The sequence below is a fragment of the Euprymna scolopes genome, chromosome 3, assembly GCF_053919585.1.
Source record: "Euprymna scolopes isolate OS-2025 chromosome 3, ASM5391958v1, whole genome shotgun sequence".
Classification (NCBI taxonomy): Eukaryota; Metazoa; Mollusca; class Cephalopoda; order Sepiida; family Sepiolidae; genus Euprymna; species Euprymna scolopes.
The window spans coordinates 88,911,333-89,199,690 of record NC_136484.1 but is presented as its reverse complement, the minus strand read 5'-3'; the positions used below and the strand labels follow the sequence as shown (position 1 = coordinate 89,199,690).

General features: G+C 32.7%; 3 protein-coding genes and 1 pseudogene across 5 annotated transcripts in view; 2 read left to right on the top strand and 2 right to left on the bottom strand.

The window, feature by feature from the left end:
* Positions 1 to 25,841, top strand: part of LOC145257183 (uncharacterized) — a 59,141-nt gene extending 33,300 nt beyond the window's left edge. Inside the window, exons 3-6 of the mRNA XM_080115640.1 lie at positions 1,800 to 1,885; positions 5,673 to 5,792; positions 20,171 to 20,221; positions 24,953 to 25,841. Coding sequence (XP_079971766.1) covers positions 1,800 to 1,885; positions 5,673 to 5,792; positions 20,171 to 20,221; positions 24,953 to 25,468 — 773 coding nt within the window. The 3' untranslated portion in view covers positions 25,469 to 25,841. The remainder of the gene's footprint in view (positions 1 to 1,799; positions 1,886 to 5,672; positions 5,793 to 20,170; positions 20,222 to 24,952) is intronic.
* Positions 25,842 to 56,531: 30,690 nt separating this feature from the next.
* Positions 56,532 to 197,681, top strand: LOC145257216 (PITH domain-containing protein 1-like). Of its 3 annotated transcripts, none has more exons than XM_080115642.1 (6): positions 56,534 to 56,816; positions 89,609 to 89,652; positions 126,963 to 127,040; positions 131,995 to 132,099; positions 195,475 to 195,583; positions 197,440 to 197,681. In XM_080115642.1, exons 1-6 carry the CDS (start codon positions 56,628 to 56,630, stop codon positions 197,539 to 197,541), a joined length of 627 nt encoding a protein of 208 aa, XP_079971768.1. In that variant the 5' UTR covers positions 56,534 to 56,627; the 3' UTR covers positions 197,542 to 197,681. The 3 variants fall into 3 exon arrangements, with proteins under 3 accessions (XP_079971770.1, XP_079971768.1, XP_079971769.1); XM_080115643.1 differs by lacking the exon at positions 56,534 to 56,816 and adding an exon at positions 69,091 to 69,226; XM_080115644.1 differs by lacking the exon at positions 126,963 to 127,040 and having other exon boundaries at positions 56,532 to 56,816.
* Positions 197,682 to 199,104: 1,423 nt separating this feature from the next.
* LOC145257199 (large ribosomal subunit protein uL15m-like) lies at positions 199,105 to 215,571 on the bottom strand. Its single transcript, XM_080115641.1, has 4 exons — positions 215,412 to 215,571; positions 208,660 to 208,814; positions 203,446 to 203,611; positions 199,105 to 199,581 (listed from the first exon to the last, which is right to left on the bottom strand). Exons 1-4 carry the CDS (start codon positions 215,511 to 215,513, stop codon positions 199,123 to 199,125), a joined length of 882 nt encoding a protein of 293 aa, XP_079971767.1. The 5' UTR covers positions 215,514 to 215,571; the 3' UTR covers positions 199,105 to 199,122.
* Positions 215,572 to 250,989: 35,418 nt separating this feature from the next.
* Positions 250,990 to 251,150, bottom strand: LOC145265426 (U2 spliceosomal RNA; annotated as a pseudogene).
* Between the last annotated feature and the right edge of the window lie 37,208 nt (positions 251,151 to 288,358).

Here is a 288,358-nt window from a genome sequence, read left to right as displayed (position 1 = left end):
AGAAATATGAGTGCTCACCTCATGGCAGTCCGGACAGAAAGAGGTCGATATAAAGAAAGGGAATTATGGGTTGCATTTTTCTGTGTATCCCTTCGCCTATGGGCAAATTACCACCTGGCCATGCTGAAAGGTGTGTTAACAACTATCACTACAGGGACACTAGGATACAGTTCCACACTGGACAGGTTCATTATATAGTCAAATTTACTATTTAATGCATAGCTGGAGAGGAAAAACATTTCCCAAAGGTATAAGTGAAATTATTTGCTTCTTTCCCATGGTGAGATGATGTGACACAAGGGTCGGAAAGTGAGATTTCAAAAGTCAGCACAAAAGAGAGAAGAGCTCTTTGGTCTGTAAAATACGTCTGGGCATCCCCGTCAGCATTTCCCAGACGATCAGTAATAAGCTAACTTCTTTTTAACGGGAGAAGGCAAAACCTAGGAAGGTGAATCCCCTAAAAATGCACAAGACTAGCAAAATGCTTCAGTCAACATGAAACAAGTCATCTCAACAAAGGTCTAGACTATGGTTTGCTTTAGTGCTGAGGTAAAAACCTTCAGCTGAAAGGTATTAATGAAAGTGATACAGTAGCGCCAACAAAGACCTTGAATCGGTTTCTGTGTCAGACGTGATGAACCAGAGACTGAACCATGTGATGGAAATAATCTTGACTTTCCTTTTTACTACCATAAGAGAGCTTTACCTTGCTTAGTATATGAAGTCTCAGTGTTAGAGTACATGCGAGAACAAAAGTATCCATGCATATTGACTACGTTACCAGTGTGCAGGCTTAATAAAAGTTGATAGAAGACGTTTTAGCAGTCAAAGGTTTAAGATCATTGAGCGATAGAGTTCAGTATTGCAAACGCCATTGTTGGAGAAAAGTATACCATGTGATGAAGTTTCAGTAGCGAGCATGTTCTTTTCCAAGATTAGTATTGAAAACAGTGTTGTTGGGGAAACAGTCTACTACAGGATAAAGATATTGGGGCAAACACATTGTTGAACTGAATACGGTGTCACTGGAGAAAAGTATGCCATGAAACAAAGTTCCAGTGGCAAACACATTCTTTTCGTCAACAGAGACTATTTTTCCCTCCTTTTCTCCCCCTTTTTTCTCCCTTTAGTTTTATAGTTAAATTACACAAACTGAAACAGATTCTCAAAATTTTCAGACTTTTTAATGAAGGTCTTAATCCCACAAAATTAAAACTTTTCCAAACATATATCATCATCATCATCATCATCATCATCATCATCATCATCATCATCATCATCATCATCAGTTTAATGTATGTTTTACATACTGGCACGTGTTGGATGGCTTACAAAAGTTGACTTCCAAACTAACTTATCTCTGTACAGGTTTTTATTTATCCCTCTATAATTTTTATCACTTCATCCCATGTTAGCTTTGGCCTTCTCCTGTAAACTGGACCTGCTGTGGTGGTTGTGATGGTTGTGGTGGTGGTGGTGGTGGTGTTGATAGATGACATACCTAATATTAAAATGACAATAATCATACAAGCAGACTGAATACAAACTGCAATGCAACATTTTAAAATATTTTTCTTTGATTTTATGTTCTTTCAATTTATTCGACATTTATAGCATTTTTCTTTAAATTTGACTTATTTTTAACTTTTAAAGGAATGGTTTATCAGAATTTGTGAGTTCGTAAAACATTGGAACAAACATGCTATGAATTTCGTGTCTATGTAACTCTATGAACACCAAAACCAATATTATTATAAATAAATTGCTGAAAATGTTTTACTCTTCTTTATTTTTTACAGCCATTTTGAATCTGTCCATTATTGGCATTGTGGTTGATGTGTCTTGTCTTGCCATTTCTCTGTTGGGACTGTATGGAGCGGGAAAAGTAAGTAACAACATTTGTTCTGTTGATATGTTGTGTCAAAAAATGCTACATACACGTTACACAGAAACAAAATAAAAGCTGGACAAAAAGGAGAAGTGTTGTCTTAGTAAGTTTGCATATGCGTAACAAACTGGTGCTCATATGTAGTGGAGGGGTTAGGGCGGTTATAAAAACGAGCATTCCCTCCTCTTCCATTGCAGTCAAATTTTTATTACTAAATGTCTGTCATAGCCATCAATTGTTAGAAAAACGAACGTCCCTTACAAGCTGTTATAGAAGGAAATAGATTTGAACACCTCCAACCTACGTTATCAGTAGGGCTAGGACAACAGCATATTCTTTTCGTTGTTTTGACTCTCGAGTGTGTTCATATCTTATATGCTTTTATATAGAGTGATGTGGTTCTCGGTTGATTAACTGTGTCTAACTGTGTCGGTTATATACTCGAAGGTCAAAATAATAAAAAGAATATTCTTTTGTCATAGCCCTAGCAATCAGTGGCAGCATCCAAGCACCTCAGTCAGATAACAAGCAGTAATACATTCTAAGTTATTTGACCGTTGACGTGTAGCGAAGTCGAAATCGCAAAATCGAAGCAGTATTTTTGCAAAACACTAAAACTCATAAAAGAGATAAAACGCTTGATTCAGTTCTTCGATAAATTTCAATTAAATTCAAAACAACAATTAGTGTAGTTCACAGTTTAATTTTAGCGGTTTTCAAAAATGGTCATCTTATTATATGCAATCTCAGAATCCTTAGAACTGAACTGGGAGAAGAGTATACAGCCGATTGTCTGTTTCAAGTGCATTCCTGACACTTTTGCAATACCATAGCTTTCTAATTTGTTGCTTTACTTTCATGTTTCTTTCACTTTTTAACAGAAAAATGATGCTGTGTTTTATTGTTTTCAACCATATTTTTTTTCGAATGGAATTTTTAAAGTTAAACTTGCAAATCGTTCGGTCATTATACTAACGGGATAAAATTGCTACGAAACGTAAACTAATTTTATTAAAGTAATGCTGTTTTAATGCCTGTTTATAAAATTATTGAATGTAAATAGCTTCAAAAACTTTCAAATCTTTGAATATATGAGGATTTGTTAAGAATTTTAAAGCTGGGAATCATTTCTATTCAACAGTTTATCCCTTCAAATTTTAAAAGGTTGTAAAATAATTCATTCTTCTTTTCAACTATTTTCAAGTATTAACAAAATATCAAAATGGCTGTTTAGTTTAGAAAACTCTTTGATATGGATTGAATTTTCTAACTAAATTATGTCTGGAATAGGATTTTTTGAATTCAGGCTTATTTTTAAATAATCAATTTTGTTTTATAAATACTAACTAAAAAGTAATCATTCAACGTGTACTTATCAACATCGAAATATCCGCGAAGTTGTCTCATAATTGTACTCATAATTGTTGTTTTTGTTAGATAAGATTTTTAAAAATCAGAAAAAAAAACAGAAAACGTTTTAATGTTGCAGGTAATTTGAACTAAAAACGTGATTACATTACATCCCAGTCGACATTAAAAACGAATAATCACAAGATTAAGATAACGTTAATAAGGAACGATCCTCCGTCTAAATCGATTAAAGGATTAATCCAAATTTAAGTATAAATGAACGCTATTGAGTATTTATAGGAACTAATCTGCACATAAATTATGAGACTATATCCTATAATAATCTGTAAAAAAGTATCGCTAAAGAAAGGAAAACAATAGCTTTCTGCCTGACATATATATATATAAATTTATTTCTATAGCTCTCTGTGGAGAGGAGACCAATTCAAAATAACTTGCACTTGGTCTACATGATCATAGAGGGAACAGAAAACAACACTGTACCTATACTTATTAGTTTGGATCAATTCAAAGCTTTTGATAGGGTTGTGCATGGTTTCCTGAAATCTGTTATAGAGGTCTGGATTTCGGCAAGTGGGTTTTATATCGTCTGCCAATGGTAGCAGTGCAAGTAAATAGTAGGCTTCCGGAGTTGTTCAGGGTCTCTCAGTTGGTGCTTCAAAGTTGTCCACTATTATTTCTGTCATATGTCTTGGTGTTGGAGGCCTTTCTTCACAAATCCTGCACGGAATTACTCTTCCTGGTGGAATATAAACCAAGGTGCTCATGTATGCCAATGATATCACCGTCTATATATCTAGCCATGATGACATTGAAGTGGTTACTAGAGTGCTCACTCCGTTGGCTTACAGTTAGGAGCCTGGAGTGGAGATTCTGCACTTTGAGGTGACTTCAGCTGGACGAATGGCCCAGTTTGGCTCCTTGGCATTTGGTTTGGACTAGGTCTTCATCTCAGAACTATTTGGTTGAAAGCAGAGGCAAAGTTTGAATCGTCTATTGGGACTTGAATTTGAAAGAAAATTTTCCTTGAAAGGCCAAATGGAGGTGTGCACTACTTACATCTTTCCAATCATCCTTTACCAACTGCCTCTGCCTATGGCTCATCTTCAGACTTTCATGTGCCTACTCTTTTCGCTTGGGTGAAAGAGAGGAAAGTCATATATTCATAGACAGATCTGTACTCAACTTTTGAGTGAGAGAGGCCTGGGGATGCCTGATCTGGAATGTCACAGACGTGCCAAGAGATTTGCTTTCCTGAATCTTACTCTGATAAAAGATACTCCATAAGTTCCTGCGATTGAGAGTACTTTCAATTCAACCACCTTATACCCAACCACGTGGTTGAAGATCAAAATATACCAAGAGGAGAGTCGCTGTTCTTTGCTGAATACTAAGCCATGCTTAAAGCATTGCCAGGTCCCAGTCACCTTGCATGGTAAAGAAAGAGGATATAAGGAACTAGAAGGTACTACTTTGGAACCGATCATGGAGTGGCTCCAGGTGTCAACAGAGGAGATCTGCTCTCAGTGGAGTTGGGCGTCAGGTCGGAGCTACTTGAACAACTCCGAATTTTCTCTGACCTGGTGAGTTGCCTGTAATTTGCCGCCCCTTTACAACAGACTTAGCAGAGACGGCTTAAGAGACCTTCCCTTGTGTCTGCGTTGTGAGGACAATGAAGATTAAATGGCCGACCATGCCGTCTTGCTTTGCAGTAGATGTCGGCACCTCTGCGAGTATGTTGGAGAGGTAACAGCTCACATCAATTTTGAGTGGCCAGTGTTCCTTTATTTAGCATATGTCATTGACAATGTAAATCCATTATGTTCGAGGGAGAAAAGAATGTTTTTTCTTGCGATCCTACCCATAGCAAGATTAGTGACATGGTTTACACATCTTGACGAGGCGCGTGTGATTAGATCTGTTTTCAATTAATGATTTAAACCATTTGGAGGATGTTTTGAGTCAGAAAACGTCATATAGTGAATGAGGTATTTTGGTAAGTATGTCTAGCGTAAGGCTAATAAAAGATCAATCAAAGTTAGGGATGACCCCTCACCCCCAATTCCTCCATTAATCCAATGGGTACGATGCCTAAGTATTAGGATAAAAAGGTGGGGATGAGTGCCAGAATGTTTAATGCTAAATACATTATCCATATCTGAATTCTCATCCATCTCCATTTTCTTACCTTGCACTACATATTAATATATATATTATATTTTGAATGTTTTAATTAATAGAATATTTTTAGTGTATTGCCTTTTTGCTTTCTTGCAAATAAAAGTTCATCTACATGATATGTAGTTTAGCATATTTTGTTTGCCCAAGAATTCCAAGTTCTTTTTAAAAGGCCTAAATCATCCCTCATTTTTTCCATACATATTAAAACAGTTCCCTTATTGTTTCATTGCAGGGTTTCGAAGGACGGCGTTATCTGTATGCATGGATATTAGGGATGCTTGTCTACATCCTCGTTGAATCCATAATAAGTTGGTGCTTTATCTATTGGATCTACAAAAAAGAAATGCTTCTGGTAAGATCAGCATATTTTCATTTCAGAGAATTTTCTGGCCTTCAGGATAGAACAAAGCATGGGATCTGTCTTATTTGGCAACTTTTATTTCTATCCCAAATCCAGATTACTCTTTTTGGGAAAGCTGGTTATTTTCACATTAAAAAACAAACCTTGTGTTTATGTTTTCCCTTGCAGTGAGGAATGCAAGTAAATAGTGACATGAGTTGAATTCTAATGCACAATATGATATGTTAATTCCAATTTTTAGAGCTTGTTACTATTTAATGTATATACTAGCGTTGAGACGATTCATCGGAATCGGAATCGGGAATCGGAAAAATCTGAATATTTGAGGATATCGGAATCGGAACCAGATAAAATTCTATCAATTTTTCGATGCCAAAATGATTCTTTTAATTGTCTTTTTTATTTGATTTTGTTTAAAGCAAAATCTTCCATTGCTGGTAATAATGAAAAAATAAAAAATATTAATTGATTTTAAACCACTAGTGAAGCTAAAATCGATAGATTTTCCCTCGCAAGTATATTTTTGCGTTTAGGAAAATAACTACACATTTAACATGTGTATTCCTACGGTAATCCTAGAAAAATACAGCTACAGAGTTAAAAATTTAGAAATTTATAAAGAATCGGAATCGGAATTGGTAATTGTATCGAAATCGGGAATTTAGTGTGGAATCGGGAATTATATCGGAATCGGGAAAAATATTGGAATCGTCCCATCACTAGTACATACATATGTTTGTGTTTGCGTAGAAAATGAATAAAAATAAAAAAGAAACAAAGGAATAGAATAGAAAGAGAAACAAAAAAATAATAGCGGATAGAGAAACAGAGAGAGAGAGAAAGAGAGAGAGAGAGAGAGAGAGAGAGAGCAATTATGACATCACAATCTATTCTGAAATAATAAAATTCTTTGATTTTGTAATCCTTGTTGATTATCAATGTCAAAGTTAAGTAAACATATATTTAATAATATCCATTTAACAAAGACAGACCTAACGACTTATTTTCGGCCTAGAATCTACATAATCTTTGATTTAGTCCATTATCTCTGAGTAATATAAGCAAAACATTAGAAATAATAATCCTGCAAGTCTTATATTTAACTATTAATCCATCTTTTATTGGATTGTATCCAAATAGAAGGATTTTCACTAATCCAGCGTGCTAGCTTTCATAAAAGATAACAAAAACAAATACTCAGGGCCAATGCCTATTAAATCGCTTGGCTTACAAAAACAAACAAACAAAAAAAAAACGATTAGCATAAAGGTGTTTATTAAATCTATTTAATATTAACACTCATATATTGTTGCTTGACACATTGAGACAAGAACTAGTGGGAGGATGGAATAAAAGAGGTAGTGAAAACAGTATGAAATAAGATAACGCGCGTGTCTGTGTGTCTTCACGTTTCTATGTGGTTGTTTGAAAAATGTTTTAGTTTTAAACAATTATATTCAATTAATCCTAGGATCAAACGATATCTTAATACAATTAATTTAACTTTCTCAGAGATCATATTTAAAAAAAATAATAATGACTATATATATATATATATAAAAGTTGGGATTCGGTTTCGATTCAAGCTGATGAACCCAAGTCATATAAATATATTTTTTTATTTTTGAAATCGTAACTTTATAATATATAAAAATCGATAGAATATTAACTCCATAATAATATATACGAAATCTGCAAGAATTAAAATATCATATTTTATTATATTTTATGACCTGGCTACGCTGGGCGTCCATGCTAGCTTGGATAAATACTTTTGCAGTTTTAACAAAATAGCTACAATAATATCAGAGCGTCTCCATTTATGCTGAATATCTAAAAAATGCCAAGATCAATATGTTACATATGAATCAGTCTCCTATGGAATTTTCTTAGGTCCCGCTAGTTATTATTATTTTTTTAATATTTAATCTACAGAGGTAGCATGCGCTCATTCTGTTAGCCATAACCAGGTAAAAGTCTTAAGCAATTTGCAATTATACTCTCATTATCACCCATACTGAGAATTGAACCTTCACATTTCAGAAGAGTGTCCCTTTTAGAGGTTACATTGGCTGAAGCATTATAAGAATAACACTCCAGATGAGAATACTAGTCTGAATAATTCAAATAATCCAAATTATCAATCATCATCTCAAAAATTCAAAAACATTTGTTTGCTATCCTATTCCAAATCTTTTTCACCTGCCAAATTCTAAAAATAGATTTTATGATTATATTCCGAACATCTGGGAGTTTAATCAAATGACGTGCTGGCTTGGCAGTCTGAGAGCAGGCTTAAACCATTCCCCCCCTCAAATAATGGCGATGGTGAGACGCTTGTAAAGCCAAGTAAACTCACGGTGGTCTTTTGTGTGACAGGTAGTGTGATTAGTAGACCCAGGCTGTTGAAAAAACCTCATCTGATAGAACCAGTCCCAGCACTTATCTTCACAGCGATTGGATGGAATATGAATCTGTTAGAAGACTGATGTATTTTGACCACTTGTGCTGCCATATGTCCAGTGTTATCGATTCTGTTATTGATATGAGTGCAAAAGTGTTGACACAGATTGCATCTCGTATTAGCAACTTGCTATTAGAGAAAGGAAACACCATTAAGCTGTTTGCTATCTCCTCTGTCGAAACAACCGATTTAAGGATCAATGGAAAGTCAGCTATATATTACTTACTTAGACTTAGGAGCTCCCGCATCCTGTAATTCATAAGCCAGTCAAAGCATACTATCATTTTCGATCTAAAGCCAGATCCACAACGTCCCTCCAGTCTCTGGTGATTGTCTGCTTTCAGTTAATTTTTGGTCTTCCTCTTCTTTTTCCATCAGGAGGTATTTGGGAATGGTATCAGGAATACAGAACAGATACTGCACTGCTCCTCCAAAAGGATGCTGGAAGATGGTGCTATGACAAACGAATATATGCTATATTGCCCGAACCAAAGGTAGAGGTAATGACTGGGAGAATTGTCTTATCACAACAGAACAGATACTACACTACCTATTCATCAAAAGATTGTGCCATAATAGATTTACGATTCAATCATATCTTTTTATTTTCCATTCATTAAAAATAGTGAGAACATATACTAGACTTTGATCTCATATTAATAAGCCGAGGAGCAATAGATATTTCAGCGACAACAGTTGAAGAAAAATAATCACTCGTGATACTACAGCGTTACTCCACCCCACCCCCCGCCCGTTTGTACATTACAGTGAATATAGTGTCATTTTATTTCAGACTATATTATACTACATTCCCCTGTACCATTTCATGGCATGTATAATATAGTACAATAGTTTTAAATTGTGTGCGTGTGTGTGTGTTTTCACTTTTAGTTTTATTTTACTTCAGTCAAAAATCAAGGGTCTCCTTCCTGGGATTAACACTTGATCTCTATATTGTTACATAGTGTTCTCATTGAAGTTCTCCCTAGGGTTATCATAGAGGGGCACCAAATTGACGTTTAGTGTATAACATAAAAGGGGATTATGCGTGTCATAAAAGAATTCCGTGTGCGTATGATCGTCTAGTTTCATTTGCGGTTGTGTGTGTTCATCTCTAATTGTTCATATGCTTTTGTGTGTGTGCTACATGCATTTTCTTCGACATACCTTACTTCATGTGTCGTCGATGTGATCCATCTGGAATTCATCTTCTCTTGAGAGGGAGACTGGTACCTGTTAGACGAAGATTTATCACTCCAAGACGATGAATCGGTTTTATAGTTTTTTATTTACCTCCCAGATGTCGACACAGAATATGGAAGTAAATCTTGCTTGCTTTGAACACGTCAGCGTTCCCCACTCCTAGTGAAGGGGAGGGAACAGCTATTAAGCCGTCCGTCTTCTTCAAAGCCCAAATCCAGTCTCACAGATCTAGCCAACCTGACCACGTCACTCATACGTAATCTGGTCAGCTGACCCTCGGTTCTGGTAAACGTGTCTACACTCCACGTTTACTCTCTCTCTCTCTCTCTCTCTCTCTCTCTCTCTCTCTCTCTCTCTCTCTCAATCCATTCTGTAACAATATGAGATGCACAGATATCCGAATATTCCATTACAATTCTCTTTTATCTCTCAAACTTTCAGCTAATAAAGAAGTTAGGAATATTAATTTTATTCTCAGTTATTGACCAGTTAACTAGGTTATAATATATATTTCTTTTGATTTCTTTGTCTTACTGGATTTCAGGACAAGAATTTATCTAGTCTAGTGGAGTATCCAGCTTAGTGTTGTTACTGTAGGCAACATTGCTAAAAGAATGTGCACTGGTTCTTCTTTAGCCACTATAGACCAAAAACCCGAAGGAAGAAATGGACAACAAAAGAGAATAAATTAGTAACGGAATGCTAATATAGAAGCCACCACTAAGACCGTAGATATCACAAATGGATGAAAGAGTTGCGGGATATGTCCAGTGACTACCATACATCAGAACAAAGAATTGCGAACCAAGCCAAACTTATTAATTAATTGGAATTCATTGAGATGAGTATTATTTATTAATTTTTATTGCGGACTATTATCCTCATCTTTTATTAGTTGTTTCATGACGTTTCGGCCAATTATTCCTCTGGCCTTTGTCAGGTGGTAACCGCGACGGATAGGAACTCTGAACCTCCTGACTGCATTTACTGCAATTACTGCCTTCCATAGTTGTAAGAAGAAGAAGATAGCGGTTTAAATCCTACTTCAAAGCCGGCCAGAGGCTTACTTGGCTAAAAACGTGGTGAGACAACAACAACTACGGAAGGCAGTAATTGTAGTGAATGCAGTCAGGAGATTCAGAGTTTCTATCTGTCACGGTTACCACCTGACAAAGATGAGGATAATAGTCTGCAATAAATAAAAATCAAGCCAAACTTATTCTCAAAAGAGGTTGGCTTTCAAATTTAGAACTGAGTGAAATACAACAAAAGACTAATTATGGAACAGACCAAGAGATGCCCCTCCCCCACTGAAACCTCAAACATAGAAACTCCAGTTGTAGAAGACCTGCAAAACCCGAACACAAGAAACATAGAGACCGAGATCTATGAAACAGCAGAACTTTAGGGGAATGAATTAGCTGAAGTAGAAAACATCAGGCAAATTATGAACAAGGAAGAAACAAAGCTGCCATCTTTAAGAAATCAAGAATGGAAGAAAATAAAAGCTGAGCTGAAAAAGAGGTGAACAAGCTTCTTCTTTACATTTTACATTAATATTACATTTAATATTACAGACCTTAACAATGTAATTTATGCAGATGCCAAGACAGTAAGTATGAAGTTTAAAGTAGAGAAAAAGATGGGGAAAGAAAATGGACCTGCAAAACATAAATGAGAAGTGAGGCTGGAACCCAGATCAACAAATTAAAGAAAGAAGTTAAAGTGATAAACAAGATGAAAACAACTAAGAAAGGAAGGAAAAGTAGAAATGTGATCAGTGAGGGGAGACTCAATAAGAAACAGGAGGAATTGAAAGAAAAAATAGCAGCAAAAGATGATACCGGTATAAATTTGAACAGCGCAAGTAAAATAGGATCTTTGAAAATAATGAAAGCCAATTCTACCAGTGTGTAAATGGAGGAAAAACAAAACCAGTACAACCGGACCCGACAGAAACAAAACACTACTGGAGTCAGACATGGGAAGAGCGAAAGGATCATAATAGAAATGCAGAATGATTGAAAGAAATAAAAGAATAGTCACAGCAAATCGAAGAAGGAACAGAGAATGAAATCAGCAAGGAAATCAGCAAGACAACCCTATGAAAAATGGCCAACTGGAGAGCATCAGGTCATGACGTAATACATGCCTATTGGTTTAAGAAATTCACAACAATACATGAAAGGCTAGTTCAGCACCTAGAAAGATGTATCCGTGAAGCACATGTACCAGAATGGATGACCAAAGGTAGAACTATGCTAGTGCAAAAAGACACAGAAAAAGGGACTATCCCCAACAACTACAGGCCTATAACCTGTTTACTTGTTTATTCTAAGACAGTAAACGACCAAGTTCTCTCCAATTCTCTCTCCTCTGATCTTGAGCACGTAGTACAATGGGGAAAGGAGTGGCTGGTTACTTTTAATGCATCTAAAACGAAGCTTCTCTCTTTACATCATCAACATTCTAATCCACATTTGGCATCAATTGAAATGAATGGCTCTCGTCTTCAGGAGGCCTCAAGTTTTGACAAGCTTCTGGGCTTGACCATTACTCCTGATCTTAAATGGAACACGTACATCAAATCTGTTGCCAAGGCTGCTGGAAAAATGGTGGGATCTTTCTATTGATCCGGTAAATATCTCACTGCTGATGCTATTCTCTATCTATATAAGAGCCAGGTACGTCCAAGGATGGAATACTGTTGCCACATCTGGGCAGGAGCTGCTAGAAAGGACTTGTCCTGCCTTGATAGAGTTCAAAATAGACTTCGTAGCCTCGTAGGAGATGTCCTTTTCTCCTCCTTGCAACCTCTATCTCACAGAAGAGATGTTGCGAGTTTGTCTCTGATGTATCGTTATTTTCATGGAAAGTGTTCGACTGAGCTTCAATCTATGGTCACCCCTCGCCAAACTTTCACACGAAACACTCGTCTAGCTGTATACACTATCACTCTTTATCTGTGCCTAAACCTAAACATAGATTCCATGAACAAAGCTTCTTTCTTAGAACTGCACGCCTGTGGAATTGTCTTCCGTTTTCCTGCTTTCCGGCTGACTACAATATGGTTGTGTTCAAGTCTAAAGTAAATAAGTTCTTGATGAGCCGTTCCATATAAGTTATCAAATTTACCAAATTTTCATTACTAATGATTACTATATTGTCCAATTTCTACTGTACACTCTTTAACCCTTATCCTTGAGTTGTCTCTGGGCCTTGATAATGTGGTGATGCCTATGTAAAAAAAAAAAAAAAATGTGTAAAATACTTACTGCACAACTAAAGGGAACAAATTTATTATTCCCTTCATAACCATGGACTACGCCCAAAGAAACGGAAAGAGTGCCAAAAAGGAAAAAAGGAACACACAACCTATTATACATAGATCAAAGGATCCTAAAAGAGGTAAATAGTAGAAAAAAGAATTTAGCCATGACATGGATCGCCTACAAAAAAGCATATGATAAGATCCTGCAAGCATGGATAATAGAATGCCTGAGAATGTGCAAAATATCAGGCAAGATTATCAATTTGATAGAAAATGCAATGAGAACATAGATACTTTAACTGACAGCTGATGGACAACACTTAACTGAGATTAAAACACAAACACGGATCTTGCAAGGTGATTCCATATCTCCACCACTGTTCATCATAGTAGAAATCTAATTAAAGGAATAAACACATGAGCGGTATCTTAAGTAAGATACTCTGGACCGTTTATAAGTTGGATCAAAGAAGAACTGAGGAATCTCGACCAGAAGACCAGGAAACTCATGACGATGCCCAATGCACTACACCCAATGGATGATATTGACCCACTTTATGTGAAAAGAAAAGATGGCGGAATAAGGCTGATCTATATAGAAGACTGCATAAATAACATATAAAAAGAATTAGAAAAATACATAATGCAGAACACTGGAAGAATAACTACCACAGCAAGAGACACTGAAGAAACAAACAAGATAGAAAAAGAAGAAATGAGGAATAAGACGTGGAAATAAAAATGAAAAGAGAAACAACTATACAGATGATTCATAAGGATTACAAAAGGTGAGACTAACGAAAACACTTGGAAATGGCTAGAAAAAGGAAACCTAAACATGGAAACTGAATTCCTAATAACAGCTACACCAGATAAGGTAATTAGAACCAACCAAGCAAGGATCAACAAGACACAAGAAAACAGCAAATACAGACTCTGCAGACAAAGAAACGAAACAAGAAACCACATAATAAGTGAATGCTGCTAACTAGCTTAAAAAAATATAAAATTAGACACGATCAAGTGGGGAAAGCAGTACATTGGCTCCATCTACCAACACCTTATAGCACATGACACCCCCAAAATAAATAACACCGCCATTGTAACCTGTGCCTCCCAATTGTGGAAGCCCTATTCATTCACATTAATAAACTGACCATCAATCAGGCTCAATATGAGGAAGAGGGTATGCTTAAGTGCTTTTAACACTTTTAAACGATTGTAATCGACTTTTTCAATGAATTCATTAAATGAAATTTTTTAATTCATCACTCGCCTGAAAACGACTCATTGAACTCGAAAACATTCACAACTATGGCAAATTTCTTTTTACATTTTTAACCCACCAAATGGAAAAAAACGGATCACAAAAATCACATGGGGCATATCTGATGAATTCCCTGATGGCTTCCCAGTCGGCCTTTTTGTAATACCTCATTATTTTGAGTAGTGGGTCTTCAGTTTTAGGGCGAGAATTTAGGGTGATTTTTACCATTATCATAGCGTGATCAGCATTTCCGAGTGGGCTGTGGGCATTTGTTGTACAATCATGGGGAACTGTTGTCAGAAATAGATCTAGAAGTAAGGCATGTTGGTTTTGCTGGTCTGGGAAACGTGTCAGGAATGTAATCGTCTGAGATAGGGAATGGGATATAGCGAAGCTATGTGTTGTGCTACCAGCTACATCTGGGTAATTAGAAAATCCAAGCCAGTCACTGTGGTGGTCATTGAAGTCACCAAATACATGTACTTCAGCGCCATTATCGAGGGAGAGTGCTATATCTATGCTGTCAGAGACTTTGTTAATTAGGATACAGTCCTGGGTTGAGGGAGAGCGGTAGAGAAAATACAAGTAGCTAATATTATGTTGCATATTTAGTCTGAAGCACATGAAGGCCTGGTCGTCTTTTTCTAGTTTTGTTTCTCTAGTCAGGGGGAGGGTGTTGCGAAACATATGCAGCCAAACAGATAAAACGGTAATAAAAAAATGAAACATATATATATATATATATATATATATATATATATATATATATATATATATATATATATATATATATATATATGTTGATTGGGACTCATATGCCCACATACATTCCACGGCAACGCTGGGTGTGCCTGCTAATAAGCTAATAAACACGGCCGTTTTTCTTTCTTTTTACTATTAAATAAATAAATGACGTCGTATCATGACCGTGATTATCACCACGAATAATCAGCATGTACAATTGATCCAGGGTGTTGTCTGTTTAATGAGGCTTTTTGTTCAGCTCTCAGATTTGTTAAAAACAGACTTGCCATGTGAATTAGATAATCTATTATATAAAGGGAAGACGTATTTCCGTCTGTATGCATATCCAGCTAAAACCCAGAAACTAACAGAGATACATTTATAGTACCTGAACAGGTTATGATGAAAAGAAAATACTGTAGTATTCATTCCCTAAGGGATCACGAGGCATCAAATCAATGCGTGTGGGTGGAGGTACAAATAAAAATAAATACGTTCTTACACTGTTACTTGTAGTTGTTTTTAAAAACAAACTTGAACCTATTTTCTTTTTTTCTTTCTTTCTTTCTCGCTCCTATTTTTTTTTCTATTATAGGATCTTTATTGCATATACTGTAGGTACTTATTAATCTTAGGAACAAATTGTATATGATGTGTATTGTAAACTAGTCAACGAACAGGTAGACACTGTTTTGGGAGAATCTTATTTCTCTGTAAAGGTTGAGGGTATCTTCTTGACGTATTCAAAAGAGCACGAATTGTTTTCACCAACATTCAGTATGAATCGTAGGCTAGAGTTGTTAAATGTTCTTCAAATCATAAGAGGAAAATGTCAGTCCTCACAGAATTTAGCAGGAAACGTCTAGAATACTGTCACAAACTATGGAATTGGTAATACAGCTTTCAAACCCCATTTACACCTATTGTGTTCAATTATGTATTAATGGTAAAGATATGAAATTTCATCATCTGCCCTTTACCTGCAAGTAGATAAAATAAGGACTCGTATTCAACTAATTGTATACAATTAAATTTTAACCATGGGATTTGTCTCATCATATCACCTCTTTAATTGAATTTTACACCTATTTTATTTTTTTTTTTTTTCAAATGAAGATTTGTGTTTTCATGTCGCCATTTTTCTGTTGACAATTGAATGGATTTTTTTTTTAAGTTTTCAAAATTTCATAACTTTCAGATATGAGTTCATGTGGCAGCCATTTTAACTGCAATTTTTCCTATATATTTTAATAAAACAAAATACTAAAATATATGTTAGTTCTAGAATTGAGTTATGTTTGAAAACGATTGCGTTTAATTTTTCTATTGACGAGAATTTATAATTGATACAAGTCAACCATATCTCTCTTAGCTTTCTCTGTATTTCTCTCACCTTTCTCTCACTATGTTGATTCAATAATTTTTTAATATTTTTTAATGTCACTGTGAGAATGTAAAGAAAAAAATGACTCTTTTTTCTCAGCACTATTTAATTTGCATATGTATGTCGGTATATGCAACAAACACATATGCAAATCAGATAGAATAAATTAAATCTTTTTATTTCTATATAAGAATAATATGAAATAATAATCCTTCTATATAATAATAATAATAATAATAATAATAATAATAATAATAATAATAGTAAATTGAGAAAATTAGGATCCATTGCAATATTGGAGTATTTCAAAAGACTGCCTTGTTGGGAACCTCCAGAATCTTGCAGAAAGTGCTGGAAGACTGAGAAAAGAAGACGCTAATAGCTTATGGTCATTTGTTATGATCCACCTATCATTATAAAATCGGTAATACAAACAACCAGACACAATATGTGAATAATGATAATAATAATAATAATAATAATAATAATAATAATAATAATAATAATAATAATAATCTCAAATGCACAGACAAGTGATACAAACATAAACCGGCAACAGTACTTGAAAACGAGAATCACAAAATACTATGGGACATGGACATACAAACTGATAAACCCATCCAAGCAAGACGACCAGACGTAATAATTAACAAGAAAAAAAGTCCTGTCAAATCGTAGACTTTGCTGTTTTAGCTGACCACAGGGTGAATATCAAAGAAAATGAGAAACGGAGCAAATACACAGAACTAGCCAGAGAGCTGAAAGGGATATGGAAGATGAAGAAAATCAAAATAATACCTGTAATAGTACGAGCACGAGGAACAATCCCAAAAAACTTTGAAAAAAGAATGAGAGAAATTGGAATAAGAGGAATGACTGGAAAAATATGACGAACAGCAATAATGAAAACAGATGAAATATTGACAAAACCCCTTGAATGCAGAGACTAACACACACGAACCACAAGCATAGACCAGATAAACTGCTACAGAGACAAAACATGAAGCGCTACATGGAACCACGAACATAGCTGCATACCTATAAGAACATAGCTATATACCTATCAGTTCTCTAACCCCAGCCCCATTCCCCATTACCACATCACTGCCCCCACCACCAAAAAAAGAGTGAGCCTGAATAGCCAAGTAGTCAAGGAGGAAGAAAAGACCGAGGAGTGAGCACGGACCAGACCTCCACTGTATAAGTGCGAAGAGAACTGGGACCTTGGAGAGGCTTACTGCCATTTAAATTCCAGTAAAGACCAATGGCAAGCAGCTGTTGCGATAATGCAAATTTATTTGCAAATGTTATCGAAAGAAGTGGAGCGTACTGGAAAATCTAGGAGACTTATTGTCACTCAGCTTCCAGGGAACACCAGAGGCTGTATTCAATGAGATCTTTGATGACCTGTTTGAAAGCTCCTATAATAATGTAGGAGTAAAATGACTTATTTTTAGTTATGCAAGAAATCAAAAAACATTCTTTAGATGCTTCAAAGAAGATCTGCTTTAATTGCTGATTTCCGGTTTGGCATCATATCAGCTCAGATATGCTGCAAAAATAAAAGTGACTTAACAGCTGTGTCAGAGTTTATGAATTTTTTTAATGGAATCGAAGTAAAACAAATATTTGTAGCTGTTATAACCCAACGGTTCACATCTAGTATTTTTTTATGAAAATAACGATATGATGACATTGTGGAAAAAGTTTGAAAATTAAATAAAAAATACTGCCAGATTAGATTGGTGCAAAAATACTGCCATATTAGATTGGTGCAAAAATAACGTCGTTTTTACGTATATATATCTGATAAAAACGACATAATTTTTGCACCAACCTAATACTTTTTGTAGATATTTTATTAAACCAAATCTAAGCTTCAAAAGACCATAAAGGGTTGATATTGTCGCAAAGCAAAGAAAATTTTGCTGATCGATGCATCATTGAAAAAGCAAAGTCATACAGTTGCTAAGCTGTTATTATTGAAATAAAATTAATATGATATGAGATTTTGAACTTTGTATAATATTTTGACTAAAAAAAAAGAAAAGGTATCTTATTGATTATTAATGTGATCCAATATAAATTGTTCAATATTATGATTGCTTTTTTCACCATTCAAAGACAAATTGCTTCCAGACTTAATTCTGAAAAATTTGAAATAAATTGTGTGATTTTGCAATTAACTCACAAGTATACGTTACACCAAAAATGCTTCCAGGGGATATTATTTTATTCCTTCGATAAATTTAGTCAACTTGAGATTGCGGAAGAAATAAACCAACAAAATTAATTTTATAATCTGCTTTCCCTTGGAATAAACAAGTATTTATCTTGTCTAAATATTTGAGTTGATTAAGCAAGACGATGACCTTGCATCTTTCTCAATAGACATCGCACGGAGAGATTAACACTTATTTATCATGGGTCGAGATTAAAGAATTATCAAATCCCAATAGCTTCTCACCTTGCTTGCCGGATTGACGTCCTATTAATCCTACTTGTTTTTTTAATCAAAGTGAAACATATGATGTTGCATCAGTCGTATCGACACATTAATTGCGATTAGAATTTGGTTGGCAAGTGAACTTGACATTTATAAATATACGTATTATCATTTGAAATGTTAAAAACTACGCTCTTCGTTACACAGTAACTATCGATTTCATTCTAATAAGGCCAGAGTTACTGGCAAAATGAATATCATTTGGAAAACCCCGAAAATAGTGATGAAACTGGCACACTATGTTCCTTCAAAATGTAGTTTGCAATAAAAGAATATTAAAAATTAATAACTTCATGTCATGTTATAATTAATTTTACTCGAAATATTTTGGTCAATATTCATGTACTATATGCAAGAAATTCAATTGTATACTATGAAATCATGGGAGATAGAATTGAACAATTACTTGTATATAGAAAATGTGGAAAAAACAGCATGGAAACCAAAGAACTGTGAGTGAATCTGTCAAAAACAGAAGTAACAGTTGAAAGATTCCAGTTAATTTACATGTGTTGTGTGCAGAAAATGTAGGATTTAATGCTATACTATACAATCCATATGACTTATGAATGTACAAAAATGTACTGGTTTGTCCAGAAAACTAGCATTGGACTCCAATTATAAGTTTAGAAAGTGCCTTGGGTAGGCAGACTTACTTGACTGTCGGGACGAAGTAGGATGACAATCTACTTACAGTGGCAAACTATTTTTCTTATCTTGGGGATACGTTGATACTATAGTTTAGCACTATCATTGCAGTAAGGATAGCATGGATAAGTCCTGCAACTTGTTGTGAGTCGGATCATCATGTAATTTACTTCTCATTGCCAGAATGATGGTATATTATAGTTGCGTGTTCATTGCTGTTTTTGTGTAGCAATGTGTTATTTTTGTAGTCGCGCAGTTGTTATCATAAGTGTATTTATTACCATTGCAACAGGAATCATTTCAGTCTGTGATGATATCACATCGTCTGTTTTAAATTTGAACTCCAGCGAATGAGCTTTTTTTCATGTAAACTAATTAGCTCTCATTTTATGAAATCGCGCGGGAAGCAATATTAATTGTAATTTGCGTATTTGACCTGTTTATGCAGGTATAATTGTAGGCCATTGTTTTGTGTAGTTCCCATTTCCACTTTTATTTTAACTTTTACAAGGGGGAAAAAAGTGAAGGAAAAGAACAAAAGGGAAAGACTGAAGCAAAACCGCAAGTGAAGAAAAGGCAGTGGCTAACTTTGTTTTGTCGATCCTGACACATCATAAAATATATAAGAAAAATGGTCGTTGCTTTGACATTAAATGTTTGAGAAAAATGATTATAACTGAAATAAAATAATGAAAAAAAAGGGAATAATGATAATAACTAAACATTTATTAACTACAACTGTCCTTTATTTTCAATAGATATTTATGTTAAATATTACTGCTTTCTGTTTTCTATCTCTATTAACTATTAATGTTTTCAGTTTATTTATTAACTATTAATGATATTCATCATGTTAAGTACTTGATGTTTCTTTATTTTCAGTTTATCTTCATCACTTCCGTCTTGTTTTGGGTTGGACGAACAATTATTTTGGTGAGTAAAACTTCATTTTGTTTCTATTCATGCCGAAAAATAGAGAGAGCCAGAAAGATGTCAACAGCATTTCCACAATTTGAGCGTTTAGAGTCTATTTTAAAACATCAATTATGCAAGCAATTGAAATGAATGGTTTTTGGCATGCAACCATATATGACCTTACTTAAAGACAACGTGTTTTTGAATGTAAATAAAGATGCATTTTCAAATCAACTTGTTAAAATAACATTTTTCCATTAAAACATTTTATTATTAACCTGATGAAAATGCCAATAAAAAGTTAAAATTATTCAAGGAATTGCACTAGGGATCTCAAAAGTATTAACATATTTCCCACCTTCTAAAATATTCTACGTTTTAAAAAATAAACTTACATTCAGTCTGTTGCCGGAGTCGCTGGGAAAATGGTTGGATCATTCTGCTGCTCCAGACGGTGTCTGACTCCAGATACAATTCTCTACTTGTATGAGAATCAGATGCACCTTGCAATAGAGTACTTCTGCCATATTTGTGAAAGTGTCACTCAAGACATATTTTCCTGCCTTTACAAAATGCAAAAATGTAGTAATGGAAGGGTTTCCTCTCTCTCTCTCTCTCTCTCTCTCTCTCTCTCTCTCTCTCTCTCTCTCTCTGCTTTATCATTGTTTCCATGGAGTGTGCTCGACTGAGATCAAATCTGTGTTTCTTCCTTGTAAAACATTCACAGCAAGAACTGATCTTCTACCACAATGGAAAATAACTATACAGAAAAACCCCGGGATTAATCCATTCTGGGGTTGGGATCGTAAAGTGAAATCACCATATGATTGGGCCTAAACAAAATTTTATACAGTACATATTAAAAATTAGTAATAAAATACAGTACAGTATGCAATACATATGTATATAATCAAATAACATTATAAATAACATCGTAAGGCGGGCCAAGTGCTGTAGCCATATTAATGCAATTATGTTAACAGTTCTTGCTTGTTTGTTTGTGTTTCTTATCTTTATGTGACTTATACATTGTTATTTTTATTTTTATTATCAATTATTTGTTGAAATAAAAAATCTGATAGTGTCGTTCAAGTTTGTCAGTTTATAGATGTTCATAGAGATAATCTAGAATTATTTTTCTTTTTTTGTCTAATCAACTGATTGGCTAATTATTGTGTAGATGTTTTGTTGGCATCTGTGTATTGTCATTTTGTAGCAATAACCAAACTGGTAACATCTCAACTTTGGTTAGTCTCGACACCCTTGATCCAGTTGATTAAATGGAAACAGAAACTTTAGTTGAAAATGATTGGTTTATTGAACAGTACTAGATATACTGAATTTGTATTATCACCATTTAATATCAAAATACATATATTTTAATAACTAGATCATTAAAATATGTCCAGTCATTACAATTTTACATTGAAACACTTATGTATATTTAATGAAATGGTCATATTATATTAATTTGTGGCATCGTTCCTCGTTTTGGTAGAGTCCATTTTGGAGTGTCTTAGAGGTATAGCCAGAAATCACACCAACATTTTATATTGGGGTAAAAAGTTATTGTTTTAGTGAAGGAAAAGCACGACGAGAATATATATGAAGCATGTATGTATAATAAAATGAAACATTGAAAGGGTCACCAGATAGCAACGGCTACCTAAAACATAAACAGAGTTTTATGAATGAAAAATGAAAAATATGAAAGTTTATAAGAAAACATTCTTATCTAGGAAATGAGAATATAAAAGTCACTTTAATGTTAATAAATGTTCAACACTTGTATGAATATGTGCGTATTTCAGTATTTAGCAGCATCGCATTGTGTACGTGTGTTTGTTACCTTTGTTAACGCATATATGCATGAGATGAAGCTGAAATGTAAGTCATTGGGTGCTTTCACCATGCCATTCTGGGTAAAGATTACAGTGGTGTGTTGAATAGATCTTTAGTTTGTTTCCTCGGCTTATAGGAGTTTCCAATTTCACAAAATGATAGATTTTCCAATATTGACTTACTCTGGTAGATTAATATGAACCCTCAAGATGCAAGGATTGAAACCAATCAGCATTTTTCTACTCCATTTACTATTCATATATTTTATAGTTGTGATTTTTGTTCCTCGTGTGATGTTATTCCTATAACATAAGTTATACAAAATAATTTTATTTTTTTAATATCGTTAAATGTACACCATACAAAATTCAATTTTGTGGTTTTATTTTTAGTAGTTTATGCTCTCAAGAATGTACTCTTTTTAAACAAACGTTGTTTTTTTATTAATTGCTAAGAATCATAAAATTATCCAACATTAATAGAAGACTTCAGAATTTATTCAATACATCTTATATTTTATACAGAATGCTAGTGTACCTACTGGCAATGCCGAGTTTCTTACATCCCTCCTTGATAATATAATGAAACCTATATTTATTTTAGTGTATTCACGGGCAATAATGAGTTTCTTGTCTTCCCCTTTTCCATCAAGCATATGTCATATTGAAAATGCACTACTGTATTATTGCACATTGCTCTATATAGGATATTGAACACTGACTCCTAATCAACACAGAGCACCTTTTCCAGTAAATGTTTCTACTGAGCAATGCTCTATGTTGGATTGCTCTACCTATAATATTAATGCTTCCTGGACAATACTGAGTAAACACACCTGCTATACCTATTACTTTGGGTTAATTTATATTACTTACCAAATATAATATTGTATTATCACTATTATGGCTCCCGAGCAACATTGAGTTAACAAATGAGAATGAAGTTGTTTCTTTTGGACAATGTTGCATTTAAGCACATCTGCTCTGTCTAGGATGTTGAGCACTTTTGGATTATTATACATCACTTGCCCCTCTCTTTGTAAAGTCTGAAGAGAAACTTAAGAAATAATATATAATTTTCAAAGAAAATGCTGAATAGAAAAAATGCATTGAAATTACGTGTTTTCCCTCCAAATTATTGCTGGAAAATTAGACTCCTCACCCACCCTGACGAAACCGGCTCCATATCCCCTGTAGAATTGCACTTATAGAGTCGAGACTACATTCATTAACTTTCCGAGTTAATTTTACATATGAATACACTTTTAAATTTTATGCAGATTCTCTAACCTTTTTTCTATAGGACACATGCAAACACACATACATTGAGTGTTATATAAATAGATGATATCTAATACATAAAGAAATGTCAATCGGATTCTCAAATTTATACCACGATAGTATTACATTTGGCAAATTGATGTTTGATTCTTCCGAGTCACTTTGTCTTTTTTCTCTTGCAGCATGTTCTTTACAACACAAAAATGTATTTTGCTTCAATTACTTTAAAAAAAGAATAATTATTCTTTGAAGATTGTTACAATAGAAACAATTTTCAATAATGACCTTAAAATCTGCATCTGTATACAACATCGATAAAAAAAGACTATTCTCCATTAATATATCTTTTGGCTACAAGATAAATATTATTTACAATAAACGGTAAACTATTTATTTCTTGTAATTAATTGTATATAAAAAATTTTGCATTCTAGCATCTACTTAACATTTCCTTTCCATTAAATAATATGTTATATATTTTTTAAATTTAATATTTTTTAATATTTATTAAAATACAATTTTATACAGACCAAAATTGTATTTCTTTTTCTATGTAACATTAAAATGGGAATGAAAAATATATAAACTAAAATGATATTAATAAATCGCAGGCAATGTAGGTACAAGTAGTTTTATTATAACATTTCATCAGAGATGTTGTTCAGTTCAATGTGAAAGAGTTGCTTAACCAGATGAGAACATTTTTATAGATGTTTGTGGTTGAATTTAATGAGTATTATTTGGATAATTTTCTGTCTCCATCTTTGATGTTATCCTCACAACGTTTCAGCTGATGTAACCTCTAACATTTTTCAGATACATATTGTTGAATTTAAGATTCTTTATGTCAAATTCGAGAATCTGCACAGAATTTGGAATTGAATCCTTTATTTAATCCATGGGGATAGCATGTTTCGTTTTGACAACTATAACCAGGTAGAAATCTTAAGTAATTCTTATTTATATTCTTAGTATCGCCCATAGTGAAGATTGAACCTTCAACCTCCGGAAGCCTGTCGCTTAGAACTGATTAATAATTAGCATTTTATGCATTATACCATGGGTCTTTACAGCTGGAGGTTATATCGGCCAAAATGTGAGAATAACATTCAAGATGAGAACAATAAGCAGAATAATACAAATAATACAAATACCCATGTAAAAATTCCAAAACTTAATTTAATGAAATGACTCTTAACACTGTTCTATCGTTATTTTCATGGTAGGCGCTCGACTTAGCTTCAATCTATGTTCAACCCCTTGTAAAACATTTACAAAAAACACTCGTTTAGTCGTTTCCCTCACTCTGTCTGTGACTAGAACTAAATGTAAATTTCATGAGCAAAGTTTCTTTCCTAGAACTGTCCGCCTGTGGGGCTGCTTCCCAGCTGACTATAGCATGGTCGTTTTCAAGTCGGATTTCAAAAAGTTCTTGTTGAGTTATCCTCTCATACAATTAATCCCTACCCAAGTTTCATCACGGCGTTGTCTCATCGTCTATCTAACACTCATTAACCCTTATCCTAAAGTGATTTCCAGCCTTGATAAGCGGTGACCCTGAATTTAAAAAAAAAAAAAAAGAACATTTTTGGTTAATTTTGTTTATCGATTTCTATTTCTTTTCTAGATTGGTTGTGTCATTCAAGTGAGCTCTCACTTTGCCACATTGATGAGACCAGAAGATGCACCTACCATTATTATTGCAGAAGCACCAACAGTGGGACCACTAGGACTCCCCAAAAGGCGTAGTCCATCTGTCGCTACAGTATCCACTACAGTCAGTAACATGAGCAATCCAGATGCTACCTGTGAGAAACAATACCTCGGTTATCTCCCTTACTCAATCGACTTGGAAACTCTTTATCCATCATACCTTTTCGACGATTATGATCCTTCAATGTATCCTCCAGATTTCAGTTATGACTACTACCAGAACACTGAATACTCACAGCATATGGTATCGCCTTCATATGAAGAAGCTACGACCAACAATGTTAACAATCCACCACCATACTCCACAGGGGAAACCTTGTCTCCTCCATCATACACAGAGGCAGATCAAAACCTTGTGACATCAGCTCACCCGTTAGACAGTACACCTGATTCAGGTCTTCTTCACCCAAATCGAAGCTCACAGATGTGATTAAACTTATAGACTAAACCACATTGTATGATGTTTGCATCATTTAAAAACGCATTCTTTTTTTTGTGCGTTTATATATATATATATATATAAAACATTTGATTGATTTCTCGTGAGATTTTCTGGAAAGAACATTTCGTTTGTAAGAGGCAATTGTAAACAAGATAAACTTCAACACAAAAAATGCAACTGATTATTAAATACTGGTTCGCACACATGTAGGAATCTCAGATATTTTGGGCAGCTATTTTCCCAAAGGATGACATCTTGGCCAATGCATAAAATAAAAATTAATATATGAGATCAAAACTAGCTTATTACACATGAACTCTATGGTTACTTTCTTTAAAACCTATTAAAAATATACACAATTAATTCATTTTTTGAACTTTTTATTTGCAAAGTGAAAAGAAAAATGAAAAAAAATACATGAATAAAATTTCTTAAAATTAAATTGCTTCGAGCCTGTTCTCAACCTGTAAAGTCAGTAGGACATCCAATGAAACTCCCTGATATGTTCACAAAAGCTTTTGCAAATTTGGCATCTGAAAAAGAAAAAAAAAACAATATTTTGCATAGGACGTCAATGAAGTAAATGCTTATATTAATTTTTTAAACAGGCATAAAATTGACCTTTCAAATTTAAGTCTAATAACCATATTTTATCAAATATTGAATTATGTATTAGTTGAATAATTTTTTTTTTTTTGAAGATTTCTCCTGTATATCAGGGTTACTAATATCAAGAGACATTGTCTCTTCTTCCATAAAATAACATTGTTATTCTCAGGTAAATATTCTTTAAATAAATAAGACCAATATATCTATTGACTTATTGTAAATTTTTACAATTAAAATCATTTTAAAACAATAAATATTGGGTTTATTCTTACTGTAAATTTAATTGTCAGCTAAATATTTTTAAACAGATAAAGCGAACGTTTTATCTGTTTTTATTTCTTTATTGTAGCAATTTAAATCTTTTTAAAATAAATAGTCTCTTCTTACTGAAAACATAATTATTAGCTTCTTCAAATGAATGAAACGAAAACCATTTTTCAATTTTCAAGTTTAAAGTTGTAACAATACATGTTACATTAAAATGAAAACTGGTTAAATCGATGTGAGTAGCCCCCTACTTCAAAGTGGCACTGTGCCTTATTTGTGGTGAAAATTGAATTTAAAAAAAAATTCAGTTTGGGAACAATTTATTTTAAAATGAATGAATTCAAAATTTGTTTATCCAAACAACACTAGTAATGTTTTTAAAAGGGCAATAACAAATGTACAAACATAAATAAGCATACAGATGTGAAACTATCAACAAATAAGGACAAAGTCAAATTAGACAGACACAGAGAAGGTATTATATTGTTTATAGAATATGTTATGTGACAGGAGGGGCCAGTGATCGGACATGGTCTCCTGTGCAGAATCTACAACTCTACTGATTGGCAGTTCCTCCTTATGTTGCTCTCAACACATGAATAAAAATATAAAAGGGTATGCCAGTCGTGAGATTTACGGCCTTGGTAAGACGTTGTCTGTTCAAGGTCGGTTCTCCTCACAACGTATCCAAGTGAGGCACACAGATGGCAAAAATGACAAAACGGATGAACAAACACAGATTATACATTTTCAAGTAGTTATAAACCACTTTCAAGCACATTACCACATTGCATCGTCCAGCAAAAGAAATTCGGTTAGTGTGACCCTGGCAGGACCGCCAATTCCTGGAAAACTTACATTTCAGCTATGCTTTGTTCCCATTTTTCATTTATGCATACTCGGTAGACTTACCTAAATTGCCAGCACACACAACACAATATGTATTTTCCAAATCACGGAGTACTACTATTAAATATTGGAACAAAATACGTAGAATGCGACAAAATTGGTGTTTTTGTTAAAAAATTAACATTCCAGTAATTCAAAAAATATAGGAATTTTAACAAATAAACCTGTGATCTACAGTGATATTTTTTAAATACTTTTTTAAAAACAACCCCAGTAATTTTCTGATGATTTCATTAAGCTTCTTTTTCATACCTTTCTTTGTTGGAAATTATCATTGCATTTTTATATAGTTGCAGCTTTCTTTCAAACGTTTTCGGCGATGCTTAAACTACTTTACAATTACTTGTATGCTTTGTTTAATACTAATTACAATATCGCCGCATTTTACATTTTTTTTCTTTCACTAACGTTTTAGCAGTTTGCAGTACGTGTGTATCTATGTTACCGGGCTACATTTTTGTAACAGTATTGTGTTCCCACGAAGGCACAGTTAGGCACAATCTCATTTTTGATATGAGCAAAATCCAGCCCTCTCACTCCTAAAGAAAGTGCACTCTTGATTTGCGGGGGGGGGGGCATTAAGTCTAGATGAATTTCTCCATCACTAATCGAGAACCAAATAGATGCAACACTATTTTTCTTATTGCAAAAGAAAAAAATAAGTAAATACTCTTGATTAAGAAAAAAAAATTATAAATTGTCTCAGTCTATTTCTCCACCACTATCACTGATTATAACCGCCAGTGAGTTCCAGTTGCAAAGGCAGCATGTGGCCAACAGTAAATGTCAGCATCTGCCAATACCCACAAGTAATCGCCCCAAGCCAGCACTAATCGCCAGTAACCACTAGTGCTGACAATCACAGCCAGTGGCTTCTGCTAACTGTCACAGCCAGACAATGTCCGACAGTGGAAGCTAGATGATTTCATTTTAGCTATGGCCACAGCCACTGGTGCCTGCTATTTTCCAGGCCTGGCAGTGATCTCCACTAACAACCATAGTTTAATTTGGTTTTGGAGGTGGGGGATCCTCTACAGAATCTCTTCTGGCTTTGTGTCATACTGTAACAGAGCATGGACGTGCGTATGGCAGCTGTATGTAAATGACCGAGCCATGTGTGAGATGACGTCACGGCAAGGAAACATTATGAAAAGAAGAATGTATGTACAGACCGAGGATCACATTTGAGAGTCAGGTCAGAGATCACGATCATGTTAAAGAGGTGGAAATAAATATCTGTTGTTCAAATCTGAAACAGCAAGTTGAAGTTCTTTCCTCTTCCTTGTCGTTGTCCCTTGCGACATGTTAACATACTAACAAGAATTTTAAAAAGTTTACAATGGGCAATGTCAATACATAGGTCCTGCTAGTATTAATATATAAATAGATACATTAACAGAAGAAGAATAGAATTAGAAGATATATTCAAATATTCTCGGATTTCTATACAGAATTAGCCATATTATATTTAGAAAAATTGGCACATCATTCTATTTTAAAAAAATATTGGTTTCTCCACACAACTTCTCTGTGTATGTATGCATGTATTTCATATATATATATATATTTTAAAAATTATATTTTAAAAATAATATATATGCCGCTCCCCATGTGGGGGTACCAAATTGGTTAAAGGGAAATTCCCAACTTGCGTTTAGGTAAAAATGCACTTTCGTAAATAATTGAATTAATTCAAAACGTATCGCGAAAACAAAAACAAACAACATCTATATATATATCTATATAATCATAAAACTTAAATGACCTTGTAACGGGTGTTGTAACCCAACATCTGGTTTACGACCTCCGGTTCGAATGCGTCTGGACCGGTTTCGTTCGAACAAACGGACGTCTTTAGAAAAGCGAATATCTTAAATTTATTGAATAAAAAACTTCAAGATATGGGAAACAAACGCAAAATGTGATTACAAATAATACGTATAATCATCGACCTGTTTCATATATCGTTTTCAGCGTCCCAATGTTTTTTTTTCGCGTTTAAATTATCCAAATAAACAATTGTTAATACTTTCTGCTTTTTTTTACATCGTTCATTTTCGTATGACGTTTAAATTATTTTAACGCAATTTTCTTACAAATAAATCTACTTTAACCCTTTGACAAACATAAGAGCATTTTACAACGGCGATTTACCCACCATCTTCCTTTTTTTTTTTTTAAGTCATTCTCCATTTTTTAATACACCTTTTATTAAAAACATTCATACATTTTCTTCTACACTACCAACACAAATAAATAATCCCGAAAATGTTTTTATAATTTGCGTTACTAATAAATCATTAACACGACAATAAAATGTATTGTTTTACTGTGTACGTTTTCAGCGTCCCAACTGTTTTTTTTTTTACGTTTAAATTAAGATATATCAAAATTTGAATTTAACTTTACGTATGGTGGTATCAGTTCAGTGCACATTTACCTATAAGTATGGCAAACCACTTATAATTCAATGGCTGTAAGTGTTTTTTTTCTCTCAAAAATAAACAATTATAAACAGAACGACAAATAGAAATCTATTTATATTCTTTTTTCATTTTAATATACTTTCATAGGAATGTTTCTGTTATGTCACAAAAAACTATTTTCTTTACGTCACAAGTGTCAAGCTCATACATTAATTCCATAGCTAATATAACATACTGACCCGACGGGTCACGGGTAGTCTAGTATATATATGTTTTGAATAAAATAGGCGGAAGTTTCTCAAGAGCTCTTTCGGCTATCATCTCATCAGGAGAAAATCGATAGCGTACAAAATAATATTATGTCGAAAATAAAGAGTTCTAATGGGGAACTTATTGAATGTGCCAAAAGTATGGGGATACTAAAATAAATTTATTAACGTTTAAAAACGATTAAAATATTGGCACAAGGAGGGGAAAAAAACGGGAGAAAAGATTCAAAGTTCCCCAAAGAGAAACAATGCGTTTGATGTTTCCTTTTGCCGGCACAAAGAAGGTTGACGCGCCGCAATAGAGACAGACTCCAAAATCTTTAAATGGTTTCTGGTTCCGCTCTATGTAGCACCTCGAACCATTCTATTTTATATCTATCGGCACAGCACGGGTTATCAACCAAATGCTGGCCAATAGTAGAGTCCAAGGCTGCAGAAGGAGGGAGACCCTTGTCTGATCTTCGATGGAACATACTGGTTTATACGAATCTGCAGAAGGAGGGAATCCTTGCATCTTTTGACTCGTATAAACCAGTATGTTCCATCGAAGATTAGACAAGGGAGGATGGGGTCTGGTGGTCTCCCTCATTCTGCAGCCTTGGACTCTGCTATTGGCCAGCATTTGGTTGACAACCCGTGCTGTGTCGATAGATATAAAATAGAATGGTCCGAGGTGCTACATAGAGTGGGCCCAGAAACCATTTAAAGATTTTGGAGTCTGTCTCTATTGCGGTGCGTCAACCTTCTTTGTGCCGGCAAAAGGAAACATCAAACGCATTGTTTCTCTTTGGGGAACTTTGAATCTTTTCTCCTGTTTTTTTTTTTTTTTTTCCTCGTTGTGCCAATATTTTAATCGTTTTTAAACGTTAATAAATTTATTTTAGTATCCCCGTACTTTTGGCACATTCAATAAGTTCCACATTAGAACTCTTTATTTTCGACATAATATTATTTTGTACGCTATCGATTTCTCCTGATGAGATGATAGCCGAAAGAGCTCTTGAGAAACTTCCGCCTATTTTATTCAAAACTGTATATAAATTCTGTACCTCCAAACATATATATATATATATATATATATATATATATATATATATATATATATATATATATATATATATATATATAGTGATTTAAAGGTTATGAGGGTGTTTTGAAGCATGAAAAACGATGTTACTTTTTGTATTTAATATTTTTATTGTTATTTTTTATATTTCAAGCGGACCTCACCTCCGCTCTTGGCCACAAAAAAGTATCAAAATGAAAAAGAAGAAGAAAACCGTTGAAAGAACTGGAGATTTGTAGCGTGGACAGCGTTCATTCCTAGCAATCATCTTCGAAAAAGTTCACGTGAATTATTTTAGCCGTTTGTGGAAAAAGATTGTGTTTTTAAATATTTTTTTTAAATGTTGCAACGTAAAATCATTTAATTCAAACGGCAAAAAATGAGACGCAATTGATTTCAGTATGTATAATGGAATAGAAATGAAATTGTTAAACGGTAAAAATAATGTAATTATTAGTTATGAGTAATAATAATAATAATAATAATAATAATAATAATAATAATAATAAAACTACTGAAGAGGGCAGAGTTAGAGACAATGTCGGCTTTTTTAATGGTGAGTAAATTCCGTCTCTCCATCAATAAAGAATCAACAAAAATGGGACGAACATAGATAAATAAATAAATAAATAAATAATAATAATAATAATAATAATAATAATAATAATAATAATAATAATAATAAAATCAATAAAATTAATATTAGTTAATAATTAAATGAGAATAAAAATAGTCTCGGTCCTGAAGGAAAATTGTCTTTGTCCCGAAGGAATTCTCATACACAGACCGGGGATAATATCAGAGTAGGTACTTAAATGTATGTGCTTTTGGCTCGAAACTCACTCTGTAACAATGACAATATTTATAAAATATTAATAATAATAAAAATAATAATAATAATAATAATAATAATAATATTTAAACCATAAACCAATAGTAGCTTTTACATAAAAAACATGTGCATAAGGGTACACAATTAACACCCATATATACGCATACATACCAATACACAGTCATATTCAACGACCATATGTATATAATATATGCACTACCCATACATATAATGCATATATAAATAATAATATGCATAAACAGATATGCACGCATGCACACACATACACGCATATATATCCATACACATGTATATGCATACAATGACATGTACAGGTCCAGGCATGCATACGTGCACCCATATGCATACATACATGCATGCACACACGTACCCATATGCCCACATGTACACACATACCATATATACACGTAAGCACATACACTTGAATATATATATATACATATACATACATATAGAATATACAAATACACATACATATAAATACACATATATACATATACATACATATACAAATATATAAGCATAAAACAAAATACAAGAGCATGTAAGGCAGCATAAAGATGTGCACATCAACATAATTATGCATTACATGGACAGGAACGTACATACACATATATATACACACACATATATATAAACAATATAAAACCATATATGTACAGATATATGTATACACATTCCCATATAAACACATACATTCATATATAGCCGCATATGTACATACTCAAACACAAATATCAATTATTATTTACTATTTAAAGACATGTATAAAATAAAGTGAATGAATAAGTAGGGATATTAAGTTAACGATGTAAACATAGATGTAAATATATATATATGTGTGTGTGTGTGTGTGTGTGTGTGTGTGTGTGTGTGTGTGTGTGTGTGTGTGTGTGTGTGTGTGTGCGTGAAAAAAACAAGAAACTTACGGGGAAAGAGTCTTTCATTTTATTTTCTATTTTAAATGTTATGTTTTTGACCACTTTTCCATTCTGTTGAGTATTTTAGTTTCTATTTTTGAGCAGTTCAGTTTTTAAACATGTGCGCGAAAACAAATCTGAAAACGAAGCTCCTCGCTCCTACCTCACGAAGAGGGGAGCATATTTCGCTGTTTTGAATTCTTACAAATCTTAAAACGTTAATGTTTAAAATGAAATAAAGAGCGTTTAAAACTACTTTAAAACGCCAATAAATGATTCAGGTTGCAAAGTAACTTTTATAGCCAATGGGAACATTTATTTGTTGTATATTTGATTTTTTTACCACTTTTTCGAATCTCTGTATTATAAAGCAAGCCCCCCCCCAAATAATTAAAATTCTATTACCAGAATTAATTCACCATAATAAATTTCGGTTTAATCATAAATACGTCAGTGGTTATAAAATTTTGTTAATAGTTTGAAAAAAATCAATTACTCCGTGATTGTTTGAAACTTGACAGAAATTCGGCAGTATTTAAGCTATCAAATAGAAAGCCACTTAAATAGTATTTAAGGTGTAGCGCTTAGTTTCCATTTAAAATTATATCCCCTGATATAATGATCATAAAATCTGTTTACAGTCGATTTTTTTTCGTACTTGCTTAATGTTTCTACAATTCCAAAATTACGTAATTTTCCGTTGTATCATTTAATTATCGTTGATGTTTAAAAGTATTTTTCTTGACTAAAAGGTTTTGTTTTATTTTTTTAACATTTTTGGAACATGTAAATCAACTGCGTTCTTTGAAAGGTTACCTAGAGAATTTATGCAACTCTCTAGTAAAATAGTTGAGATTAATCGTAAAATTCACAAAAAAGTTTTCCAAATAAAATAAATTTACATCGTATTTTGATGTAATAACCATTTTAGTTTTAGTGATAATTAAAAAAACAATAAATATTTATAATTAGTACTAATAATGAAAAAGCAATCGTTTTTGGAATTGCAAATTAGGGACACATTTTTCCGATTCCGATACCTCCAAAAGTTCCGATTTTTTTACCTTTTCGGAATAAAATTTCAGATTTTTTGTTAGCTTTTATTAATTTTTTCTATTTTCTATTTTTAACCTGTCAAAATGCCGCCCCTGAGATGTGCCGCTCGTAAAATAAGAGCACATTTTTCCGATTCCGATACCTCCAAAATTTCCGATTTTTTACAAACTTTCGGTATAAAATTTAAGATATTTTTAAACTTTTATTTATTTTCATTTATTTTTTCTATTATCTATTTTTAACCTCTCAAAATGCCGGTCCCTGACATGGGCCGCTTGTAAAATATGGACACATTTTTCTGATTCTGATACCCCCAAAAGTTCCGATTTTTTTACAACCTTTTCGGTAAAAATTTCAAATATTTTGTTAGCTTTTATTTATATTTTCTATTTTCTATTTTTAACCTCTCAAAATTCCGCCCCTGACATGTGCCGCACGTAAAATAGGGACACATATTTCCGATTCCAATACCACCAAAGTTCCGATTTTTTACAATCTTTTCGGTAAAAAAATTTCCAATTTTTTTAGCTTTTATTTATTTTTATTCATGGTTTCAACTTTCTATTTTTACCTCTCAAAATGCCGCCCACTGACATGGGCCGCCCGTAAAATAGGGACATATTTTTTTTCCGATTCCGATACCTTCAAAAGTTACGATATTTTTTTACTACTATTTCGGTAAAAAAAAAATTCGATTATCTTGTTAGCTTTTATTTATTTATTCTATTTTCTATTTTAAACCTCACAAAATACCGCCTCCTGACGTGGGCCGCTCGTAAAATAGGGACACATTTTTCCGATTCCGATACCTTAAAAGTTCCGATTTTTTACAACCTTTTGGGTAAAAAATTTCAAATATTTTGTTAGCTTTTATTTATTTTTACTATTTTCTATTTTTACCCTCTCAAAATGCCGCCCCTGTCACGTGCCGCTCGAAAAATAGGGACACATTATACCTCCAAAAGTTCCGTTTTTTACGACCTTTTCGGTAAAAGAAATTTCAAAGTTTTTGTTAGCTTTTATTTATTTTTATGTACTTTTTCTATTTTCTATTTTTAACCTCTCGAAATGCCGCCCCCTGGTATATGCCGCTCATAAAATAGGGACACATTTTTCCGATTCCAATACGTCCAAAAGTCCCGATTTAAAAAAAAAAACTTTTTAGTATAAAATTTAAGATATTTTGTAAGCTTTTATTTATTTTTATTTATTTTTTCTATTTTCTATTTTTACCCTCTTAAAATGCCGCCTCCTGAATTGGCTGCTCGTAAAATAGGGACACGTTTTTCTGATTCCGATACCTCTAAAATTCCGATTTTTTACAACATTTTCGGTAAAAAAATTCCGTTTTTTTGTTGGTATTTATTTCTATTTTCTATTTTTTAACCTCTCAAGATGCCACCCCTGACGTATGCCGCTCATAAAATAGCGACCCATTTTTCTGCTCCGATATCTGTAAAAATCCCGATGTTTTACAACCTTTTCGGCATAAAATTTCAGACATTTTGTTAGCGTTCATTTATTTTTATTTATTTTTTTTACCCTCTCAAAATGCCACCCCCCCCCCTGGAACATGCCGCCCGTGGGGACCGACCCTCCTCGCCCCGCCCTAAGTGCATCATAAACTACTAAACACAGCGACAGCATGTACACACAGATTACCACATTCATTGACAAAAGTTCACATATACACTCTCTCCCTGACAAGACAGAGATAAACAAAAATACACACTGCCTATCCTATTCGTACATGCTGTATCAAGTAAACTAACATGGCGTCAGTCAGAATGAACATGTTTTTTCCAGAAACTATAACAATATGGAGATGGGACAGTAGTATTGGTGTTTATGAATATGAGAGACAATGCGTTGAAGATGAAAAACTTAAGAAAGTAGTTAGGAAAGTAGGCCCAGAAATGCTAAACAAAGATTCAAAATGATTTGGTCTGTGATAATTGGTAGAAAAAGTGGAACGAAGAAAAGAGTACCTGAGCAAAGCAAATATTAAAAATTAGAGTCACGTTTCCTACAGGACCAGTGAACTTTCTCTATTAAGCAATCTATAATCTATGTGCTAAAGAGCGATTTAAAACGGTATATAAGTTCAGGGAGAATCTATCTCAAACAAGGAATAGTGCATTTCTCCGAGAGATGCTAACACAAATAACAGTGTGAACCTGAATACTTTACCAGACCAGGCGAATTCTTGTTCTTTAATCCGGCAAAACCAAGAAAAGCCCACAACAAAAATACACAATAACATAATAAAATGATTAATTGGTGAAAGGAAAATTAAAATTAATATTCTTTACTGCTTTACAAAGTCAAAGTTTTAAAGGTAAGGGAGAACCTTAAATGAACACTTGGATATATATGTTTCATATGAATAATCAAGTATTAATTGCAAGAAGTGCCTCTTCATTTCTGAGAGCTAACAGAGCTAAAAAAAAGAAAAGAAAAGAAAAACCAAACAACAATAATACTCCAATCAACAATTGAAATAGGGCAACATGTCTGTCTAGCGAGTTTGAAAAGCTAAATTTAATCTTCTCATGTGATGACAATATTTGATATCAAGTTTGTTAACACACACATAAATTTGAAAAGAAAAAGAAAACTCGAACCAACATTTTAAACTTTCTGTACTTTGATTTATTTCACCCTTAGAACAGGGGCTTGCCAGGTACTTACTCATGACTTAGCATTCGTCTACTGAAGTATACAGTACAAATGGTTAGAAAATGTTGGTTTCTTGCCCTGTGTTGCTGTAAGCTCTTTTACCAAAAACATTCCATCCTTCAAGGGTCCAACATAATATCTATCTATCTATCCATCTATCTATCTATCTATCTAACTCTCACTCTCTCTCTCTCTCTCTCTCTCTCTCTCTCTCTCTATATATATATATATATATATATATATATATATATATATATATATATATATATATATATATTCAGTAATGTGATTGATGATTTAAAATTCAAATTAGAATTAAATTAAAAATCCGTTTCACAAGAAGAAACAACAAAGTCAATAATTTGTACGATCGTTTCGGAAAACAATGTTTTTATTGTGGTAGACATTAAGTCACGGACAATAATTTTTACATATAGTATTTTAAAAAAAACAAAGTTTCCTCATCAGCAAAAGTATTGGGAAGGGTTACATCTGCCTTACTTTTAATGCAAGGTTTATTTATGGTGTCTTTTACATATATTAAAAGCCCTTCCCAATACGTTTGCTGATGAGGAAACTTTGTTTTTTTAAAAATACTATATGTAAAAATTATTGTCCGTGGCTTAATGTCTACCACAATAAAAACATTGTTTTCCGAAACGATCGTACAAATTATTGACTTAGTTGCTGTTCCTTCTTGTGAAACGGATTTTTAATTTAATTCTAATTTGAATTTTAAATTATCAATCACATTACTGAATATTAAATTAGCTCTAGGACATTTACCTATCGAGCTTATTATATATCTAAATTACAACGAGCACTTTTTCTTTTCCTGTATTTTAATTAAATTAGTAATTTTACTATTACATTAAAATACACTCTGCTCTTTAGACTATTGTTCTAATCTCCTTTATATATATATATATATATATATATATATATATATATATATATATATATATATATATATATATGTATATATATATAATTCAATAACTTGAGTGTTATTTCTCCCGCCCGTCACACCAATAATTTCCTGGGTAAGGTTAACACTGTTGTCCAAATTTCCAACTTCCAAACTTCTGTATACGTAACGCACCTTCTCTCAACTCCCAACAGACTTCTGCTAATTCAACTTATTTCTTCAAAATCCAACTTCAAAATGAACGTCCCTCTAAAAAATCAACCCTCTTTTATCTCCAACCCGGAGCATCTCATTTGCATATCGGGTGGTCACATTGCAGGCATATAAAGAGATAAGGCAGCCATTTTTGTTTCTTTCTTCTTCATTCATTTCATTCCACAACCGACCCGTTGAATTATGCACACGTACTAATTAGGTAAGTCGCACGTTTCCCTACACTCCCCCCTGATCTCATGATCACACACAGGGCAGGGGGGCAGTCGTCTTTGTCGGGTACTTCTTCGAAGATTTGGGGGAAGCACTTCCTCATTGCCATCTTCCTCATTACCACCGTTATTGCCACCAGCTTGTTCAATTATCCCCTCTTGTGGTTCCCTATGTGGTGTTTCACAATCAAAGCAAGGGGGCAGTATCCGTCTTTGTTGGGTACTCTGTCGAATAATCAGAGGCATCACTTCCTCGGTTCCATCTTCCTCAGTATGTTCCATCATTCCCTCTCGTGGTGCTATAGACGGTGTTTCACAATCACAGAGAGTGGGCAGTATTCGTCTTTCTCGCGTACTTTAATGAGGAACTGGTGGTATTACTTCCTCATGTCCATTGTTCTAATCACTATTGCCACTAGTATGTTCCATCATTCCCTCATCTGGTTCTGTAGGTAGTGTTTCTATGCTCACCTGTAGGGGCAGTAGGCGATCAGGATCATCCCTGAACTGTATGTGATCTTCCTCATTATCCTCAGAATCAGAAGAGGTATAACAGGGGTGTATATCTTTTACATGACGTGGTACACCATTAATCAACATCGTCTGAGGACTTATGATTTTGTCTATTTTTCCTCTGCAAAATTTTACAGTACACCCAGCATTTGGGGGTTTTACCAAAACATGGTCTCCCACTTGATATGGTGTATTGACAACGCTAACCACTGATGGTGTGACATCAATTCCTTTTATACGCTGTTCATAGCAGTAAATCCCATTAGCTGGTGCAGTTTCTGGTGTTGCATCTTCCTTTGGTGTCACATTATACCAGTACACAGCTTCTGGAATAGAACACTGTGTCCTGGCTGCAATCCTTTTAATGGTGCGGTGACACTGCTCCACTATACCGTTACCTTCTGGAAAATATGCACATCGGTAACGCATTCTAATCCCTCATTCCTGCGAAAATTTCTGAAATTCTTGACATCGGAATGTAGTGGTGTTATCAGTCAGAATTTCCAGCGGGGCACCACGTTCAAAAAAGACAGCTCTCAACTGTCGTATAATGCTAGATGCATCCTGTCGTGTCAACAGGCGCCATATCGTGAAACGTGTCGGATCACAATCTGTCAAGGTCAAAAAATGCCTGCCCTCATAATGTGTTACATCCATTCCTACTCGATACCAGTTGTTCTCCACTCCAAGCTTCCCTTTTTGCCATTGGGACGGTGCCGGATCAATTCGCTGACACTCTTCACACAAGCGTATAGCTGCCTTGATTGATGCTCTTGTAGTTGAAGGACACTCTTCGGACAAAATATGTTGTCCTCCGAATTCCAAGATGTCCACTCTGCTGATGTATTGTACGGATCTGGTCAGGTGTTAATTGATCTGTTACAGCCGCGCATGTCTCTTGTGGAGGATCAGATCCCTGCCTCATTACATCAATCCACCTGTTTGGTACTCTAGTCAAGCTATCAGCCAAATTCTGCATCGATGAAACTAAGGTAATGTCACCTGCAAGCTGTATTCGTCAACTATATGCTTTATTATTGCCAGTCTCCTTCGTACTAACATCTCACTTGCAGCTCTAGTCTTAACTCGAGCCTTTCCAGTCAAGGTGTCGGTCAACCAGTGGTAAACACACAACTAATCAGTGTGGAGATGCACAACCTTAGCCTGCCATTGCAATGCAAGATTAAGCCCTTTTAACGTGGCGTCAAGTTCTGCCAAATTTATATGCTGGGCATCATTTTTCGGACAAAGCCAGCACGCATCTTCCACAACAGCACACAACTGTTCCAACACGGCACCTGTAGCCAGTGAACTTGCGTCAACCCATGCATTCAGTTCATTTCCAGATACTTGCCATTCACCCTGGGTAGGGTCGTTTCTATGTACTCTGGACAACATTTCAGCCATCATTTGCTGGAGAGAATCATCATCCACTATGTCGTCCCAGCCTTTGGTTACTGCAGTTACTCGTCTTTTTAACACTCCTGTTGCCGATTGGAGCCATCCACAGACAGGTAGATGTCCTACTAATTTACCGCAAATAGAAAACACAATGCGTCTTGTCAATACACTGGGTAACTCTGGAATTGCGCTCCCTCGCTTCCATCGCAAAGTATTGTCCTTCTCATAGACCTCTAAGCCTAACATGGGCACCCCGTCCTTTAGGCGCTTAGGGTCTTTGCTTATTAACCCAAACGATTCCAGTTTTGCTCAAACCACATCTGCAGACATTATATCCTCATTAATGTAGATGTCGTCAATGTAAGCTGAAGCAGCTTTTGCTGTGGTCTCATCCTGCATCAAAACAGTTTTAATAATAGTTGTCATTATTAAGGGTGCTACGTTTAGGCCAAAACCTAAACGTGTCAAACAATATCGTTTTCCCTTGATTATCACTGTCTAAAATGGCCATAATGACTCATGGACATGTATCTGCAGGTAGGCTCTCTTTAAATCCAGCAGTGCTACATTACTCCTTTTCTGACGCCACTCTCTTAGTTTAGCAGCGCACACATCTGCGTTTCCAGTGAAAGCATCAACATGTTGATTCAATTCTCGGTAATCCATTACGGGCCGAATTTTGTCTTTAGTAGGTTGTTCAACAACCATGAGCGGAATTAATCCTTTGGGTGGTCCCAGACGTTCCTGTGGGTACGGTATTAACCATCCGTTATCAATCCACATTTGAAGTTCTTCTTCATATGCGGCCCTATTCTTTGTGGAAACTGCATACTCCGGAATGGTGTTGCACAGCCGATCTGGTGCCTGGCTCATAGTCCATTTCCACTTTGCAGTTCACGCCTTTTCGTTGTCGTCAAATGTAGCACAGAAGTCCTTTTCTTCAATAGACATGCCTGCACAGACTTCTTTTCCTTCTCCAAGCATTACACCTCCAGTCGCTGTGATTATGACGCCTCCTAGTGCTTGTATTGCATCAATTCCAATCAACATGTCATAGCCAAGGGTTTTTTCTTGCATCACCAGAACATCAACTTTGGCTGTGTCACCCTTCTCAGTACAGATCGTAACTGTCCCTTCACCACAACATGCTCGGGATAAACCATTGATCGTCATAATACCGACTGGTTGCTCCCGCCATATCTGACAGTAATGTGCACTAACTATAGACCGGGAACACCCCATGTCTATGAGTACTAAACACTGCACATCGTCAATTTTAACGCCACTGACCGGTAATCCTGTGTTTATTGGTTGGCAAGGGGCAAGACTGGCAATAGTACCTTACCTCCAACGTCGTTTCCCAAACAGTTGCGAGATATGTTCCCATACTTATTGCAGCGATAGCATTGTACTGTTCTCTGTGCTCGTGGATATACACACCTATCATTCCGGCAATCCTTAGCAAAATGATTGGCCTCCCCACATTTATAGCACACTGGGCCTACACGCTTATTACTACCTGGGAGAGAATCTACATTGTTTCCATGCGGTTCGACTGTTGCATGTTGAATACTAGTTGCTGCTGCAATTGGCTCCTGGTCCTTACAGATGTTTTGAGCTCGGGCTAATAACTCGTCTGTTGTCAATTCATCAATTTGTGACGATGCTCGCAACAGTTTGCTGACCTCCTCAGGTAAGCCTACTAAAAAGGCACATCTTAATATCTTATCGTTAACCCCACCAAAAGGTACCGACAACTTTCGTAGGTCGGCTAGGTACACATCAACTGTTTCCTTGGGGTGAAGTCGCCGCCTCGTGAAGTGTTGCCATGCAACAAATGGATCTGTACCAAACGCTGTATACAGGCTGTGTTTGATTGTATCCCAGTCTGGTTCATCCCCGAGTTGCTGGTAGACTGCATAGGCCCCTCCGGTTAACCTCAAAGGAATGACTGGCTGGTTCTTTAATTCTGCAGTGTACAGATCTTCTCAGCCTTTTCCACCCATTCGATGACAGACGGTCCAGTGGTAGATCCATCAAACTCAGGTATCAAGCGAAAGTCGAATCTGTCCATTTTCTGCCTTTCGAGTCACCGCACACCGAGAGCCGAAATAGCTTATAATTCAATAACTTGAGTGTTATTTCTTCCGCCCGTCACACCAATAATTTCCTGGGTGAGGTTGACACTGTTGTCAAACTTCCAACTTCCAAACTTCTGTGTACGTAACACACCTTCTCTCAACTCCCAACGGACTTCTGCTAATTCAACTTATTTCTTCAAAATCCAACTTCAAAATGAACGTCCCTCTAAAAAATCAACCCTCTTTTATCTCCAACAAGGAGCATCTCATTTGCATATCGGGTGGTCACATTGCAGGCATATAAAGAGATAAGGCAGCCATTTTTGTTTCTTTCTTCTTCATTCATTTCATTCCACGACCGACCCGTTGAATTATGCACACGTACTAATTAGGTAAGTTGCACGTTTCCCTACATATATATATATATATATATATATATATATATATATATATATATATACATATATATATATAATATAAAGCTGAACGTCTGTGTTTGTGTGTGTGTGTGTGTGTGTGTGGTCACGAATAGGCTCCTATATGGTTGACTATTTTAAAAAACTGATTACATATAATGGTAGGAGATGTATCGAGGATCAGGAATGGGTATGTTTGATCTGGCAGAATAGTGGTTCATAAAAATTGTGGAGTCAGTGTTCGCGTCTGGCCCCCAAGTATAGAAATAAAAAATGAAAAAAAAAAAAACGTTTACAAGGGCTTTTGATATAGATGTACATAAGAATACTTTGATAAGTATGTTTCAACTTAAATAGGGATGGTATAATAAAATTGTGGGGTCTGCGTTCGCGCCTGTACTCCATGGAAATATGGCACAAACTTTAACAAAGACTTTTCATATCTATTTGCGTAAGTATACTTTGATAATTATGTTTCAGTTTGAAGAAATATGGTATAATAAAATTATTGGGTGTTCATTCGCGCCTGACCTCCATAGAATGTAAATATGTCACAAAGTTTAACAAGGTTTTTTAAAAGGGGTGAGGGTCCACAATAACACCTTAACTTTAATCTTAATTCACGTTATCTTTTATTTATTTTTTTGAGTTGAAGCATATTGTGTCGAATAAATTCACCTCATAAATTCACGTTCTTATTAAAGTGAAAGCCAAAAAAAATAGTCGGAACTTTAGACAATTCTCGACACAAATTTTGCATAACTCTGTTTTTTTCCTTCTCCACTTGCACATGGCACTCTTTCGAAAATAGATAAATAATAAAAAATAAGAACGTTACTTGTTATCGTGTCAAAGAAGGAAAAAATCCTACTCACTTTTTAAAAACATTTACATAACCTTTTTATTTTTATTTATATATCTGTTTAAGCTTTTTTTTCTCAGTGTACTAGAAGAAATTCAGTTGATTACAACCCTTTCTGCATGTTCTTTACATTAAAATAGTACAACCCTGAATCTGACGGCACAATACTACACCGTTCAATACTGTAAAACTGAAACGAAGCTGTTCTGCTTGAAAAGGGCGCAATTTTCTTCTTATTCATATTTATATTGATTCTTTGCTTTAAAAAACTAAAGTAATTACGTGTTTACTTTTTTAATATCCCATTTTGCTGTTTTGGATTATTTTACTAAAGTAAGTAAAGCTTCATTATTTTTCAAAACTGTTTTTGTATCTTTGTTTTTCCATATGTCGTCGATATTATTTAGTAAGAGTGTTTCGCAGAAAAGCCAATAAACGACTACCCGAAAAAATAAATATACAAGAAATAAATGTTACCATCGTCAATAAAAGTTCAGTTCATGTTTTTTTTTTGTTTTGAAATAGTTTTTAATGCTCTTTACTTAAAATAATTTCAGCGAACCGAAATTAAAACGAAATTTGGGTCGATAACTACTTAAATGAATTTTTATATAAACTAGACATGCCATAATCGAATATTCCTCAAGCACAAAATAACGGAAAACATCAAAATATGTTTATAAATATTCCTTACATTGACGGAACTCTCTTGAATTGTAAACACAGAATGCTCAGGTGCCCCTCCTTCAAATTGAAAACGTTGCTCTCCATTTCAAAGTCGCTGCCATTTTGATTTTTTTTTAAACCGGTTCGTGAATTAAAAATAAAAATTTTTTTACAAACTACTTAAAAATGCAAACCGATGAACTTTTCTACCATAAAAGTAACTTTTATTGACTATGGTAACATTTATTTCTTGTATATTTATATTATTATATATATAACATTTTCTTGCCCACTCTTGGCTACGAATGGAAACAAAGTTGATATAAAAAATATATTTTCGCAAAAATTATCTTTACTTTTATCATATTTTGCTCAGGGTAAAAATTTTTGAGTATCAAAACTCATCTCTTTACAACCCCCTCCTTTTCATAACATACTTTCATCAATCACAGTCCATTTTCTGTAGGCTGTTTTTGAACCCAGTCAACGACGGGTACTTCTGCTAGTATATATATATATATATATATATATATATATATATATATATATATATATATATATATATATATATATATATGCATATACATTTATTTTTTTTTGGATATTGTAGTCATGTCCATGCGCATTTTCTTTTTTTTAAATGGATGGATAGGTTCTATTTCTTCTGAGGAGTTAAGGGCAGAATAGATTCATTGATTAATATAATAATTAAATGTATCACTTTGCTCTACGAAACATGTGCTGTCAAGAATTGTGTATGTCAACATACTTAAAGGAATAAATTGTGAAATGGTCAGCATCATGAAATTTGGAATATAGACATTTTAAATTTATTGGTTATAAGCTCTGTAATTACACTGAGCTTCATAAATTAAGAATTGGTATAAATAAAAGGTGAAATATAATTGAAAAAACATATTCCCACAAATATATATCATTAAATAAAATAGACATTTTTTGTCTATTAATTCCGTTTTTTTTTTTTTTAAATCTTTTCCAACTTCCAAATAACGGTCTTCATTTCTGGCTGGAACTGGTTAAATCGCCATATTTGTCCGAGTACTTTCCAATCCTTCTGGATTCATCAGCACTGAATTTCAAATACATATATTTTGATTTTTTTATAACATGCATATTTATTTCATTGGTTAATTATTTTAATAACTTTACAAATATTTCCAAATGTTACTACAATATAAATTATTCAAAACCAGTTACAAACAATGGAAAGTACTCAGACTTAGGACAAATATCGTGATTATGTCAGCCAGTTCCTGCCAGAAGTGGAAACCGTCATTCAGTTGGAAAGGATCAAAACCAGAATTAATAGACAAAAAAACGTCTGTTTTATTTAATGAAATATGCTTAAGCGAAAAAATGCTGTCGAAAAATATATGTGTGTGCGCGCGCACTGGCGTGTGGTTATATATGATATAAAAATTTGAGACAAAATACAGTTATGTATCCCGCCTTTTTGTATGAGTGTAACTTAGCAAAAAGGAGGCCAAAATATCGTGTTCAAAACACTAGGAAAATAAATACAACTCACATCACAGATCATTTTTATATGTTGGTTCAATTAGAAATCTATAAATCTAAGTTTCCAGTTACAATTCAATCGTTAAAAAACAAAGAAAAAAAACGAAAGCACATAAGTTTAAAAAAGTGGAAGAATAAATAAAAAAATGAACATTGAAAAGGCAAAGTAATGAGAAAAAGGAATAAGAAAAAGAAATGGAGGGAAAAACAAAGAAAACATCCGTATTCTTCATTCAAAACAAAATAGAATTTGTTAAATTTTATAGACTAAGGGAGACAATTTTCCATATTTTAAAGGTAAAAAGTTTCTTCCCTTGCTTAATTTCCTTATAATAATGAAAGCTTTGTGTGTGTGTGTGTGTGTGTGTGTGTGTGTGTGTGTGTGTGTGTCCACCGATTTGACAAAATTTCGAATGTCAATTTTCTTCTTTCACATGTTGATAATGGCGTAGGAGTTGAATAGGCTACTGAGTCAAATATTACTTTGCAATTAATTCAAATTCTTCAACTGGAAATGATTATTATTTTTCACACTGAAGATTGTGTAAATATGAAACATTATTACCTGCAGGTAAAAATGGTAAATATTTAAATATATTGTTATCACCCAACTCCAACAATTACTGGGCCCAAATAAGTCTTCAATCTATGCATAATGTGATGCTCCAACCACTACTGTTGAGTACTATAATTCCTAAGCTTACTGTACATGTCTACGAATCTAACAAAATATGGAATTTAAATTCATTCTCATCCTACTATAAAATCACTGCTAATTCACCTCAGACAAACTGTTATTTTATATTTTTTTAATACACTCAATTTTTTCTAAGGTCGTGTCTCATTTTTATTGCTGTATTGGCATTCCATTATTGTCATTCTCTCTTGCGTACACATGCATGCGCAACCATACATAATACAGGGTGACCCCGAAAAAACGGGCCCCAACTCTAATTAGGCCCCGTTTTTTAGTGTTTTGCTCGAATGAAATGAAAATTTGGTCATAATTAGTTTATTATATTCAAAACATCACATCAAAAAACTAGGGTCTTTGGGCTTTTTTTCTCCGTTCTACAACATATATTCTAGATGGCCCTATTTAGCGTTTGTTTGTTTTTTTGGTCACCCTGTATATAAAACCTTGCACATAAGTAGTATAAGTTTGGAAAAATATGTTCTCGGTATTTGTGAAAATGTAAAATGTTTGGTTCCGGTGGATAAGGATTTTATTTTAATTATGTTACAGAAAAATAAGGTTTTGTTTGTTACCTGCTGTTGTCAAATAAGCAGGAAGATGTGATGATCTCACATATTATTTGGTGATTTTTACTTATAAGTAAACAACTTTAAATTGAAACAGTTTCATCTTCTTGTTAAATGCAAAAATAAGAATATTACAAAAATATTTAAATTGACAAAACAAAACTTATTATTGCACATTTTTTGTTCATTGTTTTGTTATTAGAAATGTTCTATTCATTGAATTTGTTTTTGTTATTATTAATACAAATATTACAAAATTATTCAAATAAGTGATAGCAGTAATTTATATAAAATTAAAACATTCAGAGTCATCTTACTTTAAACAGGCACTATTTGGAATGATGCCCATGACCCATGATTTCTAGAAAAGAACAAATCACATTTGCCTAGCAAAACGACTTTAGTCGAACATCCCACCATTTTGAATATTCTTTCTCTTTTGTCTGGCTTTCATAGAAGCAAGAAGGATTTCAGCATAGATTTCAATTTCGTTCTGTTAGAAAACCCCAGACAGACACAAAAGAAGAAAAATGGAGAACCACAAAACTGTCATTTGTATGAAAATACCATATACCAATTAATCACATCTTTCTGTCTCTATTTTTTGCCATTGTCACGTTTATTTTTCATCCCATATATTTTTATAACTATATACCTAATTTTACAAAATTCCAGCATTTGAGCACAGTGAATATTAAAATTTAAAAATTTATTATTAAAAAGACTATACAAAAAGAAAATAACTCAAAGTGTTATGCAAAAGTGAAAATCCAGTTGTTTCATATGGTGCAAAAAGGGGCACTCTGGATAGAGCTAAGATATTTTTTTTTTACATAGACATCACCACTTATCAAGGCCCAGAGACCACTCGAGGACAAGGGTTAAGAGTATACAGTAGTCAATTGGACAATATAGTAATCGTTAGTAATGGAAATTCGGTAAATTTGTTAACTTAAATGGAACGGCCTATCAAAAACTTGTTTACGGTGGACTTGAAGACAATCAAGCAAGAAAACGGAAGACAGTTCCACAGGTGTGTACTTCTAGGAAAGAATTTTTGTTCATGGAATCTATGTTTAGGTTTAGGCACAGATAAAGAGTGGAAAGAATTATTGATACTGTTTTCAGCTAGACAAGCGTTTCTTGTGAAAGTTTGGCAAGGGGGAACCATAGATTGAAGCTCAGTCGAGCACTTGCCATGAAAATAACGATAAAGCAGAGGCAAATTCGCAACATCTCTTCTGTGAGATAGAGGTTGCAGGGAAGAGAAAAGGACATCTACGAGACTACAAAGTCTATTTTGAACTCTATCAAGGCAGGACAAGTCCTTTCTAGCAGCTCCTGCCCAGATGTGGCAACAGTACTCCATCCTTGGACGTACCTGGCTCTTATATAGATAGAGAATTGCATCAACAGTGAGATATCTATTGGATCGATAGAAAGATCCCACCATTTTTCCAGTGGCCTTGGCAACAGATTTGATGTACGTTCCATTTCAGATCAGAAGTAAAGGTCAAGCCCAGAAGTTTGGCAAAACATGAGGTATACCCAAGACGAGTGCCATTCATTTCAATTGATGCCAGAGGGGGCTCAGAACGTTGATGATGTAAAGATAAAAGTTTGATTTTAGATACATTAAAAGTAACCAGCCACTCCTTTCCCCATTGTACCACGTGCTCAAGATCAGAGGAGAGAGAATCGGAGAGAACTTGATCATTTTAGTCTTAGATGTGCTACCATAGATGGTAGTGTCATCAGCATAAATGTCTACGAATGATGTAAGGATGTGATTTGGAAGATCATTAATGTAGATCAGGAAGAGAGTTGGGCTCAGGATGATCCCTGAGGGACTACAGCATTTATACTGTGAGCTTCTGATTTCTGTCCATTGACTACTACTTTTATGAACCTATCAGAGAGAAATTATTTAATAATTGAGGAGACATTTCCAGCTATACCATAGCTGAAGATCTTGTGAAGTAAACCTTTATGCCATACTCTATTAAAGGCCTTTGATATGTCAAGAGCAATTGCCCTAGAAAGGTTGCCTTCGTTGAGAGATTCGCTAATCCTATGAGATATAACTGTAAGCACATCTGCTGTAGATCTAGCAGAACGGAAACCATATTGTGTGTCACTAAGAAGGTTAGTTTTGTTGAGGTGGTTGATTACTTCCCTATTTAACACAGATTCCAGCAATTTACTCATGACGCACAGGAGGCCTGTACTAAGAGGGAGAAGAACGATCACCTGAATTCTTAAATACAGGGTATACTGATGAGATTTTCCAGGGTGATGGGAAGCAGTTCTCCTTAAGACAACGTTTAAACAGTTTTGTAAGTATGGGCGCTAGTTCTGGTTGAAGTTTTTTGAGTACTATAATTAGAATACCATCAGGGCCGGTTGTCCCTTTCTATATGGACTCCTCAATCAAGAATAAATCACACAATAAACCTCTATCCTGGTCTTCAGGGTAGATTATATGCATTTATAAAATATCGAACCAGATGTTGCTGATGCATAGATGTTGTTTGACTGGCTTGGACGTAGGGAGGAGTGTATAGTGTGAGATTGAATTAGGTCGAGTTTTGTCATATGTGCCAAGTCTGTTCAACTGATTACTTCAGGTTCTTTGATCGGAGTATGTTTGTGCAACAAATTATGGTCCTATAGTTATGAGCGAGTAAGGTTAATTAGGTGAATATGCAACTTACATAGCTACAATACAAGGAGGAATTACCAGCAAAAAGCAGCAAGAGAGAGAGAGAGAGAGAGAGAGAGAGAGAGAGAGAGAGAGAGAGAGTAATTTCTTAATTCACAAACATGTGTGGCACAAGTGTATGAAATCCTGTGATCATAGTGCCTTCTAATGGCAGAAACATTTATTTCCTTGGGGAATAACTAGTTTCATCATAATTAACAGTACTTGTTTTCTGGGATTTCTTTTGAGAGCGGGAATTCTAAGAACAGCAATAATGACAGACATTTTAAAATAATTTTGTCAGGTGCAGAACCACAAATCAATGAAGTAACAAAGTTGCTTCTGTGTCATTCCTTTCTGGGTCAAACCTTCCCTGATGTAACTGCTGAGACTTGCTGCTCTTGGTGTTACGGATAAAAACTGGCAATCTTGTAGATTAAAGAATAATTGTGACTAATGAAGATGAATTCATGGAAACTAGAAGATCCTGAAAAATTGTGAGCTCTATGCAACTAATCACAGAGCAAGAAATATTCACTGCTAAAATTTGCACATAAGTTTTGTATATGACATAAAAACACAAACATAAGTTTTCTTCTTTTTAAATTCTTTTCCTTCCAGATGTAACATATATATGTACATCACAAAACCAGCCTAGTCCCCTAACTTCTACTTACACAGACGCAGCTGATAGCATAAGATGTAGCTTCTCTATATCTCATTCCCTATCACAGACAGTTACGTTTCTGACCCACCTCCCAGATCGACAAGATCAACAAGCTACACTTCTAGATCTATTTCTGACCACAGTTCCCAATGATTGTATAATGAATGCCCATAGCTCACTCAGAAATGCTGATCACACTGTGATAATGGTAGAAATCACCCTAACTCTCGACCCAAAGCTGAGGAGCCATTGCTCAAACTGACAAGGTACTATAAGAAGGCTGACTGGGAAGCCATTAGGAATCTCATCAGAGATGACCCATGAAGAAATATCTTTTCTCTTACTGCAAAACAGTGCGAAAATGAGACCACTAAATGGTTCAAAGCGACAATTGAAGCACATATTCCTATACACAAATTCTATAGCAAACTCCACTCTCCCCAATGGTTTACTTTTACTTGCGCAGCTGCCATTGCTCAAAAGCAGTATGCATGCTGCAAATTTATCCAACATAAGTCCAGTAAAAACAGACAAAAAGTTTATAAAAGCTTGAAGTAATTGTAAGAAATAAATAGTGACAGCTAAGAGAGAATACACCAAAACCACCAGAAAACATATTGAAGAGCAAAAATTAGGAACTTGTGATTTCTGAAAAATCTACAACAATGTAGTAAATGATGGGCAATCAACAATTCCCCCACTATCCAACAATCATGAGGTTGCTTGCACAGCAATCAAGAAGGCTAACATGCTTGATAGTTTGCCTCAAACTCTACATTGGATCTAGCAAACCCCTCTCTCTTTTATTTTCCTTTATGATCAGAAACCACACTAGATGATCTGAAAATCATCTCTTCTCAAGTGTATGATATCATAAAAAACCTAGACATTCAAACGCATGTGGACTTGATCTTATCCTGGCTGTACTATTAAAAAAAAATGCTCCACTGAGGTTTCTCTAGTTCTCTCCAAACTTTTCAACAAATGCCTTACCGAATCTTGCTTTCCTGACTGCTGGAAAACTGCTTCTGTTGTACCAGTTTACAAGAATTCTGGAAAAAGAACTGACCCAATAAATTATCACCCATTAGCTTTCTCCCTCTTTTCACCCAAATATTTGAGTCCGTAATTAATGAGGCTCCAGTTGCTAAACTTCTGTCCGACCAACAATATGGATTTAGGCAAACGTATTTCTACTGCAGATATCTTAACTGTAATCTCTGAACGTATATACCATACACTGGATAAAGCAGAGGAAGGTAGGGCAGTAGCCCTTGACATGGCACAATGGTCTTCTCAGGAACATCAAATCATATGGTATTACTGAACATAATTAAATTTTAAATAAGAAAAGAATCCAGGTTGTCTTCGATGGTCATACGTCAAAACAATATGATATAATGCGGGCGTACCTCAGGGGTCAATCCTATTCAAAAATGACCTCCCTGATAAAATTGACTGAGATGGGGATATTTGCTGACGACACCACGCTCTATAACAGGCACAGGGGCAAAACAAATGAACACATATCTAAGGCAATGGCAGAAATACTAGAGGAAGATCTCAAATCTGTAGTGGAATGGGGACAAAAATGGATGTTAACATTCAATGCTGCCAAGACTAAGCTTCTTTTCTTTAATGATTACAAGAAACCTTCTCAACCATTAACAGCCATGGTTAATGATAAATTACCTAAAAGTACTTCATTCAAACTCCTCAGCTTAACGTTCACAGGGAACATGAGTTGGAACAGATACATCAAGGGCATTGCCGTGACTGCTGCGATGAAGGTGGGCTCTTTCTGCTGTGCTAAAAAGTTACTTACACCTGAAAGTATCCTGTACTTCTGGAAGCCTTCATTCAGTCTCGAAAGGCAATGAATACCCCCTGTAAGGGTAGCTGCACATAAAATTGTGAGGCAAGGGTTGCACATTTTCCACCATAGCTCTCCTGAATCGGTACTGCTTGAATCCAGTGGCAAGGAGAAGTCCAGAATAACTGGACACAATGACGAGATAAGCAGAGAGCACATACCGCACATGGAATTCCCAAACGGCCACCCATTTTAGTATTGACCAGGCTCAATGTGATCTAACAGGAACTGGTGTGTCAATGTAATTATAAGGGCTAGGACAACAGCATATTCTTTTCATTGTTTTGACTCTCGAGTGTGTATCCGTTGATATCTTATATGCTTTTATATAATGTGATGTGATTCTCGATTGATTAACTGTGTCTGTGTCGGTATATACTTGAGAGTCAAAACAATGAAAAGAATATGCTGTTGTCTTAGCCCTAGTGATTATGTCATATCTGTACAAAGCCTCCATTCACTCATGTATGGAGTATTGTTGTCACATTTGGGTTGATTAATCTTCTACTAGTCTCTCACTCCTGGACAGGGTTCAAAAGGGAGTTGCCAACCTAATAGGTCCCGAACTGTCAGCTAGACTTCAGGCTCTCTCCCACCAATGAAATGCTGCATCCCTCTGCCTGTTTTACAAGTATTTTAATGCTATATGCTCCAATGAACTACAAGCCCTTGTACCCCCTCGTCGTAAATACCCCCGACAAACCTGATAAGCAGCAAAATCCCACCCCTACACAGTAAAAATCCCCAGATGCCAGAAAGCCTTCTACTCTAATAGTTTCTTCCCCAGAAATGCTGGACTTTGGAATTCCCTTCCGACTTCCTGCTTCCCTGACTGTACTGACATGCAGAAGTTCAAGTGTAATGTAAACAAATATCTCGCTGCTCAACTCTCTACATAGTATCCCTGCAATCATGTCCCGGATAGTAGCCCCCCTACATCAAAGTGGCACTGTGCCTAGTTTGTGGTGAAAATACAATTAAAAAAAAAAAAATGAAAGCCTTAGTAGATGCAACAAGAACTTTTAACAGTCACATATTTTGATATACTATTTTAACAGTCACATATTTTGATAGACTATTTTAACAGTCACATATTTTGATAGACTATTTTAACAGTCACATATTTTGATAGACTATTTTAACAGTCACATATTTTGATAGACTATTTTAACAGTCACATATTTTGATAGACTATTTTAACAGTCACATATTTTGATAGACTATTTTAACAGTCACATATTTTGATAGACTATTTTAACAGTCACATATTTTGATAGACTATTTTAACAGTCACATATTTTGATATACTATTTTAACAGTCACATATTTTGATATACTATTTTAACAGTCACATATTTTGATAGACTATTTTAACAGTCACATATTTTGATAGACTATTTTAACAGTCACATATTTTGATATACTATTTTAACAGTCACATATTTTGATATACTATTTTAACAGTCACATATTTTGATATACTATTTTCTCTTGATGTAAATAGACAGCTACTATTGGGTAATTAATTCATCAGCCAATCTGTTGTCTTTGCATAAAACACAAATTGCTGGACTTTTTATGGCAGCCGCACTTTTTCCTGCTTTTCAATCAGTTGGAGTTGCAAGAGTTTATATAAATCAAACATTCTGTTGCTAACTTTTTTGTGACGAGATTAAGTCTCCAAAATGAGTGTTGCTCCTTTGGAGGGTCCCTTTTTGGCGATTCCTATTTGGGATGAAGATTTTTGGGGAGAATCGCTTTCAGAAAAACATTTTTAGTGAAAGCTGTTTCTTTTGTTTATAATTGAATATCTGTGCGAGAGAGAGAGAGAGAGAGAGAGAGAGAGAGAGAGAGAGAGAGAGAGAGAGAGAGAGAGAGAGAGAGAGAGAGAGAGAGAGAGAAGAATGTTAAATGATAAAAACAAATAAAATAATGAATTTAAAGATATAAATTCACAAAAATGAATATTTTATATATATATTTAAAAATGGAAGTTTACATAGGTATGTAAATATGGAATGTTTGTTAATATTTTAATCTTTGCAGCATAAAGAGGGTTCATATGTTGGGATATCGAAAAATCTGATTCGAGAATTTAAGAACCGTGAATTATCCATGACTCTGACAAATCGTAACCAAAACTTCCTCACTCAATTACAAAAATTACATTTGATTAAAATTAATGTTCATTTGATGTGTATCGTTTTCTTTGTAGAAAAGTTCAGTGAGAAATATGAGTGTTAAAATGTACACATTTATACATTTGTTTACAATCAGCATAAATCAGCAGACAACAATGATGGGATTCAAACAGTGTGTGTGTGTGTGTGTGTGTGTGTGTGTGTGTGTGTGTGTGTGTGTGTGTGTGTGTGTGTGTGACACATTGTAAGTGTGCATATGACAATTTGTGACTGAGTGAGTTGAGAATTGTAGCAATTAATAGATGACGTATAATATTAATTTCAGTTCTGTCTTTAGTTTTCTTGCAATCTAAAGTCTTTATGTTATGTTGTTAGTCTACCGGAAAACACCGGAAATTATAAAAATGGTCGATTATTATGATGAAATTATAATATTCGATTATTATGATGGGTGATGGATCATCGATGATTATGATTGGTAAAAGTATATTGTTAGATAGAAATATTTTGAAGATGTGACAAGTTATGTTAAGCTGAATATTTACATTTAATAGTTGTCAGAAATGTTAACTTGATGTTAATTTAATAGATGGAATTTAAGCTAACCATAATGTAAGCAAATATACGTGACAAAACCGAGCAAAGATCTTTAGGCTACGTGTAATGATGACATAATAAAAATGTAGATTTTGAGATGTAGTTATGTGAGGGATCAGTTTCAATACACAACGTGTTAGAGATGGATGGGATTTTTATGGCGGAAAGTTCATGGAAGTCAGAAGGGGGCAACTTAGAAAAATGTAATCTTATACAAAGTGTGCCAACTCTGGAAAAGAACCGAACAAAGAATAAATGATTATATATCAAAATTTAATTTCCGTCTGAGCGTTTTGACTTTCAGAGAGAAGCACCTTTAATTTCAGGACGCATGGAAGGAAGATTTGAGGTTAGTTTTTGCTAGTGCTCCAATCAACAACGATTTCTATAAACTGTTAATTTATGTATACACACATCAACATCCAATAGAGAATACACTAGATGAATCACATATCAGAATGTGAACACTCCTTAGTTAAAAGAGACTCATCATAAAACACACATCTGTTATATATACACCAGTATATATATATATATATATATATATATATATATATATATATATATATATATATATATATATATATATATATACAAGACAAACATATATATGCTCGTTACACAGCTACGATGTTACAACCCCAGGGAATTGTTATTTGTCCCTTTTGTTACATGTTTGCTGTTAAAATGTATCTGTTGTTAAAATGTATCTGTTGTTAAAATGTATGTCTTTATACCACTAGACATTACATGAGTTAGACACACGTACATAATATATACACTCGTCCATGTCATACACAACCCATAGCAATACAACATATTCCTTCTATGCTGTATACACACGGTCATATAGATACCTAACAATATAATATTTACTGAAAAAACGCTGGCCTTTTATGGGGTTGCGATAGTTCCAAAACGGCCATTACAAATAAATTTAGAAAATCCTCTGATTGGTCAAAAATATCGTTTTTTGTTTTGATTAATTCAGGTGGATGCATGAGCAAATTCAGTTGCACAGAAATGAGTTTAAAGCATTTTCAATTTGAACACCGCTGCAACATTCGCTTTTGTAAATATTGTTTTTAGTTCCATTTCAGCATTGTCAAAATAAAATATAGATATATTTCTTGTTAATCTTCTATGTTATCTGTCATCTATATATTTCATCTATGCATTAAATGAATCTTCTACCACAGCCAAACTTTTATTTTTATGCAAACAGTTACCTATGATCCTATAATTTCATTATACACTACTAAACAAAGTGACTGCATATAAAGATAGATTATCAAACTCATGAACAGTTCTCTTTCTCTCTCTCGCTGACAAAAAGAGGTACACACACACACACACACACACACACACACACACACACACACACACACACACACACACAATGCTTATCGTAAACTCCCACGGCACCAGCCGAAATGAACATGCTTACTCAGAGACAAAACAACTATTTCTTTACTTAGAACGTTTCTTGGGGATATCGTTACGGATTCCTTATTTTTCATTGTCTTAAGAATAAAAAAAAAAAATTATTTTTACAAGGATACACTTTCTCATTATTTCTTTTGATATTGCTTTGCCTTCGACACAAATATGTTCCATTGAATAAAATAGTATTTTACTTTATTTTATTCATAACTTAAAAAATGAAAGAATTTAAATGCTCATGTAGGGTTCGAAACTGGGAATAAGGGTTCTCAGTTACTGTACCTAGACTATACCTTGAAACATACCTCAAAAATCAAATATTATAAAATGTAAAATATAAGAATTAAACAGTAATGTTGTATTATAATCTAGGTGTAAAAAAAACAAAAAAAAAGACAAAACGAAGCTTTTAATTTGATCCTGGACGACGCCAGGTTTTCTTTTAAGTACTATAAAAGAGGAAGAAACCGTTATAAAAAAAAAAAAAAAAATAACCAGTGTAAGGGGAATAACTTCGAGGCACAAAAACGAGAGTTGTCTAATCTTTGTTTTGCCGAACGTGGAAGAAAGTTCCATCATGGCTGGTCACTCGTGTGGAGATGAACACCACCAACACGGCGACGAACAAACGGATGCGGAACGAGCAAATGCTTTCAGTTTATATCTCAAAATCGATACTGAAAGCGTAATGTGTCTAAATGAAGCCGTTGATAACTCTGGAAAATTAGTCTTTAAACCTTGGAATGAGCGTTTGAACAGAGAAAAGGTAAGTTTAATAAAAATACACAAAATAAAAGTTGAATTTAACAAATGTGATTTTAAAATGAAATTAACATTTTTAACTTTGATTTAAAGTTTATTGCGTGTTTTAATCAATATTAAGATTAAAAATATGAAACTAATGTCATAAAGTAAAATTATCGCAACTCCTGTAATTTTCATTGTACAGCGTAACTGTTAATTCGTATATTAGTTATTTGTGTAAGTTAAGACTTACCGGCTTATGTTTTTTTTTTTTTTTTTTTTTTTTTTTTTTTTTTTTTTTTTTTTGCACTATCATAAAAAGTACCAACTTCATTTTCACGGCTCATTTAGGCCAGCGATCTTGGAATCCTGTTATTGTTCTATATTATATCTATAAAAAAATGTTAATTTACCACTAAATTTATACTTTATCTCTTATTTTTTTTATAAAGTCTTTAAAAAATAAAATCTGCGAACACTACTTTTCTCCATTTAATTTTAAAGACTTTTGGGAGGGGGAGAACAAACCAACAAATACAAAACAATATGGAATTTTTCCGTTGAAAACTCCTTTCGATTTATACACAACCCCAATATGTCTGCCTGAATGAATGAGTGCTTATTGCTTCTTCTTGAAGATTATTTAGTTGGGAAAACAGCTTGAAGAAAAATTAAATATATTCGTGTTTACTATTTTTAATTAACCTATTTTATTTATTTATTTTATTTTTTTTATTTATTTATTATAAAGATAAGATTGTTATGGAAAAATAACCGTCCCGGTGCGAGTATAAAAACCGGTGTAAGGTAAAAATCTAGCATTAGCCTAAAAATGTTCCGCCATTAGACCACGACGAGACCGGGTTGCATGTTAAGGTGTGTCGGATTTTTTTTTTTTTTTTTTTTTTGACACTTAACACAAAACTGCGAATAAAATATACATTTTTTTTTTTTTTTTATGGGTTTAATTTCTTTATGGAATATACTTCCAGGGTTTGTATTACTGTACACATAGATTCGAAAAAAGTTGTCAAAAAACAAATATATAACAAATGTTATCAAAGGCAAGATAAGTTACTTTTCTGCCAAACTGGATATATTTTTTGTGTTTTTATTCAATGTAACATTTATTCAGCTCGAAAAACATAGTGTTTACCGATGTATTCGAAAATTCAAGATGGCGTCTCGCACCCTCTTTAACACCGTAAGTTTGGAAAAAGGTGTTATAAATAAAAAAAAAACTATACAAAATACTATTAAAAACCCGCCGAATATATGTCAACCTATGTCACGGTAACATATAGTGAGCGAGTTTTTAACAGTATTTTATCCGGTTTTTTATTTATAACAACTTTTCCCAAACTTACCGTGTTAAAGAGAGAATCAGACGCCATCTTGAATGTTCCAATATATCGGTAAACACTGTATGGTTTTCGAGCTGAATAAACATGTTACATTGAATAAAAACACGAAAAATCCAGTTTGGTAGAAAAGTAACTCATCTTGCCTTTGATAACATTTATTTGTTATATATTTGTTTTTTGACAACTTTTTCGAATCTGTGTACAGTAATACAAACCCTACTTCCAAAATAAAAGTCAAGAAAAAATTATTTTAAAAGTGTTTACGAAGTGCATGCGCGTGGTCATCATGCAGCCATTTCTTTTTTTCTACGGATATGAATTGAATTTTAGTAAAATTTCTCAATTTTTTTAAATTTAAAAATCTATGAAATTTTCTATTGGTTCAATTTTTAAGATATTTTCAAGTTTAATGTGAAATTTTATGCTCTTTCCAATAAACCGAATATAATATAGGCAAACGTTTTTTCACCCCCCCCCTCCATTTTGAAATGTCTATTGAAAAGAAAATTAATTTTCTCGTCTAAGGTTTATATATCACAAATTGAAGATAAAAGATCTATATAAAATCTTTAAAACAAGATCAAATGAATAGTTATGTGCAAATTTTAATGTAAAGTTAAATTAAAAACTTTTTTTTTTTTTTTTTTTTTTTGAATTTATATATTTTATATTAGAAGTAAGTTAAAATTCATTGATTTTCGTTTTCATTAAAGAAAACCGATTAAAAAAAAACATTGCATATTTTTCTATTAAACATTTTATTGTAAAATTTGGTCATTGCTCCTCTTATTGAAAAAAAAAAAATTAGGGTTTAAATTGCATTTTTCAAGTAGTTATAAACTTACAAGACAGTGAGTCTAATTATTCAAATTTTGGTATTTTAGAAAAAGCGTGAACTCTAACTAGTAGATTAAAATATTGCTTTTGTAAATTTCGGTGTGCTGAAAAAGAATCCTAAAGCCGTATCCATCGCAAATTAATGGTTTCGGAGATATTAAAATTTTTCCAATTGATTATTTTTATAAAATCAGCTATAATCGCGTAAGTCGGCTGATTGTGCATACGCAGAGGCCATTTTACTGACTTCATTTACGCCACGCATGAGCGGTAGTCACGTGACATTTCACAAGGCGTATGTATACATGGCGGACATTTTAAATTACAAGAAATGTTTACATAAAATAAGTTTCCACCTCGTTTTATAGTAAAAATAATGCTGTTAGTAAGTTTTCACGACCAGTTTACAAAAAACTGTTTCACTTTTTTTTTTTTTTTTTTTTTTTTTTTTGCGGGGAGGGGGTAATCATATATAGAACTCGTATGGCTTAGCAGGTGTTTTCTGCAATTTACTTACCGTATTTCTGTAAGTAACGTGTCAAAATCTATCGAGCAGAGTAATATTCTGCTCAATAAATTTCGGCACGTTATTTACGGAAAAACGGTTGTTTTTGTAAACTGCTCATAAAAACTGAATTTTTTTAGATCAATTAAAAAAGCATTAAAAACTACGTAACACACAAATGAACCACATAAATGCCTGCTAAAAATTCCTCCAATGTGACAAGTCATTTTACGCACGTGAACGCAAGAACTGAAATTACGTAAACAAATTACAATGATGCGTTGTGATATTTACTTTTTATTTACGGAAACTAATAAAATGCTGATTTTTAAAAATGTGATTTCTCTTCGGTCTGTGCGCATGTGTAGGTCAGGAAGTCCAACACTAAACTGCGAATAAAATATAAAAAACTCGTAATTTCTCTTTTAAAAGTGGGTTGTTTATTTTCTTTATGGATTATACTTCCAAAATAAACTATTAAAGTTGTTTTAAAAGTAATAGAAATATTTTTATTTTTTAAAAAACAGTAATGAATTTTACGAACTCAATATTTTTCAATTTTTAAACTTTAAAAATTTATCATTTTTCTATTGATTTTATTTTTACGATATTTTCAGGGTCAATGTGAAATCTTATGCTCTTTCCAATAAACCGAATATAATTTAGACAAACGTTTTTTTTTTAATTCACGCCCCCCCCCCATTTTCAAATGTCTATTAAAAAGTAAATTTACTCACCAAAGTTTTATATATCACAAATTGAAGAGAAAAGGTCAATAAATAATATATTCAAATTTAAAACAAAAAATGTAGTGTTTTTTAGAAATTTACCTGCAAAGTTCGAAGTTTAAAACCTTTTTTTTAAATGAAACCTTGCTCCTTTAATTGAAAGAAAAAATTAGGGCTTGAATTAAATTTTTCGAGTGGTTATAAGCTTGGAAAGACGGGGCGGAATTATTCACTATTTTTCACGAAATGTCTGACACGCCTAGCGCATGCGTAATCAGCCGACTTACGCCATTATAGCTGATTTTACAAGGAAAATAATCCTTTAGAAAAATATTAATATCTCCAAAACTATTAATTTGCGACGGATACGGTTTTCAGTCTTTTTCAGCACACTAAAGTCTACAAGAAATTTTTTCTACTAATATGAGTTTACGCTTTTTCTAAAATTTTACCCAAGTTTTTATCACTCATTTTTAATGGCGACATCTGACAGTGCTATTGCATGTTTTAGTTAAAAATAAGTAATAATGGAAAGGTTTTCTAAATTTTATTTCTGTAAAATATATTTTACAAAAACAAGTATGTATTTATTTTTTTTTCCACAAAAATTAGTAATAAAAATATTCAAATATTTATTTCTTATTTTTAAAATATTTTTTCTAAAATTTTTTACCTTTACTTGATTAATAAATTTAAACGTCCCCCCCCCCTTTTTCATAGTATTTTCAAATTAAATTCAGTTTTTATATTGTAAGGTAATTTATCAAAACTGGTTCTACTGACCCTTTTGTCTCCAAATTTTTCGTCTGTTAAATTTTAATCATGTGATTACGGTGTAGCGAGAATAAACACTTCATTCAAGTGCCGCTTGTTACGGATTTAGCTTAATACGGAATTAAAAATAATTTTATTAGTACTCGAGCATCTCCAAACCGTTGTGTAAAACGTCACCATTGTACACATTAACAGCAACGTCATTAATTTGTGTTTACTATAGTCTGGGTCCATTTCTATGGAAGAGCATTAGCGCCACAATGAAAAAATAAAATTTAAAATAAAAAAACCCAAAGATTTTAACGAACTACAGAAAATTCATTTTAATGTCTTCTGGACCATACTTTTTTTTAAAGGGGCACAAAAATTTATCAACACCTATTTTAATTTATCAAATCCTAACAACTTATTTTTTAATTTTTTGTTTTCAAATTCAAATTTTTTTTTCTTTTTAGCCGATTTTGCCTTTGCAATTTGTATTTCGAGTCATATTCTAATGAATGTAAGAAAATCCGTACATGGAAAACTCATCCCTTTTTGCTATGTAGAAAACTGATCCCTTATTGAATAAATATCGATTAAAGACACATTTTTTCTATTTTCTTGAAGAAAATAGTTTTTAAGAGACTATACCCCCCCCCATAATTAAAAAAAATATTTACTTGTTTACTATTGCTTTTAAAAAATAAAATCGATTTTCTAAGTGTCCGTTTTCTACCTAACTGGCTAAGTTAGTGGTTTCACTTATTTTAAAGCGTTTATTCTGTTAAAAACGAGACTACATACCGCATATTTTAAAATATACTTTTTTACTGTTAAAAGGGCAAAATCGAATTTTTCACTTAGCTGGCTAACTTGTTAGTGGTTTAATTTATTTTGAAGCGTTTATTCAGTAAAAAAAAAAAGTAGTGTCGATAGTTGTGAGAACGAAATAATGCCAGACGTGAGGGTATATCACATCCTAGGGGTCTCGATATCGCTAAAAAATAGAAAATACTGAGGGAGATTTAGTTCTAAAAAGAGCCCCATCCACCAAAAGAAAATTGTTTTTGAGACTATACCCCCATAATATTTAAAATATTTGGTAAAATTTTACTTTAAGGCTCATCTCATGTTCGTATAAAGCAAAATATTTTTTTTAGATTTTGTGGTGCTAAAAACGAATCTGAAAACCGTTTCCGTCACAAAGTCTTCATATGAAGAAATTACTTTTCCAAAAAGTGGGTGATCACTTTTCCATGTAAATTTAACTTAAAATGAGCACCCACTTTTTGGCCACCTGAGAGGGGGGCATTTTGTATTTATTGGCGAAAATTTAAAATTAAATGAAAAACAAGTAGCTTTCCAAATATTAAGCCATGTAATTCTGTTATCAGTTGCGACCATTTCTGTATGCGCATATTTTTGCCGCGCGAGTGGCAAAAATTTGCACGCACATAAATAGCCACCACAAAAGAAATCAAACTTTTTAGCCAATAAATACACAAAATACCCCCCTCTCAAGTGGCCAGAAAGTGGGTGCTCATTTTAAGTTAAATTTACATAGAAAAGTGATCACCCACTTTTTGAAAAAGTAATTTCTTTATATCATGAAAACTATTTTGCGACGTAAACGGTTTGCAGATTCGTTTTTAGCACATTGAAATCTGCAAAAAAAAAAAAAAATTTCTATAAGAATGAGAATAATACCAAATATTTTTACTTGTTTACTGTTTAAAAAAAATTAAATTGATTTTTCTAAGTGTTCGTTTTCTACCTAGCGTTAAGTTTTTAGTGGCTCAACTTATTTTAGAGTTCCTTTAGTTTTAAAAAAAAAAAAAAAAAAAAAAAAAAAAAAAAAGTAATGTCTGTTACTTTTAAATAAAATAGCTGACATGAGGATCACGTCTTAGGTGTCTCGATAATCGCTCAAAAATAGAAAATACTGAGATATAGTTTTAAAACTATCTCCCCTCCCCTCCCAAAAGAAAATAAATTTGTATACTTTAGGTAATGTCCAAGATCACTGCTCGGAAAACCAGCTACCGGAAGTGGGTATGGTGTATTATGTAACGAAACCGGATGGAAAACACGAAAAACGAAACCATATATTTATTAAAAAAAAATACTTTAGTTTTTAACATTTCTTTTATGAAACAAACAAAAATGCTTATTGTATTATCATTTAATAAAACATTTTTAGAAAAATTTAGTTTTAACACTTGTATTTGCGAAACAACAAAAGGCACTTGTGTAGTATGCGGACGGCGGCCATCTTTTCTTGGTGCGTTTCCCTAAACTATCGTCAGGTGGCGCTTCTCAGTTAACATTTAAGTTGTTAACCCTTCAAAGTTGCTTTAATTCAAATGTTTCATTTAAAATTGTTTGAGGGCGGGGGGGGGAAGCTGTTTTACTTCATAAAAACCCAATGTTTTTAATAAAAATATTTTTATTAGGATTATATTTTCTTACGCAGAGTTTTAAATATTTTACAATCATATATTGATACATTTTTATGCAATTAATGTTTTGGTTCTCAAATTTTTTTCTGTTTGGAAATCTTATTTGCCGTGTTATTTGACCAAGAAGAAATGGAAGTTATCGCCCCTTAACAATAGCCGCTGTCTGGATATTGCAGAAGTGCCCCAGAAATGACTTAAACGATATCCTCCCCATGTTAAGAATGGTTGGTACTTGTACTGTTTAATCAAGACATTAAAAAATGAAAATATCGAAAAAAGGTTATATTGTACGTATCCGTTTTGGACTGAAAATCTCTGAAAAAAAACTTTAATTTGGTAGTTTTTTTTTTTTTTTTTTTTTTTTTTTTTACAGCGGAAAAACCTTTTTATGAGTGAAGTCAGCCATTATGGAAATCTTTAACACGCCACAGGGAGATAACTCCATGTAAAGTGTGTAAGAAAATTCTCTCACACGCCCAATTTCCTCCCTGCAGATAGCAAATGAAATTCAGCAAACAAAGCCATACCTTTTAAAACTCAAATTTTATTTACAATGTATCAGAAATGAAAGTTCTTTGGTCACGGTAAGTCCTTTGCAAAAACAGTGGCTGAATTTGCTATCCATATGCATGGAGCCTTTAGTTTGATTCCTCTGTGGGAATGTTAGTTTGGGTTTCCTTTTAGGATCCATGTTGTACATGGTTAACACGGTGTGGATGTTTGCGCTTAATACGGCATATTTTGGGACCTCGTGGTCTCTGGGAGAAATAGGAATAAATTCCTATAATCAAATATCATGCCGAACACAGAATATCCTCATTGGGTAGAATAAGTTCAGCAATTATGTTGTCTCTGTATTTAGAGAAATGTCCTTCGTTCACCCACTGGTGTCCAAGAAGGTAAAATCCTGGCACTCTAGACAGAGCGCCGCTGTTGTGAATCTTCTGTTCCTGTGTTCATTCTCAAACTGAAAAAATAATACATGAATACGAATTGGCGGCAAGACAAGATTTGGTGCATTCAAATTAAAACAATGACAGACCGACTTACAAAGCATGTAGGCGGCCAAAAACAATATGGCGGTTGTACGTGGAAAATTTCTCACAAGCGCCGAGACTCCCTCTCCATCTTTATTACTAGCTTTTCTTCCTAAAAATCGAACTTTTTGCTTGGTATCATAACATTTCTTTTGCTAAAAAAAAAAAAACTAAGTAAATTTTTTTTTTTTTTTTTTTTTTTTTTTTTCAGAGAACTTTATTTCATAATGGATACATACAATATAACCTTTTCGATGTTTTCATTTTTTAATGTCTTGATTAAACTGTACAAATACTGAATGGCTTTTGAAATGTTATTTCAGCACGGTACCAAATAAGTACCGTGTTTAGTTTTGTTTCGTAATAACACAAGAATTGTTTAAGCTAATTTTTCTAAATAAAATAATTACTTTCTTGGATAATACGCGTTTTCTTTATTTTATTTGTTTCATAATAAGTGTTAAACTAAAGTATCTTAAAATAAACATGGTTTTCGTTTTTCGTATCTTGACTCGTGATCAAGTTCATTTTTTGAAAACAAGTTAAAAATAATTTGATGGGGTGAGTAGTCGCTTTTAAAACTCTCCTTCAAAAACGGTAATAAAATGTCTTCAATCCTTATTTATTCAATAAGGGACCAGTTTTCCGGCACTTTATACAAGGTCATTCTGCAGAGGGGAAACAACTCCATTTTACTAAGAAATTCGATCATTTTTTTTATTTCATAATTTACGACGCTACTAACGATATTTTTATTAAATCAAAACATCAAAAAGCTGAGATTTTTTGTAAATATAGATACGTTACAACAGAACAGCGATTAGGGATAATCGAGGTCGCTGACAAATCTGATAATCAAACCCGGGGCAAATTTACCGTTTGCATGGTATTAACCTCTGAACCCACAAACTACTTTCCGCCATTTTACAGTTTTTCTTTATGCTATGCGCGAGCATGCGGTAACAATGGTTGTTGAATGTGCCTTCACGTAGCAAACTGCCTTTTCACATGGCATACGAATCTTTTGTGGAGCATTTAAACTTATATGAAAAAAAAGCACTCCAATGGGGTGGGGGTAATGTCGGAAAGACTTATTTTTTTTTTATTTAATTGGCGGACTATTAAAATTTATTTAATTGGCGGACTATTAAAATTTATTTAATTGGCGGACTATTAAAATTTATTTAATTGGCGGACTATTAAAATTTATTTAATTGGCGGACTATTAAAATTTATTTAATTGGCGGACTATTAAAATTTATTTAATTGGCGGACTATTAAAATTTATTTAATTGGCGGACTATTAAAATTTATTTAATTGGCGGACTATTAAAATTTATTTAATTGGCGGACTATTAAAATTTATTTAATTGGCGGACTATTAAAATTTATTTAATTGGCGGACTATTAAAATTTATTTAATTGGCGGACTATTAAAATTTATTTAATTGGCGGACTATTAAAATTTATTTAATTGGCGGACTATTAAAATTTATTTAATTGGCGGACTATTAAAATTTATTTAATTGGCGGACTATTAAAATTTATTTAATTGGCGGACTATTAAAATTTATTTAATTGGCGGACTATTAATTTTCTAAGAAAAATTGTCTACAGTACTTTTTGGGGATTTCTTAACCGTTTTTTCCATAAGTAACGCACCGACATTTACCGATTAGAACATCATTTAACATTTTTCGGAGATTTTACTATTTACATTGGGGGAGGAGCCCGGGAGTGGTGTTGGGGCTCTTTCTGATCTTGTAGTCAAATCTGATGTATCTCTTTACCATAAGCCATGAATTATAAATTCAGATGTACAAATTTCAAGTTTTTTTTTTTTTTTTTATTTAAACTGGCGCATGGTATATCATACAGTGAGTGTCATTATGGTCTATAGAGGTTTATCAGGTTTGTGTCTGACTCCATAGAAATAAATACAAACATTTTAAGGGTGAATAAAAAAAAAAGGCAACTTTATTTACTACATGGGAGAGAGAAGGTTCGTCTTGTGGCAAAAGAGAATGTTCATGAAATGTGTGTGAGAAAATCAACAGAATGTTCATTGGGTTATATTTATCGGTTTAGGTGAGAACAAAGTTGGTTTGAATTTACTTCGGTGTCTTCCTTTTCTGGTTTTCGCGAACGAAGTAGTGTTTAGTCATTCAAGGCGTTCGGGCCATAATGTGGGGCCAGTATGTCGTTTTTGACTTTCATAACCTTTTCGGGGCTCCTCCGGCCGCGTGGAAAATCAACCGTCCTCTCCTTCTTCAAAAACCCCAGAAAAAACGCGCCAAAAACCAAACTTCCTTTTTCCACTGGAAATCCCGCATCTTCCAGTCCACAGTCAATTCTTATCAATCCCCACACTATTTATGAACAAAACTAAGTATTATAGTGGTATTTAAATATAGCTGTATTGAGAATAGGCATTTTCCTGCCTCCTCACCAAAGGAGAGCTTAATCTTGGGTGTAGCCATTGAATGCCTAAAGAGCATTCATGGCCGGTATTTACTACTCCCCTCAAAGAAAAAAAATTGAGTAGATATGAATTAATTTCAGAAATAAATCGAAAAGTTTTCATAGATTTTGGATTTCTGTAAAAGATTGAAATTCCCATATTCAACAAGAACTTATGCATTTTAGGACCAGTTCAATTTTCAATTTTGTAAATCCTCTATCTGGTTAAATGTACCCCTATTTTCTGAGATGGAACCATAAATCGTACTCCACATGAATCCTCGATGTAACTTTCACAGTACCTGGATACCAGTAATCCTGATAAGCAACTATATATTCACCAGTTGATGGTAATTTTTGTCATTTCTATTCTGTTTTACTGAAATTTCAACAAAGAAATAAATGGTAAAATTCTCGCAAAGTTGTGATTTTGAAAATAAAAATATATCCATATGAAACCAAAACTTATGAAATTTCTTAAGTTATTACAAGAAATAGGTCATAGCAATTAAACAAGTCCCTCTGAAGAAAAAAAAGTAAAATTGAATTCATTCAAAATGGCTGCCGACTAACATCAATGGGTTGTCTGGTATTTAGAACCAGTGTCCTGAAAATTATGCAGCCTATGAGAAAAAACTACAATTAAACAAACTTTTAATAAATTTTTATACAGCAGTCAATGGAGCTAGGTTCTCTCGCCATTAATTTTCCATATGGGGCAAATAAAATCGGTGATCAATAAAATGAGTAAAAAAAAATATACAACAGATAAATGTTACCAAAGGCAAGCTAAATTACTTTTACAGTTTTTTTTTTTTTTTTTTTCTTAAACTTAAATAAAAGAATACTGGTAGGACACTTTAATAGAATTACTGAGTAATTTAACACCACACTTTTACACTACATTATTAAAGAAAAAACACTTTAAAATAAGTTAAAACAAAACTTTTCCAGGTATGCAGAAGAGTAATTTAGCTTGCCATTGGTAATGTTTGTATAGTTTTGTCCTGTCTGCTATTCTGATAAATGTTTTTTTTTTTTTGTGGGTGGGTGGGATTTGATGCACCTCCTATAATTTGAAGGTGAGACTATACCCATCTCCAGCATATTTTTTAATATTTACTCACTTGGTAAAAGTATAAAATTAAGTTGAGAAATCAAATTACTTCTATCAAACATGTTAGGATTTAATTAACAACCTGTATAATTTTAACATGCTGAAGCTGCCTTAAGGTTTTTCATTTTTATTTTTCAAAATACTTTGTTCAAAGTGATATTTATATGCAGGAGAAAAACAAATGGCTGTTTGTCATTTAACTGGGGAAGGAGTTTAATTCATGTAATTTTTAAATAGAATAAGACTTGTTCTACTGCCCCTAAACTTAAGGTCAGTGGTAGTAGTAGATTTTACAAATTTATAACTGAAGCATCCAACTGTTAAGGCGACCATTTATTTCCCATCTGTTTGTAAAGACAACTCTAAAATCATAAAAAAATATTAGTTTGGGGATGTTAAAAATACCCACATTAGTAGGAAATTTAAATCCTGTGTTTGGTATGACATTTTTAATTTTTTTTTTTTTTTTTTTTTCTCGACTGTTAACTATTCTTCACTTTCAGTATTTAATCAGTTCCTAATTACTTGCCCCATGATTCCTCCGTCAGTGAGGACAAAAGTTAGTCTAGTATCAGAACAAATACTATACTGTAGCATTTTTCCTACTTTCAAAAGTAAAATGTAAACTGCAAAGAAAAATATAATCTAACTTGGCAAGTTTTTTAAATAGAACAGATGAAAAAAATCAAATTGTAACTATTGGCGGACACAATTGCTGCTCAATTTAAAGTAAAATCACTTTTCTAGGCCATTGTAATGTTTTATGATGGGATTGTTAACTTATCTGAGTTTCCTCATCTACTTTAAAATATTTTTTCATTTGAACATGTTTCGCTTTCTGTATTGTATTCAAGATTTTAAACTTACCAGATTTTTTTTTATCTAGATTTTACACTCGTTTATTTTTCTATCTACATTTGCCATAAAAAAAATTTTTTGGTGCCATTTTTACCTCGATTTTATGGTCTTCATAAGAGCAGTAACTCTAACTACAAATTACTTCTATGCAATTTGTGTATGGTGTGAGGGTCTGTCAAAAAATTGTTTCCATCATGTTGCAGTGGAGCATTATTGCTTCACTGCAACATGATGGAAACAATGTATATACAACTTGTTTTTACTCTAACCCTCACACCATATGCAAATGGCATGGAAGGAACTTCAAGTTTGTAAGTACGAATTCTGCACGATGGGGTGGGGATGTAGGCACAAATTCTTTTTCAGTCACTTCCAAGAATATTTTATGGCATGATATAAAGTAATTTTTCGATAATATGCCAAATGAGACGCTGCATTACTGTGAGGTAATATAAAAACTCTAAGATTTTATTAAAGGAATAGTTTTTTTAATTTTGTTGAAGTCTTCATTTTCAGAAGAGTTATGGTAGAGAAAAGATAATCCAAAATTTAATGACTTCAAACCAAACTTATAAATCAACACGAGTTTAGTAAAAACTAAGCAATGCAGAAAACATTACTTAACGAAAACCTTTATTAAAAGAATTTAAAAATTTTTAATATTAAGATTTAAATTCTTTCAATAAATGTTGAATATTTAAATTTTGCAAAACTGTAATTATTTAAAAATTCACAATGGTCAGCTTTTTATATTATAAAATGAATGTTATACATTTTTTGTATAAGTTTAAAAATCCTTTCAGACATAAAATACAACAAAATGAAATTATACAATAAAAAACATCTTCATTTTTCCCTACTCTGGCAAAAATTAACATACGCCTGGTTAGCTAAAGTTCACTATTTTTTTTTTTTTTTTTAATACTACTTAAAAAATCTTATTCAAATTTGTTTTTATTTTCGATTCCATTTACAAAGAACATTCTTTTTATCTTAAGATTTTCTTAGTCTTTTGTAAACTAAACTACAAACTTTCTGGGACACCAGTTGTAAATAGACTATTCATTGATCCGTCAGCAGACATTTTGAGTGCAATCTATTTTATCAAAACTTAAAAATTATCGTCACTTTTAGAATTTTATTTAATCTGGAAGTCACAATACAGGTGAACTTTTTTCCATCATTAGTTAATTTTTGTTTGCTTCCTTTTCTATTGATTTGTGATTTACATTGTTTTTTTGAATTTTCCAGGGAAAATCCGTTATTTAAAAAGTTACAAAAGTGAGGAGTCTCAAGCAATATCGATTTGAGAAAGGAGAAAAAAAGCAAACATTAATGGCATATTAATGTTGAAGCAAAGTGTAGCGGTTACTGCACTTTTTGTTCTCGGTCAGTAAAGGAGTGATCGTTAAGACTTTAATTTTGTACCACTTCAGAATTTTTTTCTTCCCTACATAAAAACCAGCCATTGGCTAATTTTGAGATGGGAACATCAACATCCTAGAAATGAGGGAACTTTACTATAATGTAAACTGATCACTCAGTTCTCTAACACATAGGGTAGAACAGAACGAGTAATTTTGGTTCCAAAATGGCTGCTATTTTCATTTCTTCGTTTTTTCTCATTTTCTCGTTTTTCTTCAGAACTTCTATATTTTATAGAATTTAAATTATACTATTTTAGTTTTAAAAATAAAGTGGTAGCCATTTTGGAATTTAAAAAAAAATTGTCACTTGTTCTGTTGTATCCTGTGATCAAGAATTGCAAAGGAATTGGGTGACAATATTTTTTTTATATGTAAAGTGAAGTTCACTTTTAAGTGTATCTAATTTAAAGTTTTTTTTTTTTCTTTCTAGATCTTTCCAGGATGTGTAATTACACAAAATGGAAATTTTCTGATTGACATGCGATAAAGGGGGTAGTTATAAATTTTTTTTAAATGCATTAATAGTCAAATATAGATACACACACAATCTGACATTTAAATTGAAAATGTTTCCATTTCACATGATTTTTTTCTATAAAAATAAAAAGTATAAACATCAATCATGTTGTGGTGGCTCTGAACTTAAAGTTTATAAAGTGCTTTAAAGGCCAGAAACGAGTCATACTAAAACTTTATTTTAATTATTTCACAAACCCCAAATATCAAAGCCATTATCAATTTTATTGATGCTCTTAAAATCAAAGGTTAAAAAATAAACCAGATTTGAATTCTTTTTGGTTCATAAGTTTTATTTTTCTGTGAGAATAGAAATAAAACATTGAAACGAACGTTAAACTGTAATATTTCTTTAAGAGGCAGACACTAATATCTTGATTAAACCTTTTCAAGAAAATTCAAATATTTATTGATTAGGAAATATTTATTGTATTGCTAACTGGCTTTGTTGGGTCTTTCTATTACTTCAAGTTCACTACAATGCTTGAAGCATTAAAAATAAACATTTCATAACTTTGTTCAAAACAAAATCTTCAAATTCAGATAAACATTAACATTTTTATTTTGATGCATAAAAATCAATTGGCCTTTACACTTGCAATTTAAAAATAGATTGCAACATGTTGAAAATCAAGCCTGCTCATGTAAAGAACATCTGAATATAAATGCTAAATGTATAGAATATAAAACCATGTTTTGAAAGAACTATTTATATTAAAAATCATTAATAATGAAGAAAAATAATATAAAATGTCCATTTTCAAGATTAACATGCCAATTTTATGACTCGTACCACAAACATTTTTGCTTTGATCTTTTTGCTTGGATCTTTGTGCTATAAAGATGACCAGAGAATGGTATTTTCTCTTAAAATACCCCCTTCCTCTCTACAAGGGACAGAATTTAGTCTGCTGGAAATAGATGTATTAAAATTCTGTCCAAATCATGTCGTGCTAAGTTTGGGTCATTTTATACCAAAGTAATGTTTTATATACTATATTTTGTAAACATAGTTTTTAGTTAACTCATAGATTAGACCCTGACAGGTACTCCTATTCCGGGGGTCAGTGAACTTGGTGTCTCATTACTGGATTGTTTTGTATTTAATCTTGGATGATTGGAAAAGGTATGGCATGAATAATTTAAAGGGTTAGCAAGTAGGGTAGACATAAAAAAGTAGATTTTGGGGTGATGTTGTGAAATGGTCTTTGCTTAAGGGTTTAGTATTATGCTGGGAATAAATTCTATTTAATCCATAATCTAACATTTTGCTTCAGAAATTGATTCGCATAATCTGTCTGAACTATATATAAAATTTTATATTCATTATAAACAAGAAAAAGGCTGTTATAAGATCTTTAAGTACAAGGCATGAATTTATAAGAAATGGATGGAAAAAAAACTCAAAACAATGAAATGTTTTGTTCCATTTACCTGCATCATCTGACTCTGAAAATAGGAATACTGAAATGACTGGCAAATAAGCCCCCCCCCCCCCAACCCTTATATCAAATCCAACTTGCATAGGTCAATGATGCCAATTAGTGGATAATGATATAAAAGATTTTCTATTTATTTTTATTTATTTATTTATTTATTTTTTTTACAAGTTACAAAGTTAAGTAGAAAAACAATTTGATTTTACCTATCAAGTTCTATTCATACTTAATTTTACTTTCCAGACTTCAGGATTCACATCACTATTTATGCATTTTGGACATGATTTAATCAACCAATTTATTACAAATTTTACCATTTGACTCTATTTTGATGTTATTGTGCAACTTCCCTCTATTTTTAAATCACTTCAGTTTTTTAATCAACTTTGAAACTTTCCTGCAAATTTTTTATAATTTTCAATGTTTTTAAATTCTTGCAAACTAGTAATTTACTTTTATTTTGCTAGTTATTTCCTCTGAAGAGAAAAGCTTAATTTTTAAAACTACATAGGGTAGTCATGAACTTGTCTGTTTGCTTAGTCTCGTTTTTCTCCTGCTCACATGGCCCTATTCTAAATTTGTAGGCATGGGCTGGCATCAGTGGATTTTTTATCAAAATGATCATAAACAATTTTACTTTTTAACCTATTGATATAAATTAAAATTATTTTGGTGTTTGTTCATTTGTTACCGTGCTATTTTTATAGTATTTTCAAGTTAAATTCAATTTTTATGTTGGTCCCCAGATTTATCGGAGAGGACCTATGTTTTCAGTAGTGTTTGTGCTTTTGTGCATCCGGACTATTGCCAGATAACCATCCATTAGTTTTCTTCTGAAATTTTGCTACAAATTCTATTTCATTAAATAGATGTGCACAGTAAAAAAAAATGTTTTTGCAAAAATTCCCGTTGCATCTCTAGAGGTAAAAAAATGCCCCAAAATGGCCAAAATGATACGTTTTGCCCCATAACTTTTGATCCATCCATTAAAATTTCTTAAATTTGGCCAAAATATGAAACCGAATGTTAATATAAATCCAGTATGGGTGACCCTGGCAAAATTCTGGTTCGCATTCTCAGGGACTTTTAGGGCTAAAAACGCTCCTTTTGGTGACTTTTCATATTTCTCAACAAAAACTTAATTTGTCTGACTATAGTGGTTTTCACGGTGGTCAACTCAAATATACATGTCCAGGCCTGAAACTGCAGTTTTCCACTTACATTGGGATTCGATGTATCTTGGGGCTGAAAAGAGGTCAAAAATGGCCCAAAATTACACTTTTTGACCCATAGCATTTGATCCATCCATTAGATTTTCCTGAAACTTGGCCAAAATATGGAGACCATTATTCTTAAAATTCAGTATGGGTGACCCTGGCAAAATTCTGGTTTGCAGCCCTCTGGGAATTTTAGGGCTAAAAAACATGCCTTTTTTTTTTTTTTTCTCCATCCATTAGATTTTTCTGAAACTTGGCGAAAATGTGAAGGCAACGTTGGCCCTTCCCATTTCTCACATTCATCATTTCTTCACTATTTGTGGCGTCATCTCACATGCAGCACCAGAGGGAGACCATGCATGCGCAGCTTGTTTTTGTAAAATTGTTAGGTGAAAGTACAGAATAGTTAAAAAGCACCCTACCCATGTTAAGAATGAGTTTCTAAATAACCTTTACATGTACAAATACCATTTTTCTTAATCTAGTAAAAATTCCATGTAAAGGTCCACAAGAACCTTCAAATTGGCTAGACTATAAAAAAATTAATAAAGTTAATTTTTACTTGATTAAATAATTTGCAATAAAAGATTTTTCAATTTAATTATTTTTACTGTATCAGTATGAAATAGGTTAAATTAAAAGGAAAACATTGTTTATCATTTTGATTAAGTTCACTGATGCTGGCCCATGTCTATAAATTTGGAATAGGGGCATGTGAGAAAAACTGTCTATTAACAGGAAGACAAGAATTTTATGAGTATCAAGCTTTGAACGTTAGTATTTATGCAGAATACTGATCATGCCTTTTTTTTTTTTCTTTAAGTGAAAGTACAAAATAAAAGCTCTTCCATTATTTCAGCACTGTTTTTTCAAGTACCTAAACATTTGAACTATGTAAACTTTATCTTAATTTGTCATGTATTAATGCTGTATCTATAATATCGAGCATTCCTGAAATGATTAACTCTAAAAATATAACTTCAAAAATTTTCGTGCATAAAAACATTTTTAAATATTTCAATATTTACAAATTTAAAGTTTGGTTAAGTTCACATTCCGCATCCTTGTTTACAAAGCCATTTGGCAATTGACGTCAGACAAATTTTTAGCTAGAGATATGTATGAATGTACTTTTAAAAAAAAATTTTTTTTTTTTTTTTAATAGATGCAAATATAAAAATAGAAGTTTTATTCAGTCTTTATTTGAACTCTATGGACTTTTATTTTATTTGTTTATGAACTTTTATAAATATTAATGTTTATGAACCGTTAGAACTACACGCCAGTGGAACTCTGCCGCTTGCCTGTTTCCCACCTGACTACAACTTGGACGTCTTCAAGTCCAACATAAACAAACTCCTGACAAACCGCCCCCTTAAGACACTCTATCAAAACCCCCAATGCTAATGATTACTACAATACTATCTCATTGATTACTGTACACGCAATAACCCTTATCCCTGAGTGGCCTTCGGGCCTTGATAAGTGGTGAACCCCATGTAAAAAAACAAAACAAAAAAAAACACTTTTACAATGAAATATACTATGAACTGTTTTCTAAACATCAGATGTTGGTAATTTTTATAAATAATAAAGTATAAAAATACAACTTTTATTATAAAAGTTAGATAAATGTCAAATTTTAAAATTAGTTTTATTTAAGTTTTTAATTACATTACAAACTTTATTTGAACTTTTTAACTTTTACATACATAAAACCTAGACTGTATAGATCTTTTATAATTTAATAATTTAATGAAAAGTTTTTGCATTGGGGTAAAACCAACAATAGCCATCGATAAAATGCCTCCCATTTCTACTGTTGATTCATAGTTCGACATGTATGTTGGTTGGCGATTAAGCCACGTCGTGCCAACCATTTCATGGTATTCAGTGTATTTGTGGAGGACATTTCTGTAATCACATCACTGAATATCATTTGTTGCCAGTTCTATCGCTGGCATTACTGCATTTGTTTGTGTTCATAATTTGGAAATCACTTTTGAAAACTTAAGTCACGTTAGAAAAGACCTTGTTATAAAAAAATCTCATTTCGAAAAATAAATTTTCTACTTTTATTGTAAATTGGTTTATCATTTTATTGCTGAATAACATTTCAAAGTGATAAATGGAGAAAAAAATCTCAAAGAAAAAACACCTAGTTTTTTATTTTTTATTTTTTAAACTTTAATTTTAAAATCCATCTATGTTTACCTAACTTTTATTACAAAAGTTGTATTTTTATACTTTATTTATAAAAAAATTATCAACACCTGATGTTTGGAAAACAGTTAATAATATTTTATAAGTTCTATTTTTGTTTGATAAAAAAAAACAGTTCATAAACATTATTTGGGGAAAAACAGTTCATAAATATATATATATATATATATATATATATATATATATATATATATATATATATGGAACTACATTTAGTTCCAATAAAGACTGAATAAAACTTCTGTTTTTATACTTGCATCTAAAAAAACAAAAAAAAAAAAAACAGGTACGTTCTATATAGTTGTGGTCATCTGGAGCTAAAAATTTCTGACATCATTTCTGCCAAATGGCTTTGTAAACACAGGAATGGGGAAGGTGAACTTAACCAAAAATTTATTCATACAAAGACAAGTAATTTTTTTAAATGTCATTTTAGGCAAAAACAATATTACTGAATTATGTTAAATAGTAATATAGCCAGAAGTCACAAATTCAAATAGTTCTATTTTTAGTAAAATGTCTTTTGATATAGGTTATACATATTGGACACAATTATGATGTAAGATAATGTGCTTTCCCCTGTTTCTACAATCTTCATGGTTTTCTTTAAAACATAAAAATGCAATTTTCTCCAAAAATTACTCCACTATAAATAACATTTTATTCAAATTTTCGTAATTTTTGGATATTACTATTTTCAACATGAGTAATGTTTTTATTTTTTGTAAAAGGATATGTTAAATCAATCTTTCACCTTTGTATAAGCATCAAAAACTTAAATCTTGAAAGATAAATATCGGTTTTCTTGAACAACTTGAAAGATAAAGCAGATTCATAAATGATTACATTTTACAAACAAATGGAAGTTGAGAAAATTGAAAAAGCCGAACTTACCAGAAAAATGCTTGAAACTGTAGAAAAAAAAATACTCGAAGCAAAATTTAAAACTTTTGCATTGACAGTTTTAAAGGCATTAAAATCCATCTAATTTCGGCAAAATATTGTTGATAGAATGTTTTTACCTCTGTTCTCTATATTTTTATTGAAATTTTTTGCTTTACTTCATTAGAAACATTAGTTTCTTGTGTGCACATTTGAAACGAAAACTAAAATGAATAATAAAGCTTGAAACCATTAAGAATGCAAGATAATTATTTGAATTAAAATGTTTTTACTGAAAATTATTTTATTAATTACTATCAATTTGGTATTTATGTAAAATGATAAAAATCAAGTTTTTGGAGGTCAACCCATTAAGTTGGTTTATGAAGATTGGGAGGCTCCTTAAAAGCTAGTCTATTTGAACTTTTTTGTGCATTCTAATAATAGTAGTTATTAATTCTTTGGTCACCTGATTTCCTGATTAATTCAGGTGCATGCAGTCTGTCATATTTATTTTTCACTTAATTTTTAGTAACTTATCTAGTTTAAATATTTATTCGCTTTCACGTGTTAAAGGTAGATAACTCATGCACTACACGTCTTTAATTTTATTTTATATTTTGTAAAAATGTAAACCTTACGATATGTATTTATTAATATAATTCTTATACTTCGATCCCCTTACACTCTCCTGTCCATACATATATGCACTTACACATGTACATATACAAAAATGTGCACTCAAGAAACAAAGTAGCAAATAAAGAAGCCAAAACATTGGAATAAAATATTTACAGAGAATTGAATATAGGACATACAGCAGAATTAATATCCAGAAGTCAATTGAATAAACAATTATAATATTGCATTTGATCTTGAACACTGGAATTAGTATATTAAGCAAATGGATGGACAAAAATAAGTAATATGATTAACAAATATAGTAAATGAAAAAATGTGCATATGTTTGTGCATGTAAGGAAATAATACACGCGTAAATAAAATAAAGTTTTAGCGGTTCAAGAAAAAATATACCAGGACCACTTAAATTGCATTGTGCATAATTAATATTCAGAAGATGGAGCATAACACTGAATCTGATCATTTAGATTTGATTCTGAAAATCATGTACTTGTGCATGAAACCATAGTAACAGATTAAAACTAACTTGCATCTTGAGTAATATAAAAATAGACAATACTAGCATTTCAGCCCAGCGTTGCCTGGGTGTTTGGAGGTGTATGTTGAGCAAAAAAAGCGGTCCATTTTTTTTTAAAACTTTGACGCCTTAACATTCGATTTGGGGCTCAAATCAACTTAAGTTAGATCCATGTTAAAGGAACCTGTATCTAACATGTCAAGTGTTTAGACACAAAATTGCCGGAGTTTGGTAGAGCTCTCAATGGTCAAATCGTTGAACTTCGACCCCTTAACAGTAAAATTTCTGGCTGAAAACAATCACAAAAATTTCCCCAAATCTCAGTACCCTGTACATCAAATTTCGAGTCTGTAGACTGTGCTGTACAATAGCGTAGGGAAATGTATACACACACACACATGCACACACAAACATACAGATAGACACGTTCACTTTTATAGATATACTAGCATGGGTGCCCAGCATTGCCCGGGTATTTGGAGATGTATGTTGAGCAAAAAAAAAAAGTGGTCAATATTTTTAACTTTGACCCCTGTTATGACCCCTTAAAATTGTTTTGGGCTCAAATCAAGTTAAGTTAGATCCATGTCCAAGATAACCTGTATCTAACATTTCAAGTGTTTAGACTCAAAATTGTCGGAGTTTGGTAGAGTTCTCAAAGGTCAAATTGTTGAACTTTGACCTTTTAATCGCCAAATTTCTGGCTGAAAACCGATCACATCGATTTTCCCAAATCTCAGTACCCTGTATATCAAATTTTGAGTCTGTAGACTTAATTGACAGTTATTGTGTAGGGAAATGTACACACAGACACTTTCACTTTTATAGATATATAGATAAGATTCCAACAGCGCTATCTATCTTCCAGCAAAGATTCATTTTAACGGCAATTTAGTCCATTTGTCCAGGCAAGCAAGGTTTTCAACCATATTTTGAATCTTCTAGAACAATTTATCAGGAATTTCAAGGAAAATTTTGAACGTTTTCATTTTAAGATCAATGTCATTTTCTTCATATGGATATGTTATAAATATGAAAAATGTTTATCTGATAATTTTTGAAGGCAGACGTTTTCACAGGACTTTGATTTTATTCAAATATGCTGTCAGTTTTCTTCAGAAATGTGCCCAAGATTTTTTAGAAATTAGCAATCAATCACAACTGATCTAATCATTTTTATCGGATTGTCATTTTTTACTCTGTGTGCATGTCCAACTTGAACTAGAAAACTTCTCAATCTACCAGTATAGTATATCTCTACAAAGCCACCATTCATCCATTATGGGGTCTTGTTGATACATCTGGGCCCCAAAATAAGCCACTAATCTTATACACACTGCCTACCAAGTTCCATCTCCTGTCCCATCACCAATGTTGCAATCCTTTTGAAGTTTTACAAATACTTCACTGGAACTTGCTGCAGCTGTGCTTTCAATGTAAATTCTTCTGGACGACCCAACAATCAGCTAAATCCTATTTCCTCATTGGAGGTTCACAGATGCCAAAAAGCCTACTTTAATAGTGCCCTTCCTCAAACAGCTTACCTATGAAATTACCTTCCTGTTTTCTTGACTGAATAAACATTCAAATATAATGTGAACAAACATCTTGCTGTAAAATTCCCTATTTAGGATGTCCCTATAAATCTGGACCCTAATTTTTTACTTGGTTATATGCCTTGTTTGGAGTCAAATATGAGATTTAAACATTAATTTTTATTCTGTTTAATGAAAAACTAAAATTCTGATATAACAATCTCGACTTAGAACTAACTTTTCTGAAGTTCAATTTTGAGTTTATTAATCCATATTTATCCAAACCTGAAAAATGTCCTCTTGATATTGAAAATTATTACTCAAGAAACGATATGTTCTGTAACTTTAACTGGCAGGTCTCTCTAAGAAAATCTTTTTGTGTATTAGCACTTATGTAGTTATAAAAGTACCTCAATATGTATAGTATGTACATACGATATTACAAATTTGATTTAATATAAAGAAAATCTAAAACCAATTACAACTTGGACGTCTATTATACGGGGGTGAGGGTAGAAGGTCCAGAGAGCTTTCAGGTACATTTACAAAATGTATACAGTGGGAGGATAGGATGTTATGAAGAAACTTTAACACCTTGATTAGTAGGTACAATACAATACTAAGTTTTTTAATTTTATTTAATTTTTTTTTTATTAACTTCCTAGATAGGATAGTATTTTATTCATAAATACCATCTGAACTGATGAATGGAACCTTAAATACGAGACTTTCTATAGGGTTAGTTATAGCTGTCAATCAGGAATATTTCAATTTAACGCATTACTTTAAAGAATTTTACTAGAAAGGAATTTAATTTTTCTATTGTACAATTATAACATTTTTCTAAAATTTTTATGATTTTGTTTAAATAGTATATTTACCTGTCTCCCACAGCAGCGAAATTAGACACGTTTTAGTGGAGAATCCAGCTCACTCATTCGTGCTGTGTATAAACAAATCGGTTTACTACTATATCTCTGAGCAGTCATCATGCGTGCATCTGTCAAGGGAAGCAACTCTAGCAGAGTTATTTCCCTTTATCTAATAAATATCTGAAATATTTTAATATATTAGTTTAATGTAAACTTTCTTGACAAAGGGAAAGAAATTGACAGCTATATTTAACTAAAAATTTGAAATTTCAGAAAAATTTAGTTTTCTATTCTATCAAATAGTGTTGCCTTAAAGTTGCTATACAATTTTTCTCATATTTTACATATCTGAAAATGTTAGTTAAAATTAGAAAAATTGGAACTTGGCAGGTGTAAGTTGACTTGAAGTGTTCTTGTATGCACGTGTAAATATACATTTTATACATAAGTCGGGTTATCTTTAACTGTTTCTTACCATTGAGCTATTGTCAAACTGATTACTAAGACTGGAGCGCTAAATGTTTTGGTTTCGGTTCTAGCTAATGGCACCCAAGTAATTTTTTTAATCCCTACTATACATTGGGTACAATATAAAAGAATTGGCTTTATAAGAAATCTGCATAAATTAAAACATTTAAGTGTATTTTACAACCAGGCAATACCAGCCACCATGCTAGTATTTAATAAGAACAAGTCTTGCACTTATGTATTTCTCTCCTCTTTTATCCATACACATTAGATATATAATATAATAATAGTTTTTCTATTATATATATATATTATATTATTCATATAAGATATAGAATGCAATGATTTATTTTAGTTATGCAAAAAATAATCTTAAATAGTTTATGAAGTTTTAAATAAAATCCAGGTGGAATAAGTGTTACAAAATTAAATTCACCAGAATGCATTTTTGTTCCTTAAACGAGTCTATTTTAATCTTAAATAATTTAAAAACAATTCATGACCCTATAAAATTTGAAAGGTAGTTGCATTTAAACTGTATGAAAGTCATTTCTGCTTTTAAAATTCTTAACATATTAAGTTTTTTAAATTTAAGCAAATAACTTATCGATTAACACTATATTCAGTTAGTGAGTTAATGACCAAAATATTGCAATAAAAACTTCAAAATCCTATTTTTAAAGAAATTAATTTGATAACTAAACCGAAGGCATATTAAAGCATAAAGTACTTATCGAGCAATGCCTATTAAAAACCTCTTTTTAATTACAAAACAAGTTTTTACATAGTCTGTTCAATTTTGCCAGGCATAGGTGTAAATAATTTAGGTTTTACTGTTAATAATTTAAACTATGATATTCAGATGTAAAATACATGCTAACCAGATAATAGCAGTAGTATTAATATTAAGACCTGATTAGAATACACAAAGTTTAAAATTTTAGTCTTTGAAAATACAATATACTTTTAGTTAATGACTGTGGCATATCCAATCTCCACTATTGCAAAATTTACTCAATCTATTTTGAAAAGATTTATAAAAACTATAGGATGTGTATTGTCTTTTTACCTACCCGAAAATAAACCTCTATTCAAAGTTATAGAACTGTGTGTGTGTGTGCAAGCTTTACACTTGATAGGAATATATGCAGATTTTAAAGGTGTCATTTTATTTTATTGGTCAAAATAACTTGATAAACAAAACTACAAAAAATGATTGCCATTTTTGACATGCATTGATATGTATTCTGAAAAAAATTCATTTTTAATCAGTCATCTATAAATAGTAAACAATGTTTTTAAGAGAAATGTGTAGGAGTTTTTACCCTCAATATGTACTACCACCACATATAACACCAGTTATGTAATGAGTTTTGCTTCACCAGTTGTAAACGTCATGGATACACATTTCGATGATGTACAGATTTTCTTAAGACCTATTTACTGAAAGTTAACATTAAATATAATTTTTACATTAACTTTATAAACAATTGAAGGTACACTCTGAAATAGATGTTAGATAAGATCAATAGATATTAGTTATTTTTATGCGTCCATATTACATTTAGCATTGTATAGAACTACTTGAAAATGAGATACTAATATCGCTTGTAAAATTTAAATCTTAAACCTTTCCTATTTATTTTAATATTTTGGAGGGGGGGATCTTCATCTTTTTATTCAAATTGATGTTTAAAAACCCTCATTCATTTGATTTCACTCCTTCAAAGTTACTACAATAGTTAACAATGTATTTTTACAAATGCTCTATGGTGGCAAACCTTTTTATTTCTTTATCATGGTGCCGAAAATGTTTGATTAAAGAAAAATGAATCATTAAAAAAAAAATAGAATCCTGTCACGTTTTGTTTTTAAATGGGTTTATTTTTCATATCTTCAGTTCATACATTCAACTGCAATTTACAGAGTAACAAAATATTAAAAAAAGCACCTCATATTTTCAAAACCATAGTTTTTTAATGTTTTTGTCACCGGCTGAGTTTAGTTAAACTGAGAAACTATTTTGGAATCTGCCATTTTTTGTTTAATATTGTAAATGTAATAGCATAAAATGAAATGAATTTAAAAAAAAATCTGGTTTAAAACAATTATTAAGTTGAATCTCCCAGTATACATTTAGGTTATACATGTTGCATATTTTTTATAAAAATTCAATAGCATAAAATAAAATTTTGGTATGTTGGATAGCTTTTAGAAATTGACTTTTAAACTAATTTCTGTGCAGCTTTTTATTTATCCATCTTTTTTCAAGTCCATTACTTCATGTTTTCATTGGCCTTTCCCTGTGAATTAAATCTGCTACTTTAACTCTTTTTTTGTCTACTAATCAAAGAACTCTCCAATTTTTTCAATTACTATTTTAGTCCCCTGTTATGCACACACATATCCCTATACTGTTCAGATCTAAGCAGGTTTTTAAGACTTGCATTCATTGTATCATTCTCATACCATCTGTCAATGCAATGTATATCCTCAACATTCATTGGCCACGTCTCGTGCTGTACTCGTGACTGACACTCTTCCCTTGGTCAACAGTGGAAATGTCAAGAAAAATTTAAAAAAAAAAAAATTACACACAACAGAAGTAAAAAAGTGTGAAATAGCGAAACTGTATAAAATTCATCTAATTTGTATAGAAATATCACTTAAAATTGGCCATATTATCAAAAGCATATGAAATAAAACTAAGTTTTAATTCTTGATTAAAAATTAATATTGTTAGAATTTTTAAGCTCGAATATTTTGCAGATTAAAGAAAATACCAAAAAAATTATGCAAGACATGGAATTAACCAATAAGGAAAACTGAGAAATGTTTTAATTCTTCAATGACTAATTTGCAGAAGAACAGCTGACACTTAAGGCAGCAGAATGGAGTACATTCATTAAAACGTATAGAAAAGTGAAATTTAATTAATATTGCAAAATAAGAAGCCAAGGGATAGATCATGTGATAATGACCTTACTGTAAATCATGGTTGGATTAATGGCTGGGAGCAGAACAAGGATGAGAATGTTTTGTTAGGCTACATGACGGGTTTAATTTAATAAATCGGATGAAAACCTTGGTTGCTATGGAAAAAGAAAAGCTTTTGTTTATACTGAAATAGATATACGAAAGAATTTATTAGCTAAACAATTCTGCGCTTTTACAAGAAATACCACTGATCTGAAGGCCTGTTTAACTTTTCACAAATGTTAAATTCATCACTCTTAATTTTACAAAGGAATTAAGATGGGTGTTCAAACTTTTAAATACTGATTTTATTCCTCAGCAATTTTTCCTTTACATTTATTCCTCTCTAAAACCATTTTATTCAGCTTCTACACAACTGGCAATTTAACCTCAAGTTGCATTTAAAAACTGGTCTGCTAAAAGCGATTTTATTTTATAATAGCAAAAGTACCCGTCATTGACTGGGTTCAAAAACAGCCTACAGAAAGTGTGTGTGTGTCCCCCCCCCCGACCGACGCTTTATTTAATTACTTGGATTTGGCAGGTGCCCGTTTTAAGGAGTTAATGCAGTCAAGTTTCACTGCTGGATAGTATTCATTTACTGCTGAACGCTTTTCTTTTCCCACCCCCAAGATGTTATAGGAAAAAGACTAACCCATATGCGGCGAGCGACAAATGTTGAATATTTATCTTCCTGAAATCGAGAAAATTAAATACAGGCGAGTTTCGTTGTTAACTCTGAAATATTACAATTTATGTGATATAAAAAGTGATGCGATCGACCGCTTCTCTGAAAAAAAAAAAGCCTTTTGTAGATATACAGAAAAAGCGAACACACATACATACAATTTTGCTTTTATGTTTATAGATGACAGAACTTTTCTTCCATCTGCTTAAACTTTTTATGACAATTCCATTTTATTTCCAAGAATTTCCTATCTGGAATAGGCTGTCATAAAATTGCTTTCTCGGGGGGGGGGGGATAGCAACATGGTCATTTTCAAATCAATGCAAAGAAACACTTCTCATAAATTATCATTTTTTTTATTCCATTCATTTTCGATCCTCATAATCATCATTCAACTTTCTTGAATGGCTTCAATCTTGATTAGTATAATTCTTTTCAGTAATAAACCGCATAAATAGGTGTTGAAGACAATTTATGGTTGTTAAATTCAAATAATACTTTGCCATGTCAGAAAGAGTCGTTTATTAATGTTTTTTAGAAATCTGTCTGTACTGTTTCTTACTATGCCTTTTTAACTAATGTTTGGTTACTATTATTTCACTAAAATTATTTTGGAAACTTCATAAACTGACATATCTATTAGGACATTCTTGCATCTTGTCATATCCAGGTTAACACCCAGTTTACATGCTGACATAGTTTTAAGAAACTGACTTGCAAACTAACATCTCAGCCAGATCTGAATTTATCCCTCAACTCTATTCTTACCACTTTGTCTTGAGGTTTCCCCTGTGAACTGAATCTGCTCCTTCAACTGTTTCATATCTACTAAACCAAGAACTCTAATCCATTCTTTCAATGTGGTCAAAATTTCCTAGTCTCCACAAATCTCCATATAATCTAGATTAATCTTTCTGACTCCCATTACACATCCATCATATCATTCCCATAATCATTCCTTTCCATATAACCATGACTGGCGAAGTTTCACTTCCATACGTCACATTGCATACACGTGCCTTGTTCGACTGTTAAAATCTCTACTGGCTAATAATGGCAGAAATTGACTAAATTTATTAGCTCTTGCAATCGCATTAGCATTTGCTCCACCCTGTGTTCCCTTGATATTACATCGACAATCTCAATAACTTCTCCGTCAAAATATACTTTGTCAAAATCTGAATTCTCATTGCCTAACAAATTTGTACACAAACTGTTTGCCCTCTATCAACCTATCAGTATTTCCACTGCACTTATTGTGTGCCAAATGCATAAAAGTACCACAAACTTCAATTCACCCAACTCCTTTTCAAAGCAGCAGTGGAATTTCCAACATTACAACTGATCATCACTTTGTTTTTGCTTACATTCATTTTTAAATCTTTTTCCATTACTGAAAATAAGCCTTTTTTTCTCTCCATATTTTGATTTTTGCATTCTAATTTTAAAATGAAATAAATCCTTTCATTTTGGCATGTTTTAAAAAACATTTTTTGTTTCTTTAATCTTATTAAATTAGATAAATATAAGACTACTTTAGTGAAATCTTAACCTATGTTGCTCAATACTATTTGAAAGTAACATATTGCATAAAACTATAAAATTGGGACCTATGAGAATTCCAGTTGTATCTTTGTAAGAGTTTAACATATTCCATTATATGAATGGCCAACACAAACGCAGATCCCACAATATAACCTTTTTTTGTTTTTTTTTGTTTTTTCTTACCGAAATCGAAATTTTGGTTACCCTAGCTTGAGGGTCGATAGGGTATGTTATTATATAGAGGTTTGTTTGAGACTAGTGGGGGGGGGCACCCAGTCACGTTCCCTACAGTTTCAGCTATTGACAAGTAGATAATTAATATTAAACCACTTTAAGCTATGAATGAATTTGTGCATGCCGAAAAGCTAATAGAAATATGTCAGCAAGTTGAAATGAACATTTTGCATTTAGGTACAGAAATTTGACTAAAAGTTGACTTTACAGCATGTTTCTGTACCCATTATTCATACGACCAAAGATTTTACTCGTTATAAACCATCCTTGCTATATGATTAATATTAATTTCAGTGTTATGCGACCAGTAGTTATAGATTATCGGTTGTATGTCTTCCCACATACACATCTGTTTTATTTATATAGAAAAGTTATATAAAGTTGAATTTCATATATATATATATATATATATATATGATCTATATATATATATCGTGTTTGAATTTTAAATATAGCTGATGTAAATAGTGAAGAAAGAAGTTTATTTGCCACAACACAAATTTTCTACTACATACCATTTTTACAAAATGGAATAAAAACGTTTTATTTACAATTTTGAGATTTGGAAGCATTTAAACTTTCGAATAGAAAGTCAATTCTCAAAATTCGTAAATATTAAGAAATTAAGTCTTAAAATCTATTTACATTCAATTTTATAGTTCAAGACCTAACTTTAATGAAATCGGTTCATAACAATTTTTTTAATCAGTAATCACTGATTAAAAAAAATGTTATGAAACTGAACTGACTAAATGATACTGTAATTTTATATTTCTTTCAAAATATTAAATGAAAAAAATTGTAAACAAGACATAGTTTAAGGATATCTGAAATGAAATGAATCCCGAGTAAGCTAAAACTTATAAACTTTTTTTTTTTTTTTTTAATAAAAAAAAAATATGTAAATCACTCCAGACAAGGCATGAAATGATTTCCATGTCATACATGTTATCACACACCCCGTCCCTTCGATTGTAAAACGTGGGATTACTGATCAGCAAAGATGCAAAGTATGTTCAAATTATTTTTACTTTACTGCTATTTTAAAAACAATTTATCAGTACCTGCTTACCTGTCTTTCCAAGTGAACAAGATTTGTTCAACAAAGGTAATTCCAGCTATCCCTCCCTTCTGCAGAAATGTGCAGGTTTTTATCAGTTCCCTAAAACTGTATCCTCCTCTCCTACATTCTTACACTACTAGCATGACGGACAAACCAATTCCTCATCTTCTTGGAGCAGGAGGATTGCTAGCTTCGACTCGAGTTTAATATTTACCACAATATTATAAACTCATTAAAAACTGTTAACTAAAATGTATTTGAATTTGCTGGATTCAAATCAACATAAAGACAGATGGTAGGCCTTGACAGAGTACAAAATAGACTTCATGGCTTAGTGGGGATGCCCTTTTCTCTTCCCTGCAACTCTTCTTCCACAGAAGAGACGTCGCAAGCCTGTCTTTGTTTTATCGTTTTTTCCATGGCAAGTGCTCCTCTGAACTCCAATCTCTGCTCTGCCCTTCGCCAATATTTCACAAAAAAACATTGTCTAGCTGAAACCAGTCAATAATTTTCCCCACTCTTTATCTGTGCTTGAATCAAAACGGAGATTCCATGAACAAAGCTTCTTTCTTAGAAGTGCATGCCTGTGGAACTCTGTTCCGTTTGCCTGTTTCCCACCTGACAACTAGGATGTCTTCAAGTCCAACATAAACAAATTCCTGATAAACTGCCCCCTTAAGACACTTTATCAAATCTCCATTACTAACGATTACAATATTATCCCATTGATTACTGTACATGCAGTAACCCTTATCCCCGAGTGGTTTCCGGGCCTTGATAAGTGGTGACTACCATGGTAAAAAAAACTTATAGTGTAACCCGATATGAACTCTTATATTCGGGTTATACCTATATCAGGGTTTTTTATATCCAGGTTACCCTGTACATAACACAAGCTCTGATTTAGGACCAGAGAAAATCTCATTCGTTTTTCTTATATTCGAGTCTCTTAAATCCAGGTTACACTGTATTAGTGAAAGGCCATTAATGACTTACGTTATTTGACTTGACATGAAATAGTCTCAATGACCTGAAAAAAAAAAAAAAAATAGAAGGAAGTAAAATAATACTAAAGATGATATGAAGAGGGTAATGTAAAATAAAAAAAATGTTAGTTTTTGAACTACTTGTATAAAATAAAATTAAAGGTCCACTATTTCTATCAAATTAATTTAACCAAATGCTCATCGTCATTAAATACCAAATGTTCATAATTGCAGTCAAATAAATGTACATACTATCATATTTTGGCATTTTAAATCTATGGACAAGAATTAATTGACCATAATGTGTTCTCTATTTTGAATAGAACACGTGCATTATATATATATATATATATATATATATATATTATATATATACACACACATTCTATTATGTACTGAAGATAATAATTTGTGTTTATGATCTTGAGCAAGTCGCACTCGCCCTTTCATTTAAAAATTCTAGAGACTATTTTTATTAGGTCTTTGAGACCTTCTCTTTGCAAGCAAAAAGAAAATCCTTTTAGGACTTGATTTAGTTTCGATGTAATTTTTCTCCCCAGCCATATTCATGACTTTTTTAATCGTATTTTCCTCGATTTAGCTCTGAGCGAGGAACAAAACCTGGTTAGTTAACTTTTATTTCCATTTTTTATTTTTTAAATCCTGTTGATTGGTCTTTATTTAGCCATTAAATTCTGTACTCGCCAAAAAATTTTCAAATATTTCAAGGATTTATTAGACTGAAAACAGATAAAATGTTTTTCTGTTTATTCCTAGTGTCCCTGAAGAAAAAGTGGAAAAAAAGCTTTTATGATAACATAACTAAAGTAACTTCAAAGTTATTTTTTGCATTGCAACCATAAGCAGAATTTAAAAAAATTACTGTGTGCTCGTTTCTTTTAAAATATATTTCAATTTCACATTTCCTATTGTATGCTTCAAAAATGCCAAAATGCTGAATACTTTCAGAACTTTAAAAATCGGTCAAATGATTAAATTATTTCCTGTTTTGATCTCCATACTCCACTATTGTAAGACTTAAACCCCAATATTTGAGCCCATAATCGAATGAGCACTCTTGTTAAAGGAAGACAATGCTTAGCATCTATGTAACAAGGTAAAAAATTAGATTTTTTTTTTTTCTTAGAATGAGTTTAAAATTTGAGTTTCTATTTTGTGAGATATGTATTTTGGAGAATTAGAAGTTTCATTTGGATTTTGTCTACCTAAATACTTTCATTAATCTATTTTCCTATGCAATGTTCTTTCAATTAACTTAAAAACAATCCTGAATTCTGCTGAGAATGACTGAATTTCTTTTGTATATTTATATTTAATTAAATGCTGTCTAATTAAAACTCGTTTTGTCAACTCTAGCATTGTTATTATTTCTTGTTCAAATATTAACATTTGTTCTAATCTACACATGAAAGTAAATCCTAATCTTTTTTTTCCCCTTTCAGTTTGTAGATAGTGATGTCGATGAAGAACTGCTCTTCAATATACCGTAAGTTTCTTCTCATTATAAATCTCTTAATTTCATTTCCTTTTTAAAACATTAAAATCTCAACAAACGAAAAGAGAATTTGTTATATATAAAACTAATTATGATCTAAAATATTTGAGATTTTGGATTAGTCTTTTTATTGTTTGAACTGTTTTCATTTCCTTGGGGCAAACCCTGAAAACTCACCTGAAGCTTTATTACAAGGTTTTTGATATTTTCATCTTTGGGCAATTTTATTTTTTACCATTTTTTAAAATTGTAAATATAATTTTATGTTATGCTTTCTTTTCAATATTACATAAAAATACTTGAACTTGTGTTTTCAGAAAAATAATTGCTAATTATTGAAAGAAAAATTCCAATGATGTATAAATTAATGTTAAATACTATTCATATGGATTTGTTATTGTAGTTGATATTTCAAAATTTTCTGTGATAGTATTTGTTTGGTTAATGTATTCTGTTAATGACCATGGAACCATTGTCTGATAACCGAATTACCTGTTTGATGAAAAGGTTCAAATAACAAACGTTGCAGAAAAAGAAACTTCAGATTAATCTGCCAAATGCTGACAATAGCCATTTTTCCTTTTTTATATATATATATATATGGGATTAAGCACTGATCAAGGCCTGAAGGTCACTTGAGGATAAGGATTGAGTATAAGAGGATTGAGACAATAGTATTGATCGAAATTGCGTAGAATTTGATTAGTAAAAAGGATGACTCGACAAAAACTTGTTTATATTTGACTTGAAGAAAACTGTTAGATCTGTTCGATATTTTGGAACTTTTTTTAGAGCATGGTTGATATAGTTCCATGGGCAGGCAGTTCTAGAAAAGAAACTTTGTTCATGGAATTTGCGTTTAGGCACAGGTAGTGAGGGGAAATTGACAGTGGTTGTAGCTAAACTAGTGTTTATGAATGTTTTGCCGGGAGGAGACCATAGATTGAAGCTCTGTTTAGGAGTTGTGAAAATGATAGAACACTTGCAACATCTTTTCTGCAAGAAAAGGACATCACCTGCTAGCTTTCAAAACTTGTTTTAACCCTGTCAAAGCAGGAAAGGGTGCCCTGAGAAAGAAAACCTGTTTCTCACTTGACAAGCAAATTGGTATGAATAGACAAACTTTTTTTTTTTTTTTTTTCCAAACTGAATAGAAAATTGCAAATTTTGTTCTTGCTCAATGTAAATATCAATACATAAATACTTGAATTCAAGGAATTTGAACTATTGTAAATAGTTTAAAAGTAACACTGTAACATGAAAATTTTGCCTATTTTCTCTTTGTTGGGTTGATTTGTTCAATAAAAAAAAAATTATGTAAATCAATTCCTGGCAATGTCTGTTTCATTTTTCTTAGAAACTGAGTCGATTTAGTTGAAATTTTGTATGGACCTTTTGTTATAAGGTACGGCAAACTGTCTTATGGCATCTATTACATGCAGTTAGGGATTTGTGCTAATTTTTGCATTAAATACTAGTTTAATCATATTCAATCACCAATATGTTATAAACCACTTAGAAGTCAATAGTCTATAACTTTTGCCTGTTTGTTTTTAATAGGCAAACAATCTAGTCAAGTAATTAAACAAAGAAAAATCTGTTAGTAATTGCACAAGACAGAAATACTTCAGAAATACTCTATTTTATATACTAGAAAACAAAACAAAAAAAAAAACTCTGGACATTGAAATCTCATCTTTTTTTTGGGGGGGGGCAGCTATTAAGTGTCTAAAATATATCTAGACTATTTTTTGTATTGATATTCATATTAACCCCCTCCCCCCCAATTTTTTTCTATTTATTTAAAAAGAAAATAGCTTATGGGGTGTAGAATTGCATTCACTAGCAAAAGATCTAGCTAATTTGGATATTTTAAACCTTCATTTTAATTCCCTATTAGTTTTTCTGTTTTCATATTAGATCTTTACTAAACTATTACGTGTAATTATATTAATGCAGATATTCTAGATTTATACTTGCATAATATTTGCATAAAAAGTTTGTAGTAAACACAAAACTCTTTCCATATATATATATATATATATATATATATATTAAAAAAATTTTGCCGTCCAAACTATTTCATGTCTGCAGACATGAAACTTCATATAAGGTATTTGAATCTATGCAAAACTTTATATTTTGGTTTAGCTGGGGAAAATCTGTACAAAAGTGAAAAAAAAATGAATTTGCCAGGTGAAGGTCGAACTATGGCATGATGAATATACATGCGTAACGTAATAGCTATTGGTTCTTATTTTAATTTTTAGCCTTGCAGCAAACATGTTTTCATAGCTCGGTCATTAACGGCAGAGGAAAAATAAATCGTTAGCTAAACGTTTGGGTTTCGATTCTCGGTGGTGGCGCATGAGTTTTATTTTTTTTTTAAATCATTACTATATATTGGGTACAATATAATGAATGAAACCTGCATTAATCAAAATATCATATACAATCTTAAAATTCTGATTCAGAATTCTCCATTAATATTTTGAACTGACTGTTCTGTGAGTACTGAAATCATTCAGAAATTCATTTATTGGTCTCCTGACAAAAGGAGGGTGGACCTGTAAATTCACCCTTGTCCGTTCGTCTGTCTGCACTTTTCTCAATAACTATGCCTTGGAATTTGTTGAAATTTTGCACAAACATTATACATGATATGAGTAAAAAAAGTAATAGAACGGATTTTCTGGAAAAATTCTGGCAAATGATGGACTTAGTCATTTTTTTTTTTTTTTTTTTTTTTTTTTTTGCATGGTGCAGAACTCAAATTTGCATATGTTAAGGCCTAAAACTGCACCGTTTGTTCATTTTCACCCAGATTTGACATCCCCTGGGGACTCTTAGGGATAAATGGGAGGGTTCAAATGCTGAACTTAGTCATTTTTTTTTTTAAATTTTTGTTTTATGCCTTGTTCACTGTGCACTCACGGGGACCATACATGATTCACTTGTTATGAGTATTTTAAACTTTTTTTTTTAAACCCAGTTTTACTTGCAAATATATTTTCAAGAAATTAATTCCTATTTCAGTCACATAAATTAGAAATAGTAAAAAAAAAAACAAGGTGAATGTGGCAACATATTCATTCATTGTGATCTAATTTAAAAAACTTTATTTATTTTTTTTTTTGTGGACGGGTCCAAATTGGAACTTGGCAGGCATAAGTTTACTAAAAGTTCTTGTACAGAAATATACATTTATACATTAACGTTAGTTCCTTTTTAGCTATTTCTTATTCAACTGACGATAGCTAAAATGGTAATGACTAAGGCTGGAGTGCTATATTTGGGCTTCAGTTTCGATTCTAGCTGATGGCTTCAAAGTCATATTTTGTTTTTGAAATCACTACTATATATTGGGTACAATATCATGTATAGAGAATTTCATCTATTATAGATGAAATCTGCATAAATTAAAATATATTTAAGTGTATTTTATGACTGGGCAATGTTGGGTGCCACTGCTAGTTATATATAATTAGAAAGTGAGAAGAAAAACTTCAGTATATAAATGTACAAGTATTAACCCAACTGAAAATATAAGTTAAAATAACATACTCAATACTGTATCAAATTGGCTCAAAGAAGTTTAATGGAGCTATTGTAGAGTTCAGTAAATACGTTTTATCCAGTTTGTATGAATAAGAACTGCTACAAATATAATTTTAAAATACTTTAAACCGTAACTAATTACCAACCTCTAAATTCCCCCTTATTTTGAACTTGTGATTTCAATTAACTATGTGGTTAATTACATTTAGGTCTTAACGATATTAAGATATCGATTACCATTCAAAGTTTTGTAAAAATTTATCCTATTGAATATCCTTAAACATTGTTTCTACCTTCACACTGTTATTATAGTTAGATTTTAAACTTTTGCTATCAATTTCCATAGTTCCTGTATCCTAGTCCTTCGACTCCGTGTTTTTTTTTTTTTTTTTTTTTTTTTTTTTTTTACTACTGCCGATATTGGAAATTAAATTTTGTTTTCTCTAATTTTAACTCTGCATTATATTAATTCCACTCTACCAATATTCATGATTTATTCTGTTAACGTCCATAGTTATTCTCATGTTATGAATATTCTAAGATCTCCACCTTTTCAAGGTCACCATTGAGGATGATTGACCGATAGCACACTGATAATGGCTCTCAATTGCTAATACGATTGGGTTTGTATCCGTTTGAATGGCTGCCTGTTTTTAATTCAGCTGATACAGTGAAACGGTTGTCTATTGAACAAATATGGTCGGTTGGAAACCATCCAACAATACATGGGCATTTGTCCTTATTTGGATTCATCAGACTACTGTTCTCATCTTGAGTGATTTTTTTTTTTTTTTCTTCTTCACAACGTACTGGTCGATGTAACCTTACACCTTCCTTAGGTGTATTTTATCGAACTCGGGAATGTTTGTCGGACTTGGGAATTTCGTCCAAATTCCCGAGTTCGACAGAAACATTCCAGAATTTGACAAGATACACCTGAAGGTCGGAGGTTACATTGACAGAAACGTGAAAATCACTCAAGATGAACGGTCCGATGAATCCAAATGCAAATAACCAATCCTCATCTCAAAAATTCAGAAACGTCATGGGCTTTTGTATCTGGTAATTTGATAAACTCTTTTTGTTGAAGCTAATAGAAGTGTTTTGTTTGGGACATTTAAAAAATCTATTCAGTTTTTTGTGCAATTCCTGATAATACATTTTATCTGAAATCGGATAGAAACAAATTTTAATAGCATTCATTCTTTCATTAATTTATAATGAAAGAATGAATGCTATTAAAATTTGTTTCTTAGCAGCAGGAATATTTAATAAGACTATTCATTTGAGTAAAAATTGTACTAAGACCTATTTAATCAACATCTTTTAGTTTTTAATGGATTTATTTTAGAATTCAAGGAGTCACTATTTATCAAGGCTAAAAACCACTCCAGGATAAGGTTTAATGATATATTGTTGAATGAACATCTTTTTCATTGAAAGAAAATTTTTTATAAGTTTCCTTAAATCTCTTTATATATCTAAATATTTTAGCATATAAGTTTAGGCATTATTGAGAATATTTACATTGGCTGATGCTGAATATCCAGGTTACATGGATGTTTTTCCTTCGGAAAGGTTTAATCCACAATCTTTTGCATATTGCATAACATTGCATCGAGAAGTGTTCTTTTGAAAAATACTTGAGTTCATCACTGATGAAACTTTGAACCAGACTGGAGCTCAGTTAAGCATTTACAATGGAAATGATAGCCTATAGGAAGACTGGCAACAACTCTTTTGTGAAAGCTGCTGTAGGGGAGAGTAGAAATCATCCCTGATTAAGCAGCTAAGTTGATTTTGTACTGTTAAAGCAGGAAAGAGTTTTGAGTAGCCGTAGTAGTACTCCATCTTGGGACACATGTCTATCTTTTACAAATAAAGGACTGCATTAGGAGTTGGATACTTTTGCAAATTAGAATTATTCAACCATTTTCTCATAGACTGATGGATTTCTAAGTTTTTCATTTTAGGTCTTGAGTGAAAGTCTGTTCAAGAAGCTTATCGGAACAAGGGGTTTTCTTAAGGAGCCATTCATTTTAAGTGGGCCAAAACATGGCTACCAGCATTAGTAATGAAATGAGAAAAGCTTGATGTTAAAGGTAACAAGTTACTTCCATTTGCACCGTGGAATACCATATCGGAAAAAAAAACAGCAAGATATTTGTTAGCAATGCTTTTCAAAGTACTGCCATAGTTATCCGCGTAGATTTCAGGGAATGATCTTAGAAAGTGGTTTTGAAGATCATTGAATATCAGGAAAAGGATTTGTCCTAAAGTGAATCTGAAGCACACATTACCATAACATTATTTCTCTGTGGGCTACATGATCATCAAATCCAATAAGAAAATTGCAGTTCTCATAATCAATTTTTTTTTTTTTTTCAATCCCGTTTTATCATTTAGCTGACAATCTATCCATCTCATTAGCTATTAGCCTCAAGTTGCTTTTAGCCTTGATAGATTGACATTAGTAAAAGCAAAAGAAATCTATTAAATAGGAAGTTCAGTTCAAAATTTCCACAAAATAAAAAGAATCTGAAGGAAACCAATGACTGAAATAACAAAGATGAGGATAATTGTTCACATGTAAATAACAAAAATATAGCAAAGCATTTAAAATATTTTTAGGCACACATTTTTTAATAAAAGCATTTCCTCAATAAAATGAATCATGAAGCCAATATTAGTGTTCATTTATTAAACTGGTATTTAACACATTACAATTGTTTCGGCATTAAATGATTCAAAAGTAGTTGATATGCTGTAAAACAAAACTGTTTCAATCTTCATGAAATTGAGTTGAATTGCATTAATAATAAAGTAATATGTAAGAAATAAGTTTAGAAAGCAAGTTAACTTTTTGTCGATTTAAAATTTTTGTTAATTATAAAATACCGATTATAATAACTTGTATGCAATTAAAGTATTTTTTATTGAATTTGCAGAGAATAGAAAACACTTGATAGTTTTAATATTAACACATGCACACAGAATTGGAAATAATTTACTTGCTAAAATAAATAAAAATACTTAGTTTTGAGCAAACTGTAGTATCTGATACATTTCTGGACTTTCCAAATATTAACACCTATCTTGAGTCTAACTCTGCCCTTGTTGGAAGGTAAGTAAATAGTAACTGTCATTCTAGTATAGATATAAAAAAGATCTTTTGAAATAAAAAAAAAAAATAAAAAAAATTGCTCACTTTCAAAAGCAATAAAATGGTAGTGATAGGTGTGAAAAGTTACAATTGTGTGTGATTTGAATTGACCTGTCAAATGAGAAAGGATAGAAATTAAAATGAAATTTGAATCTTTAAAAGAATAGATGGTATAAGTAATGAATTGTATTGATGTGTAAGGCATCAAAGATGCTGCATCTTGGTATAGATGAGAACAAAGGAAAAGTTATTGGCAGGTAAAGGAAGAACAAAAATGATGGCGGAAAAACTCTGAATAAAAAAGGGTTGCAGATGCTATAGCTTTGGGCATTAATCAAGTGTCTGCTGCAAGAAAATGCATATCTGCATTCTCATGAAAAATGAAAGGTGTACATATATGCACAAACATAAATCCAAGTATATAAACACATATGTAAAAAGAAATACATACCGATTCACTTAAAACAGCAGTTTAGGACTATTTCAAAATCAAACCGAATCAAGACTCATTTGTTCATACAAAGGTGGGAGTGTATATTTTTCATTTTGTAATTACCAAATAAGTCATCTTATATCTTCTATGCATACAAAATACTTTTTTCATACTAATATATATATATATATAATATATATATATATATATATACCGTAAAAAAAAGTTTTAATAAAGAATATTTTTCCTCAAATTCTAACTAGGGTCATTAAGGTCAAATTGCTTACAAAGGTACAATCTATACTCCTATAATTTTTATTTTTTTTGTGCGTGTTGATATTCATATTAAAAACCCTCTTTTTCTATTTAAAGAGAAAATACAACTTTCTTATATACTAGCATTTCAGCCCGGTGTTGCCCGGGTGTTTGGAGGTATGTTAAACAAAAGCGGTCAGTTTTTTAAACTTTGACCCCTTAACATTTATTGCTTTGGGCTCAAATTGAGTGATTAAGTTAGATCCATGTCTAAGGAACCTATATCTAAAATTTCAAGTGTTTAGACCCAAAATTTTTAGGAGTCCTCAAGGTAAAATCGTTGAACTTTGACCCCTTAACAGCCAAATTTCTGGCCGAAAACGGATTACAAAGATTTTCCCAAATCTCACTACCCTGTATATCAAATTTCGAGTCTGTAAACTTAAAATTGAGTTATTGCATAGGGAAATGTGTACACACACACAAACACACACGTGTTCACTTTTGTAGATATATAGATATACATATATATGGAAAGAGTTTTGTGTTTACTATAAACTTTTTATGCAAATATTATGCAAGTATAAATTATGTAGAAATCTGCATTAATATAATTACATGTAATAGATGATCATCCCATAAGAAAACTGAAATTAATAGGGAAATAATTAAAATGAATGTTTAAAAGAATATGCAAATTAGCCGATTTCACAAGATCAGTATTGTTTGAAGCTCGACCCTTCAGACGAAAAATAACGAAAAATTGGCTAAAAACATTTTCTTCGCCCTTAACTGGGCACTTTTCTACAGGGAGGGGTCGCTTTTTTCGCCAATTTGAAAGTCATCCCATCTTCTCGATTGTCTAGCCTTAATTAAAACCTACATCACTCCTGGTTTGACAGTGGTCGTAACAGCAAAGACGTCATGTTTTTTTTCCCCGTTCTTTTCCTCCTTTGTGGTACAGGTTTAGAGCCTGCCTTCCTACTACCACTTTTTTTTTTTTTTTTTCTCAACATCCACCTCCAAACACCCGGGCAACGCCGGTCTGAAATGCTAGTTGAAAATAATGGCAATTCTCAAGACTGATTCTGGTTGTAATTCAAACAAAATCATTTTCACTTGAGTTGTAGCTGTAGTATGAAACGGCTATTGTCATATATTCTAACACTTGTGGCATTTAAAATTACCAGTCTTTCAATATTTAATTTTCCTTTTTGCTATATTTTAAAAATGTGGTTTTGGAAGTAATGTCGACAATTGGTCATTAATTTAATTTATGCAAATAAGGTAATTATTACACGACTTTTGACATTTTAGATGCCTTTAAATTCCTTTCAACTGCCAAATATATGCACAAACAAATAAATCCAAGTATATAAACAATATAGTAATTTTTTAAATCTTTTTATTGTTTAAGAGAAAATTGCTGACTTGTTTACAAAAATGGATATGCATTCTAATCGGAACATTCCTCTGTTCAGTTTTTACAAAGGGAGTAGTGCAGGCATACGATACTCAAAGTGCAATGAAATTACTGGTAGGGTGAGATAACAAGTTTGTGTAAAAAAGTGGAGGCGAATGAGAACTTAAATGTGGGGATATATCTATATCTATAGCTATATATCTATAGCTATTACATATATATATATATATATATATATAGTCATCACAACGGTTCTAGGTTCGATCCTCGGCTTGGGATAGGTGTTAGTCTAGCGGCACTGAGTTGTGAAACAACGAAACAGATCTGTATGTCGATGACTAAAATATATTTTATATATATATATATATATATATATATATATAAAATTTGAAAGATTAAGATATTGAAGTTGTTTAGAAGTTTTATCTTAGTAATACTATTGGAGCACAAAACTTCTGCAATTATCTAGCAGTGTTACATTGCTGACAAAGGAGTTTATCAGACATGTGTATGCAGTTTAATGTCTGAAAATGAAACCTGGCCAGTGAGTTAAGAACGTGCATTATATGGAGAGAAAAGAGTGATGTAATGTGTTAAAAATGACCTCAAAGATTAAATCTGCACAGTAGATGTGTGCCTTCAATGGTGTATGGCCATGTCGAAAAAAAAAATGGATGAATGTTCTTGGATTAGATGTAGAATAATTAAAGTAGCAAGTTCAGTTCACTGGAAGGCCAAGAAAAATGGAAGTTATAAGGATGGGCTTTCAAAAAACAAGGGATAAATAAAAACCTTGCTAGAGATAAGTTAGTTTAAGTCTGTTTCTAAAAGCCCTACAACCTGCCAGCATGTAAAATGGATGTTGAACTCTATTATATCTAGAATCCTTATTGGTCCTCTGATAAAGGAGGGATTAGACCTAGCAATTAACTCTTGTTCGTTGGTTTGCACTTTTCTCAATAACCATGCCTTGGATTTTTTTAAATTTTGCACAAACATTAGTCATGGTGAAAGTAAACTTTTCACTTGTGGAAGGGAACCCTGCATGCTTGACTAATTCTATTTTTTATTTTATTTTTTTTCACCCCCGAAACAAGGCACATTGCCACTTGGTGTAGGGATAATATCAGGGACATAAGCTACTGGGGTACTATGTAGGAAGTTGGGCAGCAAGATGTCGGTTTACGTTACACTTGAACTTCTGCATGTCAGTACAGTCTGGGAAGCAAGGACCTGGAATGGAATTCCAAAGTCAAGTAGTTTCTTTCCCAGAACTGCTAGAGTAGAAAGCTCTCCTACATCTGGGATGTTTGTGTAGGGGTGAGATTTAGCTGCTTGTCAGGTTTGTCGAGGGTATTTGCATCGTGGGGGCACAAGTGCTTGCAGTTCGTCAGCCCATTCACCCATTAAAATACTTGTAGAACAGGCAGAGGGATGTAACATTTCATCGGTGGGACAGAGGCTGAAACTTAGATGACAGTTTAGGGCGTATCAGGTTGGAGACTCTTTTGGACCTTGTCTAGGAGTAAGACTAGTAGATGCACCAGCCCAAATATGACAATACTCCATACATGAGCGAATAGTGGCCTTATAGAGGTACAGGACACTTTCGGGCATTAGTAGCTTCCTAGCATGGTAGAGAACCTACCTTCGCAGCAGTCCTGGCAATGCTCTCAATGTAATTGTTCCAACTCTGGTTTCCTATGAACATTAGGCCGAGGAGTTTAAAAGTACTTTCAGATAATGAATCTTTGGCTATTGCTATTGGTGGTAGAGAAGGATCCTTGTAATTATTGAAGGAGACAAGCTTAATCTTGGCAGCAGTGAATGTGACCATCCATTTTTGTCCCCATTCCACTAGATTGGAGGTCATCCTAGTGTTTCTGCCATTTCCTTTAGATGTTTAGGTGTTCATTTGTTTTTTCTGTCGTGCCTGTAATAGTGTGGTGTCATCAGCATATATACCCATCTCGGAGGCAATTTTGTCAGAGGTCATTTAGGAATAATAAAGGTCCAAAGATAGACCCCCGAGGCACTCCCACATTTATATCATTGTTTAGATGTACGACTGTCAAGGACAACCTGGATTTTTCTCTTATCTAAGGATTTAATTAAGTATTCATCCAGAATTACCATATAATCTGACTTTCCTGAGACCGTCGTGCCATACTGTCAAAAGCCTTGAATATATCTAGAGCTACCACTCTACCCTCCCCTGCTTTTTCCAGTGAATGGTATATACGTTCAGAGATTAGTTAGGATGTCTGCTGTGAAACAGGCTTGCCTATATCCATATTGTTGCTCGGTCAGAAGTTGAGCATCTGTAAGGTGATGGACTAGAGCTTGGTTAATTATAGACTCAAATATTTTGGCGAAAAGTGGGAGAAGGCTAATGGGTCAGTTCTTTCGCCAGAATTCTTGAAAACTGGTACCACAGAAGCAGTTTTCCAGCAGTTCAGAAAGCAAGATTCATTAAGGCATTTAAGTTTGGCAAGAACTGGAGCTACTCGGCGGAGCCAATTTTTAATATTGGCGGGATGAGATCAGGTCCACATGCTTTTGAAGTGTCAAGGTTTTTTTATGATAGTATGCACCTGAGGAGTGACTTTCAGATCGTTTAGCGTGGCTTCTTTCCGCAAAGGTAAGTCGGAGAGGGGGTGGTTAGCAGGGTCCAGTGTGGAGTTGGAACAAACCGACTGGCAAGCATGTTAGTCTTCTCGGTTGCTGAGCAAACAACTTCATCATTGTTAGTGGGGGAATTGTTGATTGCCTATTATTTACTACACTGTTGTAAATTTTCCAGAAATCCTGGGTTCGTAATTTTTGTGCTTTGATGCATTTTTTGGTGGTTTCAGTAAATTCTCTTAGCTGTCGCTATTTCTTTCTTACAGTTACTTGTAGCTTTTATATGCTTCTTTCGGTTAAATCTGCAGTACACATGCTGCCTTTGCACAATGGCAGTTGCACAGGTAGAAGTAAACCATTGGGGAGAGTGGGGCTTGCTATAAAATTTCCGCGTGGGAACGTGTGTGTTTTTTTTTTTTTTTTGCCATTTTGAACCATTCAGTGGTCTCATTCGCGCAATGTTCAGCAGGAAGAGAAAAGATATTTCCTCATGGGGCATCTCTGAGATCCCTGATGGCTTCCCAGTCAGCCTTTTTATAATATCTCATTTTGAGCAATGGCTCTTCAGTTTTTGGCTCTATAGTTTAGAGCGATTTCGACCATTATCACTGCATGATATTAATGTTGATAAAAATCTGATTTTAATTCTAAAAATGTCTAAAGTTAAAGGGTCTTGAAAAAACTTAAATCGGAATCTTGCTTAATTGATAGCTAGTGATTGTGGATAAAATGGAATGCAAATCTAAAATATATAAATGTTCAAATGGGAAATTATCCCTAAAGAAATTAAATTTTGGAGAATGTTTATTGATATCTTATACCTATTGTCAATTTCACAAAACTGATCTGAATTTTTATAAACTTCTATCCTTTTATCTCCGTGCATAAAACTAAATGCAACCTGCATTAGCCACACTTATGCTTAGAAACTGTTCCAAAATCCATAATGATCACTTAATTAGTTTAGAAGTAAATCCTGTACAAATATATAAGTACACATATGTATTTATTTTATTTTTTATGAACTCTCCTGTCGATTTAGACATGAGGTTCTGCCACAACAACTAAGTTGCTAGGAAATCCACACGGATGATTTGTTTATAGTGGTGAAGGCTTTGTGTAGAACCAACCACGCCTTTTTGGTATTACTAACCTCCATCAGTACAAATGACTGCCAGTAGACCGCAGGTTTTACATCAATTACCTCCTGGATGCATGTCTTAACTAAGACTGGGGGTGAATTTCTCCCAGTGAATTAATGCACCTCCAGATACCAACCAGGAAATGTCTACGAATCTGCACGGTACATACAGCACCTAAACTTCCCAAATAGTCACCCATCTGGTATTGGCCAGTCTCAACATTGCTTAACTTTAGTGATCTGGCAAGAACTGGTGTCAACGTGATTGTGCACAGATATATATATATATATGCATGCTGATGAAATATATTTTCATCACTTGGCAATATCGACTGAGAAAGGTAAAAAAAAGAAAATAGTATTGATTGTTTTAAGCACCTTGCTAAAAAGAACTTATGGCCAGCAGGTAGAAAATTTTTTGAACTTTTGATGAGGAAATCATCATATGCGTAAAAATTAGAAGATTAGAAAAATTACTTTGAAAGTGAAACGAGTAAAGAAAATATGGCCTCCTCTCTGCATCACGGTACCAGATGTGTCTGCCTGTATGTGTGGATGTTTCATGCAGAGAACAAGAAAACTAAATTAGAAAAAAAAAATAACTAAAAAAAAAATACAATACCCCCTCCTCCTCCAGACACTTATTTTACGTTCAAGAGATAAATATAAAGTTCTATCAAATAGCAATTTTTCTTAATCATTTTTTAATATTCATAATAAAAAATAAGATTGACTTGAAGCAACATAAATAATTATAAAAAGCATATGCTGTTATGTGCAAAATAAGTATCAGATTTTCAAAGTTAGACCCAAATAGCATTTAAGCTGAAAAATTAAAACTTTGCTTCTGACTAACCAAATCTCATTTGTTATTGTATTATTGGAACATGTAATAACTTTGCTATTTATTTACAAAACATTAGTCTGGACTGAACGACTGTTAATATAAACATAAAAATAAAAATCAGCGTGACAATACCTCTTACTTTGAATTGAAGAATTTAATTGCTTACATTATTTGTAAACCAATAAAAATTCTGACCAACGTTGAATAGGTACAGCAAGTGTGTGGGTATATCTGTATATAGGAAAGTTGTCCGTGTCCAGCTAAAAATAAAGCACTACATAAAACACACCCACAAAGCTGGCATGTTCTTATTTGATATTGCCTTAGACAAATAATTTACAAAAAAGAAAAATTGTTCTCTGAAGGTCAACTGAAACAAATTTCATCAGCGGGCAATTATTTCCAAAAAATTTTAAAAGAAATTGGTCAATCCTTTAAGACTTTGAGAAATAACTGTAGTTCTAGCCAATTGATAGGATTCCTTTAGTCCTTGTTACCTGATTAATATTTGAGAGCTTTCCAGCCTTGATATTTTTAAAGTCTTTAGTTGGTCGTCTAGCACACACTGACCATTATTACTCTTAGGTTGATAAATGGGCAATCCTTTATAAGAGGGATTTGCGTAATCTAGAGTAGTTCCAGTATGTGGGGCTCGATTTATTGTATTAGAAACTGTGCACACACGTAAGTATACCAAAGTTTTCCTATTAATTTTTCTGTTAATTTAAAAATTGTAAATGTTGGGTGACGAAACTTGAAGATTATAAAAAAAAAAATAATTTGAAAAAAAATTGTCTGGGCAAAACCTTTGTAAATGTAACGAAACTTGAAGATAAGCATAAATATTTGTTTAAAGTAATCGGGGGGGGGGGGGGGAGCAAATTTCAAGCGAAATGTGAAAATTTCCAAACTGCTTAAAGGAAAAATTTGTCCTAAAAACATTGAGTGGTTCTAAAATGGGTGATCTATTTACTAGAACGTTGCATTAGAAACTGAGCAATCCGTACACATTTAAATATTGATTTTGCTTTTATTTTAATCTGGTAGATTAGTGCCCATTTGCTAATAGTTTGTTGAAAAATGAAGAAAAAAACCTAGATGGGGATCTCTCTTACACATCGACCTTCATTTCTTTTAAGTTTAAGGTATTTAAGTTGGATATTATTTGCTTGATGTTTTGCATCCTTTTTATTTTTCAGTTTGTAAATGCTTTATGGTAAATGGGTCATTGACATTCAACGTTTTAAGTAAATAGACGTGGATGAGAAGAATCTGTGCAATATGAAGTTGATCAGAACATTATTTTTTTTTTTTCTGTGGTATGAGAACCAATCTTCAATTGATGGTTAGGTATTCTATCAGTTTTTGGCAGTTATCCCATTTGTTCATGATGAAATTGCAGATGTTTTCTTTTTACTGTATCATGTTTGAATCTTTGTTAAATGGAATTGTAGGTTTTTATTTTTGGCAACTGTATCTGTTTTTCTTGTTTCCATAAATGCCAATATCACTTGGAATCCAATAGATGTATTTTATTTTCGTTTTATTAATTCTGTTTAGTAGTTTCAAAAAGGTATGCTTACAAGATCTGAGGATAGCATTGTAGTATCACGAGATGAAAACTAGGAAGGTGGGCAAATTTATGAAAGATAATATAGCTGAATATGAGGGGGTGGAGAATAGTTGTGTATTAAGCGTGGTCGAATGACCCCCATCCCCATCGTGGATTCTTACTTTGTATTAATCTTCCTTTACCATAAGGAAGAATAAAAACTGATTGGCATTCATTTTATTTTTTAATGTTGATCTTTTTAGATCCCCCTCCCTTTTTTTTTTTTTTCTTTTTTTAACCAATGTAGGAATCCTAGCATTGCTCAGGCATGGAGATCCCTGTGTATTCCTGTTAGTTTTGTACACTGTATTACCTTACATTTTTTGATTTCTATAATTTTAAATTTCCAAGTTATAAAGTAAAACGTCTTTTTGGTTTATGGATATCCTGTTTGAATGCAGAGCCTAGAACATTGTAAAATTCATTAATATGAAAACAATAGTAAAATTTGATTTCTTGAAAAAGACCACTTTTTGTTCTTAATTATATTCCTGGACAGACACTTACAGATATCCCCCTCCCCTCGTTTTTATTTCTTGGTACTCCACTATTTCATAAGTAGCAGAACCATGAAATGAGAAATATATTTAATTTTAATGTTTTGATAAAGTTGATATTTTTCTGGATAGTACGAAGTGTTTTGGACAGAAAAACCAATAACACTCAAATAGTTTATTTCTATGAAAATAGTGTCTGTATTAAATATAGAACTAACCCAAATGAGATAAATTAAGTGCTAATAAATACTCAAAGTAATATCGTGTGAGATATTTCAGTACAAAGAAAATCTCATTGTAGAATTAAATCTCTTTAATTATTTACTTTCAGTCAGCATCTCTTGGCAGTTAGCAGACTGTTTTTTGCCCGGTTTCTTTTGAATGCTTTTTTTTTTTTTTTCAAAACATTTTGCTAATTTTCTTTGAAGAAGTACACCTCAAAATTCTGACACATACAACAATTACTATGTATTATAATATTCGAAAAGGAAGTTACTCATATTCTTGTCCAGGGTTGCCGGATTGACCTTTTAAGCCAAATGTCATTAAGTTAGCCTTTTCTAAAGCAAGCAGAATATTATAAATATATTTATATATTTACCTGCTACTCATGATGACTGGCTATGACACCATTCAACCTTAATATATAATGTGGACATTTAAGAATGCCATAATGACTGGTATTCAGTCATATCTAATTAGTAATCTCTTTTCCAGAACTATGTATAATTTAAAGATTTGTACATTTATTTTTAACCATAATTAAATTTGATAGTCTACACAAGATATTTGAGATGAAAAAATATATACAGAATTTACTTGCTAATTTTCAAGGAATAGTTTTCAGATATTAAAATATTAGCAGACGTTCCATAGTTGTTTTTTTTCCTCTATCTTTATAATTTACTGTTAGATTATTTCAAGAAATATATATCAGGATTAATAAGAAAAAAATTATTTCTTTTTCTTTAAAATTGACATCAGCTAAATATTGAAAATGAAACAAATATCTATTGGAAAAGCTAAGTTTAGTTTTTTTCTAAAAGTTTTTTCACTAACATAAAACATGTCAAGTAAATATTGAAAACATTCTAAACATTTAAATGTTTAACATTTATATGAAATTGTAACAATTGAATATGAAAATCTAAACATAACTAATGTAAAAAGTAGTTTTGGAAACTAAGTCTAAAGGGTAATATCCATTTTAAACAAGTTATTTCAAAATGGGCAAGTAAGAATTTTTTGTTTTACCTTAGTGGCAAGTTAATTTTTAATTCAATCTGTGGTGATTGAATGCTCCCCCCTCGTTTTTTTTAAATCGCCGTGGAAGTGATAAAGGACATGTAAAAGTGAATCGGTTTATTATGCTGATTTTTGGAGCTATTTAGAATATTAAATTTACTTTCATTATAGAATTTTATACAATTAGCTTGTAATAAAGTTTGATGCCTAATCTATTAATGCTTTGATTTTACTTATGTAGTTAGACTGAATTCTGATTAGGCAAGTAGACTTCTTTAAATGCAATGCAACATTCTCTTAAAAACTTTTGTTGGCATAGTGAATACTACTAATTAAAACATGCCTTCTCTTTGCTTAATTATCAGCCTTTATTGAGAAAGATTTTTGGATTGGAAAGAGTAAGATTAGAGAAATAAGCAGAGAATCGGAATGTATTATCTGCTTCCTTCACCAGTTCATGACTCTTGGAGGTGTTGGCATTTTGAATTCCAAAAGTCATGCCAAATGTGTAGAGAAGAAAAAGCAACATCTCTTGTATCTGCCTGCAAGGCTTCTTCAAAGCTCTTTCCTGTTTTAGATTATTCACTCTTTTTTTTCTTTTTATTTTTTCATCATTAAAAATTCCATTATGATGGCTTTATTTTTATTAAAAAATCAGAAATTTTAAAACTGGTAACATTAACATAATTTATAGGCTCCTCCTGCTATTTTTCAAAACTGAGAATTATTGAAAGAATAATCCCAGAAACCAAGAGACTATTTACTTGTCATTCTAAAGTAATTAGAATTGTTTAAAATGGCTTTGTTCAAAATTTAATATACTAGTTGAAGTTCCCATCTATATTGGGGCAGTATCCTTCGCTCTTGTAATAAGAGCAATGCGTTTGTTTTTAAATATATATCCATCTCATCACAAATTTACATAACGAATGACAAACCTATTTCCACTGTGGAACATTTTTCTTTTTCTGCTTTCTATAATTCTCATTTTTTTCTTACAAGTTTTCCTAATCCTTTCTAAAAAATTAAATAGAATAAATGGAAAGTTTTCAGGCTGAAATTGTTTAAGATGTTGTTGCTACCGATAAGTAAAAAGTCTATCTTAATATCCTACCTCCTACTAAACCAAAGAAAATAAAAGGCAAAGTCAATGGTTAAAGTTTTATTTCTTTAGATCAGAAATGACTTGAATTAATTTTGAACTTAGTTCAATCTTTAATTATCCTATTAAAAACAAACTAAATAGTCAACACTTTTATCAGAAATTAAAATTTATGTAATAAATTTTAAAAATATTGCCAGTATTTATAATTTTTTTCCACATTTTTGACATAATTTTGAAAATTACTTTTTTTATAAAATTTGATTTTGCAAAATGTTTCTTTCTCTGGGCAAGCTGAATGTTTGCTTTCCTAATATTTTTCTTAAACTCTCATTCTCTTTAGTAAATGTAAGAACTTCAAACGAAAATACTTCACACAAAAAACAAATGAAAACTGAAGATTACATCATTGAAGTTACAGACTTGGATTTCAATTTTTAAAAATTCTATTAGAAAGTTTTAAATTGACCAAAATTATCTTTGGTTTCAAAAATAATTGTCATGAGTTTTAAATCTCATTAAAATCGAGGGATGTGGTTGGTCTAAAGGATATCACCAATTGTATGATCAGCTATGTAGTGTTTGCATCCTAAATGTTTAATTGCATATTAATACTGTTGGGAATAGTATGATGACCTCTCTTCTCCTCCATATAGAATGACTTATATTCAATTCGTGTATATAATTAACTATTGGCAATAGGCATTGCTTTTTGAAATTAAATTGCTGATAAAACAGACTAAATCTTAAAAATATTGTTAGTGATATAAATGTTCATCTAAATTTTGTTTTATAAGAGGAAGTTTAGGTATTTTTCTCTTGACACAATGAAACCGTTCTACTAAATAAATAAAACTTGCTGCAGGTTTTCAGTAAATAAACTAAAAAAAAATATATCCTCACGTATCATTTTTTGCTTTCTTGGTTATGTGCAGTGGTGAAATTTGAGTATTTTTTTTTGTTTTGAAAATGGCTAAATGAACTCCATTTTCACTTGACAGTTTATCTTAAGTCATTAAAAAATCTGCACTACTAAAATGTCTTTTATAAGAAGGTTAATTTCTGAACTAACTGAACCAAAGTTCAAATTATAACAGAATTACATTAAATTGTGGAGTATTTGAAAATCATTAAAAAGGTGCCTCCTCCTCCCCAGTCTGACCAATCGCCTCAGACCTTCAGCACTTTTTGTTGCTTTCCATCATCATTGCATATCACTTCGTTGTCACAACAGCTGTTTAGCATTTTTTTTTTTTTTATATAAAGGCTGTTGGCATTCATTTGATTAGTCAAGATTTTAGCATTCATTTCTTTACAGTAGAGCTCTGGATGATGTCCCCCACTCCCTGCTCACTCTATGCTTGATACTTCGCAGCTATTTTTTTTTTCCTTTATTTTTTAGGGGGAGAGTGAGGGTAGGAGTGTCAGATTATGGATTTTTTTCACGTCTATTCTAGCACTTATCTTTGTTACATGTTGTGGCACTATTTCCTTGTGCCACTGTTTCTAACACACTCTGCAGCATGGACGGGTGGTAAATTGTCCATGAGCGTAGAGATAGAAAGAAATCTCTTCCCATAATTCCCTTGCTATCTTTCTGTCTCTTTCCTGCACGACCACCGTGATGTGAGGACGCATAGTCTGTCTCTCCGTAAATGAGGGGGGCCACCCCCTCCCTCAACACTAGTTAGGGTAGGTTAGTTAGCTGTTGTTAAAACCTATTGTCCACTTTTAAATTGTTTTTTTTTTTTGTAATATATATTGTATCTCTAATGTAAAATAAAATAGTTAGTTATACCTTACAATTGTGTCGCGTGTCGTTTTTTCTTGTGTCTGCCATGAATGCCTCCATAAATGTCTTGTCGAAAGGCGGCCCTGAGGACAAAGAAATGAGGATTCCCACCAGAATGCCACCAGGGTGAAGAGATCATCTTGAGAGAAGAAAGGAGCCACACCCAGATCCAACATCTCGGGTATGATTTTCTTCTTGCTACACAGACCCTAATGACTGGCCCATCTTCATATCTTCATGAGACCGCTTTAAGACATTTACTATAACACGTCTGTCGGTCACACCTCAGTGACCGTCTAATAGTGGTATAATGTAATATTTTTTTATATTTCTAATGCTTACATAATGTTATTCTATTTCAACATTGTCCCTATCATCTAAAGCAAAGGTTATATAATTATGTGCTATTTAATAAATTAATTGAGTGCTCTACTGTTGACTCTCACACAAACTAAACTATTTAAAAATGTGTATACATGTTTGAAAAAATTTTTACAATTTAATAAAAAAAATATGGAGAGAATATTAGATTCCCAGAATATCAGAATTTTCCATGCACTATATGGTGGTGGAATTTTGGTAGTGCTATTGTACAAACAAGATAGTAAATTGATATTACTAATGTTATTGAGAACCCTTTTAAAAAGATCATGTCATAAGAACATTATCAAGAAGAAAAATTGGTATAAAAAACGTTTGTTTTCATTTTTCTATTCTAAACAATGAGATCCATATAATGGTTTGTATGAATTAAAAATTCTTACAGTATTTGAATTAAATATAACACTTTGTAATAAAACTAGCTGTATATACCCGGTATTGCCTGGCAGTATTTACATTTAAAAAAAAAAAAATTTTTAATTTTTATTTTTTTTATCAAACTATATTTTTAATAATTTAGTCATTAAATTATAAATGAAAGCAAATGGTTTATAAAACAATATCTAATTTTGCTATGGTAATGTTATTTTGATCTATAGAATTATTAATTGTAAATATTTTCTAAAACTTTAAATTACAAAAATTTACTAAGGAGTTTAAGTTAGGAATGTCTTTTTATTGAACTGTTTAAATGCTTTCAAATTACTTAAAAATTTCGAAATTGTTGGGCTTGTATGTTTAACACTCCCTTTGAACACTCAGATATATGAAAAAGCTCCTATCTATGCAGTTCTTGCCCTTTTGGGGATAAAATACTGTTTGAAGTTTATTTGTGAAAGATTTTTTTTCATATAGCTATCATCACGGCCATGTTTAAGGTGTTGGATAGTTGTTCGTTACATGGAACATTATCACTGTCACATATATATATATATATATATATAATGGGGACGTTTAAAAAATAATGCCTCCTATTATAACTGGACTTTTCTATTCCTAGCCTTAAAGTTTCTCTGTTGCAGATATTGGTGTGGGGCTTTAGGAAAGCAATACTTGTCATGGACGTGCGTCACAAGCAGAGATGCTTCATTGAATTCCTGGCAAAAGTGCACTGAAAATCGTGGTGACCGTCAAAAAATAAATTAACAAAAAGTTGTTTTAATAGTATTGTCTTTATAGCTTTCAACATTGAGTTAAACAAAAATTAGGAGGCTTTACTTGACTCTCGTATGTGTGTGTTATATAAACTTGCTGATCCAATGTCATATCTATTTTCTTTGCAAAAGGGACTTTTATTTGCCATTTAATTTTTTTTTTTTTTTTTTTTTTTTTTACTGAAATGGATTCATACATATTTTAATCTCGACAAATTAAAAAAATTTAATCCAAAATTAGGTTTTAAAATATTCTCTGCGATTCGGTATTCATTTAATTTAAAATTACTTTTTTCTCCAAAAAATTTAGATTGCTTTTTCATGTGTACGTTTTTAATGTGCATAATTAAAAATCTGTGCTCTCATGAGAAAAATTTGGATCAAAGTACTGCTGTAAGCACCATCTTGATTTGAAATATTTATTGCTGAATTTATAAATTGGTTATAGGCTTATCATAGAAATATTTCTTAAATTAGGATCTGCTAGAAGAAAAAATTAATCAACTTTTGTAAGGTTTAAAAAAAATTCTTCTAAAGGAGTTTTTGCCATTTGTTATTATACAGTTTAATTTTTTTCTGAGATGTTAGTTACTGCGCAGAGTTTCAGTGTTCCTTTAAGCAAAGTTATCAGCTGTCAACTTCCCTTTAATATGCCAGTGGTTTACTTTTCGTCAATATTAAAAATATGAATATAAAACGAAGCACAACATTGATCTATAAAAGATGTGCCATAACCCCAAGTTGAAAATCCAGATAAAGATTTTACTTGGGTTTATAATCTAAAATGTAAATGATGCTGAAAAAATTAGTGTTACTTTTGAAATGATGCAAAATATAATCTGCATTGTGAATTCAAGTCTATACTTCCCCCGCCTCTCACCAACAATAGAGAGGCCTCACTAGAGGATTACCTTGTTATATATGGACCCATGTTAAATTCTTTTAATAAAAAAAAAAAAAAATCAGAATTAAATTTTTTTTTTTTTTATACAAAGCGGTCACCACTTATCAAAGCCTGAACACCACTCTAGAGTAAGAGTTAATGAGTGTATGGTAGTCTTTGGGATGTAATCATTAGTAGTGGAAATTTTGTATAATTTGATTAAGGGGATAGTCCAACAAGAACTTGTTTACATTGGACTTGAATACACCCATATTGTAGTCTGCTTTCCAGCAGACCAATAGAACAGTTCCACAGGCGGACAGTTCTAGAAAAGCTTTGTTCATGGAATCCACGTTAAGGTTTAGGCACAGATAGTGTAGGAAATTATTGATAGTGCTTATAGCTAGACGAGTGTTTTTTTATGAAAGTTTGTCAAGAGGGGATCATAGATTGGAGTTTAGATGAGCACTTGCCATGAAAATAATGATAGTGCAGAGACAGGCTAGCAATGTCTAATCTGTGAGAAAGAGGTTGAAGGATTTTAATGAAATATTTCAGTTATTTAATGAACTAGCAGGATCCATTAACTGGCATTGCCTGCTGGTAGCATGCAACTCACACCTCCTGGTGTAAAAAAATTTAAAATATGGCTTTTTTGTTGTTTGCCAACCCCCAACCTCATGTTAAAAAATTCATAAGCTGGCATATGGTCGCATATGGCATGCTCTGCCATCATATGCATCCGAGCATAGTTTTAAAGGATTGGTTGAAGGTGGAAAGAATCGTCGTATTTACCCCCCCCCTCCTTTTTTTTAAAAAAATTTATTTGTAAAATGTGGCAAAGCACTTGTTTGCCAGCATTTTAAATGTGATTATTTTTGTTTTTGAGCATTCCTAAATCTAAGTTGTAATTTTAAAGGATTGGTCGAAGGTGCAAAGAATTCTCGTATGTACCTTTATTTGTTGAATAACGTGTTTAAGCGAAATTAAAATGTAATGACATCCTCATATGTGTAATAGTAGCCTGATGTAATTTTAGCCACTTATAGTTTGTATATATATTATAATTTGTGAAATAATATCATGATTTTATTTTAGCCATTTATAATTTGTGTATATAAACAAACATAAATCTAATCAGGAACAGGAAAGCCAAATGAAACCTAATATCCATAGAAATAGTATTTTGGTATCTTTATTAATAAAATAGAAGGTTAAATTGTGAAACAGTTATAATGTAAACAAACATGAAAATTTAAAAATTGAATATCCATTTATAGTTTGTATATAAACAAAGAAGCAAACAAATCGACTCGAAACTAGAAAGCCTAATGAAACGAAATAATTGTTAACCACATTTTAAGATGTGTAATAATAACGTGATTTAATTATAGCCATTTAGAGGTCTCTCTCTTTCTCTCTTTTTCTGTTATAGTAGATCGAACACAAAGTGTCTATCTATTTATCTCTCCATCTAACTGGAGAGATGGATGGGAGATGAATATGTAGAATATTGATAAAAACTGTCAAAATATGCTAAATTCATATCATAGATTAGTTTACCAGATGGTCTTATCAGCTGATCGGATCTACATGTATGTTATGTGGATCAGGTTAGCTGGAGATAGTTGGAATTTGGACGTTGAGCAGAGCAGATGGTTTAACAGGTCGTCTCCCCCTCATCATTGGGGAGGGAGCTGACATGTGAAAATACATAGAAGTAACCATGCAAGCAAAGATACTCGCTTTCCATTCTTCTGCGATCGACACCGGGAAAGTGAATAAAAAAAAAACTATAAAACCAACCAGCGTTCTTGGAAGTGAATGAATATTCATCCAAACAGGGGTAAGAATATGCGATTTTGTAGGAAAGCTGTAATCAGTTAATGACGAATGATACAGGAAAGTATGAAAAAGTATAACTACTTGGTATAGTGTGGGTGAAAATTGAGCTACTTCCTCTGTAGGCTGCTGATCATGGCGCTCCTCAGAATTAATGTAATGTTTTAATATGAAAAAATATGTAATTGCATTCTATAGCTAGATAAAATAATGGCTAATGACATAAACATAATAATTTATGTGCCATCTGTTGTCTACCTATGGTAGTTTCGGCCAGAGGGGAAAAATTGTCTCCTTTATTATATACAAGATTATACAGGGTGTTTCAAGAGTCTTGGGAACATAACGATTTTTAATAACTTGTAATGTTCCCAAGACTTTTGAAACGCCCTGTATTTTACTAACAGAACTTGTGTTCCAATACTGTCTGGATGGAAATGTTTAAAAGCAACTAAAATTAACTTATCTAATGTTTTGTAGGATGGGTTTAGGCTCTCTCACCTCATTTGAAATAGGGACTAAGCTCCCTCTCCCATTTTAACATCAATATTTACTCGGTAAATGTGGAATAGTTAACTGGAGAAATTGTAAAAACATGACATACAAAACAGTATAATTTATCTGACTTATCTGGAACTTTTGTCTTTTTAAATAAAATAAAATTTTGTAAATCAAAACAAATGGCTGCTTTTTCTTAACTGGGGAGGGGGCTTAACTCCTGAAAACTTGTAAGAAATAAGTTATCCTACCACTAATCCTAGGTCAGTTGTAACCTATCCTGAACTTAGGTTTAGTGGTAGTCATGTTTTTTGTTTACAATTGTGATTGGAAATTTACTTACCAATAATAAAATAAATTTTTTCTCATTAATTTTTTGATTATTTTTTATAATCAACTAGGAGGGAGACTCTGTTGCCTGGAATTGAATGAGGATCAATGAATGTTCCACACTTTGTATACTTTTATTGTGATCGAAATTGGTGTATCACCCGTTCTTCAATTAAATCGATTGCCTACTCTAATTGGGGATCTAATGCTTCATATGCACAGGAACTTTATTCACAATACATTGTAGTCTACATTGTACTCTAGAAACCTACTTTTTTATATACTAGCGGGACTCTTTTACTAGCGTTACCCTATAGAAGTATGACAAAGGACCCCCACTCCTTGAAAACAAATTAAACTATGGTTGTCAGTCCTAGAAAATAGCAGGTCCCGACGATTCTGACCAAAATAAAATCATCTGGCTTCTATTGTCAAGCATTGTCTGGCAGTGGCAGCTAGCAGAAGTCTCTGGCTGTCATTGTCAGCACTGGCAGTTACTAGTGATTAGTATTTGGAGTGATTACTTGTGGGTTCTGCTTGCCTTTGCAACTGGCAGTCACTGACGGCCATGATCAATGTCGACCTCATTGGATTGCTTTGAACTGAAATGGTCAACTTTTGGGCATTGTTAGGCACTGGCTGTCACTCCTGTTTTGAAGCTGTTACTTACACTGGCTGCCTTTCCAACTGCTATTGTCGGTTTCTATATAATAGGCTTCCTTAACTACCATAGAGAAAAGTTGGTAGAGACCGCAGACGTCAAATTATTTTAACTTTGACCCCAATTTTGACCCCTTAACATTTAGTTTTGGGCTCAAATTAAATTAAAATGTTTGAATTATGTCCAAGTAACCTACATCTAAAATTTCAAATGTTTAGACCTAAACTTGGCTTAATAGTTTGCTAGACACCGCAAAGGTAAAACCTTTTGAACTTTGACCCTTTGGAAGCCAAATTTTCAGCAAAAAAGCTTTCCCTATGTCTGAATACACTATGTAAAATTTCAAATGTTTGGACCAAAAATTGGCTGAGTAATTTGGTAGACAGCAGAGATCAATGTTTTTAAAAACTTTACCCCAATTATGACCACTTAACATTTATTGTTTTGGGCTAAAATCAACTTATAAAGTTAGATCCAATGTCCAAGGAACCTTATCTAAAATTTCAAGTGTTTATTGCCAAGATTGGCAGATGAGTTTGGTAGAGTTCTCAAAGGTCAAATCATTTAACTTTGACCCCCTGAACAGCCAAATTTCTGACCGAAAACTGATTAAAAAGATTTTCCCAAATCTCAATAACCCTTATGTCAAATCTCGAGTCTGTAGACCAAAAATTACCACTTATTTGGTAGGGAAGGACGGACACACACACACGCACGCACGCACGCACGACATATTTGCCATATAAATGTTTGGATATATGGTTAAGTGGCAATTTTAGTCATTTAGAACTGCTTTAAAGCTTCATCGCTCATTCATTTTTCAACCAAATTTAAAACGGTTACAGTTTATAGATAACCTTAGCTATATTGTGAAAAAAATTTTCAATTTTCGTTCAGTAAAGTAAGTTATGAATTTACTGATGCTCAAAATCGTAAAAAAGACAAGGTGAGCGACATTTTTTTATGACTGGTTTCCATAGCAACTGTCCCTTCAGCGACTGTTACTATTAATTTACTGCTCTCACAAAAATAACAAATGAGACACAATAAGAGATAATTGGGGGGGGGATTTTATTGAAAGCAGACGAGTGTTGTACATAAGAGTATGTTATGTTTATGGAGGAAAAAAATTAAGACTAAAATTAAACAAAGAACAAGTGAATTTACTGGAAACTTGGAAAAATCATGGATCACAATAGAAAAATGCAAGTATGAAAAGTGATATGGTTAAGCTTAAACATGGAAAAGTAAAGGACTAGTTCTTAAAACTGGGAAAGAAAAGGACAAGATTTTCTAGTAAAAAAAATAAATTTATAACTTAAAATATTGCAGCATTAAGAATTTTTTTTTTTTTTAATTCAATTTATAACATAATCAATGCTGCAATATTTTAAATTATGAATTTTTATTTTTTACTTGAATATCTTTTTCTTTTCCAGTATTTACAACTAGTTTTTTATTCTTTCATGTTTAAGCTTAACTATATTACTTTTCATGCTCGCATTATTCTATTGTAATATATTAACTATTTTTAAGATCTAATATCTTTATAAATTCAAAATTACTAACATGTTAATTTTCATATTAAAAACTATTTTTATGCAATATGAAAATTTTTTCTTCATGGAAGGTACTGGTGCTACACATCAGGCTATCCTTTGGCTTCCTGAGACAAAATGCACTTACATTGACGTTTTTTGTCTTCTGATCTTTTTTGTAAAACTTAATTTTGTTCTGCAAAACCAAAAACAGCCCCTCTCCCTCCCCTTTTTATTTTATCCCCCCCCCACTCCCAGACCCTGTCGGAGGAGTATCAGAATACACCGACTGCCCCCCCTGCAGAGAGTAAAAGTCCCTCAATGCAGCCACCTGTTGGCCATAGAATGCCTTAGAATGGGATCCTGGTGGCTGAGCACCTCATGACCTCGGAATCAAGTGGGCGTGAGTTAGCAACACTCCACTTTGGCTCTTACTTCGGCTAGACAGATGGTCGGGTAGGCTCGACCCGATCAACTGGCTAGTCATGACAGTCCCTAATAATAGTAAATCCCCACAAATAAATACAAACACATTACACTTATAAAAAAAAAAAACACACACACATACTATCATTAGAAGGCGATGGCAAGGGCCAGTCAGATGGTGAAAACTGATGCTATTGACAACTACCCCTTTCTATACCTCGCTGGGTCCAAGGAAATGAAGAAAATTGTCATAAGCAGCTATACTCACTGTTTGAATATCATTGTATCCTTGAGATGCTTGGGCGAATGGGTTTCCCTCCAACCATCTCCCAATTTAGGGCTCCGAGGAGGGTGGGGAGCAAGGATGATGAAAAAAAAAAAACAATATTCTGTGGCTTCCAAAAAATTAAGACCCCATCCAGAAAGTGAAGATGAAAACAAACTTTCTGGAGTATATAATCTTGGAATTGCAAGATAACACACAAATAACTAAAATGTCCCCATTCATAATCAAAAAAATTATCAACAAAAATCTGGACAAAAAACAAATTAGAAAAAAAAAAAAATTAAAAAGTGGAACTTTATTCATACAAGTGTCTACTAAAAGTAGTGCCAAAGAAATTTTAACCTGGACAAAGTTCCATGATATAAACATCAAAGCCTACCCTCACAAAACCCTCACCACCTCAAAGGGAGCCATCAGATGTCCAGAATTAAACACCTGCTCTCTAGAAGAAATAAATAAAAACAAACCTAAAAAAACAGTTATAGATACTAAAAGAATTACAATAAAAAGAAACAAACGAACACATACATATTAACTTTCAATACTCCCACCCCACCAACTGAACTCAAGATTGGATATATTAACATTAAAGTAGAAACATATCCCCAGACCACTTTGCTGCCTAAACTGCCAAAAATTTGGCCACTTCAAAGAATACTGCAAAATAACTACCAAACAGTTAAAAATAAAATCCCACCAGATCCAAAAAATCAAACAATCCTCTAACAAAAAACCCACACAAACTGAAAACATCCCAAAACCAAAAGAACAATCGCCTACTACCCTCCGCAAAGGAAAAAATCAAATCTCACACCAACCAAACAGAAAATAAATGAAAAACCCAAAGACAAATCTCGCTCCACATCAAAAACCAGAACTACAGATCAGAACAAATGTAAATCCTTGGAAATAATGGAAACGGATGAGAGCCTCCGAACCCCCATAATCAAATAGTAGAAAACAACCACTGTTATTCTTAATAAAATAAAAGGAAATCAAAAACAAAACTAAACTATGGCTAACAAAATAATCCAATGGAATTGCAGAGGTATAAAAGCCAACAAGAATGAATTACTTCTACTATACAAACTCTGCCCTGCTATGATATGCCTACAAGAGACTTTTAAAACCATCTGAAACTGTCAATCTCCGTAACTTCACTGAATATAACCACACAACAAATAATCAAAATAGAGCTTCTGGAGAAACATCCATTCTCAACAAAAACACAGCACAAAGCCAAATAAATCTACAAACTAATTTACAGGCAATTGCCACCACAATCATCCTACATAGATGGAGCAGATTGTGACTGTTCTATCTACCCCCAAATGACCCTATAGATGAAATGGAGATAGAAAAACTTATCAACCAACTTCCTTGCTCCTTCATATTATTAGGTGACTTTAAATCATAATGTTAGTTGGATGTTAAGACACAGAAAAGGAATCATTATAGAAAATACTATCAACAACAACCTATGCATATATAACAAAAAACCAACTTTTATTCACTCTGCTACAAACTCATACTCAGCAATGGACCTCTCTATAAGTGATCCTAGTATCTTTATGGATTACAACTGGACAGTACATGAGGACACTTGTGGGAGCGACCACTTCCCAATAATAATAGAACACTTTGGTCCTGAAACAAACTCAAAAATTCCTCGTTGGAACCTTAAAAAAGGTAACTGGAATAAATTCAAATCATTATGCGAACACACTCTTACCTGGAAAACATGTGAAAGACCCAATCACTCATTTTACAGATACCATCATCTCAATAGCTGAGGAATGCATACTGAAAACAAAGGTATCAACCAAGTATAATTGGCCCTGGTTTAATGATTGCAAAAAGCCTATCAGGCTACGACGTGCTGCATTAAGAAAATTCAACAACCGACCAACTACTCAGAATTTAAACAACTTCAGAATATGCAGAGTTAAAGCACGGCGAACAATAAAAGCCAAATGTGAATCCTGGAAAAACTGTGTGTCCAAAATCAACAATAACACCATAAACAAAACCATATGGAAAATGATACGGAAAATACCAGGAAAAAACACCAGTTCCTCTCTCAACCACCTCTGTATAAACAATAAAAAAAATAACCCAAAAAAAAGGACATAGCCAACGTGCTTGCAGACACTATTGCAAATAATTCATCATCCAAAAATTACAATAAAAAAATTCCAGACTATTAAACATGAATCAGAAAAAGACAACCTACACTTTAAAAGTAATAATGAAGAAGTTTATAATAAACTTTTTACCATTCAAGAACTAAAGGATTCATTAAAAAAAAGCCAATAACACGGTTGAAGGACCAGATGAGATAACATGAATTCCTGAACCAACTACCAGATCAACCATTAAAGTACTTACTTTCCATTCTTAATGACATCTGGATCAATGGCAACCTTCCAGCTATATGGAAACAAGCCAGTCATTCCCATACCAAAACGAGGGAAGGATGTATCTGACCCCTCTAATTATCGCCCCATAGCTCTAACAAGCTGTGTGCAAGATGGAGAGAATGATAAACACCAGACTAATGTGGTTTCTTGAAACAAAATATTAACCAACCTTCAATGCGGTTTCTGAAAACAGCACTACAGACCACTTCATATGATTGGAAACCTTTATTAGAAATGCATTTATACAAAAAAAGCATGAGTGCTATATTCTTTGATCTGGAAAAAACTTATGATACCACATGGCGGTATGGTATCATGAAAGATCTCAAAGAAGCCAGACTGAAAGGAAGACTACCCATCTTCATCAACAACTTTATCAACAATAGATTTAATGTCCATGTAGGAACATGCCTCTCTGATATTAAGGAACAGAAAACGGGAGTACCACAGGGAAGTATTTTATCTGTAACATTGTTTAATCTAAAGATTAACAATATCGTTAAATGCATAAACCAAGGTGTGGATTGATTACTATATGTAGATTTTTTAATTGCATATAGCTCAAGGCATATCCATATAATTGAGTGTCAACTCCAACTATGCATTTCCAAATTTAAAAAAATGGACAACTGAAAACTGATTTAAGTTTTCCACTAAGACTAAATGCGTGCACTCTTGTCAGCTTAGAAAACTGCACCCAGATCCTCTTAAAACTAAATGATACCCAGATTCTTGTTGTCGACGAACATAAATTCTTAGGGTTAATATTAGACAATACTCGCATTCATCCCTCATATTAAACACTTAAAGAATAAATGCAACAAAACTCTCCAGCTAATGTGAGTCATTGCCCACATAGACTGGAGAGCGGACATACAAACCCTACTGAAACTATATAGATCACTAGTATGCTCAAAACTAGATTATGGCAGCTTCATTTATGGCGCCAATAGAAAATCATATATAAAGATACTAGACACTGTTCAACATCAGGGCCTCAGGCTTGTACTGGGAGCCTTCTGAACTTCTCCTACCGATAGTCTCTATACAGAAGCCAACGAACCGCCATTATCAATTCGCAACAAATTAGCTTTACAGTACTTAACCAAAATTCTCTCTTGCCCAGACAATCCTGCCTACAATTGTATTGCAAACGCACTATATTACAATTTCTATGATAGGAAAAAATCACAACCATCAAATCCCGCCTTCAATCCAAACTACCAAAACCTATTTGACCAAAAGGTAAAAGCTATAAAACCTTTGTATAAAACCATTAGTGGAAGATGCAGGTATCACAATCAGGAACATCCATGAGGTCAACCAACTAAACCTCCCACCCTGGCTACTAAAACAACCCGAAATTATCTTTGAACTAAACAAGCTCCCAAAAAATCACTCCTCCACTGAACTATCCAGAAAAACTATTTAACATTCAGGAAAAATACCCAAATCAGCATATCTATACAGATGGTTCTAAGGACGGCAACAGAACGGAATAATATCCAATAGTACTACCTTGCAGAAGTGACTACCAGACTATGCTTCAATTTTTAGTGCTGAAGCCACCGCTATAGACCTGGCACTAGACCTCATTACTGACCTCACCTACAATTTTTTTTTTTTTTTTTTTCAGACTCCCTATCAGTACTCGAATCTATAAAGAATCAAAATTTAAATAAGCCGCTACTCATTAATCTATTACAAAAAATACACTGTTTCACAAAAAAAATATCAAATTCTGCTGGATACTCAATCATTTTGGAATCCAAGGCAATGAAAAAGCCGACAGAGCTGCAAAAAATGAAAAATCTTGATGTAAGCGATTTAAAAATTCCACACTCAGACTACAAACAACTAATACATAGATTCATTATGAAGAAATGGCAAGAAAAATGGAATAATTGTCCAAACAAACTTTTCAAAATCAAACCCACAATAGAGAAATGTTTACCAAATTTCAGAAAATCGCGTAGAGGAAGTAGTTTTGTCCCCGCATTTGCATAAGACATGCACACATAACCCACCCTCCAGAATATGTGGCATGCCAAGAACCCTTTACTGTGAAACACTTTTGGATTGTGGCGACCTCGAGCATATCTGGCAGAAATATTAAAATGTTAACAATTTAAAAGAACTATTTAAAGTCAATCCTAACAAAATACTAACATTCCTAAAAAAAGCAAATTTATACAAAATATAATTTTACCCGATCCAACTTCACCCCCACAAAAAAAAAAAAAAAAAAATCCCACCTAATGACCCAAAAAGGCTGACTGAATAAGTTAAAATACCTAACAAAAAAAAATGACTGACCTCAGCATTAAATAACCAAAAAAAAAAGGTTGATATGCCGTAAAACCTAACCTAACCAAATCATGGAAGGTAAGATTATTTTCCATACATAAGAACTTACAGAAGATTAACGTTTCATGCTAAATCCCTATCCTCTTAGAAAGTTAAATTTGTTTGAACACCTTGAAACATTTCAGAATTAATTTCAAATGAATTCAATGTAAAATGATCTATTTTTCAGAACCTTCTAGCATTTTAAAGGAGTTCATCAAAATATTTTATTTTAGTCTGAAAAAATTCTTTGCACGAATTATGTGTTGATTTACGACCTTGCTAGTTGAACTTATGGTTAGTGGTCAAAAGAAAATTATTGAACATCCATAAATATTTAGAATAGCCTGGAAATGATCGTTTTATGTTAAATGTGTGTGGGTGTATTTTACAGTGTCTGTCTGAAACAGTCTACCAAATTTTGGTGTACAAACTTGAAACTTAATATATAGGGGGATTTGAACCTGTAGAGCAAATTCGATTTTTTTAGCTGGTAAAAATAACTAAGGGGTCAAAATTGGAACATGGCTGGCACACATCAACTAAACATGTTATTTCTATGTGTATGCAAATATACATTTATAACTAACATAAGTTTTGATGCGTATGGACTTAGCTCATGGGGTAACAAATATGCTAGTTTTGATTCTATCTGATAGCAACCAAATCATTTATTTTTTAACATTTGAAATCGCTGCTATATTTATGGTACAATATAATGATCAATAGAGAAATAGCTCTAATAAATACAAAATATGCATAAATTAAAATGTTTAAGCATATTTTACAGACAACCTGATAGCTTACATACAAAATTGATTTGCCACTGTAAATTTTAAAATTACTTTTGTCTTTCAATTTTTTTTTTTTTTTCCAAGGTGTTCACATGTAATCACAAAAGAAAAAGTAGGTGCGATTTATCTGAAGATATTAATCTATATCTCCATATTTATCTTTCTGTTCACAGTAAAACAAATGAACTAACTAAATCTGTTATATTGACAATAGCAATAACCAACGAAATCTTTTTTTTCTATTAAAAACATGAACCTTCGAGTATAAGGTATAAAAATATACCTCACCCACATGCTCTCTCATTAAAGAATTTTTTAACTAGTAATATCATTTACAAACCCATTAACATCGGGAAGTGGCTTTAACTATTCTGTTCCTACATGGTCTTTGTGTAATAATTGTCTATTGTTTATGAAAAAATTAAAATAGTATTTTGTCGATTTGTAACTAATTAGAATCTGCTCTGTTTTAAAGGAACTATATCTTTAGTTGCTTCACTATTTGCAAGAAAAACATTTAAGAAAAAATAGGGCTACTATGCAATGTACAGTCTTGTGTGCATTTTTGTTTGTGAATTTTTGCTTTGAATTACTGTAAGATATCCATCTTACAGCAATTCAAAGCAAAATAAGCAATCTCTAATTTATAGATTATAATTTAGAAATTAGATTTTTTTTTCACTTTGAATTACTGTAAATTATCCAGTTTTTACAAACATAAAATACATGCAAGAATCTGTCTATTTGAATTAGTAATGGAAAGATTCCAAAATTTTTCTAATTAAAATGAGTCTGCATATTCAAGATATAATTTCTATTACATTACAATACCTAACTACCATCGACACTACACTTATTCATGATTATAATAGCTAAATTTACAAAAACGACACTGTTTTATAATTGCTTTTCATTTATAGTTTTTCTAGCTATTTTGAATAGTCTATCAGTCATGTCTGATAAATTATGATCACTTTTATTTCTGCAGATAAGAGATGAAGTCTCTTGTGTCTTTGTTTTTGACTTAAATTTATAGTGAGCTTGTTTGCACCTTTTTTAGTATTTTTATTTTTTTTTAATCTATAGTTGAAATAGATTTCTCCTCATAGATAGCTGAATTTGCTTGGTTTTCACTACTTTGCTATGGTCTTACACAATCACTTTCTTTACCTTATTTTCTCATCTTTGCTTACTTTCAGGGTGAATATTTCTATTCACCTATAACTCTAATTTCAACTTCTATGGACATTTTATGACAATCAATATTTCAGGTGGAATCTTGCCAGTAAATACCAGAATATTCTCTTGAAACAATTATAAAGGAATCTTCAGATGTTTACCAGCTGAGCCTCATATTTGAAACTTTTGGTTTCTATAATCTATTTTCTATAGCAGTGAAGATTTTAGTGTTTGACTATTTTTGGTCATGTAAAGGTTTATAGAATAAGACAATGAAATCTAGTTTCATTCTATATTCAAAAGCAACTTTGTCATCTTCATTTAGTAGTGTGTACAAAAGAAATGGGTTAGTAGCTGGAAGTGTTCTTGTGTTTATAGATAGATTTAATAGAAAGGTTTGAAGGCGAAGAGTGCTCATATGCGCTTGTATTTATATTCATGAAGAGTTCCTGATGTGGAGACGAAGATTAGATATGGATCAGACCTGTTGAAAGAAAGGCATTCAGTGAGTTTACGTGTTGTAACGGATAGTAGTATGTGTCTAGTTTATATATCGACATGAGTAATCCTGTAATATATATCGACGGGAGTAATCCTGTAGCTTGTAAGGAAAGTTTGTGCGTGTACCATGTGTTGTAGGAGTCTGTGTCCAATAGTAGAGATGGGGCAAAGGGTTAGTGCCTCAGGGTAGGAAAGAGTACATGTGTGAAGCGCACGTGGAAGCAAGTTTTGATGATAGCCATGTTGGTTTGTGGTACTCGTGTTAGCCTGGGGCCAAAGCCCCCAGGCAATGTTTGCTGCCAGACAGCAGGGAGAAAAAGAAGAGTTGCTGATTTTGCCTTTTATGTACTCGGTCACATTGAGAGCTGGCTTATGATTGGACAAGCCAGGGGAACGGTTGATTTAAATCTAGAGCTGCGAGATTTTGCCCCTGCCTTTTTTTTTTTTATTTTTTATTTTTTTATTTTTTATTTTTTTACACACAGTGGTCACCACTTATCAAGGCCCGGAAGCCACTCGGGGATAAGGGTTATTGCAAGTACATTACGTTAGTGTGGAGATTTGATGAAGTGTTTACTTAAGGGGGCGGTTCATTAGGAATTTGTTAACATTGGACTTAAACACATCCAAGTTGTAGTCAGGTGGGAAGCAGGCAAACGGAACAGTTCCACATGCGCGCAGTTCTAAGAAAGAAGCTTTGTTCATGGAATCCATTTTGATTTGGGCACAGATAAAGAGTGGGGGAAATTTTTCACAGTGAATTCGGCTAGACGGGTGTTTTTCGTGAAAGATTGGCGAGGGGGGGGGACCAGAGATTGGAGTTCAGACGAGCACCTGCCATGAAAATAACGATAAAACAAGGATAGGCTTGCAACGTCTCTTCTGGGAGAGCGGTTGCAAGGTAGAGAAAAGGGCATCCCCCACTAAGCCACAAAGTCTATTTTGTACTCTGTCAAGGCAGGATAGGCTGTTTTTAGCAGCTCCTGCCCAGATATGGCAGCAGTATTCCATCCTTGGACATACTTGGCTTTTATATAGATAGAATTGCATCAGTAGTGAGATATCTTCTGGAGCGGTAGAAGGATCCCACCATCTTTCCAGCGACCTTGGCAACAGACTTGATGTACGTGTTCCATTTCAGATCAGGAGTAAAGGTCAAACCCAGAAGCTTGTCAAAACACAGGGCCTCACCCAGACGAGAGCCATCCATCCCAATTGATGCCAGATGGGGATCAGAGCGTTGATGATGTAAGGATAGGAATTTGGTTTTAGATGCATTAAAGGTAACCAGCCACGTCTTCCCCCACTGAACCACGCGCTCGAGATCAGAGGAGAGAGAATCAGAACTTTGTCATTTACAGCCTTTGACGTGTTGCCGTAGATGGTCGTGTCATCAGCATAAATGTCAACGAATGATTTAAGTATGTGTTTAGGGAGGTCATTGATGTAGATCTGGAAGAGAGTTGGGCCCAGGATTGACCCCTGAGGGACTCCTGAATTAATACTGCAGGCCTCTGATTTTTGTCCATCGACCACTACTCTTATGAGCCTATCAGAGAGAAATGATTTTCCTACTATTGTAGCAAGTTTTGACTGCTACAGGTTTCAATTGTAAATACCTGTTATTGTAAGTGTAATTTCCTCACTGAAATTGCCATGTTTGCTGACAATAACATTTTAAATGTTCTTTAATATTGTAAGTTGGCTTCAGATTTTCTGAAACACAATCTTGTTTCAAGGGGTTGTGAGGTGATCTGTATTATATCATTGAGCTATATTGATGCCAGGTCTGTCGTCTTAACATGACACCGGAGACTCTGACTCCATTTTTGGCACCCCCCAACTATTTTTTGTTTGAACCTCCCAACTCTTTATGTAACTAAGCGTTTATGGCCTACCTATCTCGTACAGGTGATAGATACACTATAATTTTATTAGGCTTGTATTATAATTAGTTTATATCAAAGAATAAAAATTAAACTGTGACGGTCGGTTTAGTTTCATTAGCTCAGACTCTGCAGTTTTCTGTGTATTAGTATATACAACAAACAAAACTTAAAGAACAGTAAGTAACTCCTGACTATTATGACCTTGAAACTGTAGAGCAATACATCATTCATGCAGGTAAATAAAGATGCCACTGATTCCATAACCGTGGAAATATGAACCTTCCTTCAGCTGAGTAAAATAACTTGTGTTCAATTATAGTGAAAAATGAATTGTTTATTGTATTGTGCTTCAGCCTTAAATCACCTAAAGTGTTGATATGCCACAAAGCAGTCAAACCAAACAAATTTCTTTCAGATTTATCACTTACTTACTAAAATAATTTCTTGCTTTATCATGGTTAAAATATTTTAAATTTTCAGTTTTACTGGTAATGTCAAATTAAAAGGGATTATTGTGATTGGAGGAGGAGAAGGAATGGATCCTTCAAAAATGAAACTGTAAGTAGCTTTGTCAATTATTTTTTGATAGAAATAAAAATTTTTTTATTAATCTTTGCCAAAGAAAAACATTTACTCCAATTACTGCTAGATTTTTATTGAAGTATCTTTAATATTTGCTAGATAGTATATCTAGCATCCTAAGGGCTTATGACAAACTTGCAGTTTTACCCATTAGTTTTGGAGCTTGTATGTGTTTATAATTATGGCTATTGATACTTTAATGTAGCCCCCCCCCATTAGAACTGTGCTAAATTTAGTACAATTTCGTCTGCGTATGCAGCAATTGACTTTTACTGGTAAGAGTATTAGTTTAATTATGCCCCCCCCCCCGACAAAAGTTGATACCAAATCTAGTATGTTTCCACAATGGTTTGGAAGAAATGTTTCTAAATATTATCCATTACTCATCTCACACCTGATATCTTGAAGCTTTATACCATACTAGCGAGGGGTACCCGGCATTGCCCGGATGTTTGTAGGTGTGTGTGGTGTTAAATAAAAAAGAAACCGGGGGGGGGGGGTAGGATCGAAGCCGAACCCCTGAGGCGAAGTTTGAAAATAAAATCGGCCAGCCAGAAGTGAAAGATGTTTGAAAGTCGTCGAGCGTTACGATGACGATGTAAGCATTGTTATAAGCGAAGTAAAAAAAAACAACGTTTTAATTAAGCGGGGGGGGGGTTAAAACACGAATTAAAACTGAAAAACGAAGAACGTTACGTGAAAAATGGCTTAAATAATACAGGATTCAATATTAAAATTTAAAAAATCGAAAAAAGACATCTCACACCACGATTCGAACCCAAAACGTTTAGATAATGAACTAACCCTTAACTACCTACGCTAAAGCGGCGCATATAAAGTTTGTTCAGTTTATCAACTATTTAAAGTAAATCAGGTCATGACGTCATCTGATGCATGCGTTGTTGACCCTCCCCCCCTGTCGAATCTGTCTAGACATCGCTCTCTCTCTCTCTCTCTCACTTCGTCTGCCTTACTCTAAAGACTGGAAAATGGCGTCTGGCTGTTTTTATTTTTAATAACTTCGTTCGTTAATATTTTTTGTAAGCGTATTTTGTTTTTACTTCACATGTTTGGCTTATTTTTCGTTTAACTATCGAGTCTAACTATTTTGAATGTGCTAATAACTTTGGTAACGTTGACATAGCGTAGAAGTTCATAGTTTAGGTTTAATTTTTTTTTTTTACCGCTAACATTTTTAAATTGTAAATTAAGACGGCCATTAGAGGTTGTTGACGTCAAGATCACGTGACATGACTCAGCGGGTTTTAAATACAAGTTGACCCAAAATAAACGGCCGCGTGTATACTTTATGTAGAAGAGTTAGCGGCCATATTTTCTGGGGCAGTTATAAATCGATTTAAAAATATGTAATGTTTAACATTAAAATGTCACTTTTTTGGCCCCCCCCCCTTGCAGAAAATCGATCAGTTGACGCACTTCTAATGGTCACTTTGGGCCAATCTTTCGATATTTGTCGTCCGGAAGGTGGGGCTTTCATATAAGACCAAGTTTGTGAATTTTTGTTATGCCTGTCGAAAGTTTTTAGCAGACAAACATACATACATTTTTGCTTTTATATATATATAGATTTGATGCAATGCTGTTGAGTTTATAAGTAAACAACTGATCAACAGAACTAGAACAATTGAGGTAGCAGGATCTTTACATACATAAACCTAGAACCCCATCTTCCAGCGTAGACCCCTACTACCAGGTCTCCTTCTCCAATATCAGGGGTCTACGTTCCAACCTTCCAGAGGTTGAAACCCAATTACAGGAGACAAAACCGGACATATTATTTCTATGTGAAACTGGAATAGGGCCGACCACTTCCCTAGATGAGTTCATAATTAATGGATACTCCAATTTAACAGCTAAATCTGACTCCCAAGATCGCCATGGGCATGGAATATGTGCCTACATTAAGGATGGCTTCCCATGTGGCAGGGATATCTCTAGAGAAGATCCTAATTTACCCTATATGTGCTTCAGGGTTGCACTTGCTAACACCACTGCATTTATATTTGCCCTCTATAGGCCCCACAACAGCGGAGTTACTATCTTTAAGAGCATATCTGAGAAAATAGACCACATACTGTCTTCACATCCCTCGGCTAACATCCACATCTGTGGTGACTTCAACGTCCATAACGTGGAATGGCTGACCCATTCAAATAAGACAGATGATGAGGGGAGGTTTTGTCATGATTTTGCCATTGCTTATGACCTCACTCAGATTGTTTGCGAACCCACCCGTGTGCCCGATACACCCAATCAATATGCAAGCCTCTTAGACCTTTTTCTTTCAACTTCCCCTGAGCTATGTTCATGTACCGTTCATTCTCTTTTAGGATCCTCCGACCACTCCGTCGTATCAGTTAAGATAAAAACAAAATGTAAGAAGCCATCAGACGTACCCCTCCACTGTACTGTATACCGATACTCTATGGCTGACTGGGATAGCTTCCGTACATTCATATCTGATTTACCTCTGCACTCCATGTTTAAAAAGGAAGTGTCCTCTATAGTATCAGATCTGACCGAATGGTTAATTGTAGGCATAGACCAATTCATACCATCAAAAAAATTCCAACAAAAACCTAACAGCCAGCCATGGTTCTCCCCAGAATGTGCTGCTGCTATCGCGCACAGAAATCACTTTTTCCATAAACTACCAACGTAATAGATGCACTGAGACTAAAGCTGCTTTCAGGACTGCCAGCAACCACTGTAAAAGAGTAATAAAAAATGCAAGAGAGCTATATGCCCAGTCTGTTAAATCCAAGGAAGCTGATCAGCGGCTTGGTTCCCACCAGTTTTGGCAAATAACAAATAGGATCCTGAACAGAAGTGTGCGTTCTATCCCAACCATTATCAATGGACCAGAGGTTATCTCGTCAGCGTCAGACAAGGCCAAACTATTTGCAAAGAACTTTGCAGCTAATTCTACCCTATGCGACGAAGGCCATCAACTCCCCATATTTCCTCCTATAACACAGAACAAGCTAGGTAATATACAAATATCCGTGCATGAGGTCGCCAAGCTAATAAAAAACCTAGATTCCAGTAAAGCAACTGGCCCTGATGGCATCCCAATTATAGTGTTAAAAAAGCTTCAACCAGAACTTGCTCCCATACTTACGAAACTATTTAAGCGCTGCCTTAAGAAGTGCTTTCCGACCCCCTGGAAGACCTCATCAGTTTGCCCTGTATTTAAGAATTCAGGTGATAAGTCATCTCCCTCTCAATACAGACCAATAAGTCTTTGTGTTATGAGTAAGTTACTGGAATCAATATTAAATAGAGAAATAGTCAACCACCTCAGCAGAAACAACCTTCTTAGTGACACACAATATGGTTTCCGCTCTGCAAGATCTACCGCAGATGTGCTGACGGTTATATCCCACAGGATTAGTGAATCTCTTGACAAAGGCTTCCTTTCTAGGGCAATTGCTCTTGACATATCAAAGGCCTTTGACAAAGTATGGCATAAGGGTCTACTTCACAAGATTTCCAGCTACGGTATAACTGGAAATGTTTTCTCAATCATTAAATCATTTCTCTCCGATAGGCTCATAAGAGTAGTGGTAGATGGACAAAAATCGGAGGCCTGCAATATAAATGCTGGAGTCCCTCAGGGGTCAATCCTCGGCCCAACTCTCTTCCTGATCTACATCAATGACCTCCCTAAACACATACTTAAATCATTCGTTGACATCTATGCTGATGACACGACCATCTACGGCAACACATCAAAGGCTGTAAATGACGAAGTTCTCTCGGATTCTCTCTCCTCTGATCTCGAGCGCGTGGGTCAGTGGGGGAAGATGTGGCTAGTTACCTTTAATGCATCTAAAACCAAACTCCTATCCTTACATCATCAACGCTCTGATCCCCATCTGGCATCAATTGTGATGGATGGCTCTCGTCTGGGTGAGGCCCCGTGTTTTGACAAGCTTCTGGGTTTGACCTTTACTCCTGATCTGAAATGGAACACGTACATCAAGTCTGTTGCCAAGGTCGCAGGAAAGATGGTGGGATCCTTCTACCGCTCCAGAAGATATCTCACTACTGATTCAATTCTCTATCTATATAAAAGCCAAGTACGGCCAAGGATGGAATACTGTTGCCATATCTGGGCAGGAGCTGCCAAAAACAGCCTATCCTGCCTTGACAGAGTACAAAATAGACTTCGTGGTTTAGTGGGGGATGCCCTTTTCTCTACCCTGCAACCCCTCTCCCACAGAAGAGACGTTGCAAGCCTATCCTTGTTTTATCGTTATTTTCATGGCAGGTGCTCGTCTGAACTCCAATCCCTGGTCCCCCCTCGCCAAACTTTCACGAAAATCACCCGTCTAGCTGAATCCACTGTGAAAAATTTCCCCCACTCTATATCTGTGCCTAAATCAAAACGCGGATTTCATGAGCAAAGCTTCTTTCTTAGAACTGCACGCCTGTGGAACTCTGTTCCGTCTGCCTGCTTCCCTCCGGACTACAACTTGGATTTCTTCAAGTCTAATGTTAACAAATTCCTAATGAACCGCCCCCCTAATTAAACACTTCATAAAATCTCCTCACTAACGTGATGTACTTGCAATAACCCTTATTCCTGAGTGGCTTCCGGGCCTTGATAAGTGGTGATCACTGTAAAAAAAAAAAAATGGGTGGGGGGAAACCCAAGAAAAACATCTCGAGTGATAAGGATGGACTTGAGAACAAGACCAACCAGAGATAGGTTTCTTTGCAAGTTCATTTCTATAAACTCTTTCATGAAATGTTCAACTGAACATGATATAAGATTTTACTTTTCTTGAAATTTTAATTTTAAAATATTGTTGTATGGTTTTAATTTTTATAAGTAAATTCTTGAAGTTTTTATGAAAATTAACTTCTGTATTTGAAATGGTTCATTTTTGTGCTCTTCTCTCAGATACAAAAATCGTCCATCTATGACGTTTGATGATGTCTCATGTGAACCTGATCAAGAATTTGACCTCAATCCTGATCCAGAAGGCAGGTTAGAATATCCAACAAAGTAAGTATCTATGCATATTTCTGCTTTCACATCTATAATGTTGACATACTGGTTTCTATTAGATTACCAAAGTTAAGCAATGTTGGCATAATTAGTACAAAATGATTGAGAAAACCAAATTGTAAGTAGGTGCTGTATGTAACCAATTTCTCCAAATTTACAAATACTATACAAAAATCTGCATGATTCCTGTATAAAATCAACCAATCGACCTTGATGCGACACGTACACAAGTGAATATCTATATAGATTTGTAGTTTCTTCACTTCTCTTGTCTTTTTTTATTCCGGTCAGTGGATATTTGATAACTTTTTAGAATACTCATCTGAAAATTTGACAACTTGCCTCATTCATTTAGTCTTTACTCAATCTGTTTGATATTCAATTTATAATTGTCTGAATTTAAATCTGTGACATCGGGACTTGACAAACATAGAATATATATTCCTATCAAATTTAAAGTCCTAATACAACCTTACTTTATTTATTTTACAACTTCTTCCCATGTTCTAAATGTCTTTTGTTTATGCATCTGTTGCTGATCTGATTTCAATCTGTTCTGTCAGTTCATATTTATCATAAGCCAAACCAGATGAAAATAATTTTTATGGGAGTTTTTTTTTTTTTTTTTTTTTTTTTTTTTTTTTTGAGATTAATGACCCAATTCTTACTGCAGATAACCAAGAGTAACAGTAGCTGATAGAATGATGAAATTTTCTCCCATGGATTAAATAAGTTTGGCATAAAGATTCTAAGGTTTGAAAAGATGCATTTGAAGGTCAGATGTTACAACAGCTGAAATGTAAAATAAGATGAAAATAGTTCAAATAATCCAGATATCAGGTTTATAAAACAAGTGATCCAACACTGCTGTTGGATAAATGCATTATTGAATAGAAATATTTTAGGGTGAATTCGATCTAGATGCAAGTTCCATCATTAGCGAAGGCACTTATAAGATTTAATACCTGTTAATCAAGTGCATGGAACTAGTTTACTCTAGTTGATTAAATTGTTTAATTTGAAATTGCTACAACAAAAAAAACCCAAAACTGGAGAGCATATGACATTAAAGATGAGAACATTCTGAAACATTTATTACTAAGGGAGATTTGGTATCTTTCTGGAACCAAAATTATTCTATTAATTGTACTGTTGCACAATGTTTTGGTGGTAAGTTGGGAGGAGGCTAGAATGTACCTGTTCTATTATAGTACCATCCTCCCAAACATTAGTACTTTTTTAAAAGAAGGTTTAGTATCTATTGTCATGAGATCAACCATCTAGGCCTTACTTTTTCAAGTGGGAAGTGATATAAAAGTGACTTGGTAACAAATTAAATATAAAAATGGAAAATTGTTCATAACAAATTGTTGTACAACAGGCAAACTTTTTGTTTAATCCTATTGACACTGTCTTGCCATTAGAGCAATTGTTCTAAATAGTTGCTTAGACAGATTTGTCTTGTTCTATAACTCATAAATTGCTTCAGTTACTGCCAGTCTATTAAAATTAACTAACATGATTACAAGTTATTTGTTTACTTTATTTTGGTGATCATCATGGTTCAGCAAGAGACAACCTCGGTTTGCTTTAGCTAACAACTCATTTTATACATTCTGCTCAAACCATTTCCAGTCTTTTTCACCAGTAAAAGCTTTCCTATGACTTTACTCTTTGATTCCTACTTCTGCTTTTGCTTTACACTTCTCAACCCTGACCATCTAACCTCGCTCTACCACTTACTAAGGTAGTTCTAGAATGGTTAAAAGTTCCTCTCCTCCAATTTACAACTCTACTGCTTCATCCATTTTTTTTATCGTGCTTCTTTGGAATTTGTATATCTCTTATTTTGATCAACAACCCTATTTCTACTTAAATTCTTGTTTTGACATGCACATAACCTACACGATATATATATATATATATATATATATATATATATATACATACACAAATCAAAATAATTTAAAAATTTCATTAGATAAATCCTTAAATTTCCTTGTAAATTCTTTTCATCAGAATATTCGAATTTATCCATCCGGTTAGCATTTTCTATACTAGTTATATTTTAACTTGATTAGATTGTTCTAAAACTGTATTACTATTATGAGAGTACTCTTAGAAACGAATTGTGGTTCATTTAGTTTTCAAATCCTTTTTTAATAAATTTCCATTACGAAAAGAGGGATATTGACAAAAAACTTCCATGTTTAGAAATGCCATATTTTGAATTTTTTTTTTTTTTTTTTTTTTTATAGTAAAAATAGTTAAACATAATTCTAACATGTTATTCTAATTAAAATTTTTAACCTAGTTTTAATAGTCTAAAAAATGAGACATGGTTAAATTGTTTGAATCATGAGAAAGTTGGTTTGCAAAACCAGTTACACAGGGTGTCCGTAAAGTTACTATACAGTCTTACAAGTTACTATACAGACACCCTGTAATATATTAACAGTACAGTAAGATATTGTATTAAAATATTTTCTTTGTAACAAAAGAAATAAAAAGAAATAACACCTTTATGTTTATAAAAATCTCAGAAAATACGTGTTACATCTGAAAAGACTGTAACAATCAAGGCAAACAATTTCTATGACAAATATTCAAATTGGAGGCCTTCAGCTCCAATACATTCTCGACAATGTGACACCACACTGACAAAATTTGCGCTCTTCCAAAGTTAGCTTGCATGGCATGCTTGATTAAATAAACCTGTAAAAAAAAGAATAAATATTAACTATTAATACAAATATAATACAATAAAACAATAAGCCTGTATAGTAACTTTACGGACACCCTGTATATTAAATGTAAAGATAAATTCTTTCTGTTATTATTACTGCTTGTGATATTTCCCTTTCATTTATAATGGAATATTCCAATCCCTTTATTTTTTATCTATTATGATCAACTGTTTATAAACACTGGAAGATAATGAATAGCTACCATATGAAATAATAGCAGGTCATAGTGAGAGGGTGAAAGTGATTGATAGGAATTTCATAAGAGATGTCACTTATTGAGTTAATTGCAAATCACAACTAATTATTTTTACCAAATAAATCAATTTATAACTGACTAATATTTTAACATTTTTTTTTTTTTTTTTTTTTGTAATTAAAAACAAATCCTTAATTTTTTTTATTTATTTTTTTTTTTTATGGAACTTTTGCTAGACAAGACATGAAGCCACTCTAAGACAGGGGATACCTATTGAACTTGACCTTGAAAAAGGCTATAGATAGGAGAAAAATAGTCTGCAGGCAGTTTCAGAATTCTGCAGTTTTTGGAAAGCAATTGAAATGGAAATATATATTCTAGTGAGATGACTAACTAGTCAAGCGATCTGAAGCAAAAAAGCAGAATAAATCAGAAAATTCTGATTATAGTAACCTTAGAGAAACAGATGTTGATTCACTTAACATAATAGATGTCAGTTCTCAAAATGTATTTTTTGAATATTTTTAGGATTAAAAACAATACGCTTATCAGATTCAATATTTACTTAAATCTAATTATCTATAAAGTTAGGTATGCATGTATCTAAATCTATACTATTATATAAATGTAACTTTGTGAGTTCGTTCGTTATAGACTCAACGGTTAGACCGATTTTTATGAAATTTCACACAAAGGTACTTGGTGTGTCTGGCAGTGTTTTTAGGGTAGGTTTTGCATCAAAATGGTTTCTATAAGTATCGGCAACTGATAATAGCTATGCATTATTGTGCGTATGCAAATGAAACTGACCGGCCATTTTTCCAGGTTGTTGCTTAGCGACGAGCCAGACCGACGTTGACAACATATTTCTGTTATGGAATTGTTCATACTACTACTTTAGAATTCAGTGCATGCACACACGACCATTAGTGTTTTGTTTCTTTCACTTTTTTTTGCGACGCGCCATTTTGTTTTCATGAGGAAGCAAATACCATTGTGTGTGTACTTGTAAAGATACCACATTAATAGAAATAGGTAGAAAGTTTCTGAAGATTAGTAAATAATTGGGTGTTTACTCCTATTAACATGGTATCTTTAAAGAAAAAAAATTATAGCTCTAGTGTTGCAGTGAGCTATTTAAATAAGTACTTTATGTATTCATATGTAAAATCATTGTCCCAAGTAATTGAATTACATATAAACGTGTGTGTGTGTGTGGAAAACAACAGTGAAAAAGCTATTAACTCACTAAGAGCGAGAGAAACAAATAATTTTAAAAACATTAATACCTAGATAGTGTTAAAGGTGAAAAAAAAATGTTAAGTTTTATATATTTTTTTTTTTTTTACCGGGTTTCATGACAAATCAAGAAGTTATCAAATGGGAGGTCTTTATAATTCATATTTACGAATGCTTTCTTTTTTTTCTTTTGTTACTGTTATTTTGTTTTTCATAATACCACTCCTAAATGTTTTGCTTTTTATATTTTTCTTTTTCACTAATTTTATTTTAATTTTATACCTGTAAAATGACTTTTTTTTTTTTTTTTTTCTTGTGGCTTTTACAAATCTGAAGATGGTCAAGTTTTCAGAAACCTCATCTTTATTGAATAAAGCCTAATTCACATAATTGTTTTTCTGTCATATGTCATCTTCTATAATATAAATCTCCTCTGTTTATGTATGCTTAAAACTCGACACAGGCGACGGATTTGCATGAGGTCGGGACCATTTTGAAGGTCGATCCTTCAGACGACAAATATCAGAATTGGCTAAAACCAATAATTCCTACACCCTCAACTGGGCACTTTTCTACAGGGAAGGGTCGATTTATTTCACTAATATTTTTGAAAGTCATCCCCTCTTTTCGATTGACTAGCCTTAATTTAACACCTGTAACTTATGGTTGGTGATGGATGCAACAGCAAAGATGCCACAGGTTTTTTCATACTTTTCCTCCTTCACGGTATGGGTTTGAACCTGTCTACCTACTAACTTTTTTATTTTTTTTTATTTTTTATTTTTTTTTGTTATTGCCCAACACACCTCCAAACACCCAAGGCAAGCTGGGCAACTAGGCTCGTCTTTTTATATTAGTATGTACAGAATTCATGTTTAAACTAATTAACCAATCATAAATTTTGGAACAGTTACTAGGCATAAGGGAACTAAATATGGACTTTAGTTTTATGCAAAGAGTGGAAGCCCTTTATGAAAATTCAGATATCTTTGATTTTATTTTTTGTGGAATTTTAGGTGTTAGGCATCAATATTTTTCAAATTCCAGTTTCTTTGGAGTATTTAAAGGGTTTTGAGAGGACAAAATAAGAGCAGAATTTCCCATGTAAAAACTAAAGTATTTCAGATTTGCATTAAATTTAATCCATAGATTTTCTGAATTTCAATTAAGATCCCTTAAATGTTTATAAATTTTTCTAGAATCAAAATCATACAATGTATTTTGATAACAAAATTAGTATAAGGATTCTAGATATAAAGCTCATCTTTTAATCTTGGTAAGGGAACATAAGTGATGCAAAACTTCAGAATTTTACATGTTCTGCGATGGGTATTAAAGTATTCTTATAAAATGGGAAATTATTGTAAAGGCCATATTTAGCATTAACATTGTTAAATTTTTCCTGATAATTAAAGCAAAAACATTAAACCTATAAAAATAATTTCATTGTGAACTTGTATAAAAAATATACATTTTCTTATATCTACATACATATTCTCTGGATAAATATACATTCTTTCAGACTTCTCATATTTGTCGATTTAGCTTTTTATTTTTGTTTGAGCAGTTTTTTTCCTTCACTTTGTTCTGATAAGTTTTATCATTTAAATGAAATTGCTTTGGATATAAGTGACTCAGATATTATTGGCATGAATCAATGGAAGAGGAGGTTTGTGCAAACAATGCAAGATTTTATGAAGCCAATTGCATGTATAGCCGCCCAGTCAGATGTAAAAGTGGGGCACCTATGGCGGCTGCGTTAAACAGGGCTTGAAGATCTGTTGGAGCCTTATTGACTGTTGTAGAAAAGAGGAAACGGATGTGACAATCGACAAGGTGCAATAAGCCATGTCAGTTTTGAAGAGCTTTAATCGGAGAGTGGGGGGGTGTTAGGAGCATGTTTTTTGTGAGCATGTTTAATATTATGAGCAGACACATCGCAACTCTGGATTATGTTGCCTGCCGTTGGCGCACGCTCACACAAGCGCACATATAGGCACACTCCATTCAATGTAAGAAACATGTTTTCAACTTGTCTTTCATTGAGACAGAAGTAGCTGCAAAAAAAAAAAAAATCTCATATTAACAAAGATTTGAAGATGTGAACTTTGGTGTAAATCTCTTGGAAAACACAAGATCAGACATTCTTTTTGTGATTGGAAACTTTTTCCGTCATTAAAGGATGTACAATATTCAGTTTTTACTAGAAAAAGAAACAATTTCTAATACTGTCCATTGCTGGTTTTCGTGCTTTTGAGTATTCATTTCTGAATATGAATTTTTTTTTTCTAGTGATCTTTAGACCAGAATATATTTATCTCATTTGTAAATAGTGACCAATGTAAAATAATTTATGCATTCCTATAAGGAACTTTTCCTATACGGAACTTTTCCTATACTAGCATGAGTGCCCGGCATTGCCTGGGTGTTTGGAGGTATATGTTGAGGAAAAAAAAAAAAAAAAAAAGTGGTAGTAGGAAGGCAGGCTCGAACTCATACCGTGAAGGAGGAAAAGAACGGGGCGGGGGACTGACGTCTTTGCTGTTACGATCACCACCAAACCGGAAGTGATGTAGGTTTAAATCAAGGCTAGACAATCGAAAAGAGGGGATGACTTTCGAAAATATCGGTGAAAAAAGCGACCCCTCCCTGTAAAAAAGTTCCCAGTTGAGGGGGAAGAAATTAATGTTTTTAGCCAATTTGTCATCTGAAGGCTCGAGCTTCAAAACGACACTAATCTTGTGAAAATTCGTCGCCTGTCAAAAGTTTTAGGCAGACATGCAAACATACATACATTTATATATTGGTAGCTCAAATTTTCGACCCAAACCAATTAAAAAGCTTGCCCTATCTCTGAATACCCTTTTTGTAAAATTTCAAATGTTTAGACAGATATTGTCTGAGTAATTTGGTAGACCACAGAGGTCAAATTTTTTAAAACTTTGACCCCCTATTATGACTCCCCTTAACTTGATTTGAGCCCAAAACAATAAATGTTAAGTTAGATCCATGTCCAAGGAACCTATATCTAAAATTTCAAGTGTTTATACCCAAAATTGTCGGAGTTTGGAAGAGTTCTCAAAGGTCAAATCGTTGAACTTTGACCCCCTTAACAAATTTCTGGTGGAAAACTGATTACAAAGATTACATACGTACACACACACACGCACACACGTACACACATGCGCACGCACGCGCGCACACTTTCACTCTAATAGATATATAGATTTAATATTATTCAAGCCCATGATTTGTGTTCTTTAGAATATATAAAAATATTTTTATTTAATTACTTTTAAAATTTATAAGGATGTTTGGTTTGTTGGAAAAATTATGGAATCTACCTCTTCCTTAAACTGCAATTACAAAAGTAATATATATATATACACTAACAAGATCAATGTCCTGACAATGCTTGAGATTAAATATAATGTAACTATGAAAAAAAACTAAAATATTTCAGGTGTTAGTGTGTATTTAATGTACTTCTAGAAAATTCGAACTGAACCAAACCGATTTTTACTAAAGTAAACATAAATTTTGAAATAATGTTAGGTTAAGATTAAAAAACAATTTTTTAAATCTTGTAGAAGTAAAAGAAGCATTTTCAAATTATGAAAACCAGTTTAATATTGTGTTGATAATAAAACAAAATGCAAACTAATTGCCTTACATAAAATATAGTGGGAACTTTAACTTTTTTTATTTTAATAAACTGTCAATTGCCACTTTTAAAAGTGGCACTAAGTTATAAGTGGCAGCATAAATGTGAAATGCTGAAATGTAAACTATAATAGTCCATATTTTTATAAACAAATCTGGAAAATGATAGCTGAAATACATTTTTCCTTATTAAAAAAGAAAATGAAAATTTTGAAGTTCAGTTATCATTCTTCCAATCTCTCAAGTTTAAACCTATTTTAATGTTAAAATATACATTTTTTTTACTAGATGTAATATATTTAGTAAAAACTGTAAATTATGTTTACAAGATGCTTATTTTAAGATTTCACAATTTTTATTTTTTGTACAGTTAGACAATGTACTACGGGATACAGTGGCCCTCGGATATGTTTTTTCAGGTTATGACTTGGAATACAATGTTTTCTCTCTCCTGGTTACGGCATTTGCTCCACATTAGTGTTATTTATAATATGAATGTCTATTATATACTGTACTGTATTTTGTTACTAATTTTTAATGTATCCTGGGGTTCTACTGTATTTCATTTTCAAATATCACTATCTTTTAAATAGATTTTCTGTGGCTTATATGAACTTCATTATGTTCATTTTAAAATGTTACATTAGCTGTTATTGATTTTACAATTATATAAATCGATATTACTATTGATACTATTCTTATTACTATTTTATTGTGCCTATTCATTGTTTGTACGTTTTCCGTACAACAATAACTAATTTTAATATTCCTTTTGACACCTTATTTTTAGGGGAAATATTAAATTATTTTGCCAATCTGTTTTATGTCAATATTTTCTTTCATATTTGTCTTGTGTTGAATATATTGTTGGAATTTATACATATTCTATAGTCTATTAAAATGAGGATTTGAAAATTATTGGGTGAGTGATCAGAATATTTAATATATACTGATTTTTTTTTGTTTGTTTGTAAAATTTAGATTTCATCAAGATTAAGTTATACCTAGAAAGTACTTTTGAATTTTATCTGTCAAGACCAAGGTTTTTTTATTTGTATTTTAATTTCTACTTAATGTATTTTGAAATATTACAAGATCAACATCTCTGAAATTACCAATAGCTTGGCAACTATTAGTTTATCAAATATAAATATTCCTGGTAATTTTTGTATTGTTTCATAACTCTTCCAAACATTTAAGTTTGGCTTTTGATAATTTTATCCATATTACACAATATACATTCTCTATAATACTAGCCTGGGTGCCCGGGTGTTTGTAGGTGTGTGTTCAGCAAAAAAAGTGGTAGTAGGCAGACAGGCTCGAACCTGTGGCACAAAGGTGGAAAAGAAAGTGAAAGAAAATCTGATGTCTTACGGCTACTCCATGACACGACTGGAAGTTCAGAACGTTGAAATTAGGCAAAGTCAATCCAACTCACATGATGGCTCACAAAAAATGTTGTAGAAAACTGCCCAGTTGAGGGTGAAGGAATTAATGTTTTTGGCCAATTTTTCGATATTTGTCATCTGCGACATCAAGCTTCAAAATAATACCAATCTTGTGAAAATCCGTTGCCTCTGTCGAAGGTTTTAGGCAAACATACATTTAAACAGACAGGTGAGATTTATGTTATAGATGTTTATCGCTTTCAGAAGTTCAATTTCGTTTAAGTTTATTGTAACTTTCAGGCTAGTTTTCTATTTTAGAACTAAGCAATATATGTTGGATCTAAAGATTAAACTTTCAGCAACACTTCACTCCCCCCCCTTCATCCTTTCATATGATTGATCTACTATAACTAATTTAGTTACATAATACATCCACTGAGGAGATAAGAACCAGCATTTTCATACCAAATTTGCAGAGGTGCAAACACTTCTCTCCAACCATAAGTTATATTGAATGTTAAAATCTGCTTTTTTGCTTCCACCTTATCTTAAACACAGACCTACGAAAATAGACTTTAAGGATACAGCAAGATGTCAGTTTATTTTCATAATACTAAATTTGAGTGATTCTTTTTCATTACATAGAGCTATTAAAAATTAACAAATTTTGCTTTAAATTTTTAAATTTTTTCGAAAGAAAAATTTAAAGTCCAGGCATTAAATTAAAAAGTGACTTTGATTTATAAATTTACTAGCTGTATCAATCTGGTGTTGCTTGGATTTGATTGGTTGCACATTTTTTAAATTTAGACTAAAATAAAAATGTAAGTCACATAGGAGACAAAGAAAAACATGTTAAGAATAACATATGAATAGTATGTAAACAAATCTTTGCAACTTAAAATGTGATTTATTCCTCTTGCATTATTTGAATAATTAAAAATTGTCAGTGTAACCTAACCAAAATGTTAAGCAGAATCAAATATCTGTCAGATAATTGGTTATAAATTCTATAAGTGAACAATAACTTTATTAGATAAATGTACTTTCTGAAGTACCAGAATTAGATCTTTATATCTTAAAAATTACTTCCTTTGCATGTTTTTTTTTTTGTAACTATAACTTATGAAACTGAATATTTGAATTATGGAAAATATAAATAAAATGATTTCAAGGAAAATGGTTAAATTTGTAATTATGTTGGAAAAAAAATTTGATAATCTTGACATTTGAGCAGGAAAGTCTGACTATATTTCTTGGGACTGACTCCCTTTTCACATGGTTGAAAAGGGCTGGGTAAGAATGTAAAATGATGCATTCTGAAGTAAATGCGTATATTCTGCTCAAATTTGAACTTATATTTTTAAAACTATTTAATTTCTAAAGATTTACATGTTTTTATTTTTAACTAAAAACAATAGAAAAACACTAAAAATGATTTTGCAAACTAGAATGTCTTTTCTATTTTTCTTTGGAATTTCATTAAAGATCATTTGCTTAAGTATTTATGGTTTGCTTTTTACTTTTTTTTTTTTTTTTTTTTTCAGCAGAAATACTTTAGGGAAAATTAACATTCATACCATATTAAATTCATACCAAATGCTTAAAGACTGTTAGTTATCAAATTTTTTTCGTTACAACTATTTTTGAAATAGAAGCAAATCCGGATGCTTGATCGGTAAACACAGAATCTCATTGCTAGTGACACAAATCTTATGTCCTAAATCTAAAAGCAACAGAAATAAGTTTGAAGAAAATTAACTACTAAAAAAACAAACAAATGTATGGTTAGTAAAAATGAACAGAATTCTGAAGCCAACATTAAAACTATTTCACCTCTTTATACACTTAGGACATGAGATTTCTGCTAAAGAAGACTGGAGTCTTAAAGATTTTGTATATGCAGGCTAAATCGCACATTGTATTACATGAAATTTGAAACTATCAACTTGCATGTACTGCCATGTACATGGCTTGAGTGTCAAATAAACTGACAAAACAATAGAAAAATTATTTCAAAATAACACAATAGGAGCAGAGTACAGAGAAGTTACTGGATCATGTTAAGCAATATTTTAAAACTAGCGAGGGTACCCGGCGGTGTGTGTGTGTGTGTGTGTGTGTGTGTGTGTGTGTGGAGGGTAAATCAAAACAAAATGCAAAATAAAGAATAAGCGAACGTTTAAATATAATTTTTTAAATTGGGGGGGAAAAAAAAACTGCGAATGTGATGGAAAAATAAAAAACGTACCTAAAAATGGTATAAATAGCTCTTTCAAAATCGAAAAAAAAAATATCTAGGCTCGAACATGCAATCTTAAGATAACGACGTTGCCACTATAATGACTGGTCTATGACTGCGTGAGTGAAGTTAGGTTGTTTTTTTATATTATTTAAGCTAATTCGAGAAAGAACATTTTTTTTTTTTTTTTTTTTTTTTTTTTGTGCATGCGTGTTTGCCTAAATTGTCATAAAGGAACGATGTTTTGCTACCCCTCCCTGAAAAGTTCCCAGTTGAGGGTGAAGGAATTAATGTTTTTAGCAAATTTTTCAATATTTGTCGTCCGAAGGGTAGGGCTTCAAAACAATACCGATTTCATGAAAATCCGTCGCCTCTGTGGAAAGTTTTTGTGATGAAAGTTTGCTTAACTAAAAAAAGCATGAAAAGTTTGTCTAAAATTAATAATCTGGTATAGATAAGTGACAAAATTATGTTCTATACATGACAACATTGCATCAATCTTGGATGAGCAACTTTCAACAAAAAAAAAACAAAAAACAAGCAAGTTCACGCTTGGAATCGCATTTATCAGATGAAATCTAAGATTATCAACTCCAGTAGTGATATATGGTGTTGTATGTGTCAAGTGACTAGATGAAACAATAGAAAAACTCACTGAATCAGATTAGAATAAACAGTATTTTAGTAAATATGAAAAATGCTAGAACTATAGACATGAAAAAAGATCAACCGTCAGTGTGAATAATGTATGTTTGGAAAGAATGGTAAGAGTGCATAAAGAGGTTAACTACAAAGAAGAATGTAATAACATGCGTCAGTATTTTATTTAGCTGACTGATTAATCTAGAAGTCCTGTAACAAATGTCTCGAGGACAGTTAATACATGCTAGATCGTATTCTGTGGTAAACTGGAGACTACAATTGTGGAAGTAGTTGATTTGATGTATTTTCTCAAATTATGTGGCACTTTATTCCTTATGGGTATGCACTCTTTAATTTATATAAATAATAAAGTAAAGATAGTTTAAGGTAAAGATTACATTATCTACTTTATCTACACCATCTTTTATCTTGCAGACTATAAACAAACAATTCACTTGTCTAGCGATGATCAAATATTAGTTTCATATTCCAATAATGATGGCTTTAGGGGCCAACAATCTGTATTGCTCAATTAAGCCAACTTGTGGTTTTCTTTCCTTTCTCACAGAATTATTCCTTTTTGTTTGTATTTCTCAATCTTGCGGTCTATAAACAATCTTACCTTTTAGCATTCTTTTTACTAATCAGGACATTTTTAGTTTTTATATTTCTTGTCATGGAGGACTTTACATCCGGAGACATTTTCTAAACTTCCAGCACTACATTTCTCATTGACTTTGAAACAATATAGCATTAGTTTGAAATTATAAAGTTTATTTTTCCTTTAGGGAGGGGGTATGGTTTTAGTGGCACACTCTAAATAGGTAATTTGTGAAAAAAACAAAAAAAAACTATGTTACATACTGTCGCCTAGAATATATATTGTATAATTTATAAGCTTGATAGCTCCGGATTTTATCAAGCACATGTATAGCAATTCTTTTTCTCTAATTTTTTAAAAAGTTTTAGGGGGGGAACACCCCCATCCCTGCCCCCATCTAGTAATGTTAGTGTTATTCACCAGGTTATCTAGAAAATGTATTTCAAAATAATCGGTTAATAATAAACTTAAATATATACCTAGCTAACTTTAATATACTAGCAGGAACTGTTCCAGAGTTGACCAAGAAAGTATATATTTCAAGAAATTTAGCGCCCTAAAATTTAACCACGGGAGTGATTCTGTAATTTGTTAACTGAATACAGGGAAAATACAAAAATATATTGTGTGTAAAGGGAAACCCGTTGTGATTGATTCTATAATTTAGATATTTCTAATCCTGTGATGTTTAACGTCAATGGAGAATCTCAACTTTACCCTAGAGTCTTGATAAACAGTGACCTTTTTTAGTTTTTTGTGTTGCATAAATGATTTAAATATTAATTCTATTTCCTCAGAATATGAGTTTTGTATTTCATCTCAAACAACTTATGTTTAATGTAACCATGTATTAGTCAACAAAACACATTAAAAACCATATATCAAGTTTAATTATATACGTAAACTGCTGAAGTGAAAACGCTTATAGCATGTATCATTTTCAGCATTTCTATTCCAACCATCAAACACTAAAATCTTAATGTTTAAATTAAAATATAACCCAACTCTAGTGCAAGTTTTCATTTTGGCATTTAAGTGTACAATGAAACTTGCTATAAGTCTCTTTGCATATTATTTTTTGTAGATAAACACCCACTTCACCTATCTTAGTAAACAAATGAGATTCTACTTTTTTTTTTTTTTTGCTAGGAGATAAACTTATGGAATTTCTAACAAAACTTAATTCAAGGAGTTATTGTTCACAAGTTCTAACTAACAGCCTCTATTTACTTGCATTTACATAAGTGGTAAGGTTGCGGCTTTTTATCATGAGTAAAATCCATCTCCCCAATAATCCAGCTCCCCAATGTTTAGAGAAGCAGTTGTCTTATACATTCGTCAAGAACTTGAAATGGATTAAATAGACGACACTTAAAAACTAAAGCACTACAGCATAACGTAACAATATTACTTTAAATTGGTGAAATTAAATTGATAAGAAAAAAATCTGAGAAAAACGAAATCAACTCTTTATAATGAAACTTGGCGTGTAAGAAATTCAGATTTGCTTTCAAATCTAGCCAAGCTGTGCTCATTACTTTTCCAAATGACACTTTCAAGTATATTGCATCCCTTCCAACACTAAGAATATTTTTTGTCCACTTAAAAGTGAAAGAAATTCTTTCCTTTTATATTTTCTATATTATTGAGATTAAACTCCTTTTTTGTTTTTAAAAATTAAATTGTTATACATTATTGAACTGAGCTAGATATGTGTACGTTCACTTTCATAAAGATTATACTCCATTTTCATTTAAATTAGACTGGGTTAGTGTTTTAAAGAGATGGAGAAAATAGGTTATTTGGATCATCTGTAACTACAAAAGTCTGATGTGTATAAATAAATGTAAATCTCAATGATTTTTGGTAATATTTTCTTTGATAGAATTTTAAAATCCATTTTCTGCTTCGATTTCCTATCCTGAGATTTCTTCATAATGACTGGAAATGCACACGATGCTGTGAAAGGTTAATATATTACTGTTCTGATGTTTATTTAATCGAGCAGATAAAGTAGAATCTATAGACTTCATAGACCTATCAAACTCTTTAACTGCTGTTTAAAATTATGTATTCCTTTTTAGTGTTGTCTTCTCAGAATAAAACCGCAAGCCAAGTTAAAATTCGCAATCATTCCATGAGCTTCTTAATGTTGCCTATTTCTAGTGAATCCATATAAGTTAGTTTTTCTGACTTTGCTTTCAAATCTACCCAAGCTGTGCTCATTAGTTTCTCTAATGACAGACTTTCAAGTATATTGCATCCCTTCCTTCCAACACTAATTTTGGCCCGTCACAAAAGAACGCAGTAATTATCTATTGGCTCTGGGTTACTCTACAAGAAAGCAAGAAATGGGGGTCGTCAGCAGAAGAGGGTAGGTGGGTTAAAGAAATAAAAAGAAAGTTATACCCTCCTCTTTATGAAGAAAGAAAAAAAAAAGACGAAATAAAGATGCCTGGCTTCAAGCAGGAAGTGATGCAATTTGCTCATTAGCCGTGTGCAGACTTTTGCAGTGTTTGGTTGGTGAGTTGGGTGGCAGTTGAGGTGGTGAGAGGGTGCTGATGGCGTAGGCAGCAGCAGTAGCAGCAGTGGTGGAGTTGGTAGGGAAACATGGGTTCTTTTCGGTTTTGTTTTGACAACCAGCTTCATTGAATCAACCAGGAACACAAGAACACACTTGGTGCACATATGAAGCTGGCAAAGAATTCATGGTTTATTGCTGCTGTTCAGATTGAATGGAGACATTTTTAAAATAAGAGTTGACTGATTTACAAACTATCTAAAAGATCTCTTAATGAAGTGTTACACGCACGTGCGCGCGCGCACACACACACACACACACGTGATTTGATTGCATTGTATACTTATTCTCATAACTATTGGCTCATGTCTTCTATGTAGGCTCATTTAATTAAGAGCTGCTTTTGTTATAACTTTTTCATATTTTTCATTGAAATATTAATTTATATAATTATCAGTTGTAGTAATGAATGCACCTCATGTTATTCCTTCAATTTTAATTAACTTTTTTTTTCTCTAATATATTCACCTGTCTAGATCTCATATACTACCCTATCACCTTTGACCTTTTTAATTCTTTAAAATTATAAAAATTTGAAGGAGGAAATTATTAGTTAAAAAACAAGGCAGATTTGCTAGTAAAATCTATAGAAAAAGCCTATTTGGATGAAGTATCCATAGATTAATTTGTGCTATAAAAAATGCTTTCTTTAACTAAATCTTAAGATTTAATTAAAGAAACATTTTATAAGACAAATTGCTACATTTTCTTGGTGTTGCTTGGATGAAGATATTACCAAATTTGGTACTGAAATAATTTATTTCTTTTTAAATATAATTTTTAAAACGTTGCTGTAGTTTTCTTTTTATTTCACTTTTGATTTCAATACTTATAAATGAAAACAATTTGGTGTATTTATCAGCTACATATCGGCATATATACGTACACATCAGAATGTAAATGTATTAAATGGAATAAAATCTTATCTGGTTTTATTAAGAGATTGCACTTATCGTGTTAAACAATTTTTAGCGATTTATTTTAAGTTGACTATTTGTATTCTATTTTGTAAACTTGCTTTTTATTTTTGTTCAAATATAGACAAAAGATTTTTACCTTTGTATTTCTATCCAAACTACTTGAAAAATTATCTTTACTTATTTCAGCCTCCTTACTGTCAATTTTTTTTTCCAGTCTCATCAATTGAAGCAATATTTAAATTTTTTATTTATATTAGATATATTCAACATGTGATAACTTATTCCTGTCCAAATATCAACATCGTAGCAGTATGATTGGCTATAGTGTTTATCCAAATTAACGGAAATGCTCTCATAAATTTCTTAGTTCTCCTATTAAACCGGATTTCAGTAAAAGCCAGTGAACAATATAAAGTGTAGCAAATATCTAATGTGAATTTTTAAAATGTATTTTCTTATGTAGCAATTTAATCCGAATTTGGAAGTGGCATGCAGCAAGTATTACATTACTTCTCATATGGAAGTAATACCTGAACTGTCACCAAAAGATTGAAAAAGAAAGTTGAAGGTATATACAAGAGCTTCTTTTAACATTAAGAGGCAGCAACCTACAAGGAAGCAAATCTATATGCAAAAAAAATTTTGACGCACATCGTTTGAGATAGCTCTTATAAAATAGGATATCTTGTTCTTGGTTTGTCAACGACCAAACATCTTAATTCTGTTCTAACTTTGAGATATATAATAATGATGCATTAGTTGTTGAAAGATAAAACAATGTATTTAAAATTCTTTTTATTCTCCACTTCACACACGCAAATAAAGATTTTTTTAAGGCCATATGGTTCTGTTAAAACATGGCTTTATTCTGGATGAAGAATACGAGACATTCAGAATACTGAATAGCAAAAACAACAAAACAAATGCTTTGAAAGTCCATATCTTTCTTACATATCTATTTTCAAAGTCCAAACCAAACAGTAATGTATCAAACCTTAATATTTGGATTTTACAATTGGTCATCTTCATTCTATCATTTTCTTTGCCAGAAAATAATGTATTTTGCTTATTTTTCTTTGAATGAGACATTCAAATGGCCTAAATAATTATTTCTAAGACTAACTGAAGTAATGTAAGGGACATATCTTGATTTCTTTTTCTTTTTTTTTTCTTTTTTTTTCCACTTGCATTTTACCTCAATCCATCTCCATATTAGGGCAATTATGTGATCACTTATTGTTTGTGAATTTCTTTACTATACATTTCAAATTTAGTATTATTCATGGAATATGTATTTAAATAACCAAACATTAAAAAATTTTGAATCTTACCTTCAAGTGAAGTCTGTGGGTTAGAGAATTGCAATGTAGTTGTAGCTAGTAGGAGGGATCATTGCAAGTGTTTTGAAAGTTGCAAAAATGGGTATGGCAGGATCCAGGTAAGGTAATGCAAACCTAAACAGATGAACATCACTAAGAATGTTGAAAAAAAAACTGACTATAGCAAGGGCCAACTACTATACGCCAATACACAAGAGAACCACATTATGAAAGCCAGATGCTCACCAGCAAGGTCAAATATTCAGTCAAGCTAGAAATGCTTAGTTTCTTAAAACTACTGCAATGTGTAAAACAAGTGGTTAGACTAAAGCCTGTACAAAGTCTTACATGTCTTGAAATTCTCAAGTTTGGTTTTGGGTGTATTTCATGTTAAGGCTACATGCTATGTCACATCTTTTGAAAACTGATTCACTTCAGATGTCTATATCAAGTTACTGTTCATTAAGTGCTGGATGGTTAGGGGAAGGCAATGTGTATGGCAGTGGGACTCTGCGCCTTGCCACACTTGGGGAGGGGCAGAAGTGGCTGTCTGATAACTTCCATTTCACCACTCCCAAAGTATATCCCCCTGAGTTGACTGATTACAACCCCATAGACCAGGGGTCGGCAACCTTTTGTTTAGCGTGTGCCGACTTAGGGTTTCAAATTATTCAGCGTGCCAACATTTATTATTTATAACGATCAAGGTCAATATACCTGTTCTCTATATTTATTTCATAAAATATATAATAATGTCAAAGTTTATAAATAATGTGAAAAAACTGTTTCTGAAAAGTTTTTATTATTAATGGGACCCTTGTCCTTGCATGGTCTTTGCCAATTCCTCAATGTCGGGAACATACTTTGTAACTTTGAGCTTAACACAGTTTTCTGAATGTTCAGGTGTTAGACGACTTCGACGTGGAGACAACACGCTAAAGTTTAAAATATGTACATTCTTTTATTTTTTAAAAAAGATTTATGAGCTGTGTAATTTTTTTATTTTTATCATGCTAAAAAAATTAAAGTTTCTTTAGTCTTTCCCTTAAAATTAAATTTGCTCTTTCGAAGATCTGCTAAAATAGCTATTTTATCTGTATCGGAACACTTAGTAAATGTTACGAAAAAAAAAAAACCATGTAAAAATATTTAAAAACAAAAAAAAAATATAAACTGAAAGTTATCCCTTCTATTTATAATCATTATTTAAAGCTTAAAGTACTCACAACAAACATTCTCCTTTTTTCAAATAGAGTCCACGTGTTTTTAATCTCTCTTAGAGCTGATGACAGATTTATGACAAGCTTAGTGAAAGAAAGGGTAAGTGGTAAGTTAGAGAGTTACAGTATAGGGAGATAACAAAAATGGAAGTTTGTTTTGTTTTGGTAAGCTTTAACCCCAAAATGACCCATTGCCAGTCATCGTCTCTTCACAAGGGATGGTAAATAGTGTCATTTAGTGTGAAAAAAGGAGGGGTTTTACATATTGTTCCAGAACATTATAATCATTTCTCACTCTTTCTCTCTCTTTCTGCTAAACGAACGACAGACAGACAGACAGCCAGACAGATATTGAAAAAAAAATGACTACCAAAAAATAATTTGTTTCCTAATAAGGTTTATCATATTTTGAATATGGTAGCATATACTTAGTTTCATTACAAAACTTAAATAATAATAAAAAGCTAAAAACAAAAGTTTTATAATTACAAATAAAAATTTATATACTTTTCTTAACTTTTTTTCCGGCATTGTTTTTTTATTTGTATAAATATTAAAATAAATTTAAACAAAAACAAATAAACTCCATGTTACACGTGTTGTTATTATCACTGGTAAGTGTTTTATTTTAATTAAGATAATCATAGTCAAAAGATTTTTTGGTTTACATATACACTTTTTATAATTTCAAGTTAAATTTTATATACACTTCAAGGCATCCGTAGATTTCAAATGTCAGCGCTGCTGCTGATGTAAACAAAACTTCCGGCGATTCGTTGAAATTTTGGGCGGATTTTATCAACCTATCTCTGAAAATATTGCTTTAATTTCCAAATTTATGAATTCTTGATTATTTTTATTGTTGATTTTTGTAGAGGAATCATTCATTTACTTATTGGTCATTTATTTTCGTCTGATAAGTTACTTTTTATATATTTATTAGATTTTTTTATTATGATTTTTGACTAAATTTTACATTTGCAACTCTCTCACGCTACGTTGTATTTCATCTGGGTCGGTGAGACTGAGTCACCAGACTCAATTCAAAACGCATTTCAAAATTATAGTATCTGACAGAACATACTTTGAACGAGCATGGAGCATCTAACGCCTACGGTTCGCACGGACAAAAATAAAACGCGTTTTCTTGTTGTGGGCATGCACTTAGGTGGCAAGAGTACGCAAGAGATCGCAGATATCCTCATAATTCCAAGGAGAACTGTTTCCTTTTGGCTGTATGAAGTTTAAAAGATTTGGAGGCTCGGCGTGCCATTAGAATTGCTTGGCGTGCCACCTGTGGCACGCGTGCCGTAGGTTGCCGACCCCTGCCATAGACTATTATATATAGTATATACAGGCCAGAAAGGCAGCAACTGTACTACCTACAATGCTGGAGATGTGATTGCCAGGATCAAATTGGTGACCTGGTGTCTCTCAAAAAAAAAAAAAACTGTAAAGACTGTGGTTCAGGTCCTGTCTGAGGGCTGTAGTGGAGACGCAGGATAATCATTTCACTTTTGCTGTGTTTGGCAAAAGACCCTTAAAGTGATACCCTTTAATTTTATGAATAAATCGTTTACCAAGATAGGAAACTGTTTTTCCTTTTTAAAAAGTGCCAACCTGTAATATATAACTAAAAGGGTAGGGTTTATCAGGCTCAACTGAAAGATACGTTTCAAAACAAAACTATTTTGTAAACCCTTGCTTTATTCTATAAAAAAACTCTGTAAAAATGATTTTAATAGTTAGTAAGTCTTTATTAATATAGTAAAGTATTATAATTTACTATTTCTACCATGAAAACTATTACTAGATAGAAATTAAAAAACATGAAAAGCTCATTTGTGCTTAAGTAATGAAAACAGTAAGCCGGTTCATTTACTTAAGATTTTCTTTCCTCTTTCATTCTCTCTTGCATCTCTAACTCCAAAATCAGGTTAAACTTCAAAATTGCATGTGACTTGTACTCAATTATCGACTATTAACAAAGTTGATAACTCTTCACTAAAAAAAAAAAAAAAAAAATCTATTACTCTCCCATCAATTACCAGAAGTTCTTTCATTTCATGTATTTTGCAGTTCCTTATTTCATTTTTTTTTATGTGATATTATCTTTCACCCAATGTGATTTTCTCTAAGTAAATAAGGACTGCCCCCTCTGGCCTAAGATCATATTTTTAAGGTGTTTTGATTGGTTGACTACAATCGAGGGAATATTTGAAAACATTAAACTAACATGGTGTCTCTTTTTCCTCCATTCAGTAAAATGTTTTCGACAACAAAAACCAAATTCTTAAACTCCAATTCTTTAAAAAAATTTTTTTTATCTTAACTGATTATGACTAAATTTACAGGATGAAGGAATATTATCAATAATACATCAGAAGTTTCTTTTTCACAACATAAAAGTTGATGCTATTTCAATGAATTGTATAAGGTTTCTTTTGGCTGATTTTTCCACTATTAAAAACTTCCGTATCTGCCTCGGTTTAAAAGAAACCTTCACCAAATTGCCTTCACCAAAATTGCCTTCACCAAATTGCCTTCACCAAATTAGCACAGAACAGATTACATGCAATATTACAACAAAGTGCAAACAAGTAAATAAATCCCATCCATATTGAGTGATAGGTATGTAATTGAGAAATTTAACTCTAAAACAGTAATTATTGCTGTAACACTCCAGGAAAATACAAAACTGATCTAATTTCAATCAGATACAGCACTTACATTATCCCCCCCCCCCATACCCCGGGTAAAAATTTGAATTAGGTTTCCAGTTCACATATGTTGAAAAAATGTTTTTCTTTAATTTTAAACAATTTTTATCCCCCAAAGTTTCTTTGCTTTTTATCTTCCTGCATTTATATTTAGTACAAAACAATCACTGATTAGGATTGTTACAAAATTGAAGAATTTAAAACAATACCTATGAATTTAAAACACTTCTGACGACCCAAAATTCATAAAATAAATCGGATATCAGTAATTTGAGACTAAAATGATTTACTTATCCACTCCTAGAAATGTTTGTTTTATTTTCAGAATCAGCATCTCATACTGACTGATTACAACCCCATAGACTGATATATATAGTATATACAGGCCAGAAAGGCGGCAACTGTACTACCTACAACGCTGGAGATGTGATTGCCAGGATCAAATTGGTGACCTGGTGTCTCTCAAAAAAAAACAAAAAGACTGTAAAGACTGTGCTCCAGGTTCAGGTCCTGTCTGAGGGCTGAAGTGGAGACGCATATGATATATATAATATTATATTTGCATATAACTTAATGTCAGCTCCATGGCAATCGCGTCATATATTCCAGTGCCATATCTACTTTTATTTGCCATTTAAGAATATTCAGGTAAATAACTTTCTTTTAACATAAAAAAAAGTTCTATTTCCATGAATGTTCTGAATTCACACAATATTACAATGCAAGATGTAGTCAGCTTACAATTATTTACTCATTTCAATGCCTAAGCATATTTTCAGTTTCTGCAAAAATGTTTGTATTTACATGTAGCCGGGCTTGATTTACTTAAGAATCCCCCCCCCCTCCAAAGAAATAAAATTACAAAGTAATAACGTTATTTCCCCAATTGTAAACAGTAGAAATACGAAATGTAATCTTCTATATAAATAAAACGTGTGTGTGTAAATATTTAACAGGTAAACTCTTAAACTACTGGTCACATAGCACTGAAATTCTCAGAAAATAATATTCATGGTTTATAGCGAGTAATATCTTTTATATGCATGTACATTGCGCAAATTAAAAAAATGTAAAAATGTTTATTCCCCTGTCACCTACATTTTTGTTTTATGTGCAAGAGTTAGATTCGCAGTGATTCGCTTTCCGTCAGGCATGGATCCGGCACGATCGGCAATCATCGATTTAAGCAGTGTTGTTCAAATGTTGAAACGTTAATTTTTTTAATTTAATTTTTTTAAAATTTTTTATTTGGGTGATTTAGGGTTTTTTTAATTTTTTTTTAAATTCAAGAACTTAGCGCTCTTCAATTCAGTAATCATGTTTACAATGAGATGCAAACGCATCTCATTTGTTTTGATAAGTTTCTTCTGACAATGAGATTGCCTGCCCCGGTGTTTTCATTTCTTTTTCTAAAATGCATAAATTCATTCCTGTGCCTGACATTATCGGCAAGACTGGAGTGTAGGTGGCAAAATAATCTCGAAGCCTCTATCACATTGAAGGAACAAAACTTCCTAATCACTGTTATGGTACTATGCTAACAATATATAAGCATTGGTATTCAGAAGTTAAATTTTAAATAAGCAGAACTTATGGTACTTGTACAGACATTAAAAAATGAAATTATCGAAAAAAGGTTATATTGTATGTATCCGTTATGGAACAAAGTCCTCCGAAAAAAATTTCTCTTAATTTCAAGTTTCTTTTTTACAGCGAAAAACCTATGATACCAAGTAAAAGGTTCTATTTTTAGGAAGGAAAGCTAGTATTAAAGATGAAAGGAAGGTCGGCACTTTAAATGGAGTTATCTCCCCGTGGCGTGTTCAAAAATTCCAAGATGACTGGCTTCAATGCACTCTCATAAAAAATTTTTTTCCGCTGTAAAAAAACAAAAAAAAACTACTTGATCAAATTAGGTGAAATTTTTTTCAGAGATCTTCAGTCCAAAACGGATACGTACAATATAACCTTTTCGATATTTTCATTTTTAATGTCTTGATTAAACAGTACATGTAACGAATTTATTTTTTTTAAAATAGACAATATGAAAACAATTAAAAAAAAAAATTATTTTAAACGATATATACATAACTTTTGCTACATTTAAAACCGTTTTAAAAGAAACACTTATTTTAAACAGAATTTTAAATATTTTAAGCAATGTAAATAAAACTTATGATTTTAAACAATATACACAGAACTTTCTGTATTTTTCATTTTAATTTTAAACAATGTACATAAAATATATATTATTCCTTAATTGGAATTCATTTTTGAGATGAGCATATATATTAATATTAAAATGTACATAAAAGTTTGGTGCTTATGTATTTTTGGTACCGCGCTATTTCAAGTTTTCTTTTTTTTTTTTTTTCCAGGCTGAATTCAAGTTTTACGATATCTTATTAAATTTTAAGGTGGAAGCCCAGAATAGTTACAAAGCATCCTCTCCTCCCCCATGTTAAGAATTGTTTTCGAAACGATAACGTTATTTCAGCACGGTACATAAAGTACATAACTACCGAACATTTTATCATTTTTAAACGGTAGATTTTTACTTAGTTTCCATCTTAACATTTTCGTTTAAAATGACTACTTTTAAAAGGTTTTCTGGTATGCTGAAAACGAATATTGCATTTAAATTTTCCGCGAATAAGTAGTTTTTCGAATATTAAACAATATAATTTTAATTTTTTTCTATTAAAAGTGGTGGTCATAGTTGTAAAAGAGAATACACTTGAAAATTAAATCCCAGTAGAATACGCGTTTAATATTTTGAGTAACTACTCACGTGATTTTAATCATGATTCAATTTTGAATTAAAAATAAGGGTTTTTTTTTTTTTTTTTTTTTTTTTTTTTTTTTACATTGCTTAAAATTACAAAGTTCTATTAAATTTTTTTACATGTTCTGATAATGTAATCTTTCTATTGATATTTATCATTAAAAATGGTATTCATTGTTTAAAATTATAAAAAAAATTGTTTACATTGTTTTCATGGTAACGTAACGGTGACTACAGGAATTTTATCCCTTTTAGGTGCTAGAGGGTTTGAGATTATTTTACTACCTAAACTCCAGTCTTGCCACAGTAGGCAAGTTAATTTGGGAATCCCCGGTGAAGCAATGGTGATTAGTTAGGGTTTGACATAGAAAAGACCTATACGAAATATTTTTTCATAATCGTTATCTTTGCTTGAAGAAATGACTTTAAAAGTTGAAAAATTGAAGCTATTAAAAGTTTTTCGGTGAATTATCAAGAACGTCCCATCATCCAAACAATCCGCACTGTTCAGAAAACGGAATCCTTACTTCGAATATGTTTTAGACTATATTTTTAAATGAGTGAGGATTATGAATTAATAAAATAAATATTAAGTGTAAAGGCAAAATTATGTTTTTTAAATAATAGCGACCAAAGTTCGCTTTTTCATTTCAGAAACTTTTTTTGGGTGGGAACATTTTAGATTTCACCGTTGCAAAACACGGTCATTATTAATATTGAAAATTAATGTTTATTTAATTTGAAAACATTACGATTTAGGCTAAATTATTTTGAAAGGAAAAACGAAAAAGACTTTAAAATATATATTGGCCCTCTTGTACTTTAAGGAAACAAAAGTACAAGGAAGAAAATGGGACATAAGTCGTATTACACCGGTTGAAAGAATGCCATTTGTTTGGATAGTGGAATATTGACGTCATTACTATAAAAGAATTTTAAATTTGAAATTATTGTAAAAGAACTTAATTAGTAAGTATTTAATTATAGTATAAAAAATAATTATTGTAAAAGGATTTTTCAGCAATTAGTCATATTTAAGTAACACAATTCGATTGCCTATTTATAGTGAACCATTTTACTTTTATTTTAAATGTTAAATCATTTAAAAGATTTCTGTTTTCTAACATTGTCCAATTTCAATATTCCATTTTGTAAAATGACGTCAATATTTCACTATCCAATCAAATGTCATTCTTTCAACTGGTGTAATACTTGTCCCATTTTCTTCCTCATACTTTTTTGTTTACTTAAAGTGTAAGAGGGCCTATATATATATATATATATATATATATATATATATATATAATTTCAAGTGTCTACAGTGAATTTAAAGATTTGTTTTTATCTTTTTTTTAATTTGTTTTTCTATTAGGTTGATGCAAAAATTTCACTTTTTGACGTTCAAACGAACGTCAAAAACACTTTTGCACCAACCTAATATTTCGCATCAAATTTAATTTGAAATTTTTATGAGAATATGGTAATACTTTAGTTTTATATCAAAAAAGACCATACAATTTTATTATACACATTTACTAAATATTGCCACGTAAACTTTAAAGTTTTTCTACTTAATAAAAAATACTCTGCAGATAATCAGTGTCAAATTTTTATTTCTTTTAAGGGAATAATTGTTTTTTAAGCAGTTATTTTTCTAAAATTAGTTTTAAAATCAGATAACCCACAAAGGTTAATACGAGTAAATAAGGAAACTGCTTTAAAGGTTTTTCGTTATTTTGTGCATCTGTTATTGTGCTAAAATAACTTTATTTAGAAAGCCATTCTTAAAATGAGGAGGATAGAGGTTGTATTGTAACTATTCTGTACTTTAACTTAAGAATTTAATGAACAAAAGTTCATAAAAATTAAATTTAACTTAAATACTATTAAAAATAGCATGGTAACATAGATGCACAAGCACTGATTTTTCAAACTTTAAACACTCGTTTAAAATGGCACAGCTACAGCAAGAATGATTTTCTTTATGGATAAATTCATGTTATCGAAGGAGAAGGTAAAGTCTAAAAATGTCTAAACTAAACGTTACTATGCCTTTGATTTGGTTTGGTCCTCTTTCTTCAATACATCTATTTCAACTCTACAAAGTTTTTAATTTCTTATAACTCGCACTTATTTTTTACATATGAAACTGGAAGATAACCTAAAACAGTTTCCTTCAGTTATAATCCATTTATTTATTTTACTTTTCAAATTAGAATGTCAGTAAAAGCACAATGTTCAGTTTTAACCCGTGGTTCACAAAATTTGCTGGTCCATCTTGTCGTTTGGATGAAGCACCACCCCCAACTTCACAAGTCCTCCAGTTTAGTTATTTCTTCGAAAACAGAAATCTCACTTTTTTTTAAGTTAATTGCTAAGGAATTTATTAGTATTTGGCAAGCAGTTAATCCACAATTACCCTTGTTAAAGGAACGTTATATAGGACAATATATTTTGCTATAAGAGGGCCAAACAGATTGACAGGAAATCTCTTGTAGCAACCAAAGTGAAAAGAATGAAGGAACTGCTAGACAGACTTTGATATATTTTCTTGTAGCTGTAAACTTCTGTCTTGAGATGTGATGACTTTGAAGTAAAGTGCAAGACAGAAAAAAAGGCACATAGTCTGCACTTGTCCTAACAAGGAGATAAAATTAATTCTATAGATTCACCTGCAATTTTTTTTTTTCTACAAAAAAAAAAAAAAATATTGGTATTTATGCGTATGTAATCTGGCTCTATTATTAAACATGCAAATTTTGCAATTTTCAGGTTCCACTAGAACTGCAATTTAGAGAAATTTTTAAATTGATGGAACAACAAAAAGCCTAACAGCATTTACTGGTCCTTTGAGTAAACTTTGTATCAATGATTATCAAGATTTGCCTCAAGTAGAATTCTAAAAAAATTAGTGCCCCTCCCGATCATCTGACAGCAGAAGAAACAAATAATTTAAGTGTGAAGACCAGAAGCTACTTTTTTGAAGTTAACCTAAGATATGCAGCTTAGAAAATCAAATCAAGCAAGATGGCTAACATTAGCCACAAGGTTTATGGACCAGAGGTGTCTATCCTCAAACACTGATAAATTAAACATTCTGGTCAAATTTATCATCCAAGTGTACGCAGTTAGTTGGTTTGAGATCAAAACCGGCAATTTTTTTTAACCAACAACAGTATATTTTGCATAATCGATTTCCTATGGTATGATTAAAGGATTTTAGAGGGTGACAGTTTGATAAAATTATATTTTGTTAAGTATTCAAAATTTTTTAATAACTTCATAGCATAAATTTACCACCTAGAGCAAAAAAAATTGCTCTAAAAGGCTAAAATGACCTGAAAATGAGGGATCATTTTAAATTAAATTATTAATCATCTTAAAAAAAAAAAAAAAAAATGAAAAAAGGCTCATCTTTGACAAAAACTCATCTATACAATAAACATTGCCATGTCGGCAGGCATAATCTTTAGAAATATTGGGTTTTTCTCTTTTAACTTAATCTTATTTTTGAACTTTTATAAATTTTATTAAAATTTATTAAAACATTAAAAATTGTAAATATAATGTAAAATAATTTTAGGTAAAAAATTACTAGATAGGTAATTAGATACTTAGATGAACAGAATATCCGATGCTCAAGCTTAAAAAATTTTTGCATATGCGTTTGTGGTTCTGTAAAAAACACCCAACTCGTATTTATTTGTAAATGTGTACTCTTGCAGTTTATTTGTAAATGTGTACTCTTGCAGTTTATTTGTAAATGTGTACTCTTGCAGTTTATTTGTAAATGTGTACTCTTGCAGTTTATTTGTAAATGTGTACTCTTGCAGTTTATTTGTAAATGTGTACTCTTGCAGTTTATTTGTAAATGTGTACTCTTGCAGTTTATTTGTAAATGTGTACTCTTGCAGTTTATTTGTAAATGTGTACTCTTGCAGTTTATTTGTAAATGTGTACTCTTGCAGTTTATTTGTAAATGTGTACTCTTGCAGTTTATTTGTAAATGTGTACTCTTGCAGTTTATTTGTAAATGTGTACTCTTGCAGTTTATTTGTAAATGTGTACTCTTGCAGTTTATTTGTAAATGTGTACTCTTGCAGTTTATGGACCATGCTGTAATGTTATTTAGAAATCCATTCTTAACATTTAACCATTCTGTACTTTCACCTAACAATTTAAAATTGTAATAAACAAGATACCATAATTCGATTCATTTAAAAATCCTAGCAAAAACATAGCACGGTCTGCCAACTAATGTGTGTCTTGCCACTGCCCATTTATCAATGTAGATGTGTAACCATATTTTGTTACATCTGCTGTCCAGGCTTATTTTTTAATATAATTTTAAAGTAAAATGGAATTCTTTTTATTTATCTTATTAAATTGTTCGGTGAAAGTACAGAATGCTTTGGATGTGTTGAATTGGTTTCTGAATAACATTACTTCAGCATGATCTGTAAACTTCAATTTCCAACTATAATTCTAACAATTTCCATTTTGAAATTGTCATTACCAGAGATTTTTATTCAGTTAGAAAAATGACTAATTAAGTGAATTTTATCTTATTTTAAGTCCTCAACATAGTGTGTGCGCACAAGCAGTCGCATGAAAAAGATCATGCCAAATTTTTTAAGCTTGAGCATCGGATATTCTGTTCATCTAAGTATCTAATTACCTATCTAGTAATTTTTTACCTAAAATTATTTTACATTATATTTACAATTTTTAATGTTTTAATAAATTTTAATAAAATTTATAAAAGTTCAAAAATAAGATTAAGTTAAAAGAGAAAAACCCAATATTTCTAAAGATTATGCCTGCCGACATGGCAATGTTTATTGTATAGATGAGTTTTTGTCAAAGATGAGCCTTTTTTCATTTTTTTTTTTTTTTTTTTTTTTTTTTTTTTTAAGATGATTAATAATTTAATTTAAAATGATCCCTCATTTTCAGGTCATTTTAGCCTTTTAGAGCAATTTTTTTTGCTCTAGGTGGTAAATTTATGCTATGAAGTTATTAAAAAATTTTGAATACTTAACAAAATATAATTTTATCAAACTGTCACCCTCTAAAATCCTTTAATCATACCATAGGAAATCGATTATGAGAATAACATTAACTAATTTGTATTAGCATTATATGGACTGTTTTCATCTTGAATTTTATTCTAGAAATGTTTTCACAAAAGCGTGAGAATAACTCGAGATGACAAAAGTAGTTTGAATACTACAAATACAGATAAATCCTAATCTAAAAAATTCAGACATTTGATTTAATCACCAACTGTGTGTGTGTGTGTGTGTGTGTGTGTGTGTGTGTGTGTGTGTGTGTGTGTGTGTAAAATAGAAAAGTTTAAATATTGAGCTTGACAAACATTTACAAGCTAAAGTTGCCAATAATGTGTGTATATATTTTAAATTGTACTAAAGTATCTTGAATTTGCTCATTTATTCCTCGCTAGTATGTGTGCACTTGATTGTGTGTAATACTTATATCCTCATCTACATGGAAAATGAATAGATACTTTCCACATACACACTAGAGTAGGAAACTTTAATTATTATAGACGTGTGTGTGTAAATTGAACTTGCGTATTCTGGTGTGCTTTCTCACTGCTTGCCGCATGGTTGGGCACTCTTCATCTGTTGTTCAGTGTGTTGTAAACAGTCATATTGTGCAGTCTCATTTTAAAAATTAGAACATGTGATTGGCCAGTCGGGGCCAGTGGTCAATAGCTATTCAACAGTAATTGCCATGGTTCCTCTCTAAAATGACCCCAGTCGAATGCACCCTATGCTTTGTTACACAAAGATCTTGATTACCTCTGATAAAAAGACACTTGCACCCTCCTTATTGTGGCGGGTGATGAAAATGTGTCCGCTTGCAAGTTTCATCAATTTCTGCAATCAGCTCGAAAAATCTCTGCGGAGAGAAAGATGGCCTGTGTCAGTAAGCCTTCTGAAAACAATTACCATCATTATTAGCAGAGCTCCCTCCTCTCCAGACACATGTCATTTGTACCAGTTTCCTCTTGTATCTCCACTTTCTCGTGTGTGTGTGCTCTCTGTCTCTCTGTCTCTCTCTCTCTCTGTGTCTCTCTCTCTCTCTCTCTGTATCTCTCTGGACAGAAGTAATGGAAAATGAGAATGATAGAATAAGCAGAAGATGGTGAATATTGTTTGGGGTTGGGAATTAACTTTCATCACCAGAAATGGACCATCAGGCTCGATAGGCAGAGCTGTGCATTCAGCCAGTTTCACCAGTTGGGTGCTACAGAGGGTTGGAACAAGGGACGGTCTGTGAGGGTGGTGACGGAAAGATGGAGTAAGAGGTAAGTTGGGATGGGGGTCATGGAGGGTGCCCAAGGAAATATGGCCTCCGGGAATGCCACAGGCTATGGAAAAGATTCATAGAGCTCCAGTTTCTCTGCCATCTTTACCTTTGCCAACAATACTGCCAACCTGCTTAGTGTTTGAGTTGTGGCTGCCTCCTCACTTCCCCCTGCTTTGTTCTATTCCCTTCCTGACCTGTACTACCATGCCCCTCTCTTCCCAGCACCATACCGGCAGCTTTGCTTCTGGCTATGGCTAATAGTAATCTGCTTTTGAAAATTTTGGTGTTCAGTTTGTAGTTTTTATTTCTCTTATCAATGTTGAGCCAAGCAGTCAGGTTTAACTTACCAACTGTTTCTAAGGGACAACCTGAGAGGACTTGCTTGAAATATCAGCTCAACAACTAGAAAAATGCAAGGATTCACCTCATAGCCCCCCCCCCCACTTTATTGTAAACTTGTCACTAAAGAGCGATTTTTTTTTTTCTATAAAGAATGTTTTATTACATTCTAAGGTATTTATAACTTTCACATCACACCACATATTGTTCAATCTGAGGATGATTGGAAAATGTTCAAAATATTACAAAACAATGAAGACGCTATAAAAACAAAAAGCTGCTTTTCATAAACACAGAATACCTGTTTGTTTTTTTGTTTTTTTTTGGGGGGGGGTCATACTTGACAATGTTTTATATACATTTTTTTTATCTTTTTAAAAAGATAAACCTATTTCTTTATAAAATCATTTCTTTTTTTTTTTTTTTTTTTTTTTTTTTTTTTTTGTGCTAGAAATATATTAATAGCCCAGCTATCAAAAACTAAATTTATCAAACTATTGCTTTTTCTAGTAGTCATAATTTTAGAACAATTTACACAAGTGTTATGTTTTAGGGACTACATAATGGTAATTAACTTGCAAGGAATTTATTGAATTTCTTTCACAGATTTAAGAGCATAACTAGATTGTGTGTGTGTGTGTATATATATATATATATATATATATATAACTTTTTGTGAGCTAAAAAATTTACATATTGCAATTATGAAAGGAAAACATATTTTGATCTTCCTGAATTAAAGTATGGAGAAAAAATGGGAGGCCAGCTGACCGGTTTCACCCTCACTATTCTAAAGCTGGATCAAGGTCGTTTTATTTATGAAAGCAAAAGAAACCCACAAAGGAAAAGGTTTAAAATAAAGTGGTGTGATAGTGTATAGGCGGAGAGAAAAAAAAAATAGGATAACACTATATCGATATACCTAAATTTTTTTTTTTTTTTTTTTTTTTCTCTCTCTGATATTGATATTAAAAGCCTGTTTTTTTCTATTTAAGATTTATTAAAACAAAACTTTTAATATACTCATGGATATGCGAGTGGCTATATGAAGTTTAATTTGCATATTCCTTTGAAAAACGAGCATTAACTACTTTTTTTATATTTGGTTTAATTTCACTATTATGCTGAATTCTATTTATGTATACTTTCCACATAATTACATAGAATGTAAGATGAAAACGTTCTAGTGTATGGCAATATATGACCTTGTCCATGTGTGCACGAAAAGTCTATCAGTCTTCTGATTATTTGGTCTACAGTTGAAATTTGATATATAGGATATTTGAACCTCTGGCACATTTTCGATTTGGTTTTTAGCTGCTAAGGGGTCAAAACTGAAAATTAAACAAAATTACCGTGATCTGGCATAAGTTTACTTTTTTTTTTTTTCTGCGTGTGTGTGCTAATTAAGTCATCCTAACCTAACACAGTTGCAAACTCTATCTTTGATATTTTACAACCAATAGTAAAGCATTATAGTAACTACTGTCTAAAAGATTTTTTATTTTCTGAATTTCATTAAAAAATTATAGGGTTAGTAATAATTTTTTAATGATATTAGTAACCTACTTACTATTTTAGAGACAATTAATATCTGATTTTTTTTTTTTTTTTTTTAATCACAACTAGTTATCACCTCCCATTCCTGAAAGCATATTTGAGTTGAAGTTTGCCACTATATCTGAATTTAGTTTTAACAATGTAATGTATAAGCAAATAGATGGAGTATACATGGGTTCAGTCCTGGAATCAACAATGGCAAAACAATTATCTGGACTCGTAAAACCTTTGGTCAATTTTTGATATGTAGATGACACATTCATCCTTATTAATTATGACATGAGGTAAATAAATTATTCTCCTTATAGCATACACCTCATATTAAAGTATACTTATGGAGGAGAGCGTAACTCTACCTTAGCTTTCCTTGATGTACTGGTAATAAAAGCTCCATTGTTACGTTTACAATATATTGATATAAGGTAAGTTTACAAGATTGTATACACACACTGGGATTTATGCGAGGGCAAAACCGATCAGCTGACCTTCCAATTTTTTTTCCATCATTTTATTCATGAATATAAAAACATGTCTTCCCGTCATAATATATATAATTAACCTGACGATTCCCTATGGGTAAGGAACATGGAAGCCTCTATAACTTAATTGCTGTAATTTTCATTATATATTTAGTAATCCAGGTAAGGTTTATATCCACAGGGTATACATCCAGAGAATTTTTTGTGTTAATAGTACTCAATAATAAATGTTTGTATAAATTGTATTTTTATAAAGTTTTATATGAATAAAACTTGTGCATGTATGTTTAAGCAATATTGAGATAGGAAAATGCAGTTAGTAATTAAACCTTCACTATGGACTCCTTATGTAGGCATCATTTCGTTGGGTGTCTATTGTCTCTTGGTATCAATTTGTTTTCAAAATTGAAATGATAATTAAATAAGATGTTCAGTAGAGAACTAAAATACTCGTTTTCCTTCATTTGACTGATAAAAGCTGAAATATAAACTTAATGTCATAATTTTTATTAGTGTTTAAATATCTCTTGAGATTCTGTCCATCCATTTTGCAATTCGAGATAGTGCGTTCATCATTAAATGTACAGATTAAATGCATCTTTATTCAGTTGCTCTGTGATAATGCTTCGCTTTGAAATAGTGCTTTCATTGCTAAACTCTGATTGGATGGACGTATCTTTAAAATGGATCCATTTTTTTTTTGTTAATTTTCTTTGTTGTAAAGCTGTTTAGTTGTGTTAATTTGTGATTCTCGAGTTTCTTCCTTATTTAATTATGAACATTATATGTTTATTTCTGTTCACTCGGCTGTAAATCATGCCCAGACACTTGATGGATTAAAGTGAACTTGGAAGAAGGGCAATTCATTTTGCCTGCAGCAATATTCATTCTTTGGATAAAGTCAGCTCATAAATTTACCCTTCATAAAGCAAACTTTTTCTCTTATCAATACACATATTTTTCTTTCTGCCCCTCCCTTTTACTGGAGAAAGCATTTGCCTGGCCAGACTTTATACATTGAGTCTTCTTCCCTCTCTTGCCAAACAATGTTTACACTGATAAAGCTTACAAGCCATGAATAATCAATAGTAAGAAACTTACTGAAAATTCTTTTTGAGGTAAAGTTTTTTTTTTTATTAGAAATACATTGAAGACAAAAATATTTGCAACTAACACTTTTGTATCTATTCATCTATTTTAAGAGGTGCATAAGGTTAATGGATACTGTTGCGGGCAATGCAATCATATCCTACCTTGTGTTCAGTTGTGCACTAATATTTAAGAACGGTATGAACCCACAAAATATGCTTAAATTAACTTGTGTTAATTGTTTATAGTGCATATTATTTTGTTAGTTAAAAACTGATTAATCTATATTAGGCACCGCCAAAACTGGGGGGGGGGGCAGGCAAGTACTTTTTGACGGACCGTCTTTTTAAAAATCTACTAAAAATCAGGTAATTATCCAATCAATACGAAATTTTCAGCGATTATTAAGAAAAGAATGAAATTTATAACAGTACTTATTAAACAATATTTATATATATATTTTTTTGCTTACAACCCCCCCCCCCCTTGTTTTGAGGGGGTTCCAAATATGCTTAAAATAATCATCTGAAACTGAAAAAAAACATTGTAGTAAGGGACGGGATTATAGATAAAAAAAAAAAAAAAATTATTTGCATACCTTATTTTGATGTCTGAATATCAGAACTTCGATTGTGTTTAATTATCCCACTTTTGAGTTTTAAAGTGTGAAATTTGGTGAATATGTTAAGTAAAATAATTAAAGTTAAGCAAAACAAAAATTTTTTAATATTTATACGAAAAAAGCCATTTTAAAATCTTTGATAAATAAATTAACAATTTCTTTTTAGCGAACCGAATAATGCATGACCATTATTAAACAGGGCATGCTTTGAAGAATCGATACAAAAAAAATGGATAAATATTGTGCCCTTTGTGTTAAAAATATCATTTTTTCGATCCAGTTTGGAAACGTTTGCCGCCTTTCGACTACGGTGGACCAAACACGCTGAAATAATTTTTTTTATTCTGCTTTAAATTGCCCCCTCCCCATTTTGGGAGCTTGACCCCCACACACATACACATTAAAAACCAAACTCATACAAATGCTCAGCATTAATAATACATTGAAATTTTCGTCACTGAAAAATAAGTTTGTTTTTTTTCATTTTATTTTTATTTTTTTGTCTTCCGTAGTTTGCTTTTTATCAAGAACAAATGTAAAGTTTGTAAACAGAGTAATCAAATCGACTCGAAGTAACTGGTTGCCTATATGAATAAGTGGAATTATTTAAAATCCAGGTACTTATATTATAATATTTTTGCATATTCTCATAGAAAATCGCCCTAAATCTTAGACAAGAAATAAAAAATTAATTCTTTCAAAACCGCCTTTTTTTTTTTTTTTTTTTTTTTTTTTTTTAAACTATTTACATACGTTTTTTTTGTGCAAAACAAAAAACGCCAATTGTTAACTTTGGGGGAAAATTTAACATTTCAAATTTAATTAAAAATAGAAAGTTTTACATTCTGCTTTCTATATGATGAAATTCAGGGTTTTATCTTTCTAGAAAAAAAGTTACTCAGAAATAATGGATTTTAATAAACGTAATTTCGTTTTAAAAAACTTGATTTTTCGGCCATTTTTGGCGGTGCCTAATGTGTATATATATATATATATATATATATATATATATATATATATATAAAAGCGAAAACGTGTGGGTGTCTCGCAAAAACTTTCAACAGAGGCCACGGATTTTCGCTAGATCGGTATCATTTTCAAGCTCGAATCTTCCGACAGCAAATATCGAAAAATTGGCCAAAAACATTCATTCCTTCACCCTCAACCAGATCCTTTTCTACAAGGAGGGGTGAAAAAATCGCTCCTTCATGACAAGATGGCTTTTACGCCTTGAATTCGTTTAAATATAAAAACCGACCCACATGCGCCCATGCATCCATAGCACAATGGATAAAGTGACGGTGTCATTATCTTAAGATTGCAGGTTCAATCAGAGTTAGCAGATATTTTTTTTTTTTTTTAAAACTTTTAATATTGAAACAAGGTTATTTATACCATTTTTTTTTTTTTTTTTTTTCGCTTTTCGCTGTTTTTTGTTTTTCCGATTTTTAAAGTTTTACGTTCATTTGCTGTCTAGTTTTTCAGATTTTTTTAAGTTTAAACAGGGTTGTTACTTCGCTTATTCTTTACTCCCCCCCCCTACGCACACCTCCAAACACCTGGGCACGCCGGGTATCCCCGCTAGTATATTGTAAAAGAAAAATGATCTATTTTAACATCTGTTCACTTTCTTACTCTCATAAAAACTGTCCCTCTGGTTGCATTTTTCTGCTTACCTGTTAAAAAGCATTACTAAAATTATATGCTAAGTCGATAGTAATGCGAGCTAATTTTTAACTGCAAATTTTTCAAAAACAATATTAAATCTGCAATAGAAAAACCAGATATTTTATTAACCTTTCTTACTAACCTAAGAAAATTCCAAATTTTCTTACAACTTAAATATTATCCCCCACCCTTTCAAAAAATAAAATAAGATGGTAATTACTGGAAGGATTCTCCTATAATATAAATATGACCTGTTGGTATATCTGCCTAAAACTTTCGACAGAGGCAATGGATTTTCACGAGATCGGTATCATTTTGAAGCTTGACCCTTCAGATGACAAATATCGAAAAATTGGGCAAAAAAATTAATTCCTTCACCCTCAACTGGGCATTTTTCTACAGGGAGTCGTTTTTTCGTCGATATTTTCAAGTCCTCCACTCTTTTTCAATTGTCTATCCTTAATTTAAACCTACGTCACTTCTGGTTTGGCGATGGGCGCAACAGCAAAGATGTCACTTTCTTTTTTTTTTTCACTTTTCCTCTAGTGCGGTATGAGTTAAAGCCTGCCTGTCTACTACCAATTTTTAAATTTTTATTTTTGTTTTATTTTTTTGCTCAACACACCTCCAAACACCCGGGCACCCAGGCTAGTTATAAGATTTGAATTGAATATTAATTCAATAGTCTAAAGCCGGAACTATTCTATCCATAAAGTACAATAGTTCACCAGTCTTAAAATAGTAGTTTCAGCTTCAAACATATACAAAATCTCCATAATTAATAGATTTTAAAAAAAGTTAAATTATCTGTAAGAAATATTGTAAAAAAAAAAATGAAAATAAAATACATTTCAACATTTTTGTTTTTCTGATTTAATTTTCTCAAATTGTTCAAGTTTTGACTAATAGGAGTTGAGCTCACGGTTTGAACTTGTATAAAGAATCTTTGAACTTTAACAATCTAAAGTTAAAAAGGCAGGCATTAATATACTTATGTAATCACATGACGTTTCATTTTTTTTTGTGTTAACCTTGTCTATTCAGCCGTTTTCTCCTACATTCTTTTTACCCTCATCAATGAAAGTGTTAATGGTTAATATTTTTTGTGTACAAGAGAAAGCTGTCAAAACTGAATATCAAAAAGAAAATAGTTGCTAGAAATCTAATTTTCAATTTTTCGTTTTCTGAATGTAAATGTACCTCACGAAAGATGAGTATTTCTATTTATGCTGTAAACATAATTTTTAGCCTAAAACCTGCAACTTGAAATTTTGACACCTTTTCAGTAGTAAAGGGAGGTCTTTTGAATAAAAGAAAATGTGGAAAATGTATGAAGGATTGAGTAGCATTAGTTGTAACAAATCCTTTTCAATAACAAATGACAAAAAAAATGTCCAGTGATGAATAAATGAAAGTAAAGATTTTTTGGTAACACCATATAAGAGCTTTTTCATGATAGTTATATAAAAAAATGAATATAAATTCATTGAAAAATATTTCATATTTAATACTTCAAAACTATTAATAAGTGCAAGAAAAAATAATGCTGTAATCAGAAATTGAACTCTTGTGTTAAGCAATTACTTAAATATCAAATGTCCTTATTCTTTCTAGCACAGAACAACTTTTAAGTGTCCTTGTGACATCTATAAAACTATGAGCGTAAACATTACCATTTAAAATAAGTTATGAATAAAGTAATTTTTGAAACGAACCGTTATGCATTAATAGCTGTACTTACCAGGCATTACCGAGAAGTTTTTATGTGTAACCATATTTTGTTACATCCAGGCTTATTTTTGAATAGAATTTTCAAGTAAAATGTAATTTTTTACTGTATTTTTTTTTATTTTAGGCATATTTTTAACTATTACTTTTATATATAACTAAAAGATTGTCATATGAGGGGTAAAATTAATTTTGTGAACAGAACAATTTTGCACCATTTTATGAATTGAAGATACTGAACCTTAACACAGGATTTTGGTTCTAGAAAATGTCTAAAATTTAAGGCTTAAACTTGAGCCTTAACAAGAAATGGAAATTTGAAATCTTGCTCAATTGGTGTCTAATGAATATTTATCAAATCCAATGCAAATTTTGTATTTGAATGGGACATTGCCATTTAAAACTGTTTAAAATACTACAAAGAAACTAAAATTTGAAGAATATAAATTTCACAAATTGGATGTATCTGTTTGAAGGGGCTTCCTTCGCCTTTATATAACATTGGGTTAAATATAATCCTCATTATGCCCCCATACACCCAGCAAGTTTTTCCAAAATTCATAATGATCTGTTAATTTAAGAATGAATCCTGTACATATACATTTATAAACATGTACATTTAACTTTGTATATATAAGAAGCTAAGAGTTAGTCAGCAAGTGACCCAATAGTAAAGTACTTATGTGACACATGCAGCAAGGAAGAAACTGGCTATGTAATGTCAGACTTGTATGTGAACAAATAATGTAGCATAAAATAGAATTTGTAAGTTTTTATTTTACATTTTTTGATTTTGAATATCTTTAAAAAATCATCAAAGCACAATTTGTTGATGCGAAAAACACTTGATATTTCATAATTTCTTTAATATAAATTTTAGAACATGCCAATTATTAAGCATGTAAGACTTTGTATAAAACCTTCCAACAATAGCAATGTAAATCAACCTTAGAAAAAAATCTCATATTTATAGAATACCAGATACTTTTGTGAGGTCAAATCCTGATTGCTTTGTCATTTCATTCATTATTTTGATTCTTTTATTTTTTAAAATTCTTTGTAGAAGTAATTATAAAATTTGCCTTAGAAAATATTAATTCTTTTTGGGTTTCTAATTAAATTTCAAGTATATTTTTCTTTTTTTAACTGACTTATATAATACTGTTGCCATGTGCCTTTCTAATGGGGTCTCTTGACTTGTCGGAGATTAATTGCTGTAGTGCCATAGAAATGCATTTTTTTTTTTTTATTAAATGAATTATACTTGCAGCATTTGCGCCCTATATTGAAGCCTATTCAACGAACGTGAATCCTTGTATTGATATGGACAATGGAGATGTGTTCAAATCCAAATTGGTCACATCCAGTTTTCATTGACTGAACTTGGATTGACCTTCCTTACCGTTGCTGTTTTAGATGGAAAATCTCCATTGAGGAAACCTTAAAGTCGTCAGCAAAATCTGATTCTCTTTAAACTCGATTTGAGTCTCAAGATTCTCCGGATAACGAGATGGCTGTGAAATTCATATTTGATTAAAAGGAGGTTTGAGTTGGGTGGAAGCAGGATGAATGATGGAAATGGAGAAGGGAATTATGTCTAGGGCCAGAAGTGAACATAAATCTCTGACCTTAGACTTCTTATTTTTAAATTAAAGTTAAAAAAAAAAAAAAGTTTCACTTTTAACTTCAACAAATTTGTTTGGACACAATTCTTACTCCCACCCTCTGCTTTATTAATGCAGAAAACTTAGATCTTTCAAAGATTTCTTGTATTTTAACTTTTGAAAAATATAAGATATCTTAAATGGTTAATCAACAAGATGGATGAGTTACATGATATTTTATGGATTTCAAGGCTTGCATGATTTTGACTTTCAATCTGAGCAGCTTAGAGAATTTTATAATTCTGGTAAAGAATTACTTCAGTTTTAGCAACAAAAATTGACTGAAAATGGAACATTTTCCCTTGAAATAATTCATTAGCAAAATGGTTAATAAAATATAAAACTTCTTTCACTTTTTTCCTGGTGTTTAACATAATATATTGCATTTTAAAATATTGTAAAACGCCAATTAGTAACAGTAGCAAATACATGTTCCTTCTGGTTAACTAATTTTGTTAGGGTGTATGTATATATATATATATATATATATACATGTAAAATCTCAATTTGCTAATGAACAAATTGTAACAATTTCTTGTTGCTGTATCCCCCCCACCCATAAAGAAGGTAATTCTTGGCGGGGGGGGGGCGGTATTGTAGCACAAAGAACTATCCTCCATCTCCCAAAACATGGAAGTAATATATATATAGACGTTATTGTGATAAAATATTACACAAGCACAAAATTAATCTCTAGGAGGATGGTCTCCTAAGAGACTGGATGCTACACAGAACTGATCATTAAAAGATAATACAATAGTCTGAACTAGTATAGCTTCAGATACTGATCACCATTAATAGATATCCTATCCAATGATGGCATTGGTGCAAGTTGTAGGCTCCCTTGTGTATCTCGTTCAAATTTTGCCTGCGACTATTGCTTTGCTTCCACTAATAACTTTAGGAAACTTATAAATCCATCTTTTCTTCTCTCACCTGTTAAATATAGTTTGACTACATGTGAGAAATTAATCTAGAATATTTTGAAATAACAGCTGCTACCAAGTACATTTCTATCACATGGTACACCGAGCACTTGCATGGTTATTACTTAATGAAGTTCACTTAACACATTAGTGTGCCAATTTTATGATTTACTAGTGGGGGGTACCCGGCGTTTCTTGGGTGTTTGGAGGTGTGTGTGGTTTTGGGTAAATCTAAACTGGGGCGGGGGGGTTTAAAAAGAAATTTTGGTAGGTGAGTGTGAGGATCGAACCCGAACCCATGAGGCAAAGTTGAAAATTAAAGTGAAAAAAAACGTGCAACGTTAACCACTGGGCCACCGCGACATACTAATGGAAACACATTCGAGTTTATTTAATTACTTAGAATTGACAGTTGCACGTTTTAATGACTTAATGCGGTGAACTTTGACTGCAGGGTAGTATTTTATTTAATGCAGGAACGCTTTTTTTTATTTTCCCAAGATGTTGGGAGGGGGCAGCTCCCCTTGTCCAAATTGAATAGCAATTGTCTGATATAAGGAAAATATTTCCACATTGATCAAATCTGATTGCTTTTGGACATTTCCGGCAATCGCGACCAGAAAAATACCGCCAGAATTAATGTTGCTTTTATTATACGAAAAAGCTTAATCCACATGCGGCAAGCAAAAATGTTGAATATTTATCTTCCCGAAGTCGAGCAAATTAAATGAAGGAACGATTTTTTCGGCACCCCTTCCTGTACAAAACTGATGATTTTAAGGTGACGGAATTAATGTTTTTGGCCAATTTTTCGATATTTGTCGGGCGAAGGTTGGAACTTTAAAATGATACCTATCTGGCGAAAATCCATGATCTGTCGAAAGTTTTTGTGAGACTTACAAACACACATACATACACACATTTTCGTTTCTATATATATAGATTACCCAAAATCTCTTGTAAATACAATATTACTGGATACTAGAATAATTTCAAAAATTTACTTTATTAAATAAAGCCTTCATTTATATTTATAGAAATGTGGGTTGGTTAGACTACTTTCCAAAGTTGTTTGGATTGAATAATAGCTGGAACTGATTGTACCCTTTAACTCTATATTTGCACATGTGAATGGAGATGGGTGTTGCCAATATACATCAGACAGTAGGTTTTATATTTGAAAGACAGTCCAATCTTTGACTTTGTGTGTGCATGTACACACACACACACACACACACACACACAATTTCTGAAGAATACAGATGTTGCTGATATATGGTTATCCTTACGATATTGAACAATGACCATGCGTGCTAAGGAGTTACAACAAATGCATGTTTTGATGTTTTCTGACGGTTGGAACGATCATCCTGTTGATCAAGGAGGGTGGATACCTACATTTTAAATAATCTGTTAAAATTGATGTCAAAACAAATGTCAAGTTATTTTGATATGTGAAAATAAGTTTCAAATAACAAATTGATAGCATAACAATAAATGGAGCTTATGTTAACCTTCAGTCAAAACCTAGCAACGTTTTTATACATATTAATACTTAATTTATAATTGAAATGAATAAACTCCTACAGTGATTTAGTAAACTTAGTATTCTAGACTCAAGGATTAGTTGGATTATCTTTAATATTTGCAGAGGCATGTTCAATTGTAATATTAATATGTAATATTTTGCAGAGACATGCGAAACTTCTGTTCGGTGAATTCATTTTACTCTTCCTAGGACGGATATTCAAATATATTCTGTTAATCTTATGTATAAAACTCTTATATTTTCAAATTCTATCTCTTCCGAAACCAAGTTGCAGCGCTAGCAGTATCAGAATTTTTGTAGGAATTTTTGACACCCCTAACACGAAACTGCGAATACAATATAAAAATCTCGTAATTTCTCTGTTAAAAGTGGGTTATTTATTTTCTTTATGGATTATACTTCCAAAATAAACTTACAGTTGTTTTAAAAGTAATAGAAATGTTTTTTTTTTTTTTTTTAAAAACAGTAATGAATTTTCCGAACTCAATATTTTTCAATTTTTAAACTTTAAAAATCTATCAAAATTTTTCTATTGATTCTATTTTTACGATATTTTCAGGGTCAATGTGAAATTTTATGTTCTTTCCAATAAACCGAATATAATATTTTAGACAAACGTTTTTTTTTAAATTCACGCCCCCCCCCCAAGTGTCACCCATTTTCAACTTTCTCTTAAAAAGTAAATAATTAATTTATGTCGGAGAGTTTTATATATCACAAATTGAAGAGAAAAGGTCAATAAATAATATATTCAAATTTAAAACAAAAAAAAAATCCCTTTTTTAGAAATTTACCTGTAAAGTCCGAAGTTTAAAACCTTTTTTTTTTAAAAAAAAACATTGTTTTTTTTTTTTTTTTTTTTTTTTTAATAAAACCTTGGTCCTTGCTCCTTTAATTGAAAAAAAAAATTAGGGCTTGAATTACATTTTTCGAGGAGTTATAAGCTTGGAAAGATGGGGTGGAATTATTCACTATTTTCATGAAATTTCTGACACTGCTAGAGCAGCGCTAAGAACCTCAAATGATTGAAATTTTTTTTAGGGACCATTGTTTTTATGGGTCTTCAGCTTGTGAAAATACTTTTCAAGAGGTCAAAAAGGGGGTCAAAATTGAAAAAATCATACATTTTCTACATTCATTTTGGTTTATTTTTAATCAGTTCATATGCATGTTACGTTGGTTTAGTGATAACGTCACCAGCTTTGAATGCATACAGTTTTGCTTTGGTTTCGATTCTAGCTGATGGCATCAAATAGTTTTTTGTACTTTTGAAATCAGGACTTTATATTTACGAAATCTGGACAAATTAAAATCTCATATTTAAGCATATTTTATGACCGGGGAAGCCCCCCCCCCCCTGTTATTACATTCTAACATTTTTTATTTCATTTTTTAAAATTCTGTAAATGCTTGTTTTCAAAATTAACAGTTAAGCTCTGTCAGTTTCTTGGCATTGTCAAGACATGAATGACAAGATAGAATTTCAAACAGTGTAATATTTAAAAGCAAACCATTTCACAAAATAACATTTTTAGTTTGGTAAAAAAGTAAATTCTAATTTTAATGAAAACTTTGCTCTCATTAACAATTTCTGAGTTTTAATTTCATTTCCATTTTATGGAGGATCCAAATATTTGTGATCTAATAACATAGACTTTAAGTTATTTTTAAATTATCTTACACAAATTGTCTGCGCATGATTATTTGATTTCAATAAGAAATAAACTGAAGGTGACTCCCCAAAATTTAGCTGCAAGGAATGAAGTATTGATTTTCTTTATATTTCATTATTTATTCCCGTGATTTTAACTGCAGATGTATGCACATATATTAGAATACCCGTCCTAGGACGGGTAAAATTGCTCGAAGAACACTTTTGCACCACTTTTATGTTCCCTTATGAAAATTAAAATAAACTTTATATCTAAAATCATTATTTCAATTTGGATAAAAATCCATAACCTAATTTTGATTTGAGAAAATTTATTACCATTAAGCCAAAAAAATAAAATCTTAAATGGTGTTTTACTTTGGATTAAATTAATTGCAAATCTGACATATTTGAATTTTCAAATAAGAGCTTGTTTGCATATTCTTCTAAAAACCCTTAAAAGAAAAATTTTGAATATTTTATAATTGATGTATATTTTAAATTTTGTAAAAAGGTGTTTGAATTTTCATTAAGGATTTCCACCCTTTATCTACTCTGCATAAAACAAATTAAATATAACCAATACTTGGAAAACTTAAACTCAGCAAATGTGTTCATTCATTGAAGAGTGAATTCTGGAGAAACAAATTTAAACTGTGAAAAATTTGTGTAAAATCTGAGGTTTATTGTATGCTGTCCTGTGGCAGCCATTGAACTGGCGAAGATCAGCAGTTGTACCCAAAAGTGTGGTTGGTTCTGCACAAAGCCTTCACTACTATAAACAAATCATCTGTGTATATTTCCAAACAATTTAGTTGTGATGGAGTTCATGCATCAAAATTGCTGGGAGGGTCTATCGCACACACTCGTAAAATCTTAAATTTTTTCATGCTTGCAGATTTTGTATATAAACCGATGTATTGATGATTATATTGTACCTAATATAGAGTAGTGGCCGTCCAACATGGCCTGGTCTTAAAACAAGCTTGGATATATTTTAATTCATGCAGATTTTGTATTTTTTACAAAGTTAAGTCTATATTGATTATTATATTATACTCAATATATACAGTGATTTCAAAAGTTAAGACTTGGGTGGCATCAGTTAGAATCGTAAACATTAGCGTTCCATATATATATATATATATATATATATATATATATATATATATATATAATGGCTAAATACAGATCAATCAAAAATGAAAATAAAGGTTAGCTAACCAGGTTTCGTTCATTGCTCAAGAGCTAAATCGAGGAAAATACGATAAAAAAAGTAATGAATATAGCGGGAGAGAGAAAAAAATTTTTTTCTTCTGTTTTTGGATGTTCTTGTGTCCAAGACATCCTTGTGTTTTCTTCTGTTTATCGTAAACCAACCTTTACTGGTCTCTCTATGCGTTGGGACTCTTTGTCCTATAAACCAAAAATACAATTTAATTAAGATTTTAGCACATAGGGCCTTGATGATTTGTTCTAAAGTTAATCTGGATGACGAGCTTAAATTTATTACTAAGACCCTTTGTAAGAATGGTTACTCCTTGGAAACTTTCTTAATAGTAGTTTCAACAATATCTAATTTTTATAAACCTAAAGAAATTAGTTAATAGATGTTCTGTTTGCCTACGTCTACCTTGGCTATGTAATATCAGTGACCGATTTCTAAGCAAATCTTTGTCTGTGCAATGGTTTTATTTTGCATCGAATCCACATATTTTTTCAACCAGACCGATGTTGTCATCCATTTGCAAAGATGTTCTCCCCCCCCTAATAATTCTATTTATTTAAATGTAGTTGCAGTGCACACTGTTGGGCGAACATCGCAAAGATTAGATTTCCATTTGAAACCTGTACCATCAAAGATTCGTTATGCAAATTTTTCACCTTCGGATGTTCTGAGTAATACATATGGTTCTGCGATTTGCGAGCACCTTATAAATAACCATGCGTGTGCCACGAATTTCAGTGCTGACATGTTTACGATCTTAAGTCGCACTCACCCTTTCATTTAAAAATTGAGACCTTCTCTTTGCAAGCAAAAACAATTTTTTAGGACTTAATTTAGTGTCTATGTAATTTCCCCCCCCCCCCGTTTATTTTTCGCTTTTTTTTTTTCTCCCCCGCCATGTTCATGACTTTTTTAATCGTATTTTCTTTGATTTGCATCTGTTGAGCGAGGAACGAAACCTGGTTAGCTAACCCTTTTTGATTTTTTAAATCCTGTTGGTTGGTCTGTATTTAGCCATTATTAAATTCTGTACCCAACGAAAAATTTATATATATATATATATATATATATATATATAATTGGTACATTCAAAAGCCAATCAATAGATTTAGAAAACAGAAATAACTTGTCTGGGAATGAATGAGGAACTGTTCTCATACCCAACTCTAAACCTTCTGTTATTGTAATGTTATAAATATTTATTTGTCTATGAAATCCTCAACACCAGCTGTAAGATATTTTTGTTTAGATTCAGACTAAATATTATTTGGATCTAACTTTGAAAAATCGGACCAGATAACTTTATATATTAGATATATTGTCCATCATATAATACTTCACAAATTTGTGTGGATCATAGTCATTCATGTTGTATGAATAAGGAAACTAATTGTAAGGAGATATGTTTAAAATAAATGTTGCAATTGTCTGAATTTCAAATAAAAACGTATTGGATATTGCTACAAAATGTACTTTTTTTTTTTTTTAATACCATTTTTTGTGAAAATTTAAATTTAATTATATCGTTTGGTAATTAAATTATATAAAATTGTTTTAAATTAAAACTGAAATTTTTCAAAAAATATTAAAACTAGCAGTACTCAAGCCTTTGTTTTACCTGAGAAAGTATATATATAATTAAAAAAAAAAATTCTGGGCCCCAACTTGGAATGAATTATGGCATGAATGCAAATCTCATAAATTTAATGTAAAACATTAGGGAAGCGAGGAGGGGGGGGGAGTGTAACCCCCCCCCCGGACTTAAGCAAGAAGTTTAATTGCAAACCCAGATACAAGTGTAGTGAAGGGCAGTTTTTTGTATAAAGATAAACCTGTTAAAGGTTAATTTCATCAAATTAAAAAAACACATGAAAAAAATAGTGATAAAAAAGTACTTTTTATTTATTCTTGTGATCAAGTGTGAAGGTAGGCACCCATAATGTAAATTTGTTTTAAGTGTGGGGGGGGCACTATGGCGGTTACCATAATGTAATTCTTGTTGGGTAGGTCACCATTTCGGCGTGTCCCTCTTTTGGGGAGTTGTCGAAATTAATAAGACGGGAGTAGAAACCAATCTGGGAATAATAATAAAGAAACAAAGGAACTTCCAAACGAAACGGTTTTATATTAATTTCAGCGTACAAGTGGTATCGGGTTATAGAAAGTTTGTGATTTTCATTTTTGTCCCCTGACTCTGGAACCACTCGCATCTCCGTCTGTTCTCCGCCCTGATTGGTTACAACCTCTGGTCACATTTTGAGGAAAGGAGGAAGGGGGGAAGGGAAGAGTAGGGAGAAAGACACATAATGGAGAAATAGTAGTCTTGGCTTCACTACACGAGTCCCCCTCCCATAACGGAGTTAGTTAATATCCTTAGAATTACTACTATGTCTACTTCTGTTTAAAAATAAAAATATTCATTTTTCTTTTTCCATGTCACTTTTCTTCCTGATCTAATTTATACATGCCACCAGCAATTTTACTCTCTACTTTATGGGTATCATCTGTTCTGACATCCTTATCATTAGTAGTACCTATCTGTGCTTTCCCAGTCACTCTAGTTCTATTACTGCTAGTTGGCTCTGTAAATGGTTTTAACCTATCGATTGATACGTGTGCATGAGTACCGTTATTCATATCCATCTGGAAGTGTTTATCTGATCGAGTCAAAACTTTATAACGACCCAAGTACGTTTCTAATGGTTTCCTAACTCGATCAACCCTTAACCATACTTTCTCACAGGAAATTAAGGTTTTCGGTATAAAAGATTTTGCATTTCCATGGATAAATCCTTTTCCATTGAGTACGTCGATTTGGGGCATCCATTCACATAAATTACGTACATACTTGTTGTTAACTGGAGTTTCTTTTTCTACTCTCTGCTTGTGTACCAGCTGATGAGGAATCAATAGTGGTGCTCCAGTAACAGTGGTAAAAGGTGAAAAACCTGATTCATTAGGGGTGCTGCGTATACCTAGTAGGATCACTGGTATCGCTTTCATCATTCGCGCTATTATCGCTGCTTTAAGGGTACGATGTGCTCTTTCAATAATCTCATTACTTTGAGGATGATACTCAATCGGTAAACACCTACTACCTTGGCCAACTCTTGAAACAATTAGCTCTCAAATTGGCTGCCTCTGTCAGTTACAACATGCAATGGAACTCCAAATCGAGATATCCAGGCATTGATAAATGCCTCTGCTACTGACTGCAGTTATTTCGATCATTTGCTGTAATTCGATCCAGCGAGTTGCACGATCAATACAGGTCAGCAAATATTTGTATGGACTGAGGTAAGAATCTGACTCATTGCATGTTAGCGGTAATGGGCCAACAATATCAATATGTACTGTTTGGAAATGTGCGGATGGTAAATCAAACTCCTGGACTGCAGACTTCGTGTCTGAACTGTTGACATGCAACACATTCTACACAGAATTGCTTGACTGTCTTATCTAAGTTAGGCCAGAAGTATCTAGACTTAATCAGTTTAATAGATTCTCCAGTTCCATGGTGCGCTAAACCGTGTAAACTGTCAAAAACAGTCCTACGAAGCTCTTTTGGGACAAACGGCCTGGGGTACTTGGTTGAAGTATCACACAGGACAGAGCCAATTTCACGTGACACGCAGTATTCTTTTAAATTAGCGTATGACTTTATTTCATCTCCTTTTTGTGCCTGGGCTATTTCAGCCAAATAGCATGCATCTATTTGCACTGCTAAAGCAGTTCTAGACATACATTCTGCAACTACGTTCTCATCTCCTTTAATATACACCACATCAGCGATATATTCAGCAAGTACCGATAAGTGTCGTTGTTGTCGATCCGACTTTGCGGGTGTCTGACTATAAAAGGCTCCACATAATGGCTTATGGTCGGTGAATGATGTCACATGACGACCCTCTGAGGTGACGGAAATGTATTACTGAAAAATAAGCCGCCAGTAGCTCTCTGTCGACCGTAGAATACTTGGCCTGGGCTTGCAAAAATTTCTTGGAAAAGAAACCTATAGGTACTGGTTTCTTATCTATTAGCTGGTGTAATGCAGCACCAGCTGCGTATTGACTACTATCCGTAACCAGGTGGTACTCTGTGGCTGAAGACTGCGGATGAGCTAATGCCGTAATTTCTGACAATTTGCTTATTATTGTTCTGAAAGCATGAGTTTCTTTGTTTAGCTCAAACGTTGCTTTAGGGTCCAACCTCATTCGTTCGGATAGTGGTAGCACTATGGTTGCGTAATCAGGGACTAACTTACAATAAAAACCTGTCATTGCCAGAAATCTACGCAAGCATTTTGAATCTTTGAGTACTGGAAAAGTTTCTAATTAAATTTTTTTTTTTTTTTTTTTTTTTTTTTTTGAAGTAGGCAACAAGCCTTCTTTGCTTACATGAAAACCTAAGAAGTTCAACTCTGGCACTCCGAAAACACACTTAGCTAAGGAAATCTTTAAATGATCACTAAGAATCCTGAATACCTTATCTAAGTCTTCCTTGTGCTGTTGTTCACTTTCGCTAAAAACTAGTGTTTTCTAAATATACGAATACACAATTTAATTTTAGAAATATCTTGTCCATAAAACGCTGAAATGTGGCTGCAGCATTCTTAAAACCAAATGGCATGTGATTAAATTGAAATAAGCCAAAAGGTGTCACGACTGCCATCTTAGGCACATCTTCAGGGTGTACTTTAATCTGGTGATATGCTGCAGTCAAATCGAACTTGGAAAAATATTGTCTACCAGCAAGTTGTGTAGAATGAATTTATGTTCGGTAGCGGTCTCTTGGTAATGCTATTCAGCGCACGGAAGTCACCGCAAGCTCGACATGAACCATCTGATTTCTTCACTAAGTGCAAGGGTGTTGCCCACTCGCCACTGGAAGGCTGGATAACTCCAATATTTAGTAAGTTCTTTAATTCCGCCTGTGCTGCGTCTAATTTAGGACTGTAAAGTTGCCTGGCTTTAGCAAAGACTGGTACATGGCTGCCTGTATCAATCCTGTGATACACTCCACCATATTCTTTGTATCGCTATGAGGTGATATTACGCTACTATAGTTATTTCGTTAACGTATTCTGCTAGGTCTATTTTATTAATCAATACAGTATTGGTTTCAGTTATTGTTGACTTGAATTTCGCGCTCTGTTACATTATCACGGATGGATCTATTCTTGCAATTCACTGCTATATTAAACTTGTTTAAAAAGTCAAATCCTAACAAAGGGTTAGTGACATCCGCGATCACGAAACTCCATTGGAAAGATCTTCTTAAATGTGGAATCTTGACTTCTAAGCTAGTTTGACCATAGCATTTTATGCTTTCGCCGTTAGCAATCGAGATATGAACAGGAGTTGGTTCCAAGGTAATTCCATTTACTACAGAACGTGGTAAAATTGAAATACTGGCTCCTGCATTTACAATAAAGTTTACTTTAGACGCTTCTATTTTTGCAGTAATTTCTAGTAACGGCGGCACTACCGGAGCAAATGCAGTCCGCCCCTTTAGTTTTCCGAATCGCTAGGGGCGGGAGATGAGGGACGCGAGTTAGATAGCATTTGTATATTGCTCTTTTTCTTTGGCCATTTACACCACGGCTTACATGTACGAGCCTCTTCTGTGAAGTAAATATGGGTTCTACATACTCTTGGTCGCTGTTTCCTTCTATACGGGCGTAGACCAACTGGTGTTGTTTCGCCTGTATGTCTAGTACCGTGGTGACTTGTTCGAGCCTGACTTTCTACAGTCTGAAATGCCGGTGTATTTTCTATTAACGGCATCAAGTTGTTGGACAGTCGACCTAACTCTACCAAGGGCATCGCGGTATGAGCCGCTATCACCGGGGCAATTTGCTTTGGCAGTGCACGTATAAACTTATGACGCACTATTTCATCGCTTGCTCATATTCTATTTGCAACAGTTAACATCTCCTGGAGGTATATTGACGGACAGCCCGGCAACGTAGTGGTCCTCATGAATTTCTCCAAGAGTTCAGGTCTAGTCTTTTCGTAGGTAGACAATACCGACTCCTTTAATTTAACAATCTAACGAGTGTAAAACTGCTGGTGGTATATTCGTCACTACGTCAGGTGGAAATGCACTTGTAACGGTATAAAATTTGGTCTCGTTTGTAGTAATGTCGGAGATGGAACTGTGCTTCTAATATTGCAAACCATCCCTCGACACTAGTTTCCATAAATTGTGGGGGGTTTTACGCTTACTTGTTGAGCATCCATTATGATTTTACTAATATTATTTATTTGAAAAAAAAAAAAAAAAAATTGTATGATTATTTTTATCTTTTAATTTTTTTTTTTTTTTTTTTTTTTTTTTTTTTTTTTTTGAAACCGCGACCAAAAGAAATGGCGGGGGGGGGGGGGGCTAGGTATAAGAGAAAGGAAGGAAAAGCGTTTACTCACCAGAGGTTGAATTAACCGAGAGATTTGGGTTTCAAACTTATAAAAAAAAAAATTATTTTTTTTAAGAAATTATATATATATATATATATATATATATATATATATATAGTTCTGGTTAATGTCTTTGACAAAACCTGCGTTATTGTCCGGGCGAATTTCTACGTGCTAATTTCCTCAGGTGTTTAAGATGACAATTATTTTTGTATGCGGCACTTCTTTAGACAGATTTATATATATTTATTTATTTTATTTTTTATTTTTTTGTTTGTCCTCGGACTTCGCTGTTACGTAGTCATTGCTTGTCCGTGTTCATATGGACGTCGGGCGTTCACCAAATTATGGCGGTTACCATAATGTAATTCTTGTTGGGTAGGTCACCATTTCGGCATGTCCCCCTTTTGGGGAGTCATCGAAATTAATAAGACGGGAGTAGAAACCAACCTGGGAATAATAATAAAGAAACAAAGGAACTTCCAAACGAAACGGTTTTATATTAATTTCAGCGTACAAGTGGTATCGGGTTATAGAAAGTTTGTGATTTTCATTTTTGTCCCCTGACTCTGGAACCACTCGCGTCTCCGTCTTTTTGCTTCCAAAACGTTTTGTATCTCTTTGTATTTCGCACCAGAACTGTTCTCCATCCTGATTGGTTACAACCTCTGGTAACATTTTGAGGAAAGGGAAGAGAGAAAGACATGTAATGGAGAAATAGTCTTGGCTTCACTACAGCACTTAAGCGTATGGTGAATTTTTTTTTTTTTTTTTTTCTTGAAGTTAGAAGACGGATCATAAAAAGGAAAAAAGTCAAAGTAAAGAGCATGCAAAAATAAAAAAAAAAGTGATTCTGTAATTTGTTAAACAAAAACATGCAAAATATGATTAGGAAGCAAACTGCATTTAATTATGATCAAGCAGATGTATCTATCGACAAATTTTAAAATCTGTTATAGCCATCAAAAGGGGGAAATAACTCTAAAGAGTTATTGCCCTTTGTAAATCTTAGAAAAAGATTGGAGAGTTCCAAAAAAGAAAAAAAACACTGACAATATGGTGGCTGGGCTTATACATGTATATCATTCTGTAAATGATTAATGTTTCTGCCATGAATAAATTGTATTTAACTTACAATGAGCTTGTTTACTTATTACTCGAATATTCCATTACTGAGGCAAACCATTTCTCCAAACACAACAAAATGGCGATGAAGATGAGATTAAATACCAAACCTCAAAAACAAAACTCACATGGTGAAAATTTAAGAAAAAAACAAACCGCAGAAATATTTTGTGCAAACAGAAAAAATCTTTTGCTCAATTTTTTTCTGAACTGAAGAGAAAAAGATACTTTTTTCCACTTTTTTTGTGAACACACAAAAACACTTTTCTTGCAAACAAACGGTTTGTGCACAAACGAAAAAAAAAAAACGGAGTTATTTACATCATGGATCAAAAATTATTGGAGAAAAATATTGCAAAACCAGCAAGAATTTTTAAAAGCTCAAAACTATTTGAAAATTTAAACATCGGGACACCGAAATCAATTTCTCTGGAAATAGTAAACACAATAACTGACTTTTCATTCAATCCGGATGTAAAGCAGACCTTTACTGCTTGGTATGGGCGATGGAAGGATACGTTTCAACATGAGTTTGCATCCATGGATGAAGCATGAAAAGTATGTTTGCTACTTCATAATCTTGACACTGCAATGAAATTCAGATTACATCCTTCTGAAAACTCGAAGAGATTTCACATTTGATGAAACAATAGCACAGTTATTGGTCATTTTTGAGTCAGCATCATGATTGAATATCCGTTACAATTGTTTGAAATTAAAGAAAAATGCTACACACGATTTTGTCAAATATGTTGGAATTGTAAATCTACAATACAAAAATTTTTGGAAATTGCTGACAGAGGATCAATTTAAATTCCTCATTCAATCATAGGGTTACAATCTCCAGAAAAAAAAAACATTCACACACGTCTACTCTACGTTTATAGTAAAAAAAAAAAAAATAGTACAAAGCAATAACAGTACAAATTCTGACCACAGAATGTCAATGACTAGTCAATTTAAAATAACACAACTGTAACCAGACGTGCACCCCCTCGACAAATCACCGACTCCCAACGTCGTGTACCGTGGATTTTTCGTTCATGGCTGGATCATCATTTTCTCTCTGGTGACACACATGGTTTCACAAAAGTACAAATATGAGCAAAGAAAGGAAAACCACAAACACCAATGTTCATATATAAATTGACTGGACTTGTGTGTGTCTTCTCCTCGTTCTATTGATGTTACATTCGTCTATCACAGTCAACTCTATAATTGTTCAACTGTAGTCGTCATCAACTCTTATCCACCGTCAAGGGTATCTAGTTGTCAACTCTAACTGTCCAACTTCGATCCACCATCTAGCGCATCTAGATGTCAACTGACTGTCTGCTATGTCTTGATCTCTCCGGTCGCCCACCCCACCCTGGCTACCAGAAGCTGTTTCCCTGTTTTATCAGTAGGTTTCTATTGTTTGCTTCTTCCTATCTATTGTTGATTGTAAGATATTTCCTCTTTGTTTATTCTAAGCCATTTCCTATCTCTTTGTCTATTCTCCCCCCCCCCCCGTCTCAGCTCAAATCCACCTCAGGTCCACTTTATAGTATTACACAACAAAGCCCATCGGTTTCTAACATCAAATCGGTAGAGAAATCCCTAACTGGAAATAAAGAAGTTGCCAACACCCTGTTGGTCATCTGGAGAGATGTACTATGCTCGTATTTGCCCATTTAAAAGACCGGTCAATACTATTCATGTTGTGGGCATAAGGACGGATTTTGTGGTAAAAATAACCGCAACACTTCCAGGATGAATACTGCATAGCCAAGAGGTAAACACCATAGAAAATCGCCAAGACGTTTCCAGAAAGCCACATTTTTTTCCACTTTCAACATGAATTTTGAAACTCGGAGAAAATATACTTGAGATGAACAAGCCAATGAACTTTCAATTTGATACCACTTCGGATATCACTTTAATTTCAGTTGTTGGGAAAACCAACTCTTAAAGACAATTCTTGTTGCTTGTGATGTATCAGGAAATAACTGGCAAGTTAACATGCAATGTCTCTTTTAAAGGAGAAAAAAATTCAGGTGTGCTGTTTCTGATGCATCAACCCCGAATCTTCTAATTTGGATTTTATTAAAGAACTCTATCTTTTCAATATTCCTCTAAAGTCAGTTTTCAGTTCTTTCAATATTAATACTGCAGCAGATGCTGAAACACATTTTAAGAACATACTTAAAGCAAGGTTCAATGTTTATTAAGAGGGACTTAGATGTTCTAAAGTTAAAGTACTTTAAAACTGAAGGCAGATGCAAAGATAGTCTTCAGAACAAAGTGTCCACTACCATTCGCATAGAAAGGTTTGGATCATCTACAGGGAGTAATATAACTTGCAAATTACTCATCCTGGGCAGCATCTATTGTCATTGTGAAGAAGGCTAATGGCAAAGTATGCCTATGTGTGAACTTCAGCACAGGACTAAATGACAGCCTGGAGACCCATTAGTATCCACTACCCGTACCAGAGGATCTGTTCTCAAAACTCAATGGTGAAACTTGTTTTACAAAACTGGACCGTGGAGATGCATATCTACAAATGGAAGTTGAAGAGTGTAAAAATCCATTTTCCATTTGGGCAATTTGAATTATGAGTAGCTCTGTAGCTACTTAGAAATGTTTCTATGATCTCTTTAGTTTCTTCCCCTTTCAACTTCGAGAGCACTCTTAAATGTGTCGAAAGTGTTCAACTTGGCCATTTGGTTGTGGGTGGAAAGGTGGAGATCTGAGATGGTGAATAAGGTTTTGTTTACAGAAGTCTGAAAATTCTCAGAAACTAAGACTTCAGGAATGCCAAGTCTTGTTTCTTTAGTTTCATTTGATGTAGTATGGTCCATCTGGAAAACTACTTGCTGTAAGTCAAACAATATTAAGTAATGTTCATTAATTGGTCCTGCAAAGTCCATGTGTAGTCGTGACCAAGGCATTTCTGGAGTAGGCCATGCTTGCAATGTTTTCTGAAAAGACTTTGCTACCAGTTGACATTTGGCACAACTTTTTATAAGTTCCTTTAATTGCCTGTCCATGTTTGGCCAATACACATAGCCACGTGCCAAGGATTTCATCAGATTAATTCCTTGATGTTCATAGTGGAATTGTTAGAGAATTTTTGGAGTTTGAACGGGACATGTTCTCCAAAAAGTGTTCCATTGATCTTGGATAAAGATTTTCTATATATATAAAAAAAAAAAAAAATGGTTGAAGTTGATCATAATCCTAATTGGGGTGTGTCTCTTAGACGGCATTCCTCTTAGTTCCACTCCATCTCAGAGTGGTATCTTTCAAGACCTAAACTTTAAATGAAAATATGTACAACAGACATCAGTGGAGCAGCAATAAATATAAAAAATGAACTAATCATTGAAACAAAAAGCTCTAGAAAAATTTGAAAAGAAAAAGTATTATACAATCTTTAAGTATTATACGATTCTTATAGAAAGAGCAACGAATGTGCCATAGCTAGCTACACACACTGGGTCAACAAAGGTAAAGCTACATAGCTTATTACACCATATCTTAATTTGTTTCAGTTTATCTGTTACACCTCCACATTGTATTGCCTTATAAACTCAAATTTCCTTAATGTATATTAAACAATGTTTTAAGCAAAGTACATGAGTATATATATATATATATACTTATGTGTGTGTGTGTGTATATATATATATATATATATATATATATATATAATTATTTCCCCAAAACCTCTGGCCTTGATGAATATTTCTCATGTATCTCCCCTCTTGTTGAAATAGGGTACAATTATGAATATCTCGCATATCAAATAATCCTTATACACTGAAATTTACTTCATATATGAAAACCAAAAAGGAGAAATATAACATGAGAAATATTCATCAAGGTCAGAGGTTTTGGGATATATATATATATATATATATATATATATATATATATATATTACTCATGTACTTTGCTTGAAACCTTGTTTAATATACATTAAGGACATTTGAGTTTATAAGGCAATACAATGTGGAGGTGTAACAGATAGACAAACTGAAACAAATTAAGATATTGTGTAATAAGCTTACATATTTGGAATCGAGTCTCTCCTTGCTGTTATTCAGATCATTTGAAACCATAGCAGGAAGTTTTAATCTCTCCAAGGCCAGAGGTTTGGGATGAAAGATCAGATTTTGTAATTCATATGCAAAACTAGGAAAACGAATAACTGATTGAAACATTTTATGGTTGTAAATAAAGTGCCAAAAACAGGCCCTAGATGATTCTCTTAATGTGTGACCTTAAGAGCAAATGTCATATAGCACAATTCAGGTCATTACCTTTCAAATAAACCTTTTTGTTAAATTCTGATCAATAGTTGCTGATATTTGGAACTTATAAAATTAATAAAAAGGTGAGATTATATATAATATATATATATATATATATATATATTAGTTGAACATCTGTGTCTGTCCGGTTACGAATAGGCTCCTATATGGTTGACTATTATAGAAAACTGATCACATATAATGATAGATGTATCAAGACACAGGAATGGGTATGTTTGATCTGGCAGAACGGTGGTTCCTTAAAATTGTGGGGTCTGTGTTTGCACCTGGTCCAAAGTATGGAAATAAAAAAAATTTAAAAATGAAAAAAAAAAAAAAAACGTTTACAAGGGTTTTTGATATAGATGTACATAATACTTTGATAAGTATGTTTTAACTTAAATAGGGATGGTATAATAAAATTGTGGGGTCTACGTTCGCGCCTGGCCGCCATAAAATGGAAATAGACACAAACTTTAAAGACTTTGATATCTATCTGCGTAAGTATACTTTGAGAATTGTTTCAGTTTGAAGAAATATGTGATAAAGTTATGGGGTGTTCATTCGAACCTGACCTCCATAGAATGGAAATATGTCACAAAGTTTAACAAAGTTTTTTAATATAGATCCACAGAATATCGTGATAAGTGTTTCCGTGTGAACAGGTATGGTATAATAAATTATGGGGTTTATCTATTTTATTTTTACTTTCATCATATTTTGCTTTGGTTTTGATACCCCTAATTCAATCCAAATTTACAACCCTTCCTTTTCATAACCTGTCATACTTTCATAAATCAGTCCATTTTCTGTAGGCTGTTTTTGAACCCAGTCAATGACAGGTACTTTTGCTAGTATATATTATGCATATACTCACTCGTAGCCTAATTGAATATTGCTCATGTTTGCTTCTATGGGACAAGACTATATGGAAATTTTCAGCCTTTTTGAAGATTATAATACTATTCTTTGGTTAAGATTTATGAACCTATATTTTCAAACCAATAAAATATGCCCAAATTTGTAAATATAGTGTTCTGCAGGCCAACTTCAGTTTTGTTGCTTCAGTTGTCTTCCCTGTCACCTTGCCAGGCCACTAATATATATATATATATATATATATATATATATACTAGCATGGGTGCCCGGCGTTGCCCGGGTGTTTGGAGGAATATGTTGAGCAAAAACAAACAAAAAGTTCAATTTTTTAACTTTGACCCCTTAAAATTTATTGTTTTGGTCTCAAATAAAGTTAAGTTAGATCCATGTCCAATGAACCTGTATCTAAAATTTCAATTGTTTAGACCCCAAATTGTGGGAGTTTGGTAGAGTTCTCAAAGGTCAAATCGTTGAACTTTGACCCCTTAATCGCCAAATTTCTGGCCGAAAACCGATCATAGATTTTCCCAAATCTCAGTAGCCTGTATATCAAATTTCGAGTCTGTAGACTTAAAATTGACAGTTATTGCGTAGGGAAATGTACACACCCACACACACGTTCACTTTTATAGATATATAGATAGACTAGCATTTTAGCCCGGCGTTGCCCGGGTGTTTAGATGGGTATGTTGAGCAAAAAAAGTGGTAGTAGGAAGGCAGGCTCGAACCCATACCGCAAAGGAGGAAAAGAACTGGGTAAAACGTAACGTTTATGCTGTTACAACCACCGCCACACCGGAAGCGAGATTTAAAATTAAGGCTAGACAATTTAAAGAGGATAACTTTAAAAAATATCGGCGAAAAAAAAAGTGACCCCCCCCCCCGTAGATAAGTGCCTAGTTGAAGGGAAGATATTAATGTTTTTAACTAATTTTTCGATATTTGTCGTATGAAAGGTTGAACTTTAAAACGATACTGATCTTGGTAAAATCCGTCGCCTCTATTGAAAGTTTAAGGCAGACATGCAAACAAATACATACATTTATATATTGGTAACTAAAATTTTTCGACCCAAACTGATTAAAAAGCTTGCCCTATCTCTGAATACCCTTTATGTAAAATTTCAAATATTTAGACCAGAAATTGTCTGAGTAATTTGGAAGAGACCGCAGAGGTCCATTTTTTTTTTTTTTTTTTTTTTTTTTTTTTTTTTTTTTAACTTTGACCCCTATTATGACCCCTTAAAATTTATTGTTTTGGGCTCAAATCAAGTTAAGTTAGATCCATGTCCAAGGAACCTATATCTAAAATTTCAAGTGCATAGACCCAAAATTGTCGGAGTTTGATTGAGTTCTCAAAGGTCAAATCGTTGAACTTTGATGCCTTAATTGCCAAATTTCTGGCCGAAAACCGATCACATCGATTTTCCCAAATCTCAGTACCCTGTATATCAAATTTCGAGTCTGTAGACTAAAAATTTACAATTATTGCGTAGGGAAATGTACACACACACACACGTTCACTTATATATATATATATATATATATATATATATACATACACACACACACACACACACACACACACACACACACACACACACACAAAAACTAGCAGACGACCCGACATTGCTCAGTTGTAAAATATTCTTAATTGTATTTTTATTCATACAGATTTTTTAATCATAGAGCCAGTCCTCTATTATTGTACCCAATATAAAGTTGTGGCTTTTCGGTGTGGCCAGGTCTTAAAATATTTTATGCAGATTTCATGTTTATAAAACCAATGTACTATATTAATCATATACAATATATAGTAGTGATTTCAAAAGCTGAGAAAAAAAAATGACTTGGGTACCAAAAACCAAAACTTATCTCTCCAGCATTTAGTTACCATGTGAACGATGTCCATACATATATAAAAACTGTTAAAAAATGGTGTTAAAGTATAAATGTATATTTGAACATGCATAGAACTAACATTTTTAGTTTACTTATGCTTGACAAGTTCCAATTTTTTTCAATTTTGACCCCTTAGCAGCTATTTTTTTTACCAGCTAAACACTAAATTAAAATTGTCCCACAGGTTGAAGTTCCCTATATATCAAGTTTCAAGTCTGTAGACCAAAAATTGACAGTTTGGTAGAGGCCGTTCCGCACACACACACTGACAAGATCGCTTATATATGTGTATGAGTTGATGCTTTTATTTGGGATAGTAGCAGAAAATGTATCTATTTGAACACCACTCCTACTCTGCTAAAGATTTGGGAATTATATTCATGTCTATCTGCCAAATGAATTTCTATTTGAATTAGTTGCAAAAATCCAATTCTTTCATATAATATGTACATATTTCAAAAATAATCATACACAATTTTTAAAAGCCAATTACATATACTTCGCTACATGACATTTACAAAGAATTTAGAACCATTTTCGTTCAGATGTCATTCGTTGTAATTTTAGTCCTTATTAACAAATTATCATAATGTGACAAAACTGTTTTCATCAATCATAACTTAATATTGTTGTGATCCGTTCAAAGCATGCATTAATTCTTTCATGCATTAACGTTTTAAAAATCGTTATTGAAAATTCCAGAATGCATTGTTAATCCCTTCTATGTACACATCTGAGCCAATGATAGCCAGCATTATTAGAGCAAGAGTTTCCTTGCTTCCTCAATTTTTGTGTGCAACTCAAGAATGCAAGCCCTACTAGTAAAACAAATATATATAAACTAGTCTATACAAATATATATAATCAGCTAGTCTATACAAATATATAAACATTTAGTCTTATATATATATATATATATACTAGCAGTGCAACCCGGCTTTGCTCGGGCCCTATGTACTGTTCATAACTTAATGTGCATATGTATGTCAAAAAGTGTGCATATGTACGATAATGCCTTTCTATATAATAGGCTTCTTTAACTACCATAGAGAAAAGTTGGTAAGGACCGCAGAGGTCAATTTTTTTAACTTTGACCTCAATTTCGACCCCTTTACATTGTTTTGGGCTGAAATCGAATTAAAATGTTTGACCCATGTCCAAATAATGTACATTTAAAATTTCAAGTGTTTGGACCCAAAATTGGCAGAGGAGTTTGGTAGAATCTGAAGGTCAACTCTTTTAACCTTGACCTTTTGGCAGCGAGACATTTGCCTAAAAACTGATTAAAAAGCTTGCTGCATATCTGAATACCCTTTATGTAACATATCAAATGTTTAGACTTCAAATTGGCTTAATAGTTTGCTAGAGACCGCAAATGTAAAATCTTTTGAACTTTGACTGCTTGGCAGCCAAAAACCAATGAAAAAGCTTGTCCTATGTCTGAGTAATTTGCTAGAGACTGCAGCGGTCAATTTTTAAAATTTGAATCCAATTTTGACTCAAATCAAATAAAATTTGATCCATATCCAAAGAACCTATATGTAAAATTTCACGTGTTTAGACCCAAAATTGTCGGAGGAGTTTGGTAGAGTTCTCAAAGGTCAAATCGTTGAACTTTGACCCCTTAACAGCCAAATTTCTGGCCAAAAACCGATCAAAAACATTTTCCCAAATCTCAATACCACTTATGTCAAATTTCCAGTCTGTAGACTGAAAATTGACAGTTATTGTGTTGGGAAATATACAGACATTTTCACTTTTATAGATAATCTATATATCTATAAAAGTGAACGTATCTGTGTGTCCGTGTACATTTCCCTATGCAATAACTTTGTCAATTTTAAGTCTACAAACTCGAAATTTGATATACAGGGTACCGAGAAAATCTTTAATCCGTTTTTGGCCAGAAATTTGGCTGTTAAGGGGTCAAAATTCAACGATTTGACCTTTGAGAACTCTACCAAACTCCTCTTCTAATTTTGGGTCTAAACAATTGAAATTTTAGATATAGGTTCCTTGGACATGGATCTAACTTAATAACTTGATTTCAGCCCAAAACAAATGTTCAGGGGTCATAATAGGAGTCAAAGTTTAAAAAAAAATTTGACCTCTACCAAATTACTCAGACAATTTCTGGTCTAATCCTTTAAAATTTGACATAAAGGGTATTCAGAGATAGAGCAAGCTTTTTAATCAGTTTGGGTTAAATTTTTAGTTACCAATATATAAATGTATGTATGTTTGCATGTCTGCCTAAAACTTTCGATAGGTGACTGATTTTACCAAGATCAGTATTGTTTTGAAGTTTAACCTTTCAGACGACAAATATCGAAAAATTGACTAAGGACATTAATATCTTCACCTTCAACTGGGCAGGGGGGGGGGTCGCTTTTGCCAATATTTTGAGTCATCCTCTCCTTTCGATTGTCTAGCCTTAATTTAAACCTACATCACTTCTGGTTTGGCAGTGGTCGTAACAGCAAAGATGTCACGTTTTTTCCTGTTCTTTTTCTCCTTCGTGGTACGGGTTCGAGCCTGCCTTCCTACTACCACTTTTTTTTTTTTTTTTTCTGCTCAACACACACCTCCAAACACCCAGGCAACGCTGGGCTGAAATGCTAGTATATCTATAAAAGTGAAAATGTCTGTTTCTGTCTGATTATCTTGAAAAATAAATGGATATACGAAGTTAAATAAATAACAAAACAAATAAGCCGTTCTTTCATCTGTACATTTTTGTTCATAGGTCTCAATATTGCTATAGACTTTTTATACTTCTCCGTATTTAATGCTAGTAATAACTAGCATTTCAGCCCGGCATTGCTCGGGCCCTATGTACTTTTCATAACTTTATGTGCATCTGTATATATTAAAAAGTGTATACGGTAATGCTTTTCTATATAATAGGCTTCCTTAACTACCATAGAGAAAAGTTGGTAGACCGTAGAGGTCGAATTTTTTAAAACTGACCCCAATTTTTGATTAAATTAAGTGATTTTTTTTTTTTTTTTTACAGCGAAAAAAGTTAGGATACCGAGCAAAAGGTTCGATTTTTAGGAAGAAAAGCTAGAATTAAAGATGGGAAGGGAGTGTCGGCATTTTACATTGAGTTATCTCCCCGTAACATGCTGTTCAGCTTCAGCAAATTTCACAATGGCTGACTTCAACGCGCTCTCATAAGAACATGTTTTTCCGCTGTAAAAAAAACAAACTACTCTATCAAATTAAACGAAAAAATTTTTTTTTTTTTTATCTTCAGTCCAAAACGGATACATACAATATGACCTTTCGATATTTTCATTTTTTAATGTCTTGACTAAACTGTACAAGTGCCAAAATTTTAAGTAAAAATGACAGCCATAATAATGGGCTCATGTTGAATCCTATTTGTTCACAAGGTTTGTTGCCTTAATTTTTTTCAAAATCAGTACAGAGCCGAATTGATTCATGTATTTTTTGAGCACTAACCTTTCATGTTAGAAATAAATGTAGATTTAAAAATTAATATGAAATTTATATTGATTACTTTTAAGTTAGGTCAAAATGAAATTCTGAACTTTATTTTTAGGTTGCGACCAGTCTTGGTATATCTGATATTTTAACAGATTTTTAAAAAATTGATTTTTATTAAATCATAAATTTTATTTGCAGAGTTGCACGTTTCAATCAAGTTGAACATCTGTCAATATTTTTCCCAACTAATTTTGGTGCTGAAAATTCGCGTATATACTATATCGGACTTCGAGGAGAATTTACAGAGGTAAGTCAGGCCTTTTTCTTTCCAGTTTTCATAAAGTACAAGATTAATATAATAGCTGATTTTATTAGTACAGGTTAAGATCTTGTGGATTTTTTTATACATCAAATGTTGAGAAAATATCAGGATGCCAAAGCTATTGAGGGTCTTCAGAAGTTAGATTGGTAATACCATTGAAGCACAGATGTTTCGGGTGCTTGTTTGATTGCAAGACTTAGGAGTAGACTGAATAAATTCAGTGAACTTCTGCCATTACTAATCAACAGAGCATTACCACTGCTGAACAATGGCAGTCTATAAAACTTGAAGTGTGATGTATGGAAGTGAAAGCTGAAAACATGAGTTGCAAGGAGAGAAATGATGGATGTGTGAACAAGTTAAATAAAAACAAAAGATTTAGATCTGAGAACTCCAGAGAGATTAAATCTGGATAGTATAAGATGATAGTATGGTCACATTGAAAGAATGGAAAGTTCTTGGGTCAGAAAATGAAGAACAGTTGAAGTAGCAGTTCGAGTTTACTAGAGAAGGCTAAAGAAAACATGGAAATGATAAGAATGGACTTGAGAGATAATGACATGGTTAGATATTTTTGTAAATTTCTTAAAACTTAAATCAAATATGAAGTATCCATACGTAATGAGAATTTTATGCAACAGTTTTTGTTTAACAAAAACCTGAAGTAGTGATGGGATTATTTAACATGTGACCACATCCTGTTTTGGCATGTAAATGCCCTTGCTTGATCCTGGCAAATAAAGTTGTGTTAAATGCATGGGCCTAGTATTTCTCTCATATTTTCATTGTCTTTTCATAACCCCTCTGCTATGAATCCTTTGAGCACTTCCTCTTTAACAGGGTATAGACCCAGCACTATGAATCTTAGACGAATCTTCCAGAAAGATGGTACAAAATATGAATTATGAGAATTTTTTTGGTTACATGCAAACACCAAAACACAATTAACATAATGCTAAAATAAACCAGTAGAAAAATACAAAGCTTTTGGTTACTTTGCATAATATCTTGAGGACCAAAGTTATTCATTCAATGCAACAGACGTAAATAACAAAGGCAAAAGAGCATTGAAAATTTTATTAACAGCTACAATTGCATTAGAAACTGACCATAAAATGCTTTGGATAATCAGATTTCAAAATAGTTCTAAAATTTAAAAAGAAACCATTTTAAGTACTTAAAATACAACCATTTCATTTGAAAATACATAATAAATATTTGGTGATATACTTAGTTTTGAGCAAATAAAGTAATATAAATTTTAACACTGTTATACAACCATTCCTCCCCCTCTCCTGCACTTAAGTTATCACAAAGAAATCAATCAAAAAAACAAAAAACAAAACAAAAAAAAAAAACTTTGACTTATTGTCAGGATACAAAAGAAACTAGTCAATTTTTTTTTTTTTTAAAGATACATAAATATGCTGTGATACCTTAAATACTATATGCATTTTCAATGGCATATTTTGATTTCTTTTATCAAAATACACTGGGTGACAAATTTCATTGTATAATTTAATGTTTTAATCAAAAAATAACATTTTTATTAAAAAAGTGATGTCAAATCTGACAAAACACATGGTTTTAAAGAGAAAATATCCAATTGTGAAAGAAAGTAGTCACAACTAAAGTCAGACATAATTTTTTTTTCTATTTAAGATCAAGATTCTATGTCTGCCATGAAGACATTTTATGCGATTGAAAACATGTTTGAGAGTGGATATTTTATATAGAAACTGTCATGAATAACCATTTAAATTTTAAATGTACTCAGTCCTAAAATTGAATTTAACGCACTTTTTTAATTTTATTTAATCAACTTTTTTTTTCTTTTACAGATGAAACGGCATGGAGTAACCATTTGTAATTATGAAACGCAAGCCAATCCTTCCGACCACAAAACTAATCTTTTAGACCAAATGGGTCACATTATTCACTAACATTGGCTCTTTTCGATAAAAACTTTACTACCTTCACTTTTTTGATTAAATCGACTGCATATTGCAGTTATTGCTTTATTCAGATTAGATGAAATAAAGATACAATTATTTGCTTTATTAAAATGTCTAGAAAAAATTAATTTGAGTCCTTATTTTTTTAAGTCTGGAAAAGATGGATTTTAAAATTATCTACAAGATAAGTAAACATTCCTTGCTTAGAAATTAGTAAACCACAAATAAAAGTTTGTGTGTGCACATATGCATGAAAAGAAAAAGACACCATTTGCTATTTCTGTTAATTTTAAAATCTATCTGCAAAGTTTCAATCCATATTTATGCTGCAAAATTGTTGGCAACTGATATTTCTGCTCACTTATGATCAAATTTCTTTCCATAAAAATGGATGTAACTAAAGTTTCAGATATATTTTGCACTTGCAATAAATGCCTTTTTGTTGCATGGCAATCACCCCCATGGAAAATTAGCTGTTTCTCCTAATTTCCTTCTGTTGTGATTGACATTTATGATAAATTGCAAAATTGTTTTTATTTTCAAAGTTACTGATAGTGGCCACAAAAATGGGTGCGCGTGTGTATATATACACATGCATACACACACACTTAGAATCTTTTACTCCATACTTTGTCTTATAGGTTGGGTTAACTCTAATAAAGAAAAATAAAACCCTGACCTGTTTGGTCAGATAGCAAGCTTTAGTTTAAATAAAAAAAAATTGAAAAATAAAAATTACAAAATTAATTTGAGATTTTTTATTTCTAGGTTAAATAGTATTAATACTGGTTATATTCTATTATAACAAACTATTCCAAATTTTATGTTAACAAACTATTCCAAATTTTATGTTAACATGGAAACAGGCGAGTGTGATAAACTGACAATAACAGAAACTTGATGAGGGATTTGGAGGGTAAATTTCAAATTACAATGCCATTAATATTTTTTTTATTTTTTTTTTTATATAACTACATCCAAAAGTCATTAGTTTAAATATGTATTAGAGAGAAGCAACCAATTAACTCTGCATTCTAATATTAGATCTTGATATGGCAGCTGCAATGAAATCATTATTTGAGAAACTTTCTCTAACTCACCTCAGAAAATATATGCACCAATTACACTAGCTTGACTTGTATATTAATTTTTTCTTTTCAAAATATGAAATTTGCATTATCTTTTGATAAATTTAAATGAAAATTTATAAAATAGAAAAACCTAATTTTTTTTTTTTTTTAAACTAAAAAAATATATCCATACATTAGTCTCAATTGCTTTGTCATCGATAGTTTTTTTTCTAAAAAAAAAAAAAAAAAAAAACTAATGATGGATTCAGATTTGTTTTTTGTAGATCGTTAATAAAATGTCATTAGATTTCATTCCTTTCAGAAAATACTTTGTCCAATTTGAAATCTTTAAATTGTCTTCATAGTTACTTCCCTTTGATAAAAAATAATAGAATAAAAAAAGTAAATACACTACCTGACAATGCTGACAGCTAGTTATAAATCAAGACTTTATTAGAAAAGAATGAAGAAATACAAGAAATGTTAAAAAAAAAATTTATTAGGACTTATAATACTCAACATATTCTGAATCTGTTGGTTTGTAGATACATTTCTCTTTCAAATTAACAATCCAACCTGGTTCCAAATTAAAGAAAACTTGACGTGTATCTTTCCGTATTGCCATCATTTTTTCGATTTCTGCATCAACATCAGGGATTGTATACCCATATTTTTGAGAAAGTTCCCAGCGATCTTCTCTGATCAAATCTGGATCAGCTAAGTAACCTCTATTTTTGGGATTTGTGTAATATTCAATGACGTCTTGTGTTGGAAGATGACAGCGTGGAATCGGTTTTCCAGCTTTGAAAAATCGTAATACATCTGACAAAGCAAGCAAAGACAATGGGTCATAATAGCGTGTTGTTATAGTACCTCCATTTCGTTCAATGGCAGCAATCACGACTTCACTGGCCCACTGCACTTCTATGTTGATGCAGGAAGTAAAAGAATCAGCACCCTGTGGAAGAGACGAGCAAACCTTAGCATTTTTTTTTTTTTTTTTTTTTTTTTTTTTTTTCAAATATGAAATTTGCTGATTATTTAGGATAAATTAAAACTTTGAAAAAGTTTGTTATTCAGAATTTGATACTTTCTAAACACAAGCTAAAAGAAAATGTAAGGGAATTTGAAGACTAAGCCCTTTTTATTTCCATATAAGATGCTCAACCAAGTTGAAATCTGAGTCCTCCTTTTAAGACACTTACAGCAAGAACTCTTCTTTCTGTAATAGGAAACTGCTTCCCTGATGACTACAACAGTCATCTTCAAATTGAACAAATGTCATAAACCATCCTCATAAGTAACCAACTTTTGTTAATCATTACATTGACCGTTTTCAATCCACTAATATTCATTGTTCAACTGAAAATCTTGGCATCTTAATTTTTTTTTTTTTTTTAAATTTTATATACCAAGGCTTAAAGACCACTGGAGGATAAGTCAATGTGTATGGTAGTTGTTGGGACAATAGCGTAATGTTTCTGAATTCCTTTTTAGATAAGGACTGGTTATTCGTATTTGGATTCATCACACTACTGTTCTCATCTTCAGTGTCAGTTTCATGCTTTGGTCGATGTAACCTGACCTTTACTTTGCAGGGATAAGTTTTTTTCTGTCAGCCATGACTGGATAGAGGTCTTAAGTAATTTGCAATTTTGTTGTTGCCTTCAGGTCACTTTTTACAATTGATTTTTTCCAAGTATTCTAACGGCTGTGCCACAGGTCTTTGTTTGCAATGACCTGTGGCACAGTGGTTAGACTACTTTTCCTCATTGCACCACGTGCTCAAGATCAGATCTTGGTCATTTCAAGCCCTTGAAGTGTTGCCATAGACAATAGTATCATCTGAATAAATGTTTAAGAATGTGATTTGGGAAATCCTTGAAGAGTTCGGCTGAGGATGGAACCCTGAGGGACGCCAGCCTTTATAGATAGTTACTCATTAGTAAAAGGAAAATTTTAAAAATCATAATATTTTGGCTGTTGTGCCTTCTTCCAGGAATTTTTACTTGAATTCAGTGACTTCAACTATTTAATATGCCATGCATTTTTAAATATTTAATATCATTTAAGTTTCCTCACCAAGGATTGAATTCGTATTTTGGGTAGAAATCTCTATATCTTATTGCAGTAGGATAAGCTAGTATTTTTTTAAACTACTTATAAGCTTACCTTTTACCTATACTAATGTTGATCAACGATTCCTATACCAAGTACGATTCCCGTGGAATTGTTTTGAAATATACCATTATATAATTGAAAGTTTTTGTGTAGCGGCACGTTACTTACAGAAATAGTTAATTAAACTGCAGAAGCACCTGTTCAACTAAACACGTATAGTTGAATACCCCCACCCCAAAAAGAATGGAAAACAAATGTTTGGTATGTTTTGTAAACTGCTTGTGAAAACTTTTAGATCAATTAAAAAGCATTAAAACTATGTAAGAAAAAAACAGACCATTTTTTTTTTTTTTTTTTTTTTTTTTTTAAACTTGATTTGAAATGACCGCTTAGACTCCTATGCGATATAAAACACTCCACTTGTTTGCATGCGAACGTACCATGTAAGAAAAACACTACTGAAGGTGGTGAAATGGCACAAAATAGTCCCAAGTTCTAGGGGTTCATACCATGCAAAGAGTAAATTTGCGGCGGGTTTGATTATCAGATTCATTGTTAGCGACCTCGAATACCCCTAAAAAATCAAATTAGAATGTTCGGTGTTCTGTTGTAGTGTAAGGTAACATTTATTTCTATATTTTTTATTATATAATTATATACTTATCGTCCTTTAATGTTTATTCTTATTTAATGCCTTAATTTACTTTATTTCTATATAAAAAAAAGTAAATTTTTGGTTATTTATTTATTGAACTTTCAAAATCGCCTCCGCCTTAATGCTGTTTCTGACAACCTTTTTATTTTTATTTAAGGGTTGGGAAACATTTACCTATGCTCACATCACGACTGTGATACCAGGCATCGGTGAATGTCGACCAAGCCCCTAAAGTCCTTTAGTTGAATGGCTCTGAGTGACTAGTTAGTTTGCAAAGTTAGTGTTCAAAGAATTAAAAAAAAAAAAAAAACAAGTTAAACTTTTTTCTTTTTTTAATAAATTTTTTTTTTTTTTTTTTTGTGTGTAAAGTTCCAAAAATGTTTAATTGCTTCATTCGCAGAATATTTTAATGAAATGTAAATTTCTAAAGGAAAAATTAAATTCATTTATCGCATTGTTCTATTAAACCTTTTGTTTAAATAATTTGACTTTGTTTGTTTTATTTTTTAAAATATAAAGGTTGACAAGACATTTTTCATTTACTAATGAGATTTTTCATTCACTTACTACTGGAAGAGTGTTGGTTAAAAAAAAAAAAAAAAACAACTTGCCAAGAGATAAGCGCCCCCACCTTTTTAAAAATAATTTTTTATATGATTTACTTGCAATAAGAGCATTGTAAAATCTTTTTTTCTCTAAGGGTTAAGTATTCAACATTTTCATAAACTTGCCATAGTTAAGCTATTTTATACATAAGCTTCACTCACAAATGAAAACAATGTTACTTTGTGGCCCCTAAAGTTTTGCAACAGTGCAAACAGATAACAAGTCAAGGGCCTCGAAATTTCGAAACAGACAGATAGCACCTATGTATGTGACGGAATAAGAAAACTCATTAAGATAAAGATTACCTTTAAATTAGTTAATAAAATTCTTGTATATCATATTAAATGTTATGAAAAGTTCTGACGTTTTTATCATAAATTTTTGACAGCATTAATCTCACTTCAAACAAACAGTTTAACTTAAAAATATGAGAATTGTAATTTGGAGTATGCCAAGACTTGGTTCTCTCTCCCCGCTACATTTCATTGTCATGGATGCTACCATTAGGGACCTAGATACTCCTATATACATATGATGTTCTGCTCACTTTAAAGAGTAAATCTGACCGGCAGCAGACTAACTGGCACAATTTGGTTGGTAAGTGGACATCCAAAAGATGGAGCATTTAACCACTGAAAATAAACATAACACCAAAAGTTGACAGACGGTATCTTCAACAAATGCATTTCTTTAAATATCTTGCTTCAACACTCAGTGATGACAGCAACTTCCTCTGCAATGCGGTGCATCACTGTCTGCATTTTCTGTCATGGAAAGATCAATGATAAAGTCAGATTTACTGGATTATTGAGACTTGTTGCTTTATGTAGATCTGAGTTCTTACCAATAACAATGAAAGTAGAGAAGATATGCTGTTGTGAATGCTGAATGTCTGGAATTTATTTGCTCTAAGATGTCGAATATCTGAATGCATTACACCGTTTGAGGGCACGATAAATGAATGATGGTTCAGTTGGGTTGGACATGTGCTGAGGACCAACTATGACACTATTGCAAAACTAATCTTTGTACTGGAAGTCACCGGAAAACTGAAGGGGTAGGTCAATAAGAGATCGTAGAAACCCTGTACACAAATCTTTGAAACCGGCCTTCACTTGAATCAAGTTTTTGATTGTCAAGTCGAGACAAAAGTTCATCAGCTTGGGATCAACGCAAAAGAAAAATGAGTAGATTTATTTTTGGCACTAAGATAAGTGTTAGATCTAAAATTTATAGCTTATAAAAGAAAACTACACACTAACAAGTATGGCACATAATGAATCAGAAAATTGATGGATTAACTGTCAAAAAAATTTTGCAACATTCAATAAGATTTTAATAAAAAAAATCTTTACAAGGTCTTTCTGATAGGAAACTATTTAAAAGAAACGTAAAAAGCTTAGAAATATAAATAAATCAATTAAAAATAAATTTACTTACTGCTTCTGTCAGCCAAAATCCATGTTCCTTCTTTTCTACATTTACATGAAAAAGTCTTGTATTTGTGATGGACGCCATATCGATAGGAAATTTTGGATCAATACGACCAAGGTCGATCATTCTCTGTAGGAAATGCATGTCAATCTGTTTATAACTTTTGCGAGCACTGCAAAATGAAATTACCTCATAATCTTTGACAATTGAAAAATATTAAAATAAAATAAACAAATGTATAAAATTAAATTCCAATATCATGTAATAAAAAAATGCAGTTATTTCCCTTAAATTTCTGAAACTGCATAATAATAATGAGCAAGAGTAACAGCTTTGGACAATGTGCAAGTGATATTTATAACTAGCAAGATCCGTGTATCAGTTTTGCCCGGTGGAACATGCCCCCCTCACCTAAAATAAAAAACAAACTACGGTTGTTAGTGGGAGTCCCTGCTGGCCCAGTAGAATAGTGGGCACTGGCACCCATGGCCATAATGAATATATTGTGCCAAAGTAACATTGGTATCTATAAACCTATTCTGAACATGGGGATTTGTGTGACGTGATTAATCTGTGCTTCCATCTAATGTGTCAAATTAAAAGTAGGGTAGTTTGTAGTATCAGGTAGCAGTTATTACCGTCCCCCTGTAATGAAGATAAAAGCATGAACTAAATGGTTTCAAACTGACACATTTAATTTATATATTGAAGAGTTTAGCTTCCAAATAGTTTTTATGACGATTGTTTCCGGAAAAAAAAATTACAGAATTTTACTCAAAGAAATATGTAGTGGAAATAAAACTGTTAGCAAAAAATAAGTTTTAATTTGAAGTAAACTTCTATAATTTTTATTTCAGCATACCCCCCACCCCCCAAAAAAATGCAATTATTTGGGAGTTAATATCTTCAATATAGCTGGCTTCTCTTTATAGCATTAATAAAGGTAATGTTCAAACTGCAAAAGTTAAATTGGTTGTTTCTCACTGCCTTTCACATTCACCTTTATTTTTGTTTAATAAACTTTTTTTTTTTTTAAATTTTTTTATCGGCATAAAACGTATTAAAAAAAAAAAACGCAAATATTTGGGAGCTCACCTAGTAAAGTTAGTCCAGACGTAGCATCTTCAATATAGCCGTAATGTCAAAGGTTAAAAAAAAAAAGTTAAATTGTTTCTCACCATCTTACCTGAAAAACTTTGAATGTCATCAGATTAAGGTGAATGTGAATTCACCTTAATCTGATGACATTCAAAGTTTTTCAGGTAATCTGAAAATAACACATTTAAAATTGTTGCTGGCAAATAGTTTTGCCATAAACCAAACAACGTATGCATGTGCGTTGTTTGGCTGGCTGTTGGAAAACAATGTTAATACGTATAAACTATTTGTCGGTGACAATTTCACCTGAGAAATTCATTATGACATTAGAAACCCTATAAGTATCGTCAATTCACATGAAAAAGATAAAATAATTAACAAGTTCCTTGTATTTTTTAAATTTAATTTTTTGTAAATTGTTAAATTTTTTTTTTTTTTTTTTTTTTTGTTAGAAATCTTTTTATAAAAGATATTTGGAAACTAAACTCTTCAATATATGAATATATAGTGAATGCATCAGTTTGAAACATCAGTGTACACGTTTAATGATATAAAAATCAATTGAAAGGAACGGCGATGTCGACGACAATCAAGATTCTTAATAGTGGATAGATTGTTTTAAACTTTGTAAAAGAAAGCAAGTAAACTGGAGATTTAATGATTTTTCTCTCTCTTGTATTTTTCGATCTTACATGACTAATGACCTATGGATTTACTGAACTTGATGCCGGGTGTATTAATATGTTTAAGTGACTTTTCAGAGCTCAGCCAATCAGAACTGAAGGACTTTGGTAAGGGAATCTTTATTTATGAATCGGAAATTGGAAAGATTGTTAGGTATATGTATGAATTGAGCCAGATACGGTCGGTGTAAGCAAAGATTCTGTGGAATGTGTAGAATTAGTAGTAGTAGGACTAAGTAATTAGAAAAAAGGGACTACTTCCTCTAAAAATGTTGTGATGGTGTTACTCGTAGGGTGCAAGCTAGTATTTTAATATCATGACTGAACGTGTATAAAATGGTAGCTATTAGCCTAGATGTATTCGTATGTGGTATCAGTTGTTGCAAACCTGATAGTTTGGTTCAGAGGGGAATTTCTGCAACCATTTTATATATGGAGATGGACTAGATTTTTTTTTTAAATTATGACAGCCAATAAAATTTGCTGAGAAACCAAGTCAAAGGAAATATCAGTATTTGTTGGTTTATAATTTTTAAGTGAAACATAATCTTAAGATTTGCTGTATCAAGTTTACTTTCTGAAACACTTTAATCTGTCAACTTTATAAGTGAAATCTGAATCCATTAAAATGATAAGATGTGCTTTGAGCAATTTAATTTTGTGGATTAAATTAAATACCTTTACCACTTTTTTTGTTTTTAATAAAGAATATTCAATTGCATTTCAGAGATGATCTTACAAAATTCATATAAAGCATACAAGAAATAATTGCTAATAAAAAAAAAAAACTAAAAAAAAAAAAAAAAACTGCCTGAGCTGGGTTTTAAATTTTTGTACATGTAGTGAATTGAATACTTGCTTCACACTCATTTGAGCTCTTCACACACTAACCCGAACCCTGTCTATGGCAGCAATATTGTGATTATGGAAAAACTCTTCACATTAGTACACATAAACATGCATGTGTAAAATATTGACTGGATTGAGTTTCCATTATTTAAAGAGATTATAACTTCATTGCATACTTAAAAGGTCTTTCTTTTACATTAAAGAAAGAAATGTTTATATTAAAATGTTATTTACTTTACATAGTAAGGAGCCATCCTTTCTCACTTTCATATCATTTTTTAAATGTGTTTAAATCATTTTAAAATATTGCTATAAACAGTAGGAATAAAAAAAACTTTTGATAAAATGTTCTAAAAGAAAAAAAAAAAAAAAAAAGACCCTTCGTTTACATTGCCTCATACGGCTATAGATATATTCTAAAAGTTTGAGATGGAATAAAGAACTGAGTATTAAGTATTTTAAAACTATTGTCAGTGCTGTTAAATAAATAATTAAGATTACATCAAATGTTCACAAGTTAATGCATCTGGATATCTGAGACATAGAAAGCGTGGTAGATCTGATGTGTTAAGCAATGATCTGCCTGCATGCAACCTGATGATTTGAACCACACAGAACAGGTGTGAAATATTATCTGGTGTTGACCAATCTCATTTTGGGAAACTCACAGCATCCGAAATAGCAAAACTGGACGAAGAAGACAATAAGTCATCAACTCTTTCAATAGTAAAAGGATGACGTTACCTTATATTTAGTAACATGGCTGGTTTTATTCTATTTATACTTTTAAAAATCTAACAAATTACTAAAAAAATCTAACTTGAAGGTAAAGTTAAAATGAACTATAAAAAACACTGAGGTTTTACCAAATATTTCCTTTTCTGACAGTTTTTTTTTTTCTTAGCAAGATTTCTTTTTATTAAAAAAATAATGCCAAGTGTGATTAAATTATGTAACAAGAGTAGTCAAGTTACTTAATTTTTTGATTAATAGGTCACTACTTATCAGGGCTAAAAACCACTGAAAGACAAGGGTTAATAAGATAGATGGATTGTCAGTTAAAAAAAAAATAGTTTGCATATTGTAAATCAGCAATTTTTTACGACTAAATGAGAACTCTTCATCTTGCAACACAAAATTGATTGAAAACAATTTAAGTTTATATCTTTATACAAGCAAACGTATGCTCCTTCTGGTCACATGTTTTTGCTGACCTGGTAGGATGGTCTTAGAACAGATACTATACTTTCTCCCTCCTGAATTGAATGTTAAGACAGTACAAGTAATAGCATTGTCTTCGGACACCAAGTCTTGATTAGTAGTAAATACTTTTTGAAGTGGTTGTCATTTTCACAATGTTTCATCTGTTGAACTTTTGAACTTTCTTAGGACATTTTTGTCATAGAAGTAACCTGTAAATTAAAAATTGAACTCTTTATTTAAATATCTGCTATGATTTTGCCTTTCATGTCTTTTACATATAGTGGGTCTGTTAAAGTTATCCTTAAGTTTCTAATGGCCAAATGGTTATAAGTGTTGGTTAAGACATGTTCTATAGTAAATTCTATTTGGATGTTCACAGTTCAATCACTTTTTAATGAAATCAGAAGAAAAAAAAAAAAAAAAAGAAGATATTTGTAAATTTAAGCTTCAATTTGAAACTTTCAGATTAGAGATTAGGACAGAATAAAAAGCACCTGAAGAAGACTGTTTCCATTTCAAGCTGTTCAATTGTACAATCAAAACTTTTCAAAACATGTAAATAACAAGAATTCAGATTTAGGCAAGTTTACATTTGTTTGAATTTAAAATATAAATACTGACATTTTAGAATTCACTTTTTAATTTAAATGACATATCTTGTTACATATTCAATTAAAAAAAAAAAAAACATCAGTTTAGGATTAAGTAGAGTATCTGTTTTGTCCTGAAGTGCTGCAATCCTTCTAGATTGAATCAATTTGGGTTTTTTTTTTTTGTTCCAATCCAGAGTGTTCTTTTATGGAACACTGAAGTTTCCTCGCATGAAAACAATCTTGTATCAAATTTTTAATGAGAAATTTATATTAAAAAAAAAAAAAAAAAAAAAAAAAAGTGTTGAGTAGATTTTCTTCAGATCAGAAAATGGATGAAATACATATTTTTAAAGTGTTATTTATTCATTAAACTGATTTTTTTTTTTTTTTTTTTATATAAAGAACATTTGTAAAAGATGTTTTTCATTTTCCAATTATGTTTTAGTGGTTGACACTAGTGGTTTTATACGAGAACATACCAATTATTCCAACCCAATTTTCCATTCATTAAAGTTTCAATACTTGAAGTTTTTTAATTGGACTCCGAATTTGAAGGATGTAAAAATTCCAATCAAAGTATTTATTTCTTACAATAAGTGTGTGAATAAAAAACTGTTGTCCTCTTCAGTCGTAATTTGTGAAATCTTTTGCATAGATATGAAAACGTAAAGAAAAAAAAATAAAGCATTGAAATAATTTCAAAATATTTTCAGAAAAGCAGAACTTTTCAATATTCATTAATCACATGAAAAGAACAATATAAAATTTATTTTTGCATTTTCTGAGTAACTTACTGCCATCCTTTGTAAAATGGTTCCTTTGGAATCTGCATATAAAAAGGTGTATTTCCACCTTCAAATCCAAGTCTTGGAAGATTTCCTGTATTTCGTTGGCCTTTATCACTTCGACCACTTTTACCACCTGCATATTTTCCTCTTTGTGATAAATCCTAAAAAGAAAAAAAATATTCAAATTTTTTAACACAGCAAATATAACAAATATTTTGAATTTATTAAATGTGAAAAATTCAATTTATAAACATATCTGAATTGTAATTAATTTTGAAAAAGAAAGAAAAAAAAACAAAAAAAAAAAAACTTATTTCTACCAAAGAATATATCAAAAACGATGTATCAATATCCCAAAAAATATTCTTTATGATTCATAAATTATCCTTAAAATGATCAACCTAAGTTTTTTAATGGAATATTTAATAATGGTATGAACAAACAAAATCCAAATTAAATGATAACTACGAAGTTATCATTTAAAAAATAACAAATACCAATTATGTTTCTGAATTTTTGAGATGAGGATTGGTTATTCGTATTATTTGGATTCATTGGACTACTTTTCTCATCTTGAGTGTCATTTTCACAATGTTTCGGTCGATGTAACCTCCAACCTTCTTCAGGTGTATCTTGTCGAACTTGGGAATTTGGACAGAATTTCAATTGGAACCCTTTATTTACTTCACAGGGGTAGCATGCTCTTGTTCCATCAACCATGACTGGAGGTCCTAAGAACAAGAGTATGCTGTCTCTGAAGTAAAAGGGTTCCGCTTGAAATTCAATCTGAATTCCGAGTTCGACAAACATTTTTGAGTTCAACAAGAAGAAAGTCGAAGTTTACATCGACTGAAATGTTGTGAAAATTACACTCAAGATGAGAACAGTAGTCTGATGAATCAAAATAATATGTATACCAATTACATTTGAAACATGCAAATGATGTTCATTGAAATATATAAGACTTCAAACATATTTAAAAAATATGAGGCATTACCTTTGGAACACCCATTGTATATGTCAATATAAAAAGAATACCTGTCCCATTGAAGGTAAAATTAAAATCAACATATAATGATACTAAACCTTATATCTAGAATTCTTATTCCAGTTTTGATTGAAATCCATTATATGATTTAAGGTTTAAGTTTAAAGGGTCTTAAGAAATTGAAATTCAGGGAATTTTACTTAATTGGTGTTTAATTACTATGAATCACAATTAATGCAAATTCAAAATATTTGAATTTTCAAATGGGATGTTGTGCTTGTACTATGCCAACTAAAAACTCTTTAAATACTCCAAAGAATAAGAAATTTGGAGAATGTTTATTAATTTAAGTCTATTTATGAATATTAATTTATGTCTAATCACTATTGTTAAAATTAGACTACAATTGGAGGATTTTCACAAATTTGCATATAGTAAATTTAACTAAATATTACCCACATTTAAATCCTTTGTCTAGCAGCTGTGTGCTAAAAATTTGATATAAACATATATATTCACACTGAAGAAGACCAAAGGATTAGTTGAAAATTGTTTAGAAAAAATTTTTTAAATTAATATTTTGTATTAGTACATGTCCACAAACAAAAAATAGTGAAAAGTTACAAAGATTTATATATTTTTGTGTTGATTATATTTATATATATATATATATATATATATATATGATAGTACTGAACTCATAAAAAGTTTACTATATAATTATATAATATTCAACTTGACATCTACTTTTGTTCAACACTTTGTTACTTAGGAGACACAATCTTTGCACATTTTTTTTTGCATAGAGTTTTAGTCCCTTTTGTGGTTTTAATTTCTTATATGATGCTATCATCTAGTGTTTGCAAAGTTTTGGGTTTTCTAGCAGAAACCATTGGTTTACGATGTCCCTGCAAAAACGAAAAACCCAAAGAACTCAAATCCTTTGGTGGTCATTCAATCAACTTTTTATGTTGAATTTATTTCACTAGAAAAAAAAATTTATCAAAATTTCTGCACACATCACTTACATAATGTGACGGGGTGCCAATCCAAAGGAATCCACATATTTTTGCAAAATTGTTAATTATAATTTTTATATAAATATATGTGTCATCTAGAAAAGATAATAAAGTTATAATATTTATATGATTAAAATTATGTTAAAAAAATATCTAGACTTTAGCACCACTTATGCATGAAGAGTTTGAATGTAAAATGCAATAAATCCATTTTTTTTTAAATTGAGACATTACACAGTAAAAAGATGAATATATTAAAAGCTTATTTTATTTTAAAGCAAAAAAGAAATTATACCGCTATAATATGCAAAACGTGATTTGTGGTCAAGTGTTAGAATGAAATAATTTTTATAGCTTCATAATTTTGAAAATGACATTTTGCATTCAATCTCTTCATATAAATAGTAAATGATAATACAATGCAATTACTGCAGTTTCACAACATCACCTGAATTGTCTGAGACTAGTATCAATTAAAAAATCAAACTTTCATTCATGCCAGGCTGCTAATCAGTGACGTCATGAAACTGCAGTAAATTAAAAAAAAAAAAAAAAAAAAATTAAAAAGTTGAATACAAATTTTTTTTAAAATCAGTTTTTATTTCAATAAATTATTTCTGGCATGTATCATTTCATTTTTAATAAAGAACACAATAAAAAACATAACTTGCAAATTAAACTTTCAATAAAAAAACAAAAAAACTTCATATTTTAAACTGTTTCCTTCAGTTATTTCTAGTGATAATTTTGAATAGAATCGATCAATTTTCGGCCACAGATAATTTTTATTATGCTAAAATTAAAGCCCATGTAATAAGATTGAAATTTGCAATTAATAAGAAAAAAAAGTTTCTTAAACATTTTTTCAAATCTGTAAATCTAAATGTTGATAATTGGAAATCATATTTGATAATAAAAATACAAAAAATCTAAATTAATATTCTTTTAGTGAAATTTTCAAAAATATTTACACTTTTAATCTGTTCAGAACTAAATATAAGAACTGAATCAAATGATGATAATTAGACAAAATCTATAAATTCATTAAATTCTTTTAAGTTTTAAATTGAACTGTTCAATTATTTAAAATTTAATAAAGGTAAAAAAAAATCCTGTTAGATTTTGAAATATCTTTACTGTTTCAATTTATTTTTTAAATTTAAAAAATATTTTATTCAAACTATCTTCAGAAATGTTAATGTAGCACTTGTTGGTTGCAAAGTTTTCATTTTTTTAATTTCTAAAATAATTGCTATATGCATGTGGGATTAAATTAACAACATTCATTCTTTGGCTGATGAAAACATGAAGAATTCTAAAACAGCCTTATTTACTTGCCTCCCCACAAGAGAAGAGGAAAACACAAGATCATTTTTTTTAACATGAAGAAAATCCAGCTGCATAAAAAGTAGTACTCTGGATTGAGATGAGAACAAAAATTGCCTCAGTCTTGAAGGACTTCTTTTTAACTTTCACTTAACTTAGTGAACAGATATTACACTCTGCTCGTACAGGATAAATATACAAGTAATATTAACTGAAATGTGTTGAAACAGAAAATGTCTATTTGCTCCCTACCAAACACACCACCATCACAAGGGCAAAGTGAGCAGATCTTAAGAGAAACAAAGGGCTCAATATCCCATCTGGTAGTATAATATAATGCATTTAACAAGGTCGGTTTTTAATATGGGAAAAGTCCATGCCCCCTAAAAAAAATTGGTGCACTGGATTTGGACAAAAACAAAAATTGCTCCAGTTCAGAAGAGTTCTCTTCCTACGATTGAGAACAACGTCGAAGATTTTTATCTACCTTGCTAGGAGTGTTTGTCCAATTTGTTACTGTGAACATTTTGTTCAGTAATTTTTTTTTTTTTTAATTGAATAAAATGTATATATTTTTGTAACTTTTGTTTACAATCAATTAAAAAGTTTTTTTTGAAATATTGAAATCATCTTACAAATACTTTTTAGTTTTCTTTTTTAAAAGACTAACATCTGACCCGTCATATATTCATTTAAATAAGAACACAACTTAAATATTAGATATTTGTTTTCAATTTGAAAATAAATATTTTTTGCCAATAATTCACATAATTTTTAAATGTAAATAATTTGTATTACCAAAATAAATTTCATGTTTTCTATTAAATTTGACAGATAATAAATCTTATAAAACTAATTTTTTTATTTATGATTACCACGCCCCTCCAAAGAATTATTTTGATAACATTTTTATAGAAAGATAATTTAAAAAAAAAAGCAAAGAAACAACGACAATAATGATACAATAATATAATAATGTATAGAAGAATAAAGTTTATTAATAACAAGGTGTGATTATCCGGCATTGCCCAGGAGTCTTTTTACTTTCATTTTTGAAGCATGCAGTTTTGAATGTGATTTTTATTGAACTAAATCGTTATAAAACTAATTTTATTCAAGGTAATGTTTTAATCTTTATTTATAGGATTATTGGATGTAAATACATTCCAAAACTTTCAATCATTTAATACATGAGAATTTGCTAGGAATTTTAAAAGTAAAAATAACTTTCTATTTGACAGTTTAAATGATTTCAAATTCCTTTCAAATTTCGAAGGGTCAATTCATTCTTTTTTTTTCAACTATGACAACAAAATTAAAATTTCTGATTTGTTTGGAAAGAAACATATGTTCTGGTGGACTGAATTTCGCAGTTAAATTATTGGCACTTCTCAAGCAAATTGTTTTCATTTTGGGAGAGTTTCATAGAGTTAAAAGCGCACTCACTCCCAATGTTAAGAATGGCTTTCTAAAATTACTTGGCAATGTAAATTGCACAAGTTTAAAATTATCGGTACTTATTTAGAATTCGACGTAATAAAAAAATAAATAAAAAAAATACAGAAAAACTTTATCCATCACAGAACGAAGATGTAATGTTCCAAAAATCACGTTAATTGATAAAGTATTTTTTTTTAACTAAGAAAATCAAATTTTGTGACGAGCGAGATGTTAAAATTCAAGGGTTGTCAACTCAATTCGACCTATCGAGATCAAAATCAGCCTTGCAATTGCCACAATTTACTCTTGAAATCGCTAAAAATTGGACAAAAATGATTTTCCATTTATATATAAAAAAAAAATACTTGGTCAATTTATATGATTTTTGAAATATGACATCTTCGTTTCGTGACGAGCAAGTTTGTAAAATTAAGTGTAATTCTAAATAAGTACCCAATTATCTTTCAAAAAAAAAAAAAAAAAAAAAAAAACATTCACGTCTTCACTGTTGCAGTTTTCCCAATAATCTTTTAAACTTGCATTTTAAAAATAAGTCCCATCGAGGTGAAAAACATCGATCCATAATTCTATTAATACGCAGATTTATTAAGTTTTTAATGAGAAAATAAGCAGAGAAGTGCATTAAACTAATTATCGATAAAAAGAACATCTTAAGATACTTATGCGGAATACGGACCGTGCTGTGTTTTAGATAGAATTTTCAAGTTATATTCATCTACGGTATCTTTTGTTTATTAAATTGTTAGGTGAAAGTACAGGGATTTTTATCATCGAGAGCGCCAAAATCAGTTTAATCATTAAACCATTCCTGTAATGATTTGACCCCTGTTGATTACGGTGTTACATTGTAATGCTAGCCCTGTGCAATTCTAGGAGGTCCACCTTCCCAGGCTTTGCCTTCTCTCTTTGAGAAGAGGTTAGTTTAATATTACTCGCCTAAGGCGCCCTTACCAAGAAATGTCGACGGGGCTGCCTAGGCACTTTTTGCAGGTCTGAGTGACCCTCCTCGGGGGCGCTGACTTTTCAATTACACTTTTTGACCCTGATGTCACAATCCTTGCAGTATGAGATAACTAAATATGCCCTGTTCATGTTAAGAATGGGTGTCTAAATATGTCATTGTTTCAGCACGGTCCGTATTCTGCATAAAATAAGTACGCATCTTCAAATATTTTTAATGTTAGATTGTTTATTTATTTTTTTTTGCACTCTTTAAGAAATACAAAATACAATATTTTATAAGAAAACAAAACAAAAGGTAATACTCTTGAATTTTAACAGAATAAAAAAAACAGTAAAAACCTCTTTTTGGGTTTTAAAACTCATGTCAAGGGCAAATTTAGAAATTTAAAAGGATTCGATTTGTTTTCAAGATGAAAGTAAACGGTAAAAATTATTAACTTCTTTTAATAAAATTAAAGTTTTTATTTACTTTCTTACTCAATATTTTGTTGACTTTTACTAAATAAGGTTAAATTGTTTATTTTTTAGCGATTTGTTAAAGGTCGACATGAGTAAAGATATATTCCGAATTATCGCTGTATTTTTGTCGGCAATCCTATTAAAGAGAATACATTGAATTAAATATAAATTAGTTTCTTGTTTTATTTTGTAAATTCAAACATACTTTTATTAAATAATTTAAATATTTAATATATACTTTCGAATGAGAAAAACACAGAATAAGGTCGAACTGATAACAAAAACTATCGGAACTTTAATCATGAAATGTGCGGATTTTTTTTAATTCCTAAAATAGTTAAAATTTATACACATGTTAGAAATAACAGAGTAAAATATCTTTATCTATATATATTCAATTATATATATTTAAAAAAAAAATCAGTTACAAATAATGAAAAGAACATGATCACTTCCGCTGATGATATTCAAAACGAAAAGTTATCGTTGCTAAAGCCCGAAAAATGTCAGTTTAATGAATAATTAACAAATGTAGAGTTTACCTTTTTTTTAGATTCGTTGCCGGGCAATGGCCGAAGGTTGGAAAGATTGACCCGAGGCAAATTCTTAAGCATTTTTAGTGCCCGTGTTATGTTGGTCGACATTTTGATGGAGACAAAAAAGGCGATCACGTTGGTAAAAAGATCTCGACAGAGTTATCTTCCTTGGTCCGCAAAACACAAAAATCGCACAAAATTTTCGATTTTAACATTCTCGCTTACTTTTTTGCTTGGCCTTCGGGACAAGATCAAAGTGTAGTATCTGTTCTTCAGATGCTGCACTTCTATTTCTTGTTCTCTTTCGGTGGAGGAGAAATCCTTCACGACTGAGACAATTTTTATTTTTGTACCTTTTCTCCACGTTAAAAAACGACCCTGGTGTCTAACTCTGTCCCGTGGGGAGGCATAGTAAATAGGTACTTTTATATTACACATTTAACTATTTAATTAGTTATTATGAATAGTTACTGCTTTAAATTAATAATGTCAATTTTAAAAGTTTTAAAAATGTGTTAAGTGTATTGGCATATCTGTAGTTTCCCCTAAATCATCTAAAAAAAAAAAAAAGATTATATATTTTTTTTATTCTTGACTGCTTGCCATAAAGAAAAAAAAACAGAATAAAATATATTTTAGAATTTAGAATGTGGGATCAGTTTCGTATATAAATTTAGCGTAAATTGATCCTTTATTGCCGATCCATTATAATATTTAGCGTTGTTAAATAAATTTTATATACCACTAAACATAAGTGTTCGACTTATGTTTAGTGGTATATAAAATTTATTTAACAAGACCTTAAAAATCCATAAAAACACACACACACACACACACACACACACACACACACACACAGAGAATTTTTCCCTCGAAATAGCAGGGGTAGGGTCATTTTTACGTTAAATTTATAGGCTAAACTGATCCCCCAGTAAAAATGTTACAATAATTGTTAAACTCCTTTCTTTGTGAAGTTTTTCAGCGTGTTTGCACGCAATAACCGAAAAATTTAGAATTTCATTTAAAAAAAATTTTTTTTTGAAGGGGCAGATTTAGCTGAGGGTTTTATTTCTCTTAGTTTGTCTGACTGACTGTCTGTCTGTCCTTTCCACTTTCTTTCGGAAGCTACTTGGCTAAAATTTTGTATGGACCTTTGCAGCGAACTTCGTATAATGCTATCTATTTAATGAACAGTTACGGATTAATAGGGATTAATAGGGATTAATCATCACAGTAACAGTACATCATTTACTCTGGAAGTTTTCTCGTAAACTACTGGATATCGAGCTTAAGAATTTTGTATTGATCTTTGTTATAATTAGGTACAGCAAACTAAGTATTACAGTATCCGTTCGTTTGCACAGTTAAGGATTAATAGGGATTAATGTCATGAGTAGTTAATACAAACATTAGCACAAATGTAACCATAATTTAACCATCAATTTGGCATAAAAACACGCATTCTAAGCCAACGAGCTATAACTATTATGCGTTTTTAACGGGCTAGTAATATATTTTTCGACTTTTAATTAATAATCTGTCAATTTTAAAAGTTACACACACACACACACACACACACACACACACACACACACACACACACACACACACACACACACACACACACACAAACAAACAAAAGAAATTATTTGTTCAACGTTTCATTCGATGTAAGTTCCGGCCTTCTTCATGTGTATTTTTTCAAACTTAGGAATCTTCTAGTCGAAGTTTACAAAGATGCACCGAAAAAGGTTGAAGCTTACATCGACATACACATTTTGAATATTATAATCAAGATGAGAACAGTAGTCCGAATAATCCAAATTATCAATTCTCATCTAAAAAATTATAATTGCATAGTATTTATTCCATAAAATATCAACACGTGAAAAAATACTTAAAATAGTATTTCCATATGTTCATATAGTAATTATTGGTTATCTTGAACGTTTCAGATTTAAGATAGTTGCCACCGAAACAACGTTATCTTAACCAAATTAGTTCTTGTTTTATAGCATTTTAGGGTTTTCATGTAGTTGTTGTCTCCTTGTGTCTATTTTCGATTTTTCTCGCTCACATGCCCCTATTCCGAATTCATAGCGATGAGTCGACATCAGATCACATTATTATTATTATTATTATTATTATTATTATTTTTTATTTTTATTTTTTTTTTTACCAAAACGATCATTAATCAATGTTTTTTTTTGTTTTTGTTTTTAAAAAGTTTAACATATTTCAAACTGATATAAATTGTTGCACGGTAAAAATAATTAAATTAAAAAAAAATATTTTTCTTATTTCGAATTATTTGATCAAGTAAAAATTCATTTTTTTTTTTTTACTTGATAATGGAATTTAAAAAGCTATTTTTTTCATAGTATTTTTAAGTTAAATTTAATTTTTGCGATATTTTTGTTTATAAAATTGTTAGGTAATTAATTAGCTAGAATATTTTTTTTTTACATTTAGAAATAAAGTAAAAAATGGAATTTTTACTTGATTAAATAATTCAAAATAAGGAAATTGAATTTTGTTTTCATTTAATTATTTCTACTGTGCAATAATTTATACCAGTTTGAAATAGGTTACACTTGAAAAAAAGCAACCCAAAAAACAAAAACATTATTAATAAACATTTTGGCAAAAATCCACTAATGTCGGCCTATTGCTACGAATTCAGAATATGAGCGTATGAGCGAGAAAAATACGAAAGTAGAAGCAGGGAAACAACAAGTACATGAGAACCCATTTTAATTAAGTGGCATCTCGTATATTACTAGCAGTCCAGCCCGGCTTTGCTCGGGCCCTATTTACTGTTTATAACTTTATGTGTATATATATATATATATATATATATATATATATATATATATATATATTAAAAAGTTAGACTCATGTCCAGGTAACGTACATCTAAAGTTTCAAGTGTTTAGACTCAAAATTGGCGGAGGAGCTTGGTAGAGTCTGCAAAGGTAAACTCTTTCAACTCTGACCTCTTGGCAGCCAAATCTTCGCCCCAAAACTGTTTAAAAAGCTTATTGCATGTCTGAATACCCTTTATATAAAATTTCAAATGTTTAGACTCCAAATTGGCTAAATAGTTTGCTAGAGACCGCAAAGGTCAAATCTTTTGAACTTTGACCTCTTGGCAGCCAAATTTTCGGCCAAAAACCGATTAAAAAGCTTACCCTATGTCTGAATACACTTTATGTAAAATTTAGACCCAAAATTGATGGAGGAGTTTAGTAGAGTTTTCAAAGGTCAAATCGTTGAACTTTGACCCTTTGACAGTCAAATTTCTGACCGAAAACCGATTAAAAATATTTTCCCAAATCTCAATACCCCTAATGTCAAATATCGGGTATGTAAACGTAAAATTGACAGAATAATTCGGTAGGGAAATACACACACACACACACACACACACACACACACACACACACACGCTTTTGCTTTTTTTTTTTTTTTTTTAGATATATTCGGTTTTCAAATTATTAATTGAACCAACTTGTTATAAAACTATAACTAATATCGTTGTTGTTTCGATGGTGACCACGTTCAAGATAACCTAATATTTTTTTTTAATATTCACACGTGATATTATTTATTAAATACTATGAAAACAATTGAATGTTTCAGAATTTAGATGAGGACTGATAAATTGTAATATTTGAATTATTGGGACTAATGTTCTCATCTTGGATGATTTTCACAACGTTTTGGTCGATGTAATATCCTTTCTTTTAGGGGGTGGCCCGAGTGGGGTGGGGTGCATATCTTGTCGAACTCGGAAATCGAAATTCCGTACAGATTGCTGAGTTCGACAGCACACATCTTGATAAAGTCGGAAGTCACATCGGCTGAAACATTGTGAAAATAATATCGAAAACAAGAACAGTAGTTAGAATACTTCAAATTAAACAATCGAAACATTAGCTAAAAACAAGACACGAAAAAGATGATGATTTATTAAAACTCTGTAAATCGACCAGAAATTTGTGACATAAATATGTTTCCCAAGAGAAAGGTTATTTTAATAATAAGAAACATTTTAGAATTCAGAGTTAAACGTCATTTGAAAAATTTGTATTTTTAATTACCAATAATTATACAACAAAGCAAGTGTAAAATACCTTAAACGACTGTACACTCCTGTTGAAAAAAAAAAAAAAAAAATGCCTCGCCAATGTTCGATTTACAATTTATATAAAATAATACTAGCAGGCCGCTCGGCATTTCCCAGCCGTAAAATACGCTTAAATATGATATTTTGATCATACACCGAACTTTTTATAATTTTAAACAGGAAATAGTATGCTGACAACAAATACCGCATTTCAATTGCCCGCAAATAAGCAGGTTTTCGATTATTAAGCAATATAATTTTTTTTTACGAAAAGTACTGTGGGAGATAATCTACGTGCATAAGCACAAAATTATTTTATAGAAAATACAGTTGTGAAATTATTTAAAAAAAAACAATCATTTTGGTTTACCTACGTTATTTGTGACCTATTTGCGTTTTAAGCACAAAATTATCTATAATATAAATCTCACCTGTCAGTTTAAATGTATGTATGTATGTATGTATGTATGTATGTATGTATGCCTAAAACTTTCGGCAGAGGTGACGGATTTTCACAAGATCGGTATCGTTTTGAAGCTCGCCCCTTCGGACGACAACTATTGAAACATTGGCTAAAACATTAATTCCGTCACCCTCAACTGGGCAATTTCTACAAGAAGGAATTCCTTTTTTCGTCGATATTTTCAAAAGTCATCCTCTCTTTTCGATTGACTAACCTTTAGTTAAACCTTCACCACTTCTGGTTTGGCGATGGACGCAACGGCAAAGACATCACGTTTTTTTCACGTTCTTTTCCTCCTTTGCGGTACGGGTTCGAGCCTGTTTCCTGCCTACTACTACATTTTATTTTTGCTCAACACACGCCTCCAAACACCCGGGCAACGCCGGACACCCAGGCTAGTTTTATAGAAAATATAGTTGCGAAATAATTAAAAAAAATAAAAACAAAAAAAACATTCGTTTACCTACGTTATTAGTGACATATTTGTATTAAAAAAAAAAGAGTATCGCATTTAAATTGTCCGCAAATAAGTAGTTTTTTTTTTAATATTAAGCAATATAATTTTTGAATATCAAGCAATATAATTTTTGCAAAAAATACCGTTGAGGTAAATCAAGGTGCACAACCACAAAATTATCGTATAGAAATTACAGTTGTGAAATTATTTTTTAAAAATAATTTTTGTTTACCCACGTATTTGTGACCTATTTGCGTCTTAAAAAGACTAATATTTAATAGAAGTTTTCAGACAAAGTTGTTACCGACGACGCTACTTTTTTGGCTTATATTATACTTTGCTTTATAACGGGACGCTCTCTTTTCTTTCTTTTTTTTATTGTTTTTTTTTTCTAGACCGACGCACGCACACCCTCTAGCGTAAAGGGGATCTTTTCTCTAGCATGTCCATGATAGTTTTCAAAATATTAACATTATTATTTCAGCACGGTAACAAAAATACATAAGTACGCAACATTTACATTTTTTCCGACCGACACTGCACGCCAAAATTTTCCAGATTGGTTCATATTATTTGCGCGTGGAGATCATGATAGTGATAATCAAGGTGAGCTTTGGGGCAGATATTTATAACCCCATACCCCTAAATGTCTATTCCGAAAACCGTTCTTAACAGGGGTAGGTTAGAGGTGTCCATTCCGAAAGCAATTCTTACCATGAGGATGTTGGGGGTGTCTATTCCAAAAGCCGTTCCAGACATGAAGAAGTTGGGAGTTGGGCAATACCAACAACAGCCGTACTTTTTACGAGGAGTGGAGCAGCGGAGCATGCTTCCAGCGGACAACGCCGGTTATTGGGTTCTGCTAGTAGTTAACTAAAGATGATCATGCAATAAGAAAACTGAAAAATCTAATAGAAAATTAATTAAAATGAATGTTTAAAAGAATGTGCAAATTAGCTAGAGCTTTTGCGGATTAATGCAATTCCACGAGTTATAACAAAGTGGTATTTTATTTTTTAAATAAATAGAAAAATGGATTTTTAATATTAATAATAACACACACACACACACACACACACACACACACACAAAACAAAAAAAAACAAAAGAAAAGAAAAACAACAAGAGTGTGTAAATATCTCTACTGGGAAATCTGTAAAAACCTGAATATCCCATGTAGTAGTAAATGTTGGGAACATGTACCAGAAAGAACAGTTAGAAATACATTATACACCATCCACTATGACTACGAAATTCCTACAGCTACATACCTAGAAAATGGGGCGATTAAGCCTGGCATAGTGATATGGGACACGAAAGAGAAAGTGGCAACCCTAGTTGAAGTAAGCGTCCCTAATGATGCTGGCCTTAACAGAGCAGAGAAGGAGAAAATAACAAAATACCAAGGACTTATATGCGACATGAAAAGGAACTGGAATCTTAATCATTCCAGTCATTATAGGAGCAACCGGGCTAACGAAAAAGAATTTCAAAAACTATCTGGCGAATATGCCTGGTGAACCAAGTGCAAAAGAAATACAAACAATAGCACTTAAAGGGACGGTTAGAATCTTAAAAAGATCTCTCGGTTGAAGTAACTAAACTTATGGGAGAATGCTTAGCATCCGGTAGAATGCTCCATCGCCAGGAAAAACAAAGTGATAAGAAAATTAAAACAAATAAGAATATATATATATATATATATATATATATATATATATATATATATATATATATATACTGAACGCGTGTGTGTGTGTGTGTGTGTGGTCACGAATGTGTGTGTGTGTGTCTGGTCACGAATAAGCACCTATTGACTATTATAGAATAATCGCATATAATGATAGAAGATGTATCGAGACACAGAAATGGGTATGTTTAATCTGGCAGAACAGTGGTTCATTAAAATTGTGGGGTCAGCGTTCGCGCCTGGCCCACAAATTATGGAAATAAAAAATTTAAAAATGGAAAAAAAACATTTACAAGTGTTTTTGATATAGATGTACATGAGACTACTTTGATAAGTATGTTTTAACTTAAATAGGGATGGTATAAAAACAAAAACTTTAAAATAACGACTTTTAATGGTTTTCGGTGGTGCTGAAAACGAATATTACATTTAAATTTGGGACAGATAAGTAGTTTTTCATGATATGAAGAAATTACTTTTTCAAAAAGTGGGGGATCAAATTTAACGTAAAATGAGCACCCACTTTTTGGTCATCTAGTAATTTCTTCATATCATAATTCGTTTTCAGCACCCCCGAAAATTGGCGCTGCTTTTTTTTTTTTTTACTAAGAGATGCGTTCATTTTTTCATCTCATAATTTAAGACGCTAATTATGCTGTTAGTAAGTTTACAAAAGCATACTTTTGTTTTTCGTTCTTTTTTTCATTATACAACTTGTATAGTTGTGAACAGGTGCCTCTGCAGTTTAACATTTCACAAAAATTCTGTTTACATTAGGAGGCGGTAAAGTAAACTACAGAAGCACCTGGTAAAAACTATACAAATTCTATAATAAAATACCCACCTCAGAAAAAAAAAATGAAAAACAAAAATATATTTTTGTAAACCGCTCATATAAGCTTACTGACAGCATTATTTACGTCCTAAATTATGAAAAATAAACGAATCTCTTAGTAAAAAACAGCGCCGGTTTTCGGTGGTGCTGAAAACGAATATCACAGTTAAATTTGTTTTATGATATGAAGAAGTTATTAGGTGGTTAAAAAGTGGGTGCACATTTTACGTTAAATTTATATAGGAAAGTGACTGATCCCCCACTTTTTGGAAAAGTAATTTTTCATATCATGAAAACTACTTATCTGCCCCAAATTTAAATGTGATATTCGTTTTCAGCACCATCGAAAACCATTAAAAGTCGTTATTTTCAAGTTTTTTGAGGAGTGAGAAAGAAACTTTACATTGACCATTTTTTTCTAGGGGTTAAACGACGTTGGGTCACGTCGTAAAAATTGACCATTTTTAATTTAAGATATTAAATAAATTATAAAGAAAATCTGTTTCGCAGGCAATTAAACACACTTGCTATGGTAAAATTATTATAATAAATCCTGGGCAACATCGATTAAATTTTATAAACAATAAAAAAAGAACAGGGGATGATGGATTTTGTTCACATGTGTCTCTGACTAACTCTGCCCTTGTGAGGATGCAAGTAAATGAGGACATTAGTTTTAATTATTTTTCTCTAACAAATAAAAAAGGTTACTTAAAAATTAAGAATATGTGAAAAAAAATTTCCTCCGAATTAAAAATAAAAATAATAATTCAGCTTAGAATAATATTTCGAAATGAAAACAAAAACAGGAAATATTTAATAACGTGCTCCGTTTAAAACATTTTTTCAATTAACCTATCACAGTTATTTCCCCTTTTGGTTTTCTGGGTTTTGGTTTGAAAATAAAACGGTTTCAGATTTCAGATGAAATAAGTTAAATCAAATATAACTTTAAATTTAAATAAACTAAATATTTTTTTTAATTAGTACAGTTGAAACAAAGCTATTATGTCGAATAAGTAATGTCATCGAGGTAATTATTTAAATAGATTTCATTTAATGTAATATGTTAATGACCATAACTTAATATTGTAAAAGTGGTTTGAAGAATGCTATATATTGAAAGTCCGTACACAATATAATGTCTCCTTTGACAGAAGTATCCTAACATGGGCATTAATATTTCTTGACCAGGAGAGGTGTACACACATATGACCTTTATATTTCTTTGATGATTGGGAGTTGTACATACACACACTACTACTTTATATATATATATATTTAGACAGGTTTGATTGAACATGACAGTTATTTCTTTTTCCGATCTTGTTGGATATCTTTTCTATTTGTCTATTTTAATTTCGACAGGCATATTATATAGGATGGCGCCCAGAAGTTGTTGGTCAGACATATTTTTCTCAAGCGCTTTCTATCGATATCTGATTGTCGTCAGGAGCAATTGTTGTTGTTTTCTTTTCTTTTGAGGCTTGGTGTATTTATAATTTTTTTCAATTGGCTATAAAGGTGAATACGGGAGGGTTAGGGGCGAATTATTTTTATTTTATTTCATTTGAGTTTCGATTTTTCTATTTTATAGTTTATTAATTTAGTTTCATGTTAGTTATTAAATACTGTTAATATATTTGTCCCGGTGTTTAATGAGATCCGGTTTAAAAAAGACTGTAGTTTTTTTTTATAGGTATGGCTTCTAGTAATTTTAGTCGTCGTGTGCATTTGTTAAGATATCGAATTTTAGTATTTTTAGTTAAGATATTTCTAATCTTGGACGACTGTAGGTTTTTATCATAGGATGTTAGGTGTTGTTTTATGGAACTATTGTCAGCTAAATGATAGGTCAGCCGTCGGGAGAGAGTTGTTGTTGTGTGGCCAATGTTTGCGTTATATGAGTTTTTAGAGTGGGTTCAGAGACATTCTTCGAAGGGGCAAATAAATTCATACACTACATTAGTTTGGTTTAGTGTGGTGTTGGTATTGTTAATTTTTTAATTATTAAATTGGAAGTTTTAAATTTAGTATGATATATTATTACTAACTAACTAATAATATATTATACTAAATTTAAAACTTCCAATTTAATAATGAAAAACAATAACAATATTAACACCACACTAAACCAAATGTGGCGAAAATTGTGGGAATGCAGGCTTATCTCTTAAACGGCCTCGGTGTGCGCTTTGCCGACGCAGCGTCATCATGCTGAAAAGGGTCCAAGATGGCGCCTGCGGCCTTATATAACAATGCAGTTTCGCAGAATCTTGTGTGCTCTTGCGCACATATGAAAATATGCAAATTTGGAGGACTCTGTCTTTTATAAAAACAGCCCACTGGAGCAGATGGAACAGACGTGAAAACGAGTCTACAGAAAGTACTGACGGACGACGCTGCTGCAGTGAGCTGAGGTTTTGTGTACTCTTTTTTTTTTCTTTGCAACAACACCAAGCTAATGTACTGTATGAATTTATTTGCTCATTCGAAAAATGTCTCCGAACCCACTCTAAAAACTCCTACAATGCATATATTGGCCACAATCTGGGGAAACTTGCTTTTTACTCACGTTCACCCCTAAGAGGCATATCACCACTTGGATGTCAGGGGCTACTATTTAGCACCATGACTAGGAAAGATTAGCAAGATGTTGTTTTACGTTACATTTACAGTTCTGTATATCATTACAGTTAGGGAAGCAGGTAGCAGGAAAGAAACTCCAAAGCTATTTGAGGGAATAAACTATTAGAGTAGACAACTTTCTGGCATTTAGGAACCTCGAGAGTGAAGGAGTGTGATTTTGTTGTTAAGCAGGTTTGTCAGGGATATGTACGTTGAGGGGGCACAAGTGCAATGAATTCATCAGAGAACATTCTATTAAAATATTTGTAAAACAGGCACAGAGATGGGATGGGGGTTAGAGTTCACAAATTGGGATCTTTTAGATTGAAAACTCTTTTTAGTATATTGTTTAGGGGTATCATGGCTATGATGAACAGTGGTGGTGATATGGAATCACCTTGGAAGATCCGTGTTTGTATTTTAATCTCAGTTAAGTGTTGTCCATCAGCTGTCAGTTAAAGTCTCCATGTTCTCATTGCATTTTCTATCAAATTGATTATCTTGTTTGGTATTTTGTACATTCTCAGGCATTCTATTTTTCATGCTTGTGGGATTCTCTCATACGCTTTCTTATAGTCGATTCATGCCATGACTATATTCTTTTTCCTACTTTTCACTTTTTTTTTTTTTTTTAAAGATTTTTTGGTCTATATATATAATATGTAATGTGTTCTTTTCTCCAGGGAGTATTCTACGATTATGAAGAGAATAATAAATTTGTTCCCTCAGTTAGTATTTTCCATATTGTTATATACCTGTAGTTGCTGGGTATGCTTCCTTTTTGCACCAGTGTGGTTTTACCTTTGATCATCCATTCTGGCACGTTCCTTTCGTAGATACATCTTTTCAGGTTCTGAATTAGTCTTTCATGTAGTGTTGTGAATTTTTAAAACAAATATTCATGTATTCCATTATGATCTGGTCTTCTTCAAATTGCCATTTTTTGTAGGGTGTTCTTGAGGGTTTCCTTGCTGATTTCATTCTTTGTTCCATCTTCCATTTGCTGGGACTCTTCTTTCATGTCTTTTAGCCATTCAGCATTCCTATTATGAGCCTTTGTTCTTCCCAAACTTGGCTCCAGTAGCGTTTTGTTTCTGTTTGGTTCGGTTGTTCTGTTCTTGTTTTTCCTCCATTTACAATTTGGTAGAATTGGCCTTCATTGTTTTCAAAGGTCCTATTTTGCTTGCACTCTTCAGATTTGTATCTATATCATCTTAATCTTCCTTCTTTTGCTGCTATTTTTTGCTTCAATTCTTCCTGTTTCTTGTTAAGCTTCTACCTTCGAGTCACATTTCTATTTTTCCGTCCTCTTCTCGTCGCTTTCATCTTGTTTATCACTTTGATTTCTTTTTTAAGTTTGTTAATTTAGGTTTTCATCTTCATTTCCCATCCAAGTTTTGTCGGTTAATTTTTTCCCCAGTTTTTTTTTTTTTTTTTTTACTTTGAACTTCATACTTACTGTCTTCACACCTGCGTAAAATAAATTTTGTAATTATAAAAAATAAAAATAAAGTTTGTAATTATATCTGCTTTGATGCATGATAGGAGCTTGCTCACCTCTGTGTCTGCTTTTAATTTTTCTCACTCTTGGTTCCTTAAGGATTGGAGTTTTTTTTTCTTCATAAGTTGTATTATGTTTTTTACTTCAGTTGCTTTATATTCTCGGTTAGTTCCATTGTTTAATAGATCTCGGTCTCACTTTTTACCGTGTTTATGTTTTGCTGGTCATGTGGATTTCCATGTGAATTTTCCATGTGTGAGGTTCCAGTGAGGATCGTATCCGTGTCTTTTCCATTATTTATCCTTTGTTGTATTCTGAGTAGTTCTAAGTTTAAAATCTACCCTCTTCTGAGAATAAGTCATGCTTGGTTTGCAATTCTTTATTCAGTCGTATGGTATTCACTGGACATGTCCCACAATGCTTTCATCCGATTCCAATAATTGTGTTTTTTACGGGGAGGGGCTTTTGTAATAGCATTCCATTACCAGTTTATTCTCTTTTGTTGTCCATCTCTTCCTTTGGGTTTTTGGTTTTTGATGCATATTTTGGCTGCTCTATATTTCGTTGGCATTATTTTGGCACCTGAAATATGAAGAGATACTTACCTGCTCAGTGTTTGTGATATTATTGCTGCTGAAATTAGAAGAGAAGCTAACATTTGTAGGGTGACGACAGGATCCCTCATGCTAGCCACCGAGGGAGCATCTGCTGATCATGACACTCAGATCATTCTTCTGGGTCTCAGGTTGCACAGTTGTATATTTCATATTGTGGTGTTCGTGACAACACCGAGTTTTAAAAGAAAAACAAATCTTGTTTCACAATTTTGCAAATTATATGTGGACTACACGAGGAGGGAGAAGTGCAGTCAGAATCGAAATTATTATTTGTATCGGAATCGGGAATTTAGAACAGAATCTGTAATTGTATTGGAATCTGGAAAAATTTTGGAATCGTCCCATCGTTAATATATCGTGGATTCTTTTTAACACACTAACAGAATACCCGTTCAAGGACGTTATAAGTATTGTATATAAAATTAGCTATTAAGTTGTACATTTTTAGTTTAGGGTGTAGTTTCGTAGACAAATTTTCTAAATGGTGAATTTATAACCCCACCCAAACAAAAAATAATATGCTCACATTACTGATCCTGTTACGGAGCATACGTATCTCATAATTGATGATAATAGATTAATTAGTTTGTAAGTATACCCAGCACTCATACCTGTGCGCACGGGTTCGATTAAATTTTTAACATGATATAACAAAACGTTTCACCTAGAACAATGCTTTTCTCTATAAACTTTTGGTATTTTATCTATTAAAAAAATGGGGTTGGGGAGACATCTCTTAAATGCTAATGTTTACAAAATAATAATTAACGTGTCCACGTTCTTCGCCGTGTTATTTAGGATATATTATATAATTCATAATAATTAGTCCATTAGTTTAAAACTGATATAAAAATATATATAAAATATATTTCTAGTCATCGACATACAGTCCTGTTTCGTAGTATCACAACTCATCAGTGTCGCTAGACTAGCATCTCTCCTAAGCCAAGGATTGAACCTAGAACCGTCGTGTTGACAGTCAGCGGTTCTCCCACTCGACCATGGAATTGACGTCCGTAAATAACTCGTCGGAATATCTATTTAAATAGACACCCGCCACTACCTTTATAGTGCTCAAATCGTCTGTTCGTAAACAAAGAAACAACGAGCTTCGCATTTCAGCCAATTAAGTAGCGGGTGAGATTATTTACGACAGTGCTCTACCCAAAGAGGGGGGCTTTTATATATACATATATATATATATATATATATATATATATATATATATATATATGTATACTGAACAGAGCCTAATATCAACACACAAAAACATGAAATGCAAGGCACACTCGCATGCACATCCATATACATATACATATACACACCCACACATAAATCAGAACCGACACATTAAAACACACACACACGTGCGCGTATACAATCACACACAAACATAACACCCCTATCTCTAATACAACACACTGAACAATACCAACCCTACTTAACCTCGAAACCAACAACACTAGGAAACACCTAGAACCATAGTATAATATTTGTTCCAACACCTCGCTCCCTCCTCAGTCAGTGGAGGAGAACCCCCTCATGACTGAAACAACTATCATCCCTTCTATCATCCCGCTCCCATACCTATACCCCCTCCAATTGCCCCCCCCCTCTGGGGAACAAAATCTTCCCCACACATGGAACCGATCCTGGGTCTGGCCATACCCACATGGGGAGACAAATAAATAGAAACATTAAAAAATCCCCTGTACATATTTTTAAATACACCCCTCTATCTAAACAAACATAATATAAGGAATACCCGAAAAGACTGAAACGAAAAATCACAATACTAAAATCCAAGAATCCAAAAAATAAATATCAAAATAGAATGAAAGCACCCCTACCCTTATTTCAGAAGAGCTGGTTCCCCCCTCCTCACACATACACATTAGTAACGACCTTGGATCACAGTCACCTTCCTAGGGAAGCAAATAACCTCATAATACTATAAAACAGTACACACATTCTCAAACCAATAAAAGAAAACACACACACACACACACACACACACAAAGGAAAAGGAAAAAAAACACAAGCAGAAAGAGAGAGTGACTACAGCCGAGGTCAGCGGCCTCGACAAGCCCAATAAAAGAGTAATAAAAATTGAAATTGAAAACACTTCAAATGAACTACGAAAATGCCATTTTTACATCTCCAACACATTTGAAAATAATTTCTGACGAGGACGCTTCACAGAACGTCTGAAACGCGTAAAAACGATTTCAATGATTTAAAAACATTATTACAATGATCCAAACATAATTCTCAATGAAAAACCAAGACACAGAATAATAAAATAATGTTAAAAAATACACATTGTTGGTGACTACCCCCTTATATATATATATATATATATATATATATATATATATATATATATATATATATATATATATATACATACATATATATATATATATATATATATATATATATATATATATATATACATACATATATATATATATATATATATATATATATATATATATATATATATATATATACATACATATATATATATATATATATATATATATATATATATATATATATATATATATATACATACATATATATATATATATATATATATATATATATATATATACATACATATATATATATATATATATATATATATATATATATATATATATATATACATATATACATATATATATATATGCATATATATATATATATATATATATATATATATATATATATATATATATAAGCAAACGTTGTTAAATATAACATAATCCGTCTGCTTGATTATACCATTTTATCAGTTAGATTTTAAGACACAGTATTGATGAATGTTCGATAATTCATAAACAAAAATGCATCTAAAAGTTTCACGGTTTGTCAATTATCGGTATTCAAATCGGAATTTAATGAAATCGGAATTTAATGAAATTGGAATTTAATGAAATTGGTTTTAATTTTTAGTCTGAATCAGAATTTGTATCATTCACTAAACGATACCCATTTGTTAGGTACGTGCAAAATGAATGCCGATGCTCAAAATGTATAAACATTTTGATCCCTCTCTTTACTTAAAAATCACAAAAAATCAGGAAATTAACCAATTTTAATAAAATTTTCAGTATTTATCAAATGATGATCGCGGAATATAATGAACTAATTATTTTTATTTAAATCTTAGTGGAAATGTATTATTTTCTTTACACAAAAAATACCTTCACTAAAGTTATGGTTTTCAGTAGAAAATAAAAAAACGCAAGAATTTATTTTTGCTTTTTTATATAAATAAAGCATCGTAATTTGTAACAATAAAAATAAGATAAAATAATTTTTACAGGAACATTACGAAAAAAAAACCCCTAAAGTTCGTATTAATGAATTTGATATTACTCGAAGAAAAACGAATTTCTCGAACTACTGATATTGCCATTGGATTAATCATTGTTTATTTAATATTTTCACACAAAAAATTATAATAGCAAAAATATTTCCACTTTTTTTAAAACTTACAGATTTGGCATAATTTTTATATGCAAGATTTTAATAATTTCTTTGCTAGCAAGAATGTGAAACTTTCGGCGTAACATAATTTTTATAGAATATTGGCCAATAATTAAAAAAAAATAATTTAAAACAGGAACATAGAAAAATAATTAAATTAAAAAATGGTAAAAATTTATACAAACATTTACAATAGAAATGTACGGATGCCCGTCAGGGGAGGGGGAAGAAACCCAGCACCCCTCCTTCCTTTTAATTACATGACGTCATTTTCAGACAGCTTTTCGACTGTCTCAGATTTTGGGCCTCCGTATATTCCGTATTTCCAAAAGTATGGTTTGTTGTGGTTTTGTGAACGGCAAAAACACTCGGTTTTGGGTCTAATTCAGCTATTTTTTGTGTAAACAATGTGTTTTTTTTTTTAATTTAATTCAATATCTTAGGACTTTACATTACTAATTATCTTTGAAATAGATCCAGAAAACTAATATTTATCTCTAAAAGGATTTTTACAATGAATTTATTTTACTTCAAAATTTAGCTGAATTGGTTAGCTCGCCGTGAACATATTTTTCATAATTTTTTTTCACGTGTACAAATATTTATTTCCTTTTGGAAATTAAGTTTAGTCCTTAATCTTTCAAATGCAATAAAAAAAAAAAAATATTTGGAAACCTAAAAAAAAAACATTCATGATAAATCGGCTTTCAAAACTAGGTCACCCTATCCTTATTCGTTTATTTTTGCCCATACCTACCATTTGATGAAGACCGTAACATTTGGTGAAAACTTAATAGCGTTAAGGGTTAGTACAATAAATACTCCCAAACACAAAGTTAGGAATTGAAGTCGGCATCTTTTATTTCACCTCGCACATAAGACAAACGAATACAATAAACAAAATTATAGTCTTTTTCGAATTTAATGCCTTATTGTCGTGAAGCGCGTTATCACTCTACGGAACTTAACTCTAACCCGGTAAATATTCTTGGGCCAAATTCACTATATTTACCAAAAATTATGTTAGGTAAAAGATTTTTATTTTCAAAGCTCGTGTTTTATAGCGTATTTAAAACTATGACCCCAGTGTTGTTTCATCATTTAAAAACCACACCTCATACTTTGTCAAAAATATGGCATTACTCCCCAAATATTAACATAATACTTTCCCTTTACGTGAAGATTACAGAAATAATACTAAAAAATATCTTTCTACCTGTGCCATTATTTAACGATATTTCAAATTGTAAGTTCTTTTCTGGTTATTCTCGCCAATCATAAAAAAGCTGACTTTTTTTTATTGGAAATAATGATGGAATTCAATATAATCAGAAAGAAAGCAGAGTAAAATAGTCGAGAATTTAGTGGATAATGTTTTTTGCTTTTTATTTTAAATTTATCTTATACTTGCACAATGCAAAACTCGAACTAAACATCTCAAAACATTGATTTGCATTTCATACGGATTCTTGTTGCTTACAGGTGTTTTTGTGCACAATATTTTCAATATTTACCTTCAATGAAATAATATGCATATTGAACTCTACAAATATCACTCTAGCTAGAAGGAATAACAAGAAATTGTCAAGGACATCGAAGTTTGAAAAAAATGAAAGAAATCAATGATGCTGGAATGTCCAACTTATCGATATTTTTTTTCTAAGCTGAGATTATCAATAGCGAACGAGAGATGACAAACTCTTCAAAACATTATGTGAAACTTTCTATTTTAATTTGGTTAAAACATACCTTTCAGATTATAATTTTTATAATTAACAGTAACCGACTTTAGATAAGAAGAGTCTAAAACTATCAGTACTATATGGTAACGATTCTTTCTAAGAACGAAAGTTTGGATCTTCGAGCCATTTCTTTCTCTTAGTTCTATAGCAAACCCCACTCTCCCCAATGGTTTACTTTTACTTGTGCAGCTAACATTGCTCAAAGGCAGCATGTATACCGCAGATTTAACCGATAGTACGAACAGTTCAGTATAAGCAGGCAAAAGTTCATAGAAGCTAGAAGTAATTGTAAGAAGGAAATAGCGGCAGCTAAGAGAGAATATATCTAGCTTATTTGCATATTCTTTTAAACATTCCCTATTAGTTTTTTCAGTTTGCGTTAGAGATGATCATCTTTAGTTATGTGTAATTATATTCATGCAGATATTTCACATGATTTATACTTGCGTAATATTTGTGTAACAAGGTTATAGTAAACACAAACCTCTTTCTATATATATTTATGTACATATATTTTGTTTACTACATTTTGCCTACCAAACTCTTCTGACAGTTTTTTGTCTACAGACATGAAACTTAATATAAAGGGTATTCGAATCCATGCGAATCTTTATATTTGAGTTATAGCCGGGGAAAATCGGTGCAAAAGTGTAAAAATAAAAAAATGGAATTTACCTGATGAAGGTCGAACGACGGCATTATGAATATGCATGCGTAACGTAATAGCTATTAATTCATGTTTTAATTTTTAACCTTGTTGCTCAGGCATTAACGTTAAAGTAAAAAGTAAATCGTAAGCTAAAGGTTTTGGCTTCGATTTTCAGTGATGGCTCACGAGTCATTAAAAAAAACTTTTAAATCATTACTATATATTGAATCCAATTAAATATAATAAATACGAAACCTGCGTTATCAAAATATCATATTTAAGCGTATTTTACAAATTTTATAACCGGGCAATTCCAGGCGGCCTGCTAGTATATATATATATATATATATATATATATATATATATATATATATATATATATATATACTAGCTGTACCCTGCCACGCGTTGCAGTGGCTCAATTTGGTGTAATGGAAAAATTTAATAAAAGAGAAAATGCATGTTTCTTATATTAGTACAGCAATCCACTGCAAAAAGTGAAAAAGAAGGCGGAACTGAAAAAAATGGTACTCTTGCAGAATTTGATCTGGATCCTCGAGAGTTTCTGTCAATCATTCATGTTTTGGACTTGACCAACAATCAGTGGATGACGCCGAACATAGCAAAAATGTTGAAACGCTAAATGCTTTTTTTGTTGTTGCTGTTTTAAAAAATGTGATTTAGTAATTAATATTTGGTTGATAGTGGGGGGAGGGGGGTTACTATACACAGATTCGAAAAAGTCGTCCAAAAACAAATAAATGAAAGCAAAGGTAAGGTAATTTACGTTTCTACCTAATTGGATAATTGTTTAGTGTTTTTATGTAATGTAAAATGTTTAATTGGCTCAAAAAACAGAAATGGTCGCAAATTCTGTTGAATACGTTAAGTTTGGGAAAGTAAGTTGAAAACTAAAAACTATACAAAACAGTGTCTGAAACTCACCGAACATATGTTACCATGACATAGGCTGACATAATCGGTAGGTTTCTGACAGCATTTTGTATAGTTTTTTTTAGTTTTAACTCACTTTCTCCAACTTAAAGTAATAAACAGTGTCCACCACCATTTGTAGCTTTCAAATACACCAATAAACACTGTTTTTCGAGCCGACTAAACGTTACATTAAATGAAAAGGGTTTATATTACTGAACACAGATACAAAGAAGTTGTCAAAAAATAAATATATAACAAATAAATGTTATCAAAGGCAAGAAAAGTAAGTGTTCTACCTAACTGGATAAGATTTTAGTGTTTTTATGTAATGTATAATCGGTTCAAAAACATTCAATGTTTATCGGTATATCTGAAAAATACAAATGGCGGCAGACTGTATCGAACACGTTAAGTTTGGGGAAATTTTGGGAAAATGAGTTTAAACTAAAAAACTATACAAAATACTGTTAGGAACTCACTCAATATATGTTACCATGATGTAGGCTGGCATATAATCGGTGGTTTTAAACTTTTGCTCGATACAGGTGACGACTTTTAAAAATCCCTTTTAGTGATTACCTGGTTTGAGGATATTTGTACAACTAAACGGCAAATCTGCTCAAAAAAATCCGGTATTATTTTACTTTAAGGCCCATTTCACGTTCATATATAACAAAATATTTTATTGTAGATTTCGGTGTGCTAAAAACGAATCTGCAAACCGTTTACGTAGCAAAAAAAAAAGTTTTCATGACATTAATGAAATTACTTTTTCGAAAAGTGGGTGATCACTTTTCAATGTAAATTTAACTTAGAATGAGCACCCACTTTATGGCCACCTGAGAGAGGGGCATTTTTTATGTTTCTTGGCTAAAAAGTTTTTTGTTTGATTTCGTTTGCATGGTAATAACCCCTGAACTCTGGGACTATTTTCCATTTAACAGCCGTAGCCTTCGTTTACGCTATGCGTAAGCATAAACGAAAGCTGTTTAGCCAATAAACATGGGAAAAAATCCCCCCTCTCTCAGGTGGCTAGAAAATGGGTGCTCATTTTAAGTTAAATTTACATGGAAAAGTGATCGCCACTTTTTCGAAAAAGTAATTTCTTCATATCATAAAAACTATTTTTTTGCGACGGAAACGGTTTGCAGATTCGTTTTTAGCACACCAAAATCTACAAAATTTTTTTTGTTATTTACGAACGTGAGACGCACAGCCCTTAATGGAAAATTATATCAAAAATTCGGGGGAAAATAGTTTTCAATAAAAACAGCAAATGAATTCGATAGAAAAAAAAAATGGATGCTATTTTTTTTTCTTTCTGTGTGTTTCTTGGCTAAAAAGTCTTTTTGTTTGATTTCTTTTGCATGGTATTAACCCCTGAACTTTGGGACTATTTTCCATTTCACAGACGTAGCCTTTGTTTATGCTATGCGTGAGCATAAACGAAAACTGTTAAATATGCATTCGCGTACCAAACTGCCTTGTCAAAAAAACCTTTAAGCCAATAAACATGAAAATAAATGCCCCTTCCTCAGGTGGCCAGAAAGTGGGTGCTCATTTTAAGTTAAATTTAGATGGAAAAGTGATCACCCACTTTTCGAAAAAAAAAATTTCTTCAGATCATGAAAACTATTTTGATACTCCTTGGGCGTTGAGTTCCATGGCGACCCGCAGAATTATTTAATGGTCGTTCCCTTAGTACCCTCCTAGTCAAGGCTAACGCATGCGCACGTAACATTTTTTATTTATTTACTTACGTGGTGGAGTTTCTATACTGATAGGTTTTTTGAACTTTTTTCACTGGATCATTATTGATTGAACACTAACCAGATTATGAAAAAAAATTGAAAAAAAAAAAAATCATTTCAACATTTGAAAGGGGTACTCACTTTTTAGTTACCACGTTCTGGTAAATCGGTCACTTTTTATTTATTTATTTTTTTTTTTCTAAATACGGAAGTGTCTTCGGGAGATATAAAATGGTCGCATGTTGACGAAGCAATGTATCGGGAGGCGTACGGGATTAAAAATTATTGGTAAATTTTTAGATTAGGTCCACCTCCTCAATTTTCTTTTAAATGACGACTTGAAATGGTTTTCGACTATGCTGAATACGAAAATCGCATCGAAATTTTGCAGAAATAAGTAGTTATCAAGATATAAAAGTTGTATTATGCATTGTAATCTTTGGCGGCCATCTTTTTTACGTGTGTGTATTTGTTTATGGCGCGTGTGCACGTAAAAAGATGGCCGCCGAAGAATACAATGCATAATACAACTATTTATTTCCGCAAAATTTCAATGCAATTTGCGTGTTCAGCATACTCGGAAACCTATAAATGTCGTCATTGAAAGGAAAATTGTGGAGGTGGACCTAATCTAAAAAAATACCAAATTATTAAACATTTCTCCAGCATGTTAGTGAAATTTATAATACTTTAAAAAAATTAAAAAGAAACAAAAAAAAAAGTTTGGAAAAAAAACTCACCTTTCACAAAAACAATTAAAAAAAAACAAAACCACAAACTGACTAAATAAGTAAAAAAAAAAAAAAATTAAAAATCTCGAAACTTTATTTTCATGAAAACAATAAAAAAAGTCCTGTTCTCTCTATTTTTTTTCTTTGAGAAACAAATATATTTCTGACTTACAAATGCGGTAGAGACTCATTATTTTTACTTTCTATGGTTTTGATATACCGCGTTTTTATTGCTTACAAAATGGGTGACTGATTTATCAGAACGTTGTAACTAAAAAGTGAGCACCACTTTCAAATGTCGAAATAATGATTTCTTTTTTACATTTTTTTAATAATCTGTTTAATTAGTGTCCAATCAATAATAATACAGTGAAAAAAAATTCCAAAAACCTATAAGTATAGAAATTAAGCATTACGGTTGTACAACGTCGCCTTTCGCACTTTTACAAACATTTGTTAAAAAAGTAACTAAACCATTTATTGATAATTTGTCACGTGTACAAACATTTATTTATTTACGTAGGCTTAACTCCTTTCATGAATAAGAAAAGTTTTACTCTTTAAGAATAATAAAAGGAAAAAGTTACTGAACATTTATAAAAGGACTTCTTTGCATGAAGGCCAGAGGAATAGTTGGCCGAAAATTCGTGAAACAACAACTAATAAAGATGAGAATAATAGTCCGCAATAAATAAAAATGGTGCTAATGCAGAGAGCGATCCGCGCTATTTTTTAAATCATATTTCCACGTTTAAATAACGTTTTACGATATGTTTTTTTTTATTTATTCAATTGTAAGGTTAAAGTACAGAATAGGTACAAAACATCCTTACCTCCCCATGTTAAGAATGACTTTTTAAATAATAACATTATTTCAGCACGGATCACTCTCTGCATGAGTAATCTTATATAGAAAAACAAAAAAAACCTCAAAAGCAAGCAACAAACTTTTTTTTTGTTGCCTTATATAATAAAGTAAAAGATGTGTAAATTAAAAAATTTGGAAGATAAACAAATGAAACATGTTTTTTTTTTTTTTTTTACTTATCGAGTTAACAGAAAATGAAACCTTTCGTCAATTCGTGGCTGTGAAATGAATCGAACCGGAAGTTCAGTTTTATCAACAGAACAGATTCGCAGAAACGGTTAAAAAATATATTTATTTTATTTAATATTTTAATTTTAATTAGGTAAATTTATTTTAATAACATAAAAACATACCTCGACTCTAAAAATAGGTTGTCTGAAAATTTCAAATAAATTGGTAACGTAGAAATATGGTTTTATTCTTTTAGAACGAACCAACTTTACATTTATATATATATATATATATATATATATATATATATATATATATATATATATATATATATATGTGTGTGTGTGTGTGTGTTTTATTACCGTTTTTTGTCTACTTAATTACATATGTTTCCACTACCAGAATGGAATTAACGATCCTATAGTTTCTTCAGATTTTGCAGACTGAAGAAATATTATAAAGAAGTAGAGATAAAAAAATGCAAAGTAAAATTATAATCAGTAGCAGCCAATTTACAATTCACAAAAAGAAACTCAAGACAGATAACACAAAATCAGACAGAGAAGGAGAGAAATAATAATATTGATCTCAAATTCTACACTAAGTACAACCACTTGTCCAACATAACTAAAAACCGTAACATCAACAAATCTACACTCACCCACCTCAAGCTTCTTCTTCCCTATCCCATCCTATCTTTTACTGCTTTATCCTCTCCCTCCACCTCACAGAATAACTTATATCTACAATGCTATCAATTTTAATCCCATTTATCCACCATACAATTAAATATATATATGCTTGTACTTTTTGCATGTATGTGTGTATATGTGTGTATATATGCATGTTCTCTTGTGATTGTATGACAATATTATAATATGTTAAAGTAAATCAAGTACATTTGACTGTAAAATCGAGTACCGCAACCAAAAGTAGTAAGGCACTAGTCTATACCTCCACTTCATTTTTTCATAATCAATTTTACCTTGACTATTATGACTTTTAACCCTTACCCATAGACTGCTTAAACCTCCATACTCCTCCTCTATCTGCTCAATCCCATATAGACTTTCAAATGTTCAATTAACGATCTAATTAGGAATATAACTTAACCTCCATTTCACGACACTTTTTTTTACTAATTAATTAATTTACTTATTTTTATTTATTTTATTTGATACTTTCTAATCATATTTTATTTTTCTATTCATATATATTATCTGCTTTATATTCCACGTTTTTATTTATTTCGTTCTTTTTAGTTACTTATTCATTAATTTATCAATTAATTTATTTATCCATTAATTTATTTTAGATATTTTAGGTATTTACTTATTTATTTATTCATGTATTTACTTACTTAGCTCCTACTTATATATTTTTTATACCTCTTATACATTCTTTTTTTTGTATATATATATCTTAATCTTAATTTACTACTATAGCCTTAACTTCCTTTCATTAATTTTATACGCCTGTCTTTAATTAGAAATAGGACGTATCTTAAAACCTGTATTTCTTCTGATAAGCCATATCTTTAACACGACCTTAATCTCATCCCAAATACCGCTACCACCCCCCACACAGTCTGCAGACCGATTTTCAATTACCTTCTGACCTGCATTCAATTATCACCTTCTCTGTTTTCATCCGTCTCCAAGACCGGAAATATATTTTATATTTTATATTCCATATATTGATTTACATATAAACTGCCTGATCATATCAAACCCCGCTCATCTATTTAATCGCTTGCCTCTTTCTTTCTCTCTTAATAACTTACCACTCTCCCGTTTTCTTTCCCTCCTTTTTCTCTGTTCCTCTTTCTCTTCTCTGTTTCTGGTTTTGTGATTTAACCCTCTCCCTCTTTTTACCTTTGTTATCTGTCTTGAGTTTTTTCTTGTGAATTTACAGTTGGCTACTACTGATAATAATTTGACTTTGAATTTTTTATCTCTACTTCCTCCAGTCTGCCAAGTCGGAAGAAATTATCGGATCGTTAATTCGATTCTGGTAGTGGAAACATATGTAACTAAGCAGACCTAAAATGGCAATAAAATATATTTTGCTTTGAAGTAGTATAAAGTTTTTTTTCAGGGTTTTACCTCTTACTCAGTATATATATATATATATATATATATATATATATATATATATATATATATATATATGATAAAAATATTTTTTGTATAGTTTTAAAGGTTAAAAACTTCAAAGACTATATATATATATATATATATATATATATATAGTCTTTGAAGTTTTTAACCTTTAAAATTATACAAAAAAATATTTTTTATCATTCGTTAGAAAACCATCTAGTAAGTAAGTAATTTAATCACCTTCAAGCACTGCATCAACTCGCTCTCGAATTTACTATAATACCAATAATTTATTTTTCAAGGGATCATCAGGAGAGAGAGAGAGAGAGAGAGAGAGAGAGAGAGAGAGAGGGAATAAATGACAAAAAACTATATTCCTTTAATTCAGTTGACTTATACAATTCTTGACAGTATCTGTTTCGTAGCGCAAAATCAATCACTTAATTATTATATTAATCAGTGAAGCTATTATGTCCTACACTCATCAAAAGAAATAGCAACAATCAATCCGTCCAAAGGAAATGAAGTTTGATTTGACATGATTAAAATCCGAAAATTGGAAGAGAAGCTGCATATACCTTTAATATATTTCCATTACAACATTTTGAGTTTTATCAAACAAAGTCATTAAGACATTAAACCCATGACTATGGGTTAAGAATCTTTATAGTATGAATGTTAACAAATAAATATACGAAAAGTTAATACATCGTTAGATTTGATTAAAGGGAGGTAACTCTAACTGACTTTAATTCAATTAATTTTAACTATTTACAATTACGATAAAAAGAAGTTTTTAGAAATTTTTTTAACTTAACCTGACGTAAGTATAGGTTTTGAATTGAATGATTCTAAGAAATATAACTGAAATAAGAATAAGCTTGAATATAATAGTCAACAGAACTAAATTATGTATGGTTTTTAATTCAAATCAATTGATTATTTATGATAACCGTAAAGATAAATCGTTTTTTTTTAGCTTAGTTTAGTTTCGTATATTCTAACATGTATAATAGTTTATAATTTATTGATGGTATTTTTATAAGTATGTATACACAAATTAGAATAAATAAATTTGCTAATTACTAAATAGAACATTTTGGTAGAAGATTCATAAATTAATGTAGATTGTTAGTACGAATAATTGAGCCTAATGACTTTGTTTGATAAAATTCAAAGTGGCGTAATGGAAAAATATTAAAGGTATATGCAGCTTCTCTTCCAATTTCCGGATTTTAATCATGTCAAATCATACTTCATTTCCTTTTGACGGATTGATTGTTGCTATTTCTTCTGATGAGTTAAGCGCATAATAGATTCACTGATTGATATAATAATTAAGCGATTGATTTTTCGCAACAAAACAGATACTGTCAAGAATTGTATAAGTCAACTGAATTAAAGGAATAAATTATAAGATGGTCAACATCATGAATTTTGGAATATAGTTTTTTTGTCATTTATTCTCCATATTGCTCTGTAATTACATTCTAAAATAAGGATTGGTATATACTATAAGAAAATATATTTCTACAGAAATATATATATATATATATATATATATATGTAGGTATTTAATAATTATTATAGTAAATATATATATATTATTGTTATTATTATTCATATAATTATCATTAAATTCTTATCCACAGACACATGCATTTCATCGTTTGTGATTGCTCTGGAATCAAACGATTCCAAGTTCCTTAGACGCAAATCAATATTTGGTTTAGAAATGTTAAAGACAATGCGGCCACCTAACCAATCATGTTGAAGAATTAAGATCTGTTTAATAGGACATAGAGAGAAGTTGTGTTCAATGAATTACACATTTAAATTTGAAAGCTTTATAATATATATATATATATATATATATATATATATATATATATATATATATATAGTAGAAATGGTAATTAATAAAAACCTGAAAAGTGCTCAATACTGTTGTAAAGCAAATATGCGTTTTATTTTTTATTACCGTATTTTTCTGTTAAGTTACATTATTGTTTTCGCTACACGACCGTTTTTTTTGCCATCATGTAGCTTCCTCAGACTTTTACAGAAATGTTCGCTTATGGTGGAATGAAAGAGCGCATGGTGTCAGGGGAGGGGGGCGAGGAAAGCGGAAAAAGAAGAAGGGAACAAGGGGGAAAGGTGGGAGGGGGTGCTTGGTATGTCGGTAATGTTTTAGTTTTGGAGTTTAAGGACATAAAATGGTTGTGAGGGGATCTGGGAAGTTCATCTCTGGTGTTGCTGAGAGCATAGGGATACATGGAGAGGAGAGGGAGATATGTGGGAGTAGGAGGAGGGGAGTTACTTTAAAATTCGAGTCCTAATGTTTAGGTTGTTGGCGTCTCGTTGGTGAGATGATTTCTTGATAAGTATGTCTTGACTTGTTGGGTGTTCGCTTAGGTTGGGAGGCGGGAGGGCTATGATTCAGTTTATCTATTTGATTTTTATTTGTTGTTAAGGGCTTGGAGAGAGTTAGCCTGCGGCCGTACGCGCGAGCACACACATGCGTACATACACACACATATACTTAAAAGAAACGTTCACATGCACACATACATCTCCGCCATGGCATGTAAACACATGCACATATGCGTACATGCATGCATATACACCCGATTCATTGATTCAGACATACTTGCATCCCTACGCATATATGCAAGCACATGCGCACATACAGATACCTATATTCGTGAACACATACATCGACATATACACAGCTGCACGCTCCTACATACGCATGTGGACAGCAGGTAGCAGGCACATATACTCTCATATATACACACATATACATAGGTATGTACCCATATACATCGATACCCCCACGTACACACGGACACACACATGGATGCACACATGCATATACACATATACACACATACCCAGATATACAGACAGTTATTGGTATAGACATATTTGTCTACATAGATGTAGATCTAAGTTCATTCGTGGGTATATAGACGTAATACTTTCGTTAAATGTAGACATGATTATAAATAGATATGAGCATAAACTCATTCCCAGGCTCATATGCGTACTATTTTCATTAGTCGAGGTTTTTAATGGTTTGATGTGGGTGCACATGGGAGCGCCGAAATACACCTCCTCATACATAAACATACCTACAGATACACGCCCCCACATGCATGCATGCACACAGATATATATGCATATACTCATACACATATGCACATATACATGCACTCATACATACATCCGCAAAGATACACACCCACTCTCACTTACGCACCAATACCTGCGCACACATATACTTACAGATTTATAGCGTGACATGCCGTAAATATGGACACAGGTTCCACACACATATACTTACATATGCATTAATAAACGCATACGTACCCGGGATAGTGGTCCTAGGTAGCCATACTTATAGATTTTGGGGAGGAGTTTGAGGTAGTTTATATGGGGATTAAGTACTGTAGTTATTGTTCTAAGTTGGGGTATTTGGTTTTTTAGGGTATTATAGATCAGTTTAGGCGGACGGCTATATTGGGGTGTCATACTCTAAGGTATGCGCCTATGCACATAAGGTATCAGTCAGTTATATATTTCCATGCGCACTTACCTGTGCAGGTGTAAATCCACATAGTTATATGTAAACAATTTCCCTGTTAAGTCGTGGAGGTTGCATGTAGGGTGTGCTGAGGTTAGGCAGGAGGTTGGCTAGGGAGAGGAGAATTGATGCCGATTATTGGGTGGTTATGTGGGATAAGGTTATGTGGTGTTTAGAGTTGGTGGTGATTGGGGGTGTGTGTTATTTTGTTGGATTTAGGGGAATTCTTAGGGGGAGGGGGTAAGGTGGTGTAGGGTGTAGGAGGAATTGGTTAAGGGGGTTTAGTTGAGTATATGTCGTGGTAGTTTGGTGTATGTGGTGGGTGGTTGTATTGGATGTATAATTTAGCGGATTTAAGGTGGTGTTGTCTAAGGGATGTTTTAGAAAGGTGTATAGTTGCTAAGGAGGTGGGATTTGTAATGACTACAGTTTATGGCGGTTTCCTGTTTTTTGTTTAGTAATTTGTCTCTGTCTTTAAAATTAGAGATAAGGAGTTTCTCGTTTAGGCAGAGGAGACATGGGGAGTTTAGGGATTTACATGTGCTAGATTTTCTAAGGATTCCCCATTTAATGGTTGGTGTAAGGTTATTTTGGGTTCGATTTAGATAGTACGTAGTTAGTTAGATTTTGTTAGGGTGGTTAGGGTTTGTGAAGGAGCATTTATGTACTCTGAATCTATCCTTAAATGAGGTACCGGCCAGGCCAATATAGTATTTTTTGTCGTTTGGGTTTTCTTTAGGTGCGATTGTAGCTTTATATACTACTTCTGTTTGTAGGCATTGTTGATTAAGTGGGCATTCCGATTTGTTGGTGCAGTTGCACTTGTTCTTGTTGGTGTTGTTTGTATTTTCATCTTTGTTAAGTATTTTTCTGTTATGTTTCTTGCTTATTTGTTCTAGGTTGTCCGTGCAACTGTAGCTGAGTTTAATTGTGTTTTTGTTGAAGATTTTGTGTAGTACGTGGCTGGACGGGAAGTGGTTGTTTATTAGTTGGAAGAATTTAGTGCCAAGCTTTGTTTTGACCATTGTATTGAAGGGGGTGGGGATTGAACCAAATTATTTTCCGAGTTCTATTTCTCTTGTTTGATGTATTGGGTGGATTAGGTTTAATGTAATTAAAGGTGGTGTTTGGGTGACCACTTTCCTTAAGTGCATTTTCGTAGAAGGGTTTGTGTTTGTTAAAAATTTCGAGTTTGGCGGAATTGGTGCTAAGTCTTTTTTCGATAGATGTGGGGATGTGTTTAATTATATGTTTTGGGTGGTTTGATAGTGGGTGTATATAGAGTGGGTAAGTATTGTTTTTGTTGTAGGGTTCGTATGTGTTGCTTAAGAGGTTGAGAGTTATATCGAAAAAGTTGACGTTTTTCATGTTGGATTTGATGTCTAGTTTTAGGCCTATTCTGTTCATTTCTTTAGTTAAGGTTTTCTTTATTTTTTCACATTTGGGGCCATTTGAGTTTTTAACTATTATGAGGCCATAATCTCTGTATAGTCCTATGTTTTTGTTATTTATAGTGTTAGTTAGGTTGTATAGAATGAAGAGACCGACAAGATCAGTGACTTCTGCTGAGTTTGCCGGTCGAATGATCCGGATTGGTTCTTCTTAGTCCATTGGATACCTTGGCTAATTAGGGTTGTTTTTCTAGACTTTTTTATAATGTCCATTTCGTAGGTCGGAGAGTAGGGAGGCAAATTCCAAGGCTTCGTCAAACAGTTCTTTTGATATGGAAGGATAGTAGCTTTCGATATCGAACTGGATGAAGGCGGCCTTCTTTTTATTTTGGATGTTGTTGAACCATTCTATGGTGTCCTTAGTATTAATCCACTGGTTTACTTCGTATTTGGTTTTAATTTGTAAGTTAATTCTTTCTAATATTCTTTTGCTAATTTTTCCTATTTCGGGCTTAGTTGGGTTTATGAGTCTAGTTTGAGGTTTTACCTCGAAGTTGGGTTTGTGGTCCTTAAGCATTATGTAGGCTTTGTGTTCGCTAGTTTTCCGACTCTGTTGCTAATGTTAAGTGTGTCAGTTATGTTTTTGCTATCTAAATTGATGTCTTTGATTAGATCTATATCCGATTTTTTATAGTTGGTGATGATGTTTTCTTTAAGCAGTTTTAGGTATTTTTGTTTTTGGATTTTGTAGAAGTTATGTGTCTTGTCAGTTTTCACATACAATAATTTGGAGGAGTTAATGTTTTTGACTAGTTTGTCTAGGTAGTGTTGGAAGGTTTTTTTTTCTGTGGCGAAAGGATACTTTGTTGGTAAGTTCCATGAGATCTGTTTCGAAGTTGTGGAGTAGGTCAACAATTGGGGCTGTATCCTTATTGACGAATCCGTGGTAGTCCTTGTGGTTGTTCCCTTCGTCTTTTCCCTTTAGAAAGGAAGATGCTTTCATCGCATCCTTCTGATTAGTTCTTCCATTCTTAGGGTGAGGTTTAACAGGTAGTTTGTTTTGCTTGTCGTTGGTATGTTCTTGAGAGACAAGTTGAAGTTCACCTTTTCCATAGCGTAAGGTAATAGTCCAAGTTTTTAGGGTATAGTGCTCAACCGGGTAGGAGCAAATATTTAGTAGAAATGGTAATTAATAAAAACCTGAAGAAAGTGCTCAATACTGTTGTAGAGCAAATATACGTTTTATTTTTTATTACCGTATTTTTCTGTTAAGTTACATTATTGTTTCGGCTACACAAGCGTTTTTTTGCCGTCATGTAGCTTCCTCAGACTTTTACAGAAATATTCGCTTATGGTGAAATAAAAGAGTGAATCTTTGTCCGCTTTCCTTGCACCCCTCCCTGACATCATTCACTCTTTCATTCCACGATAAGCGAACATTTCTGTAAAATCTGAGGAAGCTACATGACGGCAAAAAAACGGTTGTGTAACCGAAACAATAATGTAACTTAACAGAAAAATGGTAATAAAAAATAAAACGTATATATATATATATATATATATATATATTAATAGTACCTTTAATAAGTTTCCAGACGTTTTCGTATGGGCATTTTTATTGATAGTACACATATAAAACTATAGTCCTCTTCGAAGAAATCTCCTCGGCTGCAATGCTCTTATTGTGAGCATGTCGATGACCTTCATCACAGCCTCTTTCATCTCCTCAATTGTCTCATAACGACAATCTCTTTCCTGGAGCTTAAGTAATAACCAAACGTCACAGGGGACAAAGGCTGGACTATAGGGAGGGTGAGGAACTGACTTAATTCCTGTCTTGGACAAATAGTCTGTGATTTCCTCTGAACATTCTTAGGACAAACTTTGTGCAAATCTTCCACATCTTCAGTTCCTCGTAAATAATTGTGTGTACTGTTCCCACACTGATATCAAACTGTTCACTTATTGCCTCTACAGTCATATGAGGGTCCTTATCCATGAAATTATTTGGCCAATAAACTCTGGTCTTTTGACTTCTTTACTCCCTCCACACCTCTCATCATACCTCACACACTCCCTACCGTCTTTGCATCTCTTATGCCACTCAGAAACTGATGCCTCGATTCATGCAAGATAGTCCCAAAGCAGTCTGAAGCATTCCATATGTTTCTTTGGCATTTTTCTAAGTTTAAAACAGAATTTTATTGCATATCATTCTTTTCAAGTGTCCTCAGGTCCAGATTGCATTTTTGAAATTCACCAATTGTGACAAGAAGTCTTTAGTGGGTTGTATTCCAATTTCTGCAGTCTATTCTGCAGTAGCTATTCACTTGAACTTGAAATCATAAAATTTGGTCAGTCATCTCATAAGATGTATAGCAATAACATACTGAATTTTTAATAATTTTAAATGCCTGTTCAAAGATGTCTGGAAACTTATTGAACGCACCTCACACACACACACACACACACACACACACACACACACACACACACACACACACACACACACACACACGTGTGTGTGTGCATATATAAGTATTTATCGAGGAGAGATCGTGCCTTAGCAACGATTGTGCTCTCAGGGGAACTCTCACTTTTGTATTTAATTGGAAATCTTGATGATCCTGTAGTTGTGTAGAAAAAATTGGCTGATCAATTTCAAAAGAAAATGTGGGCTAACAAATTAGCTTTGAGGAAAAAATTATATCCCCTTAAAGCATATCAAAGCGATGATGAAAATATTTGATGAGTTAACAATCATTGACGACTTAATTGATGAGCAGGATGGAAACTACTCTTCCCAGATTCTTATATGTTGGCGACATCATTCAAAGTAAGTCAGGATGTTTCAAGTGGATGTTAGTGATTGAATGATTACTGTACGAAAAAAACAACAACATAAAAAAACAAGGTAACTGGAAGGAAAAATAATAGTGCCAAACGGAAGCCATGATGTGAAAACATCACGTCAACAAAAGGAGAGCCAAGTGTTATCAATGTGGCAAAAATTAACAGATTAAACGTTTGTTTGGTGAAGATACAAAAAAGGAAACATCTGAAAAAGAAAACTTTCTTCACTAAGAAAATACAGAATAACTCAAGCGACTGATGATTATGTTGTTAGACATCATGCGTTGTTGTCTAATGATGAAAAGAGCAACTAGATTGTGGACGCTGGAGCAACATGTTGCATGTGTTATGATGTGAAGAAATTCATAAATTTCAGAAAATTGGATGTAGCCCATCCTTACAAAACTGTTTAAACGTTGTCTTAAGGAGAATTGCTTCCCGTTTCCCTGGTAAATCTCATCAGTATGCTCCGTATTTAAGAATTCAGGTGATCGGTCATCTCCCTCACAGTACAGGCCAATAAGTCTCCTGTGCGTCATGAGTAAGTTGCTGGAATCTGTGTTAAATAGAGAAGTAATCAACCATCTTAGCAAAAATAACCTTCTTAGTGACATGCAATATGGTTTCCGTTCTGCTAGATCTAATGCAGATGTGCTTACAGTTATATCTCATAGGATTAGCGAATCTCTCAATGGAGGCTACCTTTCTAGGGCAATTGCTCTTGACATATCAAAGGCCTTTGATAGAGTATGGCATAACGGTTTATTTCACAAGATCTCCAGCTATGGTATAGCTGGAAATGTCTTCTCAATTATTAAATCATTTCTCTCTGATAGGTTCATAAGAGTAGTGGTTGATAGGCAGAAATCAGAAGCTTTTAGTATTAATGCTGGAGTCCCTCAGGGGTCTATCCTGGCCCATACTCTCTTCCTGATCTATTATAATGATCTTCCAAATAACATCCTTACATCATTCGTAGACATCTATGTTGATGACACTACTATCTATGGTAGCACGTAAACCACCAAGTTCTCTCTGATTCTCTTTTCTCTGATCTTGAGCAAGTGGTACAATGGGGAAAGAAATGGTTTGTTACTTTTAATGCATCTAAGACCAAGCTTTTATCTTTACATCACCAACGCTCTGATCCCCATCTGGCATCAATTGAAATGAAGGCTCTCATCTTGAGGAGGCCTCATGTTTTGACAAGCTTCTGGGCTTGACCTTTACTCCTGATCTTAAATGGAACACATACATTAAATCCGTTGCCAAGGCCGCTGGAAAAATGGTGGGATCCTTCTATCGACCCAGTAGATATCTCACTGCTGATGCAATTCTATATCTATATAAGAGCTAGGTACGTCCAAGAATGGAGTACTGTTGCCACATCTGGGCAGGAGCTGTTAGAAAGGACCTATAAACAAGTTCTTGATGAGCCGTTCCATATAAGTTAACAAATTTACCGAATCTCCATTACTAACGGTTACTATAATTTCCAATTTCTACTGTACACTCTTTAACCCTTATCCTCGAGTGGCCTCTTGACTTTGATAAGTGGTGATGCCTATGTAAAAAAAAATGTAGCAGAAGAATATATTGGTGACAGATTCTCAGTTTAGGCACCAGGAAAGGAACAATAGAACTAAAAGTGAATGTATCCGAATAGAAACAGCAACTATGCAAGTTGTATGAGACTATATGTTCTTAAATTATCTTGTAATTTATTAAGTGTGCTGAAAACTACTAAACGTAAAAGAACATGCATATATACTGAGTGTGGTTGTCAACTTCTAGATAATTAGCAGAAAATATTAGTTACAGGTTCAAAAATTGGGAATGTACAATTTATGCTGCAGTTGAATACATGAAGCAGCCCATGTAGCAACTACTTGCTCAGGTAGTAACACAGAAAAGGACATTTGACATAGACGTTTTAGCCATATTGGAGTAAAAGTTTACAGAAACTAGTAAGAGACCTATTAGTAACTGGTCTTGACTCTGATGTATATCAATTTTTGTGAACTATGCTTGGATGAAAAACATCATCGTTCCTCATTTCCAAAATCCGACGGAAGGCGAGCCACTCAATTCTCAGAATTGTACATACTGATGTTTCCGAAAGAATAGAGTCAAAGTCATTTGATGGAGTTTAATATTTTGTTGCATGCATTGATGATAAATGAAGATTATGAGAACTTTCATAAATGTGTGCATTTGCACGTGACATCCATAACAAATAAATGACGACTTTGTACTTTATTTTATTTGATTTATAACTTAAAAAATACAAAAAAAAAATAGAAATGGGAATATAGTGCCATGATATGGAACAGGATTACACATGGGAAACGTCGGATACACTTAACAATCTAATCAATGTTGTGTAAATCCAAGAATCTTATCAACAAATGCGTATTAGAAAAACAGAAATAAAAAAGTAGTGTGGTATCATGAGTTGAAAACAGTAGGGCGTTAGACGCTGAAACTAGGTCAAACAGTCAGTCAGGTACAAATGAGTTTTCTTTTTACCTTTCTTTATATCATATAAAAGTAGTTAGAAAGGCTTACAAAACTGATGCCACCAATGAGGAGGACTTCATGCAAACTCGATAATTTTGAGGCACGATCTTCGTGAGCTTTATGCACAAGTCTTATTCGCCCAGCAGCAGCATCAGCAACAACATCATCGGCAGCTGAATTGATCGCTGCTCAAGTTTGAGTCTTAATTCAATTGTTACTGATCGATGGCCGATAGCCATTAGTCGCGTGCTCTCGTGTAATGAATGAATGCGTGAATGTAGGATTAACATGAAATTCTTAAAGATAAACTAAAATGACCGAAAAATGGGCTGAAATGACTTAAATAAATAAAAAGTAAATGACTTAGAATGACTTTAATGAACTTAAGGATGAATTGAATGACATTAAGAATGACTTGAATGCTTAAAAAAATAACTGGAATCCTTCAAAACAACATGAATTATCTGGAGAATGACTTGAATGACTGTAAAGTAGGTGATCATTTTACATTAAAATAATACAGAAAATTGATCACCCACTTTATATCACAAAGTTACAAACATAAGTACAGGATGTAGTAAGAACAGATATTACACTTTGATCTTGGCCAAAAGGCCAAAAAAAGGTATTTATTTGCTCTTGCACCGAGCAAATTAGGCACAAGACTGATTTTTAATGTGAGGAGTGAAGAGGAAATGGGGACAAACTCCCAGGGGAGTTAGTGACAATTGGTATGAAGGGTTACCCCATATACTGATCGAAAAATAAAAAGTAAATGACTTAAAATGACTTTAATGAACTTAAGCATAAATTGAATGACCTTAAGAATGACTTGAATGCTTAAAAAATAACTGGTATCATTCAAACACAACTTGAATGATCTGGAGAATGACTTGAATGGCTTTGAGACTGACTGGTTGTAAAGTGGGTGATCATTTTACATTAAATTAATACAGAAACGTGATCCTCCACTTTATATCACAAAGTTACAAACATAAGTATAGCATGTAGTAAGAAGATACTACACTTTGATCTTGGGCAAAAGGCCAAGAAAAGGGTATTTATTTGATCCCCCACTGGGCAAATTAGGCACAAGGCCGATTTTTAATGTGAGGAGTGAAGGGGAAATGGGGACCAACTCCCTGGGGAGTAAGGGGAGCTGGATAGTGACAATTGGTATGAAGGGTTGCACCTACATTGACCAAGATCTTATATGTGGGAGAAACCCCACATATGGTCATTGCTTGCAGTATCTACCGGAACCTATACTACACTTTGAGATATTAAATCCTTTATTCATGTTAAAAATACATTGAAAATCAACAATGAACAAAAAATTTAGGCACATGGCCAACTCAAAAGTGTGGATTGTGGGGGTCGTTGGTCATCCTTGTCACTCCAGAACTAAACAAAATCCAAAGTTTCTCCCAGCTAGTACCTTCTTTCACCATAATACCGCATTCACCCTTTCATACTGGGGAACGTCCTACTTAACTTCCAATTTTGAAAACATTTTTTATTGACGTGTAAAAACAAAAAAAAAAGATAACAATAAAAATGGTACAATAATTCATTTGTGTCGAAGGCGAGAGAAGAAAAAAAAAACAAAAGGTGATTAGTAGGACCCTCCCAACCCCGTCTAGTTGATAGACTGCCCGTTCCACTAGGTTTGTAAAATGAACCTCGCTTCTGCGGGTCAGTCTTTAAGTGGGGATGCCCTCTAGATGCGGGTGAATGGATAAAATAAAATTTTGTCGGTAAGGGATGGAGGTTAGTTTGTATTTTTTTCTCTCCAAGATGGGTGAAATTTAGAGGAAGGGCTGAAAACAAAACTTGCAAGTAAGAGGGGGTGGGTATCTTGGAGGCTTCCTAATCGGGGAGAGATGGAACACGCACTCAGCTAGCTGAGAGGCTACTTGTTTAATTTTACTTTACAGAACTGCGCGTTCCACACCTAGGCGGGGAACACATATTCAAATTTGGCTCCTCTTCGTACACACAGACTTGCTATCTGTATCCATTTTCTGTCAAATGCCGTGCGATGCAGCCTTCTTCTATCACATCTGATCTTCACCCGTAGTTGGTGTTTAAAGAAAGCGATCAGATCCTGATCAGAAAAAGACCCCCCCCCCGATAACCTTGCAGACGCGATATCCAATTCAGCATTCTCGCCATAGCCAGGATTGTAACGTAGACCATTTGTCTTTCCCGGTCCCACGGCAGCCTCACGTAGTCCATGGCATTGGATACGGTAATTGGGCGAGGATGCTCAGGGTCGATGCGAGCTGTCACTTTGCTGACATATGACCAGTACCGGCGGAGTTTGCGGCAATCGAAGAAAGCATGTTCAGTCGTTTCTACGGCTGTTGTCCTACAACGGGAACAATCAGGTGACTTAAAAATCCCGGAACTGCATTGTATGTTGTTGAGTGGAAGTGCATTTAGGGCAAATCGCCAGGTCAGAGAGAACTCCGAATTGTTCAGATTGTTACATGAAAAGGCGTGTCCCCTTTTTCATGTAAGTAAAAAATAAAGAGAATTAGTAAATCAAAATAAAATTAGAGAAAACGGAAATCGAACCCTGGAGATAAGTTTTAAAGAACAATAGGTTATAAATGGAATGTTCAGTAAATTGTTGATTCTGTTAAAATATTTAATTAATACAAATTGGGCTGGAAACTATTCATTGTTAGAAAGAATGTGGATAATAAAATATGGGTTATATGAATTAGATAAGTAGGTGGAATTCCTTTGTGAAAACAACAAAGGAAAAATAGGAAATCAGAATGTTTCGACACGTGCAGGTCGCGCATGTTGATGCCACGTGAATTGTGGTCACGTTGGCCGGACATGCATGGATTTTTCAATATAGGAAGGAGAGTTACTTAGTTAGTTAGAGAAGAAGTCAGAAGAGAGTCAGAGAGTCAGACGAGAGTCCGACCAGTTCGAACCTTGCCACCGTCTGGAAGCGAGAGGGTTAGAAAAAGAAAATGTAAAATAAACTTTGAATTCCTAGATGCAAGTCATTGACCGGTCAAGTGGAAGGAATAAATGCTCATCATGGTTTTTATAACTGCCATCTTCTGTGTCCATCATTACATGAAAAAGGTATTGTCTATTTATGTGTAAAAATCCATTTGAAAATCATCATCTAAAAAAATATATGTGTTAGAAAGTATATGTGTCTATTTATGTTATATAAACACTCCCGTTCAAACAGAACTGTCAAAGGCGTAAATGTCAACCTCTCAATCTATCGGTATAAATGCCAATCTATCAGTCTATCTATCAAGATATCAAATCTTCTCCAAAATGTATTTATATTTCCATCTCTTTATATATACTTGTTAATGTACACATCTCTTCTCTAACAATGTTAATATCTCTCATCTCTTCTTACAACATGAACATCTCTTACTCAACACTAATCTCTCGTAAGACTCTCACAAAGAACAATACAAATACATACGTCATCTTTTAATAATAAGACAGTACATAACAAGATGACTCGAAGCTGGCGCCCAGCTCCACGCAGAACGGATCTCACTCTGCTGCCAACCCAAACGCACACATAGCGGGTCGTCGGCGGTTCCCTTCAGTAGATCCCTGTTGAGTTCCCTACAGGTAGCAGTCACAAAGTCGCTGAACCTTGGTAGTCGTTTTGGCGTGGCTCGGCACTCTTTCATGTAAGCAGATTCTCCCCGGGGCCTGCGACGGCTCTCGATAGAAGGGTCGAGAATAAGGTAGGGGAAGGCGGCAGTAACCACGGGGTGCCATGGTTGGTCATCTTGCATATAGTTGCTCAGGAAGGCCAGCCTCTCAGCGTCTCAATGAGACTTCAAGTCCGGCATTCCCAAGCCTCCCTCACACGGACATTGAATACAGACCTGTCTGCTCACCCAGTGTCTTCCTCTGTCCCAAAGAAGCAAGGACAAGAGTTCGACGAGAGCTGTTAGGTGTTGTGCAGGCAGGGGAAGTACAGTCAGTCGGTAAAGAATGAAAGAAAAGACGTAAGTGGCGCACGCCTCAGCTCTACCTTTTAAGGAAAGTTTCCCAGGAAGCCACGAATTGACTGCAGCCTCCACCTTTCACCTTACCTCCAACCAATTTTTGTCAAGCTGGAGACCTGGTCCGAACCACATGCCGAGGATCTGAACCGGGCCATTCGTCCAGCTGAAGGAAACCGGGAGGTTGGCGTTGCCACCCAGGCGCCCAACTGCTGTCCTACCGACTTGTTGTGGTTTATCTTGGTCCTTGTAATTCTTTCGTACCGAATGAGCGCCTCCGACACTATCTCGATGTCTCTGAAGTTCGACACACAGACCGTGACATCATCGGCGAACACGGATACCTTGACAGCTGAGCCATCGGGTATTGCAATTCTGTGCAGGGCCGAATTTGCCTTCCCATGTCTCAGCTTGCGGAGCAGGGGCTCCAAAGCCAAGACATAGAGCAGGGACGACAGCGGACAACCCTGACGAACCGACCGAGAGATAACAAAGGGCTTTAAGTGCTTTCCATTGACTTTTACAACAGCTGTGGGCTATCAATACATCATGGAGATTCACTTGCAGAAGTCTGGTTTAAAACTGGCGGCCTCTAAGACAGATGCCAAGAAATGATGGCCGACCCTATCGAAAGCTTTGGACTGATCTAAGTTGATCAGCACGGCTTCCGTTTCATCATCTATCCCTCCCTCTAGGATCATTCGTATCAGGGGCAAGTTGTTCTGAATCGATCTCCCATTCACAGCGTAGTTCTGTTCCGGTTCAACCAACTCGCCGATAACAACCTGCAGCCGATTCAACAGAACCTTGACCAAAATCTTCAACTCTGTGTTTAGCAGAGTTATGGGCCTATAATCGTCTAACTCTTCCCCACCATGCACATCACCTTTCCTCAGCAATGTAATTATTCCCTTGGTAACTTGCCCCGGGATGGATCCCTGAGCAAACCAATGGTTGAACACATCCGTCAGAAGAGGCAGAAACATGGGCGGCAGCCTCAAATACAGTTCGTATGGCAGACCATCGAGTCCCGACAATTTGTCACAGCTGACCTGCTTCAGTGCAGTAAAAACCGCCCGCTCCATCACAGGGCCATCGCAACTAGCTGCTCTAGCTGCCTCGAGGCTGGGAGAGTCAGCTAAACTCAAGGACCGGAAGATAGGGCTGCTGCGTAAAACACTCCTTGAAATGTTCTCGAAACCCCTTATAGATCAGTCGATTCCAGGGTGAGTCCATCTGGATGTCTTACCTTTGCAATGTACTTGTCTGAGCCACGCCTAGAAATTTCACGACGTGTGTCAGTGTTGGAGTTGACTGCTTTATTGCCTATCTTTCTAAGCCTAGCTCTGACTACTTGACCTATTCTCACGCAGAAGGTCCTGCTTAGCTAGTTCCTGACTAACCCTATCACCCTCCCCCAATAGCCCAGCTAGTTTCTGCTCTAGCTTTTTCTTCGTCTTGGGTTTAACTAGTGCAAGGCGCTGGGCATACTTGACGGAGAAGGTTCTAATTTTGGCTTTTAGATCTAACCACCACTTACTCCCGGTAACCGCCTCTACTAGTGCTTTTTGAATTAATTCTATTAGCTTCTCTTGAAAGTCTTGTATCTCAGAAGGGAAGTGTTTAATTTCAAGTGAGCCACTAACTTAGGCCTATTTCCTAGCTTCAGCCGGGTCATAACTAGTTTATGGTCCGTCTGGCCTAGCCAAGTGATAGTGGGACAAGATAAGAAGTCTACTTCGCCTCTCCTAACTAACATCCTGTCCAAGTAAGTGTTTGGATAGAAGGAAACGCTATTGGTCCACGTCCATATCTCCCGCCTCGGATGCTCGACCCGAAACCTGTCAGCCAGACCGCATTTAGCCATAAGATCAGACAGGCTGAACTCGCACCTCTCCGACCCTCTAGCATCGCCTCCTACCTTATCTATCTCGGGGTCTAAGATGGCATTCCAATCCCCCATTAGAACTACCCGCTTCCAACAATCTACAGATGCGTCGAGCTGACTGAAGAATGAGACCCTCTCACGAGTGGTGCTGGGCACATGAACCGCAATCACTCGAAACACAATCTTTTATGGCAACATCTGCCACGACCAGCCTGCCCTCTGCATCCCTATGGACTATGTACGTTTAACTAGCAAGGAGACTCCCTTCCCCTGCGGGCTGCCATATGCTGAGAAAACCTCAAAATCTTGGGCCAGCACCTGATAGTCCACAGAAGAAATGAAATACGTCTCCTGAATTGCAGCCACATCCAATCCCAGGGACAAGAGATCGTGCCGGAGGCGAGCCACCCGGCCTGATGATCTCAAGCCCCTCGCATTCAGACTAGCCAAATTTTAAACCATTGTACCTACTTTAAGGTGTGTTACACTCAATTCCGAAGTCAGCCAGGGAAAGGACACTAACGTTGTATGCAATGCTCAAGGTGATCAGGTTTTTCATGTCTTGACCTTCTCTCGCAATGCCGCCGCCATCCAAAGGGTAAGTCAATTTAAGGGCCCTATAGAGTGACAGATGAACCAACACTGGGATCCTTCCCTTGCATTATTTTGCGAGTTTCTCAAGGGAAGGGTCATTTTTCCTAATTAGTTCAATTCCCGGAACAGCCCCTTTAGCAGCCTCCAGCATTGTCCACATGTTGGTCTTTCAGACTTCTGGAAGCCTGACGAATGTTGTTAGCCATGGGGCGTCTGGGAAATTACAAGGAACATTAACGTCTTTTCTCCCTATCTGTTGACAGTCCAGCGGAGGTTTTAAATTTTTTCTCTGCCGGTGTGGTAAGTCCATTGCCACATACAGGGCGTCTACAAAGCAAAGTTTCTTTCTCGTTTCGAGGGCGAGGGTCTCTGTTTGAGTAAGACCGTGAGTGGGGGAATCTGAAGGGTCTTTCCCCCTCCCTGGTTCATTCTTTTCTTTCTGAGGTAGCGGCTCAATTTGCATTGGTGTGGGGACGAGTATCTGTGTGGTGTCTGGTGTTGGTGTTGGTGTTGGTGCGGTGTCTGGTGTTGGTGCGCTGTCTGATGTTGGTGTTGGTGTTGGTGCGATGTCTGGTGTTGGTGCGGTAACTAGTGTTGGTGTTATATAGCGCCAGGACCCCTAGGTTGGGAACGGTCGTTGTTAGTAAGTTCCCCGCTGCAACAAAACCAAGTAGCCGTCTTTTATTGATCGTCTATGTTATTTAGTTTTCTGGTTGTTATGGTAACGGCTAAGACGGCAGAGTTATTTACCCCTTGACTGTGCATTTTTCTCTCTCGGCTTTATTCAGCTCTCATCCGCTTGTCAAAATAACGATTCCGACTGAAAGAAAATTAACATGCACACAAAGGTCAGACGTAACTCAGCATACCAAATCAAGACGTAAGACACACTGGCTTTTTATATAAAAATATATTTTGTTTTGAAATTATTTTCTCGTTTTACATAGAGATTTTTGATAGTTCAAAATTTAACAGTGGGGCTTACTGTCGTTTCAGTGATGGAGAGGGGTGGGTGGGGGTGAAACATTATGCTCTCGACAATGCACGTCTCCTATCGGCGTCTCTCTCTTCTCTCTTCCCTTCTCTTCTCCTTCTCTTCTGCTCTCTCTTCTTCTCTTTTAGTTGGCCTCCAAAAATCACCTCTTATATTAGCATGTGTTTTTTGCTTGTTTTTTTTCCACTCCACGCTACCTGCCGATCACTCTGCTCGATAATGGTGCACGCGTCTGCTGGTCACGTTTTGACAATCTTTCGCCGCATCTTGACCTAGAGATATCGTGACCGATTTCTCTTCAGCTGACCGACTATTGACTTTATTTATACACGTGAATCCATTTCTCATGCTCTTCATATACATTCCAAATTTATAAAGAATGTCACGTTTCCTTGCTTTGTTAACAAAAAAAATCGTCGTCCGATTTCTCTGTTTACGACGTAATTATTTTTTCGTTTCAACTGGTGGACAATCGATTATTCGATGCCCACCTTTTAAATCTTTTATTATCTTATTTTAAAGAAATTTTTCTTTTCAGTTATGTATCGGATGGTTCCAGCCATCCATTACATAACATTGGTGCAGTATGTGGTTTGGGGGTAGAGGTGGGTTGTGTTGTTGTTAGGGGTGGTGTATGCCCACAGGGAGTGAGAGCTGCCTTTTCTTCCCCTTTTCTTCTTTTGCTTTTCTTTTTTATTCTTTCGAATGAACCAGGGAGTGGTGAGGTTGAGTTCCTCTCCCTCTCGCTAGCGGATTCATCCTCTGAGAAGCAGTGTTTTCTTTGCTTGGCCCCCATTTCAATTGGTGTGGGGACCGTTGGTTGTTGCTGCTCCTCTAATTTCTGTTTCTTTGGTTGATGGTGTTGCTGTTCTGGTTGCTGCGGCCGTTTTTGTTACTGTTGCTCCTGTTCTGGCTGTTGCTGCTTCGGCACTGCTGTTTTTGTTCTTGCTGCTGCTTTCACGGCATTGGCTGTGAAACCGGCCGTGGTAGCTGCTGCGGCTGGTTCAATGGCTGGTTTAGCTGCTGCTGCTGCTGTGTCTGTTGCCGTGGCTGTTGCTGCGGCTGTTATGGAGGCTGTTGTTGTTGTTGCTGCCTCGGTTGCTGGGTTAGTGGTGGGACGGCGGCAGATTGGACTGTGTGCTTCTGCCTTCGCCTCGTTACCATGCTCCATTCCTGCCCCCCCCAAGCCTCCTGCACGGTTTTGGGTTTCCTCGGTGCTGGGGTTGGTGCTCCAGTTGCAGGAGTTGTGACAGTCTTTTTGGACACTGGTGCTGTCTCAGAGGTTGGGACTGCCTTTGGTGTCACTTGAGTAGGGGTTGACCTTTGAGGGCAGATCTTGGCCATGTGACACTGCTTTTGGCAGAACCAGCAGTGCGGACGACGGCCCTCCACCACCACCGTCATAGTTGCCTCCTTAAATGTCAGCTGTGCTGGTATCGCTTGGAAGGCTTCTTTCTTTAGCCTTATGGCTACAGTGTAGCTTCCCAAGTGCAGTATGCCCTGTTGTTGGTGTTTTTGCTCCCCCCGTTGGGGAGTCGTCCTCTTGGGGAGCAGTTGTTTCTGTGGTCGCCTCCTGGCTTGGGGTATCTGTATTGGTGGCCCCTGGGTTGGTGTCCATTTTTAAAAAGTTCTCTTTGTGTTTGGAAATCGCGAAAATGAGTGACGTGGAGTTGGCGTCCAAAGTGGGGAGCCGACATTGGCGCCAAAAAGAAGTGACGCCAAAGGCGGCAAGAAGGAAGATAGAACTGAGAGAGGGAGTGGGAAGTTAGTGGAGGAAAGAGAGAAAGTGTTTCCGACCCTCCCTCGCGGGAAGGTCATAAATTATCAGCTAGGATCCCCCCCCCCCCGTGAGGAGGGAGAGCAGAGAAAGACAAAGTGGGGCTGCGGACAGAACGCTACCCAACAAGCTCGTCAGGTGTTCCGGCACGAGAATGTGTCGCCAGAACAGCACTGCCTCGCGGGGTGTATGTATCAGAACAAATACTACACTTTAAGATATTAAATATTTTATTCAGGCAAAAAAAAAAGAACATGAACAAAAAACTTAGGCACAAAGCCAACTCAAAATAAAGATGGGGGTCGTTGGTCATCCTTGTCACTCTAGAACTAAACAAAGTTTATCTTAACTAGAATCTTCTTTCACCATAATACCGCATTCGCCCTTTCGTACTTGGGGACGTTCTACTTGGCACCCAATTGTTTAAAACATTTTTTATTTCCGTGTAAAAAACAAAAAAAGATAACAATGATGATACGATAAATCATTTGTGTCGAGAGCGAGGGGGGGGGAAACAGCATCTATTAACAACACTTTTGATCTTAATCAAAAAGACCAAGCATAAAAGTGTTACGGACAGACCGACAGACCGACCGACGGCCGACGGAGTGACTTATAGAGTCGCTTGCACGCGACTAAAAACTTTGTTCAAGTTTACCAGTAATGACAATATGTTTTTATATAGTTATTTAAAAAATTTTATGTGTTACATTCAAATAAGGACGAAGTATTTCTGAAATTCTTTTATCCTTAGAAGCCATTGCTTTTCTTTTTTATCCATCTGTAGGATGATTGATTGGCATAATACTTGTTGGTTCGGTCTATGGAATCTACTCTGCAGGATTCGAATTCCCTCGGATCTATTCTGTTATTCTCCCACTAATATTGGCAGGAACGTTATGTTATCGCAATTCCATATTACGCAAAACTGTGTTGAATTGATAATACATTTTCTGCGATTCATATTTTTTAAAATCCAATTTTGTGAGTTGCAGCGTTGAATAATCGATTTGTTACTTCCCTTGTTCTGTGCGTATTAAAGCGATTCCCACAACAATTATAAAATGAATATAACTGGGCGGTAGCTATGACCTCTAGTTAAAATACGATAAAATGAAACAGTTGCTAATATTTCCCACTTGATTTCGATTCCGGGTAAAAGAACGGATTTAGATTTCAAAAAGATATTATTCCAAACTTTCTCACGATCTGTTGTTTTTTTTTTCTACTTCTATTTTCAACGGAAAATCAACCTTTTTGGGATTATTTAATACCAAACCCCGATGTCTATTAGGAACAATTTGTTCTATACGATGAATTGCTATGCTTAACAATCTTTATCACCCTTCAAATAAAATTACATGGGTCGGGAAATGATGTGTTTACCGAAAACTAAAAGTAAAATAAGTATTAATACGTAAATATGGATCGTTATCAACTATTGTGACATATTAGGGACCCTAAGTTAATAGCAATTAAGTTAGCTAGTATGACTTTTGACAAGGGTTACATTTAGTGCATGTCATGACAATCTTACTCCTTAGAAAGAATCGTCCCCAGAGACAGGTGACGTCAAGTTGAGGCAGGGGCCAGAGGTCAAACGCTGTAGACAAAATAGATAGAGAGATCATAAGAAATGACGTCGCGTTTTCGAGTAGAGAGAAAACTAAGATTTTCAAGTCAGTCTCTGTGTGGAAGTTATGCGAATAATAATAATATAGAAATAATCTAAGGGGAATGTTATCTCCGTGTCTCTGTCCGTGTGCGTCACTCATTTCAGTAAGTTAGAAAGTAAAGTTAAGAAGTAGATAAATAGCTAAGGGAATAATATTCTCTCCATCACAAGTCTATTCTCTCCATATACACCCTTCCAGAAACCTCAGCGAACGTCTTTTGTCTCCTCTTTCTTCATGGAAAGAAGCTTATTTCTAGAGCAACTACCAGACGAAAGAGCGAAAATGAAGAGAATAAAAAGACTACGTATAAACACCCACACGTACTTTATTTTTAATTTTTTAGTGATTATCAATTAAGAAGACAGAAAAAAGAATTCAAATGCAATTTGTACGCAAGGCAAACTGATCTAAAATTAGTAACCAATTTATTCCTATTCGTCTCATTGATTGTAAAATCATAGATAAAATGAAAACAAAATATTTTAAAGGAAATGCAATAAAATAAACGATTTATAAAACAGAACCGTTTGACTTCCCTGCTTCAACTTTACGTCACTCGTCTCTCGGAACTATTCTGTTTGCAGAATTAGGTTGTCATGACATGCACTAAATGTGACAAATTAATACTAGCTAACGTAATTACCAAGCGTCATCATATCAAGCCTCATAAGCAGCTAACTTGAAATATTAGTATAATATTTGTAATATATATTTGTAAGACGCAAGTGACGTTAATTATAAAGCAATGAAATAATATGTTAGCTAATAATAGAATAATACGAGTTGTCTCTCTGTTGCAATATACATGTGTATACATAGATATTCTATCGTGCGTAACAGCAAGGGGAGTAATTCATTTAGTACATATACGAGCAAAAGCAAGCAGCAACTGACTCGAAATATTGATATTGTTTAAGGTGTAAAATGAGACAACTATGCATGTTTTTTCCAAATTCATTTAATAATAAAAATTATAGGTGTATAATTCATTTAAAAACTTTCAAAAAAATTATTATGCATTTGTTTTAATCTTTCTGGATAACAAAACTTTGATAGCGTGTGATTCATTAACCACACCCATTCACTATCGTTTCGCAATTTAATTACTATTCATTATTTGAAATCGTTGAAACAAAACTAATCGATGAGAAGAAGCACTTCTCCCCTCTTCTCTCTCTCTCTCTCTCTCTCTCTCTCTCTCTTTCTCTCTCTGTTCCTCACTTTGCCGATAAGAAAACTATTTGATTAGACAAAAAATAAACAATAAGAAGTTTGTCTAATTATAAGAATAAAAGACAAAAACTCCCCACTTCATCTCTTTGTTTCTTCCGTTTTACTACTACTACTACTACTACTACTACTACTACTACTAATAATAATAATAATAATAATAATAGAATATCTTCTGTTTCTATTAAAATTGAAAATAGTTCTTCCTAGATTTTTTATTATCACATATTATTGAGATTAAAACCCCACTTCATTATTCAAATAACTTAAATTTACATACGTGATTATTTTTCCTTTCTTATTAATTATTATCACATATTATTGATACTAAGTTTTTACCTCTTCTTTCGTATAATTTAATTTAGTAATTATTATTTGGCTTCTTTATTAAGTAATTATTAAAATTAAGACCCCCCCCCCGTTTACTCATAAAATTAAATTTGCATACATGATTATTAAAGCGTATGTTCACTTTTATTCTATGGACTAGCATGGGTACCAGGCGGTGCCCGGGTCGACATAATGTTCCGTTTTGAACACATACTAAGGATATTAATCATTTTCATCATGGGTAACGTCGATACCCCCTCGCACACACACATACACAACAATTTCAAAAATAAAAGAACAGATAAAAACATGTAAATGTAATCGCCCCCAAAAAGAAGTACGTGATACCCTCTCCACCAGGTGAGATTCTAACAATAGTAAAAATCATTTATTTATGGGCGTCCGAAATGGCTACTCTTAAAAATATGTGAAAGGTATGTGGTATTATATCGGAGCACATTTACACATTCTCTTTACCCTATCTCCTCCTTCTTTGCCGTCGATGGCCGTTCAACAGTCGACCGAAGTAAAAGATTCCTAAGGAAATCTCCTTATCTCGAGAAAGTTCTTCCACCGGCAATGAACAGCCGTAAAAAAAAAAAAATGAAATAAAGATATTAAGTTTCCTTGAAAAAAAAACCCCTAAATTTTTTCCTGTACTCTGATCTCACAATTTACGCTTTTCTTAAACATATTGTTACGCATTATCTTCCCCCTCCCACCAAAAAAACTTGACTGAACAAACAGTCTTAAAAAAACCCCACTTCTACTTACCCCTAAGTCTTACTGTGAAAAAAAAAAGAAAAACTTTTATCTTTTCTTGAAGGAAAAAAAAAAAAAACTTTTTGTTGATAAATATTTTGCAAAAAACAAAAAACAAAAAAAAATATATAAAATAAAATAAATAAAAATATTTTCAGTCCTTTAAAGGTAGGTTTTTGGTTATTTTTGATTATTTACATTTGTATTTTTTTCCGGTTTGTTTGTTTTTAAAGCGTCTGTTTCAACGCTCGGCTAAAACCGATGATTGCCGGTCTCACCCGATCCATGCTTGACAGGAATCTCCGAGAATCCGGGTCAAATTATGCAAGAGTATTGAATATTTAAAAATAAAGCAAAACATCTTTCTGTCTACACGAAATTATTTTTCCACGCTAGAAACGTCTTGCGATTACCGAATTAATTTATTTGGAAGAGTTTTTTTTTAATTATCTTTCGAACTTATAAAACGTAAAAAAAAAATTATCAGGGGAAATAACTCGTTTCATAAAAAAATCGATGTCGGAAGTAATAATTCCAAATAAATTTAATTAAATATATTATCAATATAATTGTTATTTAGAGTTGATGAAATAACAATCTTAAATAGAACAACTAAAACAACTCTCTCACTAGAAACATAAACTAACATACAGCTATTTAGTAAAATTGATTCTTCTTAATATAATAAACAAATAAGGTGATCTCTTAATCGTATATTTTGTTAAAGAATCATACTATATATAGAAATAAATGAAATACTAAACTAACAGACCTTTTGTATATTTTAATCAAATTGTGGACAAACAAACAAGCAGACAAGAATACGAATATATATATATATATATATATATATATATATATATATATATATATATATATACAATTTAATTAAGGAATTTCTGTAAATTATCGATACCAGTAAAATGAATTTGACCATCCTAGCAAACCAGCTGAAAGGAAAAGTTGCATGCAAGGAAAATGTGATATAATTAATTATTTCAACAAAATGAAAGAATTTCAGACAATAATAAACAATGATAATAAAAAAGTTATTGCATGCTAGATTTCTGCTTTGTATGTATTTAAAAAATTATTCATTTCTTTTTGTCGATAAATTAATTATTTCTTCGGTTACTAAAGCTCTGTAACCGAAGAAAAAATAAATTAATCGACGAAAAGAAACAATGAGTATTATTTTTCTTTAAGGCCCGTCTCACGTCCGTATATAACAAAATATTTTTTTTTGTAGATTTCGGTGTGCTAAAAAAATTTCCGTCGCAAAAAAAAAAAAAAAAAATAGTTTTCATGATATGAAGAAATTACTTTTTCGAAAAGTGGGTGATCACTTTTCCATGTAAATTTAACTTAAAATGAGTACCCACTTTCTAGCCACCTGAAAGAGGGGGTATTTTTTGTGTGTTTATTGGCTAAACATTTTTTGTTTGATATTTTTTGCATGGTATTAACCCCTGAACTCTGGGACTATTTTCCATTTCACAGTCTATCCTTCGTTTACGCTATACGCAAGCATAAACAAAGGCTGTTAAATGTGCACTCGCGTACCAAACTGCCTTGTAACAGTGCAGTATTGGCGAAAAATTAAAATTAGACGCAAAAACAAGTAGTTTTCCAAATATTTAACCATGTAATTCAATATGTTATCACGGGTGGCCATTTTGTATGCGCAAGCGCGTGCACATGGCCTATGCGCGCATGACGTTTTTCATCTAATTTAAAATTTTCGCCAATACTACACTGTGACAGGGCAGTTTGGTATGCGAGTGCACATTTAACAGCCTTTGTTTATGCTCGCGCGTAGCGTAAATGAAGGCTAGGATGTGAAATGGAAAATAGTCCCAGAGTTCAGGGATTAATACGCTTGCGCATAGAAAAATGGCTAGCCATGATAACATAGAACTACATGGCTTCACATTTGGAAAACTACTTGTTTTTCGTCTAATTTTAAATTTTTGCTAATACTACACTGTAACAAGACAGTTTGTAACGCGAGTGCACATTTAACAGCCTTTTTTATGCTCGCGTGTAGGGTAAACGAGGGTGGGCTGTGAAATGGAAAATAGTCCCAGACTTAAGTGGTTGATACCATATAAACAGTAAATTTGCGATGGAAACGGTTACAATATTCTTTTAAAGCACACCGAAAACTACAAAAAACTATTTTTTTTCTATACGAATGTGAGACGAGCCTTAAAGTAAAATCATACCGATTTTTCTTTATTTTTTAATTTCCTCGTGTCTTTATTGAAAGATGAAAACACAAAATGAAATCGAAAAAACCTTTTAGCCAATAAACACTAAAATGCCTCCTCTCTCAGGTGGCCAGAAAGTGGGTACTCACTTTAAGTTAAATTTACATGGAAAAGTGATCACCCACTTTTCGAAAAAGTAATTTCTTCATATTATGGAAACTATTTTTTTGCGACGGTTTTTCAGATTCGTTTTTAGCCCACCGAAATCTACAAAAAAAAAAAAAAAATATTTTGTCATATACAAACGTGAGACGGGCCTTAATGTAAATTATTAATTTACCAAACAATTTTTGTTTTTTAAATAGGAAACAGACGTGTGAAGAATTTTTTTAAAGAATTTGTTATTGCTTGAAATTTTACGGTAATTGTTTAATTAAAAAAGTCAGTTTAACAAAATTAAAAAAAAATGTAAAAACTATTAAATACGAGAGAAGTTCAAAATTAAAAATAATATTTCTTGTGTGCATGTGTGCGTTTTGCCATAGCAATATGGCGGTTTCATGCATGCGCGTATATGTGCGTTCGGGTGTGTTGCTATAGAAACCAGGCGTAAGATTGGGGTGTAAATGGCAATTTTCGTACATACAATGTCTTTTGGGGGTAGTTTCGTATAATTTTATTTTTGTAAATGTTCACTGAGAAAAAAATTACCCCCCCCCCCCAGATTAACAATAAATTATTGTCTTTCATTTGATGCTGAAATTAAGACGATTGAAATCATCGTTTATGAGGAGTTTTGATTAATAGATTAGCCAATCAAAACTGTTCCTAATGTCCACAAACATTTTTGCTTTTATAGATAGATAGATAGATAGATAGATAGATTAGCAATTAAAAACAAGCGCATGTATGAATCGCACTGAATAAAACTGCGATAAACAAAAGTAATGAAAAATCGCATGTCGTCATTTTGATGATACAGGAACACTACTACTACTACTACTACTACTACTACTACTACTACTACTACTACGCCACACCAAATAATTGAGAAGGGTCAAGGAGGATAAAAAGACCAAGGAGAGAAGGCACTAACCAGACCTCTACTGGATGAGTGCGAAGAGGGCTGAGACCTCGGGGAGACTTATGGCCACCAAGGTTTCGGTGTAGGCCAATAGTTGCTACCAACAAGAAATTAATGATAAACAACTATTGCGATAGCGCAAACTAATTTGCAAAGATTATCGAAAGGGGTAGAGAGTACTAGAAATCTAAGGAGACTTGTTGTCACTCAGACTCCAGGAACACCATAAGTTGTTTTCAAAGAGAATGCTTTGAGAATAGCCTGTTTAAAAACTAGTAATAATAATAAAGGGAGGATTGGTCACTGTACTATTTTTGCACGTATGTATCCCTACACTATAGCAGCTATATGGTTATTGTAATTGATGCCATCGCAGACTATGACGATTTCAAATCCTCTCGCATCTATTCTGATATTGCAAGCACGAATACTATTCAAACAGTTATGAACACGTACCCTTAGCTATGGGTAAAATAAAACATTCCATTCAGTTAAATGTATACAGTGTATCATCTATAATAAATATTGTTTGAGAAGGTCCTAGGTCTGACAGATCTTAAATGGAAGACTTATATCCAATTCATTGCTGTAAAAATGGTTCGATTATATTACTGCTCCAAGAAGTACCTGATTCTCTTTGCAATCCTCTACCTATTTATACGTCCTAAGATAGAGTACTTCTGCCACATCTGGGAAGACACCACTCAGAGCACTCTTTCTTGCCTTGTCAGATTCGATATTGGACTTTGCAATCTAGTATAAGACGATCTCTTCTTTTCCTTGTTGGCCTTTTCTCAAAGAAAGGACGTTGCTAGTCTTTTACTATTCCACCGATATTTTCATGGTAGGCACTAGACTGAGCGTTAAGCTCCGATTCCCTTCAGCTGAAGAGCTTTTTATAGCAACAACTGTTTTTGCTATCAACACCGCAATAAAGACATTATCTCATCTGTGTGCCTGAAATCAAACTGTACTTCCATGAACAGCGTTTCTTTCTAAGAACTTCCTACCAGCGGAACACGTTAGCGCGAAAATGTTTCCTATATATTATAACAGGGTCGTTTTAAAGTCTAGTATCAACAAATATCCAATATCGTCCTGTGAATCAATTATTGTTTTCAATCCTTCCATAACATGGTTGCAGAATTTAATTGACAATCTAACTCTTGTCCTCAACCGGATTTTGGCATGAGGAGATAATAATCTCTGTGACGATGGTCTCAAAACAATAGAACGAATACTACATTACTCCTCCACAAAGGAGAATGTAATATCTAGAAGCATTATCCCCACTTTTTTACAAAAGAGGACGTAATTCTTGGAATGACGGTCTTATGGCAATAGAACCGATACTATACTACCAATCTCCAGGAAAAGATAATACAAAATAGACTAAATACTTTTTTCACTCATTAAAAAATGTATAGCTATAAAACTTTATTTTCATGGTTCCTTGGCTAATATCAAAGTGTAGTATCTGTTCGCAGCATCCGTGCCACATCAGATGTATATATAAACGCATATGACAATACAAAATTACAACTGTATATTAAAAATATAAATTTATTAATAACTGTTTACAAAATAAAACTGCAAGTCAAGACCTAAAAGTGTTTGTGGGTATTACAAAGCAGCATCTGCAGAATATTTCTGTGTCTGACTGTCTGTCCTTTGCAGTTTTTCTTAGAAACTACTGGTCGATCTGGCTAAAATAAGGTATGGAGTTTTGTTATGATGAAGTGCAGCGAACTGAATATTATGGTATCCGTTCGATGCACATTTAGGAATAGAAATTAGTATTTAATGCAAAAATGAGCACAAATTTAACCATATTCAACCATGAATTTCGCATAAGGCATCCATTCCATGACATTTTTTATGGGCTAAAAAGTCTAGTTTTGCATAATAAAGTTAAATAAGCAAAACATGTCTTGATGCTAATATAGTTATGATAGATAAAAAAATCCATTTCGATTAAACAAATAAAAAAATAAAAACAGGCAATATCGTTGTGAAAAATGTAACGAGATACACATTTTGAAAATCAGCAAAAAATACTACTGTTTACTCTGACGATTAAAATATAAAATACTAGCATGGGTTCCTGGCGTGCCCGGGTGTTTGGATGTGTCTATTGAGCAAAAAAAAAAAGGTGGTAGTAGGAAGGCAGGCTCGAACACGTACCGCGAAGGAGGAAAAGAACGGGGGGAAAAACCTGACTCTATGCTGTTACGACAATTGCCAAACCGGAATTGACACTTTTAAAAATTAAGGCTAGACAATCGAAAGGAGAGGATGACTTTCAATAATATCGGCGAAAAAAGCGACCCCCCTGTAGAAAAGCTCCCAGTTGAAGGTGAAGATATTAATGTTTTTAGCCAATGTTTCGATATTTGTCGTCTGAAAAGTCGGACTTAAAAAGGATACTGATCTTGGTGAACTCCATCGCCTCTGTCAAAAGGTTTAGGCAGACATGCAAACATACATTTATATATTGGTAACTAAAAACTTTCGACCCAAACTGATTAAAAAGCTTTCCCTGTCTCTGAATACCCTTTTATGTAAATTTTCAAATGTTTAGACCAGAAATTGTCTGAGTAATTTGGTAGAGACCGCAGAGGTCAATTTTTCTTTTTACTTTGACCCCTATTATGACCCGTTAACATTTATTGTTTTGGGCTCAAATCGAGTGATTAAGTTAGATCCATGTCCAAGGAACCTATATCTAAAATTTCAAGTGTTTAGACCCAAAATTGTCGGAGGAGTTTGGTAGAGTTCTCAAAGGTCAAATCCTTGAACTTTGACCGCTTAACAGCCAAATTTCTGGCCAAAAACTGGTCATAAAGATTTTCCCAAATCTCAATGCATATATATATATATATATATATATATATATATATATATATATATATATATATATATATATATATATATATATATATATATATATATATATATATGTGTGTGTGTGTGTTTGTTTATGTTTGTGTATCAAATTTCGAGTCTGTAGACTAAAAATTGACAGAGTTATTTCGTAGGGAAATGTACAAAGACAGACACAAACACACAGAGACGTTCACTTTTACAGATATACTAGCATGGGTACCCAGCGTTGCCCGGGTATTTGGAGGTGTATGTTGAGCAAAAAAAAAAAAAAAAGCGGTCATTTTTTTTTAACTTTGACCCCTATTACGACCCCTTAAAATTTATTGTTTTGGGCTCAAATTGAGTTATTAAGTTAGATCCATGTCCAAGGAATCTATATCTAAAATTTCAAGTGTTTAGACCTTAAATTGTCGGAGGTGTTTGGTAGATTTCTCAAAGATCAAATTGTTGAACTTTGACCCCTTTACAGCCAAATTTCTGGCCAAAAACCAATCACATCGATTTTCTTAAATTTCAGTACCCTGTATATTAAATTTGGACTCTGTAGACTAAAATTTGACAGAGTTATGGCGTAGGAAAATGTACGCAGACACAAACACACGCGCGCACACACACACAGATAGACACTTTCACTTTTATAGATATATAGATTTCGAAGAAATCCGATTTATTTTTCACATTCAATAAACGTTGAAATAACAAAAACAAAAGACAACACAATTTCAGCCCCCAAAAAATTTACGTATAAAACAAAACAAAAGAAAACAAAAAACAAATAAAAACAACAACTATAATTTGAAGTTGCTAACAGGAGAATCGGTGAAGCTGACAAATTATTTGTGCCGTAAAAAGTAGTCAGTAATGTTTTACTAATCTTAACAAGAATTTAGTTTCTCGACGATACGCGACCTTAATAAATAGACATTTAATCATTTATTTATTCTCCTTTCGTATGAAACGAATATTCATGGAAATCAGAATTAAAGTGAGGCTAAAGTAAAATGCATTTAAAAAATAATGTTAAACATATCAGCCTGTCATCAACCAAATTAGGTTCATACAGCTAGCTATAAATATTTTAGGAATGAAGTCGTTACACCTGCCATATGCATGGTATAGAGTAAGAAACTTACCACGAAAAGAACCATGATCACGATAAATAAAAGTCCACTTGCATCATTTCAAATGCATTCTTCAATATTAATAAGAAACCATTTGTATCATATTAAAACAACATTGTAATGAGTTGTTTGAAATACTTTTTATGTTATTTTACCTACATATATGATATATAAGCAATTTAAATATATATATTAAATATAATTATTACTATATCATTTAAAGTTATATATATATATATATATATATATATATATATATATACTTACGTTTACTCTAAGCAAGGTATATTGCCATTTAGTGTAAGTGGCTACTATTTGCGATCATGTTTAGAGGGAGATGAGCAAGATGCCGGCATTTCAGTACAGTCAAAAAAGCATGTAAGATAAAGAGAATTCCAAAGTCGAGATATTCGAAAAAAGAAACTATTAAAGTAGGAGGCATTCCGGCATTTAGGTACCTTTACAGTAAAGGAGAATGATTTTGTTGCTAAGCAGATTTGTCCAAAGTATATACGTCGAGGGGACACAAGTGCGATGAGTTCATCAGAACAATTCCACTAAAATACTTGTAAAACAGGCACAGAGATGCAACATTGCAGTGATGAGACAGGGGTTGGAATTTGGTTGACAGTGTGGGACCTATTAGATTAGAGTCTTTTTTTAAATAAAACATTGTCCAAAAGGGAGAGACTAGCAGCAAATGCACCAACCCAGATGTGGATACAATCATCATCATCATCATCATCATCATCATCATCATCATCATCATCGGCGGTCACTCGTGTCCGAGTAAGACTGTCCTCCGTTGTGGCTTCTGTGGGTCCTCAGGTGAGCATAGAGCCCAATCCTAGACCCAATTTGTCTTGTGCAATTTGGGCAGATAAAGGTAGTGGTGGTGGGGTGGGGATGGGTGTGTCTGGTTGATAATCTGTCCTTTCTGTGCTTGCGTTTATCCTCAGCAGCTTGATTTAGGTCACTACTATAAAGCGCAGCACCTTCGTGGACAGCGCTCCTCCATGCCAACCTGCTCCCAGCCACGTCCTCCCATGTCTCAAGGTCCATGTGAAACCGCTTTAGATTTGCTTTGATGTTGTCCTTATACCTCATCTTTTGGCCACCCTGGGCACGCTTTCCCTCAACAAGCTGAGAGTAGAAAATCTGTTTTGGGAGGCGGAGATCCGGCATTCGGACAACATGACCAGTTCATCTGAGCTGGCGTTGAGCAACAGTAGCGGTGATAGTGGGAATGTCAGCCTCACTCAGGACGCTGGTGTTGGTGCGTCGGTCCTTCCAACTAATTCTGAGGATTTTTCGGAGGCATCTTTGGTGGTACGTCTCCAGGGTTTTTACGTGCCTACTGTATGTGGATACAATACTCCATGCATGAACGAATGGTGGCTTTGTAGAGATACTGGATACTTTCAGGTGTGAGTAATCTTATAGCACGATAGCGGGAACCCACCTTCCCGCTACAGCATTTATAATATCATCAATGCATTTGTTCCAGTTCATATTTCTTGTGAATCTTAAGCCTATGAGTTTGAAAGAAGAACAACTCTCAGTTAGGGTGTTATTAATCATGGCTGTCGGTGGTTGGGAAGTCTTTATAATTGTAAAAAAAAGAGAGCGACTAAGTAGCATTAAATATTACTATAACACTATAAATAATATATATATATATATATATACATTTCAGTATTATATATATATATATATATGTATATATAATACTTTAATGTATATATATATTAAATATATATAAATAATATATATATATATACATTACAGTATTATATATATACATTACAGTATTATATATATATATAATGCTGTAATGTATATATATATATTATTTATAGTATTATATAGTATTATATATGTATATAAAATACTGTAATGAATAAATGACAATCAGTAATTCCTCCACTATCCGATGATACGATGGTTACATGTACGGCAACCGAGAAGACGGAACTGCTTGTTCAGCGATTCGCTTCCAACTCAAACTTAAACACAACAAACAATTCCCTCCCAAAATTTCCTATACGGACTGAAGCTACACTATAATCTGAAAATCGCCCTTTATATATATATATATATATATATATATATATATATATATATATATATATATATATATATAATACTGTAATGTGTATATATATATTATTTATAGTATTTTATATATATATATATATATATATTTGTTTTATATATAGGCTAAATAACATAATGTATTTACGTTACAATATTACATAAATTTTATATTCTAAAATTTATAATGATCCGTTCATCTTTTAGAAAATTGCCATTCATATATATATATATATATATATATATATATATATATATATATATATATATACCATGCTTTATATATATATATATACATGCATATATATGTATATATACATATATATATATATATAAATATATATATGTATATATATATATATACCATGCTTTATATATATATATATATACATGCATATATATGTATATATATATATATATATATATATATATATATATATATATGCATGTATCTGTGTATGTGTGTGTTTGAACATGTTTGTGCATATAATTGTTTTTATGCATCTCTTTTCTAATGAAGCACTCCCTGGGGAATCCTAAATCCTCTACTGAAAATCTCTTTACTTCTAAGTTTAATTAAATTCACGCTCCAGGGTTGCTAAATCGAACTGTCTAAAAGTTATGAATCACTGACAAAGGCAGCACAATTTCTATAATACAATTTTCTGTTAAAATATTCACTTTTCGTTCTTGTGTGCAACGTTTTTTACACAGTGTCGTTGGACATTTTGTATTAAGGAAGTTCTTTAATCCTTCCTCCAAATAGTTTCTTGGTTTTCTGATTCATTATGAAATATTACGTTTTATTTGATATTAAACAAACTGAAAGGATTATTAGATAGGAATTATGTTGAAGAGAGATGGAAAAAATAATAGATATTTGAATCATCCGTAAAATTTTGGTTGTTAAATAGAAGTCTACTTCTCAAACATTTAAGGTTTGCTCGCTATGTTGGACGACGTTTTTTGGATTAATGAATGATGAATAAAAATTTGGTAAAATAATGATTAAATATTAGGTACGTGCAAAAATAGGTATGGCTTATACACTGTGGTTGTAAGTTTATTTTTTGTTTCCGTTAAAGTTGGTATTGTATTTGAAAGATGAAAGCTTTCAAACACAAATTCACGCAATGTTCATTAAAAAGATAAAATACGTTTACACTTGAAAACATTTATAGTGAAAGGTTATCATATCAGCTACCAAAATTTGAAATTTTCATGAATTTCTCCATTGAAAGTTTTCTAGAACTATTTCTAAGTTAATTAGTAAATGCACTTAATTAAAAAATGTACCTATTTTCAAATGAAAATTACACAATTGTTAACAAAAAATCGTCTCCAGTCAATTAATAAACATGTTATAGCATGACCACTTGTATGGAAGACAATAAATGCCGTAATATTTCGTATTATTTATACAGAAGAATGCTTTTGTAATAGTTTATAGAAATTAAAAAATAAATTATTATATTTTAATTTCTTTATTTTTGAAGGTTACAAAAAAAAAACGTTAATTCAAATACCCCGACTTTATTGCCATAAAAATGCTCATATAATTAGAATATGTTTAATGGACACAATTAGGGTTTTATTTTTATCTTAAAAGATTTAGATTTATACTCTGAAATTAATGATGACGTCAATGTTTTTCTTTAGAATTTAAAATAAAACTTTTCTAAAATTTTATTCCAAACGATTTTGTTTTTGTTTTTTTCAATACGAACTGCATCAATTTTTTCAACTCTTTTCTTTATGTGACGATTAAAAACTTCAGCAATTACATTAATTGAATTATTCTTAATTGTGAATTGTGAAACTGACAGGGACGTTGATTCTCTGAGAATAAAATCTCTATTTATTGCAATGTTGGACATCCACACATCTTCAAATTAATCATTAGCAGAAATTATACCATTTTTAAAAATTATTCTATTCAGAATAATCCAGTTTCTCAATGTTTTCACTTTTATTTTGAACTAGCCTGTGTGCCTGGCGTTGTCCGGGTGTTGGGAAATGTGAGTTAAGCTAAAAAAAGAAAAAAACAATTGTAGTAGGCAGGCAGGCTCGAACCCATAACGCGAAGGCGGAAAAGAAAGTGGCGGTATGTGTAAGGGTGTTGGTTGTAAAGGAAAATTGCGAATGCAAAAAAAGTGGCAGTAGGCAGGCAAGCTCGAACCCGTACCGCGAAGGAGGAAAAGAAAATGAAAAACAAACAAAAGAAAATGACGCGTTATCTGTTGCGCCCATCGCCAAACCAGAAGTGACGTATGTTTAAATTAAGGCTAGACAATCCAAAAGAGGCAATTACTTTCGAAAATATCAGCGAAAAAAGCAACTCCTCCCTGTATAAAAGTGCCCAGTTTAGGGTGAAGGAATTAATGTTTTTAGCCAATTTTTCGATAGTTATCGTCCGAAGAGTCGGGTTTCAAAATGATACCAATCTCGTTAAAATCCGTCGCGTATGTCGAAAGTGTTTGCCAGACATACATACATAATACATACATACATGCATTTAAACAGACAGGTGAAATTTATATTATAGAAGATAAACGAATTAAAGTTGTATTTTTACATTAAAATATATTTCATGTAAAAATTACAAAATATTATTGAATATTGACGGATGAACAGTTTGTTCCGGTAAAACGAATTCGAAATCTAAAATTTGGGGTAAACATGCTCATTTAAACGTATGTGTATTGGTCTTGACGAATTCAGATGTATTTGTTTAATACTGACTTAACAGAATATTATTTACTAGTCGGGAAGGAAGGATATTCTACAGTAGTTGACGTCCGATGTCTGTATATATTTCTCTTGAAATAATTCATGTGAGGTTTAATCATATTAAGAAAAAAAATTCCTTTCTTCTACCGTAAATTAGTTGTTATACTTTCATAAATATTTTATGTCGTTCAATATCTTCTTTTTAGTTTGATTAAGAAGTTTTATAATGATGCTGAAAGACTCGGAAATATTGATAATGAAAATATCTTTTATTTTTTTTTAATTCCTCGCATGAAATATCAGATACTCTGTTGTTTTTAATTATACGTGTTCAATGCATAATACCGTATCAAGGCAAAGTTTGACATAATCGTCCTACATTTTCTAATTCGTCTTGTAAGTTATTTTTCTTTGATTTAAAATTTAGACCATATTGATAAATTACTTATATTTTCTTAATTATTTCATAATTTTTTTTATTTTGACGGATTTTAGGTATATTTTTATCGACCTCACCAAAACTATTACAACAATTTTCTTGAAATTTCTACAGGTTTCTTTAAAATGTTTAATATCTTGGATACAGCCGTTAATAATAGTCCATGTAAATCCATAGTCTAATAAATGAAAGCAGCGTTTCACGTAGGTATTATAATTTTTACAATTATTACATGGTAATATATGAATTAAATTTTGTGACCTACACCACACATCCTATCCTATGATACAGGACCGGATAAATTTTATTTGTAACATTAGATTAATATTATTTAGCTGTTATTAGAAAAGCACCGGTTTTATACAATGAGGACACACTGGGAGCAATCTGAAAATTATTTTTGGACGGACAAGTCCTATTTGTCATTTCGAAAGAAGTTCCTACTTCTGATAACGGCTTTACGCTGCCGCGATCTGTCCGACCTACGTGAATGATCAGAAATATATATATATATATATATATATATATATATATATATATATAAGAAATCTATGAAAGTGAGAATGTGCGTGTGTGAGGACAATTCTCAACCTATATACTCAACGAATTTTTCATCCAAAGACTTGATATTTGGCATATATCAGGAACAAAGGGCTGCTAAGGGGTTAAAATTGAAAAATTAATACTTGGAGCTCATCGAATTTTTATGTTTATCAACTGTTTCACGAGGTTTCAAAAGAATTTTTAAAGATCTTGGCTGGTTGTCGTACTTGACTCACTGTCTTCAGGTTTTGGTATCAATCTCAACTCGACTATGGTTTTTACTAACAAAAGAGTGAACTCTTTAAAAAAAAAAATGATACTCGCATGCACATATCTTAATTTCTTTCCGTTTTTTTACTTCATTTTTTAAAAGGAATTTAACGTTGCATTTAATACCTACCAATATCTATTTCTGTTTATAATAAATAAGAATTAATTAAAATATAATATTGATATGTATTTTACGATCGGGTAACGCCGGGCGGCCTGCTAGTATATATATATATATATATATATAATTATATTTTTACTATAATAATTAATTAAATACCCACAGACACTAGTGTTTCAACCTTTCGGGAATCTTCAGTGCAGGGTGTCACGATTAATACCAGTCGAACGATTCGAACCCCGCAACACGAGACATCTCTGGCTCGATTAGCGAAGACCTAACCAATTCGGGTACCATTAACCGCGTGAAATAACGTTGAATTTAAACATTTTTAATTTTTTAAATGTTCATTTACGTCAGTCAGAAAGTGATCTAATCGTTATACGATGATCTATGCATAAGAGCTAAATTGACCGACTTTAATTCAACTGAAAGTGCTCAACGATAAGAAACGAATTTTCTTAAAGGGGCTGTCGCAATTATTTTTTACTATAATAATTAAATACCTACAGACATTAGTGTTTCATCTTTTCGGGAATCTTCAGTGCAGGGTGTCACGATTAATACCAGTCGAACGATTCGAACCCTGCAACACGACACACACACACACACACACACACACACACACACACACACACACACACACACACACACACACACATATATATATATATATTAATGTTGGGACGATTAAACGGAATCGGAATCGGGAATAGGAAAAATCGTAACTTTTGGAGGCATCGAAATCGGTATCGGCATAAAAAAAAAAAAAATCCTAATTTCCGATTCCAAAAACGATCCTTTGTAATTTTTGAAAACTTAAGTTTCCATTGCTGGTACTACTGATAAACACTTACTGAGGTTTGTATTACTGTACACATAGATTCGAAAAAGTTGTCAAAAACAAATATACAACAAATAAATGTTATCAAAGGCAAGATAAGCTACTTTTCGAAAAAATGGACCTAGTGCGAGTGACTTGTTCCTGGGCTGCCATTAATGTGCTCTCAGTAGATCTTTTAAGATATCCTCTGACCAACCAATTCCAGCTGTCGTTATCTCTAAATTCAGTATTTTTAAAGAATGCACTGTGTGGTTTCTTTCCAAATAATGTTGCCTCTCTCTCTCTTGTAATCGCTGACTCTTCTTCACCCCAGGTCTTAATATTTTTTCTCTTCTCACTTCATGTAGAAGAATTTCATGGCTTTCAGAAATATATTTAGTTAGGCATTCTTTTTCTATATTTACATCTTCAGCACTAAGTAAGTCCTGACCACCTTTCTTTCTAGGTTATATAATCGATCTAAATTCCCGTTCTTAGAAAAGGTCCCATAAATTGTAAGCATTTTACGTGTTTTTGTGTCCAAACATTTCAAATCATCCACCCTCCAGTCAAGTATACCAGCAGTATATAGAATGATAGCTACTGCTCTGGCATTGATGGCATATATTGTATTCCGACTATGGAGATGTGGTTTAAGAATGACCCTTAATCTTCTGATGTACTCGGCTGTGCCCTGATTTTTCATTTCTATGTTCTTTATCAGATCTGTTGTTAGAATTTCAAGGCCATCTAAGTGGACTACCTTGTCTCTTTTCATCACAAGAATAGTACATTTGGAGATGCTAAATTCCATCCTTATGTCATTGCTAAACAATCTGATCGTGTTCATCAAGGTATCAAGCTGGTTCTCATTCTTTCCAAACACTTTAAGGTCATCCATAAATAGTAGATGGTTGACTGTAAGAAGTTCCTTTTCTGATTTCACATTCCGTAAAATAAATGTCAACAGGATCAAGTTGATGACAAAAAAGCAGAGGGGAAAGACTATCATCATGGAAGATCCCTCTCTTAATTTCCACCTTGCCTAATATATTTCCTGAAGTTAAATTGGTTTCCCAATTCTTCATGCTATTTTTTATAGATATTCGGATGTTAGGAATTATTCCGAAAATTTCCAAACACTTGAGTATCCATGAATGTGGAACCATGTCGAATGTTTTCTTATAGTCTACCCAGCCCATGGCAATGTTGGTAGATCATTATTTACAATTTCTTAGAATCATTTCATCGATCAGAAGCTGATCCTTGGTGCTTCGTGATCTTTTTCGACAGCCTTTCTGTTCTTCAGGCAACAAATTGTTTTTGTCCAAATCATCATAGATACTTTCAGACAGCATGCTAGTGAAAAGTTTCCACATGACCGAGAGGCAAGTGATTGGTCTAAAGTTTGTCAGTTCACCCCCTTTTGTCTTATCCTTCATAATCAGGACTGTAGGTCCTTTTGTCAGCCAATCAGGCAAGTTACCCCTCATCAAACAGTCGTTGAGCATTGTTGCAAGAAGTAGGTGAAGAGCTGGAACCAGTATCCCTGAACTCTGCCAGGTCCAGGTGCTTTCCAATTTGAAAGCTTTTTAGCCTTCGCTCTCAGCATTTCCACGGTGACTAATAGGTTCCTTTGTTGCTCCATTCTAGAGCACACCTCTCTGTCAATATTTTTGATCAATTCTGCATCTTCTTCGTGTTTTTCTTCCTTTTCCCTGATGCCTTTCCAGAATACACGCGATTCATCAGCATTGGGTATAACGTCCTTCCCTCTTTTAATTCCTTCTAGTTGATTAAAAAGAAGTTTTTGGTTATTCTCAAACAGTCTATTCTGTCGATATTTCTCAATTCTGTCGCTGTAGCGTTTAACTTTGGCAGTTTTGACTATGATACGCTGTTTCGGTTCTTCAATTACACACTGAAAACCTTTTTGTTGTATGTTAAATTTTTGATTTATTCTATCGCATCCGCTCTGACTTTTAAGTTTGCCTTCTACGACAGCTTGTTTTCTACTGAGGTCCTTTCCAAGTTGCGTTATTTGCCCATTTAGACGTTTCCAACACCAGGGCTCTTTCCTTTCTTCTTTTTTTACGTTTTCCCACTCCAAGCAACATTGATACAGTATTAGTAGCAGCTTTAATGATGTTAATGCACTGTTTTAAATTATTTACTGGAAAAATGGCAGGACTTCATTCACCTTTGTAGTCACAGATTTTAGTCTTCTCCGGAGGTTCGACGGCTGTTTTAAATTGCCAGGTCTTACGTTTTCATCTACTAAATTGAAGATATCAATCTGTTCTTTCGTCTTCCCATGATCAATCCTAAGTTTAATTGTTTCTTTGTAAAGAGTCTGATTGTTGAAAGGTCGAATATTTTCATTTACATTTTCAGTAAATGCTTCTACCTTCATCATTTCATCAACCCCATCACGTTTATTGATATCCACACTCTCTCATGCCGTTCTTAGTTTGATAGTTTTGAACACTCATATTTGAATAATATAAGGAATGGTTTGTTTAAAGTTTTCCTTCCCTGGTATTTTTTATTGAGATATCATCTCAGAAATGTTTACCTAGGCCAAAGATTAAGTTTTGGCCATGGAAGACCATTAAATACCGCAAGATGTCAACCCAGTATTGAGAATTGCTGTTGTTTGATATCAAGTACTTACTATCCTTAGATATCCTGCCTCCAATAACGTTTAATCTTTGATCCATAGCTGAAGTGATTATTATAATGATAACCCTAATCATTATTTTTATAATTATTACGAGTATTTTTTCTCCGGTTGTTGTTTTGTCATCGGCGATGCTGTCGCCAGCAGCCACGCAAAATATACTCACAAAGAAAAGTATGACCAATCCGAGCAAGTGTGACAAAGGCCCTCGATTAAACCGTGAATTGAATGTTAAATTAAAATATCAGTTAGAAACACTTACTTTTTCGTCTGCTATTTTTAAACTCCGCCGATGCTGTAGCTGATAGCCGGAAGAATATACACAAAACAGAAACATATAACATCCGAACATGTGTTAGACAATTCCTCCTTTCAACCGTGATTTTAAAGTTTGAATTATAATTTCAGTTACAAACGGTTACTTTTTTCATCTGCTATTTTTTTAAACTCCGCCGATGATGTTGCTGATGGCCGGGAAAAATGTACACAAAAACAGAAACATAAAAGATCCGAAAGACGACGACGACGACGACAACAACAACAACAACAACAATAATAATAATAATAATAATAATAATAATAATAATAATAATAATAATAATAATAATAATAATGTTGTTTTGCTATTGTTATAAATAAACACCTTCAGCTAAATAACCTCTCCAAACTAAAACGGGATTATACTCTTTTATGCGATTACATGTTAACATCCTGAAAAACTTGGTGGAAAGAAAAACACTAACAAAAAACGCCAATTATTTAAGAATTTAAGAAGAAGGATCAGTTTCACATATTAATTTAAGGTCAAATGAATTTCATTTTCAAGACGTAGCATTTTACAGCAGTTAACCAAAACGTATTAGTTTTCTCTAAGAGATAAATTCTGTGCGTTTTTAGACGAAGTTATGGCATTTCCAATCGGACTGAGGGTTAGTGCTAAAAATTTAGTGAACATCCTTACAAAGTTAGAATATTCTAGAAATGATGACCATTTTACATTAACTTTGTATACGAAATTTAACTGCTTGTCTAAATTCTAAAATTATTGTTTTTTTTTTCTTTCCGCCAAGTTTTTTCAAGGTGTTAACATGTAATCACCTCAAACAAAAGGAAAATTACATTTTTATCTGAGGGTGTAAATCTAACAATTTTTATATTATTAGTTATTCTGTTATCTGTATATGTTTCTTTTTGCATAAAAAACAAATCGATCTACTACATATTTGTCATATTAATAGCAGCAATAACCAACCAAATCTTGATAACTTAGGATAAAAAGATGAACATTCTTTGGTAGAGAGAACGAACGTCTCTGCTCTGTTCTTGTCGGGTTAAGAATGTTTTCCTCAATAATAACCATGTTATTTAGAAACTCATTTTAAACATATTAACTTTTCTGTTCCCACACAGTCTTATTTTACATGGCCATCAACTATTTTCATTGGTTTATGAAAACAATAGCATTTTGTCAGCTAACAACAAACACATATCGTCTTCGTTTTAAAAACGAAATAAGTTTTTAGTTGTTTCACTATTTTCAATCAATTACAACGAAAAGATTTGAGAAAAACATTTAAAAAGATCTATTCATGTAATATACGCCCTCACTCACTAAGTGTATTTTTCTGTTTGCGAAAATATATGCAGATTTTACAGTAATTCAAAAAGATTTTACAGTAATTCAAAAAGATTTTACAGTAATTCAAAAAACAGAACAATTGTATTCTTCGTTAAAGTTTTAAAGTTTCCTTTTATCTTGGTATACACCTTCAATTATATAAAACACTTATAAAAATATAACACACACACACACACAAAAAGAAAGTGTGTGTGTGTGAGTTATATGAGTGTGTGTGTGTGTGAGAGAGAGAGAGATAGAGAGAGAGAGAGAGAGAGAGAGAGAGAGAGAGATCCTCCACTCTATATTAAACAGCAATATGCATTTACTTAAAAAAAAAAAACGAGTAAAAAACTGCCGAATAAAACTATTTCAAGTTTTTAGGAAAAAAAATAGCAAGTTAGACAACCACCCGCTGTCGCTGTCTAAATTTAGATGAGAAAAACATCACATTATTTCCATGATGAGACAGTTTCCTTCACTTTTTTTCTTATTTCTATAGCATTTGATATCTGTGAAAAATTTTCTTGCTTTCTCGTTTCTTTTCTTAACATCACCAATTTAGACGTCATTTTATATGAATGCGTATGTTTTGTCCGTCATTTTTTACGGAAATTGTCCACTTGTAGTATAAATGATCGAATTATAACTATTCATCTTGTTAGGAATAATAAAGTATTGCTAGTTTCTAAACTGAGGTTTAAATCAATTAACAAATTATCAGAAATATAAGTTTTGGGCGTAGAAAGGGAAGAAAAAGATAAGGAGGAAAGAATAGAATGAAGAAGAAAGAAATGAAAAAGAAGAAAACTAGAGGGAAAAGAGGAAGAGGCGGTCGCCTAAATTCGGTATTTTGTTTCAATCGTAGAGATTCGATAAGCAGATTTCTCCTAAAAAGCTCTCCGCCGCCGACAACGACTACAATAGACTGTCAGCTGTTACATGTGAATGAACGCTGCCGCAAGGTGGGAGGTGGTGGATGGTGATGTCGGCAGCGTGTTTGGGATGGCGCGCACTGCCTAAAAGCCACATAACATCTGTGAACCACTGCTGGCTGTTGGCGTGCATTTAGCACTTCTTCCTCTTGGTTTCGCGAAAAGTTGCTGTGAATGATATGTAGATACTTGCCTGGTAGCTGTGCGCAACATCTGGCCGGACACTTCTAGAGTGGATAGAATTATACATGACTGACAGCGATTGCGGCGGCGCCGACGTGTGCGCACATGTGTGAGTGCGTGTGTGCGTGAGTGCCACAGGCGGGGATTCTTTCTGATGGACACAGTGTAAAATCTGACTCACATTGGAGTGAACTCTTTCGTCAACTGTTAAACTCATGAGAGAGAGAGAGAGAGAGAGAGAGAGAGAGAGAGAGAGAGAGGGGGGGAAGACGGGTGATAGGGAGCGGAAGCGGTAGAGAGATAGGGTCCTCTAGTTGTAGTTTGTATGTCTTGATTTTGCATGATTATTGGTACCTTAACTATTCGTTAATAACTAATTAGGCAACAAATCAATATATATATATATATATATATATATATATATATATATATATATATATATATATATATACATGGAGAGAGAGAAGTAGATATGAAAATACATGTCAGTTAAGATACGCAGAATATATCGCATTTAATTACTGCCAGGAATCGTCAGTCCTACTGGAGTGAAACGCAGAAGATATAATTAGCCGTAGCATTCATTTCTCAACGTTGCTGGAATGTTATAACTAAGATTGAAGTTAAAAATATCAATAAATATTTTTTATCCAGTTTTTCTTTAAAGAAAGTATGCAGGTCTATGATGATCGATATCAGCTAGGAAATATCTGGATCGCTAAAGAAAACAACTACAACAACACAACACAATTGTCTGGTGTGAGATTCGATCCTACGGTGATATAAAATATTGGCCTGCAGACGAACGCTTTCATCCACAAGGCAAATGATCTAACGAAAAGCTTTTTGTCTTCTAACCTACTTAAATGAGTTCGACGTAAATATTTCTATCTCTAGCATAAACATAAAAAAATGTTTTTTCATCCATTTTTCATAAAAAAGATAAATGTTTTCTCTTCAGCGTAAACAATAATCAAGTCGTACGATTATCTGACGTGAGAAGTAGCTGTTTCCGGCGACTGAAAAGGACATCTAAAATGTTAAAACATTAGTTTAGAATTATATTTTTACCAATTCTTATTTTTGAATAATAAGTTTCAAGAATTCCTGACATCGATAAGATAAGTGCTGATAAAAAATCTGCGGTTAGTTTAACTGTTATGCCGCGACACAGATACAGACAACTTTGCTTTATACATATAGATGTAAAGCTGTGTTATAAACTTTAATTTCTTAAAGACTTTTAACTTTATTGAATTATTGCTACAAGCGATAGAACTATGAGTACGCTTTATATTTGATGAGGGAGGGGGTTTAGATTTTGGGAATATCTATATTGGGTGAATATTTTCTCATATATTTTAACACTCAAATTAAATATAAAATATGTCCAAAGAATAATAAAAATAGGACGGACTATTACTTGGCTCAGATCGTTATATAGTCGATTCTGAAAAGGACATTACGTAATAATTCTTTTAATATTAGTGATAAGAACTTTCTTAAATATAAAAGAGCATTGCACAAATGCAAGTGAACCGTGAACTGACAGAAATCCCACTATCTGATATGGCACCGTCCTCGGTAGATATCATACAAAATATTTGCGAAGGATTCTGGAGAATAGACAACTCGCGGAAGTAGCGCAGTATCTATACATTCATTGGAAATGTGCGAAGCGTACTAGAATATTGAAGTTTATTTTTTCTGAAACTTGAGAGGAAACCACCGACCGTTATCAGTGAGTAATCAATGGTAAATGGTTGTTGAGATAACACAAAATAATTTGCAACGGTTATCACTAGAGGCGGAGATTGCTGGAAATCTGGGAAGACTGTTCACTCAAACTCCACAGTACATATAGGTTATTGTCCATGAACAATAACTTCTGATGACTTGTGTGAATACTCTTAGTGAATAATATCTGAACATTGTGGAAGCGGACAATATCAAACGCAAAGAAATTAAATAGAAAAAAAAATATATCGAACGATAATAAAACTCTTAAAAATATAGTTGTAAAAGGAATAGATAGTCGGACAGTATCATTAGTTAGGTATCTTAGACCCATTATTAACTGGACAAAAACGTATACTGAACCAAGGCAATACAAAATAATGCACAATGCAGTACACCTGATTGATGATATTGACCGACTCCTCATAAGCAATAGAGAAGGGGAAATAAATAAACATGAAATATATAATTAAAAAAACGACATAATAAAATATGAAACTTTAACTATAGTTAAAAAATAAAAAGCAAAAACATAAGAGCATCATTCTTTTCTGTTCAAGATTATCGTAGATTTGAATGAAAGTACGAGTGAAAGATTTCCAAACTAACTGAAAAATGTTGTCAAATCAGCGTCCCAACGATCCGTAGACAAAAAGTGTAAGTATTTTGCTTGGAATTTTTAGAACGTGTTTTGGTTAAAATTGATAAAAATAATTTCAACTTTAATTTTAGAATAAAAGCGAATAAAATAAAACCAAAAGCATACTCAAATTCTGTTATTGGGTAAAAAGTAAAAAGGTTATATATATTTATAGCTGATGAACCAAAGTCATATAGATATATTTTTTATTTCTGAAATCAATACTTTATAATATATATATAAGAAAAACAAACTATAATAATATATACGAAATCTGCAAGAATTAAAATATCATATTTAAGCATATTTTACAACCTGACTAAACCGGGCGTCTCTGCTAGCTTGGATGAATACTTTTGCAGTTTTAACAAAATAGCTATAATAATGTCAGAGCGTCTCCATTCACGTTGAATATCTACAGAATGCCAGCATAAATATGTTGCATAAAATCAGTTCACTGTGGATTTTCTACAGGTCCTGCTAGTTATTATTATTATTATTATTATTATTATTATTATTATTATTATTATTATTATTATTATTAATATTTTGTGTCTCGCTGTTGGTATTTCATACTGACAAACGGATTATAACAAATGAACACAGACTATCACCGTCGTGTTTTCTCAACCTTCCAGCGCTTTCCGCAAAATTCTGACGGTTCCCAACTAGGCACTCTTTGAAGTACTCCAACCTTACAATGGGTCCCAATTTTCTCAATCCACTTGTCAAATCCCAGTGCTCCCATCATAATAGATACAACATCCACCTTCTTCAACTTCCACAATCTTTTTATCTTCCTTTTCAAGTCTAAGTATTTTCGACCTTTTCCTTTTCTTTGACCTCCACATTCACATTAGCTGACATGCTATAACAATGATTATTGCCTTGTGTTCCTTTTTTTCATCAATACTAGATCTGGCCTCCTTGCTTCAATCACATCATTATCACATTGAATATTCATATCGCACAATAATTTCACATTATCATTCTCCATCACCCTTTCTGGAACATACCATTTTTCACTCCTTTCCAACCCTGTTTCGTATGCTTTGCGGTAATCTAACCATGACATGCATAGATTTGTGGATCTTCTCTTACAATCATAAAGTATTGTCCTATCAATAAGCAACTGCTCCTAGGTCCCTCTACTATCTGGTCTATATCCCTTTTGTTTCTCTTGGTAAGTGTCTTCATGTTCCAGATATTTGCAAATCTCATTTGCCAAAATATCTGTCAGCAGTTTCTACATCAGTAGAACGCATGTGATGGGCCAATAGTTATCAACTGCAGTGCCCTGGGAAATATCTTTCTGACAGAGCACTGTTCTTCCATGCGCGCTACATTCAGGAATTACATTCCATCAATTTGAGATGCATTCCTTCCATGCAAGGTGGTAAAATATTGTAACCAATACCCCTGTACACCATATGGTCCGGGAGCTTTACAATTTGGAATTTTATTACATTGTTTAGTCACTTTATCCTTGCTCACTTTGACAACATCTGGAGGTTGCTTTACCTTACTTCATATTTTATTCCTCACATCTTCAAGCCACAAAGTACTTTCATTTCTTTTTTACACTCCAAATATTAATCTAAAAACTTTCTGCAATATTCTAACTTTGGTACTTCATTTGTGTAAGTTGACCGTCCTTCCTAGAACTTCTGGTCCACACTAAATAACCTCTGAACAGTTAAGTTCTCTCTTCATACCTTTTGCACTTTTTACTAGTATTCTTTGTCTTGTCTCTTCTAAGACACTTTTAACTCCCTTCCTTTTCACTCTGTACTTTTCATTCAGTTAGTTGAATTTCTCTGCCTTCCTCGCACCCAACTATCGTCTCAAACCTCTTTCAAGTTCATATATTTCCTTCATTTTTTTATGTCATCTTTTGTTCTTATTTTCCGCCGGGGTTCATGACATTCACCTCTTCAATCCGAAATTTCCCGCAACCCAAACACTTTCTGCTATAATCAAATTATTTGCTTCCGTGTTGGTCTTGTATTTCACATATTTCATTGCTCCATTTACTTTTTCTACCTGCACTTTCAGGGGTTTTCTATCTAGTTTCTTAAACATGATTCCATCACTTCTTTTTGCTTCCACCATAATCTCTTTCAATCTTTCGACAATCCCTCTCACTTCCTGAGTTTCTTCCAACAACTCAAAATCAGTTTCTTCATTATTACTAATTACCTCGTCCTTTGTTTCCTCTCCATTTCCTGTCACTTCATCCACATCAATCTGTACATCTCCTTCATTTGCCGTGCCATCTCCCATTACTTTTGCGTTTACCTGTCTTCTCATGGCCTCCAATTCCAGCTATAATAATCACCCATTCTTCCGTGTTGCTCTTGCTTGATCATACACGAACTTTTCTGTTAATTCAAACGTTCGATTCTCTAAACATACATTTCCTGTATTTCCTGTACTCCTTAATAGGCTTTCCATTTTCATCAT

Bases quoted from the DNA above. Each gene is read 5' to 3' on its own strand.
- LOC145257216 (XM_080115642.1), top strand. From the start codon at position 56,628: ATGGCTGGTCACTCGTGTGGAGATGAACACCACCAACACGGCGACGAA. The intron at 132,100-195,474 runs GTAAGTATCTAT...TTTTATTTGCAG, and splicing joins AGGTTAGAATATCCAACAAA to AGTTGCACGTTTCAATCAAG. The intron at 195,584-197,439 runs GTAAGTCAGGCC...TTTCTTTTACAG, and splicing joins TTCGAGGAGAATTTACAGAG to ATGAAACGGCATGGAGTAAC.
- LOC145257199 (XM_080115641.1), bottom strand. From the start codon at position 215,513: ATGTCGACCAACATAACACGGGCACTAAAAATGCTTAAGAATTTGCCT. The intron at 203,612-208,659 runs GTAAGTTACTCA...TTCATTTTGCAG, and splicing joins CCATTTTACAAAGGATGGCA to TGCTCGCAAAAGTTATAAAC. The intron at 199,582-203,445 runs GTAAGTAAATTT...TCTCTTCCACAG, and splicing joins GATTTTGGCTGACAGAAGCA to GGTGCTGATTCTTTTACTTC.